General features: G+C 37.8%; 1 protein-coding gene across 5 annotated transcripts; it reads right to left on the reverse strand.

Annotated features, from left to right (window-relative positions):
* Positions 1-9,350: 9,350 nt before the first annotated feature.
* PEX5L (peroxisomal biogenesis factor 5 like) lies at positions 9,351-162,282 on the reverse strand. Of its 5 annotated transcripts, none has more exons than XM_054580918.1 (16): positions 162,141-162,282; positions 161,271-161,430; positions 159,498-159,569; positions 90,319-90,423; positions 80,466-80,577; positions 72,491-72,685; positions 68,703-68,820; positions 67,655-67,751; positions 58,108-58,203; positions 22,130-22,246; positions 19,711-19,854; positions 16,573-16,643; positions 14,614-14,811; positions 13,804-13,969; positions 13,255-13,412; positions 9,351-10,010 (listed from the first exon to the last, which is right to left on the reverse strand). In XM_054580918.1, exons 1-16 carry the CDS (start codon positions 162,164-162,166, stop codon positions 9,806-9,808), a joined length of 2,040 nt encoding a protein of 679 aa, XP_054436893.1. In that variant the 5' UTR covers positions 162,167-162,282; the 3' UTR covers positions 9,351-9,805. The 5 variants fall into 5 exon arrangements, with proteins under 5 accessions (XP_054436893.1, XP_054436902.1, XP_054436904.1 ...); XM_054580927.1 differs by lacking the exon at positions 162,141-162,282 and adding an exon at positions 92,752-92,817 and having other exon boundaries at positions 161,271-161,381; XM_054580929.1 differs by lacking the exon at positions 90,319-90,423.
* Positions 162,283-288,358: the final 126,076 nt, after the last annotated feature.

Genomic DNA, 288,358 nt, shown 5'->3' on the forward strand with positions numbered 1-288,358 from the left:
GCCAAGTTAGTGACTTAACAATGCATTTGTTGGGTCAGAAGCCTGAAAATGGATTTTACAGGGCTAAGATCAGGTGTCTGCAGAGAAGCTGCCCGTTCCTTGCCTTCTTCAGCTTCTAGAAGCTGCCTGCGTTCCTTGGCTTATGGCTTCCTGACAGCATTGCCATTAGTTCAGTGTCTGTATCTATTGTCACATCTCCACTGATTGGCTCTCTTGCCTCCCAGTTACAAGGATGCTTATGATTACATTGGGCCCACCCAGAGAGTCCAGAATAATCTCGTCTCAGGAGCCTAAATCACCAGCAATATTCCTTTTGCATGTAAGATAACACATTCACAGGTTTTAGGGATTAGGAGGTGGACACATTTGGGGGGTATTATTTTGCCTACCATATAGAGTATGATAATTGCTATTTAAAATATATTCATTTAATGCTCGCAATTTTAAGAAGAATGTATATGTATTTTGATCCTCACCCCAGGACACTTTTTCATTGCTTTTAGAGAGAGAGGGGTAAGGGGAGAGAGAGACAGAGAAAGAATCATTTGCATGAGAAACATTGATTGGTTGCCTTCCATACGCACCCTGACAGGGAGGGGGGATGGAACCCACAACCTAGGTATGTGCCCTGACCAGGGATTGAACCCACAAGCCTTCTGTCCATAGAATGTTGCTCCAACCAACTGAGAAACACTGACTAGGGCTGAACCTATGTATTTTTAAAATCCAAGTAAAAGGGCCATGAATAATATTGTGCCATATGTTTTGGTGAGTGGGATAAGAGGAGAAAGAAATGACCGAGATTGTGAGGGATTATTTATGACTCAGAACTGTTGCACACATTTGCTGTATTCTGTCATGCCCAGTGCATATGCTCTGTTTGAATTTACAGTCCTGCTTTTCAAATGGAGTCATGGCAAACTTCACTCAGTGTGAAATTTAATAGGAAAATGGTGAGTTATTCTCATCTTTATGCAAAGAATTTTCTAAAGATCAACTAGGAAAAGTCAGTGATGTAGAGAGGCACAGCGGTGTAACGGCAGGAGTAGACGCATATAGACAAGTTCAAATCCTGTTCCCAACACAGACTAGCTATGTGCTTTGGTAAGCACTTCATATTGTAGGACTTAGTCTTCTCATCTGTGCAGTGAGTATGATAATACTTGGGATGAGTTATGTAAAGCATCTGATAGTCTAGTGGACACAGGATATTTTTACCTGCTGTTTTACATTACCATTTTAACCCATATACATACATCAGTGTTTCAATCCTACGGAGGGTCTGACCTTTTCTTTCAGTCTAAAAACATTTTTAAAAAAGAAAATTGTACCAACATTGATAACTTTTTCAAAAGTATTTTTTTGGTGATAGCTCTTTTAAGCCAATTTATTTTGTTAATCTGCACAGTGTGGTTTGTCATTCAATAAATACTAAACATCTACTATGTGCTAGGCATTGTTTTTCTTAGGTGTGTCAGTAAACTAAGTAGATAAGGACCTCTGCTCTTGTTGAGTTTATTTCCTAGCAAGGAGTGACCAATACTAAACAAAAATAAGTACATTATACATAATGTTAAAAGATATTATGTGCTATGGAAAAGAAAACACATAGAGCAGGGGTGGAGCTTCAGCTCGTGGTCCTAAATAGGGTGCTCAGGGAAGACAGAGAGGTGAGGTCTGAACTCAGACTTGAAGACCGTGAAGGAGTCATCCAAACGGATGTTGAGGGGAAGGATGTGCTTGTCAGAGGGACCAGCTGGAGCAGAGGCTCCAGGGTGGGAACATACCTGGTTTGCCAGAACAGCAGTACGGACACCAGGGGTTTGAAAGAAGGAAATGACGGGGAGATAGGAGGGGGAGGACAGAAGGGGGCCACTGGAAGGCTCTACTTTTGGGTTCAATGAGAGCCATTACAAGAACCTGAGCAGAGCAATGCCTGATCTGACCACAGTTTCAGGAAGCTTGTTCTCTGTTTAGATTAGATGATAGAAGGGCAAGGATAGAAGTAGGAGCTACTGTGGTGAGCAAGGTGAGAGAGGGAGGTGGCTCAGACAGACGGGGTCGAAGCGGAGGAGGTATATAGTAGGGTTGGTCAGATTGTGGCTACATTTGAAGGTAAGGCCAGTAGGATTTCCTGACGGATAGGATGTGGAGTGTGAGGGAATGCGAATAGCTGAGGCTGGCCCCAAAGTTTTTATTCTGAGCAACTGAAGAATGCAGTTGCAATCAGTTAAGATAGGGAAGGCTTGGTGGAGTTGGGGGATGGTGGAAAAGGTGGTCAGGAGTCCAGAGTGGGTTGTGCTGAGTTTGAAATGCCTATTAGACCTCTAGTTGATGTCGAGTAGGAAATTGAATATACAACTCTGGATTTTGAGAGAAGTTTCCTTGGCCTAGTATAGTCTTTTCCCAGTGGCAGTAGGAGACATAAAAAAGTTTTGAATTATGCAAGGGCTTGGGAGAGGAGCCACACTATTTTTTTACCTTATATAGAATAACAGTGAAACAGGAAGGGAAGATGCCCAGCTTGATTTTACAGAGGAGAAAATGGAATTCCACCAAGGTTAAGTGCTGCCTCGGATCAAAAGCGGGGACAGTGAAGAGGGAGAAGGGGCGCTCCAGTCTCCTGATATAATCAGTCTGCATCCGAGCCGGGCTGTTCCTCCATCAAGCACTTTTAATTAGTAAATGTTTTGGAAACACGGGAATCTCTGACTCAATGGCATCTCTCCTCTGCTCATGGCAAAGTCGCCCTTGATGTCCTGGCTCCAAGAAGGCCTCCTGTGATCTCCCACCCTGGGGCCTCTCCTGAGGGCTCACCGGCTCACAGCCTTCACTGCCCTGAGCTCCTTCTCCCTGGACACACGCTGAGCTCATTCCTGCCTTGGCATCTTGGCATTAGCTGTTGGCTCTGCCAAGAATGCTTGCCCTCAGCCCCACTTGGCCAGCTTCTTGTCGTTCACATCTTAGCCCAAATGTCACCTAAGAGAAACATTCCTGATCACCGGTAGATAATGCCTTATTTGCCTTGTTCTTCTAGCACTTCATAGCACATGACATTGTTCTTTGTTAATGTATTTGATCTCTTACAGAAATCAAAGCTCTTCAAGGGAAAGTTTAATTTAATTAACCTCTGTCATGAACTAGAACTGTACTTGCACATAGTAGATGCTCAAATATTTATTGACTGACCAAAAAGAAAAAAGAAAAAAAAAGACCCTAAAACTGAAATATATTTTAATACATTTATTCTTTAAAAAAAATCACAAAATCCAATTATAGGTTAAATAATATTTTAGTCTTAAAAAGTTAACAAAGGAGGAAGAATTTAAAGTTTTGTTTTTTATCTAAAAATGCATTCCTGATTTCCAGTTAACTCATGCAAAATCATGTGTAATGATATTCAATAAAAGGACCTTTTAACCAGTAGTACAAATTGGATTCTATTTGAGATGAAGCAATTGTGATCCTCAAATCTCATTTTGAAAGATTTCTGAAAAGATCTCGAAGCCACAGACAAAGTTTATTTGAAAACATGGTTTAAAATTGCACAAATATAAATACAGTTTAATAATGTGAAAAAAGGAAGGCATGCTTCCGATAATCATACAAAAATACTACCTTAATCTTGGTACTTTGTAAATTATAAGCCAATTGAGTAAATTAAACACATCAATATAATAGATTATTTTTATAGTAGTAATTTTATTTCAAAGAGCAACACAGAGAACTACTAAGAAGAAGCCTTAATATCCAACAGAGTTGTGCTATGATATATAATATTTCACTAAATACACAGACATATTACCATGTAGTACGCCAGTAACTTACACCCCACTGCATTGCCATTAATTTGTTATAGGTCACTTAATTTGGGGTGTTAACTTAGAAACTCAATGTAAACATTTAAAGTTAAATTCCTCTTTGTAACCTACTTTAGCTTAAAAATGAAATCCCAAGATTTTAAACATTATTGAGCATAATAAGGAAGCATCACAGAAGAATGTCTCAAAACAATATTTTTAGATTAGACTAGATATACTGTATCCATAGATATACAAAATATATAGAAATGTCTCTTCTAAATAGTTAATAAATGCTTGTTATAGTTTGTAAAAAGTTTATTAAATTAATCAGGTTTTATTTTTCAACCAATGTAAACAAATTTAGGCAATGAAAATTGAGGAGGGTCTGGGTTAGACGATATGGGGAGAATTAAAAGGAAGTTGGTAAAAATTTAGGTTTGCTATATTTCCTTTAACTACTGGTAACCTTTTCAGTCATGACACATTGCTCACATGGTGCAATTCCTTTATGGTCCCTGTGCAAACATTTTATGCATTTCAGTGAAAATGCCTAATGACCTACCTGAGTGTGTCTATTACCCCATACCGTTTTGTGTCATGCCATGTCCCTCTCCAAGAGACTTAAAGAAAAACAGCACATTTTATTGTTAAGCAAATTGTCTTTTTTTCCATCTTATTATTTTGAGTGCAGGTTTCTAAAAGTGTCCCACAGAGCCTGTCAGGGCTTTGCTGCGACACTCCGCAGCATTGCAAGTGAGCTTTCTCTTGTAGAGCAGGTCCTGAGAAAACAGTTCTGAGATTGGGACGCTTGTTTCTAGAGCGTGAGATTTTGGTAATTCTGCGAAGGCTGCAACCAGCAGAAACTTTACTCAAGGTACTACATTTGAGTTTATTCAACCTCATGCTTCATTTTCTTTTTTTTTTTCCTCTTAACTCTTTGATGTCTCTACAAGGGTCTTTGCTGTATGGGGAATTCTGTCTCCAAGCTCATGTGCATGCGTGTGGCGCGGAGGGCTGTGTAAAATGCTGACAGAGCTGGTCTAACGTCAGAACCCTACTGCCTCACTGAGCTTTGCTCCCTCCATTTCTGGTTTCCTTGTCCTTACTTTTTCATGAAGGACTACAAAAAAAAAAGGCAGTGAGAAGACTTCAGAATTGGTCTGAGTGACCATGAAATCACCTCATCACCCCTTAATTTCAATATTTTTAGACATATTGACCAAGTCCAGCTTCTTAAGGGACATGGATCTAAGTAGCTCACCTGCCATACAAATAGGGCCGCATTGATGACAATTGGGTGACATCCACACATTAGCTGCGTGACATTTGTGGATATTAAGGCCCCATGTTCCCCTTGTCTTATAATGGTTTTCATGTGCCTGACATTATTCTAACCTCCTACCTTTCTTAGAATGTCAGTATTTCTAATTCATTCCTAAACTTTTAGAAAAAAATTTGAAATGCACTACTCAGCATTTAGAACCCAAAGCTGAGCTGAAGCAATCAACACAATTGTGTTTAGTAGCTTTCAGATACATGGATTTTGCTTAAGTTTTAGATCTGTTTTGCCTCTACTGGTTGTTAAAAGCGTTTGGATGTCCAAGTACCTGGATTCCTCAGAGGATTAGTTTGGCACTGGCTGCAGCTCTGCACAAAACAGACATGTGAATATCTGTCCAGTTCAGTGTGATGGCCTGTAAACAATCTCAAGGACAGGATATTAAAAACAAATAGAAAAACCGTAACACAATGGTCATGAAAATGCTTCCTTGTTTAGAAACAAGGGAAAATAAGCTAACCTATGAGACTTAATCATGCTCTGGGTAAATTTACATTCAGTAAAGTTATATTGCATGCTTTGGTTAATATTTAAGTAGGCAGATTTGTAAGTACTAATGCATGCATTATTTTTGTACCTGAGGTTAAATGTTTTATTTTTTTAAAAATTGCCTTTTTACAAACCTTATGCCAGAGTTCATCTCTGAACGCTCTTCAAAAAAAAATATGTATCTACTTCTTAGTTCAAAACAGTTTATAGTTCAACCAGTTCTATATACACTGAAAAGACAGAGAAACTCTGTAGTAAAATCCAGAGAGGGAATGAAGTTGAAATTATTTTACAAAGTTAAAATTATATATGTGTATGTATAATAATTTTTAAAATAGGAGGCCTCAGAAAGATGGTATATGAATTAAGCCTTCAGGATACCCTGTTTCAAGAATGCTCTTAGAAGCACTTCAGGGTGGAAAAGAACAGCAACAGCTCAGTGAAAGTACAGCCCAATTCTGTGGAACTGATTCAGGGACAAAAGAAGAAGGGACATAGAAGACCATCCTGCTTTGTCTGTTCCCAAGGAGCTCACAGACTTTATGGTAGTTTGGGAGCTCCTGTTATAAGTGGGACTAGTACAATTGTGTTTAAGTCTTGCTTGTGTAGCACGAATATATTAGAAAGATTTATCTAGTAGGAATATCTAAACATAGACCCACGATTTAATACAATAGCTCTCTTAAAAGAAAACGAATGAAAAAAATGGCATAAAACTGTGAAAGTGAGTGTGTCTTGGACATTCCAATGCAGGTAAATGTCATTAATTTGCTGTTTTAGTTGAAACTCAGGTTGGTTGAGAGGGCACAGCTCACAGTTTTCTATGGAAGTTTCTTTTGGACAAGACTCCTTTCTTTCAAGGAGTCGTGGGGAGTGCCCCTGGGAGAGAGCAAAGGGAATGATGAGCCATTATGATTAGCCCAGTAAATGGACGCTTTACTCCTTCCCCTCATCTTCCCCATTCCTCCAACTCCTCCTCACATTAAGGTCTAGGAACACAGACAAATAGACATAGATATAACATATTTTGAAATTCAGCAATGATCACTGGACTTCTCTGCATTTTCATCCAATCTCTGAGGAAATCAGTCCTGGAAAGTCACATCTATGCAACTGAGTGTTCACTCTTATAAAATTGTATCATCCTTGAAGAGATCTTGGGCTGTTACTCAGTAAATACAAGAAAAAAGAAATTAAAAGCCTTTCCAGAGTGCCTCAGAGGGAACCAAGGTCATTCTACTCTTTCAAATGAAAAGAGTAGTATAAATGACAATTTTATGCTATGACAACAAGATACCAAAAAACAGTTTTGCCTTAAAAAATGTGTATACACTTTAAAAAAAGGATGTGTGCAATAAAGACTTCTAAAATCTTGCTACTTAATTTTGGGTGGTGCTCTGACTTGCTTTTTAGTAACTTTTAACTTAATTTTATTAAAAATATTTTTGAAAAATGTCTTGGGCAATAATTTTGCACTTCCTGAAAGCAGGATATGAAAATCTTTGTCCTGATGGACACTAGATATATGGGAGGAAGTCCTACCAGATGCTCTGCAAATTACCAAATTAGGATGAGAATGGAAAGTTATTTACTCTCCCCTAAAACAACTCCTTAGACTTCGAAGTTGCTTTGTATTCAAGGAGCAAAATAAAATGGGCCCCCAAATCTGCTACCAGTTGGCAAAAATCAAGTTAAATCAAAGTATTGCACATCCACCCCACTGTCAAGCTTTAAATTGTTACTGATCTCACGTATGCCGTGGCTGCAAAGCTAAGAAAAGCCTATTATTATCACTGCAAATTCCGTTACTGTTGAAAGTACAGAATGGCATCATGAACAGAGCATTTATAAAAGTTGCTTTGAACCCTTTGTTTAGAGGCTGTCATGGATGATGATGGACGCAAGTCAGCTGGCCAGCTGAATGCACAGAGATAGGGATGGGGGAGGAACGTGCCAAGAAGGGACACTATTCCATCAGGGATCCTCAAACAGGTGGCTACCCCAGGCTGGAGGCTGGCCCCAAGAGTCCTTCCCAGGCCAACTTCCTAGGATTCTAAAATTCCAAAGAATACCATTCTTGAAAATGTTGTTGAGCTTTGGGGGAGCAGGCCGTGACTGGGTTGTCACCGCTGCCCGTTGGGTGCCTTACCACCTTGGCCTCCTGCTCTCCAGCTGGAGGCATTGCCAGGCCCAGGGGAGCTTGGACAGTGAGTATCTGTCAGAGCTTCCACCACTGTGCCCTCGACTTTTTTAGGGGTGTCCAAACTTTTGGCGTCTTTGGGCCACACTGGAAGAAGAGTTGTCTTGAGCCACACATTAAATACACAAACACTAATGGAAACAAAAAACCTCCTAAGGTTTTAAGTAAATTTACAATATCGTGTTGGGCCACATGTGGCCTGCAGGTCGCAGGTTGGACACACCGTACATGTAAGCCTCAAGGATTTGTGGTTTCATGTTTACTCGAGAAAGCTTCCTATGCCAAGGACCTCGAATGTAACAGAGGAGACAGTTTCTACCTGCATCTCCAGTTCAGGATATGCGTACACCCCCCACACCCGGCAGGTAAAAGCCCACTCCCCCATCAACTGAACTGTCTTGATGCAAATGCTGTTTTGCTTGGTAACTGTAGTCGTAAGTATAACCAGCTATTACTAACCAAAGAACATGGAGAAAGCTGGTATCAGATTGCCTTGGGGAAGATTCTGGAGGAAGGAAGTAGACAAACTGAAGAAGAATGAGGCAACTCACTGGGACAAATTACTAGAATTGGGCATTGGGAAACTATATTTTGGTTAGTATTTTACAAACGACTTTTCCAATCCTTTAAAAAATGATGTCTTTCCACATAATCACTGAGTCCCTGACAAGCACAAAACACTCTCAAGAACTGAGTGGAATGTAACCAATGAAATAAAACACCACTGCCAACAGGAACATTTACTTGATAAATGTTCAGAATGAGAGCCAAAGGGGCATGCGTCTTTCTTAGTAAACCTCTGGCAATCAGTGAGATTCAGCCAGAAAATACTGATCTTTCTCACTTAGAATGCAAAAGGTTGAGCAATGTAGATTATTATAGAACTAAGAAAACACAATTTTTAGGAAAAATGTATTTACCACTCTTAAGAAATACTATTTAAAATATTAACAGTTTAATATCAGTGTGCAGGGCAGTTAGTGAGCAAGTAAAATATGATATTTAAGCAAGTTAATTAATGTTAACTCAATAGAAATCATGATATCCTCACACTTTTGCCCTGCAGACAGTGCATGAAGAGACGGTATCTTATCTCTTGTTTAAGTTCATACAGTCCCAGACAGCACATGAAAAAGATCTGTGTTTGCATATTTGTACCCTATGTCATACCTGCTTTAAGAAAAACACTCTTCAAAACCCTACACTGTGAAAAAACTATTTTCAGGAATTTTTATTTTGGTCCATTGATCTAACAAGTCTGAGTTCTCAAACCTTTCACCCCCAAGTTAAAAATTGGAGCAACAAAACAGAACTCCAGCAAGGCATAAATAAGATATTATTAAAGTGCATATATACAGTCCCAAAAATGTTTTGATTGGGAACAGCAAAAATTTCTAGTGCAAAAACTGCTTTTGCCAGCAAAGCTCCTTCTCTGGAATCAAAAAGCTACAGTAGAAGTTAAAACTGGAATAGGTTTAAGCAATGCCTCTCTTTAGTTGAGTTAATATTTGTGCATGCGCCTTGGCCCAAACTATGTTCAGTCTTCTAAACGGGGGGACTTCAGGGGACAGTTCAGAAATAGTCAGAATTCCCTGATCCGAGGCAGTGCTTTCTCCAGGTGTCCCACCAGCAAGTTCCTTAGATGTGTCATCAGCCACAAGTGGGGACAAAAACCCAAAGATGTTTTGCGATAAGCTTGCAGCTTGTGAAAAGGGTATTCACATAGTTGCTTTATCTTGGTTTGTCTTGAGCCTCTTGAGTCTTCTTTCAAGCCTGACCTTGACTCTCTATATAACATTTTGTGCTTTGGATCTGAACAGAGACTGGGTGTTGTCTGTAGGAATTCCCTTGGGTTTTATCGCCACGGCATTTCAAACATCTGGTTTCACCTTTTTAGAATTAATAATAAAATAGGTTTGCATTTCTCAGTGATGTATACAGACAAGGGATTATTATTATTATTTTTCTGTTCCTTCAAGGATCCAGGTTGAAGGCTCTCAGGAGGACATCCAGGTCACCGAGGTTAGCCGCCTGGAAGAGTTCCGGTTGGTCCATCAGAGAAAGCGCGATTCTGAGGGCAGCCCAGATGTTCCCGGAGATGGCCGGGTGCGGCACTTGCTGCTGGTTCCGGCTCTTTCTCTGTAGACTGAGGGCAGTGAGAAAATTGCTGACTGCTTCTCTAAAAGGAGAGAAAAACAGGCTCTTAAAGATACTACAGATTTCAGAATCAGCAAACAAGACAATAATAATGGATTAAGTTGTTTTAGTCTTAGATCCTAAATCACCTTTCTGTGGTGTTTTGGATCATCAGATGAACAACTTTCTGATTCTCATGATTCTTACATGAAAAGTCATTGTTACGTGTAGTGAAATCAGAAAGAAAAAAGCAAAGCAACTTTTATTTTAGGAATGTCGTGTGGGAGAAAAAGAACAATGGCCAAACCATTGCTAACTCTTTAATGCATTCGCCCTTCCCCTACTGCAGGAATGATCTGAAGATGTAATCCATTTGCAGTTGTGGTTTATACAACTAGGGTTGAAAGGAAGCATCTGGCTTTACTCAGAAAGTAAGGGGTCTAACTAACCCTTCCTATTAGCGACAGAAATGTGAAAAGCAGCCCGGGTTCAGCAGAGCTTGTTATCAGAGCACCGAGGCTTGAACCCCTAGGTTTACAGTTGTGACTACATGAAACAGAGTTCGTTCTTGTATTATTTATTAATTATCGAATGATGAATTATTCGATTATTGTCCACATAAACAACTGTACACCTACTTTTGCCCCGCTCTGTATTACTGTCAAAGGGGATGAGATTTCTTTTTTCATTAAAAAGGGGCTCTCACTTTTGAAATGGTTAAGATTCATTGGTCTAAGCTCTACTCTGGAGCTCTGACTGACAAACGGGTAGCATTTTAAGCTACACCCAAGTTTCAGACCAACAATTTCCTCTCCTTGTCTCAACTGTATACAGTACTAGGGTAGGGCTTGCTTTTAACTCTTTAGAGAAAGCGTGAGATGACATACAGTGAGCGAGACAGCTCATACACTCACACCTACAGTTCTTGAGGGAGAGGTCCCGGACTCTGGTGGGTACTGAAGTATTTGTACCAGCTCCTGGCTCTCTTCTGAGTTGTATTTCTATTAAGGGTTGTTATTTCGTACACATATGTTTACACCTCAAGTTAAATTTATTTTCAGAATTCATTTAAGGTTTAGGTCTCATGTGGTCTCTTTTTTCAGGAAAAAATGCATGATGTTAACCACTGCACAAGATTTCCCATATCCAGTGCAACAATTTAAGACCCACCGAGCTTAGCCGAGATGTTCCAAAGTTGCTATTTGATCCAGATGGACAGATTTCGTCAAAAGGAATACAAGATGCACAGTTAAATTTGAATTTCATATAAACAACAAATGATTTTCAGTATAAGTATGCCCCATGCAATACTTGGAAAATACTTACCCTAAAAACATATTTACTGTTTATATGAAATTCGAATTGAATTGTGCATTTGCGCTTCATCCAGCAAACCTAACACTGACTTGCTTTGGTACAGGAGACTGCCTGCTTGAGGACAGAAAGTTCACACCACCACAGAGCTACCTGAGTCTACCTGTCACAGACCTTCAGGGCCTCCAGCAAATAGTTGCCCTGCTGAGGCTTATATCCGTGAATGCCAAGAAAGTGTTTCATTGGCCCCTCAAGTATGTTTTCTACACTAAAACAAGAAGTTAAGAAATTAAAGAGTTAAGTAGTTAACTGTGCTAAGAAGTTATAATTAAAAAAAAACTCATCCAGAAGCTTTGTTAAAGCCTCCTTTAATCGAGTTCAATATGCCAATATATATGCATGTAAATGGATGTATTGATTCACATCTCTCCTTGTTAGAAAACAAGACCTCAGGTGTTTCATAAAACATACCTAGAAAATAAGTGAATAAAAGGAGTAAAGATAAAATTGGGTTAGGGAAAGCAGACGAAGCCAAGAATGGAGTTAACATACAAAATGGACACTGTCAGGCGTTGGAGCCTGGTCCTGTCGGGTCCTCTGCACAGCTGATGCCAGTGAGGACCACAGCGTGCTGCCCGTTCCACGATGCTCACAAATAAACCAGTTGCTCAGGGGTCACTCACTTTTCCTGGTTTTGACCTGAGCAAGATCCTTTTGGAGAACAGAGTATAATCCAGTGATTAATGAATGTTCTGTCTAAAATCACTTTGTTATAAGTGAAGCAACTCGTTTCTAAGGCCTCAATATTTGCCAGCAGCGCAATGTCCAAATGCAGTTCAGAAACAGCAGTTCTTCAGATGTCAAAAGAATGCAATCCAGTTATGTAGCTCTTTGATGACGTCTCCAAATAATAAAAATGATGGTACTGATGCTGATGGCAGTAACACTCACACTCTCCTCCTGCCAGCACTGGGCATCTGCTCTGTGCCAGGCAATTACACTTAAGCTGCACAAGAACCCTTCCGGGTAGGCATTGCTTACCCCTCCTTTTTTTAAGCAGGTGAAGAAACTGAGGCTCCAAGTTATGTGTTCAGTGTCATAAACGAATAAATGGCAAAACTATGACTTGAACCCAAGTTTGTCTAATTCCAAAAGCCTGGCTCTTTCTGAGAATGAGAAAGGGTTTGCACTTTTTTTTTTTTTTGGCGGCGTTTAAAACTAACATTTAGTTCTTTTGTTTCTAGTAATGCAAGTAATTCCTGTTTACTTACAAAATTAAAAAAAAACAGAAAAAGAAAGAAGGAAAAAAATCACCCACACTTTGATTACACAAAAGAAACAAAGGACCTTTGTGGTCCCTATAGATGGGGTAAAGACACGAGAGGATATCGAGCTGAGTGATAATGATGAATCGTGAGAGGAGAGAGGCTTTATGTACCATAAACCCACCATTTAAAAATGTTTCCCTTAGAAATTTTTATTACTCTCTTTACTGGTAAATTAGGTTTAGAGGACCTGGATTCTTGGTGGAGCTCTGCCACAGACTGTCCCTGGACTCTTCTTAAGTCATTCTCCTGCCCCACCCACACTCCCAAAGTTTTCTTTTTGTTCCCTGGGAAATGGTTTGGACTATTTCAGTTTCTCAAAGAGCTGCTCTCGGGGAGGGGGTGTTAAAAGACTCAGACACTTATCCCAACGACCCGACTGAATCACAATTTCTAGAGGAGGGGCCTGGGCATCTACATTTCCTAAAATACTCATATGATTGCTGCTCTGTAGAGACTGAGACGCAGGAAAGCCAATTGTTCCTGCCTCAACGGGCCTTAGGATCTGAAGTTTCGAAGCTTAACCTTAACAGGAGGAGGACGATGCCTCCTAAAAAGGAGATGCTTTTAGCAGCAAACAACCTTCCAGGTTATCCGATCTCAGCCCTGAGCGGCGCTCTTGGCTCCCAGCTTGCTGCCATACTTCACCTGTAGGCGCCCAGGTTGATGCAGCTTATGCCCAGATTGTATCTGGATCGGATGAAGCCTGGCTGGATCTCCAGCGCTCGCGTGTAGGCCTCCACGGCTTCCTCGCTGCGGTCTCCATTGGCCAAGGTCGCCCCCAGACGGTTCCATAATGAATAGTCCTGATGAGGAAATGAGAGTGGTCTGGCAACCAGCACAAGCCACAATGACAGGATATTCTCACATTCCCCGCAGAAGCAGCACGATGGCTAAAAATTTACCCAGTGCTTGCAGACGGAGACTATGACGTGGTGAAGGACTCAAAAATCTTTGTGGACTACTTTGTGAAATGACTCTCATTCATCAGCTACCATTTGATGCTGTCAGGCAATTCATGTTTCTATTTTAGGTACTTAACTACTAACAGCCACAGTAGCATATTGTTAGTACTGATCCCTTTAAACCATTGGATGCAGGGAAATAAAGTGTAGCAAAAATGAACAAAGTGCATCCTGTGGGAAAAAAAAATCTTTTTTTAATAGATAACTTTTTGGTCTCTTGTTGAGCACTCACCTCTGGCCGAACAGTTAAGGCAGCGTTAAATGCATCAATTGCTCTGTTAAATTCTCCGCTCAGGTGGAACAGGACCCCCAGACCTGTCTGTAGATCTGGGTCGATCATATCTCCATTCTGGTGGGCAGCTTCCAGATATAATTCCTTCACTCCTTCCAGGACAGAGCTACCAGGGAAAAATTGGATTTGTAATCCAAATAGTATGAACATAAATGACTTAACTATTATGTTCTCTGTTCCAAGAGAACATTACAGAATTAAAAAATCTTGCTTAAAATATCTTAGCGTAATGAAAGGACGATTAATACTGCATGGTAAAAATACCTCCTGATCATTATGAAATATTTTGTCATAACAGATACAAAAAGGACAGTTCCAGTGACTTTCTGAGTGCCAGTGTAGAATACCCAAGGGCTGAGGGTCCCCAGGCCTCAGTGAGAAAGAGTGGAACATATTATGATTAATCGCTGATAGAAACAACATTCCAGAAGAAAGGACTTCCATTTTTCCTCACACCTATTTCTCAGGCTTTATAAAACTTGGCACATTGCTACTTATTATAATTTATTTTGGGTTGATTATATGTCCAAAGCATTTGGCTTTAAAGTATGGTACTCAGATAAATGTCTGTGAGTGCCCACGGCGTGGACCATGTGTCCAAAGGTTGGCTCTGATCTCAGCTCAGTCTTTTCAATCAGTGCTGCTCTTCTGGCAGCCACCTGGGAACGGGTGCTGGCGGGGCCTGAGGCCCGTGCATTACCGTTATACTGATTAATTGTGTATAAGGCTGTACTTAAAGGGGAAGGATACCTATCAACTGGAGACTTAGACATCCTCCGTGTGAGGCCTGGAGATCCCTTCTTGCTCTTCACAAGGTATTTGTACTTTGGATTTTGCTTAATCCAATTCTTCAGAGCTTCACAGGCATCCTGCTGATGGCCGGTGTTAGTGTAACTCACAGCCAAAGCCATCAAAGCTTTCAAGTTGTTGGGCTGCAATTCTAAGCACCTGAAAGAAGGGGTGGGGGGTGGGGGGAAGCCAATTTCAGTTTGTTTGGTTTTTTTTTCCGAAGCCAGAGTCTGAGCAGTTCTTTAGAAAATTTTAGGTTTTTATTAATTAAATGGCACAGAAGCATTGCTAAGTTTATGTTAAGCTCCTGGAGAATATCACATTTATTATCTACATGAAAACTGGGATCTAGGCATATATATTTTTCTTTTTTTATTGAATTTATTGGGGTGACGTTGGTTAATAAAATTATATAGGTTTCAGTTGTACAGTTCTATAACACGGTATCTGTATATTGTTTTGTGTGTTCACCACCCCAAGTCAAGTCTCCTTCCATCACCGTTTATCCCACCTGTACCCTCTCCTACCTCCCCCACCCCCCTTTCCCTCTGGTGATCACCATGCTGTTGTGTAAATTTAATCCCTTCACCTCTTTCACCCGGCCCCCCAGCCTCCCTCCCCTCGGACAGCTGTCAGTCTGTTCTCCGCGTCTATGAGGCTGTTTCAATTTTGTTTTGTTCATTGGATTCCACATATAAGTGATAGCATATTTATTTGTCTTTCTCTGACTGGCTTATTTCAGTCAGCATAAAGCTCTCCAGGTCCATCTAGGCACCTAAGCATATTTTTAAGAAAGTTAAAACACATCCTGATGCGTGTTAGGTTTGGTAATTTTAAGAAATGATTTTAAAACTATAGAAAATGTGGCTAATCCCTGCACATAATTTATTAGTAGTTAATCTAATGAGAAGTAGGGGATATCATTATTTCAATGCTGCTCTGCTATCACTGTATTACATACACCTTATCCGCTAAGCAAACTGACTTGAATTAAATTTGGGCCCCCGGAGATGAAAGATTAAACAGTGTTTCATAAAGGAGAGGGGAATCCCGTGTTTCTGGACTATTGATGTGGGTTTACAGGAGGCCCAGGCTTCAGCCACTCCCCCTCTTGCTATTCCGCTGGCCTCTAGCAAGGGCTTTTCAAACTTTGATGTGCATGGTAACCTTCTGGGGTCTGGTAAATGCAGACCCTGCAACCGAGGGCCTGGGGTGGGCCCGAGGCAGTGCAGGTCTCACAGGCTCCCAGGTGATGACGATGCTGGTCGCCCCTGGGTAAGACTTGGAGTATCAAATCTTAGGTGGTAGCTATATCCGTGCTTTAGGAAGCAGTTTTATAAATAAGGAGGAGTAGAGAAAGTGGAAGCCTCTTTGGTAGGGGCTGTTTTTTTTCCCCCCTCAGGGTTTACATAGGGGCTCCAATCAAATATGGTGTGAAGCTACAGCCACCCCATGGAGCCCAGAGCTTTAGTCAGGGGCTCAGGGGCGATACTTGCAGCTTGCTGAAAATCTCTTGGGAGGCGCTCTGTAGACACCAGGAGCTAAAATTGCATTGAGATTATTTCGAGTATGTATTTTTTTTTTTCTGACGTAAACTTTCAGATGCTTCAGAAAGACAGGAACTTAAAATGAACTATTTATAGAATGAGTCTATTTCATGACTGCTTTTTAGCATAGACTCTTCCGTGCAGACGAAGGTCAATTGATTTGTAAATGGCCAAATACTGTGATTTAGGAACATTATTTCTTCATAAGTTCTTGTTTTTCAGAGCTAAGTGTAAGTCATATGCAGCATCTCAGCACTTATTCTGGCCAAATTCTTTGCAATATATTTAAAGGTCAAAAGATAAATCGGAAACAAGAGGCGGTCCATTAACAAGCGTCCACCAGTCCCGTGATTTTGCACTTAGCTTCATCTACCTCTGGAGGGCGACAATAGCTGCTTGCTCATTTTCATTCTCTGCCTGGGTTATCCCGAGGAACTGCCATGCCTACAAAAAACAACTGATGTCAACGTTGCAAGAGGAAGCAGAATCACTCCTGTGCAGTAGTTGGTTTGTTTACCTGCAACAGAGCCCTCTATGCAGAGCAGCTTGTCTCAGATGTGAGAGTCTTGTAAAAGGAAAAAAAATACTACATTCATTTCTTCATTCAGACTCTTTTGTGACATCTGGGTCAAGATCCTCCATCTTTATTTACAAACTCCCGGTGTTTATTCTTTACCGTGACCCATGGGAACATCTGAGTTTCTGAGATATTAGGTATCTTAAAACAGTAAGATGAAAATATGCATTTGTGAGGAAAAAAGGTAAAAAAATAGCCCAGAAACATAGCTAAATAGTCTGAATTTTACAATAAGAAATCTCAAGATGCACAAAACAGAATCAACTTGTAAAAGTGAAAGTCAAGCTGTTATTAAAGAGGTGACAGGAAATTTAGGAAGTAGGGAAAACAAAACGAAGCCCCTTACAAATGTGTACGCTGCCCTAACACCGGGTGGGGCAAAAGTAGGTTTACAATGTTGAGTATGTGACCTACAGAGTTTGTTCTTGTGTTATTGTTTTGGTATTATTTTCCATATGAACAACTATAAACCTAGTTTTGCCCCACCCTGTATAATTGCTGTTAAAATGCATAAAATAGGAAATGCAAAATAGTATATATAATTTTAAAGCCTACACTTACACTTTATATTGCATCATAAGCACTTTTTTCTGGTTTCACGAAATTTCCCTACCTATAATTTTTACTTTAAATTTTGTTGAATGGGCACTGCATTATTTACTCAACCAGTTCCCTTATTGCTCTGAGGCTGTTTCCAATCCCGTGCTATTGTAAATATGTGACGAATGTCTTCAAGCAGATAGTTTTTTTATATCTAGAATGACATTTTTTAATACAAAAAAATTCCTACTTACGTACTTATTAGAACGATAATTCTCACATCATTACAAGAGCAATGCACATCAAAAACTCCTCTCATTATCCACATTGTCCTCAGAGTTGCTAGGGGTAGGGGTGCACCTGAGTCTTAGGGATTTAAAAGGCTTGGGCAGTGCTTAACTCTCCCACCTTTGAGAATCAGTGCAATGGATATTTTGAAACAAACTATGAAAACACATAGAGCGCCTTAACGTGCTATAAAATTGAATCAGCTTTTTCCCTTTTGGGTAATTATTACACACACCATACAAACTCATAAAAGTACTAATTATTCCCCCCTCCCCCGAATATCAGTGATTCTTTTAAATCTTGCAAATGTACACACAGCCGCCTTTATTTTTATTTCACTCTCTGTTCATGGAATGCTTCTTAAGAAAAGACCGACGAAGCAGCCTTTCTCTGAGGGCCTCTTCCTGAGCTGTGGGCATCACGCCATTTTCATTGCCCACAGGTCGTCTGTCATCTTAGCATTGGGGTCCACACAGAGTCAAAGCCCTGGGTCCCGCTGTAGGATCCATTGTAACAAAGTGTCCGAATTTTCTCATTCATTAATCTGGGATAATAACATATACTTTTTAAAAACCTCCCAGAGCTGTTGTGTCAAATGATATAACATACGTGAAAACAGCATTTAGAAATGTGAGATGGCATTGTTATTTGTGTGTGTGAGGGGGTGGGGTGGCCTGTATGTTTCTATTAATGCAATGATTTTCTCTTTTACAATGATTCAAGTTTTTTTTTTTTTTTTTTAATTCTAATACTTTGGTTCAGCTCTCAGTTCAACCACATTTCACTGTCAATATTTTGACTAACAAGATACCAGGGGCTTTAGCGATCAGTGTACTTGTTCTTTTGACACAAACTAACCGAAAGCAGTAATAAAGGCTAAATGCTGATGTGCCAGACACTGGACTGAGCACTTTATTTGTATGAACTAATTTAACCCTTACAAAACCCAATGAGAAAGTTATTATAATTGTGCTTTCCACTTTACATGTGAGGAAACGGAAGCTTAGGGAGTTTAAATGACTTGTTCCAGACCACACGGCTCGCAGCTAACCAGCAGCGCAGCAAACCCACCCAGGACGGCAGACCAGAAGCTTAACTGTGATTCTATGCTGCCTTCTCAGCGCCATACATACTCCATCCTAAAATTCTCTAATTCCTTTGGAAATATCCCTTTTGCTTTCTGAAAATCACAAACTACAGAAGAAGACTTCAGACCTACCACTATCTTACGACGGGCTTTCACAGGTTTGGAAGTGTAGCGGACCAAGGCAGGGGTGCAGAAGCCTCTTTCATGGTCTCCCAGCCTCATTTCCAAACACCCTTCCCACCTCAGAGAAATAGGTTTTATAACAGGCTCTTTCCTAGCGGTTCCTCTTATGGCTTTCAGGATGAAGTTCAAACGTTTGCCTAACTCTTCTTGCCTCCAGTCCTGCCGTTCTCTACTTCCCTCTTCCCCCAGACCCAATGTTTCAGGTCTCTCTGCTCAGCCAGGAACCACTCCCTCAAAACAACAATTCAGCTCCTCTGCTGTCTTTGATCAATCCTCTGTCCTTGAAAACTCAGCTTCGGACTCTCTGGTAGTGGAAGGCTGAGTCAGTGGCCTTGCTCTCTGCTCTCCTAGCCTTTGGTACATATGCATTTATGACACTGCACTGATTCCTTTACTTGTCCCTCCAGACAGACCACTAAACGTGTCCTTTCATTGGTTCCATTTTCCAGCTCTTCATTGTTCTAAGCCAGTGTGTGGCACAAGTCCTGGGTCGTAACGTGTGTTCAGTGGATGCAGAGTGAATAAATCAATGGTGACATACGCTGTGGCTCTAGACTGGGACCAGACCGCCCACTGCCCCCTGCAAACTGCTGCTGAGCTTCCAGGTAGGCAATTTTGGTTTTTCATTTCCTGTCCCCGCCTTTTGTTTTTGGGCACCATAGATAGCTACTGCAGATTTGGTTAGGAAACGGGTCGTATCACTCTAAACCAGGTTAACTCCTTTGAGAACCATGACTGGATGAAACTCCCACTCAGTAGAGCTCTGTGTCCCCTCTGTCCCTCAGTAGCACATGCAGCCACATTCTGAGCCCCGTAGGATGAAAGGGAAATGACACCTCCGCATCTCCAGGGTCCTGAAGAATTGCCGCCTCCATGAACAGGATGGTGACCGGGAGGTCCCCTTCCTTCAGCCGTTTCAAGCCTTCTTCAAACGCACCGGGCCAGTCCTTGAATGGGTTTTCGGTGTGGAAGTAGTAGCCCTACAACAGAGAAGGGCCAACACAGACCCGCTCATTTATCTCGTCATTCTTACATTCAGTAAGTTCTTTCTGAATTGTAATTAAATTAACTTAATTTATTTAAATTAATATATTAATTGCAATTAAATTTCTTTTAAAATTTTTAATAAATGTTTTTATCATGGTGAAATTCTATTTTATATACATAACATACAATTATCCCTTTACATTTCCGTTCCTGGGGGACTGAGGACTGGGCGGAGGGGGCAAAGGAAGGGGCATGGGGGCATCTGTAATAGTGTCAGCATCGGAAAAAATGCAGTTACTGTTTTCCCCTTATTATGAATGGATATTTTAATTGTATAAATTTTAGATTTTGTTATTGAATAATATAAAAAGAAACAAAGGACACCCTAAATATGATCACTGCTAATATTGTGGAGTTTGTTTTCCTTCTGATTTTTCTTTTGTTCATTTTGTTTTAGCCATTCCCTGTCTGCCCCGCCCCCCCAAGATTTTGAAAATACTGGGCTTCTGCACGTATCTTAGCTTTGTGCTGCCACCCACTCCCCTGCAGTGACGATGCTGTGTGCTGCACATCTCCTTACGTGCTGCGGCCTGTTAGGGGGCTGCAAACCATTGCACTATCTAAGCTATTGTCTGCTTTCCCACGCCTCAAACCAGCGTTTGCCCCAGTGGAGGCTATATCGCCCACATAGAATGTGTATTCTAAAGTTATAGATCTTCTTTTATTGTAAAAATTTAACAATTGCAGATTGTACCAATAATCTTCTAGCAGTTTTCTATGACTATATAAATTAAACAAATAAGCTCATACTATATGTGCAGTTTTGCAGCCTAAGTTCCACTTAGTTTTAGTTATTATAATTATTTATATTATGTTAAAATTTATTTAATCAGATCCCTATTGATGGACTTTCAGATTACTTTCATTTTTTTTTTCATAGATAAAGATACAGTAAAAGCCTCATGCTCAAATCTTTGTCTGCATTGATTGTTACTTTAAGGTAGACTTCTGGAGGGATTTATTAGACTAAAAGCTATGAACTATTTTGAGGCCCTTGATAAGTGTAGTTGAATTGTTTTTGAGAAGGTATGTACTACTTTAAACTCTCATGAGTAATACCTGAGAGATCTTATTTTTTGCAACATTAGCTAGCATAGATTATCGTAAAATCTTTCTAATGTGATAGATACAATTAAGCTAGTCTGTTGAGGATGCTACTGAGGTTTTAAAATAGATCGAATGGAGACCTTCATAAAGACAAAAGCCCTTATCAAAAGCCGCCGAGCCTGTGCATCGGCGCTGGGACGTGGGGGCGAGCAGCGCAGGGCCCCGCCCAGCCCCAGGGGCAGGGACGTAGCTCGGAGTCCGGTGGTCGGAGTCCGTGTCCTTACTTAGTTCTGTGTTTGTTTTTGTTTTTTCCTTTAAAGACAGTTATTTCTAAGGACATGGTTGTTCTGGCCTACTGAGAGGCACCGAATACTGGGAAGAGAAAGGCATTTTGATAACTATGTAGATTAGATTATCCAGAACTAAATATTATTGAGACTTCCTCCACAAAAACCATAATACAGGAATAAACCGTATATGATAACCCCTTCCCAGTGTACAAAAGTTCTACATCTCTTTCAAGTCATTTAAACTTATTTCTCAAGGTTTCCCCCTCTTCCCCAAACTGTTTTTGAAAGTGTAAATCCAAGGGCAACGGGGACTTCATGGGTTATTTGGCTGGTCGTTCGCCGCGCTCTTTTGCTGGGGCACATGTCAAGGAAATAGCTCTGAGGAATCCTCTTGGGACTTGGTCTGGTTGTGGGAAGCCTATCTTTTCCACTGAGTCTCTTCGCTAGCTGTATAATGACCACCTGTGCAACACAGCCCTAAGCCCTGCTTCACTCCCCTGCACATTGATACCTCTTCTGTTAGCTCATTGACACGGTTCACATACCTGACTGGCAAAAAGCATTGTGGGATTAGCCCAGGTCTTGTTGCAACCCACCCTCAAGGTCGGTTAGTTCAGGTAACTGGCCAGCAGTCAGGATCCAAGCACTGGCGGGCTGCCAAACACCCCTATTAACATTAATAAAGATAAGGGTATTCCATTCCGGCTTTGCTGCTTTCATACATTGCATGATTTCTTCTAGGTCCTATTGATGTTCAATTATCTGTTTGATTCTTGGATTTTTCCCAAAATAATTATCAACTAATTTATAATTATATGATCCAATGAGGTTGAGAAAACCTGTCAGCATGAATAAGAAGAGAATTGGTCACCTTCTCGCTAGCTGAGACGGTAACTTGATTCTGGGCTTCTTGGTTTTCGGATATCCAGTTCCTCCGGGCCATTTCTTCCCATTCTGCTTGCATCTTATCCCAAAACTCTGTATCTGACTAGGAGACAGGAAAAATGAAGCAAGATGGATTAGAGAATATGCTATATATCATTTCATTTATTTCCATAAAGGCAGTTTTCCTTATAGACTAAAATGAGTCCCAAGGGGGAATAAAATGTTGAAACCGGCCATATCCAATGATACTCATGGCTGAAGAGCTTTCAGAGGGTCCTCAGTGGTCAGAGTGTTGAACTGGATTAATTGTGAGTTTCTCCAGCTGCCTCTGAAGGGCCTGGATCATCTGTACTGAATTCAGCTAAAAAATCTATTACTTGAACAACTTCAAGTGGGGGTACCAGACACACAATTTAGGAAGGGTGGGCTTCCCTGCGGTTGCTCCTAGGAGCTGAGGAGTTAGAACAACAGCTTTGAGATGGGCCGAGCGGTGACGTGGGGAGGCGCTGGGCTAGGCACAAGGAAAGTCGTATCAGTCGACCCTACTGTGTGCCAAGCACTGTGCTGGCGGAAAACTGAGCCTAGAGGGTTGTGGTCACAAAGCTAGGGTCGCACAGGGTCTGGCCTTTAGTCTTGCTTCCAAGGCCAAGCTCATCGCCTCTTGACAAACTGCCTCCTCGGGCTAAAGAAGGAAGGGTCCTGGCTTTGGCTGTGAACTTGACTGAGTTCTCTTCAGGGTCTTTTCTATGGCAGGATGACTTTTTTTTTTAAAAAAAATACTACGTTCTTTCTTTATAATTTTCTTTTGTATCTTTCAAAAGGGAAACCTAGCCATTTGTTCTTTAGAGGAGGTTTGTGTTCTGGGTGGAAGCGGAATTTTTCTGCAAGCTCTGTCCCAGGTTGACTTCTGTCGTAGCCCGAAAAGAGCGGTTTAGGTGTCCTGGGGAGAGGAAAAAGGGGCAAGGATCTTAAAGAACTTCAGAGAGGAAGGGAAGCTTTCCAGGAGCGGGGAAGGAAGAAGGTGGTATGTTCTGAGATGAGTGGGAGACTGGTGCTTGGTTGTCAGGTATTTATTTCCCTGGCAAATTAGACTGACCCCCAAGGGCCTGACAGAGGGTATGCCTGGGGGAGCCAGGCTGACTTCAACTCTGATCTCCACGCATCAGAGAAATAGAGGAAAATCGAATTTCAAGGGACCACCTGGGGCCTGGCTGGCTGTCAGCAGTCAGCATGACAAATAAGAGGGCGCAGACTCTGTCCTTGGTTTCTGGCAGCACATCGGCTTTCCAGACTAGGTGTCCGAGACTAAGTTTTCCTCGCCAGTGTGGTAAGAGAGATCCTTGGAAACCACTTTATTTTGTTTAAAGAAAACAAAGAAATGGGTATTTCCTGAACACCTGAGTCTGGGACTGACCTCCACACTCTACCTGCAAATCTCATTTCTGTGATACTCAGTCCTGAGATTTGTGACACACCATCAACTTGACTTGAGGTTGCCCTTCGCTTTTTGGTCCCCTCCCCCAGACTCACCCTCCACTGCACCCTCATGCTGGGGTGGTGGCTGTGCTGTGGCCGGAACTTTTCTTTAAAGTGGCTTTGAGTGATAAATATAACCTTATTTCTTCTGCATACACATATTCAGGGAATAAAGGCAAACCCAATGCGCTAAATAAACATTAAATAAATAATTTAAACAAATAAATAAAGAAATACATATTAAATAATTAATAGATTAAATGAAAGAAAGAAAGAAATAATAAAGTAAATAGAGATCAGGTCCTGTTCTTTTCCTGTGTTATATCCAGCGTCCTCATTCCTGCCATTGAAATGGGTCCTGTCAGCGTTCCCTCAAGGAAGGCCACCACTTATCCAAGTTAACATTAGGAATACAATTCAAAATTTCTTTTTCAGTGAGTCTTTCTAGCAGAATGCCAAACTGTGCAAACAGAATGATCTCAGATACACAAAACAACAGCCAGACAAAAGACTAGAAGGAAATATGCTACCATGTTAGGAGTAATCTCTTTGCATGAAGGGATGATGGGTCCTGTTTTTGCTTCTATACATTTTTCTGTATTTTCTGACTTTGCATGGATTTTATAATAATAAAGGTGAAAAGCCACAATAAAAAATAAATCAGCTTTCCTTTTTAAGTACCGTGAAACCTGAACATTTAGATACTGAGGAGTTTGGAGACAAGTTTGGGGGCTCATTGCCCGTCTTGACTCGCTTTTCAAAGATGCAGGCTCAAGCTGTCTTCATAGACACTAAGACAAACCTGTCAAGTGAATTTTACAGTGTTTACTGACTTTGCCGAGCCCCCTGGTGGGTAATGTGAAATGCCAATGACTCCCAGTACTTTGTAAGGCAGTAAGAGTCCCTAAAATGTAAAGCTATTACAAGTCTTCTGAATGAAAGAGTGAGAAGGATTTTATAATGTGCACATCTGGGTTACAAAAGGACGTCTCACCTTTCCTGCAGTTTCAAATTAGAGCAGTGGATGCATTAAACAAGACTGCTGTGGAAAACAGACGAACCTCTGCTGGCGGTGGGGGGGCGGGGGGGCGGGGGGGAGGCGCTGCCAGGCTCTCATTTAATGAGATACACCAGGACTTACTGTTACCACTTAGAATAAGTTCTGACTAATTAAAGTGCACAGCGCAGTTTCATTTAATTACAGAAGACTACTTTTAGCACAATCAATTTTCATCCCGTCTCAAAATCCAGACTTTATTCACGTAACTGCAATTAACACTGCTTCTTTTTTCTATTTCTAATCAATTTCAGAGAAACCTGAGTCATATTTGAATTTTAAACATTTTAGACAGGACTGAGGGGATTTAATATATTGCCAATTTTCTTAGTTGTTCTGGGGTTTTGGTAGGTTGTTTTTTATTTTCTACAGGAAATAAGTTACCTGCTTACACCAGAAATGATCTAGTGTTTGCAAACTACTTTCATTTTTAAAAATTGCTTTCTTATTGTAACAATGGTGGGAATTCATGAAAAGAAACTTGGGATATGCAGTATGATGGTTTAGAGAGGAGCTTTCTCCTCGGATGAACCTGCGAACAAATTTTGGCTCCATCGCTGACCTTCTGCAAGATTTTACCTCGCTAAGTCTAATTTACCTTATCTCTAAAATGAAGATATGAAACAGTCGTCTTGGTTGGTTGTTAGGAGGGCTAAATGAGAAAATGTATCTGTGGCATAGAAAGTAGTTGTTCTTATTAGTGTTTTTGTAGCATTGAAAAATATGAAAAATGAACAGAAATCACCCACAGCCTCAAAGCTCAAGTACACATCTATATTTGGTGTTTAAATTTGCTGTAAATATATGTCCTCTTCCAGATATCTTTCCTTTTGCCATTTAAATCTTTCCCTTCTAACTAATTATTAAAAACTAGGAGGAAAGTATGGCAAAAGTGGCCTTCATAACTGGGGTTATAATGTTTCTTGATAAGTAATATGATCAAAATGATAGAAAATAACAAATAATACGCCGAGGAAGCACCCCCAGCCCTGCTTTCGCGGGATGAGATCAGGAGTGATTTGCCCCATCACTTTTCTCTGTACATTTCAGTATTTCCCAAATTTTCCTCTACTAGCATGCATTATTTTGGAGTAAAGGTAAGATTTGATTTAAAAACGCTGACTTTTCAGTTTTACTTTCTCCAATGATCCCACACTAGAGCAATTTCTTGCCTCTCTGAATTCCTTCAACACAGATATTCTGTGTTAGTGGTTTGGAATGAGAGAGGTATGGGTTAGCAAGTGCCATTACCCCTGTGAACTTGAGCAAGTCATTTTAACCCCGCTGTACATTCTTTTTCCTTATTTGTAAAGTGAGAAGACTGGCTTTATTGGGCAAATAGCTCACGGCTTCTTCATCTATGCACATTGAGTCAGAAGGTCAGAGAAAGGGGAAAGGAAGCCTGTTCACTGATTTCCAAAAATTATACCTTAAAGCATTTTCTCCAAATTATATTTGACATTTTCCCTTCACTTTTTGTTTGTAAAATTAGAAAATAAATAGTTTCTATAAGAATCATGTCAAAAATATTAATTATATTAAACTATAAAGAATAAGAAAATAAGTAAATTAGAACCAGGAATAGTTCAGGATAGCAATATATTATCAATCCCCACTTACCAGCCTGTTTTGGACATCCTTGAGTTAAAACAGAGATACTTTTAACTTTGTAATCAACATAACTATTGATCAGAAAGATCCTGGGGTTATGTTGTGAAAGAGCTGATGGATGTGAGGCTGCATGCCAATTCTGCCTGCCAGGAGTCGGGCTTTCTACTTGCCTCTTTAGACATCCATTGATTAACTGTTGCTGGATCAAAACTCTAAAAAGCAACCAACCAACCTGTTCTATATGTGCAGAAGGAAAGAGAGCAGCCCTTGCACGTTGAGGAATGAAAAGTCACTGTGCAAGGTCAGGTCAAGCATTTGTCACCACAAACCATTTTTGTGGAAGTGAAATTATGTGCAGTCTGTTTGGGATCTCATCACCCTAAGATCCAGTAGCTGGTGAAGAGTGGCTAAGCTGTCCCCACTCACCACATCTCTTGTTGGCAAAGAGCTCAGTGTTAGTTGAGGATTTCATATGGCTGCCCGACGGACACATTTAACCTGTGGCTGCAACCAGAGACGTGCAGCACCCTGATCAAGGATGGGTTGGTCAGAATTAGTTGGGTCAGAATGAGTCTGAGCTCTGGGCGCAGTCCCAGGTGTCCCACAGGATGAGGGGTCATTGACAAAGGAGTCGACACGGGCAAGAGTGAAAGGGCAAGAGTGACCCTGTTTCTGAAGCAGTGTGCCTAGTGAAGCAAGGCTTGGCAGGGAGGAGGGAGAGGGCTGAGCACGAGGGCGTAGCCTTGTTGTGTAGATTAGGGAACTAAGAGGCGTGAAGGGCAGTTCCAGGGGGACAGCCTTCTCTCAAACATGACAGGAAGCTGCCTGAAAATGGAAGGGGCTGCTGCCTCCGCAGGAGGATGGGTTCTCCAGCGTTAGAAGTCTTCAAACACTGTCAGAATGACCAATGCCAGGAGTGCTGTGAAGATGATTCAGAGATCAGATGGAGGGTCGACCCAATAAATTCTTGTCTCTCACAACCCTGAGTGAGGGTCTCTGGTTGTAACACGATTAATGAATTGATTTATTGGGTGAAACAGGAAAGCTCAAAATGAATAAAATCTCATTGAGACAAGAAATGGACCTGTCATGCGTGCTCCTTTCTTAATCTAAACAGAAAAGGAGAGAGAACACATGGGCTTTGGCATCAGGTAGAACAGGGTGGATCCTGGCTATGCCCCTTGTCATGTGACCTCTTTAACTCAGTTTCCTCGTCTGTAAAATGTAAAAAGCCTCTTAGGGTGGTTGTGCAGATTAAGTGGAACAATGTATGCAAAGTGCTTAGAATTTGTAATATTAAGAACTCAGGAATTGGCAGTTAGTGCTATTTTATATTTGTAAATAAAAAGGATTATTTCCCAGGATAGAGAAAGGATGCAATGTGACAAACTGTAAACTGTGTGGTTCTGACGTTTTGGAAGTTTTATTTTGAAAAACAAAAAAAATTGGTACTAGCACTCAACGCAGATTTTCCGGTTGCCTCTGGGTGAGACGTGCTGCCTTGTTTAACGGGCCGACCATCACCGCAGATGTTGGCAGCCACCTGGGCAAATAGCCTGAGGCTCGCACCAAACAACGTGCCAGCAGATTAGCTGCAGAAATGTGGGGAGGAAAAATTGGAAATGATGGGAAGGAGAGGAAAGGACACAGGAAGCTGGTAGTAATGCAACACAAGGCTTGAGCAGGATGTCAGAAGGCAATCAAGAGCCATTTCTCACAGAGAATCTAAGGTAATTTTCTGTTCTTTCCTTTCTATCCTTCCCCTTCTGAGGAGGGGTAAAGAGAAATGGAGTATTAAAGCACAGTCAGCAAAACCCGTTGTCTAAAATGGGCAGGCTTCGTTAGCCTATTCATTAGCAAGCAGATGCCTTTCCAGAACCCAAGTTTCACGGGATTCTAACTATATTTGTGGTCCCAGTGGGTATTTGTCTTCACAACAAAGAACTGCTCTTAAGGTGCACTAGAAACTGAAGGTTTGGAGACCAAATCTGGCTTTGCTGCCACTTTGGGAGTAGGGTTTTGCGAGGTCAACATCCCAGAGACTGCTTATTTCTCGCAGGCCTCCTGGCTGCTCTTTGGGCAATGAGCGGCATGTGACTAGAGGGCTGCTTTACCACAGTTGTGGGGAAGCAGGGAGGGTGCTGGGGTTTGAGCCTTGCCTCACATTCCATGTGACAACAAGTCATGTGATAAAGGAGTGGCATGTGGAATGTGAACTACAAGCAGTGTGACTTGGTTCCAGAGAGGGTTTCTTCTCCTTTAGCCACATCTACAGGTAGTGAAAAGCTACTGGGAAACTCTCTAGTAGTTTTTAAAAATAAAGTTTGAGAAATATTTACTAAACGCTAGCTATGTGCTGGTGCTTTGCATTATGGGACTGTTAAAAAACAAAACAAAACAAAATACCAAATGTGGATGCTGCTTTCAAGGAGCTCACTGTCCAAAGATAAAATAAAAAAGGGTAACTAATTCAGAATAGGGTGAACAAATGATGCAAAGAGAAGTAAAATTACTTGCTTAAAATCACACTATTCTGGTAAATAACAGAACCAGAACTCAATACACTTCATTCTTTCCTTTTATGGCAGATTGCCTCTTCCAAGATGGCTACAGCAGTATTTCTGGTCCCCATCCTTTTCAGAACCAGTTCACTCCATGAAGAGGTGGAGTCTCTTGCCTGTCTTGGAACACTTCCCTTGACAAGTAGAATGCAATGACAGTGACCTTGTGTGACTTTTGAGGTTAGATCCTAAAAGGTGATGCAGCTTCTGCCTGTGGCTCCCTCTCCCTGTTTCTGTCTGGACACTCACCCTTGGAATTTAGCTACAAGGTTGCAGGGAAGGCCGGGCCTCAGAGAAAGGCACCACTGGGGTGTCCCAGCCACCTGCGCAGCTGAGGTCTCAGGAGACCACCGTGTCAGCTGTCTGACTGTGGGCGAGAGTGCCTTCAGACGATCTGCACCACCAGCCTTCCAGCCACGCCGACACCTATGGGAGAAGGAGGCACCATCCTCTCTGAGCCCAGCCCAAGTTATATATTTCTGAAGCAAAATAAATGTCGTTTTAAGCCATTAAGTGTTGGAGTAATTTATTACACATCCAGAGTAACTGGAACACACTTTAGGTCCGAGGACAGGAGGAGGGAAGGAAGACTAGGCGCTGCGAAGGGACCTAATGGTGGGGCTTCCTCGAAGGGCTGGGGGTAGTGAAGTGTGGCTGCGTTTCCCCAGACATTGTCCCAGGAACAGGGAGTTCTGTGGTTGTGTGAGCTTGAGAAACACTGGGTTCAACCTAGGGGCTAGGGCTAGCCAAGAGTCATTTTCCCCCCTAATCCTCCATAGGACATTTCACATCCAAACCCAGATTTCAAAACCTTCATGAAGGTCCGTTAATAGCAGGCCCACAGGCCTAGAAAGAGCAACTCCTAGGCTGTACATGTGGTTTTCTACTTTACCGTAGTCACTACCAGATTATTACCTTCACCTGCCTGGCTCCTGGAGGTAGCTGAGTTGGCAAATTCTGGACAAAAATGAACAGGTTCCAGGTTCCTTGCTGTGTGGCTTCCCAGGATCATCAAATGCTAATATAGATGTTAAATATCTAAGAGGGGTTCACCCTAAATGACTCTGTGTGTGTGTGTGTGTGTGAGGGGGGGGGGAGAGAGAGAGAGAGAGAGAGATAGAGAGATAGAGAGAGAGATTTAGGGTTCTCTAGGACACAGCTTGGAAAATGCTGATGTTGAGTCCCAGAGCATAAGCATCTAAAGTTCCACAAAAAACAGAGATCATTGGTGGGATAAATTTGGTGTATCTTGAGAAACTATGAGAAATAGGAATTTACCACACATGGTTTGTTTTTATGTGATTGTTTCCAGTGAACCTGATCTCCAATTAGCCAGCAGGCTGTCTAATCCTCACATCTGCTGTGTGAATCAAAATTCTTCAGAATTTTGTTGTTGTTATTGTTCCAGAAGAGGAAATGAAACTCAGAATGTGGAGGGAAGAATTAAACTAATTTTTATATGTTTTGGGGAAGATGACTTATTTGATGTGTTTACCTTTTTAATACTAACTAGTCATTGAAAATGGCCTTTGAAACTACATATGATTATGTAGACAGATTGAACAACAACTGGATGAAACATGAGAAAATGAAAACAGTTAATTTATTAGTGTACTGGGATTTCTGGGTAGTTCCTAACCATTCCTCCCTCAACCTTTCAATTTCCTTTATTGTTGTTGCTTTTAAAATAACTTAAATAAGAGAGACTATTGATTAAAAAAATTATTATTTCCTGGTGACCAGCTTTTGAGTTCTGTAATTGTTTTAGGGCCTGCAAAACATGCAAACATTCTTTATATTGATAATAGTGATTAAGGACAGGAGTTCTGGAGCTACACAGGTCGGAATGCTAGTTCCATCACTGAATTGTGGTGTAACCTTGCACACGGTACTGAACCTATGCTCCAGTTTTCCTATGTTAAAATAAGATACAGCTGCTGTAAAGCACTGGGCTACTCACCAGGGGTAGTACATATAGCTATGACGGAAACAAGCTTAGGATGTCAAACAAGATTACGATGCCTGTGCACGTAGACAGGCTCCTTCTTTCTCCCCTTTCCTTTGTTGCAGGGCAAGGCCACCAGAGAGATTGGTTTAGAACCATGTTGACACTATCTTCCACTGTGAAGATACCTCCCTCCCTCCTTTAGGGTTATTTATGGAAAAAAAAAATTGGGCCAGTCATTTTGATGGAAAAGTTAGATTAAAAAATCACTCATATTGTTTTGAACATATTGTACTGGTATTTGGACTTTCTCCCTTTTTCTTTTAGACTACCTGATTATCACAACAGTTGACAGGGGCAAAGACAGAGTTTAGGTCCAGGTTGTTATGGAGGTATTGGGAAAGAAAATGGCGTAAGCTGTTTTCTTTGATGCTGAAATCAACCAGCTGACTCAAGGGCAATGCAAGGGCTCTGAAAAGCCGCCCGGAACCCCCTTGCCTTGGACCAGGGTGGTGGTATCATGGTGGAAGGGGAATGTGTTGATGCTACCTGGAGTTCATATCCAGTTGTTCATAACTAACTACTGTGGGGCTAGGTAGTTTCTGTTATACCCATCAAGCCTTAAAAAGATTCCAGATGGCCAAAATTATCACACATTCTCCTTGTGTATTGATTTATTGGCCTGCGAGGATTAATTTGGATAGAACTAGAGAAATATTTTCTTTGCCAAGAATACTAGGCATTGCATCTAGCTTTTTGGCAGCAACTGACTCATACCCAGCATCAAAACACAGAAGAGAAGCCGCATGAAATGCCAGGTCTGTGACTCCTTGGCCCGGGAGAATATCTGCCATCAGAGCACTCTTCTCTACAGAACCTGACAAACAATGGAGAGGAGCGGGGGGGTGGCCGACATTCCTCTATTTTCAGTTATTAGATGGTACTGGCAAGATTTGCTGGGTTTTAACAAATGATAGATCCCTGCATCAGTCTCAGGAGCTATTATGTAATTAGGAACACATTTTGAAGGGCCAGACATAACATTTTTTAAAAGAAATGCTTAGATGTACAAGATAGTAGTGCTTTTTAAATGTCTATTAAATAGATTTTTTCATACATAACATTTTTATTGAGGTAATTTATTATATATACTTATACATTTAATTCGCTCATTTAGTCAAGTTATTGACAAGCCTACTATGTAGCACGCAATGCTCTAGTCACCTGGGTATAGCAATGAACAAGACATATGCCGATTCTGCCACTGGACTGTGCAGTCTGGTGGGGCAGAGACAAATGCAATACAGAACTGTAAGGCAGGGGAGAAACGGTGCTCCAGGAGCAGGGAAGAGGGGAACCCAACTTAGACTTGGAAGTTCAGGGACCTTCCTGGAAGCAGTGAAAACCAACCGAGACTCTAAGAATGAACAGAAATTAGCCAGGTAATGGGTGAAGCAAGAACATTTCTGATAGGAGGAAGAGCATGTGCAAACACTAGGAGAAAGATCACATGGCTTATTCTAGAAACTGATGATTTATAATGATGCCAGTGTAGACGTCATGGTGGGAGTCTGAGTTGAGAATGTAGAAGCAAGAATGGCCCATGTCATGAAGAAATTTATAGAGTGAAGTCGATGAATGTGGACTCCACGGACAATCGGGAAGTCATTATGCAGGTCTGTGTTTTAGAAATGACCTCTGGCTGAAGTGAAGAGAATGGAATAAGTAAAGCATTGCATTTTACACTTTGGAGGCAGTGAGAACAGTTACAAGGCTGTTATAGTTGCCTCTATAAGAGACACCAGAGTAGGGGGTTGGCAGTGGAGATGGGGAAAAATGAGCAGATTTGAGAGATATTTAGTGCAATCAATAGGACTTGGTGTTTGATTAGATGCTAGGGAGAGATAGATGTTGGGTTCAGGAGAAGAAAGAAACCAGAGGGAGGGTTGGGGAGAGAGAGGAGGCTTTTTCTTGGAGGATCCCATTTCCAGAGTTAAAGAACAGAAAAGGTAAAGCCGCGTTAGAGTGAAGAGCACAGATCTGGATATGTTCAGTGTAAGGTGCCTTTGGTATGTTTGAGCACAGATGCGGAGAAGGCTGTGTGCTGCGTGGGTTTGGCCTCAGGAGGGAAATCATAGCGAGAGACCTGGATCTTGGAGTCATCAACATGTGAGTGTTGATGAATGACACAAGGGGACATGTGCAATCGGTGACTGTGTGAGGACTGGCGAGCAGGCTGCTGGGTTTGCAATCTCAGGAACAAGGAATAGGCAGAGAAGGAAGAACTTACTCCAGAGAAAGGAAGAGTGTGGGGTCAGAAACTCCAACAGGAGAGAACCCTTAAGTGGAGGAAGGGTTTACAGTGCCCAGTGCTGCCCAGAGCTATAAATTGGGATGGAGTGTGTCTGTGAGCGTGTCTGCTGATGAAGAAGCAATGACTTCATCTGAGCAATGTCTGTGGGATAAGGGTGGAAGCCAGATTACCATGGATTGAAGGCAAATGAAAATGAAACGATATTGTCATGCATTGTAACAATAAATAAAACCATCTTTGGAGCTTTTGCGGAGTTATTAACACTGCAAAGTAGCTGAAAAATCCTGATCTTGACTTAAGTGGCTTTCCCCCTCTTCAACTTTATGCATTTATACCTACCCACTCACCCACCACCCACCAACCCATCTTCTTTTCTATCTAGCTAATCTTTGACTGTTAAACCAAATGCCATATTTGAATCATGGCCAAAGCTAAGGATGGAAATGGGGTAAGGGAAGGGGACAGCCATGTTTTCTTTCTTGTTTTGGCGGGGGGTCTCATAGAATCTGAGCATCACAAAAGGAAGTAAGAGGCCTTAGGAGCATATGTCCACTCCCTCCCCATGGGGACGAGTTGTGGTGGGGGGCGCAGAAGAGAGATAAATTAGGAGGCTATTGTGGCGACCTGGGATGAGACCAGGGTGATTGCAACAGGAACAGAGAGGAAAGAGCGAATCAGAGATTTTCTAAGTGAAGAAGTAAGAGGATTTAGTGACAAAATTGCACTGCTTCCTACTAAGAGCAACAATGTTGTCACCTTGAATGTGTATGATTTTGAAAGAGTTTTCTAGTGTATTAACTCATTTGACCTTTATAAATGATTTATCCAATGTCACTAGCTAGTTAATAACTGAACCAGGGCCAGAGCCGTATCTCATAATTCCTACCCTATACCATTTTCATTAATGCAACCTTGTTTCCCTCATCCTGCTCTGCAGCTCTAACCTGTCCCTGGCATTAAGGATCAATCAATGTTATTGTTTGGCAAATATTATCTTGGTTGGAGGAAAGAGCAGAACAGAGCCCTTCTGCTTGTCTCTTGTCACTTAATTTTCTGAGACAAACCGAGTTTATTCTTGTATTTCTGAACCAAGTTCAGAACCAAGTTCAGAAATACAAGGTCACAGACTCTGCACTCAGCTTGTCTTCTGCCAGGAATGAAGTAAACTACAATGGAATCTTAAAATGGAACTCTTTCAGCCTAAGTTTTAGCTCTGATTCCAAAAAAGAAAGGAAAAAAATATAATAAAACAATTGGTGCCTTATTACTTATGCAGGACTTGCAGAAAAAAATGGTTCTTTATATACCATACACTCATATAAGATTATATGTATCATGTGTTCCCCCAACATTTAGCCTGTAATTCTTATAAAACAGTTAACATTGAAGGGACCTGGGGGGGGGAGCATTTCCATGAAGTGAATGGTCAGGGATATGTGTTTCTCACGACCAGGTTTGGGCCACAAAGGGGCAAGCCAACCTGGAGCTATCGTGAGATCCAAGAGGACTTCTCGAAGGGTGAGGACTGGGGACCTCACTGGAGCTGCAGATGTTATTCCCAGTGGGAATGTCTGAGAGATCCAAAAACGCAGAACATGGGAGAGTGCACTCTTACGAAACATCCGCTGAGCCCAGAGAGCAGCTGGGCCAGGCCATGGCTGCACCTGCCACGTAAGGCTGGGCCCCTTCCTCTACTCCTCACTATTCCGGTCCCACACTGGAGGACTCAGGAACTGACGAGTGAGTGGAGGGGGAGGAGGTGAAACCAGCAGAGAGAAGGTTCACCCGGCAGCTTCCTCACTACAGAGGGTCAAAGCCTACGGGCCTTCCTACTTTGGGAAGGCAAGAAGCTCTGAATTGTGAATATAGCAGGAGTCATTTAACTATGATAGAGGAATGCATATCTTAGTTATCGATATAACATTGTTCTCAAGACCAAAAGTATCTGGAGGATTTTTCATTATCTTAAAGTGATAGGAAAGCTATGGGACTTTTATGGGTTGAGTTATGTTCCCTAAAAAGATATGGTGAAGTTCCAACCTCTGGTATCTGTGAATGTGATCTTCTTTAAAAATAGAGTTTTTGCAGATGTAATCAAGTTCAGATGAGGTTCTTATGGAGGACCCTTAATCCAGCATCACTGGTGTCCTTATAAGACGAAAGGAATTTGAACTTCCCCAATCTGGTGAAGGAAATAGACTTCCAGGAAGTCCAGGAAGCTCAGAGAGTCCCAAAGAAGTTGGACCCAAGGAAGCACACACCAAGGCACATCATAATTATATTACCCAAGATTAAAGATAAGGAGAGAATCTTAAAAGAAGCAAGAGAAAAGGAGACAGTTACCTATAAAGGAGTTCCCATAAGACTGTCAGCTGATTTCTCAAAAGAAACCTTGCAGTCAAGAATGGGCTGGCAAGAAGTATTCCAAGTCATGAAAGGCAAGGACCTACACCCAAGATTACTCTATCCAGCAAAGCCATCATTTAAATGGAAGAGCAGAAAAGTGCTTCCCAGATAAGGTCAAGTTAAAGGAGTTCATCATCACCAAGCTCTTATAATATGAAATGTTAAAGGGACCTATCTAAGAAAAAGACGAAGATCAAAAACTATGAACAGTAAAATGACAACAAACTCAAAACTATCAACAACTGAACCTAAAAAAAACAATAACAAAAACAAACTAAGCAAACAACTAGGACAGGAACAGAATCACAGAAATGGAGATCAGAGGGGAGAGGGAGGGAGGAGAATGAGGGAAAAGGTACAGGGAATAAGGAGCATACATAGTAGGTATAAAATAAACAGGGGGAGGTTAAGAATAGCATAGGAAATGGAGAGGCCAAAGAGCTTATATGCACAACCCAGGGACGTGAGCTAAGGTTGGGGGGGAATGCTGGTGGGAGGAGGGTGCAGGGTGAAGGGGAATAAAGGAGAGGAAAAAATGGGACAACTGTAATAGCATAATTTTTATATATATATAGGAATTTGGACACAGACACAGAGGGAAGACGGCTGCATGAAGGTGGCAGAGAAATTGGAGCGATGCTGCCACAACCCAGTGAACACCTGTGGCTACCAGAAGCTGGGAGAGGCACGGGAAATCCTACTGCAGCGCTTTGGAGAGAGCCCGGCCTGCCAATACCTTGATTTCAGACTTTCTGCCTCCAGGCTGGGAGACTGTACATTTCTTTTGTTTTTAGCCACCCATTTTGTGGTGCTTTGTTACAACAGCCACTGGAAGTTAATATAAGGGACTGACCTGCGATTTCATTCAGAGGTCAGGAGAAAACTAGCTCACAAATGGGGTTTCAATGGGCAGTAGAAGATAAAATAAAGTTTTCTTTTACATTCACCCTATCAAGTTCTGCCTATTAAACAAAATGAGAGCCAAGAATCCTAGTGCACAACACATGCTCAACAAATACCTGTTGTGACTGAATGGTTTTCTGGACTTACTGATATGTACTGTTTCTTGCACTCTCTTTCCCTTGACTCGCCAAATGAGCTTCCATGCATCATTTCCATTTTTATAAATGAGGAAACCGATGTCACAGAGATTAAATAACTTGCCCAAGGAAAATGGCTCATATTGTGCACAAAGTGAGATTTAAATATTGGTCTTCCTGACGCCACTCTGTGCTTTTCCACTCCATTGTCATCAAATTACTCCAAAAAATTGGATAGATGTTCAATGGCTTGTGTCCTCCTCGTTCAGAGAACTCTGCCTCATTTGAAATGTTTGTAGAATCTGAATTGCAGGGATATATTTTCTTGGCAGTTTTGATTTGTAAAAAGACAAATTCAAAAGTCCGTCTATAGGAAAACAGGCAGAATGTAGGCTGTGTACTTAAATAAATGTACGTGTAGTAAACCCTTGATTCTAGTTCTATGTTTTTAGACTGGGAAGCTGAAAAAGACAGTTCTTGATCTCAAGGATTGCGGTCACCTGGAAGGAACTTTTTGGGGGTGTTGACAGTATTGTAACCAGAAGTCAGAAGATGTGTCCACTTGTCCCGCTGTGACCGCTCCTCAGTGGGTGTGATCTCAGACGAGCCAAGTAACCTTTTTCCGTTCCAAATTTTTGGGAAATTTTTCTGTAAACTGTGAAAAGTTACACTAGGGTCAGGTGGCATTATTATTATTATTATTGAAATATTTTATACAGCCACCTTTCTTATATGATTTAAATGGCCAAAGAGATGCTGCACAATATATCAGCCAGTAATGGATGCTGTTAAATAGCCAGGCACAAACAACCTTATTTAAGTGCTGTAAAGACAAAACTGCATTAGGGATTTTTTTTCCCTCAGGGAGACAGATCTTGTGATTTATTTTTTAAAAGGATATTTAGAATCTGAAGAGCATTGCTGACTCAAGAGAAATACAAAGGTCAATTGTTGCATCTAAGCTATGCTGCCATAACATTTAAATAATTAAAAGGTTGTGTTCCGAGATAATTTAGTCCCACATTTTAACCAAGTATTTAATGGCAGTCAACTCTAAACAAGCTCTATTCTCATATGGGGAATCCACAGAGCCTATTGACTGTCCAGATGGCAGAGAATAGAAGGATTAAAATGTATGTAAATTAGGGATCATCCAAATCTTTTAAACTAGACTTAAGTGGGTGTTAAGAGCATATTTTGGAGACTTTCTAAATAGGAGAGTAAAAGGAATTTTATTTCATTTAGGTATTTGTTTCTGGGTGACTTTTTTTGATAAAATACTTAAAAAGCATTTAAGTTATATAAGACTCTTTCCTTGCAGACCCACTGGAAAAAATAGATGAACAAAGAGAAAAAAAATAACCCTGTTAATTTTACTACCTATATATAATAACTGGAAGCACTTTGGTATATCTTATTTTAGGATTTCCCCATATGTTTACATATAAAAATGATTACCCATGAACTCTCAGTCTTAGGGCCAGTTACTTCCCTCTTGAGTTCCAGTTTTCTTATCTCTAGAAAAGAGTTAAAAATACTAACACTATAGGGTAGTTGTGAGGATTAAATTACATAATACTTATAAAATATTTAGCAGAATAGCTGGAATATAATCATGCTCAACCAAATTATTTTATTATTTTCTTTTTTCATTTATTGGTTTTTAGGAAGAGAAGAGAGACAAGAGAAACATCGATTTGTTGTTCCATTTATTTATGCATTCACTGGTTAATTCTTACATTTGCCATGACTGGGGATTGAACCTACAACCTTGGCATACTGGGACGATGCACTAACCAACTGAGCTACTTTGTGAAAAGAGAACTTTTTGGTGCATGTGGTTATTTAAACTTTTATTATGGAGGTATTTATATGCCAGTAAATTTACAACCATTACATCATTTCAAGGATCTTGTAGTATCCCATTTATAGATTTATTTTAATATGGTTTACCTTCTATTATTGCTATTATAAAATTTGCATCAAATATCCTGGGGCATGTATGTTTATGCTTGTGAGTGATTATTTCTCAAGGACTATTAAGGAATACCTGGGTCAAAAGGTAAAAACATTTTGAAGTTTTTGATACATCTTGTGAAATTGCCTTTAAAATTATTTTACAAGTCTATTTTTCCACTAGTGCTGAGTAATATCATTAAAAAAAAAATCTGTACCATAGTGGTAACTAATGAAGCTAAATTTTTTCCACATACATATTCTTGGTTATTAGAAAATTTGTAAAACATCTTTGGGTGGTAGGAAAACTTTTAATGATTCAATTTATTTAGTGGTCATAAGACTATTCAAGTTGCATATTTCTTCTTGAGTCAGTTCTAGTAAATTATTCCAATAAGAATTACTTTGAAGTGGACACCATATCTGAGTCTCCATCAACCTGGCTAAATCTTTTTGCCCTGCTCTGGCGATTCCCTGAGACTCCACCCCACCCAAATTTTGGGCCCACCTAAGCAGCTTCCGGTAGCTTTTCCATATGAACATCCTGTCGTGGCTCAAGCTTGGAACTTTCCTAAAATCTTTCAAAAGTTCACGATCCCAGATAAATAGCATCTGGCTGTGGCATGCCTCATACCTCTTGATAAGTGGTCCCAAGCCCTGCACTAGTGGCATCCAGCCTTGGTTTGCAGCTTAGCTTCCCCCAGGCACCTCAAAGCCCAGCACAAGTGGCAACCATCTTCAGATCACTTTTTAGCTCATACCAAGTGGTCCTGGGCAGGGCACAGGCCCAGGTGACCATGGTATGACCAGAGCCTCTCTCAAGGAGCCCCAGAACCAACACATTCACTGGCCAGCTTCAGACCATACCAGAGCACCATCCAACCACCTACACAAATGACACGCCCAAAAGGCAGACTTGTCAGGCTCCAGAAACCTGCTAAAGTGAATCCTGCTCCATAGGGTCAGCTCCTGCAAACCGTAGTCATGACCAGTTCTCACAAACAATCAGCCTGAGGGTCAGTCTCTCCCACTGATGTGTCAATAGCAATCAAGACCCAACTACAACAGGAGGGCACACACAACCCACACAAGTGACATACCTTGAGCACTTGGCTCAGGTGACCAGACAGACTGCGCCACTGGGCCCCACAGAACATCTACTACATAAGGCTGCTCTATCAAGGCTGGGAGATATAGCATTTCTACCTAATATATAAAAAAATATACGGAAGAAACCAAAATGAGGAGACAAAGATACCTGTCCCAAATAAAGCAATAGAACAAAACTCCAGAAAAGAAGTAAACAAAATGGAAATAAGCAATCTAACAGACGCAGAGTTCAAAACACTTGGTTATAAGAATGCTTAGTGCTCTTGGTAAGTACTTCAACAAAGAGATAAGAAACATAAAAATGGAGATAGAAAACATGAAGAAAAAAACCTGTTACAAATGAAGAATAGAGAGGGACTTGAGTAGATTAGATGAGGCAGAGGATCAAGTCAGTGATTTGGAAGTTAAGGTAGCAGAAAACACTAGATCATAACAGCAAAAAGAAACAAGAAACCCCCCCCCCAAAAAAAATGAGGCTTGTTTAAGGGGCCTCTGGAACAATATCAAGAAAAACAACATCTGTGCCATAGGGGTACCAGAAGAAGAGAAAGAGAGAAAGCAGGAAATTAAACACCTATTTGAAAAAAATTTTCCTAACCTGATGAAAGAAATAGAAATATAAGCCCAGGAAGCACAGAATCCCAAACAAGATTAACCCAAAGAGGCCCACACCAAGGTATTGAACATCATAATTAACCTGCCAAATGTTAAAAACAAAGAAAGAATTCTAAAAGCAGCAAGAAAAAAGCAGTTATTTACAAGGGAGCTCCCATAAGACTATTAGCTGATTTCTCAACAGAAATATTGTGGGCCAGAATAAATTGGCACAAAATATTCACAGTGATGAAGCAGAAGAACCTACGACCAAGATTATCCAACAAAGCTATTATTTAGAGTTGAAGGACAGATAAAATGCTTCCTAGACAGGAAAAAGCTAAAGAAGTTCATCATCACTAAACCAGTGTTACAAGAAATATTAAAGGCATGTCTTTAAGAAGAAAAATAAAAAAGATAAAAAATAGGAAAAATAAAATGGCAATAACTACTTATCTAACAATAACTACTTTAAATGTAAAAGGATTGAGTTCTCCAATAAAAAGACATAGGGTGGCAGAATGGATAAGAAAACAAGGTCCTTACATGGGCTGTCTATGAGAAACTCGCCTTAGATTGAAAGACACATATGCACTGAAAGTAAAGGGGTAAAAAAAGATATTTCATGAAAATGAAAACAGAAAAAAAAAAGCTGTGGTAGCAGTACGTATACTATAAAATAGACTAAAATAAAGCCTATAAAGAGAGACAAAGAAGGACCCAGCAATTCCACTTCTAGTATTTACCTGAAGAAACCCAAAACACTAATTTAAAAAGACATACACATCCATATGTTCATTGCAGTATTATTTATTATAGCCAAGATAGGGAAGCCATTTAAGTGTCCATCAATAGATGAAAGGATAAAGAAGAAGTGGTGCATGGATACGATGGGATATTACTCAGCCATAAAAAGAATGAAACCTTTACATTTACAACAACATGGATGGACTTAGAGAAAGACAATACCACATGATTTCACTTATATGTGGAATCTAAGAAACAAACAAACAAATGAAACAAAAACAAACACATATATATACAGGGAACATTTTGATGGTTGACAGAAGGGAGGAGGGGAAGGGGCATGAATGAAAAAGAGAAATGGATTAAGATGTACAAGTTAATAGCTGAAAAATAGTCATAGGGATGTAAAGTATAGCATGGGGGATATAGTCAACACTATTGTAATAACTATGTACGGTGTCACGTGAGTACTAGATTTACTGGGGTGATCACTTCATAAATTATCCAAATGTCTAATCACTATGCTGTATACCTGAAACTAATATAATATTGCACATCAATTGTAACTGGAAAATGAAGCATTATTTAAAAAAGAAATGTAAATAATTTAACCAATGTATTGATTCTTTTCACTGAGAAGGAAAGGCTATATATATTTTAAGTGTTATCCTCCTACCCCTCAGTGCTCTGATGTAGCTTGCTTCCTAATGATAGGCATTTAAGGAGAAGAAAGTTTCCAACACAGGCTGTTGAAGATATTGGTTGCTATGGTGACTATAGTCTGTAAACTAATCAGCAAATCTAGAATCTGATAATCTTATTGAAGAGGCTTTCTCCTATGAGAAAGGAAAATCTTCTCTTCCTGGTGGAAGAGGTGGGGGTTCATTCTGTCAGGTCATGTGTGACGATGTAACGCTACTGATTTTCCTTTTCCTTTGGCCTTGAGGTAAGGAAACATAAAGATTTGACTCTAAATGAAGATTCAGGATAAATTTAAATTTCCAGAAGATTATTCAAATTTTTTTCTTTTTCTTTTCTTTTTTCTTTTTTACAAAATCAGGTGTAGATTAGAAAGCATTTGACATAAATAAATGATTTTTGAGTAAAGACTTAATTGTTCCTAGGATTTTGTATTTTTTTCTTTGAATATACTGGATTTCAGCACAATGTTTTTCAAATGGTGACAAGGCTGGCTGTGTTCTTTAGCCCAAAATTGCATTGAAAATAAAAATGGGACACACCCTTCAATCAATCTTGCAAAATCATAAATATTGTCACTGGTCAAACTTTCCTAAAGAAAATAGGGCAGAATGTCCAAATGAGTTCTAGATTGTCAAATTGTCAAATTAGGATATTGTGCTAATAACACTATTCTCTTATACTGCAGAAAACAATTAAGATTATTTGGGTGCATTCAACAGAAGGTTGAATTCTACTTCTCAATGCCATATAAACTCATATAACTTCTGTACTTTTCCTTCATTTGCACTAGTACAACTTGTGACTATCCACCTGTGTATTATTCTAGGGAGTAGGGATTCAACAGTAAATAAAACAAAATCCCTGCTCTCATGGAGTTTCCAGTTTAGAGGAAGCAGATAAGGAATAAAAAAATACATGGATAAGTAAATGCTATAATTTCAAATAGTTGTTAGCCCTTAAGAAATAGTTGTGCAGATAAAGTACATTTTGTATGTAGAAAAAAATAAATAATTTTATGGGACAATCATACATGACTTTTTTTAGAAAAGGTAACTAAACAACACCTCTTAAAGGGGTTCTAAGACCTAAATAACCCAGTTAAGGGCATTCTAGGCACAGAATACAGAGATGGAAATAAGCCTGGGATGAATGGGCAGGTAAGCCAGTGTGGCCGGGCTGTCTTACTGGGGTGGGGAGGAGGGACAAGAGGGAATGATAACAGGGGCCCGATCACGTCCTATGGACTGTAAGTAAGGACTTTATATCTCATTTTATTTGTGATGGGGAGCTACTGGCAGCTTTAGCCGCCATTACAGGCAGGGAAGTGATAGGATCTCATGTACCCTTTGGGAAGAGAGCTTGGAATTCTCTAAGGAGCAAGATTGGAAGCTGGGGGTGAGGATGAAGGCTATGGCAGTGGTTTGGGTGAGGGATGTTGCTGGTGTGGAGGGGAGTTTGCACCGGGCTGATAACAGATGTGGTTGAATTTCTTTTGTTTGGACATTATTCCAACAGGAACTTCTGTTGGAATGAATGTGAGGCTGTAGAGGAAGAAAGGGCATCTTGCAGGGTTTTGTTCTGAGTAGATAGTGGTGTTTTTATTAAACTGAGGTGGGGACTGGTTTGAGATGAAAAATGAAGAGTTAGGTTTTAGATATATGAAGTGCACAATGGGTATTAGAACCCAAGTGGCAGCGTCAGTAGGTAATTGGATATTCAATTAGGGATCTCTGGGGAGGGGTATGTTTGAAAAATCAGATTGAGAGCCATCAAGGCAGTTTGTCTTTAAATTCACAGAACTGAAAGAGATGGCTAAAGAGACAATGTAGGAGGAGAGGAGAGGGGCGAGGGCTGTGTCCTGGGGCTCTGTGACCTTACGAAGTCAGCTACAAGGGGAGGAACCCGCACTCAAGGGGCCAAGGGCTCCCTTTTATTGTGGACCTCTTATGCTGTGTTAGGATTCTTACTTACCTTTACCGTTCACCAGATTTTGAGCAAGTTGAGGGCAGGGATGGTATCTCTCATGTTAATCTTTCTCTTACCTAGTGTAGGGTCTGACCAAAACAGTCACTTAACAAGAGCAATGTTTTTTCATTCAAATAAATGACTGCATGATTCAACTTATGAGGATCAACTCAACTTCCTAATCAGCTTTAAGTTGTTCCTCCTCACTTATGCGTTACCCTAAAATTCCATGAGCAGGTCTTTGTTTAGATTACCAAACCCACAGAACAAGGTGGCACAACACCTCAGAGCTCTCTGCTTTGTGCTTATTTCCTGAAGCAGAAAATGCCTTCTGTCTGTATATATCACATCCGTATTTTATACACGAGAAGCAACCTTTGACAGGGCTTTAGTCAAACCTAACCATTTCATCACAGAAACAATTTAGGTATCGCTGCTATAGAGGAGATAAAACACAGGGCATGGTTCAAGTCATGTCATAAAGGTTTCTTAGCGGTCAGCATCAGCATACTTCAGAGGGTTTATGTAAAATGCTCCTGTTCTTTTGAAAATACTTCAATGATCCTGTAAAAATAATGAAGAACTGGAATAATCCTACTGGATCGTAACACTATTCAATTGATGCCATGCTTAGCAATGAGGCAAAAGTTTTCAAAGCCGCTGTGTTCCTGCCTACCGCTGCCAAAACAGATGTGGCGCAGCGGGGAGGTGGAACCAAGCCCCTCCACGCAGGCCGCAGTTCATCAGGGTTCTGCAGCCAGAGTGCTGGAACTGGGCCTGTTCGCAAATGAATGGCCATAGCGAGATGTAAGAAAGGTTCACATGGAATGTTCATAAATATACAAAGAACAAATTTAGCCTTGGAGTTAGTATGAACAGATAAAACCTGAACCTATTTAAGAAAAATTTAAAAAGAGGACTCATGCCCATGTTATCCATCCTTCCCAAATCCTGGCGCAACTGTAAAGAATGTCAAACCATATTTTTTCAGTGTGGAAAATAGTAATTTTGTAAATGCCGCAGTACTTTCAGTCATTTTAGTTGAACCTTGAGCATTTGCCCAGAGTGTGTCTTGTGACATATTCCCTGTAATTAGTTTTGTTGAAATCTGTTATCTTTAATAAATATACAGAGAAAGGGAAAAAACACTGAAGAATGATAGAGGAAATCTGAGAAGAAAGCTAAGGAAAGCAATAAAAAATTTAAGAATTAAAAATATACTATTCTTAAGAACTTTACAGGAACACAAATCTAGAAATGATTTTGGAAGAAAGTAGAAAATATATTTTAGGCAATTTGGTAGTGAGAAATCTTGCATTTCCCCCTCACTAGGAGAACCTTGACAAGGGACTTGTTAGGTAAAGATTGGGTAATGAGAGAATTCAGTTGGGACTGAAAAAAGGACCTAAACTGGTGATGTAAGTTTATGCAAGGAATTCAGCAACAGATTCTACCATAACTAGATGTTCCCTTTTCATATCATGGCTTAAATTGCTGCAGCAGGAATTTAGATTAGATGTAAAGAAAATGTACTCTGATTGAAATGATTGCAAGGCATTGAAATGGGTCACCTAGGAAAGTTTTAGAATATTCTTTCTTAGCAGTTGCTAAAAACAGAACTGGTACTTAAGGATGGCCCTAGGCAAAAGGGAAGAGTCATACACTCACAGACTGTCACAGCTGAAGGCTGCCTTAAAAATCATTGAATCAGGAGGTTCCCAAGCTTGTTTGCACATCAAATGACCTGGGAAGTGTTTTCAAAATCTAAGACCCAGGCCATGGCCAGGGCCAACGAAATCACAGTCTCAAGGGGGTGGGACAGAGGCATCAGGATTTTTGGAAACTCCTCAGGTAGATCCAGTGGGCAGCCACGTTAGGGTACCATAGAGATTATCTAATGGTCTCAAGTTATAGATGAAAAAAATTGAGGCCCAGAGAAGGAAAGGGATGTTCCCAAGGGCAGGGAGTGCCAGAGGAGAATAAGGGCTCAAGGCTCTTAACCTTGATCTGATACACACGTTTATGAAAGCAATACATTATTATTATAAATAATTTTGAAAAGCCATTGAAATTGTCAATGAAAATTAACAGTCTCTCATTCTTACCACCCAGATATAAATTATTGACACCCCTGCATTTCCTTCTACTCTTTTCTCAAAGTTTACATGTACCTTTAAATTTTTGTAAAGGTTAGGCTCTTCCCCTTGAGAACGGCGGTAGGCTCTTTGGGAAAGCCAGCGAGCTACCGGTGCAGATAGTGCTTGGGGACCCTGGGCCACATCTCTGCCTTTTCTCCCTCTCCTTTGATGGACACACAGCATGAGGTCTGACTTCTTCCTGACTTCTGCATTTAGCCTGAGAACCAAATGGGTTCAGGATGGACTATGTTAAGTTCTGAGTAATGATGCAAAACCCAAGTGTAAAAGACCTGTCTTGTGGAATTAGTGTCAACAACACATAATAGGCACTCTGGTGGAAGCTAGATTGAGAAACTGCACTGATTTCATTCATGTGGCCCCTTCTCTTCTACTATGCTTGGGATCCTTGCTTGAATAAATTAGGGCCTCTATATAAATTTATAGTGGTCTGTGTATATGTGTGTATATGTATGATGTGTGTGTGTTCTCATCCATCCCAAACAACCTGAAGGATGCAAAGTTATTATTTGAGTGGGGTATAGCTTTATTATTGATCCAAATAATCACTGTGATTTCATAAATCCATAAAACCAAAATTCACTAATAAAAGAAATAATTCCAATTTTGAAGACAAAATTGTATTATTGCCATCTGACCGTTTAAACCTAAAACCTAATTTATGAGGTGACTCTTAAATCTGATGGTCACAGTCAGTGTCCACGGTACCCAAAGCAATCTATAAATTCAATGCAATTCTTATCAAGATTCCAAAGTTGTACTTCATAGAACTAGAACAAACATCTCAAAAATTTATATGGAGCCACAGAAGGCCCTGCATTGCAACAGCAATCCTGAGAAAGAACAAAGTGGGAGGAATCATGCTACCTAATATCAAACTATACTATACTATATTTATAGCCAATTAATATCCAACAGAGGAAGAAAGCACATATAAGGGGCTAAAGATAGTCTATTCAATAAATGGCATTGGGAAACTTGGACAGATACATGAAGAAAAATGAAACCAGACCCCCTTCTTATACCGCACAGAACAATAAATTAGAAATGTAATAAAGACTTAAATATTAGACCTGAAACTATAAAAACCCTACAAGAAAACATAGACAGTAAAACTTCAGACATTGCTTGTAACAATATTTTATCAGATATATCTTCCCAGGCAAGGGAAACAAAATAAAAAAAAATAAGTAAATGGGACTACATCAAATTAAAAAGTTTTTGCACAGCAAAAGAAATCATCAATAAAATAAAAAACAACCCATGGAATGGGAGAACATATTAGCTGATACATCTGAAAAGGGTTTAATCTCCAAAATTTATAAAGAACTCACAACCAAAAAACCCCCAAAAACCCCAAACAATCCAATTAAAAAATGGGCAAAAGACCTGAATCGACACTTCTCCAAGGAGGACATACAGATGGCCAATAGACATATGAAAACAGGCTCAATGTCACCAATCATCAGAGAGATGTAAATTAAACACACAATGAGATATCACCTTACACCAGTCAGAATTGCTATCATCAATAAATCAACACACAACATGTACTGGCAAGGATGTGGAGAACACTTTTGCCCTGTTGGTGAGAATGCAGACTGGCGCAGCCACTGTGGAAAGCAGTAAGGAGATGCCTCAAAAAATTAAAAATGGATCTGCCTTTGAACCCAGTGATCTCACTTCTGGGAATATATCTGAAGAAACTCAAAACATAATTCAAAAGAACATAAGCACACCTATGTTCATCGCTGCATCATTTACATTCACCAAGATATGGAAGCAGCCCAAGTGTCCATGGATAGATGAGTGGATAAAACAACTATGGGACATTTACACAATGGAATACTACCTGGCCATAAAAAAGAAGAAAATTTTACCCTTTGTGACAGCGTGGATGGATGTGGAAAAGATTATGCTAAGTGAAATAAGCCAGTCAGAGAAAGACAAATACCATGTGATTTCACTTAAATGAGGAATCTAGTGGACAAATTGAACTAACAAGTAAAATAAAGACAGACATAGATAGAGGGCAGGTTGAGAGCTCAGGGGGCAGGTGGTTCTGGGGTGGAGGGATTGAACCAAAAGAAAAAGGACTCACAGATGTGGACAACAGTGTGCTGACTGCAGGGGGAGGAGGTAGAAAGGGGTTAAATGGTAATGGAAAAAATACAATAAAAATTTTTTTAAAAATAAAATTTCAAATAGATTTTATGAAAAAAGATCTGATGGTCTGTTCACCATAATTGATAACAAATGCTTTTGTATTAAAAAAAGGAAAACTCTCTTTAGAAGACCAAATGAGTCATAAGGGATGGTTTAGGCAAGGACATGGTTGGCTTCCAGTGTAGCTTTCTCAAGTGTGTTCTAACGTTGGGGGCTATAAATGACGTCAATAAGCACCCTGTCACCATCACAGAAACCCAACACACTCATATTGGTTTTAATTGTTTGGTGAAAATCAGATCTTCTTTCACATTTAGGTTTAAAGATAGAGTGACCTATCTACTTTTGTTCTGTAGTCAGATCAAGTAGTCAGTCCTTTACTCGTATTTGCACTTCAGAGGTGAGCAGGACACAGCCACAGAATATTTGACTGCTCATCCCTTTTGTACAACTATCTGAGTTTTTGGATGTAGGAAGCAAATGATATTTAGTAACCATAATGATTTGATTTGGGGGCCTGACTTGATGTTATTTACTTATTTATTCATACATTTTTATTCTTTGAATACAAGGTAACTAAGAAAAGCCTGTAAATTTTTCATTCTTTAGTTTTACCACGCAATTCGACTTTTCACAGGAAAGCAACTTCATCACTAATTATTTGCATGTGGCTTATATGTAGTATCGATAAGTTCCAGCTATGTTTCAGTAACTCTCTGCCTTTTACTTACTCTCTTTTCATGCCTCCAGCCCTCTTGGCCCAGTAAGGTAGCTGCCATTGTCAGGGGTTGATGTATATTTCAGAGAATACCAAGAAATTTTAATATAAATGAAAATTAACATGTTAAAGAAATCTGATGTAAGCTGAAATTGAATGAAAGCAAAATTTCAAACCATATATATATTATATGTTGTATATATACATATTATACACATATAATGTATATATACATATTATATACATATTATGCACATATAATGTATATATACATATTATATACATACAGATTATATTATAAATATATACAATGTACATATAATGTATATTATACATATACACATTTATAACATATAATATAATTGTATATATAATATATACAATTAAATAATATATAACATATAATATATAAATGATATATATTATATATACTGGAGAACTTTGATTAATACTAGATCTATCGGACTGACAATGACTGATGATCTAGGAGGAAGAGGTGGAAACTGGTTACTGGCATGGAAAAGAATCATTTTTTAAAAAAAATATTTATTTATTTATTTTTAGAGAGGGGAAGGGAGGGAGAGAGAGAGAGTGAAACATCAATGTGTGGTTGCATCTCACGCATGCTCTACCGGGGACCTGACCTGCAACCCAGGCATGTGCCCTGCACTGGGAATCAAACCTGTGACCCTTTGTTTCACAGACTGGAACTCAATCCACTGAGCCACACCAGTCAGGAAAAGAATCATTTTCTTAATCATCAGGGACTACTCATGTACTGAACATCAACTTGTATCCATCTTTGTATGGTATGTGAGTATTATATGTCTTAGACAAATGAATAAAGGACATTCAAGATGCCACTTTGCTCACAGGGAGTTTACTAATTCTCCACTGAACTCTATATAGTTGTGTGTCTGACTACTTACTAAAACAATGAGCAGTTTAAGTGTTTGTCATCAGAAGATCATTCAATGTTTTGATTTTATTTTTTAAAAGTCTTTTAAAAGCAAAATGCACAGATAGCTCTACAGACTTGAACCCAGAACTAAACACTAGAACTCTCCCTAAATTTGTCTAAGACCATCATACACCTCTTTATACTTCCATCTATATCACCTATGTGGGTTTATCAAAAGTCACTCTACAGTAATTCTTATCTATGCTTTCCATTGTTTTTGGAAATCAAATTTTGTTTGTTTAAAATGGAAAGAAATCAAATCAATATAAGAACAAAGGAATTTTTGCCAGTTTCCCTGCAGAACACAGGGAAGCATATTAACTACCATAAAGTTATAAGCTTTAGGAAATCCGTATCTTAAGCAGTTAATCTCAAGATTCCTTCAATATTGCTCAAAAATATTTTCAGAAGATTTTCTCTTTTTTGGACATTGAATCTTAATAAGAATAATATAAGTAGTGTTTAATCCATTAATCTCTTCTACCTACTTCAAAGAGGTGACACTGTCATAAAAAGCAAAAAGAAATATGAGGGGGAGTTGGGGACAGATAATCTTCTTGGTAGGAGGGCACCCAAGTCAGCAGCTTCCTCCATAACCTTATATTCAGTCATTTAATATTTCTGAGATGCCTATCAGCTCTATGACATATATGGAGATTAGATTCAGGTGAAACAAAATTTCTATATGAAAAGAATTAATTTTTCTTTTATTGATTCTAAAGAGAGGGGGGAAAGAAGGGAGAAAGAGAGGGAGAGAAACATTGTTGTGAGAGAGAAACATTGTGAGTTGCCTCCTGCCTGTGCCCCAAACAAGGGACTGAACCTGCAACCCAAGTATGTGCCCTGACTAGTAATCGAACTAGTGACCTTTCAGTTTGCAGGATGACACCCCACCAACTAGGCCACACCAGCCACGCACGGCACATATGAAAAGAAATTTTGAGTTTATGTCACTAGAGCTGGGTTTAGCTATTGTTTTGAATATAGCACCCCTAGTCAAACTTAACACAAAAAAGGAGGTCACCCATAATTCTAAGACACAGAATTACTAGTTAGCATTAACCCTCCCTATTCATGTTCTTAAACAGCAATTACCAATTTACCTGTGATTTTTCGTAAAGTCCTTCCGGAAGAAAAGTTCCTGGAGAGGAGCTATCTTGAGGGCTGTGTCCTTTGAGACAGGACATAGAAATGCCTTATCGTGAAGAGAGGTCTAATCGTTATGAAGAAGAAAAAGCAAGTCCCTTACCAGATCCTTGGTGATGGGATGAATGTGCCCTCAAGGAACAGGGACTATCATAAAAAGGTCTTTGCTTATACTCCCTTGGGGATCAGAGAAGATCAGCGGAACACCAATAGAAATGAGAGTGGGAGGAGTTAGAAGAATTACATTTTAGGATGAACGAGTACCTTGTTCCTATGCTAAAAGGGTAATCTTCCAATTTCTGTAGCACTGAAATTTGTTAGGGTTGGAGGTAGGGAAGAAAGTAGTGGAGTAGAACCAAGTTGGGGGCTGAGAGGAGCAGAACAATGCCTATCTGCCTAGCAAACTACCCAACACACAGCAACTTAAAAAACAAAATTTTACTATTTCATAGAGTTTCTGAGAAATAGAAATTTGGGAGTAGCTTCGCTGGGTGGTTCTGACTTGGGTCTCTCATGAGGCTGGACTGAAGCTGCTGGCTGGGACTGTAGTCATCTCAAGGCTCAACTGGGTCTGAAGGATGCACCTACAAGATGACTTCCTTGTGTGGCTGTTGACAGAAGGCCTCAGGTCCTTGCTGGCTCTTGGTAGAATGCCTTGTTCCTCACCAGCTCTAAGAGTCCTTATAACGTGAAAGCTGGGTTTCCTCCAGAGCAAGTGATTCAAGAGAGAGTGCAAGGAGGAGGCCGCAGTACATTTTAGGACCTAATTTGCAAAGTTACACAGCATGACTACCACTTTATTCCATTTATTAGAAGTGAATCACTAAGCCCAGTCCACACTCAAGGGGAGGGGAATTATGCTCCATATTGTCAAAAAATTTGTGGACATTTTAAACAATCACAAACAACAGCCCAAGTGAAGATCAAAGGGAAGAGACTGGGGTGTGGGAAGATCAGAGCTCTAGAATTTAAAGGTTTCAGTAGAATTCAATAGGCTCAATTAATTAGCCAGAAGGATTTAAAATTATGTTTCCTATTCTTTTTCTTGCCCCTGACCATTGTACTTTCCTTTGTCCATGCATCTTCATTTTTCCCCATTTGCATATTTCATTATTCTTTTCCACAAGAATACTTCCCTCAGGGTAAAAGTAGAACTATGAAAAAATTGATTAAAATGCATACAGTCAGCCCTGGCTGGGTGGCTCCCAGGTTGGAGCATCGTTCCATGCACCAAAAGGTTGCAGGTTTGATTCCTGGTCAGGGAACAGACCTAGGTTGTGGGTTAAGTCCCTGGTCAGGGCACATATGGGAGGCAAATAATTGATGTTTCTCTCCCTCTCTCTCCCCCCACCCCCATCCTCTCTCTCTAAGATCAATAAACATATCCTTGGGTGAGGATTAAAAAAGAAGTTTTTAAAAATGCATACAATTACTATAATAATATTGGAGCCAAGTGAAATGTGACTTTGAGTTTAGGGGCACAAAGTTCATCTTCCATTAGTCAGTGCAGTTGGGATGTTTTTAAAGCACTCATTAGAGAAGAGATGCTCAGATGAAATAGATGCAGTAGAGGAATAAATTGGGGTTTTCTTTTGTTTTTTTTTTCTCATTTATTTACCCAGCAAAACTTCATGGGACTTTGCTCTGCACCAGACTCTCAAAGGGCTGAGAATATAATGAAGGATGAGACACAGTCCTGCTTGTAAGAGGTCAAAGTGCAGTATGGAGATGGAAACGCAGACCTATAATAACTATACCATGTGATAAGGTGCATTTGAGCAATCTCCTGAGCTGCTCATACCTGTGATTGGGATCATATGTGATTCTTCTAACTCTTTAAGGGCAGAGACAGTCTTATTCAATTTTCTATTTGTAGCACCCAGCACAGTGCCTGGCCCATAGAAGCTGAAATGTGTCTGATGAACCTGAAGGCACAGACACCTAGTGAGACTAACTAGCTAAACACAACACTAGATGCTGACTGGCTCCTTCCCTCCCAGCTAAAGCAGCATTTCTGGTGTGTAGCTACAGCCCACTGCCTGCGTGACCTTCCTACCCTGCAGATGCAGCACAGTTCTCTCTAGGGATGCCCTTTCCTGGAGGCAGCTTCAGGCTTCACCTAGCTCCTAAGGCTCCCTCCCTGCTTCCCACTTGTGTGCCTCCCTGTGCATCCTTCCTAGGGACCCGCTGTTGCTGACAGTGCATTTAGGTTGCTGGTTAGGGAGAAAATCCAGAAGGAAGCTCTTCTCCATTCTTGTTCAGGAAAGCTGCATTTTTTTCTAAAAGCCCCAAATAGGAATTTCTGGTTCTTTGTCCTAAAATTATAAAACTTTGAGCGGAGATAAATTTGCAGTGATTTTTTTTTTTCTCAATAAAATGTAAGAGATGGAGGCAAAAAGCCTCACCCACACAAGGCCTCACTAGATCACCTTGAGCTGAGCGATGTCAGCCTTTGTACAGAAATAGCTCCCAGGTCATTTATGGTATGCAATAAATATGCATGTGTGTTAGCCATCTTTTCTCCAGCAGAAGATACTGTATTTTAGCTCAAATATTAGTTGGATTACATGTTGTCAGGTGTTACTTAGTACAAGTAAAAACTGGTTTGTACTATGCAAGATACAAGACATGCCCAATGCTACCCCCCAGAAAGATTGTTTGGTGCTGCCTGCGTTCTTACAGGCGTGTCTCTGTAAGAAACTGATGTTGAGACCAACATGAACACAGAGGATGACACTGCAGCACAGTCCCTGGCAGAAACCTGTGTGCCACAGACAGAACTGCTTGTTTATATTAGCTATGAAAATACAAACGCTAAATTTTATTAAAAGGTGATATGGCACTTTGTATGCGAAGGTAGAAACAATTGCCTACATTAGGTGATTAACAAATCAGTTATCCATCCACTAATTCAACAAATATTTACTGAATACTTACTAGGTACCAGACATTGCCCTATATATTGGGGTACAGTGGTAGATAAGAGACAAGGACGCCTTTCTCACGGGAGGTACATTTTAAAGAAGAAAGACAACAAACAGACAAATAAAACAAACCAGTGATAGATACAAGGAGGAAAAACAAGGCTGTAGATGTTGTGATCGCAACGGCGTGGTCAGGTTCACCTTTTGTGAGGCACTGACACACGAGCTGAAGCTTGAATGACGAGAAGGACCCTGCCACATGAGGATGGGGGAGAGTGTTTCCTGCCGAGGAAAAGCAGAGACAGTGGGCAATGGGGTTGCTGGGCGAGAGGAAGAGGAGGACGGCAGCGCCCCGGGGCTCAGCGGGCGCCGAGGGGCGGGAGCTGGACAGGGGACCAGCTGCCAGGTCATTAGGCAGGACGGTGACAAAAAATAATAAATAAAATTAAAAAAATTAGCATTTAAGAATGGAGTAGACTGTGAACTACAAAGAATAACAAAATCAGATGATATAAAATATGAAATGGAGACTCTGGAAAAATATAGTTTAGAAAATGATTTTCATCTTGGTCTTAACTACTGTTTAGAACTGTCAGTCTCTGGTGAAGCCAATCTGCAGCACCATTCCTTTTTGTTTTAAAATGAAGAATGGGGCACTTTTAGTTCTTTTAAGAATCTTACATCCTTCTTTAATGTCTATAACTCATCACTTTTTCCTTGATTACTGACATAATACATGTTTATGGTGGAAAATTTTGGAACATAGAAATAAACTAAGAGGCAAAATAAAATATTTCAAATCCAGCCATCCATTGCAACACACACTCTCTTTATCCTTTAATGTATAGTGCAGTATTAAGAATACGGCACTGGAGTCTGGGTGAAAATCATGACTTTGTAGCTTGTGAAATGAGTGCTGTTCATTTGTCAGTCTATCTTGATTGCTTATAAAATGACATACAACTGTCTGCAATCTCTTTAAGCCTCAGTTTCTCACCTGCAAAGTGAGTAGTAATATCTCGTTCTTCATATGGGTGCTGTGAGGGTTCCACGAGAATCCGCGTAATGCTCCCAACTTAGTGCCTGGCTCACAGTATGTACTTGAACCTGTTAGGTATTATGCTATTTTTGTTTTACAAAATTTGGATCATATTTCAAAGCTGTCAGTATATAAATTATTATTCCAGTTGTCACTAGACATTTTTACATGATCTTAAATATTTTTCTATAATGTAGTTTTATTGTAGACATGTATTTTTTATAATGTAGACATATTTTAGAGATAGTAGAGATATATTTTAGCTAATTCTATATCATGAGACATTTAGGCTGTTTCCAATTTTTTGCTATTTAAAACAATTCTATAGATAAAATATCATACATTTTCACGATTATTTCTCTAAGACAAATTCCAAGAAGTGGCTGGTCAAGGGTATGTATATTTCTAAGACTCTCACACATTTTATTATGTCTTCTATGCATTTAGATTATCCCTGGATAAGAATAATGTCAGGAAGTAAACAGTCCACTTACGTGTATGGTTTTGTGGTCTGATTACCCATCAGCTTAGTGAAACACTCCCCACCCCCTACCTTCTTCCTTCATACCTGTTCTTACCTTCTGATCAGCAATCACCCTCCCTCATTCCTTAGGGAAGCTTCTCCGTTCTGGGCTTCCAGCCAAGCAAATTTGCTTACAATTTTCTGATTTGCTAGAAATCCTGTACTTACTATTATAGGATTTTAGTCTATTAGAAATCCAATTCTCTCATCTTATAGATAAGGAAACTAAAGTAGAGGGAGCAAGTGATTTGTCCAAATTGGTCCTCTGGTTCTGTGCTACTGTTAGACAGCTAATTAAGGCTGGCTCATTATCTCTAGTACCTAGTTCAGCAGTCAGCACATACAGACGGACAATAACATTTGTGGAATAAATGACTATGTGAAGTAACTTACAGCCTCCTAGGATTTTGTAGCTGGAAAGGACCATGCAGGTGTGGACACTGAGGCCCATATTGCTGTTGACATGAAGCTATTAGAAAGAAGTTGAAATAATAACCGAGGAGAGACAAGGAGAAGCCAGGAGAAGGTAAGCCTTGGAGGGGTGAGGTGGGTGGGCATCGTGTAAAGAGATTCAGCTAATTCTGCCTTGTTCCAAAGAGGACAGAGCCAAGACTAAGCAAAACTGGAAGTTGCTGGTAGGCCAATTTCAGCATAATACAGGGAAGCACTTTTTAGTGGTTAGGACTGTTGAAAACTAAAATAGGTTATCTTGAAAAGAAGTGACTCGACCCTAATTAGAGGCATTCAAGCAGAAACAGGGTATGTTGGAATAAATAACTTGCCAAGTTCGGTTGAACCAAAAAAATTGGTTTGTGAGCCTGGTTGGGATACATGACTTCTGAGGTCTCTACAAAACTAAGATGAAATGACTTTGTGAGTATATACCTATATATCATATCTATCTATATCTATATATCACACACATTGACAAATAGGTGGATAATTTTTGTCCTCCTGATATGTTACTTTGAAGTGTGAACCCATTGTCTTTCTCATTGTAAATGGGACCAGATAAATTCTGCCTTTACTGATCGAAGATGTTATGATTTTAAATAATTTTCTTTTTAGTGCTAATTCAGTGTGCTACATGCAGCAGGAGTTCAAAAGATAAACTTAAATTAGCTCTTAGGTCTGAAAGAAATCTATAGTTGAGATAAAATGAACTATGGGCTCCCTGAAGTTGGACAATGTGGTCTCAATTAAATATATAAGTTGATCACATTCAAGAGCTCTAAGTACAGATTAATTTTTTTTTAATAAAAAAGGTTAAAATTAAAAAAATAAATTTGGGTAGATTGTATTGTGATGAGATAAAAGTATTCTCTTACTGGGTTTCTGAATGATGATATGAAATTATGGCTGGAATTATTTCCTAGAATACAAAGACTCCTTTTACGATGTAACTGAAAATATGATTTAATTGTACTTCAAGCAGGAGTTACTGAAACACTGCTCATAGTATAATAATTTCATCCATATTTTAGTGGTAAGATAGCTACATAAATGAACCATATTACAGGAATACTTTCAATTTTCAAGATTTCTTATCAGTAATAGAAGTGGATATTCTGGCAGGTTCCTGCTGGGGTTCGGGGGAAAGCCCCACTCTCCAGCAGCGACCTAGCAAAGCTGTGACAGGTGTCGCAGATGGCATCTCTGAAGCACTCCTTGTGATTCTGACCAGGAAGAAAGCGGATGACAAACCAGCTAAGAGGGCCTTGTTTGGCTTCCCTTCCTCCTTTCTGTCTTCCTTCTCCTCCCTCCTTCTCTTTCTTTCTCATTAAAAGGCTAAAGAAGAAAATTATTGTTCAAACTAAGTATCTCATTTGATTTATTAACAGTCATTGTATGGAATGTTCTTATTTTTACTTTCATTTTTTAATTACAGTTGACATTCAATGTTATATTAGTTTCAGGTATACAGTAGAGTGGTTCGATACCTATATAACTTATGAGGTGATCCCTCCATAATTCTAGTAGCCATATGGCACCGGACACAGTTATTACAATATTATTGACGACATTCCCTATGCTGCATTTTATACCCCTATGACTATTTTGTAACCACCAATTTGAATTTCTTAATTCCTTCACCTTTCCACCCGTCCTTCCAACTCCTCTCCTACCTGACAAACATCAGTTTTCTGTATCTGTGAATTTGTTTTTGTTTGTTTGTTAATATTGTTTTTCAATTTGAAAAGATATATGCATCCCTATGTTTATTGCAACATTATTTGCAGTAGCCAAGATATGGAAACAACCTAAGTGTCCATCAATGGACGGTTGGATAAAGAAGGTGTGGTTTGTATATATACAGTGGAATATTACTTGGCCATAAAAAGCACACAATCTTACCATTTGTTTTGAATACTCGTTAACAGCAATACAATTATAGCTTGAATCATGATAGGCCCTCCATTGACTGTAATATTTCAGCCATGCCTTTTTCAGTTAGGAGAATGTATAATGTTTCTGGGGCAGCAAGACCTTCTATGTTTCAGACATTGTGTATATGCTAGAGAGATAAAAATGTCAGGTATGAATCTTGGCCTCACAAAGAGGCACAGAAAATGCATAGCATAGGTTCATCGTAGAACCTGGATGAGTCTGAGAGTTCTCCAAACAGTCTCTGTTAATCTATCACAGACTTGGCATAAGAGAGGGCATGTATTAGTCACGCCTGGAAGGAAGTCAAACGTTCTCTGGTATCAGATCTCATTCTAACAGTCGTAGTCATGGTTATTTCATGTCTATAAAGTAAGACTCATTTCATGTGTATCCTGCTGAAATTGTACTTTTTGAATTTCTCTCTCAGAAACACGAAACATAAAGTTTTTAAAAAGTTACCTCCACTGCTGCTTTTGCCCTTTCAAATTCCTCTTCTAAGGAGTGGTTTCTGGAGAGTAATGCACTTCCCCAGCGCTGCTCTTTGGTCAGTCGAGCCTGCAATAAGTGAGACACATGGTGTTACAATATTGGAATCACGTAACATGAAAGTACAATTAGTTTTCCTTTTCCCGTATTCCCCTAGAGTTTAAGCGGCAACTGATGTCATTTTTGGAGTACTTTGCAAGCATGATATTGCCCCAAACTGGAATGGTGCCTAAGTGTGTGTGAGCGCGCATGCACGGTTCTTCTGATAGGGTCTCAGCCCCGGTCATGTTGAAACCAACACCCTGGCCGAATCTTCCAAAGATCTTACTTTAATTAGTCTTGGTGCTGGGCATTAATATTTTACTGTGTCTCCCATATGATTCTAACATGCAGCTGGAATGGAGAATCTCCATTAGAAGACCAGACCTAGAAGCTGATATTCCAGCTTTCAGCTTGTTATAAGGCTCAGCTTCAAGGGAAACTGGGAGAGATGCAGAAGTGAAAGGTAGCAGCAAGGTCTTTCTCTTTAAATATGCAGCAGGTCTTTATGCTGGTGTCTTTTTCCTTTGCCTTCCCTCTATTGGCACATGCCTGCTGTCTGTCCCATTTTCCTTAAGAGGATGCCCTCTGTTAAATGTCACTGCGATAAAATCATGGCTGACAACGCCAACTGCTTTGTCACAATTCACACGCAATGTGATACACAGCTTAGCAAAGAGTCTGCTGGAATTTTTAAGCATGCTGTTGATTTTTAATTTGACAATGAATACTTTTGAAAAATTAATTACAGAAAATAAGAGGTGCACCTCTAGACTATTTTCTTTGCAGTTGAATGTATATTTATCCACCCATATATAGATTATCATAATGTGTTTAAAAATTTTTTTTGAAACATAAATGATAAGCTATTCTATGGCTTACTTTTTTCTACTCAACAATATATCTTGGAAAGTCCCCACAATTCGTACCTCACTCTTCCCAGGGATTTCCTAGTAAGTACCATGTACTGATGTTTGTTCAGAACTCTCTCCATGAGCATTCAGAATGTTTCCAAATTTTCTCCATTCAGTTACTTGTTTTCTTGTCTATCTTCTGACTCTGCTGTGAAATCCATGTGGGTAAGATTTTGTCTGGTAAACTTTGTGCTGCCTGTACATAGCCCAGGGCCTGATAAGTGATTTGAGCCCTAAGGATGCCTGTGGATGGGTGGTCTGCAGGGTGAGGGATTGTACTGATAAGGCAGCTAGGCCTTGGGGAATAGGAGGAGACAGGCTTGTGGCAGGAAGTTCCCCAACCCCTTTATTTTGGGAAGGGGGTGGCTCCTTGGCCTGTGTGTTTGATTGCTCTCTTGCAGGAATGCTCAAACCCGGCTTCTATGGGAATTGCTTGAACAGGCTTGGGTCCCACCCCAGACCAATGAAGTAAGAATCTCTGGGGTCAAAGGGTGGAGGGGGCTGGGCATTAAGTGTTTGAAAATTCCTCTGGTGATTTTGAAAAGCAGTCATGTTTGAAAACCACCGGTCTGTAACGAAACTTTGTTCTTCACCCAGCACTTACCACCTATAAAGTTCAGCTGCTTTTCATTGTTCTGCACCATCGTTGGTCCCCAAGAAGCCCCCCGCCCCCTTTTATTATTATAGAATAGTAATTCCAGGCCTCTCTACATGTCAGATGCTGCTCTAAGTCCTTTAGATACTGTAACTCATTTTGTCTTTTGAACTACCTGTGAGGTAGGTACTATTATCAAGTCCATGACATTGAGGCACAGAGAGCTCAATGGACTTGCCCAAAGTCTCATGGCTACGAAGTGGTAGGGCTGGTGCTTTAGGGACATGTCCATAACCATGGCACTATGCTGCCTCTCATGGGAGGTCGTGCTCAAGTGGCCATTTAAGGAAGATGCAAAGTATAGAAAAGCTGTCCCTCAGAGGTATTTGCATGGTTGAGGGAGTCAACCAAGAAGCCCTCAAGAAGAGTGTGGACTGAAAACAATAATGAAGTAATCGTTATCGACCCTCCTGAGCATACACAACAGTCTTAGACTGTATTTTGTTTTAATGAAGGTGGAAGGTTTCTTTACCGAAACATGTTTTCTCCTCCTTGATGTCTTTACTGCTGTGTCCCTTGTATCTCTTGCAAACAGTAGGGGCTTCATAAATCATCAATAAATATTTGTGAAAAATATGCTGTCAGGGAACATATAAATGAATTAATTAAATGTATTTCTCTCCCCTACTCCCGGAAGGTAACTATGTGTTCTCAGTCAACGTTTCCTGGCCAATCCAGGAGGCTAAGGTGAGTTTATAGGAGTTTGAGAGGGGCCTTCTTTTTTTTTCTGTCCTGTGCCTGGAATGAAAGGTGCCTGTGTTAGCAAAGTCCTGGTTTTGGGGTGCCTGTTAAAGGCAAGGCCTGTGGTGATAAGAAGAAGGGTGAGGAGGGCCTGTGTGGGCCAGTCCAGGCATCGGTGCCTTGCTCTGGGATGGGCCAGGGTCAACGGCCACCAGGAACAAGCATCCTCCCTTCTTCTGTGGGCCCTGTGGAGTCTCCACCTGCTTCTAAACCAGACACTCGAGGAAGGCGGGGAATGGGATCCAACATAGAATGAAATGAACTACCCCAGGTTCTGGGGGTTGGGTTGTAGACATATCTTTTTGCTGCCCACTATTCAGCCCATTACAAGGCTTATCTGACACTCTTGGGTCACAATGTTTGATTAACAAATATAAAGGTGCAAATGGTTTATAATCTTTTAAAATTTGTAAATTGTGAGGGTGGTATAGCCTAGTAGAAAAGTTAACCCCAAAGGTGATAGGATATTTTTATCTTGTAAAGTGTTATAAAATCCTGTTTCTAACTTGGCAAACTAATTTATTTTGGCATTTCTTTTCCAGCTGGTTATATAAGTCTCCATCCCTTAATCCCTTGCTTTTGGAACCAACTATCTTGTCTTCCTGCTGGTTCCCTCATTAATGAAATAAACAAACAAGTTAATTTTAAACTGTGGATACATGGTAACACATGAACTTTATGCATTTGTATAATATTGTCATTAGGGAATTGTGAATGGCAATAGGAGAAGAAAAAGAAAGCACCGATATTTTTGTGCCAAGCCACCTCCTATTATTAGAGGCACTTTTCACCAGTGAAATATGAGCAGCCTTTCCTGTGAAGCCTGACCTCACAGGACTCCATTACTGTCACCAGCTTCTCTTCATTAATGTTTCATGACCCAAGTGGATTAGGGATCACAGGAGACAAAGGGAGAAGAGGAAAGCCTCTCTCTCAGGATTCTGGACTTAATAGTTCATATTCTCTTTACCAGTTAAAACAGCAAGTATAAATAGAATCTTACTGTGCCAATAAAATTATATTTTGCTAGTACAATTACTACTCAGGTAAGTGCTATTTTCCACATTGTTATAAAGACTTTAGATTATTACTAAACAAGTGGTATCTACCTCACTTTTGAAAGCCATATGTTTTGCCCAGAGAAGAATGAGATAAACATTATAAAATACAGGTAAATACTGAATGTAAACAAAAGCCGTTTTCAAGTTGAGATTATTATGCAACTAAAGATTATGGGCAAATTTGTGATGTGGTAAAGCATATGTAGGTAATGCTTGCAAACTGCAGCTATGGCTTAGTATTTACCCAGAGAAATGGTAAACAAGTCTATGACACCACAAGTTTGGGCTGGAGCTGTTTTGGTAGCACAGTAGCTCTTTTTATCTGTCGTCCTCAAGTGTTAGTGGGCTTCGGCTTCCCCTGGAGGCCTGGCTCAAACGCAGGTTACTGGGTCCTACCCCGAGGGGATCTGGTTCAGTAGGTGGGGGGAAGCCCCAGAATGTGCATTTCTGACAAGTTCCCAGGTGATGCTGATGAGGCTGGTGGAGGGACCACATTGTGAGAACTTTGGGTCTAGATACTGACATTATGCACATGCAGGTGGGACTCTGGAGTTCATAAATGTACTCTGACAGACATTTCTTTTCTTCTTTGCGTGATTTTGAAAAAATGCCCCACATTTACAGCAACCTCCTGGAAGTGCCTTAGCTTTAAAAACAGCATTTTAATTGGTTTATACTAATTGAATTTTAGGGTCTTGAGCTCTCCAAAGAAGAAAGCATTAGTTTCTTCAGCTGTTGATTGTTCCGAATTATAAACACTCGCTGAAGGGAAAGAAGAGAGAAACTAACTCTTTAAAAAGAATACTATGTTTTATTTTCCTTATTCAAAATTATGCTTTTGATCAGAAGTATGATTTGAAAATGACCTTATTTGTGACTGTGGTTGTCCTAGCATAGCTTTATTGGCTAATCTCAATGCCAGTCATTTATAGCTTCTCATACATTGCCTTTATGTTACTGCCAAAGATTTCCCACCAAAACGTGTTTTTGAAAAGCTCAGCATCTTTTCAAAAACAATGGAAAGGGGAAAGGGATCTGCATAACTGTAGAAGAGAAAAATGTAACAGTTAGCAGACCAGAAGTGACAATATAACAAAGTCATGAAAAACTGTAACCTCTGGAGTCAGAATGCCTGGGGCCAAATCCATTTACTACCAACTGGTGACCTTGGACAAATTACTTAAACTCTATAATCCTCAGTCGGCAATGCATGTATTCATTTATAGAATCAATACAAGAGTCGAAAACCATAATTCATGTAAATACACACACAAAATGCTCAGTACATAGAAGTGCTCAATGAAACTTGGCTTTTCTAATCATCTTTCTGATTAGTACTTATCAGGTGTGACTTTAGAAATATATTTAAAAAATCTGTGCTTAGAACACTTTTGTTCAGTGGTTAATGAAGATTAGTTGGATTCTTACACTACTAGAGATAATTTAAATACTCGCTTCATTGAGATTCTCAGATTTTTTTTCTTCATCAGTCAGTATACATTTATCATTGATGGTGCACAATAAGCTCTACCTTAAGTGTAAAGGGCAAATTCTCAGAGTTTTGTGCTAGGAGAGAGCATATGGTTCCCAACTCCATCCAACTATGAAATTCTATGTTGTATTAAGGCAAGCCATTGCTGATTTCGAAAAGAGATGGAGAGTCTATTGTGATGAATAACTAAAAGTATTTTTAAAACTAGCTTCAAAATGACGAAGAATTAAATTTTTCTTTTTATTTTTTTCTACCTTTAACCATTAGCCACTACTTATACATTATTAAATTTGACAAGTGTGTATTGTTTCTTCTTTCTGTTAGCATCTTCTAATTTTTCACTTCAACAAGTGTTTGTTGAATACCTTCCATGTGCAGATTTCCTTCTAGCCTCAAAATGATCTTTCAGCTTTCTTTCTTTCCTTGTTGCCTTCCCGCACATCCTTGCCTTTCTTTCCTTATTTCCTTCCTTCTACATTTGCTTGCTTCCTTCCTCATTGGTATCTCACTGTGTATATCCAGTCGGGGAAAGGGAATGCGCATGTGGCTCCTGTACCATCTTCCAACAAACAAAACTATATTTATAGTGTAATATCTGTTTCTATTAGACAGAAAGATCTTGGTACTTTCTATATTCACACTTCTCTTTCTAACTTTCTCACTACCTCATTATGGCTTTTTGAAGAGTAGACGTCCAATCACATTTGTTGAATTAAGATGGAATAGAATGGAAGCCATCAACATTTCTAAGAGTAAGAGTTTGAAAATGAATTTGGCAGGGGGAGGCACAAAACTGTGCTTAGCTTCAGATCAGATGACAGTCCTAATTTATCTTAAAAAGTTTCTGGAAGAAAGTGATAACTATCCTTTAAAATCACTTAACTCATATTAACCCTATAAACATAACAATCAAGCTTGCAATAGGAATGGAAACAGATGGTCTGGGAATTCTCTCAGGTGGGTAAGCTCGATGTGGCTGATTCAAAGTGGTATGTGGTTCAGAACAAGGGCTTTCGAAGCTGATGGGTGTGAACTGAACACTGGCTCCTCTCCTTGGCTGGGTCACCTTGGGAAAATCACTCTGTTTTCTAAGATGAGTCATCTGAGAAATGGGGATATTAATCTCCAAGATTATTGTAAGCATTTCAAAGAATATATTAGAAATATTTCACATTATACACATGAAGTGTGTAACATGACAGCTATCAAATTTATTTCCTTTGCATCATTCCTTTAAAAAGTTAGACAATATATGTGCACTTACATCTTAAAGTTTCTATTGTTCTGTTTTGGGACACTGCCAACTTGGTGGAATTATAACCACGTGGAAGGAATCACGTGCAGTGCCACGTCAGCAAAATCAGAGCGTTGCAAGACTGTGACTAAGAATCAGAGAGCCCGGCTGCTGCACATTGCCCGTGCTCGTCAAGTCCAACTAGATGGGCGAAGGGCCTGTCTTGGAGCTCCCCTTCCGGTGCCCAGGCTTGAAAAGAGATGCTTGAGCCATCAGTCCCCGGCAGAAGTTAGAAATTTTTCCTTTGCTTCATCACTCTCTCGACCCATGTATGGCAAAAGCTAATTTTACATCATTAGTTTCTGTGTTTTTCTTCAATTTTTCAAATGTTTTCTAATTTTTCAGATTGCATAATTTCTTTAATCATTTAACTCCAGGGAATACATAGTTTGATTGTGTCAAAAATTTTATTCTTAAATATATAGATATTATGGAATTTATTATAATCTCTTGCCACTCTGATTAGTGTATTCAAAACACTATGTGGAAGAGACTAGACTATGTCTTTCCTTTTCTCCGTCTTAATAAGAAATGAGCTAACATAAGAATTCTTCTCATTGTGAACTTCCATTTTCTTTGATCCTGAAATACGCTTTTTAAAAAAGGCTTGCAAACAGCTCCTCACCTGTTGAGCCTAGGATAATTTATGTTGGCCTGAAAGAGAAGAAAACATTTCTTTGATTTTCCTGTGAACTATCTGAGTGATGGTGGAGCAGTGACAAGCTTTGGTGAGCTGAAGCTGCTGACTGAAGAGTTTGCAAGTCAGTTTTGAGTGTTTATACTACCGTCATCATTTTATCTATGTAAAGAGATCATATATTTAAGAACAATATGCTTCTAATAGTAAAAACATTTTTTTATTAAATGTAGATTAATCAGTCTACCCTTTGCCATTTGAATGAAAGCATTTCAGATTATTAAATCACAAGTTCATGAAATTTTCCTAATTTAATTATAGGCTGGAATTAAAACTAAAAGATTATCAATTTCCTTAGTTAAGGGAAATTTTGATAAGTAAGCATGCAGTGTTTTTAAAAAATGAAGGGTTACAGTCTTTACAAATAATTGGTAACCCTCTAGAAGGACTCATTATGGTTCATCTAGATAGAGAACTGCCACAGTGCATTTTGCTTTATTTTATTGTCTAAAAAAGATTTTATTAATTTAATTTTAAAGAGAAGGGAAGGAGGGAAGAAAGAGAGGGAGAGAAATGTCAATGTTTGAGAGAAATATCGTTTGGTTGCTTCTTGTACACACCTGCAACCCAGGCATGTGCCCTGACCAGGAATCGAACTGGGTGACCTTTCTCTTTGTGGGACGATGCCCAACCCACTGAACTACAAGGGTCAGGGCACAGTGCATTTTAAATTGTTTCGGAGGACCATATTGGGAATCTCATACAAGTTTTCCAAAGCACATTGTTTTTGTTTGAAGGCACACCGCTGGGTCATCGGTGGGATGAAATCAGACAACCAGCAGGGGAGTAGCAGTCATTGGACTAATAAGATACTGCATCATGGGTCTCGATGGCAACCAAGACCCTGGCTGATCTTTCCCCCCTCCAGTTCCATGCCGAGCCGTCTCACCCTGCTTGTGAAACAAACATCCTAGTTCTACCTTAAATCGTCCCAAGGATTCCAGTTCACAAAACACTACCAATTACTTTAGTCAAGTCTAAATTTCTAATGCTTTTATTAAGAAAGGTTTCTCTAATCAATGTTATCATTTTGCTTTAAAAAAAGGACACATTTAGAATGAACACAGGGGAAGAAAATACATTTCATGCTACATTTGCAGTTCATTAAACTTCCCAGGGTTATTTGTTCTGGATGTTAGTTGAGTTGTCCAGCAGAGTTGTGGGGCAGTAATGTCCACCCTTTCTTGCAGAGGGTGAGGTGCATGGGGGAGGTGCTATTAGTGTCTGACAGCTAGTCTCTGCCACTTACTAGTTGTGGATGCATAGGCGATTTTCTTAATCTCACTGTGCCTTTGTTTCCCCATCTATAAAGTGAGGGTAATAAATTAACTCATAGAGCCATTTGTCAGGATCAGTGAGCTAATATATATTAGAAGGCCTTATCATAGCATTTAATAATACTTGCTATTATCATAATCATCCCTTTACTTCACCTCAGATAATATATTTCTCTTCTTTGTTTCAATGCCCCATCCAATAAGCTCAAGAGAATTTTTTTGGCTTACTTCATTCCACCATTTACTTTCAACTAAATTGTAGAGTGCATGAATGTAGACACATTTCTTCAGAGATCTTTGTGATTTTAGATTCCAGATGTACCCTTGCAAAGTGTTTGAGTGAATGTAAGGACTGAGACTGACTTTGGCCTTCTTGGCTGTCTTAACCATAGGCGATAGATAACTATTTATAGCGATAGATAACTATTTATAGCCAAGTCGGTTACACTGTAGTTGAGAATCAAGTCGTGGACAGACAGGTCTGATGCCTACCCTGCTTCCACTAGGAATTAGTTGGGTTGCCCAGGAAAAGGAATTTTACTTCACTGAGACCCTTTAAAGGACCTTTAAAGTGAGGCTAGTAATAATCCTCAGGATTATTTCAGTATTAGACATAACATTTGTAAAGCGCATAGTAAAGTCCCAAACACTCAGTGGGCACACTCACAAACAGTAGCTCTTAATATCACCATTACTGTTAATACTATAATTATTTATTCCTTCTTTGAAATTTATTTTAACATGACAGTCAGGAGTCTGATGCGTAATAAGCACTCTGTTCCACAGGGCATAGATGTAAATGAACACTCAAGATGTAATTTCCTCTTCTTTGTTTCTGCTACATCAATAGTGCTAATAATGGAGTAGCACAGATTTTGTATTGCAAAATAATGAAACGGTAAATGCTGGAAAAGGAAAAAGTGCTGAGTACACATGATTTAATTAACACATTTTGCAGTTTAAGCATTGATACGGATACTGAGTAAGAAAATACATGTAATACAAAATATAGAAAACAGCCCTGGTTGATGTGGTTCAGTGGATTGAGTGCCGCCCTGGGAATCAAAGGGTCGCTGGTTAGATTCCCAGTCACCGCACGTGTGGGGGTTGTGGGCCAGGTCCCCACTGGAGAGTGTGCAAGAGGCAACCACACATTGATGTTTCTCTCCCGCTCTTTCTCCCTCCCTTTCCCTCTCTAAAGATAAATAAATAAAATCTTAAAAAAAACCTATAAAAATACTTTAAAAATATAGAATACAGTCTTAGAACTCTGTGAAAATTTAAATAAAATATTTAAGATAAAAACCATCTATTAGAAAAGACGGGCTCATTGAAGAATTGATGTGTTACCTGTGTGGGAGGCACTAATTCCAACTCGGCGGCCGACTCAGAGTTCAGCGCACTTTTCCCGCCGCTCAGCTCCGGCTGAGACCTGTGCTCTGAGGACCTGCAAGGGATCAATGAAGGCGGCTAACGAACACTGAGAAGCAGATTTAGCTAGAAACCCAGCTGAGGAACCGAGGTAACTTGGATCATTGACAGCCAAGGTAACAAAGCTCTCACCAGAATTTTGATGAAAAAGATAACTTTTGTATGTTTTGATTATAATGACCATCTTTGGAATTTAAGTGGTCTTGGTGTGCTAGCTGTTATTACCTCTGATTTGGAATTCAGTCCAATTATGTGCAAAAAGTAAATGAATGCAATACCATTTCTGTAACAGAAAAGTTCTGCTTTATTAAAAAGATTATCTTGAAGGGAGGAGAGATTCTCACAAAGTCCCTCAGGTGTGATTTAATCTCGATATAGAACATAAAATGTCATAATGAGTGCAGATGTGTGAGGGGCAATAGAAGACTAAAACATGCTGTCCTTTAGGAAGCTTAAAAAATATGGTAAAATTTAGGAAGCCAATTTTTCTCATGGCCTCCATGGATCACAAATAGTACATAAATAAGTAGTACATAAATAAATTTTTAATCCATGGCTTCCATGGATCATAAATAGTATATTATTTGACAGAGATGATTAAGAAAGTCAGAAAAAGTTACCTGTGTAACCAGAAACATTTACTATAACTATCATTCATGTCATATACTGAATACACACATATGCAAACACATGTATGTACCTATTTTGACCAGCTCAATCACACATTCATAAAATTATCAACAAATATTGAATATTGAATTATGAATCTCTATTGGCTGATTTTTTAGACAATTTAGATGAAATAACTTAGTTTTAGAAGCCATGATAATTAACATTGATACATAAGGGGTTATACATAGCGCCAAGTACTTGGATTGATTTAACACATTGGCTATTCCAGCACATGAGAGGACAAACCCATATAATTGACACATAAATGGTTCTATTCTGATTTAAAATATCTTACCACAACAGTTCTTTTGATCCAGTTCTAGATGAGCATGATTTTCTCTCTGCCATTGGATGACTCTTATGATCTCCATGAAACTTGACATCATCCCATTTTTCCAGTTGTGTCTGAATGTCTAGTAAGGAGACAGGAAGGGGTCAAGGGAGAGAGGGAGAATATGAGGACCAGAGAGATGGAGAGAGATTAAGACTGAGAAGTGTTACACAAGTGAACTTGACTCAACTGATGTTTTAAAACAAGGCCATTTTTTAAGGTCACATGAAAATTAAAACATGTGCAGCTAAATAAAAATGAAACCTACTAAAGAAATTAGATTGCTTTTGCAGTTAAGCAATCACATTGTTTTACTTGAATTTACCTCAAGAGCTATGTGCATTCTGAATTCTGTGCAGGAGTCCCTGGAATCTCACGGGAATGAGCATAGGGAGTTCTATCTCCTACGACGGGGGTTGTGAGGCACTTCTGGCATGTTTCTAGAAAGAAATTCTGTTTAAAGAGCCTCCTGGTTAAAGGAGGTGAGAATAAGCTGGAACACCTTTCACAGCTTTTGTACAGCCTGGTTAATTTCTTGCCAAAGGAGGGAAGTAATAAGGGGGATGGAGAGAAGGAGGTGATGGAGAAAGCCAAGAGAGCGCCAGAACCATATTCTCCTGTGGCTTCATTCTTACAGATAAAGGGTCTGGATGGATCCTCTCTCATTAACAAGTGTGTGACTATAAATAAGCCACTTAAACAATCTTGGAGTCCATTATTTTCCTTTATGAAAAGATAGGTTTATAGTCAGTATCCTCCAAAGTTCTTTAAACTAAATATTTTTTAAAACTTATGTAAACATTTTCTCAAAAGCAGAAAACTTAAGTTCCTTTACATGTATAGTGTGTTATAGTGTAATGTGTTTAATAATGTATTTTTATACAAATGTATAAATTTCACTTATTCATTTGTATAATTGAATAAACCTTGAACACATTGATGGTGAGGAAGTATTGGAGATAGTTAGAAAGTTTTCCTCCAAAGAGACAGGCCTCAAAGAGGGGTAGGGCAGGAGAGAAGGGATCCTTGTATGCAAATGGTTTGAAATATGTGTTGGTTCTCCTCCCTTTCTCTGTGACCTGTCCTTGGGTGATGTCACCTACATCCATAAATGTGATATCTATCTATAGGCTTCAGACATTCGCATCTCCGTTTCCTGCTCAGCTCTCTCCCCTGAGTTCTAGATGTATACATTTAAAAGTCTATTGGACATTTCCACAGAGAAGTCCCACAGTTTCCTCAAATAAAAATTAGGTTTATAGTTGTGAGTTTGCAAAACATGGAGTTTATTCTTCTTATTTATTAATTATTTTATTATTTTCCATAATAACAACTGTGAACTTACTTTTGCCCCACCCTGTACAACAGGTTCAAAACTGAACCCCATAGGTCCCACCTTGCCTTTCTCCTTCCCTCCTTCCCCTCTTGTATCCTCATCACATAGTTTGGCACATTCTATGTGTCTTCCTTGCTGGCAAACACACGTTTTCTCAGTTCACGTACCTGTATTAATTTTTTCTACATTTGTCTTCCTCTAACTATCCCCTCTGCCACTACCTTAGATGTCTATATTGGTCTTTCTAATCCCACTCCTTTCTATTATCATCCACCAGATACAAGTTTTTTAAGGTAGAAATCCGCTGATGTCACTCTCATGTGGAAAACCCATCAATCTGCCCATTCGATCCAAGAACTCCCATTATCTTGACCCCAAGAGATTCTCAGACTTACTTCTCATTACTTGAACACTATTACCATATTTGTATTTGGTTGAAAAGATATATATTTTTTTGTGTTTGTCTATTTGTGTGTGAATCTTCTTCTCTTCTGCATCAAGAAGATGCATTGTTCCTTCTTCCCCACCTCTCTCTGGTCCATATTTTTCATCTGGAAATTTCCCACTCATCCCTCAAGACACTGCTCATGTAGTACTTCCTATAAGACACCTTCTACAATCCTCTGGCTGGGTCAGGGGCTCTATGAAGGTGGTCTTGCAGGAGGCAAGCTAGTTTTCCCTTTATGGCAACATATAGAGTCGTCCTCCCTTATGTGCAAGGGATACTTTCCAACACCCTCAGTGGATGCCTGAAATTGTGGGTGGTACTGAACCCTATATATATCATGTTTTTTCTTATACATCACACCTAAGATAAAGTTTAATTTAAGAATTAGGCAATTTTACTGATAGAAGATTCATTCTTACCAGAGGACTTGGCAACCTCAGCATATGATTTTTTTCTTTCCTTATTAAATTGAAACTTTCACCTTTTCACGTAAAGGAAAGCCTTAAGAAATTCTCTTTGGCATATCCAAATTGCCAGCATCACTCTCTTGCACTCTGGGGCCATTACTGAGTAAGCACTGCAATACCACAGCAGTTAATCTGATAACTGAGACAGCTACTAAGTGACTAGTGGGCAAGTAGCATATACAGTGTTAAGATGCTGGACAAAGGAATGATTCACATCGCAGGTGGGATGGATCCAGGCAGCTTGAGACTTCATCATACTCCTCAGACTGGCACACCATTTAAAGCTTATAAATTGTTTATTTCTGAAGTTTTCCATTTGACATTTTTGGACCATGGGAAACGGAAACTTCAGAAAGTGAAACTGCAAATATGGGTGACCACTGTAGTGCATATTTCATTATAATCATTTAATCATTTTTCTATCTCCCAACTAGATTGTAAGTTTACTAAAAGAGAATATAAACTTAACTAAGGTGGAAGATTATTTATCTTTGTATTTCTAGCACATAGTATGGAACACAGTAGGTATTCAGAGAAATGTTTACGGAACAAATGAATAAATTAATTCATGACAACCTAACATGTACACATCACAGTGAGAAGCGTTTTCACATATATATCCCCTTTAATATTCACCACCTTTGGATAAGTTACTAATACGCTAATTTTATGAGTATTTACCTGCACACATGTGTATGCACATACACACCAGTCAGTCACAGCCTGGAGAAAAACGTGTTCCCCTCAACTTTCTAAAATACCCACCACCTTTATTTCTCCTGAGAAAGGAGAGCTTAATTTGATTGGTTTCCTGAGCTGAGGGTAAGTCTCCTTTTTCAAGACAATGTACAGTGGATACAAGTATGGGGTTTGAAGTTACTTAGAGCTAGCCTCAAATTCCAGCTCTTCTTCATACTAACTGAGCTCTTGGGCAAGTTATTTAAATTTGAAAACCTGGTTTCTCACTTATTTCAAAGAGCTGGAATGAATCAAAAGGCTAATATATGTAAATCATGTAACACAGTCCTGGACATCATAAACCATCAATAAATGGGAGCTGGTATTGTAGCGAATGTACCTTTACACTTATAGGTTGCTGTGCTGTGTGGCTGTCCCTGGACCTTATGTTAGAGTTCTCTCTCTCTCTCTCTCTCACTCTCTCTCTCTCTCTCTCAACTGGCTCTCTCCTCCTCTAGACTGAATGCTCCTAAAGAGCAATATTCATGTCTGAGTTTTACTTGTAACTCCAGGGACTAGTATGGTGCCTGCCACTTATCAAGAACACAACACAATAAATAAATGAATGAATCCCCATCAGTTATACAAAGTGGAGCTCCCAACTGTCATTTAATCCAAGCGCAAAAGAAGCGTATCCTGCCCAGTTTTCTACATGGAATTAACCTTTTCCACTCCTCTGCCCATGGTGTCAATGCCACTTGGGGGAATTCCTTGTTGTTCTCAAGGCAGGGCAAGCAACAACGGACACCAGCTATTGCCTCACCCAAGTCTAAGGATGATGTCTCCGGGCCTCGCAGGGGCTGGCCTCTCTGCTCAGCATCCGCACCGATGAGATCAGATCCGTCAGCCTTCTTCTTGAGGGATGAGGTTTTCGATGAGGCCTCCAACCTCTTGACTTTGGTTTGGGTTTGCGAGACCGGCTCACTGAGGTCCAGAAGATCTAAGCCTGCGGTCAAGACTATCAGAGACCCAAGAGGTTAAGATAAGCTCACACAGAGCTCTGAAGTTATTTTTTAAAACTAGGTTTCAGTTGGGTGCAGAAGGAATTCGTGTTTGTAGTGTAGGCTGGATGCACCACATTAAGTTAGCTCATCATTGATTTGTCAGGACAGTTTGTATTCACACGGGGAAGCTTGCTGCCTGTTCTTTTTTTTTCATGGTACAAATCTCCAAGCAGGACTTAGATCGGCCTCACCAGTGATGAAGGTGTGAGTGAAATTAAAGTGATAAAATTGAATCTGAGTTCAGGTAATATTCACTTTACTGTTTTGCTTTATTTATAAAGAGGTTTATTTTAGAATGCAGTTTTTCCTGAGAAGGGTCCATCTATCATTTTCAGGGTTATGTTTGGGAAAGTTATGAGGATAATTCGGCAAAGTTTCTGAATGTCTTTGTGTTTTAATTTTGAACCACTGAAGTAAACATCGTATAATGGAATGCTGTTAATTATCTTTTATCTAATTAAGCGGCTTAATCAGAAAATGGCTTGCTGTTTGGGCTGAACTAGAAAGGTGTTTTATAATCCATAGCTGATGAATGGGTACACATGTTAATGCCTTTGCTGCTTAATATGCAAATTTAAATTTCAATGTAACAAATCAAAAAACCATTAGACTTTTACTTCCTAGCAGGTTGATTACATTGTATTAAATACTGTAATGTAGGCAGAAATAATAATTTGTTCAAATGCAAACCAGGCAAATGGGAATTAAAAGGGCAGGCTTTGAAACTCTTCATTCTTCTTGCTCTTATAGTGCAAGTAACCAGTGTTTGGTTAGCTCACTGCAGGAGGCTGGCTTCTGAACTGGCCTGGTGCTTTCTGGCCAGGGCCTCTTCACCCAGCTACCTTAGAAAAGCCATCAAAGTGGCAGCAAAACTCCTTGCGTTAACCCTCCCTGGCACCACCTACAACGGCTATACCACTCCTTCTCTTTGATCTCCCACCTTTTCCTTTTAGTAAGGAATAGATTTTTTGATGTCTCAACTCTCTTCCACCTGATTCCCACTTGCCCTGAAGGCAGACTCAGGGTTCAGCTGAGCTCCCAACCAGAATTTCTTTAGTACAGCGCTGTCCTTGTGAGCTAAGCATCCCTATGGGATTCTTAAGATAGTGTGTCAAGCTTTACTCTCCATGATCTTGTCTTCTGATTTCAATTACAAATCACAGTGGTTGCATGTTGATGGTGAAGTGGAAAGATCTACCTATACCAATATTTAGCTGTGTGACTCGGAGTAAGTTTCTTGACCTCTCTGAGTTTTAATTTCCTCCTCTGAAAAATGTGGAATTAATAGGTTATCTTCTAGGTATGATACAGAGATTAAATATTCTGATTTGTAAATCAAAGTGGAAAATGCCAAGCATACAATAGGTGCTCGATAAATGTTATTTTCATTTCTTTGGTGGCCAATTCATGATGCTTTTCTTTCCTTTTCCTTTTGGTTGACCTCCTCCTATTATCTTTGGTTCTTTCTATTTCAGGCAAGAATCAGCACCACACACTCACAGAAAAAGGAAACACCACTGGGAATAAAACGGAGGATGAGACAAAGATATTGGTTCTACAGAAGATGCTATAAAGTAAATTTATCATAAGATGGCCTGAAAGTGCCAGCTTATCTCACCTGAGTCTTCCTGAGGAGATGGGAGCCACTTTCCAATGCTGAGATGCTCTGAGATGCTTTGAGATCTGAGGACTTTTGTGGCTAACAAGTACTTGAATGTGGGGGGAAGGAAGTGGCTTTCAGAGCTAAGCCGCCTGGCTTGATGTCTACAATTTAAACATGGCACTCAGCCAAGATAGGCTAGGACACCACACATTTCCTATCCTTTGAATGTTTCAACAAAAATTTCCCAGCCACTGCTATACCAGCAGTGATTCTAGGCCCACTGTGATTAGGAATTAGTCACTTGCTCCCATACTTCTTTTAGAAGCAAGTTATATAGAACTTGTCTATTTGTATATAGGAAGTATGTGTGTTACAAATAATAACAGGTGAGTATTAATTTAATTCTATATCTGCTTCTCACCATTCAGAATAAATGAATTACTAAAAGAGTGAATTGTGGATTCAAACTTGGCTCCGTAACATTCTTTTCCCCTCCACACTGCCCTCAGTACTTCCTGTGTTTGTTCTGAGCTCTCGTTCCTTTGTTCTTTTCCCAGCAAATGTGAAACACATGCTTGGCACACACAAAAGGCCTTATTTGTTACCCAGGTGATGAAGCGGGGTGGCTTGAAGGTTGTATAGACAGATCTGAAGTTGGAGAATCCCCAGGGAACACAATTTCAAAAACATAGAAGGATGGGTGTAGCCTTTTCCTTTTTGGAGGAAGACAAATCACATTTTAGTGCATGCGTGTGCGTGTACTTGAGACTTAAAAATAAGGGGTCTCCCTGTTCCATGTGGGCTTCGAAGATAACATCCCTTGGCACAGACAAGGGTGTCTGCTCTGCTGATGTTCTTAACCCAATTTAAAAGATTCTCTTAGGCATAGGAAGGTTTGGGTTCCAGAATCTGTGTGTTTTCATTAAGATAACCACTTCTTCCAGTGGAGTGTGAAAACCTATGTGTGCAAGTGGTGTGTGTGTATGTGTGTATGTGTGTATGAGAAGGGGTGGGAGAGAGAGAGAGAAAGGGAGAGAGAGGTTATGCTATTGGCTTCTTTGGAGATGGAGGAAGGGACACAAGCAAAGGAATTCTAGATACCCTACAGAAGCCTGGAAAAGGCAAGGAAATGAATTTTCCTTTAGAGTTTCCAGGAGGAATGCAGCTCTGTCAACACCTTGGTTTTAGGCTTGCTGGCTTCCAGGATCGTAGGATAATAAATTTGTGTTGTCTCAAGCAACTAAACTTGTGGTAATTTGTTACAGCAGCAACAAGAAACTAACACACCTGGTAGGACATTGCGCATGAGGATTCAACCGGAGGTCCCGTCCCTCCCAAGTGTGTGTTCTTCTCCACTCCCTTCTAGGCTTTATCTGAACCTGGTGGCAATGAGCTGACTCTACTGATGTGGCTTTGATTACTTTTTGTTTAGGTCCCAATTATTTGGCAGGTTGGGCCATCTGAGGCGTAACTTAAGTACCTGGAGATTTCAGAAACTTTGTTTTCAATAACCTGTTTTCATTGGGTGAAATTTCCTGAAGATAGAATACACAAGTATTTGTTTCCATCTATTTCAAGGATGCCTGATTGAGGATCACACCCTACGGAACTGCCGGGCTCCCTGCGGGCACTGAAGATGTTTATGCATTCTGGATTCCTAGGGCCCCGGGGGCGAGGCTGCTTAAAACAGAATAAAATAGCACCTATAATGAAGCCCTGATTTGATACTTTGGAGGAAAACGCAATGCTATGGACACCACCACAGTATAACGAGCCTCAGATTTTTAGCGAATTTCTCAAAAGGAATAAATCTCTGGGCAGTGGGTGAATCCTGGGACAACCCTGCCTGGCACAGTCACAGACTGTGCTGCGAGGAGCTGACAGGATCTCAGTTTCATTTTCTAAGCTACCCTGGCATTCCAGAACACATGGTATTCTTCAATGGAGTGGCTTCAAAGCCAAGTCCTTTCAGGAAGGATTTTTCCAGTGATGTGAAATAGATAAATTAGACTTAAATAATTCAACCAACTTTTGCCTTTTTATTGGAATATGTAATTAATGCTACTTCCCACATTTCTGAATTTTCACTAGACACATGCCATTTGGCTCATGGCTACTTGGGCTTCATAAATATGCATTTTGCAAATATTATACTAATTTTGCAGTTAAGATATTTAATTAGGTGGCGGTGGTGGAACTGTGAACTTTATTAAGAATATCTCTTCCCTTATATACAGGGATCTCTTATATAGGTACTGTATACTGGTCCCATATCAAGAGCCACGTAAAATGTTTAAATAGTAACTGTCCACCTACTGGCTCAGATTTATGGATACGCTTCTTTTAGATTATGTAGATTTGTAAATGCAAACCAAGAAACCTTATTTTTCTTGTGTTTTAGAAAAGAGCCTTTCCTGTACTCTGACATTTATTAGATTGTTTTTGGAGAATACAGACGACAAGTTATTGCAAGTTTTATAGTAATTATTTGTCCTATAATATAATCACTATCTTACAATATCTGTTGAGTTGTTACCTTCAAAACATTTGATATATGCATCTGTGTATAATATATATTTATTTACCTTTTTAAAATCCAGGATATTAGCAATGATATTAGCCTACCTACCACGTACAGATACAGTGTGAAAAGGTCAATGAATTAGCTATATACTAGATTACAAATGAATTGAAGATAATTTAGGCTATAGCAAAAAAAAAGAGACCAACTTGAAGTCATCATCATTGGATGACAAGAAGTTTTTTCTAGTGCAGAAAAAACAAGCAGAAAGTAAAAAAGATAATTGAAATACTGAAGAGAAAAATGATAATTTAAAATTCCTAAGAGGTGGAAGATTGATATGTTCTTTTATGCTTAGTTGAAATAAAAACTCATCATTTAGCTCATCTTTCGGAGAGATAAATATTTCCTATGTGTTAATTTATATAAAACTATATTCCTTAAACATTTAGGTAAATGTCAAGATGGTGGCAAACTGACTTTAATTTTTCACTAGAAGAAAACACCCAGTATAAATGCCTCTCATCTTAACATAAGGTTCTTCAAATTTCAGCCTGATTGACTTGGTACAAACCTGAAGCAGGATTTCTTCCATAATTTAGCCCAAGATTGTTTAACATCCATTTTAAGAATGAAGATATATGTGATGCCTGGAGCGTCATAGATAATGTTCAATGACTATTCTGACTTCTCAATGTAAATTCACACTACTCTATAATATCACAGTGTTTCATTTAAAAATTACTATTTTCATTAAAAATTTGGATAGTAAATGATCCTCTTTCCTAGGAACTTTAACTATAAAATTACTGGAACAAATTAGAATTCTTTCCAAGGTGTTTGAATGCTAAAATGCTTCCTTTTGAAAGATGTGTAATGTGAATTATGTTGCATATTGAGATATGAATTGTGGGTTTTGTAATAATTAAAAAAAAACTCTATTTCTTAGGTATTAAAGCATATGGTGTTGCCCTGGCAGGGTGGCTCAGGGGGCTGGAGTGTCCTCCCATACATCAAAAGTATGCGGGTTTGATCCCTACTTGCAGCGCATACAGAAGGCAAACAATTGATGTTTCTCTCTCTGAAAAATCAATAAACATATCTTCTGGTGAGAATTAAAAAATTATATAGTGTTTCTGCCCTAAGATATACTTTTAAGATTAAAAAACCACTATCAAACAAGTATCTTCCTTCAGGATAAAAATCTGTGTGAACCAGAGTATTGAATCTGAGGCTGAGAAAAGAAAAATACAGTCTCAAAATACCACTTTTCCTGACCCCTTACTTTGAAGGGTGTTAGGGATTGAATTATATCCTCCCTCAAAAAAACTCATCTATTGAAGTCCTAACTCCCTGTACCTCAGAATGTGACTTTGGAAACAGGGTCATTGCAGAGGTAGTTGAGATGAGTCATACTGGAGAAGGAGGCCTACCTACTGGTACCCTTACAAGAAGGGGAAATTTGGACACAGAGAGACATAAACACAGGAAGACTGTCAGGTGAAGATTGGAGTTATGCTGCCACAAGTTGAGGAACTACCAGAAACAAAGAGAGAGGACTAGAATAGATCCTTCCCAAGCACCTTCAGAGGGAGAATGGCCCTACTGACTTTGATTTTGCACTTCTAGGTTCCAGAATTGTGAGACAATAAATTTCTGTTGTTTCATCTATGTAGTTTGCAATATTTTGCCACGGCAGGCCTAGGAAATTGATACAGAGGCAATACTATAGGTTTTGGTATTACAAGAAATTACACATTCTTTTGGTATTTTTTTCCCTCCAATATTTCACATACCTCTCTTTTATATGTTAAAAAAAACAAGGTGAAAGTAGCTTTTGAGTCAAATATCATGTTGTTCTTTCTGGTGGGCTCTCCCTAAATAACTTCGCTTTAGCATCAGTTAGAACTGGAAAGTGTAGGGGTACTGGAATCAAGATCCAAGAATTCTATGCTTGACAGCTTTCTGAGAGTAGCGGGACTTCTCAGCGCACCCAATTCTCTTGGATTTTCCTGCAATTAGAAACTCAAGGCTCCTCTGTTTTCTTCTGAGGTTAGCTTTTCAGTTTCAGAGGGGAGAAATCTGGTTTCATAGATAAGGAGGATTAATCTGATCTGATAGCATGTGAATTTACTTAATTTCCTGGCTAAAATGTAACAAGCACAATTTTATTTGCTTGATTACTCAAATTGATAGCTGAGTTTAGAAAATGATTGCTTTGCTGTGATGTACAAAAAGCTAATGCATTTGAAAAGGGAAGTATACTGTTTTGAGTATACTGTTTTTAACTTTTAGCTAACAAGAATGGTAATACCTATTAGAGCTCAAATGGTGTTAAGTACTTACCTAGGTTGCTTCCTTTAATTTTCCCAAGTAACCTATTAGATCTAGATCTTACTATTACTAGATAGATTAGGAAACAGACTTACTTTAGTTAAGCAACTTGTCTAAAGACATAGCTGCTAAGTGGCAGAGCTAAGGTTTGAAATCATGAACTTTGACCTCAGAGTCTATAGACTATACTCCCACATGAAGTGCCTCTCTCTTATGTTAATTACTCTTGTAGTTATAATTTTTAGCATTTTTAAAAAATCATAATTTCCTTCACCTGTGATTTTCTTCACTTACTTATAATGAAAATACTCCAGGCAACAGCAAGCTGAGGACATGATGGGGAAATGGAATAAATTTAACGGGACAGTATGTAATTACCATATCCTTTTTCCATTAAATCTCTCCTGCAATCCAACATAACCTTTGATCTCTGATTCTGAACATCATTTTTTCATTCCTACTTGAACAACAAGCCTTTGAATACAAATGCCGACTGAATGAAATCAATGCAGAAAGGTTACCTCTGATATGGAAGGGGAAAATTAGCTTTTGAGGCAAATCTTATGTCGTTCCCTCAAGGTGGGTCCTACCTAAGTGACTTAGTTTTAGTATCTATGAGAATTAGAAAGTGCAAAGTATACTTGAGGTGTGGCTCATACCTGTGGCATCCTACATTCCTCATTGGATGAATACTTGTTAGTGCCTATTAGATGACTGTTTACTATTTGAGTGTGCTTAATTTCAAGAACAATGTTCAAATAAATTTTTGTAAGAGGGAGTGAGTGACTCATTTACATGAAGTGAAAATGAAATTTGCTCTACAGTATCCCAAGTCTCTAGGACATTTAATTGTCATTTCAATCCACTTGAAGGGGCTGCCTGAATTTTTATTTTACTTGACTTTTGTCATACAAAAAGTTTCCAGCCAGAACTTGGAAAACATTACTTTGAAATAAATGCTTTTGTTTTAAAGATTTCCTAACGTGATGCGACTTGAGATAAGATGTAAATATGAAAATATATGCATAGAAAAATGATTCATTGTTAATAGTGGCATGCTAATGTTCAGCAAATTTGGTTGCATACTCTTTATCACAGTTTTTTACAGTATACTGAAAAGTGATGTATTGGCTTAGGGTGAACAGTGTATGTTCTAAAGTTTAAGTTGGTTGCGAACATTATTCTCTGCTTAAAATGAATTATGGAAAGGAAATGTCCATTTTACTACAGTGAAAATTAACTCTACTTGAGAATCAGTTAAAAGTGAAAGAATTACCAGCTGTGTTGGACGTTACTGGCCTTGCTATTGCCTCCGATTTGGTTTCACAGAGAAAGTCATCGATGGAGGGACTCAGGAGGGGTCTGCTTTCTTGCTGTTCATTCACCAGCTGAGAACAAATGAACACAGGTGTCAAAGGGCATGTTAAACTGCAAAATCAGACAAGTTAAAATGCAGCCTTGCAACAAAATGAGAATAGCAAGCCTACCAAAAAATAAATAAACCAAGAAATAATGGGGTAGGGATGAGAAAGAAAAAAATACCAAGGGATGGGGAACGAGCCTTTTAGCGCTGTCAACATTTTGATGCAGCCAGCTTCAATTTTTAAAGCTCAAGCCTTTGTTCCTTCTCCTAGAACAGTTTTAGAATTATTATCTAATTTCAATATGAAGAAAATGATAACTGTTGCATCACTGTTCTAAGAGCCAGCCCCACTCTTGGACAATAAGCTCCTATTGAGACCTGGGAGAGTGGCTCCAGATTTTGAAGTGACACATTCTGGTTACGACTGCTCAGTCAGTGATCTGAGGTAACAGCACACGCACAGCTCTGTGTGTGGGCATGTTCCTCCTCCCCCTTAAAGAGCTCAAGTCACCGACTGGCACAGCCCCTTCTTTATATTTTCTTGGAATGCTTCTGTAATGCGTAACAAGTATTTAGAAAAAGTACAAAATATTGTTGTATTAACTGTTCTGTCGTATTAACTACATGTACAGTAGCTATGTCTGTGGAAATCCATAAGTAAAGCAGATTTCTGTGAATTCAGTTATATTTTCCCACTGGCTTATTCTCTAATTTCAGAAACCTTTCAGTTTGATTTTTCGTAGGTCTCTATTTATCAATGGCAGCCATCTATTTACTATCAGTTCTTCTGCACCTCTTGAATCCAGACTTCGTTAGGTTCTGTTTCTGTGGTTAAGAGAAAAAAATAATACTTATGATGCAAAAGTGGTTAATCCCTAAATTAACCCTCTTAGTTTTTCAGGAGATTTTTATGTTGGTCTTTCTTAAAATAGGCATAGCCATCTAATTGTACACATATTATAAAAAAAGTTATGTCTAAAATATCTAGATTTTTAAAATATTTATTTGCAAGGCTGTATTTTAAGAGACATAGAAAATAACAAGTGAAGTGTTTGGGAATATTACCAAATCATAATATTTTATGTGGCTCTACTCACTTTCACTTCATTATTTCTTTAACACAGTTTCAGTGGTATTATAGAGCTTAGAGCTTATGGAAGATGGCAAGAGACCTACAAATGATGGTAAATGTAAGAAGAAAAAAATGTGATGCTATTGTTATTACTGAAAGAGGAATATGGACACATTTAGTGATCATTTGGGGACCGAAAACCAAGAGGCACATCTGGTACTTTTTCCTGTTCATCCTATGATCTAAAGACGGGTAACTCTCAGGTCTTCACTGGAGTTTAAGATTTTGATGTAGAGTTGGCAATTTGATTTTCACGCGTATCCATATGCAGACATTATCAAGTAGTAAGGCCTGAGAACTCTCATTTCTTGTTAATGTTCAAGTTACAGTGATAGAAATTTCTTCAGTTATTATAAGTTTAGTGTTACTATGTCTAAAGACTCATGGATTTTTCTGGAAATCAAATTATCCAAGGTCTGTGTTGGTCTTAACCTTTTTTGGGGGGATGCTCCTTTAACCGATGAGTGAAACTTTGAGTGCCTTTAAATTTTGTTTTCTGAATTTGCATAGTCTTAGGTATCATCCGTCTTATTTATATTGAAATATTTTTTAATGTTGAGGGGCTATAAGCCTTTCATGTTTCTGGGATAAAATATATTTGAATTTTTGTAAATGCCATGGTTTATTTGAATTTAGGAGTAATTTATAATATTTTCTGGCATAAAAGTCAATTTTATTATCTGGAAATGTAGTTGAAAGCACTGACATAGAACATAATATACTAGAAAGTGAAGAAATGATTAAACATCAGTGATTCTGTGAGTTCTTTCAAGTCTATAAAACTTCCCATATACTTTTTCTGAAAACGTGATTAGTTTTCTAGGGCTTGTATTTCATTTCAGTTTGTTTGTGTATGCAAGAGCTTCCAAAGGGCATGTATGGTAACATGTATTTCTTGGTAGCATTTGCCCTTTTATCCATGTGGGCTTAGAGTAATGAACCCATGTAGTGTGGTATCACCGGAGTGAGTGGTAGTCCTGAGTTAGCCACAGTGCTTATTTATCAGCTGTGTTATTCTCATGTCAAATGAGACTTGGGTCCTGCTGTGCTATAAACATTCATGGAGGGTGAAGGTCATCATCAAATATGGTACCAAGCTGTATTCATACAAGTTAGTGTAATAGGCCTGCATTGACTCAGCAGTGTGTTCTGATTACTTGGTCTCTGGTTCTAGGTCTCATAGATCTATTGGTTAAAGTACAAAATGTGCAAAGAGTAAATATAATCAATACTACTGCAACTTTAAAAGTTATATATATGTATGCGCAACGTCAAAACTATTTCTTTGATAAACATTTCTCTGAAGAAGACTGATGATATTGGTAGATAACTAAAATAATTTATTCTCTTAGTCATGATTCAAGATAAATTATTATATAAAGATACATATAAGTTATAGTCCACAAAGGTCCCCATATACTTTTTTTTACTTTGGATACAATTAAATTCCTTTGTGGAATACACATAAATTACCTATAGTTTTAGAAGGTCAGGGTGTTAGATTTCTGTACATACTTTTAGTTGTAGGCACTGAAAAATAATAGTCTAAATTTGATAAAAAGAATTCTAGAAAATAAGACCTTTGTCCATATAAATATCTAAATGGAAAAACAAAGGAAAAAGCACAATTAATTGAGAGGTCTGTCCTTTTACGCAAGTCTGCTTTATCAAAGATAATAGGATTTTTTTTTAGTCTCTCTCCTCTTTTACACTTAAGACTAATTTTGCAGAGAAAGCACCTCTAGCATTCTCAGATTTTCTCAGCCGAAGAGGACGTTGTTCAGAGAGACCCTAGGGAGTCCAGGATAAGGCTTGGTTTCTCCAGTCTTCCCCCCATCCTCTGCCTTGTAAGGTCTGCGTCTCTTCCACACCTACTGTCTTGTTTCTGACGACATTTCATATCTGGACTGATGGAGTTGTTAGAGCTGCCCAATTCCCTTGAATTTAGCTGTTCCTGTGGCTCTCTGCCATAGATACAAATCAGAAGACATACTACTTTCTGAGTTAGTGTTTTTCAAGTTGAAGCGTATTCTAGCTCTTTTGAAATGCTGGAATTGGAGTCGGGGATAGTAGCCAGGCTCAGAAATGAAGATAAAGGGCCAGATTTCAGATAGTGTGGAAAGGTAATTTGGGAACTGAAAGTTTTTTAGTTTTGATTGAGATGTGGAAGATAAAACAGGAGATACCATAAAGAAATCTTTTTTATAAGCTCTGAGATCAGGGGCTATGGCCTACTCATTTATATTTATATTTATGTTTATATTCTTCACAGTTCCGAATAGAATGTCTTCATATAAAGAGGGCTCAATAAATGGCCACCAGATGGGACAGTGACTTTGCAGAAACTGAAGATATAAAAAGGTCTATCTTAAACAGTCCAATTTTGAACTGTGTCTTCAGTCGAGTGAACTTCAAAATCATTTTTTAACCATACTAAGTCCCATTTTATTTTTATTTGTATAGGTAAGAATAGCTTTTCACATGGCCTCCCCTTCCACATTTTCAAACAAGTTCATGGTTTTCCTATGGTGACTTGAGAATAAGTAAATCTTTTAGGTCATAAAGGAAAATTGCAAACTAAACTGAATCCCCCAAATAGTTCCCCTAAGCTTTATTTCCATGTATTCTCTCATTCATTGATAGAATTATTTGCTTCAGTTTGAAAATACTTTATGAACTTACAACATTTCATCCTTTGGGTACAGAGTACATTAATGTTATAAAAATAATAAAAGGTGAATCAAAAGGTTTCCAATTTTATTTTATTTTTTTGAATAACTGAGTTGGAATGATTGCAATTTTTGTCCAATCTGACTACCATACCGAGTTAAAGTGATCCATTACATTAGTTGCCAAGACGTATGTCTCACTTTGTTTATATTTAAAATTTTTATTTCTTATCTTCCTTTGGTTCTCTTCTCAATGTTCAGATGAGTTCAAAGGCCTTTTTAATGGTGACAGATGTTTATTTCTCTTCCAGGATCCCACTCAATTACACATCGGGAACGTCTGGTGACTGGCAGCGTGTGCCTTCTTACAGCGTCTCCACGTTCCCATTCTTCACCCAGTTTTACCTGTTTTCCTCTCACTAGACTGTGACCTCTTTGTGAGTTGAGACCTTTTCTGCTTAATGTTTGTGTCTCATAATAGCAGTTTAATAAATGTTGACTGATTTTATACAGTCTATCTGAATGGTGAATTGTACAAAAGAATGATTACATGGGTATCCTCAATTTCATACTGGGCTTGATCAACTCACAGAGAGGAAGGGGGCCTCAGGTATGTTTACCAACTTCCTGACCACAAATCTAGGTCCACTCCCCCTCTATGCCCCTCACCCTTGTCACATCATTGAAATGTTTGCAAACCTAGAGTTTCCTGAAGGAACATTTCCAAATGCAAGGCTTCTATCAAAAAAGGCAGGAATGGAAAGAATAAATGCCTAAGGAGAAAAATGGAACCAAAGGCACAGGCCTGCTCCACGTCATCCTTGGAAGAAGGACACAGGCCAGTGCAGACAGGAGGCCCGTGACAATTCAAGACATAATGCTACTACCTCACTCAGGGATTTAAAATCAGAAATTCAAATTTGGAGAATTTGAGGGAAAACCCTACATGGTCAATGGACATGGAAACAAAAGGAAACAGCAAAAGTTAGAAGATCGGTGAGAACTTGCATGAAGGGGCTTCTTGTCATTCAGAATCCAAAAGACCATTGAGCCTTACACTTTCTTGGTTACCACAGGTCATGAATGAAATATCCAGTTAAATGACTTCAATTTACTTATGACATAGACTGGGTTAGTTGACACGGCTAATGTTAGCCACCACAGGACCAAACTGGTTCTTATTTTATATCGCTACTGTGTTTTACAGTATCATCCAACCTTAATGAGTTATGATCTGTTTTAAAACTGTCTAAAAATGCATTCGTCTTAGTTCAGTGTGAATTTCTCTAATTTCAGTGTTAAAAAAATGAAATTATTATATGATCTAAGCTACTGGGGAATATTTAACCAAGATAAAAGGACAGTATTTTGCCTTTAAATACTGCTTGTTACTTAAGCTCCAGAATACGTTTCTATACCTTGTTTTGTGATTTAAATCTAAGCTTATTTGTCTTTAACCAATATATTGCTTCGGTGTTTCACCAAAAAATTTACATCTAAATGTCTGTGGTAACTTACATCATTACAAATTAAATTCTAACCAAAATACATTTTAGATGATAAAACAAAGTCTGTAAAAGATAATAATTCACTATTCCATAACTTTATACTTCAGATTGATGATCTCAGACTGTTATTTTAAAATATTCTGTTTTTATTTTTAAACATTTTAGTACTTAAAGAATAATTTTAAGTTCAAACATTGATGTTAACAAGTTAAAAAACAGCTGAAAATATCCCATATTTGTAATATTGATTTAAAAAATTTGTAATAATATACCATATCTTTTGTATCATTTAAATAATAGAAAAAATTTAAGATTGTTTTTATTTCTATGTAAATAAAAACAAGTATGCTTTTAATAGGTATATCTTGATGCATTTTGAAAATGCCTTTATTATTTGTGACACTTGTTCAAAGCATGTGTCATTTGTTAAGTAGGTTTCATTCATAATTTTGTAGTTGAACTAGTTGTTTATGACTTTATTAGCCTTATTGAAACTTAGAAATTTGTGCAGTACCCATGAAAATTGTGACCATATCAAAACTAAGTTAACTGACTAAACCCATTGAAAAGACAAGACAACTAAATTATTATCATAAATCTCTTAAGTGTTCAGACTTTGGTAGCTTTGTCTTGCTAACTCTGACACCATAGAGAATTAATTTCTTATGAGCTAATAGTACTAATGGTTCTACCCCTCACTCACTTTTTATACAGTATATGGGTCCCAGCAGATCTTCTTGTAAAGGATAACCATGGGATAACTTTTATCTCTTTGACTTGATCTAAATCTCAGCTGACTACAAATATTTCCCTGACATGATAGTTAGATTTATAAGTGTGAATTTAGTCATGGGAAAATGAACAGATATTACTGTTTACACCTGGGTAGTACTAACACTAGGACAGGCAGGAGAACATAATTATAGCAATTGCTTCAAGTTAGTAATAGAAGGATATATTTAGTAGCCCTGAGAATGTCTTTCCAGTCAAGGACATTACTCTTTTTATTTTTATCAGTCATAAACAATTAAACCAATATGGAGGTTTAAGGACTAGGGACAGATAGAAAAACAAAGGTCGATTTTGCAAAAAAAAAAAAAAAAAAAAAAATCCTTAACAATAAGAGATGTGAAACACATAGTTTTAAGACACTGTGCTCTATAGCAAAAAGTGAACGGGATCTACCTTGCAAAAAAACCCCAAAAAACAAAAAAACCCCTAAAAAACAAACCCCAGGAAATACGGTTAAAATGAAAATTTCTTATGGTTCCTTATGAGAGAAAAATATTCGCTAATTTCATTTTCATAAAGAGTACACTTTCTACAATATAATAAATCTTTGGTACATAGTTTTTTCTACTACCCTCAAACTGGATTTATTCATACGATTACAGTCTAGAGCAGTGCTGTCCAATAGGAATATAAGGAGAGCCTGGTAAGTTGAAACTTTCTAGTAGTGATTTTTTTAAAACATGAAAAAAAACAGGTGAACATAATTTTAACAATACATTTTATTTAGCCCAATATAGCCAAAATATTATCATTTCAAGATGTAATCAATATAAAATTATTAATGTGCCATTTATTTATTTTTTTCTTTGGACTGAAGCTTCAAAATCTGGTATGTATTTTATATGTACAGCATATCTCAATTTGGGGTAGTTACAAAGTATTCAAGAGCCACATGTGGCTAGCACCTACTGCATTGGACGGCACAGGTCTAGAGAAACTTTTTCTTCAAAGACTTGCTGATTCCCCTATTTTCTTTCCTTTAATCCTTTCATCAATGCACACTTGTTTACATACTGTTTGACTTAAAGTGTTAGTCTAGCATGAACTTGAGCTCCTTTGAAGTGCTTGACATATTTTTTGTTGTCACAGACAAAAAAAGAGCAATTCTCAAGGGTCCAGCAATCTCTGAGTTCAGGTCAGCTGGCCAGCTCTTCTGTTTTGTTCAGTTTATTCGATGTATTATAAATGACTCTACTGGAATATGTTTGGCTCTCAAAGTGATCGTAATAATCACACAATACAAAAAAATGCTTCAATGTAAATTTTCTAGCAGTTACAATCTGTTGAATAAACAGTTACTAAACAAATTAGGAACTCAGCATTTCAAGGACTTATTCTGTATTTTTTTCCATTGTGATTGTCCCAGGGACATTATTGAGAGAGCAGAGATTAGCTTCAGACATATCTGAAATCTGTCAATGAGCAGCTGGCATCGACATACTAGTGATGAAGATGAGTCGATGTATTCAGCAGTATGTAGCACTATGTCATAAGGGGCTTTACAGAAGACACTGGAACAAACATGTTTCAGGACACTAATACATTCACAGGATCATGAGTAAGAATGTGGTATGGTACACAGACTGGATACTGTGGTTGCCATGAGGAGTACTCACTTTTTCAGATCACTCTGCTGCTTTTTGGCTTGTGCACGCCACTGGTGCATAGCAGGGAGGAAGCCACTTGTGTACAGTGGAAAAAGTATATCAACTAATAAAACTGCATTTGACTGAGAAATAATTGTATCACAGCTGTCACTGAATTAATTCCATAAAATTATCAACACACAGGTGCATTACATTTTATGAATCAGAACACTGTTTGCTGATTCATAAACTAGCCAGTATGCAACAAGAATATGATGCATCAAAGAAAGCGTTATATAATCTTCATGCAATAAAACTGTAACTAATACTTCAAAAACAGTTAATGCAACATTAGACAGGGATTAAATAAGGAGCTTGGTACACACAAATGTTCTGAATATGAAAAAATGGTAATAATCACATTTTTTTCTAAATTAAAAATAAAAAATATTATTTTGCATTGAATTTTAAATTCAAGCTTAGGTGATAATGATAATTTTGGACATTTGAAAAGGATTACTGGGAAGCACACACCAATGCATGGTTTTGGAGAAAAAAGAATTTTGGGGACGAGAGTCTGTTCTAAATTGTTATGCCCTGAAACGGTACGTTGTGGCACAACAATGCCAACTGCACATCTGGGTAGGTCCTGTTTACTGATATATGTGGCTCCGTCCTTAGCCGAGAACTCACAAAGTGGTTCTCACCTTCCTTAGCATTTCTCTGAGAAAGTATGGACTGAATATTTTGAACAAGGATTCTACAAAGGGCAAGAGATCAATGTAAAACTGTGTGTGTTTTACTGTGTAAATTGTGTAAAGAATGGAGACCTTGGTAAATATCAAGCAAATGTCTTTCCAGCTACTACGGGGTCACTGGGAAGCATCTCTTCTTCACGGATAAAAAGCTCACAACATAAAACTTATCCTACAGTCCTGGGAATCATTAATAACTTCTTTAAATATTCAATTTTGATGTTATATGTTGTTATAATTTTCATTACTTACAACATAGTGTTTAGAATAAAATTAAACCACACATGTTGGCAGCAGCTGGGGATGTGATCTGATGATATTCTAAAAATAGGTTGCCATAATTTAGCTTTTGATATAAATACCTTTCATAAGGACTGTAAATGGACATTTTTCTAATTCTAGACATGTTCATATAATTGGAACTGAATCACTGCATTTACTACTGCATTATGGAAAAAAGAAATGTTTAAGATAACAATCTAATCTAAATTATAAGATAAATGCAAGTAAAAATATTTTTCATTTAAGAATTTAAAACTGATAGTCTCACAGAGTGGTGATGAATATATTATACATATTTATGTGGATTTTACAGGGTGTTTCAAAAGTCCCTGAGGACATACAGGATTCACAGTCTCAGCATGTCTTTGCATATAAATGCAAACTTTTTTGTATACTTGTTATAATAAATGCTGAAAATGGCCCTCATGTGCTTTATGTAATAGAGATATTTTTGTTGTCAAGGTCACTAAGCATCAGAGGGGTCACAGATGCCATTTTCTGCAGGGGGACTCAGGGACTTCTGGCTCATTCCTGTAAATTAGTTATCCACATAAGTATGTATAGACATATATGCACTATGCATAGTCACAACATAAATATATTTAACATTGAAGAAAATTTAGATATTCTACTGGTAAACTGACATATGTATACAATATAACTTGTATTTATTCATAGGAATTTGATTTTTTTGGTTGTTTTTCAAATGTATCATTAGCTTAATTATTTATTTCCCAAAGTTGTTAACAAGACTCCTTTATAAAGAAGCAACATATTTTACTTGCACATACATTTTTTAACTAAAGTTGAGTAAAGAAAATTAACATCCACAAGTAAATAACTAAATGATGGAATTTTCCTTTTTTTTTTTTTTTTTTAGCAATTTGGTTTTCATTTTATATTGTATAATTGTTTCATTGAAACTGTGCTTTTTAAAAAATTGGTTCAAGTTAAATGTTTTTTTTTTGGCTAGTTAAAAATCACAATGTCTGATATATTAACATATGTCAGCTTCCTACAGGAACCCTATGGGTCTGCCCACCTGTGAAGTCATAGTAAGGAGGGGCTTTTCTTCAGCAGACTCCTCCCTCGGTATCTCCTTCATCACCATGGCAACAGCCTTATCTGCCGCCCTAGAGCCTTTTCCCTATAACAGTGAAATCAACAATGACTTGTGTCAGGAGAAATCTTTAACTTATTATTTATTACAAGATATTCTAATGTTTAAAGAGCAATCCAACATAAATGAAGAGGTAGGCTGCTGCAAGTGAATCTTGAGGCTTTTGGCTGAAGAGAAAAAACACAAAATCTGAAAAAAGATTGTTTGTGAATTTTTAGTTAGCTATTTTTTCACCTTTACAGCTGACATTATATTTAATTTTAACATAGTATTTTATATGTATAATATATTTTAAGGCAATTTACATGACACGAACATAATTTTTATAGAATAGATTTAAAAACATTATGGATTGCCTATTAATGTTCATTTATAAATTATTCCTATAGAATTCCTAAAAGTTTTGGATGACAGTGAGGAGTCCTGGACAGGGGTTAGAGTCAGGGTCTGACTCCCACCAAGGGCTTGGTGGATGGTCCTTGGAGCCTGTCATTTTTTAGTGGATTGGGCATAAAAAGAGTGAAAGTTTCATGAACACCTCTCAAAATTCTTCAGTGGCCTAATATCACAGGAATTCACCCAGCTTATTCTGTGGAACTGGTATGGAAAAAATGATTGAAACTCTCACTGTTTTTGAGACCAAAGAATTTTAATAGGATTTTAGAACATCTTCTCCTTGGGGAATTTTGTAAATTCAGATGTAAATAAAATAATTAATAATTAAGGCACTGACTGATAGACATAGATATAAATATAGATATAGGTATATATATCTCCCTACATTTTTTTGTCTCATAAAGCAGAGTTATAGACTTTAAAGGGGTTTGCTGGCTTTCTGTCTTTTTGGTTTACAAGATTGTTAAATTTTTGATAGTAGGTATGGTATAATGGAAGAAATAAGATAACACCTTACCAACACAATTAGAAACATCTCATACTATGTAAAAATTAAATAATCTTTAAACACTTTAAAATGAAAAAACTTGCCTTTTCTTAGGTCTCTGGGCAGAGCCTCCCTGGAGAAAATAATTTTACACTAACAGCACACATGAATATCCATGTTGTAAATCTACCTAAAATACAAACGTAGTATACAAAGATATTATATAGGCAAAGAAACAAAAATGGACATATGGGGTCTATTGTCCGAAAGGGAATTAAGAGCTAGGGTCAATATTAACTCCAGAGGTTAATACTCTTGATACTTTCTATGCAATGCAAAAGGACAGAATTACATTATCATCATGGTCTTGCACAGGGTTTTAAGGATTTAGAAGGCAGGTTTATTCTGGGAAGAAAAACATCGTCCATTTTCTCAGGCATTCCTTTCTAAAAGGTAACAAGTGGCAGCTTTTGTTTATGAAAACAAAGAAAAACTTTCTCTATAGTTACTAGATTTTAAAATGTGTGAATATCTTTACAATTTTGAAAGTTTATTTCTTTGCTTTTTTATTCAAGAACTAGTATTACTGAATAATAAAGTGTTATTTCCATGATGGAATATCAACTACAAGAGATTTTATTCATCAGCTATAACAGTAGTTACTGTCATATATGTTCTGAAAAGTTTATAGGGCCAGAATCCTTAGAATAACTGACTTCTGGAAGAATAAAGGGAAATAGTGACTGACTACATAAAAAATTGGGGTGCATAATGATCCCAGGTTTATTCTTTAATGATGCAGTGTGAACTTCCTAACAGAGAGATGCATACGACTCTGAATTCTGGGAAAAGATTTATTATGGCACTATTAAACTATTTTACATTTTTTTCAAAATATAAAAATTGTTTAGATGAAACATTACATGCTATAAGCTTAGTACACCTTCATAGCTACACTCATTTACAGATTATAGTTTAATAAATATTTTTGCAGCTTATTTTTTTCAAAAGAGCAAAATCATTTGTGAAGAATTCTTTCCATGCTCCAAGAAGTTCTAATAAGATAGCAATAAACAAGGTGGCATGCTTATATTTAAATCCCTAACATACTTAAAAGATCAAATCTAATGTTACAAGGTATAATTTTTAAAAAAAATAATAATTCAGACTCTTATCTTGAGCTAAGAAAAAAGTGTCAATTGATGAGCATCTCAAAAAATGTCAAGTCAATATTTCAATACACTATTTATTTGAAATGCTACCAATCCATAAACTACATATAGATATTTTTCACATGTGCAACTATAGTAGCTAGAATTAGCAACGGACATGCCATTTCACTAAAACAAACAAAAAAAAACAAAACAAAAATTAGTCCTTTCATGCTGAACTCTAGAACAAAGCAGTGGTCAGCTAGAAAGGATGTATAATTAACACATGCGGTGCTTTTTATTTCTTGCAAAAAAACCCACCAAAGCCAGGGTCAGGTCACTTTTTTGAAGACAGTGCCACTTTTTCTTCAAGGTTACACCTACTACCTGAAAAGAGTCATGATACCCATGTTAGTGCCTGCTTGCAATTTTTTTCTTTCAGCCTTTGGCTTTTGAGTTATTACCCCAAGAACCTCACTGTTTTACAAGTGTGGTGCCGTCCAAGAACAGAACGGGAAGGTCCGCCACAATGACATCGCCATGGTTCCACATACAGGGTCTAAAACTGCTGCCAAATCAAGTGAATGCACTCATACGTCAAAGCAAGATTTCCCCCAGATCATATTGTCATCTCCACCTGGTATCTTAAAATGAAGCTGTGTTATTTCTGACTTGTCCATTTACCTTGTGGGATAACATCTAAAATTCAGACCCCAACTGATAACTGATTTGGTAATTCATAACATGACACAACTTTGCTTAGCAGCAGCTCTGCAGGGTGGACAGTAATACAGCTGTAGAGGTTTTTGCCTTTTTTGAAGTTGTTGGCTTAAAACATTGTAGAAACTATATGTGCATAAGTGCCTGGACTTCAAGCTCAATTTCTAAATATAACCACATTGAAGGATAAACATTAATTTAATATTTGAAATGACATGAAGACAGTAAAAATGAAACATTCACTGAATACACACTCAAGCATGTAAGTGGATTTAGGTTACATTAAGCCGGTAGGTTTTTATGTCATTCTTGGCAACAACAGAAAAGAATAGTGGGAATGGACAGTTGATTACCACATCATGACACCCTCCATCAATTATTTCAGCCTATTTCTTTTTAAATGATATTTCAAAGCTCCATTTCCCACTTTCTTGTTGAGTTTCTTAAGCTATTTTTTGACTCTTTTCTTGGTGATTTGCTGCAGAAAATTTTTGGTATTTCTCTTTATCACAGAGTTCCCTCAGCAATGAAACATATAAAATTATAGCTTTTCTAACAAATAATAATTCTTGAGAATAATTTTTCATTAACTTCTACTATAAGACCAGGCATAAATGAATGAAACACAGAGAATATATCAAGTGATACTAAAATTATTAAGAAAATCCAATATTGGCTCACTTCTTCTTTTAAAATATAGAATATAAGAAAGAGAGTAAAAATCACTGAAAGTCACAGGCTCTTCTCAGGCTGGACACCGGCTGTGGAGCTACCAGATGTCTTGAGATGAGGCAGTGTTGGCTCCAGGCTTGTTTCGCAAGGAAGGGAACTAAAGCATTTGGAGAAGCTACTAAGTGTTGGGCACTCTGTTAAGTGTTTTATTTATGTAGTTTTACTTATTTGATTGCATGAGACCACTGGGGATATAACTTATGTGTGCTAGGTAGTTCGGGATGTTGAGGCTGAGAGAGAGCAATTTGGCCAAGGTTCCACGGCCAGAACATGGCTGAGCCATGAGGGAGCCCAAAGCCCGAGCTGCAAGCTCCCTGCCTGCCATGCTGTTGTCTCTTGATGCAGCCTCAGGAGGCGGAAGGGCCCTCCCACACAGCCTTCACTGACTGCTGTCGCTGACCGCCACACATGCAGGTTGTTTAAGAAATCATCCAAATTTGGGGCAGCAACCCCTTCTCAGTATAATGGTACAGCCTAAATCAAGCAAACATTTTTGAGGACTCTTTTCTTCAGTCTGCAGTGGTCAGTAAGAATCAGCTACTCCTAACTTCACTCATAAGCACAATTCTAACAAAATCTTTGTTTCTTCTATCTTCGTGGAAAACTAACCTAAGTATGTCATGTATCACACTTCTTTTTATTCTGTAAATCTTATTAGGGTTATAAGTTTTAGCATCCCTCTAATTCTGATTAAAATGCTAACTCAATGCTGTTAAATGCTGTCTTTCCTAGGACTTTTCTGACATTTATGGTGGATGCATGCAATGCTAAGGGTATGCATTTCCATGGTTACACAGTCCATTCATAAGCAATTTTCTAGTTGCAGATTCTATTACTACTATGTAAAGTTTTATAATTTAAAAATTATTTTTATTCTTCTTTTTTTTAATGTTTGTTTTTGTTTTTTATTGTTATTCAAGTACATTTGTCTCCATTATCCTGCCACCACTTCCCCTGCCCCACCCACCTCCACCTCCCGCCCTGGATCCTAGGCCCCTTTGGTTTGGTCCATGGGTACTTTATACATGTTCCTTTTTTTTTTTTTAATTTATTTTTTTAAATTTTATTTTAATTTATTTTTTCAAATACATTTGTCTCTGCCTTCCCCTCACCACTTTCCCTTGCCCCCTCCCACCTTCCCTCCCTCAGCTCTTCCCCTTTGGTTTTGTCCATGAGTCCTTGCTATATGTTCCTTGACTTTCCCCTTCCCTTCCTTTTCCCCGCCCCCCCTTCCCTCTGGTCTCTGTTGATTTCTTTTCCTTTCAGTGTTGCTGGTCTTATTTTCCTTGCATCTTTGTATTGTTGGTTAGGTTCCACTTATAGGTGAGATCATATTTTTATTATTCTTAACCTATCAATAATAATTCAGATTCTTTTTATCAGAGATATTAAATAAAAACTATAGAGATATTCTAAATTAGGGGAAAAGTGAAAGACTACAGTAGTAGTCACCTCTGGCAACCCCATATTCTCCACTATCTGAATTTAAAAAGTCTTCCTTTTATTCTGATTATAAATATTAATAAAGATGTGGCCAAAATTTGAGAAAAAACAGAAATAAGAAAATAAAAATAACAAGCCTGATGTTTTCATGCATTTTCCCCCAAATTTTATATTTACATCACTGAAGATTAAACAGTGTTTTAGGATGAATGTTTTCAGGCTAGACAAACTACCATCAAGTTTACAAGTGTGAATGTATTGAATATATTTCTTCATATATACAGATCTGTAAACAAATACCTGCCATCTAAAACATTTTGGCAACTCTGTTAGAAATGAAATGGTACTCAGTTTTACATATGCTAAAAAATTCTGTGTCTCCTAGATTCTGGACCATGAAATTAAATGTACCTGCAAGAAACTGGCTACAAAAAGGTTAATTTCTGATGGCTTTTCTCTGTTTCTCCTCTGCAGAGCCAGGATAATGTTCTTTTACTCAGGAAGGTAAATGTCAGGTGTCATGCTCTCTTTGAACTTCCAACATGGGAAAATGTCAGAGCAAATTTTCCCAGTGTCTTCTGAATGCTGGCTACACCGGTCTACCATATTCTGTCCTTTCCCAGTTCAGTGTGTTCCTGTAGATTTTTCTTCCCACATAGAGGAGGGTTACCATGCTGCTTCTCTCATAGTTATGTTTAATTTATTTCCCCCCCCAACAGAATGTTTTGTAAATTTAAAAAGTGACACAAATAGAACTAAATCTGAGTATACCAGTCAATCCTTACTTCCAAACATCCCAAAGGAAGCACAGATCTAGATGTAAACAATTGGGAAGTATGGACAGAATTCTGTCTTTTCTTAACTAAAGGTTCTTCTGTGGAATTCACAAATCATAATAAATTTACCATTGGTTCAGTGATCTGTTTTTATCTGGAAATAATGTGATTTCTGGTTCTTTAATACGGGTAGTAAAGTTGCAGTGAAGAAATAGGTGCCTCTCTATTTAAAATAATGACACAGGGTATTTAAAAAGACAGGACTGCCAATTGATCCTCCACATATTTCTCCCTTAATATCTTTTTTCCACCTCCAGCATTATTATTATTATTATTATTATTATTATTATTATATTATTTTGTGCAATCTTCCCATGCCATCACCTTTTCTGGGAAGTCTTCTGAGATGAATAAGGAATGACTCTAATTACATTCTACTGTATAGCTCCTGTGCCCTCCATTTGCGTTACATGCTAAGCGGCAGTTTTTGTGACACCCTTCCAGGCTGTGTGTGTGGTGGTGGGAGAAAGCCATGGGTAACAATCGCTACGGTCTTTAACTTTCATCCAGCGCCACTGAAAGCTGCTGGGATTCCAAGCCCACCGTGGACACGTTGACTTTCCTTAACCTGAATGATTGGTGCTGGGGGACATTATGGCTTTGGTAGGCCCCTTCCTCCATAAAAGATGTTAAAAATTGTATTTTATGACTAAATTGGTATAAAGACAAATATAATCCTGACTGGATTTATTGATACATAGTCATTATTATGCTAGTAATTTTGAGGGTTCTGATTGTAAAAGAGACTAAAATTATAACATTTTTATGGGCCCTTTAAAGTATCTGGGGCCCTGTGAGCCGTGTCCGCTGTGCCTAGTGCAGCGGCTGACTGTGGGGTGGTGCCTTCTCAGCAGTCAGTGTTGCCTCCCTGGGGCTGTGCTGCTGTCCCTAGAGCTGATCTGTTGTCACCTCTAGGTGGTTTATTTTGGCAGCAACTGCTTCAACTCCCCTCGTCCGCCACGTCCATCGCGCCTGCTCCTGCCCTCGTGGACCCCTTCGCTCCTGCTGCTACTCTCACTATCTTTGTTAGGGCCCATGTATCTTCTAACAACACCACAGTGCTCCCTTATATACCGTTTCATTTTCTATGATTTCTGTTACCTGTGGTCAACAGCAGCCCAAAAATATTAAATGGTAAGTTCCAGAAATAAGCAATTCATAAGTTTTAACTTGCATGTGGTTGTAGCGTGATGAAATCTGCTGCCCTGACCCGTGCCGCCTGGGAGGTGAAGCACCCCTTTGTCCAGCGTACCCATCCCGTATACACTGTCCACTTACTGGTCACTTAGTAGCTGTCTTGGTTATCAGATTCATTATCACAGTGCTTGTGTTCAAGTAACCCTCATTTTACTTAATAACTGCCTCCAAAGGGCAAGAGTGATGCCGGTAATTTGGATAAGCCAAAAAGGAGCCATACAGTGCTTCCTTTAAGTGAAAAAAGATGTATTAATAGGAAAAATCGTGGTGTATTTAGGGTTTGGTACTATTCAAGGTTTCAGATATCCACTGGAGATCTTGGAACTTATCCCCTGCAGATAAGGGGGGACTACAATACTCATAAATCTTATTGGATGTCTAATGAGTAGCTTCCATCTTGTAGTTCTTAAGACCTTCTCAGAAAACTGGGACCGTTTAGGCCTGAGGCAGTAAACATTGCCGTGTAAATTGATGTGACTCTTAGAATGTGACTTCTTCATCGGACAACAGGCCTCAGCACTTCATTTTCTCCTGTCTCAGGATGTGTTTCTGTCTATCCAGGGGCACTTCTAAGGATGCTGACTCAAACTGCTTCTACATTTATTTTTAAAAAGTTAGCCCTCAATGATCAGAGTCACCAACTGGTTCCAAAGCCCTCCTTGCCATTTTTCTCAATTGTGCCGTGGGTCATTTTAGGAATAAAACTGCTCAGAAACCCAAAATTCCCGAGTTATCCATGCAGACTAAGCTCCTCCCAGGGACCTTATTATAGTCCTTTATTTTTGTAAAATGTTCTTTCACCATTTCATCAATGAAACCACCTTGTGCAAGCAAAGATTGTACTTATTTCTTTTGAACTATTTTCAATTATTTGGTATAGTTCTCTGTGGGAACATAACACTCAGGTTTACTTGTGTGTATCCAATACAAGTGTTGAATAGTTTTTCCACACTGTTTAAAATATTGAAATCACATAATACAGCCAACTTTGACAAAAGGTGATTCTGACTTAGATAGAGGACTTAATTAGATTTTAAATAAAGTTTCAAGCATCTAAATAAAAATTTATTAAAATTAATAAAGTGTTGCCTAGTAAAGGTACTTAATATTTGCTGTGAAGGAAAGATAAAACTTCTTTTTAATTAATAAGATCAATTTGTTTATAATTTATCACTTGTTTGTTCTTTTGAGGAGATTAAACATTCCCGCTGCCTCACTCTCCCCACATCCCTGAAGGTTTATTCATCCTGTTTGCTTAGCAAGCTTCCTGGGCAAGTGGTCAAAGTAACATCACTCAGTTCTCATTCATCTATTACCAGTCTGAATTAGTAAAGTTTTACTATCAGGATTGCTGTTATTAATGTGGTTCTAAATTGCTTGGAACCTATTTTATGTTAATATTGAGCTTCTTTATTATGCACCTGCAAGTAACTTTTGCTACCTGGTGGTCTGGCTTTAAAAAACTGTTTTCATTTCATCTTGTTTAACTTTATATTGAGGATGACATTAACAATATATATTTGAGAATTATGAAGTAAATGTGGATAAGATGTTAAGATGATAAATTCAAAATTTTTCTCATTTATATTTTGAGGGGGTTTTGTATGAAATATGTAACAAAAAATGTAATCCTAATTAAAGGGTTACTATTGTTATTTTCAATTTCTTCTTCTAAATATGTCAGATGATTTACAAAACAGACACACACGGGAGATCATTTTTTAAAAAAAATAAAATGAATAAAAGCTTACTGTCCTAAAGATTTGTTGTTCTTTTTTTTTTTTTTTGAAAAGTGTCCCTGCAAATGCAAGTATTCCAGACTGCTCATATCTTACTTACAGAAATGGATGGATGTCCCAACACACAAGATAAAGCAAAGTGTTATGGAATCATTCATCACCAGCATGGTTAGTTACTTAAATAATGGTTAATTAATGGTGTTTCAGGTTGTCGGGTGGAGGGAGGTGAAACATGGCTTTTTTTTTCTGGGAGGAAGTAGGAGAAAAGGTCTTGAGGTTTGGTTTCTACCTACACCCAAGTAGCCAAGCTAGTGTTGGAATTTTGAAGGCTGGTTGTAAGGAAATTTGGGAAGATTCAAGTACAAAAATTTGATTTTTAAAATCATTCCTGTGTTTGCCATATTTCCTTTGATTGGAAAGTTTTACAAAGTAAATATAATGAATAAGACTCCTTGTCAGTAAATATGTAGTCAAGACCATGGAAAAGTTTCCTGGGATTGACATGATAAACTGTGGAACTCTTTTAGTTAACCGTGGGTAAATGTATTCCTCAGCTTCTTGTCCCTACTAAATAAAATATACATACTAAGCCAAAAAACAAGTCACAGAAAAGAATTTCATCCCCCTACCAAATTGGAGGCCTTTAAATGTTGGTAGTTATTATCTTAGAACAAAGAGATCAAATCTCTCCTTTTTAAAAACAGATGGGAAGACCGTATGTTAGATATGCTGTTACCAAGTTATTGAGTTCAATACAGCAAATTTACCCAGATGTTATAAGGTAGAATTACACTGCATCCATTTTCATTCTAGAGGAGGGCTCTTCACTAGTAAACTGGAGTTGATCCCCTTTATGCATGTTTCAGGCAAATTCTATTATTAATTTATTAACAAGAATTGTGTCTCGGAGCCTCACTATTTAGTCGTCTTCTTTGTGGTTTTCCTCATTTTCTGGTAGATGCAGGTGTTCTTACCAGCTTGTTCCTTGGTCACCAACTGCCTCAGTTTTGTGGGTGAACTTAGAAAAAGTAAATTCCAGAAACTAGTTTAAATTCACAAGCTACTAGCCAAGAAGGTCTGCAACTAAGGCACCCTATCTGTCTGAGTTCCCTGAAAAGCTCCAAGAGAAACGCTTGAGAATTTGGGAAATCTTGTTCTGAAATTCTGGATCAGTCTCTGGCATTAGTGCTTATCTCAACAGCCCTTGGGGGTCACCAACAGGTGTGGATTGGCTCCTCCTTATTGCCTCTGGATTCCTTGAAAGGGAATAAACAGTTTCTCCCTCACCTTGTAGAGAGGAGCTAGGGAAAAAACAAAGAGACCTTGGAGCTCTGAGCCCCAGTAAGTGTGGGACCAGGAGCAGTCAAGGATTAGGTGATTGCCACCTAATGGGATCAGCACAGTCTCCACAGTCAGTGGGGAAGAAAGAGGGATGGCCATGTGGCATGTTGGCACCAACACCAGGACTGGGTCAGAAGACAGGAGCTTCGGTTCCAGATATGCCTTTTATAAATTATTCTCTCTCTCTATTTTACCCAGGATAGAAATATCTACTTCAGAAATTTGTGGGAATTAAATAAGGCTATCTATGAAAGCTTTCCACAATGCTTGGCACATGGTAGGTACTCAATAATATTAATTAATATAATATGAACCCTTACTTCTGAGCTCATGGACCCTATGGTGTAATTGTCCTTATCAGGTAGGTGGCAAAAGATGCAAAATTATGTTTGTGAGGTTCATCCATGGCATAAGTAGCAATAGTTCTTACATTATCACTACTATATAGCATTCTATCATCTGAATGTACCATGACTTATCCATTCAATTTTTGATGGATATTTGAGTTGTTTCCAGTTTTTGGCTAATACAGAAAACATCTCCATGAACTTGAGTTAAGGAGCCACAGGGAACATATGAGGAGTAAACAACTGAAAAACAGATGTGAAAAGAGTAGACTTGAATAACAGCAACAGAGGCAGAGGGTAGTCACGGTTTGGGTAATAGACCTGACCCATAAACAAATTAAGAGGAAATTTGAGTCTCTGCAGCCAAAAAGCAAAGACCAGGGTTGGGATGACTTAAATCAAAAGGGACTAATAAGGCATGGAAATTAAGGATCAGCCGCAAGACTGAGATGCTGAATCTAGCCACCATTAAAGAATGAGAAACCACTTTCAAGTTAGTTGGGATTAATAACTGTGCATTTCCCCAAATTCATGTTGAAGGCCCAACCCCCAGTACCTCATATGGGATTGTATTTGGAAATAAGATCCTTATTAAAGAGGCAATTAAGTTAAAATGAGGTTATTAAGGTGGGCCCTAATCCAATATGCTTGGTCTTATGAGAGACAATTAGGACACAGAAGAAAAACCATGTGAAGGTAGAGGGAGAAAACAGGTGGGTGTCCACAAGCCAAGGAGAGAGGTTTCAGAGAAGCCAATCCTGCCAACACCTTCATCTCAAACTTCCAGCCTCCAGAACTGCGAGAAAATACATTTTTATCATTTAAGACCCCCAGTCTGTGGTACTTTGTTATGGAAGCCCTAGTCTAAACCAACAAAGGATCTAAATAACTACCTATGGAAGATTATGGAGTGGCTTACTTTTGTTCCTCAGTAAACTGTTTAGAAAAATATAAAGACAATTCAGTAACAGAATAATTTTAAGACATTTTAGCTCATTCCTTTTGTTATTTCTGATCAAGAGGACTTTATAGACACTGAAAACTAGAAATTTTGAGCCCGGCAGGCCACAATTGGCTTCTGTGGCTGTGTTTGATCAGAGAGAGTTGCCCGAATGAAATTCAAATGCAGATTGTGCCTGCAGTGGCCAGCTAGCGCCAACAGGAGCCGAGCCTTCCCTACCTGAACTGAAGTTTTAGCCACATGACCTCATATAATAGATTGGAACTTCCAGAAGAGAAGTTTCTTGTGTAAAAACAAATTTATTTGATTTTGTAATCTGAATGCCTTAAGGAAATCATTTATTTCCAACTAAAAGTTTATTAAATTATATACATTTTACAGATTTCATTTAATTAATATATATCAGTTAAAATACATAATTGGTATGTACATAAAAATCGAACAATGGAAAAAAATAGAACAATTGGAAAGTAATCATGTAACACAGATTTATTTTTTGAAAGTTCTTCCTAATATCTCTGCAACTTTTGGGGGGCCTGGTTACATCTGGGCCAGCCTGGACTTTTCTGTGTGAAGATATCACCCTGGGATAATACAAGGGACTTTACACAAAATCAGGACCCCTGCAATGCCTGAATGTTTAAAATAAGGCCCATTTCTTTTATTCTAATCACCATCACTCTGTAACTTACATTTCTATAGTTATGCAGACAATGTACCAGTGCATTTTACTTTTCTGTCTGATTTTCTGGCTATAATTATACTCCTAATGGATTCCAAATCTGTAGGACTATTCTAAATATCAATATATTTATGAGATTTGCTCTTGAAGGTACTTTTTAGGTGCTTATTTAAAAAAAAAAAACCTCTCTCAATTCCCTCCCCTAAGGTGTGTGTTGACACCCAAGAACATGAAAGGCTGAACTAGGAAGGACCACCTGGTAGGTTATTCTAGCCAGTCAGGGTTCTAGTGGTTTTGAAGCCAGTGTCTGAAATGTGCCAAGACTCCTGTTCCACTCCCTGTAAATTTGTTTTTTGGAGATTCTCCTTCAACTGACACACCAGAGGGGGAAGAAAATAGTTACCAAGTTTTGCTTTTTTGGGGTATTATTCCAGTTGTGTATCTATCAACACCAAGTAGGAGAGAGAGAAAGAGAGAGAGAGAGAGAGGATGAACCTGATTTTTGTACACATGTGGTCACTGAGGTTAGTTAGGTGGGGTCCCTGTTAACAGAGAGTGGGGCATGAAGTTGGATACTAGGGTTTGAGACCCAGAAACAACACTTTCTCATCTTCTGTGACCTTAGGCAGACAAGTCACTTTTCTTGAAGCAGGAGAGTAAGAATGGTATTAATAACTGCTTTGCTGACTTTGCAGGGCTTTTATGTGTAAAAGTAAGATTCAATATGCTCTACTAATTCTATAAATCAGCAAAATCTTATTAGTTGAGTACATTATTTTCCATAATTGGCAGTCTATAATAGTTGAAAGAATTATTTATTTTAGAAGAGTAATTTTATAATGCTACACTATAATGAAATGAAAAGTTTAATGAACTTTCAACAATAGAAATCAAGGTAAGTCTGGATCTGGCATGTTCAAGTAGCAGTTGCAGAACTCTGAGGTACCATAAACTTCCTAATGAATGCACAGGCTGTTTTATGTGCTCTAGGATTGACAAATATAGAGCCATATTAGAAAATCTATTCAACCCATGTTATAGAGTCACAATAAAAAAAAAGAACTTCAACTTTCAATGTTTAAGAAAGGATTCAACATAGAGGACCTTAAGATCATTGAAACATTTCTAGCTGTTCCAAAAGAATATATTTCTCCTAATTAATTCATTGGTTTGTCTGATGCATTATCAACGGGCATCACAGTGAAATGTTGTCCCTAATTCTGAAAGGCTAGGACAGTCCTGTCATGGAGTCCATGGAGGTAGTGGGTCATCTCTGCACTTGGCTTCAGGCAGATTGCCTGTATCTCCTGTACTGGAAAAATGTCCACAACCTGTGTCCCAAGTGGCTCTACATAGGTAAAAGAGTACTTTGATAATATCAGCTTTAAGTAGCCCATGAAGTTTTTCTCAGTCTCCTAAAAATGTACTGTGTGCTCTCCCCTATATTTTCTTCCTCCTAACTCTCAGGTATATATCAAAAGAGATTAAATTAACCTTTAAAAGAGATTTGGCCTGAGCTCATTTTAACTTGCTAAATAATGCATTATGGTCTCTTAGGGTCAAAGATAAAAGTAACAACATGATACTGATATTTCATTAGACAAGTTGAAGTTGATTCCAATTCTAGATAAATGTTACATTTTAGGGAAAAAAAATAATTTCTTTAAGATTCTAGTTGTTCCCACATCAAAGTATGTGAGTTTTTATTAAACTTTTCAAGTGTTCCCAGGAATTTAACAGGTCTGAGTTTCTGCACTTAAGTTATTCCTGTGAACGCTGAATTGAAGAAAACTCAAAATAATTTAATCCTCTCAGAATGTATTTTTTTTGAAAATTTATAATTACCCTTCTCCCCTACATTAACAACACCACACTCTTTCCTTCTAGCCACTTATATTCTCTTCAGATACAGTACAACAAAAAGCTAATTAACCAGTATCCTCAATTAGTTTTTCCAGAAAACTTCATGTTTAGAAGAAAAAATTAATTTATAAGCAAACAAGCTCGCTTGAAGGATTCTAAAGATTCCAAGTTATGTCCCACAGTCAGCATATATTCATCTCTGACAACCATGTCTGGGCCATTCATGAGGGACGATGCACTGCGGAAGAGCCCTGAGGCCTGTAGTGACCCCATTCTTCAAAGAAAGAATTAGGTACAGTATATTGCACTTAGTAATGCAGAAGGAAGCACTGATGCATTTTAGAAAGATTTGTCACTAAAAAGGTGTCTTTTCTTTTACTCAATCTTGATATGATAAAAAATTTCAACTACATGTCTCTTGATTGTTCTGGTTAAATGAATCCTTGTGCTATTTCACTAGTCTTCAAAACACAAAAGCTTCTTTTCAATTTCTTTACACTTAAATTCTGCTTTCCCCTAAATGTTACCATGAAAGTCACAGAAGAACAATTATTTTAAAGCCCTACTTCCTGTTTTTTTGCTTAGTTCATCACAAATCAGTTACTTTTATTTATAACACATATACACATTTTCCCATATATAGCTAATATCTGTACCTATATTGATATCATGACTAATTTATTCAACAGTCTAATCCACAATGTTTGTAAAGATTTCATTGCAAATGTATTTTAAGAGATTTTATATATCAGTAAGAAAAACAACCTAGTCTGTTGAACTTTCTATATTAAACTCATCAAGATTTAAAAATTCCAAAAATATTTTTTTCCTGACCTTTCCAACAACTTAAAAAATAATTCTTTCAGTAGGCTTAGAGTTACTCTGACCTTTTCTTTGAAAAGTGAAAATAAAATGGTTTGCATTTTTTCTCTCAAAAAAATACTTAGTTACTCAGAGAAGATTTAATTGAAAATAGAATGTATTTATTGAATTTGGATATTTTAATATCATAATGGTTTAAGTTAAAAAAATAAAACCACAGAAAACAAAGTTTTTTCAAGAATTTAACCTGGATTCCTGTATTATATTACTTATTGTCCTTTTAGGTCTCTTAATGAGTATTGCAAAATTTTACTCATTTATTTGTTTTAATTTTATTTTATTTTAAAATAAGTTAGTAATAATAAATAAATTAAAATAAATTAGTAAAATTAAATTTATATCAGTATGAATAAATCCTATAGGGGATCCAAGATGGTTGTGGAATAGGTAGACAACACTAGAATCACAACTAAAATATTGAGCAAGTAACATGAATAACCAACTGAAAACTAGATGAAGAGAAGTCTTATAACCAAGGATTTATAGAAGAAGCCACATCAAGACTGGTAGGAAGGACAGAGAGGAAAAAAGACTGGCCCTGCTCCTGCAGGTAGCTGCTGAGATTCTGGATGTGTATCTCAATTGCAAAGGTTCCCCCTGACAAGCACGGGGTCTCAATTCCAAGCTGGGCTCCTCAGCCCAGAGCACCAGAGCCAGGAAGAGGTGCCCACGTAACATCTGGCTGTGAAAATCAATGAGGATTCTGTCTGCCAGGGAGAGATAGGAGTCTACTAGAGACACAAGTGCCCTCTTAAAAGGAGAACACACAAAATCTAGTTTGCAGTCACTCACCCCTGGTTCCAGGGGAGGGAGGGCAGAGCAGACTAGAGTCCTGTGAGGAAAGACTGGGGTCAGCCACTGGGACCCCTATGCTGAGTCACTCTCCTGCACTGCAGATGCCAGCTTTCTTGGGTAGAGACCACCCTTCAATATGGCATCAGCCTGGGGAAAAGCAATGACCTTCCCTCTGGAATCCTTATCACCCCACCTTGTGGAGCATGTGCGGGACTGAGGAGTGAGTTGCCTGGGCCAGGATGTGGAGGTCTGGGCAGACTCAGGGGGTACCAGCGACTGAGTTGTGTGGCTTTGGCACCAGGGCCATACCGGTTTTCCATGAACGTGACTGGTGCCTCTCCCTCAAGGAAGATCTGCCAGCTCCACCCTCTGGACTTATGGCAGGCTCACCTTCCTGCCTCCTGTGGTTCTGCCCTTCAGAGGTCTGGAGAGAATCCAGGACAGACTGAGTTGCATGGCTGTAGGACAAAGAAAATCTTTCTTTGCATGTATGAGCAGAACAGAATCCTCCCTTCATGCAGCCAAATCTTGGTCTGTCTGGACCTGATAAACACTTCTGGCCTCACTGTGACAACTCCCTAAGACCCCCACCCAACACAAAGGTATGCCAGCACCCAGTGGTTGCAGCTAGATTTGGTACCCCCTGAGACATTTGCTGAGTGGCCTCAGACCTAGCACTGGCACTGAGGTTGAACCTGTGTCAATGTGGTGAACACCACTTACCCCTACCTGGTGACTCACTGAGAACCTACCTCATGCAACTCAGGTACCACCAGAGGCTCTTTCAGTGACTGAGATTAACAGGCAGCTGGCAGGTGGAGGCAGGGGAAGGCAAATCTCAGGGTGCCTCAGAGCTTTTGTGGATCTGTCCCTAGGCTCAGGGCTGGTAAAAGTTGGCCTCGGCGCAGTTTGGTCCTTCTGCACACCGAGGCCCAGCAGAGGAAGCCAGAAATTGTGGATCAATTTGTAGCTTCAAACTGATTGCCCAGGGCCAGTCACAGGCAGCATCTGACATTGACCTACACTAGAGTTCCTCCCAAGAGGTCCAGAACCATCATACATAAATTTCAGACAATGTCAGAGCAGGAATTAACTAACTTCACAAACAGCATACCTAAATAGAGATCTCATCAGGCACTAGACCCTGCTGAGGCAAATTCCACTCCATGTGGTCAGTACCTGCATGGCAGCTTGTATACTGTGGTTAGGGTTCTTCCCCATAGTTAGCTATCCTGAGGATTTACCCCTCTTTCCCACATGAATGGGCCAATAGCAATGAATACTCAGTTATAAAAGGAAGGTTCACATAACTCACACAAAGGACATTCCTGAAGCACCCAGCTCAGGTGATAAAGGAGATTGCACCACTGGTTCTACAGGACACCTACTACATAAGGCCACTCTTCCAAGACATGGAGTCATAGCAAATCTACCTACTACATGCAAACAGACACAGAGAGGCAGTCAAAATGGATAGAAAAAGAAATATGCCCTAAATGAAAGGGCAAGAGAAATCTCAAGAAAAAGGGATAAATGAAATGGAGGCAACAAATTTGTCTAATACAGAGTTTGAAAAACTCATTATAAGGATGCTAGATGAATTTAAAACTATAATAGCATGAAAAAAGACATAGAAACCAGAAAAAAAATAGTCAAAAATTAAGAATGCAATATCTGAAATGAAGAATACAATAGAAGGAATAAACAGTAGGTTGGGTGAAGCAGAGTATTGAATCATTTAGATCACAAGATGTCATAAAAGACCTAATTGGAATAGCAAAAAGAAAAAAGAATTTAAAAAAAATTAGGATAGTTTAAGGGACTTTTGGAACAACATGAACTGTAACAATATCCACATCATAGGTATACTAGAAGGAGAAGAGAGAGTGCAAGGGATTGAGAACTTATTTGGAGAAGTATTGACTGAAAACTTTGCTCACCGTAAGCTTTGTGAAAGAAAAACACACATAAGTTCAGGAGACACACAGAGTCCCAAACAACATGAACCCAAAGACACCCACTTCAAGACACATCATAATTTAAATGGCAAAGGTTAAAGACAAAGAGAGAATCTTAAAAGCAGCAAGAGAAAGACAACTAGTTACTTACGAGAAAGTTCTCATGAGTCTGTCAGCTGTTTTCTCAACAGAAACATTGCTGACCAGATGGGATTGGCATGAAATATTCAAAATGATAAAAAGCAACAACAAAGACTACTTTACCCAACAAGGTTACGCTTTAAAATTGAAGGAGAAATAGAGTTTCCTAGACAAGAAAAAGCTAAAGGAGTTACCACAAGAGGAAGAAGAAGAAAGAGGAAGAGGAGTAGGAACAGAAGAATATAGTTAAAAGAATAAAATGGCAACAAATATGTGCCTATCAATAATCACTTTAAAAGTAAATGGTTTAAATGCTCCAATCAAAAGACACAGGATAGCTCAATGGGTAGGAAAACCCATATATATGCTGTCTGCAAGAGACGCACCTCAGAATGAAGATATACACAGACTGAAGGTAAAGTGGTGGGAAATACATTTAATGCAAATCAAAATAAAAGAACTGAGTAGCGATTCTTATATCTGACAAGATAAACTTTAAAACAAAGGCTATAGTTTGAGACAAAGGGCACTACATAATAATAAAGGGAACAGTCTAACAAAAGGATATAGTCCTTGTAAACATTCACGTACCCAACATAGGAGCACCTAAATATGTACAGCATATCTTATTGGAAATAAAAGGAGAGAACGACAGTAATAAAGTCCTACTAGGGGATTTTAACACCCCATCGACATCAATAAATAGGTCTTCCAGAGAGAAAATCAACAAGGAAAGAGCGGCCTTAATAGCACATTAGATTAGATGGTTTTAACTGATATCTTCAGAACGTTTCACCTCAAAGTAGCAGAATATACATCATTTTCAGATGCATGTTGAATATTTTCCAGGATAAAACACATGTTAGAACACAAAGCAAGCCTTAACAAATTTAAGAAAATTAAATTCATATCAAGGATCTTCTCTGACCATAATGATATAAAACTAGAAATCAATCACAAGAAAAAAAGTGGAAAACACACAAACATATGGAAGCTAAACAACATGTTGCTAAACAATGAATGGGTTAACAGTGATATCAAGGAAGAAATCAAGACACTTTGAAACAAATGAAAATGAGAACACAACACAAAATCAATGGGAAACAGAAAATAGTCCTAAAAGGGAAATTCATGGCATTATGGGCCTACCTCAAGAAACAAGATAAACTCAAATAAAATAAACAATTTAACGTTACACTTTTAAAAAATTAGAAAAAGAACAACAAACAAAGCCCAAAATAAGTAGAAGAAAGGATATTATAAATATCAGAAGAGAAATAAACAAAATAGAGTCTAAAAGAAAATGCAAAAGATCAATGAAACCAAGAACTGGTTCTTTGAAAAGATAAACAATACTGAAAAACTTTTAATCAGACTCATCAAGGAAAAAAGAGGTAACAAATAAATGAAATCAGAAATGAAAGAATAGAAGTAATAATTGAAACCACAGAAATACAAAAAGATTGTAAAAAAATATTATGAACAAATATATGCCAAAAAATCGGACAATTTGGATGAAATGGATAAATTCCTAGAAACTAACAATCTTCCCAAATTGAATCAGGAAGAATCAGAAAATCTAAATAGACAGATTACAGCTAATAAAACTGAAGCAGTAATAAAAAAAAATTCCCGACAAACAAAATCCTGGACTTTATGGCTTCACAGGTGAATTTCACCAAACACTCAAAGAACTAACAACTATTCTTTCAAACTATTCCAAAAAATTCAAGAGGAGGGAAGACTCCCAAACTCATTTTACAAGGCCAGCCTCATCCTAATACTAAAACCAGATAAAAGCACTCCAAAGAGAGAAAACTATAGGCCAATATCCCTGACGAACATAGATGTTAAAATCCTCAACAAAATATTAGCAAACTGAATACAGCAATACATTAAAAAGATCATACACCATGATCAAATAGGATTTATCTTGGGGATGCAAGGTTGGTACAATATCTGTAAATCAATAAATGCAATATACTGCATAAACAAAATTAAAGATAAAAACCACATGAGCATATCAATAATGCAGAAAAGGCATTTGGTAAAATTCAGCACCCATTTATGACAAAAACTCTCAGCAAAGTGGGAATTGAGGGAACATAAGTCAATGTAATAAAGGCCACAAATGATAGAAAGAATAGAAGTAATAATTGAAACCACAGAAATACAAAAAGATTGTATTTCTTTTTGTATACAAAATGATAAATCCACAGCCAGTATCATACTCAAGGGGCAAAAACTACAAGCATTTCCGGTAATATTGGGTACAAGACAGGGGTGCCTACTTTCACCTCTCTTATTCGACATAGTACTGGAAGTTCTAACCACAGCAATCAACAAGAAGAAAAAATAAAAGTCACCCAAATTGTATAGGAAGAAATTAAACTGTCATTATTTGCAGATGACAAGATACTATATAGAGAGAATCCTAAAGATTCCACCAAAAAACTATTGGAATTGATAATGAATTCAATAAAATAGCAGGACACAAAATGAGTATCCAGAAATGGGTTTCATTTACGTACATCAATAGTGAATTATCAGAAAACTGTCCCATATACAATTGCATCAAAAAATATCTAGGAATAAATTTAGCCAAGGATATAAAAGGCCTATAGTCAGGAAATTATAAGACTCTGAAGAAAAATATTGAAGAAAATAGAAATAAGTGGAAGCATAAACCATGTTCATGGATAGGAAGAATTAACATCATTAAAATGCTTGTACTACCCAAAGCAATCTACTAATTCAACACAATTCCTTCAAGATACCAATGGCAAAATATTAAATGGAATATTTTGGAAAAAATATTTCAAAAATTTATATGGAATTACAAAAGACCCTGAATAGCCACAGCAATCTTGAGAAAGAAGAACAAAGTTGGAGGGATCACACTACCTGATATCAAACTATGCTACAAGTACATAGTAATCAAACAGCATGGCATTGGCGTAAAAAGAGACATATACATCAATGAAGCAGAACAGAAAGCTAAGTAATAAATCCATGTCTATATGGTCAATTAATATTTGACAAAGGAGGGAAGAACACACAATGGGGTAAAGATATTCTATTCAATAATTAGTGCTGGTAAAATTGAACAGATATGTGCAGAAAATAGGTCACCTCCTTATATCTTATTCAAGAATAAACTTGAAATGGTTTAAAGACTTAAATGCAAGACTCAAAACCATAAAAACCCTAGAAGAAAACACAGGCAGTAAAATCGTGGACATTTCTTAAAGCTGTATGTTTTCTGACATGTCTTGTGCAAAGGACATAAAAGAAAAAGCAATCAAATGGGACTATATCAAACAAAAGTTTTTGCACAGCAAAGGAAACCATCAAGAAAATGAAAAGACAACCCACTGAATGGAAGAACATATTTGCCAATGATACATGTGACAAGAGGTTAATATCCAAAATTTATAAAGAACTTCTACAACTCAACACACACAAAAAACCCAGATAAACCAGTTAAAAAATGGGCAAAGGACCTGAGTAGATACGCCTCCAAAAAGGATATATAGGTGGCCAATAGACATATGAGAAGACTTTCAACGTCACTAATCATCAGAGAGATGCAAACTGAAAACCACAATGAGATACCACCTCACACCTGTCAGAATGGCTATCCTCAGTAAGTCCACAAACAAGAAATGTTGGCAAGGATGCATAGAATAGGGAACTGTTGGGCACTTTGGTGGAAATACAGATTGGTACAGATTGATTCCACTGTGGAAAGCAGTATGGAACTATGCAAAAAATTTAAAAATGAAACTGCAAAAAAAGTGAAATGAAGCAATTTCACTTTTGGGTACATAACCGAAGAAACCCAGAACACCTCTTTGGAAGAATATATGCACCCTTATGTTCATTAAAGCATTATTTACAATAGCCAAAATTTGGAAGCAGCCCAAGTGCCCAACAGTAGATGAGTTGATAAAAGAGCTGTGGTGCATTTTCATGATGGAATACTATTTGGCCATAAAAAAGAAAGAAACCTTACCTTTTGGGAAAGCATAAGTGTACCTGAAGAGTATTATGCTAAGTGAAATAAGCCAGTTAGAGAAAGACAAATACCATATGGTTTCACTTATATGTGGAATCTACTGAACAAAATCAACTAACAAACAAAATAGAAACAGGCTCATAGATACAGAGAACAGACTGACAGCTGTCAGAGGGGAGGAAGGTTGCGGGCTGGGTGAAAAAGGTGAAGGTATTGAGCAAAAAAAGAAAACAAAACTTGTAGACACAAACAGTGTGGTGATTACCAAAGGGAAAGGGGGTGGGGGAGGTGGAGAAGGCTAAAAAGGGGTAAGTGGTGATGCAAGAAGACTTGACTTAGTGAACCCACAATACAACATACAATGATGTATTATAGAACTTTACACCTGAAACCGATAAAATTTTATTATCCAATACCACCCTAATAAATTCATTGAAAAATAAATCTCCTTCCCTCCTAGGGAATTCTACCCTAAGAGAAGGTGTTGGATAATGTAATGGAAGTTGTCCTAAAAGAGTGCCTTTAAGGGAAACATCATGATGAATGTATTCTATTAAGCTGTTTCTTACTGTGTCTTTCCACATTAGCCAACAGAAGTCACTAGGGCATAATCTAACAAACATCATTTTCTTGCCAATCGAACATGAGTTTAAAGGAACTCACAGAATGAAGGCTTTCACTTAAGGCCTCAGTCTCTGCACAGGTGTCTCACGTCTCTCTCATGCTGGCAACTCAGATTTGAACTAAATTCCAAATGTAGCCTGTTCAATTATCTGCTTTTAGTCCATCTAAAATTTTTAACATCCATAGCTCCAATCTTTCTGGCTATTTTTCCATTACTTTGCAACCCACTAGGTATCACCAGGACCACAATGAGACTGAAGAGAGACATATGGGACCCAAGAATCTGAGAGAGATGACTCAGCCAGTATCCTCCCTTGGTGTGTGAGGGGAGGGACGGTTACTATGCCATCTGGAGCATGACAATGAGAACACAGTCACTGGCTCTCCCTGATATAGCTTGCAGTCCATCTGGGCCTCTAGACATCCATTCACATTCGCATTCATGTACATCCCCTACTACTCCAACTCCTACACCTTTTGGCAGGAAATATCCACACAGCTGGATTGGATTCATAGAATGTTTTTATTTTTGCCTCATTAAACTGTAGCTCTCCTCAAGCAATGTGTATTTTAAAAATATAATTTAGCCCAGAAAAGAAGATCATTTAACAGGAAGACGGCATCTCAGAGAAGTGTTTGAGCAAAAGGCTTAGAAATAGGAACAAAAGCACGTTGCTTCTGTTTGTTTCATGGAGCGGTCACACAATTCTTCCTCCTTTACCCCGTACAATACACAAGCATTTATTGTATATTCTAGAAAAGTCCTCTCTGGAGCTAGCTAGGCAGATTTGTAACTGTTGTTATGATTGGTTGCCTGTAAGATTATGAGTTAGAGACCAGTGAGACATCCAGTCGACAAATATTGCCAGGAACCGTACCATGCTGGGGAGATAGCAGTAAACAAGACAGATGGATGTGATCCTTACAATTTGGAAAGGACGAGCAGTATCATGCAAATATTTTCAAGTGTCATAAATGCCATCAAGGAGAAGCAAAGGGTACTATGGGAAGAAACAACAGTGGGATGTAAGACAAGCATCTCCTCCTTCACTTAGATGTGCCAGAAAAACAACCTTTCTCCTGTGACTGTCCAGTGCTGTCTTTAGAATTTGAGAGCCTCCTACTCTAGTTTCTCATATCATACCTCTGTCTGAAGGACAAAATATTCACTGAAACTGTTGTCAAGCTGGTGATGAGAATGCCCTTCAACTAATTTAAAAATCTACCAAATTCATGTAGGAAGATCAATTGTGCCGTTAATGAAAAAGAATTCCATATCCATGTAAGAGGAAATGAATTATTTAATTAGGAAATTTAATATATTGGTTATTTGCTTTACATTCTCTGTGAGTTAGTCTCTTCAAAGACTGCAAGTGAGTTCTTGATTATTCCAATAAAGGGAGAATTGGCATAAATGTTTATCCAGTGAGATTGGGCTCAAGTTTCCCCGTAAAACACTGGGGAAACTACCCCTGGTGCAGCGGAGTCGGTGATTCTCAAACTGCAGCACCTACGCGAGGGCATCAGCATCATCTGGAAACTTGTTAGAAATGCACATTCTTGGACCCTACCCTCAACACACTGAATTAGAAACTCCAGAGGTGAAAAACCATCAAATGTGTCAGGTCTCCAGATGATTCTGATGCTAAAGTTTGGATCAAGTCAAGATCTTAATCACTAGCACAGTGATTAAGATCCTGAGTTTGGAATCAGCCACATGTGGCTGCTTCAACTCCCCACTCTACCACTTGGTAGCTGTGTGACTATAGAAAACAATCTATTTAATCCTCAGTTTCTCATCTGTACAATGGGCACAGTGATAATAGTGTCTAACTTGTAAGTTTGCTGTAAGGATTAAAAGAAGCAATGCTTGTAAAGGAAGCACCTTAAGTGTTTCAAAGTGTTGGCTGTTAACTTTCATGAAGTTTTAGCTGTTTATCATCTATGTGACTAGACTAATTAAGTTACTGGCCTTGTTTACTTGCAGGACAAATGGGGCTATATTTATTTCTGATCAGGTGATGCCATCTTTAGGTGGGCAGTGAATATCAAAACTATCATCAGAGTTATTGATATATTCCAAAGACATAGAAAAGCCTCCAAACTAAGGTATGTAATTAAGAGATATCCTTTAGCTACCACACTGGGGGCATTGGGTACAGAAACCTCTCTTAGACAAGGAGGTTTTCACAAGCTTCAGTTTTATCTGGGGTAGGTCTGACCCAGACCACATCAGAGTAGCCTCTGACTTGGGCTCTGAGATCAAGTCTTCCTGTTGCCTGGCCAGCAGAGCTGATTCCTGTCCCTTTAGAACCCTTTCTCTGAACCTCTCCTAAGGCACTGATCATTTCTGACATGTATCATAGTTCCTTATGAGGATGCAATTGCTGTACATCTAGATGTCACTTTCTTGAGACATCTTCATACCTCTCTCAGCTCTTATGATCATGCCTAGCCTCTGGCATGGGATCAATATCATTGGAGTGGATAAATGAGTGAATTAATGGTTTCAAAGATAGATAAGCACTCATTATAAAAAAAGAGACAGACAAGCTGTATTATTTTCCTCCAAAGTGATGTTTGATCCTTATTATCACCTAGAAAAGAAATGGAAGCAAGTGGATTTTGCCTTCTATACCCAATTGGCAAATGGCATATCCTGTTCTTGTTAAGTCCTGTGTGATTACAGACCAGTGACTTAATCTCGTAGGACCATGAAACTATCTCCACCTACAAAGAGGATCAATACAAAATTATATTAATTTTTGTATTTTAGGATAAAGTGCAGTACACTGTACGGAGGAGGTGCTCAATCGATATTTCTCGAATAAATGAATCAAAGAAAAAGAGCTGTAGAGCACTAAACTTGGCAGAGCAAGAAGGAGGCAATCAAGCAAATATAATAAGATGACGTCTTTATCACTTTCATCTAAGAAGCCAGACATTCTGGCTCTTTGTTACTCAAGTTGGAAGGCTATGTGCAGAATCTGAGGGGTAAAGATGAGAAAATCCAGTAGAGGAAAGAGTTCACATTAGAAATTCGTCTTCCTCTTCCCCCTGGGGGATACTCAGAGGCCAGAGGAAATGCCTTGCTTAAAAGTTTTCTTCGGCAGCAATTTGTTTTCAGTAATAATCCTGGTCACTATTTGAACTCTGCTGAATGTTATATTTCTTTTTATAAAATTTAATTTTTTGAATAGGTGCTACATGGCTCAAAAATAAAAAAAATCAAAGGGTACCCAGTGGAAAATGTTTCTCATGCTCTCATTCCCTATCCTTCTAATTCATCTATCTGTAGAGCCCATTCATAAGTAAGCACTGTGATTAGTTTTTTATGTATCCTTCCAGAGTTCTGTTATATTTGTACAAGCAAATCAAATACTATATATACTATTTTCCACCCTTTTAATGACAAGAGATCACAATCTACACCAATTATTCTATTCTTGACATTTATATTTAATACATCTTAATGGTTTTTATATATCAGTACATAGAGAATTTCTTCATTCTTATTACATCTGCATTATATTAAATTGTGAGGGTATACCTTAATGTGTTTATCTAGTGTCTAATTAATGACTTTTAGATTATTTCTTATTTTTACCATTCTAATCATTGCTATAATAACCTTGAACATAGTAATACATATTTTCAAGGAGCAAAATTAACTCACTATCCCTAAATTTAGGAAAATAATCTTGATTTTAGGCAGGTCATGAACAGAAAACTATACAAATACTCCATATGAGTATTAATATTTCAATTACCTGATTTTTATTATTCTAATACTCTGGCCAAATCTTCTCTTACATAATAATAAAACTATAGCACAAAATATAAGCACAGAGAAAGTTATGAAAGAAAATGTCAGCATCATGAGATTTCTGAAAGGTTATATTGAAAATTGTTTTTCTCTCTGTGGTCTATACCATGTGCCATTTAATCCATGTCTGGCTTTAACATCTACAAACTTATAGTAGCCTGGCATATGGTAGGTGTTCAGTAATACCTGTGGAATAAATAGATGGATTATAAAATAAAATTTGGTTTAACTGTGCATATTTCTAGGATAGTTTTGGAAATGGGATAGTATTTAAAATGAAGCTTCAATTCACAGAAAAGTTATCATCCAAGACAGCTTTAATAATGTCTGTGTAATGTCCCATTTTAGTGTGTGTCTTAAAAAAGGCCATGGCATGAAGTTGGCAGACCTGAGTTTTAGTTAAAAAAATATAGATAGATATAGATAGATATAGATGTAGATATAGCTATAGATATAGGTAGATAGATATATAGACATATAGGCATATATATATCTCCTGGGGAATTTTGGGCAAATTGCTTATACTACCTATAGCTCAGTTTTCTCACTTGTAATATGGGGGTTTGAATGATATGAACTTAGGTTATATTTTAATTATCTATTAATTAAACAAGTATGTGTGTTAAACATGTAGTATGTCCCAGGAACTGTGCTAGACATTTGGGATCCCTGGTGAAAAAGACCAATGATAGAACTAAATTCATGGAGCTGACAGCTTAGTGAGGGAGTCACATTTTCTCACTGGTGATTAGTGTGACTAGGAGATGTACATGGTACCATGACAGCACAGAACAGGGACCCTGATCAAGCCTCGGATGTCAGGATAGACAGAGACACATGGCCTGAGTGCTACCGGGTGGCCCTAGTTAATTAGGCACAGAGGAGTTGGGAGCTCTCTGGGCAGAAGAGACAGCTGTACCAGCATAAGGAGGGTGACACAGTCTAAGAAAGGGAAGCAGGCCACTGTGGCTGCCCACAGAGTAAGGGGGAGAGGTAGGTAAGGGCTTGGACTGCATTTCTCAAGGTGTCCTGTGCAGATCTGTGAACTGTCTGTTAATGTACTGAGATGCTTTAAGCATAGAAGTTGAAGGTATGTGTTCAGGAATTTTTATAGAAATTTCACAAAGTAACTTCATGTATGCTACATCTTATTAAAAAAGTTGGTACTTATAGTGGTTTTAATTTGCATCTCTTTGATGGCTAGTGATGCTGAGCATCCTTTCATATGCCTATGAGCCCTCTGTATGCCCTCCTTGGAGAAGTGTCTGTTCAGGTCCTTTGTTCATTTTTTAATTGGGTTATTTATCTTCCTGGGGTGGAGTCACATGGGTTCCTTACGTATTTTAGCGATCAAATCCTTGTCTGAGGTATCATTGACAGATATGTTTTCCCATATGGTTGGTTCCCTTTTTATTTTGCTGGTGTTTTCTTTAGCTGTGCAAGAAATGAGCAAAAAAACCCAGAGACATAGAAGTAAAGAACAAACTGACAGGGACCAGATGGGAGGGGGAGGGTGATAATGGGGGAAAGAAGGGGAACATGTACAAAGGACCCATGGACAAGGACAATGGGAAGGGTATTGTCTTTGGGAGCAGAGGTTGGACAGGGCAGGGGAGAGCAATGGGGGGAAAAATGGGGACAGCTGTAACTGAACAACAATTAAAAAAAGAGGAAAAAAATTGAGCTTGCATTTTTGTATGACTTTGTTTTTATTTCATTTATATGAATAATTAGTCTTTATTGTATTTATTAAAGCATCAGTCCTCAAACAGATTGGACATTAAAAACAAGACAAACACAACTGACCCTTCAGCAAAGATAGCTTGTGCAGCTCTGCGCTGGACCTTGAGAGCCAGTTAAGGATTTTGGTCTTTGTCTGGAGAGAAACAGGTGTAAAGTGAAGCCACTGTTTATGTAGCATACTAAGTAACATACATATAATTCACAGTTTACTGGGAGGAAAAATGTTTCAGCCAGCAATTTCCTTTACTTCAACAGTAGCTGAGTAAAACCAACCGACACCCACTTAAAGGAATGTGGATTGTGAGCCTTTGGATGGGACTTACTTGCTCCTGTGTCTCCAGAGGCTGCTTAATTACAGAGAGCTGTTTAATAATGTTTGCTGAAATAAATTATAACTGTAATTCAGAAAAGTCATTCTCAATTTGCAGCCGGAGACCCAACTGGCAGCACCCACCCCACTCCCTTTTGGACCCCTGGTTTGTTCAAGGCTCACTGTTCCGGAAGAAAGAAGGGGAATCCGTGGGAGGAGGTGGGGGGTGGCGGGAAGTGAGGCAGGGCTGGGGCCTCTCAGCGACACACAGCTTCCCCATCCCAACCTCACACGCGGAGGGCAGAGCGGCCCTTAAAGACAATTAAGAACATAGGGTGGGTGGCAATCAAACAATTGTTTATCTGAGTTACAATCTCAACTTTTCTGGGTTGCGTTTCTGGGTTGAATTTTAAGCACTTTCCTTCATTTCCCAAAAGAAACCATCATTTACCAGCAGCAGCACACAGGTTTTTTTTGTGCTGGATCTAAAGTTCCACTAGAAACCCAGCAGTCCCTTTTGATGTTACAGAGAAGAAGTGGGCAAAGGACTGCAGCTGGCTTATACTCATTCAGTTTTAGCACATGGAGGGGCAGAATCGCCAGAACAGAAATCCCAATCTTTATTGAAGGTGATTAAATACAAACTCACTCCAGCAAAATCACCCAAGATCCAGGCTCAAAGTCCCGGTATTCTATTACCCTTCACTACATCCTTATTAGCCTGATGACTGAAATCTGTAAGCAGTTGTCCCTGTCACTAGTGTGACTTACTGAGACTCCAACTGTAATTCTATCCTTCTTTCCTGACTCTGAAGTTATATCCCAAAGGGAAATATGTCATGCTGGGAGGGCTTACATGATAATGATTCATCCCACTGAGTCTTAATGATCTTGTAAGGAGGAAAGAAGTGGTAAGGATTGTTCAAAACAAGAGATAATCCTAAATGACATGTTTAAAAATCCTAAATTCTTAGCACAGAACAGCTCTAGCCTCGCAGAGTTAAAATCAGGTTGCTTCCCCGGCTGACAGCAGGGGGCAGCAGATGAGAGTCGGTTCTGGCTCAGTGACAGTGGCTTCAAGGATGGAAATTTCGCAGTGGAAAAATCCTCAAAGTGCTTAAATCTAAATATGGAAAACCTAAGAGTTGATTCCTCATTTTAAATAAAGATCTGAGTTAAGTATAAAGAACTTTGCATTTCTTTTTAGTTCATATTCTTGTTTGTATTAAGTTGAACCTCATGAAATTGCCAGTGTGTGTGTGTGTGTGTGTGTGTGTGTGTGTGTGTGTGTGTGTGTGTGAAAAGCTGTTAAATAGTGGCAATTTCAAAGGGTTAAACCTAACATTTTGGAGCAGAATTTATATAGAGACATACTCTTCAAGTACCCATGAAGGACGGGCACATGTCTGCACACAGCTAGTCCTCTGTTCACAGAGGTGGTGATGATGAGACCCCGTGAACAGGGGGCCCAGCTCCTGTCTAATCCCCCGCCTCTCCCTGCTCCCCTCAGCTGGCGTCAGGAGCGTTCCGCGGCCCTCCTCCTTGGCGTCTGCTCCTGAGCTCATCACATCTTCAGCGTCCGTCCCCCTGCCCCTGCCCACTTTGCTGCTCTGTCCCAGTGCCCAGGGAAGACTCACTTGGCTGTCGCTGTCACTCTCACTGCTCCGTCAGATCAGGGCACGATTGCGGTTAAAGTCACAGGCTCCGCAGCTCTCCCCTTCCTTTCAGAGCCAGCGTTTGGAAAACAAGATTTCTATGCCCTGGTTCCTGAACCCTGAATGAGTTCCTGGTCTCTTCTCTCAGTGGTTCTCAAACAACGGCCCAGGGCTTAGAGAAGAAGCATCAGCATCGCGCAGCAACTTGTTAAAAGAGCAGATCCTTGGTCCCACCAAACCTACTGAATCAGACCTTCTGGGAGCGCGGTCTCATAATCTGAATTGTATCAAGCCCTCTGGGTGATCCAGAAGCATGCCAAAGTTTGAGGACCACTGGACTAGGCCACAAAACCTAGGCCACTGGACTAGGTTCTCTTTTGATCTTTGTTTTCTGTTATCAGTGGCCTTTTACTAACTTCTTTTTCTAGACACTTTCTAATTTTCTTCTTACCAGCTTCAAGTTCAGTGGAATCCCAGGCTTGTAGCTGAGCCTCTGTTATGCATCTAACGACTTTCTAGTTGCCAAATGCCACCCTTGTGGGGTGCCGATGTCACTCACGTTGGGCTCTGCAGTGTTAGTCTCTGCCACCTGTTGGAACCCAGAAAGCTGTCCCTTAGTATCCACTGCAATGCAGTTCATGGTGCCTGTGGACTAGGCACTTTGCCTTCCTATATGAATCTCCTACGAAGGGGTTCTACCCCCGAGAAGAGACCTGTCCCGCCTCGTTGGGCACGTCCTGTCCTACACCTGTTCCTTCTCTAATTTATTAGGACCAAACAACCAACTTTGAATTTCAAATATGGTAAATGCTGTCCATGTTGTTCAAAATTATATTTGAACACTTCAACTAAGAGGAAATGCTAGCCTTTGTCATTCAAAGTGCCTAATTTAACTCTAAAAAGAGGCCTGAATATTTTTTTTCCCCACAAAGACATTTTATGCTAGCTCACACCTTTCATCACTTTCATCTGTGTTGCGAAATGGAGGAAAAAGGAAATGCCACCTCATAAAAATGTGAATTTTGAGAAAGAAATGGTATTATTAAGCACAGCTTCAAATTTTCTTTCAGACAACACCTGCTTGCTTATTTGTCTGTTTCCCCACTAGACAAGCTACCTGAGGAGGAAAATTTTTGTCCTGTTTATTATTGTCTCTTCAGCACTATCCTGTAAAATGGTAGATGCTCAATGAATGTTTGAGAAATGAATGAGTGTAACACATACACACACACTCACATCTAAAAAAAAATATGCCTCTGGATTATCTAGATTATTAAATGTTACCAAAATATAAATTGGCTATATGTATTTGACCGAGATTTAAGCTCAACATTTACTGTCATGCTTAAGATGGGGAGCTTACTTGAATTAGTGCCAGGGTTGGGTATCTTCAATAAAGGACCTGGAAAAGCCAGTGGCCTTAGGATGCAGACCATCATCACTTCTTAGGCTATAAAGACCTTAAGGAACATCTGCTCAACCTCTTTTGTTTTTCGGAGAAGGAAACTGAAGCCCATAGAGTTGGAGTTAATTTCATAACGTCACCAAGCTGGTTGGCGGCAAACCTAGAAGAGAGCCCAGGCTTCTTGCCTATCAAATTTTTTTCAGCCTGCTTTTGAAATCATTTTTGGCAATTATTTATAATGGTAGGACCAAATTGGAAAGGATGACTTTTCTCCAAATGCTTTTATTCCAAGAATATAAATATCTTAAAAAATGACAAGACGCTTAGAGCTGTATGCTCTGATGTATTTAAATTATTCTTATCTGCTACTTTTAAGGGAAACTTGTTATGTGCTTTTCTCCTAAAGAGGTTAAAAGAAGTGTTGTTTCCAAGCTTATCAATGACAATTCCTTGGGTACAGTATGGTGCAATTAACTCAAATGCTCACGGGGTCCTGAGATATTCAGTTAAGTTCACATGTATCTTAAACTTGCTTTCTTTAACTCCACTTGTAATAAAATAAAATTGAGATGTCCACTTAGTCTCTCTGAATGGCATAGATTAAAGAGAGTGAAACCATTTTGGTTGGAGTATAAGGAAATAGAACTCGTACAGTCAATGGAAGGGAAATCAACACAGTCTTTTTGGAAGATAGTTTGTCGCTGGAATCAAACTTTTAAATGCACATGGTCTCCTGTCACCAATTTTGTTTCTGGCTATTATGCTAATGATATAATCAGAAAAGAGCAAAGAAGTCCAGGTACAAGAATGTTTATTCCAATATTATTTGGAATTATGAAGAACTGGAAATAACCCAAAGTCTATGAATTGGGGATTAGTTATATACATTATGATAATTTATAAAACAAAATTCTATGTAGTTATTAAAAATATGAAATTTACTGATAGTTACTGAGCTAGAAAGATCTTCAGGACATAGGCAAAGGTGAAAATAGGATTCAAAACTTCAAGTATAGTATGATCATATTTACGTAAAATTGTGTGTGTGTGATTATAAGGAGGCATATGTGAGAATAATTTTCAAAATGTTGAAAGTGATTACTTCAGAATGGTGAGTTTGAGCTCTTTTTGCTTTTTGTTTTTAATGAAGCTGAACATGTTTTGGTATTGGTGAATTCTGCTTTATGATCTTCTGAGGAAGGAATGCTAGACAATCATATAGAAGAGATTTCAAAAGCCACAAGTGATATAGTTTGACTTGATTGTTATTCCAAATTGGAAAAATAAAGGTTAATTTCAGCTCCATTTATGCCCTTAATTTTTTTAAAGACAGTTTTGATGAAATAATTCATGACCCCAGACTTTTATTCACATACATCTTGGATTGTTTCCAGCGCTGATGGCTGTTCCTGGACCATGTGTGTTCTTTCTGCTCATGCACCCAGTGATTCTTGTTACCAGGAAATCTATAGCCAGTCACGGAAATGGCGATGGCCACCTGCCGCATAATTGCTATGGGCACACGCGCCTTCCATGCGGGAGCTGTCATCCACTGCACCAGCCGACACCACTAATGTTGGCACTTCGGGGAGCTTGTCCTAGATTAAGCAACCAGAGGCAGCAGAGCAATGCGCGGTTCCCTCTTTTGAGACAACTAATTTCAACACCAGTGAAATATCTATTACTAAATTTACCTGAAGTTGGAAAATAGCCAGAAACTTGGAAATTGAAAAAAATATAGTTCCAGTTAATTATGTTGAAGTCTTTATTTTTCCTATTCCTGTTCCAAGGTATAGCAAGGAGGCCTGTGTGTCTGGTGTCCACGGAGCAAGGAGATATTGTTGAATGCTGTATTCAACTTTTGTGAGTTTCTGAAGAGCCCCGCTCCTAGAGATTCTGATTCAGGTCTGCCGGGAGCCTCTGACTCTGTATAGATATAAGCTCCCAGGTGGTGCTGATGGACAACTTTGAGTAGCATTACTTTAGACTGCAGTGTGTTCCCCCTATTTTCTGACAGGTGAGAGTATGAACTGTGGCTAGTTCTGACTCGCTTGATGGAAGCAGAGCACTTCACTGTCTGGAAAGTTTGTCCTAGTACTCAGAGGGACCCAATGGGACACAAAAGAGGAAGGAATCTCCTCTCAGGCCAGTCTGGCAGATCTGCAAATCCAGCCTGGCAATTGATGAGCATAGCAGATGCCCTGGGCGGCTTGCTTTCACATCAAGGCTGCACTAACACTATCCAGATTGAGCAGGATGGCGTGCAATTCAGGCATACGTAATAGCTGCTACTCTGGAAGTGACCCTATATGTATTTGTGTAAAGTAAAATTTGCATTTACATAAAGCACATTGTTGTGCAAGCAGATATGGCAGGAGATACACACACGCACGCACGCACACGCACGCACGCACGCACGCACACACACAGTGTCCAGCAGAAGGCTTGCTTGCTTGTGGTTGTTAGAGTAAAAATTTGAGTGTAATAACTTACACTTTTAATTTGAATATTTCACCTAAAATATCATGTGGTGTGCTTGAGTGTGATATTGTTATCTTAGAGGATTACATGCTTATGATTTTGTAATAAAAGGTTTTGTAATAAAAAGGGCATTATTTGTGTTGGACCCAGTATGTATATATTATTATATATTATATTATATAATATATTATATATAATTGGAAAGGATGGGTGTATTAAACTAAGAGTTAAGCTAAATGTCTGTTGGATAAACTGGGTTATTTTAGGGAGAAGGAAGGTCAGTGAGAATTGATATTTATGAAGCCTCCAGCATCTACCATGCACTGTTAAGAAACTTTGCACAAATTGTCTCAACTAATCTTAGCACAAATGACACAGTGAGATGGGCTCTATGATCCTTGTTCTGTGAAATGAGGTCTCAGAAGTTAAACAACTTGCCTGGTAAAATTACTGAACATCGGATCTGGAATTTGATTTCAGTTACGTCTGATTTCAAGGTCTGCATCCTTTCCTCTCTATTCTCATTGGCACAACATGGAGCAAATAAAAAATTATTTAACCAAAAGTACTATTGTGAATCTAATATTGATTTGCATTTTATAGATCATTTATTTACTACTCTGATCATGTGGGGTTTTTGCTAGGTACACAAAAGGGGTCCATACTAATACTCTAATTGTTTGGAAAACTACCATCTCTAAAGTATTGATTCTCTAACGCAGTAGCATTTGATTTGATTAATATACTTTTTAAAAACATTGTGGTTTTTTCAGTAGTTCAATCTCTTGAATTAAAGAGTGATTGTGTCTCTGTTCTTCTCCATTACAAATGGCCAGATGTCAATTATAAAGCATTTTGGATAGCACAAGAGCAGATTTTGGCAGAAGTATCCTGAGCATGAATCAAACCCAGAAAAGAAACCAAGCTCAGAAAAGTCCTGTATGATTTTGTTATTATATCAGAATTCTTTTTGTAAAGGTGTCGTGTATTTGGAGGCAGGGGAGCTGAGGGAACTACTGAGGTGAAAGGATTTACACTAGCCCTAATTTATTACATGAAATATACTACTGTAGCCACCAAATAGGATATTTTTGGAGAACTTATGATAACATTGGAAATGATAATGTATAATTTTATGTGAAAAAAGCAGAATCAAAGTATATATGCAGTGTGATTTCAATGAAGGAAAACCATATATGCACAGGAAAAAAAAAAGAGTTGGAGACCTACAACAGAACAGTAGTAATTCCATCTTTGGGATATGCTTATGGGTCATTTTTGCTTTTTTAAAAACCTGTATGTGTTCTGTTTTCCTTTTTTATTGAACTTATTGTGGTGACACTGGTTAACAAAATTATAGTTTTCACGTGCGCAATTCTATGACACATCATCTGTACACTGTATTGTGTGTTCCCCACCCCGATTCAAGTTTCCATCCTTCACCATTTATCCCCCCATACCTTCCTCCACCTCTCCCACTCCTCTCCTCCCAGCAAGCACCACAATGTTGTTCATGTCCGCGAGTTTTTTTCTTTTTTGCTCAGTCTCTCCATATATGTTCCCCAACAAGCCCTCAATCAACCTCCACTGTAGCCCGCTCTCTCTCTCTGAGTCTGTCTCTATTTTGCTTGTTCATTCATTTTGTTCATTAAACATATTTTTTTGTTGTTTATTTTTTACTATGGGCACATATTACTTTAATTAGAGAAATGTGTCTTTTTTAAGGTTAATCTACTATTTCCCTACAAAGTTAAAGCAGGCAGGGCAAGTTATTTTGAAAGTTATCATGATAGCCCACCTTCGTGTGCGTGTGTGTGTGTGTGTGTGTGTGTGTGTGTGTGCATAAGAGTGATAGGAATAGGGTCTGATGGTCACAGGGTTGGGACTAATAGTTACTGATTGCTGACATTTTTCTCCTGCCATTATTTTCAGGGTTCTAGAGTCAGGTTTACACATTGGCAAAGTATTTCACTATCTTTCAGGATAAAAGTGCTAATACATTTCAGGTGGAATTCATCTTCTTATTTGAATATGTGGAGTATGGAGGAGGGGGGAAGTTTTTGTCTGTGGGAGAGAGAAACTACCTATGAATTCTTGAAGGGTAAAATGAGTTAATAAACCACTTAGGACAGCGCTTGGCCTTTAGGAAAGGTTAGCTATTACTACTGAATTAACAGGAGCTACTTTTACTTTCTAATTTAAGTTTTGGATTTAATGATTTCCCCCTTTCTTTGTTCCTTCTAAGTAACCCAGTTTTGCTCTATTAACTTCCAGGAAAACCTTCAATTTGCAAAGGAAGCTTGACTACCAAGGGATTAGGTCTTTGCTAGGAGGCTGAACAGTTGTGTAGGTGCCTTTGACAAGAGAAGGGACATGGTGTCATGTGCTTTCCCAAAAGTATAGTCACCAGGGAGAAGGACCTAGATGATCAGGGATCTCTTGACCTAACAGCCTTTCTCCCTTGTACTTTCTCTGAGATTGCCGTGAAATGCTTAACTCTTGCTCTGTGGCTACAAGTGCTGTCTTTAGCACTGACCTGAGTGCTGGACAGGGCTCTCTGAAAATAGAAGTGGAATACCCTTGACAGCTTGCATGACAGCATGAGTTTCTCTAGTTATTCACTTATGTTCCAGGTGTATAAAACTATCACTGGACTGAGTGAGGCTGGTGCACTGTTGTATACTAAATTAGTATCAATGGGATATTACAGTCTTCTAGTCCACCAACACATGTGTACTGTGCCTCTAATATATACGAGATGCTAGAAGAAATATAAACAAAGGTATAAAAGTAGATTATACTCTCAACGAATTTCATGAAATCTTACGTGATGGTGTTTACTATTTGCAAGAGTAAAAAGTTCATATTTTTTATATTGAGGGGAACATTAAAGAAATTCAAATAAAGCGTGGAGTATAGTTAAAATGTGCTGAAGAACCAATGTTCGTTCATTATCTGTGAGAAATGTACCATATTAATGTGAGATTCTAACAACAGGAGAAACTGAAGACAAAGTATATGGGGAATCTGTATTATCTTTGCACTCTTCTATAAATCCAAAACTACTCTAAAAGAAAAAGTTTATTAAAAAAAATCAAATAGCATTTATTAAGGGCAGGAGTCCCAGTCCCACAGAGTCCTCTGGGCCATTGCAGATGAAAAAAATGAGTTGTTCCTGACACACCTGGTCTGCCAGGAGAAAGGGGTAGTGATTCCCTCTAGAGGAGGATGCCCCAAGCCCTTCTCTGAAGTGGCTTTTGATATGGTCATGGGTATACAGCTTGCATACAAAGCTTATCAATCAATGCCTGAAGGCTATATTTACAGAAAACAGATAGAGATCATAGATAACTATTGAAGGAACATAGAGATTTGCCTCAGGTCAGGGTTTGTTAGACAAGCTGACGGTCAGATGGTCATTAAGGTACGGCTCCTGAATTCAGGAATTCACTCCTTCTGTTTGGAGCTTAAACATCTGGTTTATATTAACAGGGCTATACAAAACAAAGCAAGCTTCAAAGGGTACAATGCATTTTTCAGGCCTCATTTCCCACGGGAACTCTCAGTGCTAGCATCAGGTCATATCTGCCTCCCAGGATTCCCAGTATTCTGGCCGAGACTTACAGGCCCCTTTCAAGGCCTCGCTCATGCGGGGCTACAATTCCTGACACCCCATAAAGTGATCCCCAACAATTAAGCACTCAATAGTTTTGCCTATGGATATACTTACAATCCTTCAATGCTGGCTTCTTTCCATGTAACCATCATTGAACAATCACCTTAATTTTATTTTCTTCAAGAAAGCCCAACATGTTCCCCAATTTCATCTGCAAGTCCTGGCTGCACAGCATCCAGGCTTTGGGGCTGCCCTTGAAGTGGAGTATGATGTATACAACCAGATGAGGTAGAAATCAGGCTATCTCTTCAGTGTTTCTGAATACCTGGTTTTACGGATTTGGTCAATCTGAAATCTTACGGTATTGGCATAATTTCTCAGGGCCACCCAACAATTCACCACATTTTGTATATCTGAAATGGGAAGGAGGTAGGATGGTAAGGTTTCTCTTGTGTGAAATGATAATGCTGTCTCCTCTCTGGGCTTCAGTTTCTTCAGCTGTAAAGTATGTTATTCGCCAGTTCTAGCTTTCCTTGGTTGATTTTGACTATGCCCAAGGCAGAGCAGCAGCACCAGCACCACCACCTCTACCACCTCTTCCACCACTTCCACCAAATCCATCTTCACCACTTCCTCCACCTCTACCACCCTCACCACTTCTAACACTTCCACCACCTCTGTCACCTCCACCTTCACCTCCTCTACTTCTCCTACTTCTACCACCTCTGCCACTACCTCCCCCATTTCCTCCAGCACTTCTACCACCACCTTCACCACCACAATCACCACCATACCTCCTATACCTCCATCAACTCCAACATCACTTTCACCAATATATCTCCATATCCACTGTTGACACCACCACCACATAATTATGGGATCAGAAGTCTTACTAAATGTCATAAATATTGACCTGTTGAGGTAAATCTCTTTAAGATGAACTCTGCAGAGGTTGACATACAAAATAGGGATGAACCCTCTCAAATAAAGCTTCCTAGTGATAAAACTACTCATGACATCCAGGAAATCCCTTCTTTCACCTATTAAAATGTGGAACCTTTTTTCTCCATTAAGTTCAACAGAGTACAGATGCTAGCAAAAGCAACCTGCCCGTTCCTAACCTGAATAGACGGGAGGTTAGAAGATATTTAATTTGCTAATTCTTTCAAAATTGTGCATATGCACAAGAGGCCTTCAAATCCAGTTACTGTGGAAATTCAGCAGAGCTGTCCAGTATAATTAGATCAGCATGATGGATTCCAACCTCTGACCATTATTTAACACTGTTGGGTAAGGGAAATAGCATGTTTAATAAAATTGCTTGTATCCATTTGGCTCAGCATTGTAAGGTTCATTAGCATAGTCACACAATGTAGGAGTTTATGGGAATAATACCACAGAGCAACACAATGAAAAGGTGAATACTTTAAGTAGAAGAAAGGAGATTTCAAGGTAGTCATGCCTCAAGGAGGGGGGCAGGTATAAGTTAAAAGCTCATTTTTTTTCCCTAGATTGTTTTAGATCTATGGAAGACATTGCTCCATTTCAGAACCTGATTTGCAGGGTGTGCTGTATCTTGTAGATAGTCTGGAAGCTGCAACTAACTGCTGCTTGTGCAGGTTGAGGCCAATGTTGGCCTGTCTCAAGCCATTAGACCCTGGTTTTACATTTTTTCTGCAGTTCAGAGCACAGTCACCTACAGCGTTAGAGGTTAAATTCTGATGCAGCAATTGCCAGGAGTGTTTTAATCACAGGAACCATAAAAGATGAGCTCCAAACGGATGGCTGAGCCTAGTGGATGTGGATTTGGGATAAGAATGATTTGTGCTATTTAAGGAAGTCTGCCCCTATGACCTGGTGCCATTTGAAGTCCTATGGGAAATTCAATGTACCTAAGAATTATACTTCTTTCCTTGTCCTGAAAATTAAGTTTCCTGCATGTCCTTCTTTTTATGAAAGTGGAGGTCCTATGACAATAATTTTTGGTTGAGTAGGCATCCTTCGAAATATAGATACTTAAAAAAAAAAAAGCCAGGAGTGCTCAGCCTTGAGGAACAAGATTAATGCCTCTCACTAAAAAGTGAAGTGAAGCAAAGGCTTCATGACATTTTTAGTCCAGTGGTTCTCAAAATGTGGTTCCTAGACCACAAACATCTTAATCACCCAAGAACTTGCTAGAAATACAAATTTTCTACTGAAGCAGAAACTCTGAGAGTAGGGCCCAGTAATCTGCGTTGATGGTCATCCTTGGAGCCTTAAATTAAAGCAAGATATTCTGGAGGGTTCAGGAGAGAGTAAATAAAATATTTAGCTATTGAGGAATTAAAGCTTAAAAGAGGTCTGAAGAAAGTAGAAGCTGAAGCTTAGCTTTGAATGCATGTGTCTTTCTGTGTTAACCACAGATACACAGGCTTCTAGGTGTGGAGGAGACTTTAGAACAGACAGCCCCTCATTTATACAAATGCACAGAGGTCCAATGAACTACAATTCACATTCCTAAACTTCTCCCATTACCCAGAGCTAAGTATCCCAACTACCACTTTCATGAGTCATAAAGAGGTCACACAGAGCTGCTCTTGATTCCCACAGAGTGACCAGGCAGGTCCAGGGTAGCCAAGTCTCCTTGGAGAGTGGCCTGAGAAGACTAGGGTCTGGTGGTCCAAAACTGGAAAATTTGGGAAGCACCCAGAGAAAGAATGATTTCATGTCATTTATTACCAACTTATCCTATAAAATGAGGGTGGATTAAAAAAAAATGAGAGTGGTATGATCACAACCAAATACAGGTATACCTCATTTTATTGTGCTTTGCTTTGTTGTACTTCACAGATATTGCATTTTTTTTTTTTTTTCACAAAATGAAGGCAAAACCCTCCACCAGCAAAAGGATTACCACTTGCCTTATCATGGCACTTGCTTTATTGTGATAGCCTGGAACCAAAACCCACCACAATATCTCTAAGGTTATGCCTGTAATTCTCCATGAGCCCATCCTAGAAATGCTTGGTATTGGGACTTCTCAGTATTTAATAAGGTACAGAATTTTAATTTTACTCACCAGGATTTCCAGTCAAAGCAGGGGACATGATTGTGCTTCCTAGGGACTGTGTACAGAGGGAAGAGCCATGTCGAAGGAACTTGGGCTTTGGGCATGGACAAGTGGTGACGGATGACAAGTATGCAGGAAGGTGATGGGCAGAGAGGGAGGCGGGGAGAGAGAGAGAAGGAAGAGGGATGTTCGATTTTAGTAGTTGCTGTGGGTGGGAAACTTGAATGAGAGGGAAAGAGATCTACAGAAGGCTTTGGAGAGGTTTTCTTTGTGGGATGCTGTGGGGCCTCCTCAGTCACCCCTCTCTCAAAAAACTTCATTAATGATCTACAGTGTTCTTCAAAGCTATGGCATCTGGCCACTGTTTTTATGAAAGGACACCAACCATAGATTGGACTGGGTTGGACTCCAGTTATATTGAGGAAAGGCAAACTTTACATAGCATTCCCTTTCCTCTAAAAGAACAATAGCAACCTTATGCTTCATTTTTGTTCTGCGTGTATGTTTAGAGCAAGATATAACTTCTTAAGAACAACATGGATTCAGACCTGAGAGATCCAATTTAGAGACATTGTCCCACCATTTATTGAAGATTACAAAACTAATACATTTGTACAAAAGTGTGAGCTCATTATTTTGTTCCAAATAATGACCTTGTAGCACCCAAGAGAGGTAAGTGACCTACTACTACTGTGTTTAGAGGTCTTCAGACATAAAAGATAGGTGGAAAAAGGGTACTTAACAACTTTCTCTCTTCCCACAAATAATTTAATGAGTGCTTACTATTTGTTGGACACGATGAGGGTAGGAAAGATGAGTCAGATATAATAAATGGTCATTTATATTCAGGGAGATTGAAATATAATAGTGGTGACAGACACAGTGGATAAAATGACATGTAATAGAAGAATGCAAAGGGTGAGATACAGGATTAGAAGTGCCATTTATTTATTACTTACTATATGTCAAGTATTATTTTAAACATTAAAAAATTTACAGAGATAACAGTATAGTGGTTACTAGAGGAGAAAAGGGGGATGGGGAGTTTGAAGAAGGTAAAGGGGGTCAAATATATGGTGACAGAAGGGGAGTTAACTTTGGGTGATGAACACACAATGCAATATACAGATGATGTATTATAATATTGTACACTTGAAACTTACATATTCTTATTGACCAAGGTCACCCAAATAAATGTAATAAAAATGTATTTATTTTATTGTTCTAAAATATGCATAACATCAAACTTATCATTTTAATCAATTTTCAGTGTATAGTTCAGTGGTGTTAAGTACTTTTGCACTGATTTTTTTTAAGAGGAAGAATTAAAAAATATATATATTTTATTTATTTATTTTTACAGAGAGGGGAAGGGAGGGAGAAAAAGAGAGAGAGAAACATCAATGTGTGGTTGCCTCTTGTACATCCCCAACTGGGGACCTGGCTTGCAACCCAGGCATGTGCCCTGACTGGGAATCAAACCAGCGACCCTTTGGTTTGCAGGTCGGCAGTCAGTCCACTGAGCCACAACAGCCAGTGCTCTTTGCATTGTTGTGCACCCATTTCCACTGTCGATCTCTACCACAACTTTTTCATCTTCTCAAACTGAAACTCTGGACCAATTAAAGACCTATTCCCTGCCCCCACAGCCCCTGGTAACCACCATTCTATTTTCTCTGAATTTGACTACTCTAGGTGCTTCACACATATATGGAACATACAATATCTATCCCTTTGTATCTGGCTTATTTTACTAAGTATATAAGTTATGGCAGGTATTTAACACTCAGTAATTCATGGAATTCTCACAGTAGTTCTATCAATTTGATAGCAGTTCCCCCATTTTACGGAGGAAGTAATTGGTGATCACAGTTAATAAATGGCATGGCCTGGGTTTGAACCTGTTCTGTGTAGTACAAAAGCTGAAGCCCTTCACCTCAACACTACTTCATCTGGTGGGGGAGATCAGGGAATCAAGGTAATTACAAAAATTTAAAAAAAATAACCCAAACCCCCCAAAACCCCCAAACTTCTTAATATAGCTCACTCAAGCTTTAGGAATAGGACATGTCTCCCTTTGAGAGTAACAAGATTATTAATCAGTCATTGAAGGCTGATAGGAAGAGGACCTGAATCTAAGGTTCACTCTGCTTTTTACAGCCATGAGGAAAATCTACACCTCTATGCAATCCTCCCAGAAAGTGGCTGTCAGGTTGAAAGAATTGTGACAACCTTTTCTGTGTCACTCCAAACAAGCAAGGGCCACAATTTTCCTGCGAGAGTTCCTTTCTGTGGCTGTTTTCTTCTGTTTGTTTCTGAACGCTTTGCCTCTGGAGCCTGAGCAGGGCCAAGCCCATGGGGCACACACCTCAGGGCTGTTTGGGAGCAGGATGTGTCTACAGTGGCGAGAGCAATGATGGCGCTCTGGGGATCCTGTGACCACTCTCTTGGGTGGGGCCAAGGACCCCAGCTCTCCTCCCTTTAGATTCTTTTGGTCCTCACCTGCCTCATGTCACTCCCACATCCTCCCTCTCTGCCCAAGCCCACAAGGTGGATGGCTTTTCCCCTAGCTCTTGCTTTCCTCTGGACATACACATGGAAGACAATAGGCAGGGACAAAGCTCGCCTCTCAGCTGAGCCACCCAGATACCATCCCCTGGGTTAGTCCTCTTGTAGGGCAGGAACTAGAACAACCCAAGGGCCAGCTCTCAGGCTGACCTTTTCTTTCTCTCCCCATACTTTTATCTCCTATAAAAGTAGATAGGGTGAAAAGAGAGTAACTCTTTGGCACCAGGAGGCCTGGGGTTCAATTCTGGCTCTGCTGTTTATAATCTGCATGGCCTTGAGCAATGCACTAATGTCCTCTGGACTTCAGTTTTCTCATCTGTAAAATGGGAATAATAATAATACTGGCACTCAAAGTTATGTAACAATCAAATAATATAACATATACCAAAGCACTTGCAGAAATAAAGCACTACACAGGAGTTGATTTTTTTAAACTTAAATATAGTTTTAGAACCATGCATAATTTTCTCTTTTTGGTGCATGAAGGTTGCCCTGGATTTAAAACAGCATTTTTATATTAAGTCAGCTCCGCCATCAGCATTTGCACTGCACGAACTCTCACAGTATGCCCCGTGGTCACCTTGGCAGCGGAAAGAAATCATCCCCTTTTTTTAGCAAAGACATAGCCAAGCCGGTACTTACTACCTTGCATAAATGAGTGAATTGCTCATTTGTTGCACAATGAATCACATCTACTTTCTCATTTCCTAAAATGAAGTCATCTAATGAATTGGATGAACAAAGATAAAAACTGGCTTTTAATTTATTTATTCAAAGTATTTAAATGTGTAACAATTAGCCTGCAGTAAGTTATTGTGAGGAGAACAGGAACTCATGTTCAATTGGTCAAATTCTTTGCTATTGTATTTAAATGTAGAAACTCAGTTTGTGCCCACTGGGAGCTAATTCTCCAGGAAGCTGAATGCAAATCTGAATTCTGTGAGCGATGTTTCTTCTACCATGTGGAGAATCAAAAAAAGAAAGACTAGGCGGTGCATGCAAAGCATGTGACATCTCTGGCCCATGCTGTCATTAGATTTGAGAAAGAAAAACAAGGCTTGAATTCTTAGATGTTTAAGTCAGACAAAGGTCTCTTGAAGGGCTCATTACAATCCTCAACACAATGCTTAATTCTACCAATTATACTCCAACTTCTTTTTCCTTCCTACATCAACTGTTCAGATTCCCTGGGCAAAGCAGAAGGAAGCAGGATCAGATAAGCCTTTCTGATAAAATTAGGCAACTCAAATGTTTAGAGCAAGAGATACTTAATTTCAATGGGATTCTCAAAAAACTTTCCAAAGAAACTACAATGACTGAAAACATTTGTAAACGTATAGCCACTCAAATTATAGAAAGAACCATTTATAAATGCACAGACTACTTTTCCATATGAAAACAGATCATAACGTCGATATATTTTCATTAGGAGTCATTCCGAATTTTAGAAAGCAGAGAGAATGCATCAGAAATTGCAGAAATATGTGTCCACAGGAGTTTTTGTTAGAAGAGCAACTATTAACTCAGATGACAGCGCACTGCTGCCTTCAGAGATGCATGAACAATGGAGGTTTATACTCAACCCAGCCCTCTGGGAAAAAACATTTAGTAAGAGTCAAAGAATTCTTTGGTCCTGCTAGAAGGACTCAGGAAGCCTGGGAACTTGAGTTCAAATCCAGTCTTAGACAATTTCCTTATCCTCTCGGTCTTCAGGTTCATCATTTATGGAGATGGGGATAAAACTGCCCATCTCACAGGCTGTTAGGAGTCTGGAGAGGTGTAGCATGTACCAGGAGCTTCAGAGGTGTCAGGTTCCCTTGCCGATCCCCCTTTCGCCCTCCTGTTTAATAAATGTCTTTTACAAAACTAGTTTATGCTACTTCAAGTGACCATATCACATGTTACTTCTGTACTGAGTTTGTAAACCATTCTTATAAATTTTGTAAGATTCCAATTTTCGTTGATTTTAAGGCACTTTTAGTAGCTTTTCTATTATGGTTTAAAGAAGGAACACAAACCCTCATGGAGCACCTAAGACACACCAATGTGCTTCCCCTTAGCAATCTGCAAGCCCCGTTTCTATACAGGCCGAAACAGAAATTCTCTGAAATAAAGTGAAGTGCAAGATTACAAAACTAGTAAGTGGCAGAATTAGGTCTTAAACTCGGATCTCTTAAGCTCTCCCTCTGTGTCCCCTTCACAAAGCAAGACTGTCTCTCAGTATGACTATTTCCTGATATTTTGTTGTAACACTGTCTTCAGAGTCATATTTGAAATGAGAAAAGCTGCGTAGCGCTTGCAGTCAAAATATCTCCTGTCTTACTGTCTGCTTTAGGCACAACTGGGTGAAAAATTTGACAATTTGCTACTGGTTCCCTTGTGATCCAGTTGGATGGGACCAAGTTCACTGCAGTCCCCCTATCACATTGCCAGTACCCAGGACGGGGCTGGTGGATGGGAGTTCTTAGGCTGCTCTTTCTTGACAAGGTTTGGATGGTGTGCAGTGGGCTAAAGCTTGAGCACCTGGACACCAGGGCTGGGACAGACTTCCTGGACGATGACTCAGGACTCCAAGCTGGTGTCCCCACTGTGGGAGGGGGACAATCATTAAGAGCATTGACTTTTAATTAAAGTCCTCTCTCTGTCATGTATTCTTATGTGCCCTTGACCCACTTTCTCAATCAACCCCTCAATATTCTCATCATTTAACTGGCAGTTACCTCTCCAGATTAAGGTAAAGGTTAAAGAAATAATATCTATAAACTTCTCAGAATGATGCTAAGGCGGGTTTTGCATTGCTACAGCTTCCACAGCGACCAGCACACTACGTGGCACGTACTGCAGGCTCAGTAAGTGTTTGACAGAATCGTATCTCCCATTCAGGGTAAGAAGCCTTTCCTCAGGGCGCCGCAGTATTTACTCAGCTCAGCACCCCACTCCTCTGGCGCAGAGCTTGCTGCTTCTCAGCACCAGTTTCCCTGGAGGACAGTGCTGATAGGAAAGCCTATGAAATGAACCAGATCGGAGCTCCCTCCTTCCACTTCCACTCATTAGTCTCAGCGATTCCACTCGAAGTCACACAACATATTCTCTGTTTCTTCTGTGGTTGTAGAGTGAAACTGAATGACTGTGGTATTTTTCAAAGTTGGAAAAGGAAAAAAAAAGCTGAGAAGTTGGTGGCTTGCAAGCTGAATTCAGTATATACCTAAATGTGTCTTGTTGACCCACAGTGCTGAAGAGTTTTGCACTTAAATATTCTAGTAGGAACATTCATTCTCTAGTTTGCCACCGTCCTCACCTTTCCCTACTGCTTTATACCCAACTTCACCCTTTTTTTCCCCCTCAGACTCTGATTTTGTAATTCAGGGTTAACGAAAACAGGAAGCGTTTTGAAATCTGATTGATCTGAACTTGAATCCAGGTTCTTGCTGGTGTATAACACAGGGTTAGTGGACCAGCCTCCATGACTAAGTTTCCTCAGTGGCAGTTGGGCTTCCTTTCAAGACTACTGTGTGGAAGAAATGAAGTAGAGTGCCTAAAACAGTGCGGGCGCAGGGCGGGGACTCAGGAAATACAAATTGACTACACAACAGCCCTCGGATCCCCACTGAAATTCCTTGTTTATGGGTTAAATATGGAGGCTGAAGAAAAAAAATCAGAGATGAAGAATTAGGTGAAAAATCTATTTTGGAATACAAGCAGTGATGAGAACAAGAAAAATGTAAGAAAAGATAAAACAACCAATTTGCAAAGCACACAGAGACTCTTGATAACTCTGAAGATTTATCAGTAACAAGGTTTCAATGACTACTGAAAAGGCAGAAGCTGCAGGTGAGGTGAGCTAGAGCTGAGCCCAACTCCAGGGACACTGCATCAGAATCCCAGGGTGGAAGGGTAGGATTGAAGCATCAATATTTTTGATGCTTCATAGCACACAGCTACAGTGCCAGAAAGGCCTTCAATTAGTGGGGGCAGACTTTTTTTTGAATTTGGGCTCACCTGAACACCAACGGTCCACCTCTATTGGGTGTACAATAGAGCTAGGATATCTGCATGGATTTTTGCATTGATAGAAAGAGAAGAATCAGTGAGCACTATGTGCCATGTATGATTAACTCTATGGGCCAAAGTCAGTAGCAGTGGGTATGCATAGAATAGTTGCTAGTTGCATGTGGTTTCACAGTAGATGAGGCATAAACCCCTTCCTTGGGTAATTTTCAAATGAATGGAGGCTCTCATCAACTAATGGGCAGGACAAATGAGGCAAAACCCTTACTGAAGCATAGAGAAAGAGCACTTATCTGAGAACTCTGCAATGGCCTTTCTCAGTTCCACAGGCTAGGTATATTCCTCTCTTAGAAGGAGGGTTGAAATTCCTAAGCATTAAAAAGTGCTTTTAGAAAGTTTAAACTTAAGCTCTTAAAATTAAAAGGTAATAATAATAAAATTATTATTATAGTTGCCATTTATTGATCATCTACTATGTGCCGAGGACACCTCATTTCTAATTTATACAGTCATGACAACTGTATAAAACAGGTATGACTATCCTCATTTCTCAGCCCAAGAAAAGAGTTTTAGGGAGGTTAAGAATCTTGTTCATGATCACAGCTAGAAAGTGGTAGTTAGGATTAAAACCCAGGCTTGTTCAAAAGCTTTATTCTATTACAATAGCTTGATTCTACAAAACAAAGCAGAAACAATGTAAAGATGGTGCCCACATGAAGTAAACAGCACTCCTTCCTTTCTGTAGTTTCCAATTTCTTTTTACAATAATCATATTTTAAGTGTTTTAATCAAGAAGTTATTTTGAAAGGGGGAACAGTAAGAACAAGGATCAGATCTATTATTTAAAAGTTATTAATTGGACACTTTTTCTTAATAAAAAGCATTAACAATCCAGGAATAAATGAAAATATGTTTGATTTTCCACAGTTATAAATGAATTTCATGGATTTACATTCCAGAGCAAGGGACCGAGAGGTTCCGTCCACAGTTTCATACTACTGTCGTTGCATTTGAGGCAGAGACACTTCCTGCAGTTATGAAATGATAAAACTTCACAAAAGAAGTGGCACACAGAACTCTGATGCAAAATTTATCTAGCAAATTGTCTTCCTTCCTGTAGGATTTCAGCTTCTGTTTAGTCTTTATCTGAAGCATCACCCGGGACAGCTCAGCCTCCCTCCCTTCTGTTTGACTTCGGTCAGCAAGGGGAGAAATTATGAGGGGGAAATGGGAATTTGGAAACGGGCACTGACAGACCTGTCATCTCACCAAAGATGAATGAGGAGATAAGTAGGGACACAGCATGGGAGGAATACAATCAGGTGTGTGGAGCTAAGCAGGAACCAGAGCCGGGTAAAATTTCCTCCCTGCAGAAGCTACTGATTCAATCCAGGGAAATTATAAACGATGCGATCACTTTTAAAACTGGGTAGGTACAGGCTGTATTTTTTGGCTTCTCCCCAATCCCGCATCCTCACCAGCCACTGGAAAAACTAAGGACCAGATGAACAAAAGGAATGCCTGCCTACCCCAGATGTCCCCTCTGTGGAAGCACAGGACTTGTTTATTAATCTGAAGTCGCTAGAGCTGTTCATGCTCTTTGTTAAAATGCACTTTTTAACACAATTATATATTCTGGCAGCTAAGTTTTTCAGAGCATTTTTGCTAATGTTGATTTTAAACATGAGCAATCAGTGTATCTACATTCCTGAAGAGACCTTCATAGTACTTAATGAAAGGCCACGCCAGCAGTAAGCAGATCCTATGATTAGCTTTCTCGGTTCTAATTTCCTTGTGTCTCCTCTGTTTAGGTGAAACATATGGCCCTGTTTGTAGCTGATGTTTAGAACAGCATTATTTCTAGTCTGATTAATTATTGAGGTCTTTCTCATTATTTTTTTTCTACTTTTAGTCAGTTTTGTAGTATTTTGTTTTTAAAAATTCTTTTTGGGAGAATTAATGAATAACAAAATACAGAACTAAAGAGAACAAAAAAGCAGTTTAAAGTCACTTATTATTCCAGCATCCAGAGGTAATTACTGTTGATATTTTAAAATGTTTCATTACAGTCTTTTTTTTGCTAAGCACGTTTTGACAGGGTTGGATCTTTCCAAATTTTTGTCTTGCCTTTGTGATTTGCTTAATATGTCATAAGCATTTTATTTTCATGTCAGTATAAACTCTGTCAGCATAATTTAAAAGTTGTATGTAGTATTATATGTTATGGGAAATTATTTCCTTCAAAATTTTCTTCTTAAAAAATTGCCTTTAAAAAAAAAAGTCAACCAATTGCTATTTTTAAAATTTAGAACCCATAAAGCCCATATACTTTTATATAACACATTTGGTAGAACTGCACACAAAATTGCCTGTGTTAACACTGGACTATCATCTACAGCAGAGAGCATCATGCTTTGTTCTTAAGCGCAAATAAAGAACCTGCATCAAGCAGGTGGTCCTCTCCCCTACTCTGACATGCCACTTTGCACATGCAAGTGAGACTTAACCAGTCCTCAAAGGGAGGAGTTGGTAGCTTCATTCCACCAGCAGATGGACTCAGACTGGTCTTGTGGTCATGGCCAATGGATTGAGAGGGACTGCATTTATTAAAAACCTGCTAGGAGCAGGAGAGTGCTAGGAGCTCAGAACACAAAGATAAAAAATATGTAATTTCTTTGTTGTGAGGGCCCAGTCTGTACAGCTGGGTTTTATCTTCAGTTGCTCCGGGACCCTGTCCTCACCTTGGCTGAGACCCTGACACCTCATCTGCCACTTGTCAGCCTCCCTTCCTGAACCGTCAGCTTTGCTGAGGGGCCCTGTAAGTGACCTGATTCCCTGCTATTGTGAAACTGGCTGGCGCACCGAGCACTGCCTGAAATCCTGTTGCCACCCGAACTTTCTCTGTTAGTGACACTTGCATTGCTCTGCGCAGCTTCTTTAAGGCCAGGTCAGCTTTTGCTTCCTTCCCTCTGCCCTGTGGTGCTGGGGTATCAGCATGGCTTATAGTCAAGCTTGCTGAACAATTAGGGCAGACTTTTAAAAACTACTATCTCCTTCCCATCTTCTTACATCTTTTTCTTGCTCTAATAGCAACTACTGGGCCTGTTACATACATCACACCCCAGTGAGCACTATGGGGGCTAATTCATAGTAAAGACTGGACTTAGCTGTCAAGACAGAGAATCTAGTTGAAAATATACACTAAAATGTGTAGGAAACAAAAGAAAGATCATGATAGCATGGTGCTCACTGATATTGTATGTCCCTCAGGGTCAAAGCAAGTAAAATATCAGTGCAGGGAAGATTAAAGAACTCCTGACAAGTGAGTGATGGATGAGGAAATGTTGGGATGAAATTGGCGAGCATTCTGAAATAGAGAAACATGAGTAGGGGCTTGGAGCAAAATGTGTGAATATGTTGGAGGCATGTATGTGATGCCCAATGGCAAAGGGTATTGGACTGTACTGAAATAATTAATCCCACAAGACCCAAGTACTGTTGGCCTCTTTTTATTTTAGAATATGCACAAGTGAGTCAATACCTTTTTGTATTGCTAAATGCTGAAGATGACTATTACAGATACTTTGCATATTCCCTAAAAACAGTTCTTCCTGGTCCTCCAACATACTTCAGTAAATAACATTGGGCTTTGTGATTCTGTAAGAAAAAAATTGTTAAGAAAAATCTAAAAAAAGTATGACATATGCTTATTTTCTTTTGCCATTGATTTCAGAGGCATAATTTATTTTTGACAACTTTAGAATGGCAATTATTGCTGAGATAGCTAGTTTTCTACCCCAATATATTTTTACCTTAGTAACATGCTTTTTAGGTGGACATATTACCTACCATGCAGATTAAGTAAATCTGCATTTCCTAGGAACTAACCCTCTTTAGTAGCCGGCTGATGACCATAAGACTACGTTCTGGGCAATTAAATATAAGCAAATCAAAACAAAAAAGCCACCTCCATGGAACTTCTGGGAAGTGTCCTTAAAAGGAGGGGTGGATAGAAGAAAACAAAGAGGGGATTTTTTTTTTTTTAAATAAAGGAGGGATAAACATCCCCTTGCCATTCTCACTACATCTTTCTCCTTTCCTGCTAGCTGGAACTCAGAGATGGAGGATGGTGATTCAGCAGCCATTTTGGAACATGAGGAGTAGGGCCTCTTCCAAGGTATAGGAGGGTACAGAGCTGGAGGGAGCCTGTATCCCCGATGACTTTGGAGAGCTCATGTGCCAGCCTTAAGTGGTGTAACCCCAGACTTCTTTTAAGTGAGAGAAAAATAAACTACTGTTTTTAAAAAGCCTCTTTATTTAGGTATTCATTTCATAAATATATAGAGAGCATATACTTTTAAAAGAGCAGGAACCTTGTTTATGCCTCATGGCTCATGGTGGGTATTCCACAGTATGCGATGCAATGAAACAAAGTGCCTTCAATAAATTGTGTAAAGTTCTTTTTATTTGGAGATTCTGCTGCTGCTACCATTCAATCTATTTGTATGCAGGTCTAATTGAGGAGGTTTGTACTCTTTAATAAAATTATTGATATATTTAATATTAAAAGATTTCACTTTGTTTTGTGTTGAGGAGCAAGAAGGTTGTCTAATTTGTAAGTTCTTTAAGCTGGCTTCCATAGTGCTGTGAGGGGTGGCTCTAAATGACCGCTCTTCAGTGACGGAGAGACTGGGAGCCCTGGGGGCCTTGCCATGACTCAGGATGGAAATGGTAGCATGATGTTGGGAAATCCATTCCACCCAAACTGAAGGAGCAAAGGGCCTCTCTCTGGAAGGAACTCAGGGGCCAATGCACAGTAAGTCATGAGGGAAGTGGAAGAGCTAGAATGGGAGACCATGGTGATGTGGCACGAATACAGTGAGAAAGCAAGTGTTCGGCAACTAACGAAGCTGGAAGTGCGTAAGGGACTCAAAGTATCCCCGCAAGTGAAATATTTTGCTTAGGTATCCACCTTCAGCTACTTTAGCTTAAAAAGTATGAACATTTTTAACTCTTGTGTTTCTCAACATTGTTAATTCTGTATATCCCACAAGGTATGTGAGGGGTGATCTCATCTGGCCACTAGGCAATTTTGCTGCGTCATAAATTCCATAGATTATTTTTTTCTTTTGCACCTGCCTTTGGATAGCTTCACTAATTAACTTTGATAAGAACAAGGTCAGGAATGAACTTGTAGTAGAAAAAAAAATCTGCCATGAATATTAGGAGACTTGGTGCTCAGAATAGGAGAAAAACTTGATGAAATGAGCCATTTTTCCAGTACAATTTATCTTTAGGCCAATTACGAGTGAAACAGAGACATAGTTGTGTGCAAACTAGAATATAGGACACTACGTTCTTCATTTTTATTTGTTTCTTGTGTTTCAGGAGAACCTGCCCACTTCCATTAGTCAGCACTTGGAAGGGACTGGCGGCTCCACAGCAAGTGACCCACAGGGGCTTTGCTCTGACCCTGACCCAGCCTTACCTTTGGCTTTGCTGTGACATTTTTTTCTTTTTAAAGAAGGCTCTTTTTAGAACCCTCCATGGGGGCTCGACAATGTACAGTAACTGGTAACTGCGTCTTTGAATTAAACAAAATGCAAAGCAGTTTAATTATCTGGACAACTTGTGGGAAGTCAGTTGGCAGGAAGAGCATGTGCAGTTTAACATCAATTTTTGTTGTTTTACCAGTTATGAGGCCCTTTTCATGTTTCTCAACCCTTCTGAGTTTTTTTCTCATTCTGAAAAACTGGCATAATAATAATACCTCTCAGTTTGTCATTGGGCACACAGTAGGTGCTCAACAATGGTAATTCCCTTTATTCTACCCACTACCCCCTTTTGCCCATAATGTAACTCTTTCCAACAGTTGTGGTATAAAGTTTGCTCCACTCGCTCCTCCAGTCTCACCCACAGTGCTATGCATGTGATTTCAATGATCTCTGTACGAGCTGGTTAACCTAAATTTCTTTGCCTCCTCATTTTCTTTGTCCCCAAAATTGACCTTGTCATGCATGTTAAACCTTATCTATGTTTTTTGTTTGTTTTTGGATTATTTTTCCTTCCTGATAGGCTGGGAAGGATGCTGATTGTGGGCCTCCCTTGTGAGGTCGGAAGGTTTCTAAATAAGGAAGAATAATACGAACTCCTTTGTCGTTACTGACTTTTGCACCGGTATACCCTGAAGTAATTGTTCTGGAGACAGCTTATTGATAAAGGGCCTAATTTCCTTCAAAGCTATACAGAGCAGTTCTAAATGTCAACTTACTTTGAAAGAGAGTGTTCTCCTTTCCTTTGGCACCTTGCTGAATCTAATTTTGTTTCTCTGTGTTTTGAGGGATACATGTTTTTTTCTGCTAAAGACTGATTATGAATTCTATATGCTTTTAACTTTTTTTTTTAAACTGGGAGGCCTGTTTCTAGCCTTAGGGGACAGATATGCTGTTTTTACTTGGTATATGAAGTTTCTTGACTACAAAATAAAGTTTAGAAGCCTCAGCATAAGCTTGGCTTTTTCAAGAAACCTAATTTATTCATTAAAAAAATAGAGTAACAATAAAAAAAAACCTAAAAAAAAAGAATCAGTAGTGATAAAAATACTGTTACCTCTGTAATCTTTTCAATACAGTTGAAAAAAGTAATATGAAAACATCTACTTTTTCTGTCATTATGAATAGAGAAAAAAATCAAAAGAATCACTCAAAAAGAAGTGCAATGTAATTCTATTACCTGTAAATTCATAAAATTAAGTTACACTTTGCCTCTCTCCCCAAGTATTTCTGATCTAAAAGTAATAATTATAGATGTGTTCATTTTTCTACACAGGATTTTATTTTTAAATTGCTCTTTAACACGAGAGGTTGATTCATAACCCTAGGGCATTAGTGAGTAGCTCTTTGCAGATGACACCATCTTGGATTTACTCACAAGAAGTAATCCTCTTGAGTGGCTCAGGGGATTATCCTTTTTTTTTTTTTTTTTTTTTTTTTTTTTTTAGTTTTCTTTATGAAATTCTTCCAGAATTCTTGTGAGATAGAATTAAGGAAAATATTATCACTTTACTGATAGGAGAGTCAAGGATTAGAGATTTGTTCAAGGTCAAACAGAAAGTTATTGGCAGAGCCAGGAACTTGAATCCTAGCCTCCTTACTTGTACTTTAGTTCTGCTGATGGACTTAATACTTCCTGTACTTTTTGAATCTTTATTTATTTAAGGGTTTTGCATTTTGGGATACTATCAAAAATTTTAAAATCTAGAATGCATACCAAAAGACTATTTTATAACACATTCAAAAAGAACGTGTATGAATGACCCACAGACATGGACAACGGTGTGGGAATTGACTGTGGAGTAGGGCCAAGGGGGAAAAATTAGGCCAACTGTAATAGAACAACAACAAAAAAGTTTTTGGTTATAAAATAGAATTCTAATACTATTCTGTCCTATTTACTTATAATTTTAAAGAATTAGAATCTTCCTGTTTCATTTGTCATTTAGCACCTTCTACTGTATATTTTGAACTCTAAAAATACTTTTACTTGAAGAGATGAATAATATATTTCCAAGGGCGAGTGAATGTCTACATCAAAGTTTGAGTCAGGGTCAAAAGTCTGAAAATCTTTTCCTTTCCCAGGAGCCGGTGAGATATTCATATCCTCACAATTATTTCTTTCTACCATTGCCTTTCAGTATGAGGAAGTCATAGGGCTTAATTCTATGACCCCATTAGTGGCACTCCCTTCGAGTAAGTTGCTAAGACTTTAATATGAGTCTTTAATCTCTCTATATTTTTTGGCAGAGGAACATCCTAGTGGTTCCATACATCTATTTCCTAAATACATATGGTACCAAAATAGATTATATCCCAAGTTATGTGTGACCCTAACAATATTTAGTCTATTTTCCTTCTCAGGAAACTTAAAAATTCATGCACACCAAATTTATGCAAATCCATGCTTGTGATTTGGCTGTGGTCAGCCTCAGGAAGCAGAATCCTGTAGAACTGTCATGTAGAATGTGATTGAAACCTGAGATTTTATGAGAGCAATGCACTATGTGTTGTGGCATATCCAGTGATATTTAAAGGTGCAGCAGGGATATGAAAAGATGACACTGTGCCAATTTCCATAAACATTATGCATAATTCATGGCAAATCTGTGTATGTCTAACTTACATGATTTCCTTACAATCTTTTTATTTCCTTTTTAATTTGATAACTTGTATCTTGAAAGAAGAAGGGAAAGATTTGGATAGTCAGTACACAAGCCAGTGAAAGTCGTGGGGAAAAAATGCCTAAGGTTCACTCTAATTCAATATAAGGCAACCATTAAACTGACAATTATAAAAACTAAATAACAATGTGGAAAATGAGTCTGGCATAATGTTACATAAAGAAGCAGATACAAAATTAAATGCATACTGACTGCAACTATGCAAAATATTTAAATAGTGCTTCTGACTGTGCAAAAATGAGAGGCTACAAAATGGAGAGTCTTTGGGAACAAGAGTGATACTTTTCATTTCCTTCAAAGTTTCTGAGGAGGGTTTTGTATACTCATACTAATAGCATAATAACCAGTGCGGAGGGACCCTGAGAGTGAGTATCAGCCTTCTGGTACTAACTGGAAAAGCTCGTGGAGGGAGGCTGGAGCGTTGCTTTTGGGAGGATGCAGAAATCACAAGGAGCTTGGGAGGCAGGGTCGTGTCTGGTGAGGACTAAAAGTGGTGGCTGAATGTCACTTCTTAGACCACTTTTGTGGATGGGCTTGCAGGGAAACTGGAACTCTGCCAACACCTTGAGATAAACCAGCTTTACCGAATAGTGCAGCAAGGACCTCAGCCTGGGAGCAAAGGTCAGCCCCTGCAGGGCAGCTGTTGGAGCGACATTCTCACAGCACAGCCATCTACTCCCGTAACGGAAAGCTACTCAACAAATGCCCAAGTGACAGGCTTTCTGGTTTTTTCAGGCACAGAAATTGTTTAATGTGGTGAGCACAGAGATAACTCTAGGCACAAAGTAAGGATTGAACTCACTATGAGAAGCGCCTCAATGGGAGGATTTGAAACATGTAGCGACCCAATGCAATATGTGTTGACTTTTCACTGTTTATAAAGCTATCTGGTCACCTGGTGCTGCCACTCAGTACAGTGCAGCCTCTCAACAGCCTCAGAGGTGGGCATTTATCCAAGGACTGGGCAACTGCCCTATTTCATAGGTTTTCTTTTGGGTGCGTGTGTGTTCATCGCTATGTATTCACACATTCTCCTCTCTCTCTCTCTCTCTCTCTCTCTCTCTCTCGCACGCGCGTGCTCTCTCTCTCTTACACACACACACTTTTTTTTGAAGGTTAACAAGCTTAACCTCTTGGTCTCCATCATTTATACTTTATTTTTGTAACAACCTGGGTCACAGGATTGATTACTGTGTAGGTTCACTTTAATGAATGAGGCTGGGAGGGAATGTTTGCAAGCTTAGGGACATTCAGGGAAAGGACTTAAGATACTTGCTTAACTCCGTTTCTCTTCTTCACCAAACTAATAAATGATCCTTTCTTGATACCAGAAATTTGAATAACCAGAAACAGCACTTCTCAAACCAATGTATAGGAATCCCTTGAAAGACTTGTGAAAATAGATTCCTGTGCCCTACCCTTAGGGATTCTGATTCAGTCTGAGGTTCAGAGAGTGAATTTCTGATGATCTCCAGATGATGCACATGCCTCTGTCCACACACCTCTCTGTGAGAAGCCAGGCTCTGACAACTTCTTTGGTCATTGTCCTCAAAGTGCAAGTCCCACCCAGGGAATACACTGAATACTAAGCAGAACCCTTAGTTCTTTCTGGAACTCTTTCAGGATGGTGGCTAGGGGAAGTATGCTCCTGGGAGAGCCCCTGTGTGCCCTGGCAGTCCTGGGTCCCAGCCCTGCCGCGGTACCGGCACTGGAACGGTCCCCTGACAGAAGGTCCACACTGTGCTGTGGGCTTTCAGGGCCACGGCTCTGTTTACAGATCTGTGTGTGTCCCACCACCTGGCAAGCATCTGGCAAGAAGTAAGCTGATAAGAATTTTCGTAAAATAAATGAATGAACTAGAAAGTTAACTCATTTCCATTGAAGTAATGTTATTTCTTTTCCAAAACATCATCCTATCTACCTTTCCCCTGAAGTTACTCTGTTGCCCCATTATAGAGAAAAATAAAAGACAATTTAATTTTGTTCACATAGTTTTTCTTAGAACCAGTTAAAAAAATTTTTATTTATTTTTAGAGAGAGGGGGAGGGAGGGAGAAAGAAAGGGAGAGAAACACCAATGCCTTTCATTTGCACCCTGACCGGGGACTGAACCTGCAACCCAGGCATGCGCCCTCACCTGGGATCAAACTAGTGCCTGCTTTGCAAGATGACACCCAATCAACGGAGCCACACCACTCAGGGCTAGAATCAGTTTTTAAACCTATGATTCCATTTAGTTGTCTCCCCTGAACACTCAAAGTTAAACGTTGCCAACATCCCCTGAGCTGACTATGCTCTCCATTGCTCTCCCTTGCTTCCCACATGGACAAAGGACTTGGCAACAGGCAGAATCAAGTCTATTTTTCTTTTTAAGAACAAGAGTTACAAACATACTAAATGTAACTATACATTTCCCCCACAATGAAGCCCTAGAAGGTACATAGTAAAATTGTTTACATATCAAATTTCTATAAGCAATAGATTCTCAGATTTTTTGATGTTTCTTCATTTGTTCCCTCTTCTTTTCAGGAACAGACTTTATTCTCATCTTTTTCCTTACCATGCCGCCCCCACAGTTGCAGGTTTTAGGAAGTCTGCCCACCTACAGAGCCAAGGGGGACTTGGTCTTTCTCTCTCTCCTCTCTTAGCATTTTGACTCTCAAAGGGGAAAGCCTCAGTCAGACGTGGGAGGGTGCCTCCTTTCCTCCAATCTATACCCTTATGCTCCTGGGGGACTTATCAGATACTCAGGGAAAAGGTAAAAAGGGAGAACTAGCACGGCACACTTGGGGTACTTCAAAATGGGGCATGGAGTCATGGGGGCATTGGATGAGGAGAGGAGGGTGAGGATCATGCAGGTGCTGGAAGCTTAACTGCGGTGTTTGTATTTTACTTGGGAGACAGTGAGAAGCATCTGTTCTCTCCATGTCCTGGGTGCTTACCACCTGCGGGCTGGCCCGAAGCCGAGGAGTGTTGGGGTCCACGGAGCTTGTCTTGTAGGGCTACTATGGTTCATGAACCCATAAGGGTATGATTTTAAATCTAGTTCTTTAGCGTGTGAATGGGAGGGTAAACTTGCTCATTCATTTAGTGAAAAACAACTCGATTCCTTTTTTAAAAAATGCAAAGTTTTCAAGGTTTTACATCATTAGCTTAAAAGTTTAAGAATAATTAAGTCTGCTTGTGAGCTTCAATTTGTTTAATCCTGTGCTAAACAGTTTGATGAAAAACTATATCAGCTGATGTACCATCACTCATTTTTTTCAGAAACTACTTCTATAGTTCACAAATATTAGAGCAACGGTTTCAGAGGCACATCTAAAATTTAACGATAGAAGCTGAAAGTGTAAGGAAGTGATAACTGGACAACCTTTGATGGGAAAAAAACTACTTACAAATTTAGTGCTTTGCTACAGAAGAATTCATTAAACATTCAAAAATTATACAAATGAGATAATTTTGTTAGAAAAAAAGTGATGAATGAATGTTTTTTCTATTCAGAACATCCAGCACAAAGCCGAGATGGTACATTGTCTCACCATTTCTTTAATAGGTCACTTATTCATATATTTCAAGAATGAGATCATTTGGCACAAAGAATACTATGATGAGGAATAAATAATAATTGTACTGAATGATTATTTATGTGTGCATGTGTTTTTCCTGGATCACAAGACAGGAAGGAAGTAGTACTTGCTCTGATTGGGGGTAGATCATGTGAAAAATTAATGACTAAAAATGGAAATGACAGAATTATAGAGTTGTTTTGGAGAAAGGGAAGGAAGTAATGGAGCATTAAAAAAAAAAAGCAGGTTTGCAAGAACTGCATTTCTGTCAAAGCTCATACATGCAGTGTCGCGATAAGAGACACATTCCAGAGGCAGGGACCAGAGTGAGCTGGGCAGGAAGGAAGAGGTGCGCACTGCAAAGTGTACATGGGGGGGGAAATAAAAGCACAGCCGTGGAAAAGACAAGGTCAGGACAATAACGGGGCACAGGTGCAAAGTCAGAAGAAGAAAGAAGGGAAGTTGGCTTTCTAATCTCTCTCTGCTGTTTATGTATACAAATAAGAAAAACATTTTGTATAATTTGTGCGATCCTTTGTCATTTTTATTTATCAGGTTTTGAATTTGTAATGAATCACTTCAGCATAAATATTTCCACCCACAATTGGCTTTCAAAGCCCTTAGGACAGCAGACGCCAATCCAATCAGTAATCAGTGAGTGTACCTGCAGGATTCATTAGACAAAAGCTGACAGCTCACTTCCAAATGGATGGACGCGGAAGCCGGATGCTGACCTGTGGACACGGTTCACGGCCCCCACAGCTGAGGGGGCAGTGATATCCTGGTCTAAGTGGAGAAAGATTGCTTCACCGTGGAGGAAACACTTGACTAATCTCATTAGGTATATTTTAGGAGATTCAAGTTCCACTTTTAAAATCTTTAGTTTCTGTACCCTGATATATACTGAGAAGTTGTCACAAAGTTTGTGAGAACCTCTTTATGAAGAATTAGGAAGCATCTCATATAAACATCCTTCCATAAAAAGCTATCAGACAAATGTAACAAATTTAGCTGTGCACTTGAAACACACACTTCTCAAGGGATTCTTCTGGCTTGACTGGTATGTTTACCTTACCAACAAGAGGGAGTTTATAAGAAAGGGTAAGATGCAGCTTAATGTAAGAAGGCAGTTATGGGGACAGATAAATGAACCCAGGACTAAAGGCTGCTGCAGACCCAAGTTTTACTATTTCCTGTGACACAAAGTAACTTAGTGACACAGTCAAGCTACTTTCTGACTTTGAGACTCATGTAATTTATTTTGACTTAGTAAAACCAATATAATTAAACTTCTTCGCAGCTGCATGCTTTAATCAGATAAAGCTTTTCTTCACACCTAGGTGCTGACTTGTTCTCTAAGGGGACAGCATCACAAACTCAGACCACAGCCCTCTATTCAAATGGCTGGGAATGGATTGCACAGAACACAAAATGTATGTGGAGGACCCACGGACATGGACAACAGTGTCAGGATTCACTATGAGAGTGGGGGGTGGGCTGGGCTGAGGGGGGGGTAGAGGGGGAAAATTGGGGCAACCCTGACAGGAGAAACAATTTTAAAAAACCCATCTGGATTAGATTATTTTCTGAAGTTCTTTTTAGCTCTAAAGTCTGCATTTCTCACATTGATCAGATTAATCTGTTTAAAAGAACAACAAAAACTTCACCACCTTCCAAAAAAAAAAAAAAAAACCAAACCAAAAACAAATAAACCCACAAGTAAAAACACAACAAACCTTCCACAGTGAAAGGTTGAATGGGCTTCTTTTCAAATTGTGCTCCAAATGGCTGAGTCTACTTTTTTTTTTTAAGTATTATTGTTTCTATTATTTTCATATATCACATCATTTTTCACACCCAGAATGTCAGCTCATGTCATTTCAATTTTGCATTTCTTTTCTCAGAGAATAAACAGGCTGCCAGCACTTTTCCCCCTTAAGTTAAAAGGAAAAAAAAACCCAAGCTATTTGAAGATTACCTAACGCCTATATATTTTTCCACCTTGAAAGTCCAGCTTTTTCTTTTATGTCATGTGTAATGAACATGGGCTGAACTATATCTTAAAGACATGTAATGGCATTTCAGGTAGTTGTTGAACTTGAGGTGACAGCTCAAGGTCTCTCTTGGTGATTATAGTTATTAACTGAGCCTGCGAGTTGCCTTCCTGTCTGGGAGCTCATGCTCAATAATGCTGGTGCCTTGTTTACTTACTGAGTTGCTAAATTAGAAAGAAGGTGGCAGAAGTCCTGAATAGGTGGAAATATCAGCAATACCTCTGCTTATAAATATTTGCCCTACTCATTTTATCAAACGAGGATTTTTTTTACATTATAGGTAACTGGTTTCCTTTTGAGGTACTTAAACTTCCTGGAGGATCTTAAGGCCACCTAACAATTATACCTTAACGTCTATTATTTTAATCAGGTCAACAACTAGGTTACAGACTCCTGGGGAGAGGGTGTAAAGCAGGAGAGAAACTCGGGGTGGGGGGTGGGGGGGGCGGCGGAGCAGAGGCCTACCCAGGCCATATCCACATCCTACTCTGCTTTGATCTTAGAGTCTCATGAGTATAACTGGTCTCAAACTGAAACTCCAGGGTTGTATACAGATCCAGACGGTTTTGTTTGACTACACACTGTTAAAAAATGTGAAATTGATGATAAACATTTAAAAAGCAGCAGAATAATTCTTTCTCTTGCAAAATTAGTATATGTGGTGACACTGAGCCCATTTCCAACAACATGGCAATTAGGGGGAGCTGGTAGGTACTGCTCCTCTCTAGAAGGGTCAGCTTGTGACATTAGTCACTGTCCCCCTCGCTCTCTACTTTTCTTTATTTAAAAAAATTTTATTTATGTATTTTCAGACAGGGAAAGGGAGGGAGAAAGAGACAGAGAGAAACATCAATGTGTGGTTGTCTCTTGCACGCTCCCTACTGGGGACCTGGCCCACAACCCAGGCATGTGCCCTGACTGGGAATTGAACCAGCAACTCTTTGGTTCACAGGCCAGCACTCAACCCACTGAGCCACACCAGCCAGGGTATCATTCTCTATTTTTCTTCCACATAGTCTATTCCTCTCATTTCTGCATCTGGTTAAACTAAGGGCACATTTGTATCTATGATCTCAGAATAGATTTTACTGTCTCAAATTACTATAATTTGAAAAAGTCTTGAAAAAATCCAAGAGGACTCTAGAGCTAATAAACCTAAGAGTCTTACCATCAATTTCCACCACCCACCCACCACAGTACTGCCATTTATAAAGCACTTACTGTATGCTGTGCACATTGTTGTTAAGCATTCACATACAGGAACTTATTTAATCCTCCCAACTACTTTATCAAGTTGATAGTATTTCCCCCATTTTATAGTAGTAGAATGGCCTGAGGCTCAGAGAGGCTGCTTAATTTTTCTAAGGTAACACAGATACTGCATGACCCTAGCCTTGTTTTCATTCAGATTCTTAACTGTGAAGGCTCTGTTCTTAACCACTCTGTAACATCCTCGTTGTATTCACAATGTCACACACATGCAGTAACAGATGAGCCAGCATCCCCCAAAATGTGGTAGAGTATTTGCTAGTGCCCTGCAGAAGGCATGCAGAATGCTTAACAGTAAAGCAGTCGAAACAAGCAAAGTGGAAGCGTTACAATGCAACAGCTGTTTCCAAATCATCATTCAGGAGCTTGAGTGGCTGGTGGGAAGAGCAGAAGACAAAACAGCGGTGGCCCTGAACTCTCGCTAGCCTTGGCTCTGACTGAAGGAGACGAAGCTGGAGACAGGCACTGCAGAGGGCCATCCCCGTTTGAACATTACAACAGACACCTAAGACGGTGGTAGTATTTCATCTTACAGATTAAGAAAGAAACTCAGAGAACCTAAATTGTTCACTTAGTAAGTGGCAAAGCCAAGGCTGGAAACTAAGACAATGGCTTCCCTCTCAGCTCTTTCTTGCCTGTCTCTGTATCATTCTATACAGAGTGACCCTCTACATTTTCTGGCGTTCTAATTCAGACCTCAGTCGGAAATTAAGATTTTAGGTTTTCCCTTTCCGTTTTCCCTAGAGTCAAATAATGCTTAGGGGAATCACTACACTAAGTTGAAGTGGGGGAAACATAAAGTCAGACACTGTAATTTTTCCCTCCAAATTAAGTCACTCAGAGTTATTTTTATATTACTTGACACAAATAGAGACTATTAGAAATAAAACACAAAGTGATCAAGTTTTATTCCACTAATTTTTCAGTTTAACCTAGTGGAAAGCTTTCCCCTTCCTTGTACAATATTTATTGATGATAAATAGCTTTGCAGACAAGACGGCATTGATTGGACTACAGTAGTGAATCTCTGTTTACTCCAATGTTGATTTCAAATAGACAGCAAATTTGAATAGCTTCCGTCTCTCTCACCACCAACACATAAGGCTTATTTTCATTGAGTCATTACTCATCTATCAACATTCCCTGAGGAGAGGGCTGATGAGCCTACGTCTGCTGTGAGCGTAACCTGGACAGCCCGGAAAGAAGAACTGCACAAGGTGTTCTTCCAGTGACTGCTCAGAGCATACTGATTCAGAATCTCTAGGTTGTCTCTTTCATGTACCTTTAGAAGTGTTTCTACTCTTGGTGACCAAGTACAGAGCTCCAAGAAGGTATCCAGAGAAAGTGTTACATGTGACACCAGGAGACAGGTGTCAGATGACACTCATGCTTTATATGTCTCCTCAGAGGTAAATGGCACCTGAATTATATTTAGATTAAGTCACCACATTGATATGGCAAAGAAAGCAGTGGACAGATGGTGCTGAGTACAACGAGGCAGTGAAACATATCACCCCCATCTTTTTTACTACTTAGGAGTCTGAGGCTTGGGCCAGCTGCTTAGATGGGGGTATGATCACACTCTCTGTTAGCACCAGAAGGAAGCTGGGTATCTTTTCCCATTCCTTTGTTTTTCTCATTATTCCGTTTTTACTTCACGTGGACCTGTCTCTCCTCTTTAGGATTCATCCCCACAAGGACCACTGGGACAGAACTACAACCTACTCAAATGTTTACTTGCTATTGGAAACATGAGGGGATGGCTTTTTTTTTTTTCCTCAGAGAAAGAGCAAAGAAATTCTAGTTTCCATTACCTTTTCACAGGCTTCTCCTATAAATTTAAAAGGACACGCTAAGAAAGGTTTGGGATTAAGGAAAGCACATGTTGTCGCTCTCCATAGTGCTTCTCATGTCTGGCAGAGACGCTGTCTAAGGAAGCTGGGCAGGGAAGGGAAAAACAAGCAGATGTCAACAATACCCTTTTAGGTGCAATTTTGTATAAATTTGCTATCAAGGCCATTTCTCTCTTGGCAAAGCTACAGGGGACAAGAGGGAATGAAGCAGTTAAGTGTGTGTGGAAAAGGTTATTCCTGGGAGGGTTCATAGGTATCGGCAATTATAACAATTCTGAGTAGATTGTTATTTTATATAATTGAGAGCAATGAAGCAAAACTGTTTTTTAAGACACATATGGGATGACCAAGAACAGGCCCCTGGAGAGGAGCTCTGCGGGGAGACACAGGACGGCGCTGGCCGCCTGGAGGGAGGGCTGGCTTTCCCTGCTCTCTCTGTGCCTGATCAGGGACACGCAGGGTATCCTGATGCCCCTTTCTAGGCCTCAGTGTTCCTGTGCTAGAACGGGTTGTGGGGTGGTGTTAGGAACTGAGTGTGTACCCCTCCCTCAAACTCATATGTTAAAGCCCTAACCCCCAAGTGCAACTGTATTTGGAGACAGGATCTGTGAGGAGGAGATAAAGGTTAAGTGCAGCCTTAAATGTTGGGGCCCCAATAAAAACAGGAGACACCAGAGCTCTCTTTGTTCCACATGAGGGATCAGAGAGAAGGCAGCCATATAAGAGCCAAGAAGAGGGTTCTCCCCAGATACCCTCAAGCTGGGCAGAATCTTGACCTTGGACTTTCCAACCTCCAGAAGCGTGAGAAATAAATGTCTGTTATTTAAGTCTACAGTATTTAATTACGGCAGGTGAGACAGATGAACACAGGCAGTAATGACTAGCTAATTAAAATAATGATTGACAGGTTACAGAGTACTGTTAGAAATATTATCTCAGAGAAACTCTAGGAGGTAGAAAGGGCAAAGTTTTATTTTACAAATAAGAAAATGTACCTCAGACAGTTTCAAGGTCACAAGGCTACCAAGTGGAATTCAGTCAGACTGGAGACCTGGGTCTCTAAAGGCACCTTTGGTTGTAAATGGTTGTGGTTTTCTTGTTTTCAGCATTATTATGTTTGATGTCTATGAGTTTCTGGTTTTAGATTTCTAGGTAGTGAATGCCCAGTTAAATAATGTCAAATTTATCACAAGTCATACATGTATGTTTTTTCTCTTTAGAACTGCAGTAATGATCTCCTTTGACCCCGTAGTTCTCCAAGTGTGGTTCAGCAGTGGCAGCCGGGGACTTCGGCACACCCTTGGGCCCTGCCCCATCCCACGGAACTGGAAACTCCAGGGGTGGGGCCCAGCACTGTGGGCTCTAAAAAGCTGTCCAGGGGATTCTGAGGCCGCCAACATTTGCCCCTGCTCGCATCTATATTCACTGACTTGTTCCCCTTATAACCGGCTGACATTCGACATATTGCACTATAGGATGTGCAGCTGCACATATAACCAACTAGATCTACCGCATACTATTACACCCACTTTTAAAATGCTAGAACCTGTAAGTATACCCTTCATATAATCATAAGATTCTATAATTTCATGTTGGCCTTTGTCACCTCTTTTGTCTACTTGAAAATTGGAAACATTTTAGAAAATAAAACTCTTTACGTCCAGCATATCATAAACCTTAAATTAAGTTGACGCTAATTAAAAATAGTAATTTAAAATATAGCAAATTTATTATTTATTCAAAGTTATTAATGTTTTTAATCTCTTACTCAAGATGTCTGGCCATGTCCGTCTGTGCTCTCACCCTGGAAATCTCAGTAACTTCATAGGAAATTCCTGTGTACATGAAACCTATTCTTCAACAGGATCTGGCCTCCTCCAGTCAGGAGAAAATATTTTAATAAATAATAAAAATGACCCAAAATATATATTTAATTTTTTCTTTTAATATTTATTCTAGAAAATCTAACATAAAATTCATTAATTGTATGTATTATAATTTATATATAGTAACTATATTTGTATATATAATTATAATAACAGTATATGTATTTTATGTCAAATGTCTAGACTTTAATCTGTTTCCTTTGATTACTTTCCTAGGATTGGGAGTTTAAAAATTCTAGGGATTTCTGGTAGAAGATATGGACACTGATGCCAATGTGATACATTTGTATTTCAACGACTATGTGTGTCTGTGATAATGTTATATGACACCTATTAGTTTAGGACATCAACACTAATCCAAGAATTTTCTGGAATGGTCTATATGCATCCCAAATAAATTTATGCCAATAAAATTTCACGAAGAGAGAAGCACAAATTACTATTTAACAATAAAACTGTAGACATTTCCAAACCTTTCTTGTGTAGCAGTAACACAGAAGTAACCTTTTATCCCCTTGAACGTTCAGGGGCAGCCAGGGAGAACAAAATGCACATACTCTTGTGCTGCTTCTGTTATTAATTTGCCTATGTAAGCAAAATTGTGGGTTTTCCGTGGAAGCACAAGACCTGCAAATCATATGACTAATAAAATGACATATATCTTGCAGAGCATTTGTAGATCAGCAGCTTCTGAATGACAGATTGGATGAAATTAGCAGACTTCTGCCCATCACAGCCTCCAACTATTCTATTTATCTTCTTTAGATTTTCTTTTGGCACTGTTTACTAAAAGAGCTATTTGCAATTATACGAAGATTGACTTAACACATTTCTACCATGTTTTTGAAAAGGATAGGAATAATACATTGAATGTAAAGATTCCTCCCCAAATAGTACGTGAATATATAATATATATAATACAAAATATAAAATACATAAATATATAATATAGAAGATACACTATATTGTATATGTATAATATATAAATATATAATATCTATGAGATAAAGCAATATTAAACATGTATTTTATATATATTTTTAACATAGACCTTTTAAACTGAGGAAGAAATTTTTGTAGTATTTGAAGACTAATTAGAGCGCTTGCCCACAGATTTTATTGCAGGTATCAATAATGTCATTGTTCTGACCTAGGATTTACCCACAGTATCAACACTAAATACCCACCCAGCAAAGAAAGAACTCCTCTTATAACCAACAGCAAACCCCAGTGCCAAGTCATATTCATAATTACTCATCTTTTCAAACATCTTTGACATGAATGATTCAGCAAACCTGGGTCACTGCCAGCTGGTGCCAACTGGCAGAATGGCAATAGTAAACAATTCTGGGCAAACAATGACTGGGCAAATAAAACTCTCCCAGGTATAGATCCCAGGTATCTGATCCAGGTATAGAAAGCATTATTTTCTGAAGAAGCAGTAAAGTATGTTGTCCTTCTCTTTCTTTCTTCCTTTCTTCCTCTCTTTCATTTTTAAAGAGATTCCATAGCAGTTAATAAAATGTGTTTAGGCTTTATGAAACATACCATGAGACCATGACTATAAGATAAAAAGAATCATGACTTCCTTGGACTTTCCACTCTGAAGAGTTCAATGTGTACTTTTATAGTTTTTGTAACCCCCAAATTCAGTTAAAACAGAAAGAAGCTTTAGGAAAAAAAAGAAAGAAAAGAAAAGAAAAGCTGCTTTGGGGTAGGATGAAACTAAAGAAGTGAAAAAAAGAGTAAAGAGTTTACATTCTACATCATTAAGAAAGAAATTAAATAACCTTTTGTTTTAATAGAGAATGTGTAAGCATGTGTATTCTCGTAATATACTGGATTGCATTTTACTAGTTTGTTCACCAGGTGGGTCCAGTCTTTTGATCAAAGTGCCAGCCTATAGGCAGGATGTATGGAGATGGAGATCATATGCCCCGCCTGATAATTCTGGCACAGTGAAAACGAGAACTAATAGCCCGGTGGAGTTCTCGGGCTATTTACCATATTACCATATTTACTAAACTGACAATTTGGCACGAGGTAGAACTATGGTGGTTCTACCATAGTGTATGGTAGAACCATACACTCTCCACCCCTCTGTTTTACTCAGGAGCCGGAGAGTGAAGATAAGGCAAGAAAAACATGGAGGTAGTTTGGGGGAGCCCTGTAAAACCGACATATTCTGCACCTCCCATTGGGCTGCTTTATTTGGCCAGTATTCTGCAAAGATCATTTCACTTCAGTTACCTCAGTTATTCCAGGTCTAACAAGCAAGCCTCTAAGTCAACTGTTTCTGGTTGCTATTTCCTAATGGCCATTTTCTTTTTCTTTTTTCCAGAAATACACACAATTGCTCCCTTAATGCCATCACCATAAACAAAACAAACTGCACAATTAGGAAATTTTCCAAACTCAACTTGCCTTTCTGTAGCTTGCTTTCTTTCTAACCTCTTCATCTGCTCATATTTATCTCCACCTGAGTTCACATCACCCTCAGATTCCATGCCACTTACATATTAAATGAATGTGCAGTTAGCTTCTCTCCCCGATACTTAACGAAGGTGTTAAGGGCTAATGCCAATTCAGTGGCATGAGCTGGATACCTTCCATTACCTGGTGTGTCATTGTTTATGGTCTATTAAGCAGTTTTCATTTTACCTTATGGGCCCATATAAAATCCAAACTAGATGTTTCTCGAATTATAGGCAGTATTACAGAATATTAAAAGCTTCTTTTTGTTTTTAAAAATCATCTCTAAGTTTACTGAAGACTAGCTGATAACCTAAATTGGGAGATATATATATATATGTTATATATATAACATATATATATATAACATATATATATTTTAAACTTCTCAGTTTTTAAAAGTATTTTATCTCCCTCTTCTTAAGTCATATTTATTGTTTTACACTAATGGTAGAATTTCTCATTTTTAAAATAATATACTTTCTGGTTTTTGTTTAAATCTATTTTGTTTAAATCATGGTTGTTTTGATTCATTTTTTTAAGTGGGGCTTTTAATTTTCCAAAAGTTTTCTTATCTTGTTCTGCTTTATTTTTTATCATTCTTACATATAAAACATACATGCTGACATGCAAACGTTGGTGGATCAGAGGCATCATAGGAAGAGCTGAGTTGCTTTCAAAATCTATCCTGCTAAGCAGGCCTCCCTTAGGGCAGGGCTGAATGCTCAAAGGGATTCAGTTGTCAGAAATCTACAGTGCAACAGGCGAAAATGTATGCAAGCATTCACTTACCTGCTTTTGGTCAACAATTATTTCGAGGTCTTCGTCACTGCTTAGTTTTCCATATCCTTTTTCTTTACTTTTCTTGTGAAAGAATAATTTTAAATGATCATTTAGTTTCTTTTCATTAATAATCTTAATTCCTACTTAATACTTTTACAGGATAAAGTTTACTTAGCCTTGTTCACTAGTCATAATACGTCATTCTCTATGTCAGTCTTTCATGGGCATCAGCAAATGTTTTTATTGTTCAGCTGTTTGTTTATAATTATTCATTCTTTTTTCCTTAATGTCTTCCATACAAATTATGCCTTTAATCTTCTCTGAATATTGGTATGCTTCACTTTTTCAATTCTTAATACTGTAATATAAGTAATTTCTTCAAGAGTCTCAGTATAGTCCTGGCCAGGTAGCTCAGTTGGTTAGAGCATCGTTGTACCCATATGCCAAGGCTGTGGGCTCGATCCCCTGGTCAGGGCACAGGGCAGATAGAAGATTCGACCAATAAATGCATAATTAAGATTAACAACAAATTGATGCTTCTGTTCTCTCCTTCTCCCTCCTTCTCTCTTCCCCCCTCCCCCTGTCTCTAAAAATCAATAAAAATGTTAAAAAAGAGTGCCAGTACATTTTTCTTAAAGATTGAAACTACATTTAGTAATACTAAGTTGAAGACTTCAACTATTAAATACTGTATTTTAATTCCTTATGTATTTTTAAGAATAAGACACGCATTATGCAATTCAGATAACAAATCTTTAGATTTTATACATTTGCTTGGAATTAGATAAAAACTAACATTGTAAAAACAACTGAGAAATAATTTTAAAAAGATAAATAATTTTCAAAATTAGATAGTTTGAAAAGTTAGAAGAGTATAGACCATCTTTAAAATTGACTTTGTTGGCATTTTGTCATTTTTTCCCCCCAGTGACCATTCTCCAGCTACCTATCCCACTGAAAAAATTCTAACATTAGAAAAGGACATAGATCATGACAACCATTTTGCTGTTGTGTTTATAGGAGAAAGTCTATTTATCTGAATCTTTTTTTTTTCTTTCTCCTACTGCACCGGCTGATGGGAATGCCAGAAATGACACGTTTCTTCATAATTTCAGAAATCAAAGTACCTCTGTAGAGGACCAGTAACAAAAAGAAAAGAAAAATCACTATATAGTTAGCTTTAGTTCAAGGTTATTATTTTTGAAAAAACAATCTTTTCTCTAGGTATTAGCTACATTAACTAGTATTAGGGGAATTAAAAATATTTCTTATGTTTTCACCTACTGTGCCACATCAGAATTCCCGTCACACTGAGAGAAAAAACTATATCCTTCAGGGAACATGACACAAATCTGCTAATACTGTGGAACATGATTCTTAGCTGTTTTGCCCCATAACATTTCAAAAACAGACTTCCACATTTCCTCCCCAATAAACATACCTACTATTTTGTGTTTTTTTTGGTAATTAAGAGGTTTCTGAATCTTCAAGTATTGGGATGCGTAAATAAAATCTCATTCATATATTAATGAATTTAGCTACTTAGATCAGAACAGATGGTCACAGTATTCTCTCTGTTGTTATTCTTGTCCCCATTTGAGGTTCCATTTCAGGATTAATGGAAAACAAAAAGAACAAGGTGGTTTCAATCAAGCTGACTTCCTTCCTATCACTTTGCTTTTGTATCCTTTTAGTCCACTGGTTGCCATAGGATATTGTCCACAGAGCCTCTAATGCAAAACATTTAGAAATGCCTTTCCAAATATTGATCTGTATACGTACCAAGTAGCTCATTTGCATGACCCGATTGCTGGACAAAAGGACATTAAGTAGAGATGGAATGTGGGTCCTTCCATCCATTTCACTGTCAGACATCCCAGAATTCTTTGCACCAGCAGCAGTGGCTTCATTGCCAGAACTTGCTGACCAGAGAACCACAGATCTTGCCCAGCAATAATATTTATAATGTATGACAATAACTGAAGTATCCCTGAATCATTGTCTTAGCTTTGTAAACATTGTGAAAACTTAGGCTAGCACAAAAAGTCATTAAAAAAAATTTCTTCTTTTTTAACTAATTTTTATCCAAGCCCTTCTATGTTTCCTGACTAATGTTCTAGTTTAATGCTTAAAAAACCCCTATCATTAATTATGTACATTTTTATATTTCATTCCACAAATATGGACTACTTAGCGACTCAGTGTCTTTGTCATAAAAGCTCTCAGTTTTTCCTTTTTAATGATCTACCCCAGACTTCCTTGTGATTAGCAAATCACTGCTAACTGATAGAACATATGAAGAGCATTCACAGAACATAAGTCAAGGATGCAGTTTCTGCCAGTACAAAATTCCACTTTTCCAATTTAATCCCAACTCCTTATCTGATAAAGCAGTAAACTTTCCTGGGGAGAGGCTAGGTCAGGGAAGGAGATTATAGCCCCAACTACTGTAAGTAGAAGTTGGCATTTTCCAAAAGTGGGAGGATGAATTTACAGCTCTGATTCTGTACTTAAGCCACTAGTCTCCAAATAGCACACAACTGTACACAGAATCTTTACAGTTTTACTCAAGAGTTAAGCAATATTTTCTAGTTCACCCCATAAACCCAGGGCGATTAAGTCTTTTCTAAACCGTAATGGTTGTTCGCTCACTTACTGCTTATGTCTAGGGCGAGCATAATCCTCTTTCAAGCACTCAGCTCCCACTTTGACTGCTTAGATCAGCCAGCTCAGGCAGCGATCTTCAGCTCTCCTCCCTCCTCCCAGCTGGGGATCCCTGTCTTCTATCTATGCACTTTTGTCAAGCACAAAAAGCAACTCCAGAGCTTCTGCGTGTTCTTTCACATTAGCCAAAGGACTGAACTAGAAGAAAGGAAACTAAACTCTCCACTGTCCAGGCGAGAGGAGGAGGCAGGGCTTCTGTGGGAGGAGAAGCCAGAGGGTAATCACTTCCTGTGCTCCTCCCACCTCCCTGGGTGGACAGGGGAGCTGAGGATTTCAACTGAGTCAGGGATGACTGGCCCCTTTCCACCTCAGCCTCAGCACGCTGTCTGCTGAGAGCTGATTGTGTGCCCTGCCTACCTAAGTGCAGTTGATGAGGAAGCATCAGTGCAGTGGAGCTAAAACGGGGAAGACTTTGAGGTAGGGAAAGTGAGAAAAGAGACAAATAGTCATCGTTTGCCGACACGGCCTCATTCCCTGCAAGAAGCTTGCCACAGAAGATAAGTGGCCCATCTCTGAAAACCTAAACACAGTATCTCACATCTTCCCCACATCATCCCCAATCCTTTGTGAATAACTGGAAGGAGGATTGTCTAGTCTTTTCTTAGTGCTAATAACTTTTTTAATACCGCTGAATCAGATCTGTTTTTTCCTTAAGAGCATTGAGCCTAACTGCTAAGCTTTCTTCTCTGCAGACATTCCACTGTCTTTCCTTAACCCTTTTTACTTCTTGCTTCTCACCCCTCATTCTCTTCTCCACAAAAGTATGTTTATTCACTTGAATTAAATAAACCATAAAACTTGGAAATTGTAGAGGGAAACAATGTATGGCTGTAGATATGGAATGTATTATGGAAGAAAATTTTGCATGTAACAACAAAACAACAAAATCTGATGGGATAGAGACCTGAAAAATGAAGCACTCTATGTTCAATTGTAGAATCAGATTTTATTAGACTATAACAGTATTAATTGAAAGGTACTAATTGTGTCTGGTTTGAACTAAAGGGATTCTTCATATTCATTAGGAATAGAATATATGAAGGATATTTTGAAAGGAAAAAGGAACACATGATTTAATTAAATGTACAAATTAGCCTGAAATGCAATTTTTGCCTCACTACAGATGTTAAAATAAATGTAAAGGTTAAAGATTATACGTAGATGTTTAAAAAATTGTTTTACTCTAATTTATTTAATAGTGCAATGAATGATAAGTGGTAGACCTAAATTTATTAAAGCAAATGTTATGTGGAAACTATACAAACAAAAGTACAGGGACCTTCGTACTCTCTTCTTTGTGGTTGTTAATACATACTCAGTTACTATCTCCTCATTATCCCCACCTTCACTCCCTTCTGAAGGCTGCAAAATTGCTTCGTTTCCCCTGTCCTAAAAGATGACCTCCTCACTTCTGCTTTCCCTTCAAGTAGTGATTTTCAACCTTTTTCATCGCATGGCATGCATAAACTAATTATTAAAATTCTGTGGCACACCAAAAGTATATATTTTGTCAATCTGACAAAAAATAGGTATAATTTTGATTCATTCACATTGGGCGACTATTGTTGTATTCGCTGTTGTGGTTTTTTAATTTGACAATCTAAGGGAAAAGAGGTCGGTGCTCCTGAATAAAATATTCAGGTATTGCACACTTGAAAAATTCTTGTAGGGGTAGGGAGATAGAGAGGGAAAGAAGAGGAAAGGTCTAGTCAAGGAACAGGTATAAATGACCCTTGGACATGGACAACAGGGTAGGGATTTACTGAGGGGATCAGCGGGGTAGGGGAGAGCAATGAAGGAAGATGGGCACAACTGTAACAGAACAATTAAAAAAAAGAAAAAATACCAATGGAAAAAAATAAAAAATAAATAAAAATTCTTGCCTCTTAAGGCACGCCTGTTGAAAATTCCTGCCCCAGAGCATTCATTTAATCCCTCAACTCTGTACTGCCAAGCTTGGGAGAGCGGTCCATTCTTACTAGCAATAGTTCCTTTCTCTTCACTCCTAAACCAATCACAATCAGGTTGCAATTGACTGTAATTGCATTCTTGACAGTCACTAATGGACTGCTAATTATCAGATTCTCGAGCAGTCCTTTTTTAGAGCTAATTGTATGAATTAGCCCCAAATGCAGTTTGTGATTAATGACGGATGTCAAAATAAATGCAAATATTATTTCTTTCAGTGGCCAAGTTTGTATGAAGTATTTTTTAAAAATGTCTTTGCTATTATTTACACTATTATGGCTATTAAATGGTGTTACAACCAACTGAATAGAGTATCAGAGAGGAGGAAGAGGAATTGGGAAAGGAGATGATGTGCTAAGGATATACTCCCTGAGTTTGTGGTGTCTTTGGAAAGTTCATCTATGGGGAAAGATCCAGTCACCCCTTTGGATAGACACATGTATATCTTAGAGAGAGGAGAGATAAGGCAGGACAAAGCGATTGCTGGAGGTAATAAAAATTGGAGGCATGGACAAGCTCATTAAGATGAGGACTAAGACCAGAGTCCTGGAGCATGTTACATTTAAAGAATGGGTCCAACAAAAGAACCCAGTGAAGGAGGCTGAGTAGGAGTGATCAGGATACAGAGAGATCTGATCAAATCACTGGGGAGGGGTTGTAGAAGGAGGTTGCCTGAGGCAATGATAAACAGTATTGGGTGGGATTGGCTCTCAGGCTCTCTTCCTTGAGGATGCCTGATGACCGTGTGGCAGCTGCCTGTGTTTCCCAAAGGACAGTATTTTGGCTGGGAGAAGAAAGCCTGGGCACAGCCTCGGATCAGGCTGACCTGGCGGGGGGGTGGGGGGCAGGGCTATTCTTCTTTGGGTGTTCTAGTGGGGATGGGTTCTGAGGCAGAAGCCTGCCAGTCTTCAAAAATAATTAACAACTAACAGGGTGAACTATAGGTGAACTCAGGTGTTAAAGATTTATTGATAGGCTCAGGTGATTAAAGCTGTAAGTGACTAATATATGTGGAAAGCTATTATTCCAAAATTGTGTAGCTTTTGACTAAAGACTCCTTTTCTGTATCATTCAACCTTTGCCTCCAGCATTTTGTTGAGAGGGTGGTGGCGGGCAGCAGGACCCCACTTGCTGCTTGGTAACAGTCATAGGTGTAGGAGAAGGACCAGGAGAATGCAGTCAAAGGAAAAAAGAGTTCTGGATAGTGTCAAATGCTCATGAAAGGTTAAATAAGGATGTGCACAGCAGACTTCTGTTGTATTTGGCATTTTGGAAGTCATCAAGGACTAGGAACAGAAGAATTCATGAAGATGGAACCAAGATTAAATTAATGAATGCAATGGCAGTAAGGGAGTAAAGACAGTGAGGGAGAACTTAGTTTCCCTTAGGAAAGCTTGAATAAAAAGGAAAAGAGGGAAAAATTTGTTAAGATGTAGGTCTCATGTGAAGTGTTCTTACCATAGTTTAAAAAAAAAAAGGAAAAAGAAGAAAGAATGTTAGTGAAAAGACAAAAAATACAGGGAGAGAATGCTGTGAGCATTACTATAGTCCCTCCCTAGCCCTCTTATGTAACGTTATTGAGTATGTGTATAGTCCAACAAGAAACTGATGAAAAAAGAAGTGAAAATGTAGATGCCAGAGGGTAAGGAAAGATAATTATGAAGCAAGAAAGTAAGGACAAAGTCCTTTTAGAGAAAAACTGCATGTCTCTCTTTTAAAGTATACAATTATGTGATATATATATATTTATAGAACAAAAATCTAGAAGGATATACACCAAATATTAAAAGTCCTTTTCTCTAGGAGATGAAATTATGTATGCTCCATGTATTCTCTTTATACTTGGGGGTACTTTCTGAAATAAGAATACATTTCTTTTATAATAAAAAGTAAACAAAATGTGATTCCTGGAGAGATCCATAAACTTGCCGTGGAGAAGACATTTAAAGTATATTTTGCAGAAAAATGTCTAGGTCAGGGTTTTACCTTTTATTATATTTCTGTGGGAATAAAAGCTTTTTTTTTAATGTAGAGATTCCTGCTACATTTATTGCTTATGTCCCTTGTAGCAAGTGTGTTAGGATGGTGGAGTGAATGTTTTGTTTATTGCATTTAATATGCCCCTTTCCTCTTGACTCTCTCATAATATTCAGTTTCTCAGTTCTCTGACATCCTTTTGGTGCCACACTGCTCCTCCCTTTATTAAAATGTGCACAGTATCAGCACAGGCACAAACATCGCTGCTGTAGGAGTCAAAGAAACAATGAAAAGAGAGACTGGGGAATAAGGGAGAAAGAGAAGTTTCTTCCTAAGGGCCTGGAATGAAAGCTTGAGAATTTGCCCTCTTTAGGACATAAACCTGGACTGACCTTTCACATAGAAAATCATCAGCTTACCAATTAAAAGGACAAATTTCAGATCCTTTATGTTTTTTACAGTTGGAGGAAATCAACTTTCTGTGGGGGAAAATATTACAGAGAATCATTTATAGAATGATTGTTAAGTCTGGCATTTTTCAAGAACATTATTTTTTTCTTTTTAAAAAACATTCGCAGTTGGGTTTTTCCCTCCAGCAGTGATCATGTTATAGTAAAACAAAACAGCCACAGGGTGCAATTTTTCAGTTTTGGGCCAGGCGTGAGCGAACATAATATATGGCAACCAAAGTTGGCTCTAAAGGTATATTGCTGGGTGGAAAAAGAAATATAAGGGCAACAAATATGGTGATGCATTCTGAACTATGTTTTAAGTCACATGCATATGCTCGTTTATTTAGTAACTTTTACTTTCAGGCTACATCTAATTAAGGAAATAGGTATTCTGATGACTTCTCGTTGGATAATAAAACGGCAGTGACACACAGTTCTCCCTGCAGCCTCACAGCCCCTCCTCAGTGCTGGTGTCCCTGTCTTCAGGGTGGCCCTTGGTCTGTAAGAGAATAACCTGAAGACTTTATAAAGTTATTAAGAGTGTTTTCTATTTTCCGAAGATGAGAATTCTCCAACCTAAATAGCCATTAAACTTACTCAATTTTATGTTGTTGTGCAATGGCATTTTCTTAAGTATACAAATGTATTATTAGGTATGTACCTTTTATATCTTTTCCAATATTTTATCATGAGAATTTTCAAACATACAGCAAAGTTAAACAAATTTTATAGTGGGCACCTGTATACTTATTAGCTAGATTCTACCACTAACATTTTATTCTTCTTGCTTTTTTGCACATCCACCTATCTTCTGTGATATATTTTTAAAGTATAGTACATGCCATCACATTTCTATACATTCTTTCTTACAAGGTTTATTTTGTTTAATTTACTTTTAAAACTCAGGAAAGCAAAACCATTGGTTCAAGAAGCTTCCAAAATAAGAGCACTGCAAGTTCCAGATTCGTTCCCCTACAGATTTCATGTGAATAGCAGATCAGTGAACCACATTTCCAGCACTGAGTGCTAGTGCTAGGTCCTATCCCTAAGATTAGGAAAGAGGAGTTCTGATCAAAGGGCTGGGATTTTCATAGTTCTTAGTGGATCAAACTGAGTTTGCAAGTGATCAAACAACTCAACTTTTTGAGACAAATCCGCAGGGTGATAGGCAGTTCCAGTTGACATTAATCCCTGTTCCTCATTTCATATCTTTTGATCATCAATGTCTTCTGTAAACCACTTCACTTTACTCTGGGCTATGTAATAATTATGCACCTCTGATACAGGTAATAAGAGTGCAAGCCTCAGGACAGGGTGAGGACAGCTAATGGCTTCTTGGAGGGAAAGGGGTTACAGGTGCTCTAAGGAACAGTATTTGGGTGATTTTTTGAGATTAAGTAGGCAGAAAACAAAAACGACTTGAACTTTCAGTTATGTCAGATTCAGCAATGTTCCACATTATTTTGAGGACAATAAGTAAACTCTTCTTAATCTTCCCTCACGCCCAAAACCAAACAAAATCACATTTGAAGAAAAAGCGAACAAAAAGTGATGTCCCTCTTAACAGGAAGATTGAGTCCACTTCTTTCATCTGGAAGATTCTTGTCTCTACAAAAATGATTTTCTCATCTCCTCTAGACCTGGCCCTTGGCGCTGTAAAAGCAGCGGTATAGCATGCAATTACTAATATATAAAATTTTTTTCTACCTGCTGAAGACAACAATGGTTGAAAAGTGATATATTTTAACCTACTAGATTTCTTGGCATTATGTGGTCTTAGTGTTATTTCCAGGCAAGGTGAAACTAACAAGTACTCCCACATGGCAATTTTACCTGTGGTCACATAAACAGTGGGACAGGGGAAGTTGTTGGTGTAAGATAGGTAAGGAGCCTGAGAGAACTGACATCATTTCCACTCCCCAAATAGCAAATGAAGCCTGCTATCATACAAAAGAGTCCCCTTGTCTCCCCCAGAACTAATTAAAAGGTAAACAACATATTCTATATCTTTGCAGCTCGAGAAAAACAAGAAATAATCTACAAGTTTTTAAAACTGAAACTATTAGTGTTCTGCTTCTGATTTCTGTTAATAAGATTTCTCATTTTTATATGTGTTAGCCCTATAAGATAGGGGATGCAACTGTGTTAATCCAATCTCAAACACAGATGTGATTATCACTGACCTCTCCAGTGGCTCCCTTTCCCTCTCACCAGCAGCTGGTACATCTGGCATCACACACTTGCTGCTGATTTCCTTTATAACAACTGAACTGACCATGATGATTTTATGCCATTGTGAAAAAAAAAACAACAGCAATCTATGTACTTTAACAAAAAGGGAAGGGGGAAAAAACTAGTTGCTTCTATAAGCATGCTGTTTCCCAGCATTCTATAGGCCTCTATTTTCCATTTTCATACTTCTTCTAAACTCACACATTGCTTTGACACTTTGACATGTGCCTGAGAAAAATTTGTCTATGAAATTTTGTTTCTGACAAGAGTAAACCCAAAGTTTGTATTTCAGCCATAAAATCTATGCAAAAGGTTAAAGTTGTTTCCCATTAAGCTACATCTATGTGACTGATCCACTTATAACTAGCATTTTTTATTATGGCTCAAATCACTTTAGAGGATTCTTTTCTCATATGGATCTATACACAGCCATGATGGCTTAAAATAAATCTTCCCTGTTCCTCAGAGTGACAGATTTCCTGGAGGTATAGCTCTTTGCTCTCACCCCTGGTCTCTCCCCCTTGGCCTTGATCACCGTGGGAATCCTAATTCCCATCATTGCTTCATCAGTCTCTCCCTGTCTTCTTTTGTTCATCCTTTTTCTATAATCACTCATAAATTCACTGATGACAACATTACAGATAAGACATGGCAGCCCCTAGAGGACGGGCAGGTCTAGGGTTCCTATCCATCTTCTTCATGGAGAAAGTCTTCTGGGCAACTACTTGTTGAGGGAGCTGTCTTAGCTGCAGGATTTATAGGAGCAAGAAAGATCTGGGCCACAGACAGATAGTTTATCTGCTGGACACGTGACAGTCAGTGAAAAGACTAAAACCGCAGGGTCCAGAGGACACGTAGCCAATCACATACACTACTTTATGACAGACATTAACTAACACCTTGCTTGATACAGAGAGTATTACTGCTAATGATGCAGAAAATATAGTGAAAGGCAAAGTTTAAAAAATTTCATTTATATAAAGTATTGTCCAACCACCTGAGCTCAGATATTCTGTGAATTCTTGGCTAAAGTAAAAAGAGGTTTGATGTCTAGAAATTGCGTATTTGGGTCCTGAAGACAAAAGTTTTCAATTTGAGAAGAGGCAAGGCAGAGTGTGTGGCAGTGTTGGACATTCAAGTATATGATGAATTTGTTCAGGCACAATTATACTGAGTTTGGAACAGTGGTTGCTTTATGTTGCTATGTGGTCACACTTTTAGCACTAGGGATCCTAGATTCAGTCAATATGGTTATGTGTTAGTATGACAAAATTCATAATAGGTAGTGGATTACCACCCACATTTTCAGCAAATATGACATCTATTACTGGAAAAAATAAGCACAAATGCATTCAAATACACATGAATTTTTGGCACTTTGTTGATTTTTGTAGAAAATTCTGTATGACTTAATCAACTGATAAGAAAGAAATTGTCTTTAAAAACTAAATAATTATAAAACCTCCCTTATTTGGTCATATATAAGGTGAGAATGAAACAGATTTTGCCATATTTTTGGGCTACTTTACTACTCTATCATGGGCTTCTTGAGGTCATGGCTGTGTTATTCATTCATTCTCTAAGTGTTTTTGATCACCTGCTATGAATGTGCTAAATTCTGGGGCATGCTAGGTGGGCTCTCATAGGCTTGATGCCTAACTGGGGAAGGGAGGTAACCAAACAAGCAATTATAAAAATGTGAAGAGCTTATGGCAGAGGAGTCTGGGGATGTGACGGAGGCTGTAGGTCCTCCCTTTGTGTCAAGGTCCAAATCGGGATCCTAACGATAAGTAGACGCCATTCAGGTGGAGCAGAGAGGCTGGTCTGTGGGCTTGGGGAGTCGATATGCAGAGGAATGACAAAGAGGGAAGACCAAAGGTAAGAGAGATGGCAGAGCTTCCATCTGAGAGGAGTGTGCGCTTACAGGACCGTTGGGGTTCAGAGGAGTGATCGCAGATGAGACTGGAAAGGAAGGCAGAGTCTTGAAAATCTAGCCTTTTTATTGCTTATAACGTGGCGCCATTGCAGGGCTTTAAGCAGATGAGTGACATCATCAGAGCTGTGCTTTAAGAAGCCCACTCACTGAAGTGTGGGCCATGGACTGGAGGAAGGAAGACTGGAGGCAAGGAGAGCAGCTGGGGGCTACCGAGGTGTGCGGTTTGTGACAGCTGTGGAGCCTGTTTAAACATCAGTTGGGAGAGCGGACCAAAACCAACTTTCTTATGGCGTGCTTAATTCATCACTTTGGAAATCATGAGATTACTTTTTTAATACTGGCTACTGCAAATGATAAAAAGTATCCATATTTTTTGTAGTCAGGAATTAAATTAGCAGTGACTAGGCCTACAATAGATACATTCTTGGTACTCAACTTAGTAATATATAAAGTTATTTTAGAGAAAAATTCAATGAAATGGAAATCTTTTCGGAGATAGAGGTAGGTAATTAGGAGAAAGAACAACAGAGAGAAGAAAGAGAGAGAATATATTTTGAATGACATAGGAAAAAAGTTGCACTTAGTGAAGGATACGAACTTTTGTACTCTGTAAAGCCCTAAAACAATATCTAAATTTTTCATGTTGTTTCTTGCTATTTGACAAAAACAAAGGGAATCTGTTTTAAAAAGTACAATGTGAGATTGTTCAGTGCTGCAGAGCATATAAAAGGATTTATTGTGATTTTTGGAAATCAACAACAGAAATTCTTTATGCAAACTTAAGAACAAAACTGCCCAGGGGGCATAAAATCTTAAAAAGGAATGCATTTACTGAAATGTATTTGGGATATTATCAAAGCAAATGTTTTCTTAAAAGAACTAAGATGGCATATATATAATTTGGTTAAGAAAACATATAGTTGTTTCCATTTGTTTTTCATTTGTCAAAAGATGAAACTTAAAAATGGGGGAAAGCTGGAGTAAGGTAAGGTAATTTAAACACAATATTCATCTTTTTGCTCATTGTTTGGAGAGTCTTACTACTTAATAACTTTTGTTATTAATATTTAAAAACAGTTACATGTGACGTGCAGAATATTTAAGGACAGCCAGCTGCATGTAAGCACACCCCAGGGCTATAGGATGAACGTCTTTCTCTAAGACCACGGCATTCCAGCAAGTACAGATGAGGCACCGTTTCTTCCCCCTGCAGTTCAAATCTTTGCCTTTTTCCTCTCTTGGGGATAAATCCCCAAATCTTAGAAGCTTCTATTAGGGAGAGCGTCACAAATTTTAAAGAGACAACGAGAAAGGCTTCTTGAATAATACAGAGCTGGGCAACTTCACTGATGAAGAGCACGGAGCTCCTGTCAACCTGAGAGCCCACAAGGGCTCCTTCCACGGCTGCCTGCAGCCTTTGACCAGTCCCCCGAAGTGAGGGCTATACCGATCACAAAGTACTGAGAAACAGAGTTGTGGCTGATACTCGATTCCTGGAAATAATCTTTGGAAGTAGATATAGACTTTAACACAGAATCTTTGAGAAACTCCTGCACTCTTGTGAAAGTGTCCTGGGTAGGCAACTGAGGGGGTTTTAAGGCAAGATGAAGCAAGGCTTCAGGAAGGAACATGGAGGGTACTGTGACTCCAGTGGAGAGCGTTTTTTATCATTATAAAAGCAGAAGCTTATCCTTATAAAAAACACTAAAATTTTTTTTTAAGGTACAGAAGTATGCCTATCACATTGTTGGTGCTTAGTAACTACTTAATGAAATAGTTTTGCTTTATAACAAAAAGGAAAAGATTAATTACTCCCATTATTCCTAACCCCTGTTATTTTCTCTTGTTGATGCCATTCCAAAATTTTTCATACATAGAGATACGTATATATGTATGTATAAGTATATATTCATGTATACATACATATGTATTTTATGACATAAATGTGATATTCTTTTTTAATCAATGACATACTATAAATGTTTCTTCATACCAGCATACATCCATATCTACCTTACATGTGTGTTTACCTTACATTAAACTAATGTATGTTTACCTTACATTAACAGGTTTTTGTTGAGAAAGTTTAAGAAATCCTGGAAACCATCAGAATGAAGAATGTATGTAACACTTAGGAGACAATGCTAGAATATGAGTGTTGTTTGAAGAACACTTGTGGCTTCCAAGATTCCTTCAGGTGGTCTGCAAAATTAAAACTACTTTCATAATAGCACTAAGATGTCATTTAGCTTTTTTTACTGTTGATATTTGCATGGATAGTGCAAAAGCAACCGTGGGTAAAACTGTGTCCTAGCCTGAATTAAGATACAATTGCAACAGATTAAATGCAGGAGCAGGCATGAGAATTCAGTTCTCTTCTATTAAGCTCTCTATTAAAGAGATTTGCAAAAATAAAAAGCAAAGCCACACTTCTCACTAAAATTTCTATTTTTTTGAAAATAAAATAAAAAATGTTTTTGGTGTTATGTAATGAATATTTTATTGCTATTTTCAATGAATTAATAAGTACATAGGTAATTTTTTTCTTAGTTTTCTAATACAATAAGTGCCAATATAGATAATCCACACATACAAAAGCTCTTTGGGGTCCTTAATATTTTTTAAGAATACAGAGGGATGCTAGGACAAAAGTTGGAAGACCACTATTGTGCTAGAAAGAATGTAAACTTGTTTTGAGGTGGTAGAACAATCTGTCATTAGAAAATTAGTTTTTATTTTCCCTTTCTCTAATAATAATAAACAGAGTCAATTTATCTCTTTTAGATTCTGGTGGAAAATCCCTTAATAGACCATAAGACTAACTAATGCTATGATAAACTGCGTTGTGTTACTTAGTATATATCTGAATTATATTTATTATTTACAGTTTTAGAATTCACAGATACTTATACAAGGGTTATATCCTTTACTTTCCCTAAGCAATTCCATGAAGGTGGTTTTGTTCTCCTGGTCTGTAGCTGAGAAAATGGATTCTAGGAGAGAAAAGGTGCTTTGTCCTCCAGAAAGTGCTAAAATACAGAATCAAATTCAGGTCTGCTGACCTCATGTTCCTGTGCTCCTTTTTTCATCTTTGGGTGGAATAAATAGCCTCGTGGTTATATCAGTATGGACTATGTACTTCAGCTCCTGTATGATAGAAATAAGGGCTGGTCATTGACATATCCCTAGAATTTGGCCAAGGATCCCGGCTGCTCCCAGCGCATTTCCTCTGCCCATATATAAAGATTGTGGGAAATAATATATGACAAGGCATGTGAAATAATGCTTTGCATATATTAGGTCTTCTTATTAATATCTTTCTTACTTAGCATAAGAGTAGAGCCCTGTAAAAGGCCAGAGTAGCTTGGGTTTCACCCAACTCTTAGGTCAAGTATGAAAGGGCTCAGTCAATAAGACAGAAATAGATGAGCTGCACATGAAAAAGCTTCAGAACAATTGTAGGCTGGACCTACAGAAAGGCAGCCTTTTCTAGGCTGGAAGCCAGAGGTGATTTTATATATGCTATTGACCTACACCTCAACTCACCGCTCAAATTTAGAGGTGATTAAAGAAGCCAACACATCACTCTTCTGCTTGCCGGGGCTAGTCTGCACTAGCTTTGAGTGGCTGTGGGACATCACCACCTTCAGTGGTTTCTTCCCTGTCCACACCTCTGACTGCTAGAGCCACATAAAATGCCTTGAGAATCCAGGCACGGTCAATCAATTACGCAACCTATTTTCTCTCTTTTTTCCTAGTTTTGGTCCAAGTGGTTTCACACCTGGAACCTCTCTCCATGCAACCCCTTCCGAATGGTGCATCGTTTGGATGACCACGTGGATCTTGATCAGTGCCTCTCTGGGGCCCCTTTTACCTCACCCAGTTCCACTTTGGTTGCACACAAGGCAGCCTGCTTGTGACCCAGGCTTCTGAGTCTTACTTGCAGAGGCAGGAGGATTCAGCACTCAGGCTAAAAAGAGGTCCCACATGTGAAAGCATGAGTCAGGCTTCCTGGTGGCTTCGGCAGAGCCCTTCAACCACGTGATGCTCATGGCTGTGCTAAGATTTGGCTGGGTGTAAAAGTAGACCGTGAGCCAAGTTTTTGCAGTTAAGGGAGGTAAGAGTTTTTGGAGGATGTATTTTTTTTTTTTAGCAGAGGAATATTAATGGGATTAATTTAGCTGTCTTTATACATTGATCCCAACATAGTACATGTACATATTAATACCTAATAAGATAATAATAATAATAGTAGCAGTAGCTCTCATAGGAACAATCCCAAATTATATATGCATATAAATAATTTTTTCCCAACAATAATAAAATGAGAATGACCCATTAAAAATTTCAATTTGTTATGGTAAGTTTACCTTGGGGAAGATGGTTTGCTATTCACTAGAATGAAGACTATATATTATCTTATTTAATTCTCATAATATTGCTATGAGTTTGTTTATATTTTTCTTAGTTTTAAATGAGGAAATGCAAAGCCCTAAGGTTTAGGACTTTTCCCAGGGCTATGTCCAAGGTTACACAACTTGTAAGTGGAAGAGCAGACTTAGAATTTAAAACTTTCTGACCAATCCAAATCTGAGCTTTTCAGCTCAGCCCCTTGTCTCCAGCACGTTTCCATTTGATTGGAAGGCGGGATGACATAATGCAAAAGTGCATGTTTGATTCAGCATGAAAAGGAAATATTAAGAAAAGGCTGTTGACTTTTGGTGTTTTTTTAGACAAACATCCACCTCAAAGTCATACAGTGGAGGTGCAAGAGGTCAGCCTCTGAGGTTAGACTGGCTGGTTTAAAGCCAGCTCTGCCATGTACTAGCTGAATAGATTTGAGCAAGTTTTTTTTTTGACTCCTCTATGACTAAATTTTCTCACTTGAGAATAATAACAGAGCCTATCTCCTTGAGCTGTTGAGGGGAAAAAAAATAATACATCTAAAGTGCTTAGAACAGCACTCAACACATTTAATACACTCAGTAAATATGAACTCATATAACTGTTATCTTTCCCTCCCTCTCTTCCTTTCTTCCTCCCTTTCTCTTTCCTCCCCCTCCTCTCTTCCTCCCATCTACCTTCCCTCCCTTCCTCACTCCCTTACTTCTTACTTCTAACGGTTGAGACAGTGTGAAATCACTAAGCAATCTTTCTAGCAAGATGGAAAGACTCATCAACGATGGCTCAGAGACTCAGTCTTGAAGTTAAAATTTTGGTTTTGACTGGGATTTAAAAATAGAACCTGGTGAGAAACAATCCTTGCTGTGTCAACCTTTAGAATGCTGTACTGAGAAAACCTAGCAGTGCTTTATTTTAAGGAGGCCCTGAATGACTTGGCTGTAGTTCATGGCTACATCAGAATGTTCCTTGATGGTTCGCTTTCCTGTGAACCTAAAATCAAGCAACAGGAAGAGTTCTGGCTTGATCACCACCCCACACCCCACACCTTCCAAAGAGCCAGCTAAACTGAACTCAGGTGCTGCTGTCAAGTAAGTGGAACAGAACCCCAGCAGTGAGCACTTTGCTGCTGACCCTTTTGAAGTTTACCTCTTTGTTAAATCTACCTTTAACACAAACGGGATTTTTTACAGTATGTTTTAGAAATGGTGCAAAACATTAAGCATATAGAAAAAGAATGACGAAGATGGTTGATTTGGAAAGTAGGCGGAGGACTTTGGTCTGTGTCAACAGCTGGGTTAGCTTTGTTTTTATCGCTTTTTTCTTAGAGGGCCAGTTATCTTAACTCTTTTGAGCTCAGTTTTTCCATTTTCAAAGTAGGGGTTTATACCAGACAATCTTTAACATTGTTAATTCCATGATTTCTTTTTAAACTGTTGGGAAGTCAGTTAATTAGTAATTTTGTAGTGATTAAGAAAGAGGACAATTGTTAATTAAAAGAAAGAAACTAAGCCTCATAGATTTTAACATTCATTCAGATACCAATTTGCTGCGTATACTTCCTTTATATCTGTCAAATAGTATTTCTTAATAACCAACTGAAAGAGCTACAACAAATTTAAATCTCCATTCTAATGCAATAAATACAAATAGTTGAAATTGAATGGGCAAATATGTTTCTCAAGAAGGAATATGTCAGTGGTCTTTAAGTGTGTATGTAAACACCTGCTCAGAAAAACAAATCAGGTAACAAGGTATAGAATTCATTGAAAGGAGTTAAAATTTCAGACACAAAGTAGTTAGGAGCCAAATCACAGCTAACCAGTCTGAAAATGGTATCAGTAAAATGAATGGTATTGCTAGGGTTCAGCAATTTGGTTTTTATATAGAAGTGCACTTAGATATACATTCTTTGTGGTATTTTGAAAGATTCCTTATTGAAAAATCAGTAAAATGCCACTATCAAGATAAACTTTCAAAGACAAATACACATACTATGTTGCAAGAGTGAAGGATGGAGTTGGAATGCTTTTTCTGGTACTGGTCTTGAATTGACTGAATTCACCACCATATTCTGCACCGGCCTCCAAGGAAACCCGCAGAACTCAGGGGCAGGGACGAGTCTAAGGCCATGGAACAGGACTAAGTTGTCTGGCTCTATCCATGATGTGCAGCCGGGGATCATGGCTAGTACTTGCCTCGTTTGTCCAATCGGCATCAATTGTAGTTTCTGATGCGGAGCAGGCACTCAGTAAATATTAAAAGTTAATTATTTGACTGATAAGGATTGGTATCCCTCCATCCCATCTTAAGTAAAAACACTATTGTAATGATGAAAACAACTGAGTTAATACAAAACAACTCACCCCTTCAGTTCTCTGTTTTTTCCATTATTTTACTATTTTACTACTGAAAGTTATTTAACTTTAAAAAATGAATTAAAATATGTAAATCAAGTAGAATAGTTATGATAATTCATATTCTAACATTAATATTAAAGATGAAAAAGCTGAATCACAAAGAAAGGTTAAATTACTTGTTCAAAATCAAAATGAATAAAAAGTAGATATTGCATTTTCTTAAGAACATATCCCATAATATTTCCCTTTGGGTTCATAAACTTGACTAAGAGAGGCACATCCCTTCCTGCCCTAACCTCCCAATTTCTTCCTTCTATTTATTGTGTTCCCAATATGTGCCAGTCACTGTACAACACTCAGGAGACACAGAAATAAATTAGGTCAGTACTCTTTCCTCTATAATCTCACCATCTAGATAAAACTATTTCCCCAAAATTTCCATCCTATTGTATTGTCAAGAGATTTTCAATTGTCATTATAGAATTGTTTCTAGTGGTCATGACCTTTTAAAATTATCCAAGTAAACTTTAAAATTGTATTAAGCACATATATTGTGCTTGACATCACAATGTAAAATTTAAATTAACTTTAAATTTCTGTCATATTCAGACCCACATACTGCACATTGCAAATATTTTATATTCGACAGCACATTTGTGTTTACAAAGTTCTTTTATTCATCAGTTTAATACTATTCAACACCTATAATCATTTTTGTTCTTATTGTAACCCTATGAAGTAATAATAATATTTATTAAGTACAGTGGTACCTTGGTACTTGTTGTTAGTTTGTTCCAGAGCGTGTGATGACTGCTGAAACCCACAAGTACCGAGCAAACAAGGAATGATGAAGCATTTTCTCTTGCAGGGCGCGTCTTACACAGAAATTCTAACAAGTGATAGAGTCCCAAGCAAGCTCCGAGTGCTGAAACATCTTTTTCTTGTCGAAATGCGGTGAGTACAGGGTTTGACGAGCTCTGAAACCAATGAGCACTGTGGCATGACTGTATTTATGATGGGCCAGGCTATTCTAAGTATTTTACAAACATTATTCATTTAGGTCTCACTGCAACTAAATAAGAACTTTATTGCCTTCATAGTAGAGATGAGGAAACTGAGGGAAAGAGAGGTTTGGCAGCTTTCCTGAAGAGCCAGAGTGTGAAACTGTACAGTTGCCCAGGTCCCACTCCAGAGATTCTCATACAGTTAGATCTGGGGTGAGTTTGGGTGTCAGCATTACTTTAAAAAAGTAATCATTTAAAAACACTCCTCAGGTGATTCCAATGCAGCTAAAGATTAAAAATTCCAAGAATAAAGCCAGTGTCCCTTAGAATCTGCCTTCTAGGATAGTGTTCTATCTTTATCAGAATTAAAAATCTTTTCAAGGCTTCCTTTTGGTGGTTAACATAATTGTCATGCACAGAAGGTACTTAATAAGTATTTGTTATGCAGATGAGAGAAATCAGCCACTGTGTGTTTGTCAAACACTGATTTTATGCCAGAGCTGGAGGAGGACAAGCAGGAGGAGCAATGGAAGTGTTACAAAGGGTTCCTCCTCATAAGGAAGTGCTACGTAGCACTGAAGCCCTCAATAATTATTTGTTAAGTAAATAAAATTTCCAAAAATGAAGCAACTACAGTTCAAGTACTAAACTATGTGAAAGAGACTATAAGTGTACAAGAATGCCCAGAATGGTGAAGAAGAGTAAGGGATAGAACTGTGTGAGAGGGCTTCATGAAATATCTGATACTTGACCTGGCTCTTGAGTGGTTGGGAAAAAAGAGTTAAAAGATTGTATGATCACATATATTTGGTTTGGATAGCACTTAAAAAACCCCACAACCTTGTTATCACAACATCAACACATCTTTATGGTACAAAATATTAGGTAAGTCCAAGAAAGAAATGAAAATTAATAAAACCACTACCCGGAGCTCACTATTCACATTTTGGTATATGTTTTTCCAGAGGTTATGTTGTTTGTTGCTTTAATTTTTATTTCTCAGACTATTAGCAAATTTGAATATATAAGTCCAAGTTTGTCAGAAATTTGTGTAAGTTCTATGGTGAAATGTATGCTCATATCTTTTGCCCATTTTTCATCTTTTAAGTCTTTATTTTTTTAAGAGCAGTTTTAGGTTCATGACATAATTGAGAAGAACGTACAAAGATTTCCCATATATTTGCCCCCACACATACATTAGCCTCCTGATTACCAACATCATTTAACCAGATTGGTGCATTGGTTACTGAGGATGAACTTACAATGACCCATTGTAGTTACCCCAAGTTCACAGTTCATTTTAGAGTTTAGTCTTGGTGCTGCACATTCTATGATTTGGACAAATATATAATGATATATATCCAGAATTATGATATCATAAAGAGTAATTCCATTGCCCTAAAAATCCTCTGCGTTCTACCTATTCATTCCTCTGTCTCTTCCCTCCACTTTCCCCTGCAACCATTGCTCTTTATATTGTCTTCAAATTTTGCCTTTTCCAGAGGTCACATAGTTGGAATCACACAATATGTAGACTTTTAAGATTGGCTTTTTTTTCCCACTCAGTAATACGCATTTAAGGTTCCCTTCTGTCTTTTTGTGGATTGATAGCCCATTTCAGTGTACTCCTGAATAATGTCCCATTGTCTAGATGTACCGCAGTTTATCCATTCACCTGCTGAAAGACATCTTGGTTGCTTCCAAGTTTTAGCAATTGAAGAAAGCTACTATAAATGTCTGTGTGAAGGTTTTAGTGTGTACATAAATTTTCAGCTCCTTTGGATAAATACTAAGGAGCATAAATACTGGGTTGTATGGTAAAAGTATGTTTAGTTTTGTAAGAAATCACCACACTGTCTTACAAAGTGGCTGCAGCATTTTGCATTCCCATGAGCAATGTGTGAGGCCTCCTGTTGCTCCACATCTTTGCTGGTGTTTGGCGGTGTTAGCATTGCAGAGTTTGTCCATCCTGATAGGTGGGTAGTAGTATCTCGCTGCTGTTTTAATTCGAACTTCCCTGATGACATATGACATAGGGGATCTTCTCATATGCTTATTTGAGACGTGTATATCTTCTTTGGTAAGGTGTCTGTTGAGGTCTTTGGCCCAGTTTTTAATCAAATTGTTTGTTTGCTTATTGTTGAATTTTAAGAGTTCTTTATATATTTTGGATAACATTCCTTTATCAGATGTGTCTTTCACAAATATTTTCTCCCAGACTGTTGCTCCTTCTCATTCTCTTGACATTGCCTCTTGCAAAGCAGAAGTTTTTAATTTTATTGAAATCTAGCTTATCAATTCTCTAATTTTGCCCATTTTTCTATTGTTTTTGATAAATGCATAAATGATAAAAAGAATATATATATCATTTTATAATCTGCTTTTAAAATTTACCATATTATAAGCATCCTACCTGTAAATATGTGTACATTTGTAATGAGGCACAGCCAGGGCCCCCCAAAGGGTATTTGTAATGGGGTCCAGAAATTGGGCTGTCCAAGAAAAATATATTCTCCCCACCCCATGATGGGCTGTCATGGGGGATGGGAGACCTGGAGCAGGGCCATTGAGAGTTACTTTGTCTATCAGTAACAGGACAGCTTCTTTCTTGAAGTGGAGCTTGGCCATTGAGAGTCATTTTGCATGTTAATAACAGGATAGCTTCATTCCTCATATGCAAAGATGGTTATTTTACATCTCAACAAGGCTAATCAGGAAGATCTGAAAAACTTATATTCAGAATGTACCCGGAGAGGAAGGAGGAAAGACAGGACCTGCAGGAGAGACAAAGGGACACAGACTCTGGGGAACAATGGGAAGACAACGTGGGAAGAAAGAGGGGAGAAAGGACTCTTGCTAGTGGGCCAGGAGAAGGTGCCCCATGTTTTAGATTAAGAACTGGAGACCGCGACAACACAGTGGGTGGTGCTGAGACCCGCGAGAGGCCTGCCCAAGGAGCCCCAGACTTGTGTTCTTTTTCTTCTGAAGGACGGTACCCTGGCTGGTCTAACTGGGCAAAGCGGGGAAGGCAGGACTGTGTGTGTTTTAAATGGTGGGAGCTTTAAAGGGATTTTGAGGTTTAAGGGCGACATTTAGCCATTAATTGAACGTGTATAACTTTTGAATAAATAGTTCCTTTACTTTTCATCAAACTCTGCCAATTGGGGGCCATAATTCCAAAGGCAAAGCACCTACAACTGAGGGACCCCGGGGAAGGGGGCGGGTCGTTGTTTTGGTAACAGCATTTGGGCACCACGGCCCCCGCCCCTCGGGTCCATTTGTTCGGTGACCCTTTCACAACATTATATTCAATGGCTGTGCAGTGTTAACATAGTTTAACACTAGTGGAGGAAATTTTAAGTTTTTATTGAATTTTGTTGTTGTTATTGCTCATATAATAAGACTTCAGACTTTGTCCTTGTATGTAAACGTATATGTACATCCTTGGGCGGGGGGGGGGGGGGGTCAAAAAATAATGTTAGTTATATTTATTTTTAATTTTGCTCTCAAGAATGCTCTGTGAATGTGATTTGAAAATAGTAAGTTTTAATCATTTTAAATAAAAAAATTTTAAGCATATATATTATACACATATGTAACTACATAAATGTTTTAATGGGATCATGCCATATGTGCTATTTTTATAGTCAAATCTCTGTTTTGTTTTGTTTTCCTTGCTTACTCCTGCTTCCCGATATAGGCATACCACCAAATACAGAATCTATCAATGCACGCATAATTAACAATGTAATATGTATTTTGTCTGTTTTAATCATATTCATCGTTAAATACACATATTTATAGGTAAATACACTTAATCACGTACATATATATATTAGCTGGGGTTCTTGTTTTACAAATAATATACTTCTTTGTGTCATGTTTTCTCTTACAACTATGTCTCATATACAATCAACTAAATCAATCTTCATAGCTCTATTTCTATTTTTTAATGCTTACATGCTATTTTAGGTATAGATGTATCATGGCTTTTTCAATCATTTTTTAAAAATCAGCATTCACTGGGTTTCCTTTCTCACTCAATTCTGAATAATCCTGCAACTAGCATCTTCATGCATATTTCTCTAGGTTGAATGGAGGGTACATAGGCTTAATTTTAAAACTGTTTAAAAATGTTGTCAGATCATCAGTATTGTATAATTATATCTTTCTTCCATCGTTGATACCAATAGGCATTAATCACTTTAAAATTTTTCTTGGTCTGATGGGTGTAAAGTGTTATCTTTCATTGCATTTCCCTATTAGTTAATTTTAACATCTTTTCATGTTTGTTAACCACTTGAAGTTTCTCTCCTAGAAAAGTAACATCTGTATCCTTTCCTCACTTTTTAATTGGGTTGTTGGTCTGTTTATTGACAATTTGTGAGTACTTTCTGCATTGTTTGCTAAAAACCTTTTTCTGTCAATGTAACCCTTTTTGTGTACATCCCTAATTTTTCCATTAAGAAATACATTTAATTTAGTTTCAACTGCTACTAGAAATTCAGCTGCTTAGAACTGGGGAGGAGAGAACACCCACCATAGTTTTACAAGGAAAAACAGAAGTAATGGCAAACATAAGAAAACGCTTCCTTTCAGAAAAATTTGACAAGTATAGTTAATAATCTTATTAAATTAGGAAACAATAGCAATCACCTAAATAATCTTATATTTTCATAGCATATTAAACCTGGAAGGGATCTTAAATATTACGTTATATTCTCATTCATTTCACAGGCTAGGAAACTATGATAGATGAAACCAAAAAGTTTCTGTTTTCAAATAGAAAAGAGTGATATGAATCTAATCCATTCTGGGTTATTAACGGAGATGAAAACTGACACAATTCAGGTGGGAATTTGGGGCCTGGCTTCAAATACCCTATTGAGACTTTTCTAAATAAAGCCAAAAGTCTTAGCAGTTCAGTGAACATGTTGATTTAGAAAACTCAGTCTCCAAAGGGAGCTTAACTCACTCTATTCTGTCATGTGAAACAGAGAAAACATCTGTCTTGATCCATTATCAGAACAATGTGTATTAAGCCCCGGCTTATGTGTTACTGAATGAGGAGCATTTTAGGTTTTAAAAAAGATTGCCTGATTTCTGTGGCCTCAGACTGTGCACTGAAACAAAAGCAAAACAAAATTTAACCCCCTCCTCCCCACAGATGCCATACATATTCATACAAAACTGCAGAGAACCAAAATATAATTATTTGATTAAATTTATATTATTCATAATATAATCCTTTAAATAAAGTGTCCAAATGTATATAAACTGGAAAACCATATATATTGGTTTTTATTACTTCAAAGACTTAATAAAATAAAAACTTTTCATATCCAAAAGCTCCAGAGGCCTCTCAGATCTTAGATTCAAGTTTAATCATGGTATAACTATTTTTCAATTTAGAAGATATTTTTACATATTTTATATAAGTGTGTCTGAATTTAGCCTAAAAGTTTTCCAAGAAGAACAAAAAGCAAATAATAATTACATCTTACCTAATGTTCCTTGAAAGGCTACCTTGGCTCTCTTTGATTAAATTAAATTTCTTAAAATCTAGTAGAAATCTGTTGCACAAATAAGAGAATATTACGTACGCCGGATGGTGGGAGATTGAAGAGTCTGGCCAACAGCAAATTTTCATTTGGTTGGGGAAGAGGAACTACTGTTTCACAACTACGAGGCTTTATATCACCATTTTTATAGGAACCTAGAAGCTGGTGCCACAGAAAACATTCTTTATTCTTGGAGGCAGTGTGTATAATAGCTAAGAGTATATGTTCTAGAATAAAATTGCTTAGATTCTTGAAAAAAAAAGAGAAGAGTGTTTACAAAAGAATGATTTGAATTTATGAATGGGGGATGTGAGATAATGCTCTAACAAGTGCTACTAACCACTGCTTTTATTCCAATGACTCTCTCTTGACTATTCATACAAGGAATTTTATATTTTTCCTTCTGCAAGAGCTCTAACAATTTCAGTTATGAAGAAAAAGTGCTATTTGAAATAGCTTTTCCAATTTGGAAGCAATATTACTTGAATACAAAGGTCATCCTATAAATTTATTTTTTTCACTTTTGAACTGATAAAACCTTGGCTAAAAAATTAAATCCTAATACTTTACCAGTAAATATCTAAGGTCCTCAAACTTAATATTTAGAGACTTCTATTGCTAGGTGTATAGATGGTCAAATTTAGTAAAAAAAAAAATTCAGACTATATTTTCAGAATTTTATATTCATGATAGGCTACCAAATTCAGTTTCCAACTATTGATTGAGAATATTTACTATGTAGTTACAATTTGGTAAAATTTGAAAATAAGAATGGAGACTCAAACTGCAGATAAAACTTGTTCATTATGCTAAAGGGAGCTATAACTGGTTCATAAAGTATTGAAATATGTCTGAAACACATGGGTATATTAATATGAATGAAAATAATAACTTCTACACTGGCACCCAAATATATACCAAACAAAATGAAATGGAAACTTTGTACTAAGCTATTAAACCTTTTGTATTTTCAGAGATTCAAAGTCTTGCTGCATCAGAACTATAAGAATTTTTTGTTAAAAATGACATCCCAGGGCTCTACCCAAGATACATGGAAGTTTCTGGCCAGGGGGCTACACTTTGAAAAGGACTTCAGGTGAACTTCTTTTGCACTCAGGTTTGAACACCATTGATTTGGACAAAGTAGAATACCTACCTGACTTCATCAACTGTTTGATCTGAGTCATTCTATAAGAATTTAAATTTAAAAATGCATAATGCTAGAATTAAAACATAGATATTTCATATAAACCTGACTAGTTAAAGTTCTGTCCAGTATTATTATAAATTCAAAATCCAGAATACACTAAAGTAACCTAACAAAATCTTCCAAAGGCTTTAAAAATATTTGTTAAATAACATTTTAGCTTATGAACAATTCTCTTACTGTGTTAACAAGACAGTAGCTCTTTTTCATAATATAACAGGAGAGTGTAATCTTTCTGATTGGAAGAGAAATGCTCACAGAAATGGCTGAGTATGGTCACAAAATAGAGGAAAAAGTGAAGGCTATACAAAGTGAAATAAAGAAAAATATACAGGGAACCAACAGTGAAGGGAAGGGAACTGGAACTCAAATCAACCATTTGGAGCAGTAGGAAGAAATAAATCTTCAATGAGAACAGAATGAAGAAACAAGAATTCAAAAAAATGAGAGGCGTAAGAGTCTCTGGGACAACTTTAAATGTTCTAAAATCCAAATCATAGGGGTGCCAAGAAGGAGAAGAGGAAAGGCAAGAAACTGAAAACTTACTTGAAAAAATAATGAAGGAGAACTTCCCCAGTCTGGCAAAGGAAATAGACTTCCAGGAAGCTCAGAGTCCTAAAGAAGTTGGATCCAAGGAAGCACACACCAAGGCACATCATAATTGCTTAACCCAAGATTAAAGATAAGGAGAGAATTTTAAAAGCAGCAAGAAAAAAGGAGACAATTACCTACAAAGGAGTTCCCATAAGACTATCAACTGATTTCTCCAAAGAAACCTTGCAGGCAAGATGGGGCTGGCAAGAAGTATTCAAAGTCATGAAGGACAAGGACCTACACCCAAGATTACTCTATCCAGCAAAGCTATCATTTAGAATGGAAGGGCAGATAAAGTGCTTCCCAGATAAGGTCAAGTTAAAGGAGTTCATCATTACCAAGTCATTATTATATGAAATGTTAAAGGGATTTATCTAAGAAAAAAGAAGAAGATCAAAAGTATGAACAGTAAAATGACGACAAACTCACAGCTATCAACAGATGAACCTACCCCCCCCCCAAAAAAACAAACATACCAAGTAAACAACTAGAACAGTAGCAGAATCACAGAAATGGAGATCATATGGAAGGTTATCTGCAGGGAGGAGGAGAGGGGAGAATGGGGGAAAAGGTACAGGGAATAAGAAGCATAATTGCTAGGTACAAAATAGACAGGGGAAGGGGTTAAGAATAGCTTAGGAAATGGGAGAAGCCAAAGAACCTACATGTATGACCCATGGACATGAACTAAGTGGGTAGGGGAATGTTGCTGAGAGGGGGGTGCAGGGTGGAGAGGAATAAAGGGGAGAAAAAATAGGACAATAAAATATACTTAAAAGAAATAAAGATAGGCATTGAAAATGGTGAAATTATAATGAATTATTCTGCATTAGATTACTACTTCTTAGATCAGAAAATTGAAAATAACTAAGTGTAAATGAATTGATGAGTATTAATTTACTTTTAACACAAGTATGTTTTCCTTTCTTACCTATTCCTAACTGAAATTTTACAAATGTGATTTGCCACTATTAGACATAAAATATCTAGTTATAAGGGCATCTATTTTATCATGTTTATCTTTGAGAAGCCTCCTGTTATTGTTATAATTCAAATGTTTTCCTTTTTAAAAATCTGTTTTTTTAAATCTTCTTTCCTTCCTTCCTGCTTCCTCCCTCCCTCCCTCTCTCCTTCCTTCCTTCCTTCCTTCCTTCCTTCCTTCCTTCCTTCCTTCCTTCCTTCCTTCCTTCCTTCTTCCTTCCTTTCTTTTCACAGAAAGAGGAAGAGAAGAGAGAGAGAGGGAGAGAAACACTGATGTGCGAGGGAAGCATTGATTGGTTCCCTCTAGTACATCCTGGCCCACAACCCAGGCATGAGCCCCGATTGGTAACCCATCTGGTGACCTTTCAGTTGGTGGGACAATGCCCAACCCACTGAGCCACACCAGTCAGGGCTCAAACATTGTCATTGCAACTTCAATTAAGTAACAAAAAAAATCACCCAGTTGTCCCTTGAAAAGATATATGTTAATGCATTTATTGTTCTTAGGTTGTTCTATGATTCAACCTTGAGTAATTAACAAAATTTTTCTGCTTTAAATGCAAATCCTTCCCTTAATGGCAGTTTGTGACATTTTTAATTAATTACTTCAGCAACCTCATTTCCATTCATTTCAAGGTCTTTCATTCTCTTCACCATTTTCTTTTTTATTTGTTAATTATTTTTATTATAGGTGTGTATAAACTCAATCTCTGCAGTACTGAAGCAACGTACAGTGTCCTAAGCCTGTGGAAAATGAATATACCTATTTTTTTTAAAGTATCAATGTTAGAGGAAGTTGAAACAAGCACCACTGGAAAAATATGAAAAGTGGAAATGAACCCTCAAATCACATTCACCAATGACTAGGCTCTTTGTGCCTTTCTCTGGCTTTTGCATTCAGTTCAACAGCTCATTTGCAGAATGGAATGTTTTGATTAATCTGTTTACATACTTCAGATTAATGAAATAATTGCTAAAGTTTAACTTCATTTCATTGTGTATAAACATACTGCTGATGGGTAAATAATAATTTTACTCATCATTGTTATTTCCAGTTTTTAAGAATTTATTTTTTTGCATTCATCAGAATTTAACTCATACATTATGCTGTCTTCATATCTTGGTCAAAAGAGTTAAGACAGTCTGCAGATAGTATTTCTTTATGGATTCATTTATTAAGCAAATAATGAGTGACTTTAATGTGTTGGCATAGAGGGTTTTTACTAAATCACGCTCCTAACTGTCAGTTTTTGATTCTATGTTATTATATGTCCTCATAAAGCTAATAGCTTGTGAATTCCTTTTTTCCAATCATTAATTAATGGAGATTATGTCTACCTTTTACCATTTATTTACTTAGATTATATTAATCTTTTGAAAGAATTTGAAACAGTTTCACAAAATTAAGCAAATAGTAATAAAAAAATAAAAACAGGACAGACAGTTAAAAGGACAAGGGAAGAAGAAGGTTGTAGGAACCCTGCATAAGTTATTTAGCTGCAGTTCTCACTGGATTTAGATTGGATCTCCTAAAATGGGGAGAAATATATTAGATTTTGTGATATTTACTCTTCTTCCTCTGCTCAAATTCTGCTAGTTTTCTATAATATTTAGAATAAAACCCATGTGGTTACACTTGCACTGTTCAATACAATAGCTCATTATGTGGGCCTATGTACATTTTAATTAATGAAAATGAAAAATTCAGCATCTTAGTGTCTCAGTTACAACAGCCATATTTTAAGTGCTCAACAGCCACATGTGGTCAGTGACTATTGTTTGTGGCAGCACAATGTAGAACATTCTCATCATGGCAGCAAGTACTATTGGGCAGAGCTGATCTAGAAGTCTCTGCATGATCTGGCGCTTTGCATGCCTCTCTGACTTTACATCTTTTCACTTTACTTACTCAGGTCCAGCAACAGTTAGCCCTTTGCTCTTCTCAGACACTACAAACTGGTTCTTCCTTAGCACCCTCACATTTGCTATTCCGTCCGTCTAAAATACTGTTCCTCCAGATATTCACATCTTCCTTTAGGTCTCTGCTTATCAAACCTCTTTGGAGAGGGCTGATCTAAATGCCATCCATATTATTCTTTATGCTCTTATCCTGCCTTATTTTTCAACACTTGTCACTGCATTGCATAGTTTAGTTTTTTTTTTTTGTTTTGTTTTTGTCTGCCTCACTAGAAAGTAATTTCTGTGACAGCAGGGTCTTTATTAGTTCACTTCTATATGCCTCGCTTACGGTAAGTGCCCAATAAATGCTTGCTCACTCCAGTGGTTCTCCACAGGGATGTGATTTTGCCCCCCGCCCGCAGGGGACATTCGGCAATGTTTAGAGATATTTTTGATTGTCAGAACTGGGAAGATGCTACTGGTATGTGGTGTGTGGATGAGAAGGATGCTACTCACCATCCTGCAATGCACAAGGCAGCCCCCACAACACAGAATTACTTAGTCTAAAGGGTTAGGGACACTCTAGTTGATCATCTCTATGAATTGTCCACTGAGAAAATATAACAACTAGTCTGGAGAAGCAAAACTAAATTACGGATGTAGTTTAGCAAATGACTCAACAACTAATGTTGTCTCTTAGTTCACTTAAATTTAAGGCAAATGAAAATAAAATATGTATGAAATATATTCTTCAGTTCTTCTCTTTCTGATTTCGTATCAGTTTTATACTTTTATCTGTATAAAACTAGGTTCATTGAAAAACTTCAATAATGCTTTCTCTTTTTGTCTTTGTCATATCCCATTGCCCCAAATGACTTTTCTTGTGTATATTCTGTGGTATTAACTGTTACTAATTTTGTGTGATTTATTGAAGTATTCAAAATTTGATTTAGGTAACTCAACTCCTTTTTAATCTCCCTTATGAAATGGGTTAAATAATAGAAGAGGATTAGAAAGGGTCAATGCAAAAGGTGCTAGTCAACTGGAGACCTGTGTTCAATACAGGGTCCTCCATTGTTCAGTTTACATAACCTTTTTTTGCAAGTTGTGTCATTTAAATGAGATGCAACAGTGACAGCACCTCACACAGGACCTGACACCATGAAAGACAGCATTCAACAGCATCTTCCTCCCATCAATACTCTGAACTACATGAAACTAATACACCGAGAAAAATTTTCTTGAAAATCTCTACATAAGACAGTTAGGTGTCAATTACAATGAATTATTGAAATACGAATCATGGTGGTTTAAAAAATTCTCTGGGAAATGAAACCTCAAAAGCGACGTTGGATTAGGAGCACCTTCAAATCTTTTTGTTGTGAGAAAAGCTTTTAAGCATTAATGGTGATTTAGCTATTTAGAGCAGGTGGCTTCATTATCTTAAAATGTGTCAAATTACACTAATTACCAAAAAGGGCAGTGTAAGCTACATTGTAATAAAATAGTAGCATCCTCTTCTGAAAAGACTACTGGGAAAATGCATGTAACTGATGGTTCCTAAGATACTTAATAATTCAGAAGTTGCCAAGCATTCTGATAATGTGACTTCTTCTCCCTCCCATCTTTTACCATTATAGAAAATTATGAAAAGCATCGCTTAGTAGTTTTTGTGATAATTCACTTAAGTGACTAAAGAAGATGGAATATTTGATTTTAAATACAAATAAGATACAGTTTGCCCATGCAGGGTTTTACTCCTCATGGCAGAACCATAAGGTTCAATTATGAGTGATCTCTCACTTCCTTTTCTTCTCTTCTTTGCTCCCATTCTCTTTTTGTCCTTTTCAAAGAAATGACAACAGACCACATTTAAAAGGCTATTTTTTAAACTCTGGAAGAATGAAAAGAATGAGTTTTCCAAAAGCAGAAAGCAATGAGACGCTGAGCTTTGGAGGCAAGAATGATGATGAGCAGTTTCTTAGCACTGCCTGTCTGAGAAGAACCCCTAAAATTCAATATCTAACTTGGCAGCTGGAATCTTTATAGAACGAAAGCAACCTTGCTCCTGTAATTTTATGTTCTCCTCTATCATCTCATGGCACTTTGCCTAGTGGAAGGGAATTACGGAGCCTTAAATAACATTAAATGGCTTGTATCCATCACCTTCATGGTAATCCCATTTGCCCCAGGTTTGGTAAATAGCCCCTCGCAAAGTAGTGAAACAGTTTGTAGACTTAAAAACCACTCTGATACAAGCAAAAAAGAAATGAACTCCCAATTTATGCTATTTTTCAATGTTACAATAATACATAGATGTTTTGCCTTATTTGTATTTTAATGCTAGCATCTATCAGGTATGATCCATTTAGGTTAGTGAACACTAGCACAAAACAATATTAATTAAATAATATATTCTAAAACATGTTTTATTTTCTTGTGTATTTTAAAATAAATTTATTGGGGTAACATTTGTTAATAGAATTATACAGGTTTCAAGCGTACATTTCCATGATACATCGTCTGTATATTGCATTCTGTGCCCACCACCCAAAGTCAAATCATCTCCCATCACCATACATTTGACCCCCCTTCCCTTTGATAACCACCATACTGTTGTCTGTGTCTATGAGTGTCTGTTGTTCTTGTTTGTTCATGTGTTATTTTCAGTTTTATATCCCACATATGAGTGAAATCATATGATTCTTAACTTTTTACTGACTTATTGTGCTTAGCATGATATTCTCAAGGTCCATCCATGTTGTTGAAAATGGCAGTGTTTCATCTTTTCTCATGGTTGAGTAGTATTCCATTGTGTATATGTGTCATATCTTCTACTCAAGGTGGCCAACCCACGGAAACAACTGCAGTGCCCTTTGATAGATGATTGGACAATCTTTTTATTGGAGAGAGGCACACAAACACACTCTCCCACCACCTCTATCACAACAAACTGATAATAGAGACTTCAGCATAAATAAATGAGCAAACAAACAAACAAATGATACATTCATACATGAAAAGCAACATCCTCAAATTGGTACGTTTTGTCTTTGAGTTAGTGCAATTTAAAACCTAGACGTTCTTTAGAAAAATTACATTATTATATTGATAGTACTCAGCAGGGGAAATTGATGTATAAAATGCTGATGCTGGTTCAAAGTACAAAAATACCAAAAAAAAAAAAAAAGGGGGAATTGTGCTTAATATATGTTTAACATTTTAATAAGGCAATGGCATAAAGTAATAGACAAAAGATTTCAACAAGAAAGTAAAAAAAGTTTAATAAGCTTCATTTTATAGAATAAATATTATTAAAGTGATAAATTCTAGTATATGGAATATATAGCATATGTGGAAAAAATAAATTAAAATATCTATAGTAACCCCTTTGCAATGTTTTTTATTTTAGTAAATATTTCCTGTCTTTATATGATCAAACTATTCTTGGAGTGCAGAGTTAATTTTAAAATCCAGCTCTGTGAATCACAGAAAAATCAATTATTCATTCCATGGAGCTAAAAAGAACAGAATTCTACTCACAGTTATGTTACAAAGGGAATTTCTTTTTTAATTATTCATCAATTTTCAGTAAGAAATAGCAAATGGCTTGAAGTTCAACTTTCTGTAGTTTTTTTTAATAGCAGTACTTTTTTCTAGATTGTTTTCATTTTAGAAAAAAAATGATCAGTTTTATTCCCTTGAATTATTATTTATTTATTTTAATTTGTATTTATTTTTATACATTAAATGTGTATGAATCACTTTATAAAAATACAAAACTATAAATGATTGGTTTTTAATAAAAAAATGCACCTTGTCATGGTCCATGATACATGTAGTAATGTTAAAGCATTAAACACAACACATGAGTGTCTCTGTGTGTACATGTGTCTATTTAAAATTCTTAGTGCTTCAGATTAGATCTCTGTAACTCAAAATGATGAAGGAAAACATTTTTTGGATAACAACTATACATAAGGTTAAATTTTACTATGCTTAAGATTCTTTTATTATAAATAAATTCTTGAAATCTATATATTAATCTTTAATGATTTTAATACTTATTTTCCATAATTTTGGATCATTTGTAAGACCATTAGTCTTGACTCCATGAGGCATCTTCAACTCTGGCTAAGAACTATGAAGCCTTTCCTCAGAGCTTCATTTCCAGAGAGGATTAAGTTTGATAATGTATATGACATGCTTAGTAGAATGGCTGGTATATAGTAAGCATCCTATAAAATTTGACTATTATGATTATTATTTATAGAACAGTAATGAAATATAGTTAATATTTCATGATTTCCTGAGACCATTCAACCCTCCCTTCCAATTATAGGAAGAATAGTTCTGGAGAATGACTAAAAATGAATAATTATTGTATTGGGTTGATTTTATATGTATTTCTACTTTTCTTTCTTGTCCAAATTGTCTACAGTGGGCATGTATGACTTGTATGATCAGAAAAACCAAATAATAATTTTTCAATTACCTTTTAAGTTTTGCTGAACTTCTGTAGCATGTCATGCCTGTTTATCATATTTCATCATGAACTGCCAGAATGGCCAGCTTGGACTGATGATACTGAGAAATCTTAGCACTGTCAGATCAGAAACATGATCATTCGTTCAAGCTTATGCTCTTGAACAGTCAGAGAGCAGAATGAAAATTAAGGAAATGTGTTTTATGTTTTCTGTGAGATGTCAGCAGGTCTTGGGAAACTATCAGCTGAGGGAAAAAACATCCTTCTGAATTCTGTGCTTGCTTCAATTAAGGGATGATGTACAATATACATGACTTTAGTGCCAAGAAAAGGCAAAGGCAAAAAAAGATGAAACAAAATTCCCAAATTACTGGCATGCAGAGCTATTACTTCAATTAAAATTTTAAAAACAAGCTAAGAGGTTATAATTTCCAGAAATCATGTCAGAAATTTAAATCTGAGAACTTGTTAAAAAAAGTAAACTGCAGAAAGGAGTCTGACTTAACAGAAGCTAAACTCTTAAGTCTTATAAGGATCATCTTAAAAAGGTATAATAAAAGGAGTCTTTATATCTTGTTAAAGTTTTCCTTTGCTGTGCAAAAACTTTTTAGTTTGATATAGTTCCATTTGTTTATTCTTTTCTTTCTCTTGCTTGGGGAGATATATCTGATAAAAAATTTCTAAGAGCAATGTTCAAGATTTTGCTGCCTATGTTTTTTCATAGAAGTTTTATGGTTTCGGGCTTAACATTTAAGTCTTTAATCTATTTTGAATTTATTCTGTGTGTGATGTAAGAAGGTGGTCTAGTTTCATTTTTGCACATGTATCTATCCAATTTTCCCAACACCATTTATAGAACAAACAATCTTTAGCCCATTGCATGTGCTTGCTTCCTCTGTCAAATTTTGACTATAAAGGTGTAGATTTATTTCTGGGCTCTCTATTCTGTTCCATTGATCTGTGTGTTTGTTTTTATGCCAGTACCATGCTGTTCTGATTACTGTGGCCTTACAATATAGTTTCATATTAGATAGCATGATTCCTCCCACTTTGTTCTTCTTTATCAGGATCACTGTTGCTATGTGGGGCCTTTTGTGGATCCACCTAATTTCTTGGAATATTTGTTCTAGTTCTGTGAAATATGTCATTGGAATCTTGATACGAATTGCATTGAACCTATAGATTGCTTTGGGTAGTATGAACATTTTAATGATTTTAATTCTTCCTATCCATAGTAGGTGCTTCCACTTATTTGTATCTTCTTCAGTTTTTTTTTTTCAGTGTCTTATAATTTCTCAAGTACAGGTCTTTTACATTCTTGGTTAGGTTTATTCATAGGTGTTATGGGGGAACATATTCACTAATACATCTGATAGGGGTTAATATACCAAATTTATAAAGAACTTATAAAACTCAACACCAAAAAAGACAAACAACCCAAGTAAAAAAATGGGCAAAGGACCTGAATAGACACTTTTCAAAGAGGGCATATGGATGCCTGACATATGAAAAGATGCTGAGTCACTAATCATCAGAGAAATGCACATTAAAACCACCATGAGATATCATCTCACACCTATCAGAATGGCTATCATCAATAAATCAACAAACAAGTGCTGGGGAGAATGTGGAGAAAGGTGAACTCTTCGGCACTGTTGGTAGGAATGCAGACTGGTACAGCCACTGTGAAAGGCAGTATGGAGATACTCCCAAAAATTAAAGTGGAGCTGTCTTTCGACCCAGTGATCCCACTTCTGGGAATATATTTGAAGGAACCCAGAACACTAACTTGAAAGAACACAAACACCCCTGTGTTCATTGCAACATTATTTACAATTGTTAAGATAAGGAAGCAGCACATGTGTCCATCACTAGACGAGTGGATAAAACAACTATGGGACATTTACCCAATGGAATTCTACTTGGCTGTAAAAAAGAAGAAAATTTTACCCTTTGCAAAAGTATGGATAAATCTAGAGAACATTACACTAAGTGAAATAAGCCAGTGAGAGAAAGACAAATACCATATGATTTTACTCATACATGGAACCTAATGAACAAATTGAACTAACAGGCAAAAAGAAGACAGACTCATGAAGAGCAGAATGACAGCTGGGGGTAGGATAGGGGTGGAGGGATTGCGCAAAAGTGGCAAATGACTCAGGGACATGGGCAACAGTGTGGTGGTTGCAGAGGGCGGAGGGGTAAAAAGGGACTATATGGTAATGGAAAAAAATACAAAAAAGAAGAACGTTCTCTCTTACATGTCCATATTGAAAAAAATAAGCCAAGCCTTTCCATTAAATTCTTTTTTTTTCTATTGGTAGAGGTAAATAAAACACCCTGAAATATGAATTGGGATTATTATAGTGATTTTGATCTTGCAATTGCAGCTCTTTTACTAAAGGCTCTTATTTCATCCTTGCACTGTATTTACCATAAAATGCTTGCTACACGTAAACATCAGTGTATTATTTCCTTATTTTAAAACCATTTTATTCAGCACTACAGAGAGAATAAACACGAATAAGGTACATTAGTTTCAAGCAAGGGATCTGAGAAGTGAACACTAACAATAGCCCGCTTCTAAGAGCGCTGTGAGTAAGGAATGGATGCTGGACAGAACGGTGCTGCCCTCTCCCTCAGCAGAGCCTAGGGAAATGCTCTGCTGAAAGGGAGCTGGCTCTGTATGCACCATGAGGACAGGACCACACCTCATCCATCTCTGCATCCTTTGTTGCTAATACTCTGATAAATACTTAAAACATGTTTGTTTAATAATATTGGACACAAGTGGGTAGACTCTGGAGCCAGAATTTTCAGGCTCAAATCCCACCTTTGCCAAGGGAAAGAGAATGAGCCACTGAAATTTAATAATTTTCAGAAAACGTGTTTTCTCCAAAATAAGTTTCTTGTTTATTTGTTTTTATATTCTAATGTAATGTTATATAATCTCTGTTCCAGTGTAACAGAAGAATGAGAAGAATAAACTCTATTCATGGTATAAGTACCTATAATTGTCTCATGGAGTGAGATGTTCTTAAAAGTGATCATCATCCAGTATTATTAAAAAACCGAAACAAAACAACATCACCGATACATTATTGTATTGAGCTAGAATGTCTCAGTTGGAGGGGTCCTCGGATTATTCTGTATGTTAATATCCTCACTATCCAGATGAGGGAGCTAAATGGTAGAGAAGGCCCAAGTTAAGAGTGGGAGGTAATATGGAAGAAATTTGAAACAAATTGTCAGGACTTTTGTCTTGCCACATAATAGGCACTTAGTCAATGTATAAATAATAAATAAAAGAGTAAAAGTGTAAATGCATAATTGACATGTGAAATTATAGGAAAATATAATGGGGGTATTTGGACTTAAGTTTATAGAGACAGAAAAGTAATGACTAATAGTGATTTAGGAAACAAGAAATGGGCATGACTAATTTCAGGAGAAAACATTCCTTTCCATAAAAATCAAGAGGCAAGTGCTGTAACATATCACCTCTACCAACAATGGAAAAGATCCCATTTTTATGTCCTTAATTCTATCCTTTATCTTATTTCAGTATCTCAGTCTTATCCCCAAGAAATTCTGGTAGTTCGTACCATGGAGGATGACTTTGATCAATCATTCACTCACAGCATCCAAAGCTTTACATAAATCCTTACTGCTATCTCTAATGTTTAACTTCTTATTAACTAGATGATATCTCAGTGCTATGAAATATTTTTCTATCTCTATATCCATTTCTCTCTCTATGTGGATGTTTAAGATTCTACTGCTGTCTTTAGGGAATTTCTACTTTAAAATAGATGAGATTTGTAAGGTGCTAACATGGAACTCTTATCCCCAAGTGACCTTTAACTCGGTTGTTTCATTTGTCCTTGAACATTTTTGGCTGGGTTATCTCCCCGGGAATGAGCAAGATAGAAAATTCTGGCTGGTTTCTCTCTTAAAAGAAGTAGATGTATACCACCAAGCAGCCAGAGTGAGCCACGGGTAGCTCTGGGAGCAATGTGCTCTTAGTGAACGCCTGGCCTTGACCTTCGCCTCTGCGGTGAATAATGCTGAGCTTCCGAAGACACAGACAGAAAATTGATTGTTGATGGAGTTTTTAAAAATAATTTTTAGGATGTAAATACTGCATTTGGTTGCAAAGTATTACTCTTAAATATTGCTATTTATTATTTAATTAATTTATTTGTGTCAATGTCTGAACATTTTTAATAAATAAAAATAATTTTGTATTTATATCCTGTGTTGTTTGCTTTCTTAATCAATACACTTAAATCAATTGCAATCCTGAAGAAAAGAGCATTACTGATTTATAAAGCCAAATATTTAACTTAAAATTTTATTACTAAAATTTTTATTATTAAAAATAGTGAGTAATGTTAACTAACATGCCCTATTTGTATATGAAGTTATAGTTCCACAATAGAATTTTATACTGGGTGAACATCTAAAATAGATTCTCTGTATAACAGAATTCCTATAAGGTAAATTGCTGTGTCATGGTAAAAGGAAAAAAGTCTGTTTATAGATTTGAAGCTAATGCTTTGGTATGAAGGAAATCAGGAGACCCACTATACTAATATATTTTTGACTTAGGAATAGCTTGAAAAACCAGTTTACCAAACTAAAAACTTTACCTATCCCCAGACAGAAATATCTTTTTTATTTTCTCTATGCTGTTTTGGGAAAGGGACATTTTTCCCTCACATAACATCTAGGCTACGAAATAACACTGGAAAAAATATGAATTTCTGATTCAAGCTCCAGGATATCTTCTCAGGTTTCTCTCTTGTTATACATTCCAAAAATGTAGTTTAAAGTTGTGGCCAGTTTTAGCTATGTGAAAAGCTTTCATTTTCAATATAGGAACTTTCTTCCAAACTATTCTCTTTGATTGGGGACTATTTTTTTTGATACTTAATTCAACATTCTATATATGGTCTATTAATTTACTTTCAAAGTGAGTGTACTATTTCTATAAATCATATGCAATTAAACTGTATTTTTAAATGCTTATTTTCCAAATACTTCACATTTAATTATGTTGCCTTGTGAAAATTCTTAGATTGTTTCCTTATTTTATTTAAATCTAATCTTCCTATATAAGTTTTCTTGTGTCTTTTCAGATAAATTTTAAATTCCTTAGTGAGAGGAATTATCATACAGCTTTGTTTCTATATAAAGTGCTCAAATATATTTGATAATGAATGAATGAATGAATGAGAATTTACTTCTATCATGATGACAAGGATATATACCTTTCAGAGAAGGTTTAGGTTCAGAGAAAGAGATCAGGATGCAAAATTTTAAAAAGTAAGATGAATGAAGACTCAGGGTGGGTGGGTGGATATCAGATATACTGAAGAGATCAATTTCTTATTTTGCTGTGTGTTTCTCAGATTTTATTTTAGCACCCACAGTTTGAAAATCAGATAAGCTTTGCTAGTGGTGTGGCCAGAAAGCAAATTGGGTTTCAGTGATTTATGGTTGTACAATGTGTCAGGCACTGTAGTGCATGGGACATACACACGACATGATACTGTCCTTTTGCTCCAAAGGTAATACTCTGATTTCCCACCCAGATACCATATTCCTCATATAAATAAAAACAAAACATATATATTAATTGTGTTTATGATTAATTTTATACTTACAAGTTTTCCATTATCTGGCAGGTTTGCATTAACTTTATTATTGAATGGGCCAGAGCCACTTTGTCCAGTGTTGAGCTCATACAAGCATATTCTAAAGAAAATAAGACTGAATGTAGCATTGGGAACTTAGTCCTGGCATTACCACTAACCAATTGTTACTGACAATGACCAGAAATGCCAAGTAACTAACAATGTGTCCTGTGTTAATATGATCTGTCCCGATTTGACAACAATATCATGAACATAAACTATAATATATTATAAATCAGAACATGATTTTTTTAGTGAATAATTTTGGTTAAAGACAACACAAATATTTGTGACTGTGAAGCTATTTCCAAACCTTCCTTTTGTTTGGTCTGTTTCATAGGGAGGAGGAGGAGGAAATGAGCTCTTGTTGGCCTGGAAACCTTGTTCACTATCATATGAGACTGGTTTCTCCTCTGAAAAGCAGCAAACCAATTCACAATTGGGAACTGTCTAAATGGTGTACCTCAATGTTTAGACAGTTCCCAGGAAGCCTGTCATCCACGCCTGCCTCTTCTCTCTGGCGACATACAGTTGCAATGCTTCTCAAAGGGCTCCCCCTGCCTCTGGGATGGCTCTTAGATCTTGTTGCAGATTCAGCTTGTTCAGATTGTCTGGAATTTTCACTATGATCCAAAACAGCATGGCTGGAGTTTCTGGGCTGCTATATAAAAGGTGTTTTGGGACCATGGAAATCAGAGCAACCAACCACATTTTATAGTTGGGTGTGAATGGTCAATATGTAGGAAGCGTTATTCTAGCTCTATGTATCATGTCTATTTTAATTGTGTGCCTGAAGGGTGGGAAGTGAGAAGGAAGAAGTGATAAATCTTTCTCAATACTAAGTGGGGTAGTCTCTGACAGGCTATGAGTAGGGCCATGGGATAGATCAAACAGGTTATTTAAGGCCATATGGAATCATAGTTGAAAATAAAGTCAATTCTGCGTTGAACTCTGAGACCCTGGGTTTTTAGGTTTCTATATGTGTGATTTGCTTGTATAATCACATTTCTTAAAGAATGCATAAATAAGCACATAATATTATTCCCATTTCATCAGCTTTTTCTTTGTTCTCTAATAAACCAAGGTTAGTCATGAACTTTCACAGCCCTGAGATATTAAGTTGCTAGCTTCCTATAAAAGGAAGCGCTTGGCTCTGATTAGAGTTTTAATTTCTAGTGTCTACTTTTCACGTAACAAGGTCACCTTATTTGAAGTTTCCAAAAAGGCAATTTCAGTGATTTAAGGTGGAAGCATAGTGTCAGAGTCTAGTTTCCCATTTTTACTTATCATCATATTTTCCTCCATCTTCTCTGAATGAGTGTACCAAAAGCAGTTTACTGAGGATTTGCAGCTGCTTCAGATAAGCAGTACAGTACACTAATAGCTACATTTCTTTGGGGTTCACTGAGGAAATCCAATAGATGAAAGGCATCAGAAATACTTCTTACTGCAACTAACTTATTCCATTAATTAGAGAATATAATTTACACTACAATAATCTTATTATAAACATTTTTAAAAAGGAAGTGGTAGTCTCTGTTTTAATGAGACACCATTATTATCTAGATACTGTGAGCAACCCTTTCTGATGCTCAGTACTACAGAGGGTATTTCTTAAGCAGAGAATCTAGTATTAAATTTTGGCAACAGATCTGTGTTTTTATTGTCAAGAGTCAAAAATCAAGAGATCAGGCTTTTGTATAACTTAATGCACACTTTCATTTTCTACTTTGAGGGGCTCTGAGAGGATAAGGAACTTGTCCAAGATCACACAAGTGGGGAACACTATAGCTTGAATTAATACCACACTCAAAAATTTCCCCTGTGGTTTTGAAAACCATGAAGAAAATGTGAAATCACATTCTCAAGTAATGCCATAACATTAATTTCACTTGTAATAATATAGTTCATGGGGATAAATAACAGATGGTTATCATTTTATATAATAAAAATTATTCAAAACCCACATGGCAAAATATTACAACTAAGTAGAAAAAGGTAGAGCAAATATAATATTGGCCTGATGTTATAGTAAAGTTAGATCAATAGCTTTTCCCCCAAATTCCAATTTCATATATAAGATCATCTTTACATATTATTTATTGAAATTGTTTTTTCCTTGCATTAAGTAATATCTCAAAATATTACTTTAATAAATCTTAGTTTAGAATAAAAAAATAATAGTACTGGGGAAAGATGAAGGTTCTATTTAGTTATTCTGTGGATGATAAAATTGGGACTTACAAAGATTAAGAGGTGTTCCTCAAATCCTACAACTAGTTAGGGCAGAAAGAAGCCTGGGATCCAATTTTTTGCCTGCTGGCTAATATGACTTCTTTGATTCCTCACACATGTGACCCCACCCACCTTTAAAATTAATCAGAGGGGAATTTAAATGCATTATTCAAGGTTAATTGGTTTTTAAAGAAAATAGTCCATTTTCATAATTTAATTTCATTCTATCTTCAAAGAGCCTGGATAAAATGCTCAATCTATTCTGGTCCTTGGGAATCTCTCGATGTTTAAATCAAACAGAACAGATTAATTCAGGATAATTAAAAGATCAATTAGTTCAATGACTCATGACTTAATCTGACATGTATAGCTCACCAACCAAGAGCAGGTTCTGTGCTGGGTGCCAAGGTTAAAAAGATGAACAAGATCCAAGATGGCAGCAGAGTAGGGGAATGTTACAGTCACCTCCTTCTGGGACCAAACTGGAAATACAACTAAAATATAGAGTAATCAACCTGAATAACCAACTGAAGACTAGCTAAAGAGAAGTCTTCTTACAGAAGAAGTCACATTGAGATTGGTAGGAAGGGCAAAGATACCAAAAGGGCTGGCCCTGGTTCCATGGGCAGCAGCTGAGATTCTGGAGGGATATCCCCTGAGAAGCATGCGCCCAAGCTGGGCTCTCAAACCCAAGCTGGGCCTCTCAGCCCAGAGCACCAGAGCTGGGAAGGGGTGCCTCCATAACATCTGGCTGTGAAAATAGGCAGGAATTCTGTCTGCCAGGGAGAGACAGAAGTCTGGTAGAGACACAGGTGTCTCCTTAAAGGGCCAACACACAGAATCTAGTTTGTAACTACTCACCCTGGGCTCTGGTGAAGGGACGGTGAACTGGACTAGAGTCCTGTGAGGAGAGACTTGGGTTTGTGGCTCTGGGGAGAGAGCTGAGGGCACAGCTACTGGGACCTCCTATGCTGAATCACTCTCCCACACTGCGGATGCCATCTTTCTTGGGTGGAGCCCACCCCTCCATACAGCATCAGCCTGAGGGAAAGCAATAGCCCACCCTCTGGACCTTCTCGCCACAGTATGTGGAGCTTGCGTCCTACTGAGGAGTCAGTTGCCTGGGCCAAGACATAGAGATGTGAGCACACTCAGGGGGTGTCAGTGACTGAGTTGTGTGGCTTTGGGATGGCGGCCATTCCTCTCACTTTTCTGGGAACTTCACTGGCACCCCCCTCTCACAGGAGATCAGCTAGCCCCACTCTCCAGGCTCCCAGAGGCCCCATTTTCCTGACTCCTGGTGGCTCCACTCTGCCGAGGTCTGGGCAGAATTTGGGACTGAGTTGTGTGGCTCTGGAGCAGGGGCTACTACCTACCTTCTCCCAAGGCTGACCAGCACCTCCCTCTCTCTCCCAACTCCGGCTGGCCCTGCCCTGCTGGGATTGGGCTCTTGGCAGAACCTGAGACAGACTGAGTTGTGCGGCTCTAGAAGAGAGTAAATTTTTCCCTTGTATGCCTGAGCAGTGTGGAGCCCTTACTTCACACAGCTAAATTTTGGTCTTTTTGGACCTGATAAGCATGGCTCGCCTCACCCAGATGACTCCGTGAGACCCCACCCCACCACAAAGGTGTGTGATCACCCAGTGGCTGGCAGTTAGACTTGGTAAAATCTGGGATATTTGTTGAGTGACCTCAGACACAGCACTGGTAGTGACTTTGTATAGATCGGGTGAGCACCACTCACCCCTACCTGGAGGTACCCCAGGCAACTCAAGTGCTACCAGAGGCTCTTTCAGGGGCTAAGCCTAATAGGCAATTGGCAGGAGGAGGCAGGCAGACATGGATCTTTGGGTGCCTTGGGGCTTCTACCGACCTGAACCTGGGTCTGAAGCTGGTAAAAGCCAGCCTTGGTGTGCAACTTGATTCTTCCTGTGCACACCCAGGCACAGCAGAGGCAAAATGTGGATCACTTTGTAGTTCTAAATAGATTGCTCAGGACCAATCATAGGCAGCATCTGACATTGGACTGCAACAGAGACCCTCCCGAGAGGCCCCAGAACCAATACATCCAGTGGCCAGCATCAGTCAACAACAGAGCAGGATCCAATTAGCTTCACAAGCAGAATATTCAGAGGGAGATCTTGGCCGGTGCCAGAGCTTGCAGAGGTGAATTCCACTCCATGTGGTCAGCACCTGCACAGCAGCTCATGAACTGTGGTTGGGGTTGAACCTCATAGTCAGCCAACCTGAGGGTTGACACCATGCACAAACGGGCCGAAACATTCAAGACTCAATTACAAGGGACGTTCTTAGAGCACCCAAGGCTTGTCATTAAAGAGAATGCGTGACTGGGTCCCACAACACACCTGCTTATAAGGCCCCCCTACAAAGCCTGGGAGTCACAGTGGATCTACTTAATACATACAAATAAACACAAATTCCCAGAAACATACAGTCTTCCAAAACTGAATCAGGAAGAATTAGAAAATCTAAATCGACATATTACAACTAGTAAAATTAAAGCAGTAACATAAAAACTGCCAACACACAAAAGTCCTGGACCAGATGGCTTCACAGGTGAATTTTAACAAACTTTCAAAGAAGAAATAACACCTATCCTCCTCAAACTATTCCAAAATTTCTGTCTTGTGTAAATGGTAGGAAGAATGCACTAGAGATTTCTACCATCCAAGATTGTGCTATGTTCCTGAAAACTTGCAGATTCCTGGATGAGTCATTTTGTAATAACTGAGGTACTGATGTGGAGATGTGGACTGAATTTTCTATGCAGACTCAAGCAATAGAGTAAAAATTAGAAGACCCAGATTCCAGTTCTCAGTCCCCAACTAATTTGATGTGGACGTTTGGGTTAAGCAGTCAACCCCTCTGAGCTGCGTTATCAACATGACAAAGATAAAATATCGACCTTTTGTCAACCCTACTGAAGTACTCTAAAGATTAATTTTTATGAGACTGTTGCAAAAAATGGCTATTGTAGCAGAGATTATCAGTTTTCTATCACAGTTGAGAGTTCTGTCATATTGGGTATAGCTTTGGAGGAAAGTACCTTTTGTTATTTGCAGAATGGAGACAAATACAGCAAGATCCTCCCAAGCAGCCTATCTTTTGAAGAATTAGGAGAGGTTGATCTTTGGCTTCATAGGAAATAAGTATTTTCCATTATATGGTTACTAGTAAGCTGGGAAATCTGTCCTGACCAAACACTCAGAGCTGTAGTGTATCACTAACTAAGGGCCTGATAATAATAAAATCCCAGACTTGAAGGAAGCTTCCATAAAAGCATCAGCAAATTTACATCTAACCTGTTTTTGATTCTCTTTGGTAAATAGAGCTCATTTATTTACCTTCATATACATTCTCACACACGGACACACACACACACACACACACACACACACACACACACACAGGACTGTTGGTAGAGGGGACTCCCTTCTGAGTCAGACATATGGTTGTATAAGGATGTTTGGATGAGGTGGCACAAATCATGTCTGAAATCCAACCCTCTAACTCCACTTGCCAAATCGTGCGTCTGTGTGTGGGATTGTGTCCTCTGGAGAAAAGGAGACTCTTTGTGTGTTTGGCCCACCCAGTGAGGGCCCCTTATTATAATTTGCCCAGAGGTGGTGCATATCACTGGCATAGTTACTTCCTCTCTCTTATTAGAGAGAGCTATGACATGAGATTTTGGAATTTTTTTTACCCTGCATCTGAGTGGGAAGAATTATGCTTCCACATCTCTGGTGCCCGTATGAGAGTAACTGTGGGAGACATAATGATAAGGTAATATTTAGATAGACTCACAAATTGGACATGTCCCCTGGATGACCATTGTGAGTGCAGATCCTTCCTTGTGTATGTGTGTAACTGGGGAAGTCAGGGCTGGAGGTATAAGCAACACTTAAAACTGGGTGTAGGCATATTATTGCCTCCTAGGGCAGTTGTGACTATGGTACTCTGTTGTCTCAGTGGTCTTAGAGGTGTGTGTGTGTTAGCACTAGAATCAAAATCACTGTTGACAACTAACTGCAGTGGTGAGGAGGTGTCTAGAACCTTAGAGACATGGACTGTTTTTCTAAATGACCTTGGCCAGTTAGAGATACAGTTAGAAACCATTACGAGAATCTATTATATTTTTAAATCTGTAGCCCTAGACTGTCCTCAGGCTTTAAAGAGGTTGAACCTATTAAACTGCATAGACTTTTGACAGCAGGGTGTTGGTTAATTACAGTGGCAATCTAATTATAAGGTTTATAAGGTTTCCCTGCAATTGATTCCCTTTCAAGTGTGTGGAAACTTCACTTGATATGCATTCACTCCTGAAACTCATGGGAATAGACCAGATTCTGGGGCCATGTGTGTCTTAGAATCAGAAAGAACATCCCACTTTGAAGTTCTTATTCAGGACAGTAAGGGGCTCTTCTAAGTATTTCAACCATTCATTCTTTCCTCCATCCATCCATTCATCCATCCATTCATTCAATAAATAATACATTAATAGTATATACCTAGCACTACTAGTATCCAGAGATAAAAAAGCTGTATTGAATATACTCACTACCACAGAGGGGCTTAAAATAGTTGGGGAGAATGAAAAAATTAAATGACTAAAGCTATAGGTCAACAATGGTATTAGTGATGCATATAAGGTGTTAAAGGAGCATTAAGGAAGTCACCCCCAAGTCTGCATTGTGTGTGTGTTGGGGGCAGTGGTGGAAGAGTGTTACTGGAGGCACAGAGCAGCACTCACTGAGGAGGTAACATCTGAGTGGAATATTTAAAGTGGAGTAAATACAGGAGGCAAGAGTTTGGGGATGGAAAATTTAAAAAGAAAATCCAGAACTGTGAGAGAACAAGAAAAGCAAGCATCTGCCTCCACGGTAAATAGCCAAGTACAATAAGCACTGCTGTGAAATAAACTCCTTCTTCCATACACAGTGTGTATGAAACACTTTGCCAGCTCTGTAAAACATGAGAACTAATACTTACAAAGTCATCACGATTGTATGCACACCTTTATTATCTCCATGTCCAGATGAACAAAGTGAGGTTTAGAGGGGCTAAGGTATCAGAGAAAGATCACACACAAAATACATGGATTTGGTAAAGGTGGGGTATAAACTTGAGTTGTCTGATCCTGGAGCTCAAGCTGTTACCCACTATGTTTTTGCAGCTTCTTCAAATGTGAGGGGTTATCATGCAATGTAAAATGCATGCCGTCAAATGCTTTTCACCATACCAGTTTGTCTTTTTTTTTTTTTTTTTCATTTAGCGGAGAAGCAATTCATTCCAGAATTAATTCCATCAAGACCTAGTGTCCTCGTACGTGAAATGACAAAGTTGTGCTATGTGAACTCTAAAGACCTTTGTATCTCCAAGATTCTGTTCTCATTTAATCTTGCCCCAAGCTTAAGAACACTCCTTTTTGTCTTACATAAATTTTGTATAATAGACTGCATATCAATATTAATGACTCAAATGCACAGGGCATCTTGATTATAATCATCCTTTGGATGAATATGAAACAGTAATGTGTCCAGTTTTCCACATTAAATTCCTGCATATGGAGGGACAAAAGTTCTTATCACTAAGGTTCATTATATGTATTTCAATTCCATGATTAATTACTAAATTCTTCACAGAGCTCTTTACAATTTCTCAAAAAGAGTAGGATTAGGCAGTAGATGGATACTGATGAATGATGGGGGGGATCATTCTGCTCTTCTTTGCTTCCTGTTTTAGAAAATTCTCCAACAGGCCTGGATGTAATGGCAGGTGGTAACAAATAAGCCCAGGGCTTAAAAAGAATTATTTTCTTCTCCTTCAAGGCAGACTGGCTTCAGTCAAGATAGGCATTTATTTTACTTTCAAGAAATATCAACAACATTTTGTTATAGTGGACATTGGTTTTTTAAAAGAAACTTTCCCAAATCTAAACTGAATAGTTGGGAAATTGCCCACTCTGGAGTCTTGCTGGTAAGCAGATAGGAACTTTCCCAGGCTATCTTGCAGACGGACTGTGGATGTGAAACTTGACTTCACCAACTGTCCATACCTGCCCCCACTTTGAACTGGAATTTGGGGGCACATAAAAGCAGTTGTGGTAGGTAACTCATCTTGATTCTGAAGGGCAGCAACTGAAGCTCCAGCATGGGGTTTCCACGGGCAGCAGCAGTGGCCAGTGGCTGAACCAGTGCCCAGCGGGGTCTCAGGGTTGTAAGTTCTGATGTTCCTTGTCCTGTAAGTGCAGCAGTGGGATCTGTACGAGTCTGGTTTGGAGTGTGACTGGGGCCATGCCCCTGCATATTGATTGCCTGGTCCTTCTATCTCAAGCCTCGTTCTAGGAGTCTGTGAATGCTCCAATGTACTTTTTTTTAAACATTAAAACACCCCACCCTTTAAAAAATAATCTCAAGCTTACAGAAAAAAATGCAAGAATAGTACAATGGACTTTCATGAAAACCTTTCCCCAGATTTGTCAATTTTTAACATTTTGTTATATTTGCTTCCTCCCTCTTTCTTTTTCTCTCCTCCCTGTCTTTCTCTCACTCTCTGTAATTATGTCATACATATTATTCTTTTTGTTATTCAAGATCACATGAGAGTAGGTTATATACACTATGCCCCTTTACCTCTTCATACTGAAGCGTGTATTTCCAACGAACAAGAATATTCTCTTACGTAGCCATAGCTAGTTGTCAAATTCAGGAAGTACAACACTAATGCCAATCTAATCTCCAGTCCATATTCAAGTTTTGATTGCACCAGTGGTGTGCTTTATAACAATTTTCTTTCCTGTTTTGGGATCCAGTCCAAGATCATGTACTTCATTTATGCTGTCATGTCTTCTTAGTTTTTTAATTTGTAAACATCTCAGTTCTTCCCTGTTTTTCATGACATTGATATTTTTGAGAAACATAATTTGCTTATTTTATAGAGTATCCCTCATTTTGTGTTTCTCTGAGATCTTCTCATGATTAGATCCAGGCTGTGCATTCTCAATAGTAACATTATGAGTTATGTTTTATCCTTCTCAGGGCATAACATCCAGAGATGGACATCCAGATAATCACCTTATTGGTGACATTGATTTGATTCCTTAGGGTGTTGTCTAATTTCTCCATTGAAAAGTTACTATTTTTTTCTTTTGTAACTTACATGGGTGATATTTTGATGTTATGTAAATACCCTATTTCTCCTCAAACTGCCCCTTCTTCAATTTAGCATTCATTGATTATTCTCACTTGAATCAATCTTTACTATGATTTCAAAATGGTGATTCTTCTATTTTTGTCATTCCTCCTATGCTTGTTAATGGTCTAACTAAACTTTTAATAAATAATTTTCCTGTTTAAATGAGTCGGAGTTGGGATCTGTTGCTTAGAACCAAGAACCCTTGATTGATTGACTTGTATATTTAGGCAGCTAGTTCCAAGAACCTATCAAACTAATTCACTTAAATGATCAATCTAGACAGTCTAAGTAGAGACAGTGGGGAACACCATTAGGAAAACAAATTATACAGATTTTCATGGTGTCTCATTTAGTTTTTAAAACACAGTTATAAATTAGATTTTATTCCACCATTAGTCAAACAACTACCAAAACTGTCAAATGGTTATACTAAAACTGAAAAACAGAAAAACATAAATTTTTATGACTAAATGTCAAAAACCTGGATATTTGGAAACATCTAGTAGTTTATTATAATGTTAGCTTTCACTTAGATTTTTTATTGTACTAAACATCAAAATAAAGAATAATAGTATAAGGTACCTAGCACACTGGGGTACGGTAGCTTTCATTCCTGTACTAACTCTGCTAACTGACCTATGTGGGACTTCTTGAGCAAGTTTCTTACTTTTCTGAGCCTTAATTTTCTCATCTGTGAAATGAGATATTTGGACAAAAATATTTTCCAGAGGTCTTCAAATCTAGGATTCTATGACCTCAAAACTGAATACTAGTGCAGTTGTTAGAGATAAAAGGAAATATTAACCTAGAATATTCTAATGAGCACATTTGCCACTTTTTTCCTAATGAGCACATTTGGACCCAAGATTATTCTGGTATAAAGACTTAATACCTGTGATAAAATTCCCATGTTATGCAGAGAATAGAAATATCAGAACAATTTAGAGAACACTTTAATATAAAGATGCTAAATTAGCCTTAGGTTGTGCTAGTAGATGTCTGTCCCAAGAAATAAATAATCTCAAAGTGCTTGACATTGGTCAGGTCATATCTTGATCAGCATGTCTTGTTCAGAGGGCCATACTTTCACGGAGCGATTAAAACATCAGAAATGCCATTATGAGAAATGGTTGAGTAAACTAGGCTGTAAATCATAGAGAAGAAAGATTTAATGGGATGAGGACATGATAGTTCTCTAAATACCCCTAATAGTTCTTAAAGGTTTGTTTTATTCAGGTGAAACATAATAGGTTTGTTGTGCTTTTTTTCCAGATGAAAAAACAACAAACAATTGGCTGGAGGTCATCCTGTCAACACAATGAAGACATTTTACTCTAACATGCTGTGATAGTTGCACTTGCCATTTCCTCTCTCAGGAACCTCATCACACCTCTGTGATATCAGGAAGCTATGTTAGAATCAAGGTTTTTGCTGGGTTCTCAGTGCAATAGATCAGATCCTGTCCTCCATACAGACCTTTTCAGATAAATGCTTCTCAAATGTTAAATGTATATAAATCCAGTTTCTGATTCAGTAGGTCTGGGGTGGGACCCAAGAGTACGCATTTCCAACAAGCTTCCAGGTGGTTCCTGTGCATGTAATCACCTGCCCAATCAGAAGGCACATCACCGCATGATCAAAAGATACCATTCAGTATAAGCATGTTACGGTTAGCACCCACATGAAAGGAGATAAAAAGATGTTTTGCTGCTCTAGCAGATTCATCTTCTCATAACGTTTAAATGTTTTCCTCTTTCTCATTTCCTTAAAGAGGTTCCATATTTTCTGATCTTTTACTATTTTTGATCACTCTGCATGATAATACTGGCATGACTCTGTCTGATGTTCATCCATATACTTTCAGGTAAATAGGGAATATTTCCTTTTGGGACATGTTGGATTTTGCTTATTTTAGGTCATTATTTCAGTTGGTTACAAGCATTTGTGGTGGGACACCAAGACATGTACACCCAAACACACATGCCCTCGATGGTGCTTTTCCCTGGATTTCTTCCACAGGGCATAGTGGTCTTGGAATAGAGGCCTGCGGGCAGGCAGGGACACCGTGCTCTGCTCACCTGTAAGCTCCTTGTCTTCACTCTAGGCTTCTTCCATCTCCAGGGAGGCATCTTACCATGGTGGGAAGTGGTGTCGTATGCGGCGTCCTCTTACTGTCATTGTCGTGAGGAAGCTTTTTACCTCACTCTGATATAATACCAGTTTTAACCCTGAAAGCTACACAGAACAATTTTATCCTCTTGCTACATAATAACTCTTCAAATATTTATGTGGAGTCATCATGGTGTCCTTGAGTCTACTCTCCAAGCCAAACATCCCCAGTTCCTTCAATCATTACTCATAGGAAATGGTTTTGAATTCCTCTACCACACCAGTTGCTTTAAAAACCACATACATTTTAAGATGATCTGTAGGAGTGGGGATTCTGTAGCTCCCTAGGTAGATTTCTGGCATCACAGAAGCACCAGTCCTCCCTTGGAATCTCCATGATTCATAGATCACCATATGGTATTCTGTTCAGGGGAAAAAAAGTTTTCGCCACACCAAGTCCCACTTGCAGGGTTTGTCTAGTTTTTCTGAAATCTCAGTGCATGAGCAGGGGCTTTGGGGAGTTGTATATGCACCTGCAACACAAGCTCCCCCACTTAGCTCAGTTTTGCCCCACTTCTGAGCTGCTGGCAAGGGTTCTGTGTTTCTTCTCAATGAAATGGTGCATAAGCAGGCTCTTCCTATCTAAATGAGCACATTATTTTTCATCTGTGAAATTTCTACAGCAACTGTCTAAAAATAATACATAAGGATGATCAATTTAGTAAAATCTCACATGGAGAATAATAATGATCATTTATATAATGAAGTTTTAACAGAAGAACTAATACATTGTAATAGGAAGGATCAGTAAAAAATGATGTTATGAGGCAATATTGGCACTGTATTGTATTGTATGCTGAGCTCGGAACAATCAGCAATGATCTTGGTATTTAACCAACAAGATATTAACTATATTCTTGTTTATATTCTGTATGATACAATAATAGATAATCTATAAAAATCCTTTTTAACAAACTGGGAGAGGCGACTTCCACTTGGTACTCCTAGTAAAGGGGATGGTATAGGTGAGGACTGGAGAAATTGGGTGAAGCGGAGATAAATAAAGGAGGGGCCACTGAAAGAAATATAACTCCAAATTCATACCACTCTGTTCTCTGGTCCCTGAGTTCCATGCTACAGTTCAAAATGATTTTTTTCCTTATGTAAGTTTGAATTATGAAAGGTGATAACATGAAAAGGCAACGCCATTTTCTCTATCAGTATATTTGAAATTACATCATCTTTAGATGTCCCAAAACATTTAGGTCAGGCTTAGGTCTGTTAACAAGAGAACATTAGGCTAGGGTTTGCTTTTGCATTTAGTGCAAGAAATGCACACTAGTTATTCTATAAAAGTATCAAGAAGTTACTTGTACAATAGAAAACCTTTAAACAGCTCTACCTTATGCCCATGCTGGCAACATGTAATCTCCATGAAAAGTGTAAAAAAAGCAGCCTGCCAGATGTTTTGACTACATGATGCATCACATCTTAATGTTTCCTAGGTTGGCAGTGGTACTACTAGAGATTCAGGATTTTAAAATTAACAAGTTCTGCTTTAACCTTTTCTTATTCTTTACTTCAAAAATGTTTCCTAGTCAAAACATCCACATGCTGAAAAAATTTTTTCAGACACCTATTTTTAGGAAGAATGTTTATAAACCATAAATAAAATCTAGGAAGAACATATTGTGTTTCTTACAGTAAGTGTATAATGTAAACTGTTCACTGGTATGGCCAGGAAATAAAATTTTTAGGCTAATCAAATGCTCTGCAGTATTATACCATGAAAATTATAATTTTGAAGTGTTAGAAGCTCAATATTACCCTCACACCAAGCATGATTTGCTTGTAAATATACAGAAAGGCACTTCAGAATCTTGCTGAAGCTTGTCATAATTTTGACATAAGATTTACTGTAAATGAATATCCTTCAATGGAGTTCTAGATAAAAATACTTCAGGCAATAAACACATTGTATTAATGCTGATTGTCACTCATAGGAAGACTTTGAGTAGGAGGGCAGATGCCATTTGAGCTGGGGGGAAAGGGGAGGCAGGAGCTACCCCTGAGCAAAACAACACAACCAACTCCAGCCTCAGGCCAGCATTGCTTCATTCTCCTTAAAGTACCCCCTGGCCCTCTTCCCAAACCAATCTTCAAAGATCCTCCTCTGAAAATATATATGCACTGCGAGGTGTGTATGTGTGGTGTACTGGTATTAATTATATCTTTGTTCACAAAGGGTTAATAAAGAAATGACACAGGATAGAAAATGGTGGCACCTGGAGGGGAAAAATGGATCTGTTAGAGAAGTGAAGTACTTGTGCTAAATATCTTCTGTTTTACAGTTTGCTTAGGATCTCAATGATGATAAACTGCTGTCACAGATGTTGAAAACAACATTCTATAATCTTACCTTGCACTGGCTTCTATGTTCGCTGTTTCTAGTGAACCCAAATGAATCTCAAGTGGCCAGATCTGATACATTAATATAATTTGTGTTACCCAAACTGTTCCCTTTTGTGAAGATTTTTTGTTAAAAAAAAGCTTAAGGAAAGTCATAAATAAAGGCAAACAAAAAAACCCCTTTGGGGAAAGACAAATCAAATGGCTACTTTTAGAGCTGTTAATAATCTTATAATTTTGTCATTTAAATTTTCTTTAGTTTTTTATCTTGTGAAGGCAGAGGATATGGAATGGGTCCTCAGCTGGCTTGAATCAGTCAAAAAGCCTGTTTTGAATGTCTATGATAAAGATCAATTATAATTACAAACAGATTTTTTTGTTTGATTGCTTTCTGAAATAACTTTTTTTAAAACAAAAAGTTCTCAGTGGATGCTTTATTAACAATAAAAAACAAATCTTAGTTCAAAATTGAAATTATATTGCTCTATAATTCCAGGGGGGAAAAAGTTTGATTAAAGAAAAATACTGAGCGAAATAACTATTTTGCTTGAATTAGCAGTATTAACTTATGTACATATGCAAGTAAGCATCCCAGGACAGAGCATACAAGAGGTCTCCAGTGAGGGAATAAGACCATAGATTATCTATTTGGAATAGAGAGTTTGGTCAGAACTGATGCTAAGTATATAATCAGCATCGGACCCCTTGGTCAAAGGAAAAAAAAAAGTAAATCTATAACAGTCTCTAAAGAAACAACCTTTGCTTAAGTTGCTGGGGTGATCAGTTCCCCTTGGAAATAATTGGTGAGGTAGCTGGAAACAGCATAGCTCTGGGGCCCTGCTCCTAATAAATATACCTGTGACATTTACTATGAAACCAAGAAATATATGCTAGGATGCTATGCTCTACGTAGCTACCTGTAACGGATGTCAGCTTTTATCTTCTAAAGAACTAGCAGAGTGTTTTGAAAAGTTTGTGGCTTCTAAAATAAATTCAGTTTTTGCAGTAACTTGGTGAATTTCCGTACATATAAGAATTAAAAAACTTTATTTATGAACTCATTAAGTTGCAAAAATAAAGGTTCTGCAGGAGTTTAGAATTCAACTACTTTTTAAGGCTTCATGTGAATACCTCCTCCACTCCAGGTTGTTTATTTACAAAGCATTTTATTTTAAAATCTTTTGGATACAAGAAAGAGAAGAATTAGAAGGTACAACAAATCATGGCAAATATTTTGTTTCACTCCTGCTTTAAGGTATCAGCTAAGAAACACCAGTGTTTCAAACAAACTCCAAAGTTGGAAGAAATGTTCAGTAAATATGCTCATCTGGGTTCATTTCACCAAATACACATTTATATTTTTAATTACAAACCCTCTGGAGCGTTTGGGCTATGTTTCTTCTTCCTTGAGATTAGAGTCAGGTACACACAGGAAGATGATGCTATCTCTGATGATAAGGAAAGATTCTTTATTTAATCTAAATATATGAACATGATGAAGATTTTGTCTATAGGGTAAATATTATTCTTTGAGGAAGAGACTGGGGTTTTACAATGTAAGAAAATGACTATTATTAATCAGTTTGTAATAGACATTATATTCTGAGGTATGGGAATTCCCACTGAGATGATCATATAATTTAATAGTTACAAAACTAGTAAAGCGTTAGAAGTTTAATGTTTAAAATTAATGATTAATAGTAAATAGAGGAAAAAAACTATTGTGCTCTGAAATTTTGGCAAGCATATTGATTACAGTCTTCATTTAGCAATGTTTTCCAGTTAAACTTGGCAGCAAAGATTTGTGAGTTTTACTGTCAGCCATCGTATTTGTTGTTACAGCATTGCACAAGCAAAAAAACATTCAGTTTAGAGCATATACAGAATCTTATATTTTGTCTAGTCTCTCAAAGTGCAATGAAACTCTCAGACATTGTTCTACATAATTCAAGTTTCAATAACATCTTCCCTTGAAATATTCATAAAACTGAGTTAAAATTGTTTTGGGGTTCATAAGTTTACCAGATTGTTGCTTCGATTTTCCATTCACAAAACTGTATTTTCAAATAAACAAACAGACAAACAAAATGATGTGGAAAGTTTCTGTAAATTGCCCAAGTTGTCAATTATGAATTTTGTGTTAATGAGCACTTTTCTGAAGAATAACTATTTATTAAAACCTTTCTCTTTTACTCTTATAGAGAAACTGTTTAAGGATAATAGATAATATATAAAATTGCAAGTACCATTCTTGGGTTGAGATGAAACATAAAATTATAGTAATAATCTTTTGTTAATTTTTCAGCAGTCATTGTTTGAATGCTTCTTTGTTACTAAACCTTCCAATTAATGTAGATTAATAAGAAACATGCAGATGATACTTATTATATATATTTAGAAAAATACTTCAGTCATTAATTATTGTCCATCAACTGTGATTTAATTCCATTAATAATTTTCAAAACAGGAAGATGTCAGCAATATGAGAAATGCTTTTGGAATTTTGAAAGTGCTGATCCAGAATTCTTACAAAATTTAGCAATATGATACAATGTCATTTTATATAAAATTAAATTATAGCCTAAAGGAGTTTCCTCACAGACTTGGAAATTAAATAGGCAACAACATATTTATCTATTTTCAATTGCTCTAAAAGACACAGAAGCAACACCTTCAGTATTCACACATGTTACACACGAGGGTAAAGGGACCACATATAAGGACTGTATTGACCATCTTTGGAATGGAAAGGAAGCTCAAACACCAAACCTGATGCCTACCGTATTTAGAAAGAGCAAAAGGAGCTCATCTCATACTTTAGGAAGCTGATTAGGATTTCGTTTTTCCCCCCTAAAGCATACACCTGCCTCTATAGGAACCAACCATGTGAATGAGAACTGGAGTCAAGGTTAAAGTAATCTTTGCCCAAGAGAGTAGAGTGCAGCAGAGAGAAGCAGCAGCTCAGCTCAAACGAGCATTAATAACCGAAGGCGGCACTCCCCTGAAAAACATGAGAGCCTCGCGGACATATGTTTAAAATTCATCCTCCCCAGTCATCCTGTAACTACAGGGAGAGGTGGCAATGCCCCATCATCTGAAGGGGGAAAATACAGCACAAAACATTTTTAAAATGTCACTTTAAAAAATAATGAAAAGCGCAAAGTGTTCCAACTGTTAAGAAGCCTTTGCAGATGGTAAAGGATAACGCTTTGTCTTTCCTATTATTGTTTGCCCTTCAGTTGACATACATGCCCAGTTGCATCAAGAGGATTACAACGGAAACACGGCCAGCTCCAGGTTTCCTCTGTTTGGGTTCCTTGAGCTTGTTTAAAGAAACAGGCTCAGGGAAGGCACAGAAAACAAACTTCCCCAATTGAAGTTTCGAGGTGGTCTTTCCTTCCCTTCTCCCTCCCTCCGAAACAGGTCTAGTTATACCAACAGCACCGGACAGAAATGTCATGGTCATGTTGCACCACCTCACTTGTTGAATTGTGTGAAGGCAGCGCTTGACCACAGTAACTTGGTGAACCCTCTTGCTCTTAAACGAGCCCCCGAGATTTCTTTCTAGGTACGATGGCAATGTCTTACCTGCATGTGTCCCTGGTACATTCTGCTTCGACTTCTTCAGGACTTCCTGAGGCCGCCGGATGCTTTCCCCCGTGTTTGCTTGCACACCACCAGAACGGAGAAGGCGGCGAGCACGCTGCGTTCTCACAGGGTGCCCGTGGGCCGGGTCGAAGGCTCCGGGTAGCCCGCGGGCGGCGGCCCCTCGGCGGCGCGGCCGGCTGCCGGGAACTGTTCTCCGCTCGGGGTGCTGAAAGCGGACGCGGGAGAGCGCGCGGGCGAGGCGAGGAGCCAGGCGGCCAAGCTCTCCCGCGGGCGCAGGTCCTGTGCGCCGGGCGTCTCTAAAACTCCCTCCTTCCCCGCCGAACTCTTTCTCGCTTCCTGCCCGGCTGCTTCATGTCTATCTCACTCTCTTCGCGGCGAACCTCCTCCTCCTCCTCCTCCCCAGCCCTGACGTGAGCGCCCACACCAGCAGCCGCCGCAGCTGCCAAGCGGGGCGCGCGCCACCCTCCTGGCGGCGTCCCTGCCCAGAGGCTGAGGGCCGGGCGCGCGCGCGCGTCCCCGGCGGGCCCGCGAGCGGCCAGAGGGGCGGAGCGCACCTGCCCCAGACCCCGCGCGTGCTCGGGGGTGGTGGTCGCGCTGGCGTGCAGGTGAGGCGTCCCCTGCCAGGGGGATTTTAGCTGAGCCGATGGCCAGCTGCAAGAAGAGTGGGAGGAAAATGCATTGTCCCTCCGGGGAGCCATCAATACCGACTGAACCTGTCATTCTGCAGACACAATAGGATGAGTGTGGGGGTTTCCAAAGAGTTTACTTCTGTTCTGATTTGGCTCTCAGAAGTTACCTCCGTGTCACTCACTCACCCAACCCTCAGTTCATCATCGCTGAGCACCCTTCTATTTAAATAGCAAATCCTAGTCCTTAAAGGCCTTCCATGATTTTCTTCCTAGCACTTACCGTCTAACATCCCGTATATTTTACATATTTATTTTACTTATGGTCTGCCTCTGTCATACATACGATGTTATTTCCCTGAGATCAAGGATATTTGGGGGGATGAGTGTATCTATTTGGCACAAATGTATCAGAGTGCAGTGCAATGCTTCTTGGCACATGGTAAGCACCCTATGAATATTTGTTGAATAAATGTCTTTACTATATAATACATAGGTAGAGTGCATTTATATTTTTCGTTTCTTTTAAATATTTTATTTACTTATTTTTAGAGAGAAGGAAAGGAGAAAGAGAGGGAGAGAAACATCAATGTGATGATGTTTCTGATCGAGAGATATATTGATGGGTTGCTTCTCTCATGCCACCAACTCAATATCTGGTCCAAAACCCAGGCATGTGGCCTGACTGGGAATATTGAACAGGCGACCTTTGGGTTTGCCGGCTGACACTCAATCCACTGAGCCACACCAGCCAGGGAATGTAGAGTGCATTTAAATATGTCTCAGTTTGAAGAGGCTGAACAGGTTGATGTAGCCTTTATATTATAAATGTACATACATACATACACCATGGGCTGATGTATGTGTGTATACTGTGATTATCTAGTTTTATTGGTAAAAAGAACTCCAATCACATATCAAGCCCCCAAATTATATGCAGCATGACATTGCATACAGCACATATACTTCTCATAAAGTTAAAAAAATAAAAATATAAATTCACTAGAAATATAAAAAAAATTATTATGTTTAACTATATGAAAAGGAAAGCAACAGAATAATGAATATAGTATTTAGAATGTTGGGGACACTGGGTAAGGGGAGGCAGGGGAAAGGAATTGGGAAGCATTTTATAATGGAATCAGGAAGCGTTTTATAAAGTCAGTTGTCACTGTCTTAGCTATTATGTTCACGGACATGTATTACCCTATAAAATTACTGTGGAAATAAATAAAACAGAGCCATGCATGGACTACTAAGAAGAACATGAAATGAACCAAAGAAATAATTACTCCAATTCAATGCACCTGAGGTACTAAAACAACTGACCAACCAACTTATCAACAGACCAAACACAAAATGACTAAGACTTGTAAGTGGGAGACTTGTAGGCACGATTCCTATTGACTCTACCAACAGCTAAATTTGGACAATTCCCTTGACCCACTCTAGACTTCAGATTTTTCATGTTTAGACCCTAACAAACTCATTATTTTATGAAAATTGAACTATGTTAAGAAGCACTGTAAACTGTTAAGTGCCATCCAGTTCTTGTCTTTTATAGGACAGAGCACTGGAATAGGAGTCAGCAGATAAAAGTGCAAGTTCCACCTCACTACTCACTGTTCTCTTGGATAAGCTTATTAATTCTCTATTTCCTCCTCATTTTTGAAGTAAGACAAATATCTGTCCAGCCTACAGTACTGGGCCGCTGAGGAATGAATGCATGCAAAGGAAGTTGTAAATTATAAACCACCATATATGAGTACGTAAACAGACTTTTCTCTAGTCCAGAAAAGATGAGTGATGGTGATTTCCTGAGACACCAAGCTGTACAAATTTAAGGGGGGATTTATTATAAATGTTATCATCTTGCAATAAAGACCTGGGGGAAAGTCTAGTGTTTGATTTGAAAGTGCTAGAAATCTGTGAAGTAACAGTGGGGCCAAATATTTCTAATCCATTACATGCTTCTTATTACCTAATGGCAGATTAAAAAAGCTACCAATCATAAAAGGATTTGAACCAGCATGGCAACCACCTAGTTGAAGATAGAACTCATCATATCTTTTTGTTAAACCCAAGTTACTCATTTAGTTACTTTTTACATTTACAAACTCTCAGGATTGCAAGTACATGTGTGAAGACATCTTCTTTCCCTCCCTCCTCCATGCCCTGTCTCTCTCTCCCTCCTTCCCTCCCTCCCTTCCCTCCTTCCTTAGTTCCTTCCTTCTTTCCTTCTTTCCTATTAATAAGTGAGTATGTGGAAGTGCTGTGCCAAGTGCTGAAAAAAAGATGAATGAGACAGGGATGGCCTCTATTTCCATGGGTTCCAGAGTTCAGCTATCTGACAGGAGTGCCTTTTACCATCCCAGACAGATAAATCTGTCTAGACTTTTCCTAAAACAAACCCCCCCAAAACAAACAAAATAAAACAAAAAACCCCAAAGAAGAAAACAAACAAACAAGCAACCCCCCACCCCACCAAACGTCTACAATGATTTCATTATTTCCCCAATTCTTCTAAGAGTTCACATCTAACCTGTTCTAGTCAAACATTCTATCCTCAGTTGTGAAATTTAATTCATTATATGATACAGATATTTCCTTCAAAGCTTATAAATATGAGCTTTGTGATCAAAGACACTTGGCTGATTACCATTTCAAGTGTCAATATCTTGAAATACTTTTGATTCATAGAACCATGTAACAATTTTTATATGTCATTTAGCTAGGCTCAAAGTTGTCATTCAAATCTAGCAATTTAGTTCAAGGAATCTTTTTTTTTTTTTTGGTGAAAAAAAATCTTTTCATGTGCCAGTACGTGCACCAGAAGAAAATTGATAGGATAAAGCACTTGTGAACTATATTCTGGTGAACCCTAAGACTTGTATGGTACACATGACAAGCTGACTCATAATATAATTATATTTGTAGAAAGCTTTTTACAAACTAGTGTTTTTAAGAGATCTTGAATGGAGAAAATGTGCATAACTTTCTCTCTCATAATGGTGAGAAACTTTGAATAATATCTGACCTCAGTTCCCCCCCTCCACCACCCTGAATCCTTAAGGTAAATTGGCAGAAGGCAAAACAAACACACCAGAGATACAGCCGTTTGGAAAAGGTGTGGTTCTTTTGGAACTAAGGCAAGTGGCAACAGCTATATGTCTGCTTCTCTGATATCGGAAACATTTGTGTAAAAATGGAAATCTCTGCCAAATGTCTATATGCTTTACATATATTGACCTTTCACAGGATTTTCTAGTTTTCAGTTAATGACTGGAATCATGAAAAAACAACTATGAAGACCAATTGTGATATGTGTCAAACAAATACATCCATCGTACAAAGCAAAAGAATAATGTCTCTGTACACACTATGGAACAGTTACTAATGAGCCTTTCCTAACCAGACCTGCCTACAGGTATACATCTCACTGGCAGTAATGACTGGCAGACATCAGCAATAGTCTGACTTGTAAGCGGCTAGGCCATGATTGGCTAGCTAAGTCCAGAACAAGTCATGTTATTAAGGCATGTACTGTTTCTGAGAAAAAAAAGATAATCCATGCCTCATTCCCTTCACATTGTTGGTTTTATTAAACCTAAAATTAGCACTATTGAACACCACACCCTAGGTCCAGAAAATATTCTTTTAAATATCATTAAAAAAATTTATTGTTGTTCAGTTGCAGTTGTCTTGCCTTTTTCCCCCTTGCTCACCCCAACCTCCTGCACCCCCACTCCCACAGCCAATCCCCCCCATTGTCTGTGCCCATGAATCCTCTATTCATGTTCCTTTGCTTGTAAATTCAAAGATCTTTTTACTCAAAGTGTGTCTGCCAACCAGCAGCATCAAAGTCTCCTGGGGGCTAGTTAGAAGCCCTGTCTCTTGGGCCCCATTATTGACCTACGGAATCAGAATCTGCATTTTAACAAAATCCCCAAGTGCTTTGTATGTACCACCAAATTTGAGCTGCACTGTGCCTAGAAGGTTTATTTATGTTATAAATGTATTTGTATTTCATTTATATATTCATGTATAAATATGTGGGGAAGCTAGCTCTTGCCTTTTGCAATGATAGCACACGAGCAACATCAGTACCAAGAGAAAAGAACAATGCATGTCTTTCTCTATTTGCAAGATAATATAGCTGTATTTTGAGTGGCCAGAAGACATGACATAAAATCACAGCACACCCTGTTTCTTACAGCAGGAAATGCGCTAATACCACTTGTAATTTTAATCACTCTAATAAAATTAAAGAGTCAAGTGGTAGCCAAATATATTTTGTATTGACAAAATTAAATTTTGTTTATTAGGAAGTGAATACTCCTGCATATTAAGTGTGTGTTGAAAATTCAGTATTTGTTAGGTATTTTAAAAAGCTGAGTAATAATGATGATGTCAGTATGCTGTGGACTTAAAAAAAATCAGGGATAATAGTCTTTTGGTGATTTAACCATTATTTTATAATCTGTGCAATTCCAACCCTGCTGTTCAAAGATGGTATAGGAGAGAACAAAATCAAAATAGCTGTAGACCCAAATTAAAATGGCTAATTGGTTTTTATTGTTCAATCAGAGGGAGTAACGTGTTGTTAAAGTTTGCTCACTTATCCTTCCTGACACGTTGAATGGGATTAGCTGGTGCTCAGGGCATTGGCTAAGGAAGGAATTTCAGAAGCCCAAGCAGCACACCACCCCCGGCTGTCGGCTGTCGAGAGGAAAGGTCGCTGACCTCTGGTGACGAGGAGACAGCAGCAGTGTTCTTCCAAATGAACTAACAAGCTGGGTGCTTCAGATTGAACCTCTCATTAAATCAACTTAAAAAATTACCCGAAACATAATGTACATTTGATTTTTTTCTTTATGACAATATTCTTCTTCCAATCCAATATTTCTTTTAATATTAAATGTACTTTCTAGAATTTCTTAGTCCTGGTGAGAAAACATTTGCAAAGATGTCTATTGCTTTTGAATCCTTCATTCTACTCTTATCACCACCCTAGCAAGAGCTCCCTGAACCCCTTACCAGCCTCAAAGCTAGTTTTATTACCTCCATCCATCTCCCACTCCAACCTATCAGATGCACTGCAGCCAGATTAATTGCATAAGACCCGCATTGATCATATTACTGCCCAGTTCAAAAGCCTTATTGGCTGCTGATAGCTGAAAACTTTAGCTTTTTATTCATAGTCATGGAATACATTTTGCCATCTAGAGACATTTCCTCTAGTGGCAGGAAGAACTATCTCTTTTTTTTGAGGAACCCGTCTTTTTTACTCCGGCCCAGTCGTGTAATGGGAAACATTTTACTACTGAGCTTTGAGGGGTGGAACATGTGACCCGGGCTGAGCCAACCAGGGCATTCTGTCTCCATTGGTCACAGCTGGGGATGGGTATGTCACCCAAGTCGGCTAACCAGGCCAAAAGGACTCAGATTCAGGACTGTTTGGGAGCAGATCAATACCTCCTCTGGACTAGGTGTTCTAATGGTGTGAACTTGAAGCTGTCAGCGTCTAGCATTCCAAACCTGAAAAGGAAATCTACCTGGGGGAGAAAGAGCCTAGGCAGGCTCCCAGGGACAAATTTGGAGCCATTAAATAAATCACATTTAAAGCTAACCTACTTACGAACTTTTAATTACTTCAGACAGTACATTCTCCTTTCCAAGCTGGATTTTTCTGTCACTTGCAACTGAAAGAATTCTTATTAATACAATTGTCTTCTACAAACTGACCCTTTTTTTTTCAGTTCTATGTATTTCCTAACTTTAGTAATAACTTTATTTTTATATTATTCCACAAAGACAGTCCAAGTTGTACTCTTTCTTCTCCTTATGCCTTTGGAATAAAAGTTCATTTATTTTTCAAGTTTGGTCAAATTCTATTATCTTTATGAAGCTTTTATTGATCCACTAGGTGAATACATTCCCTTGCTGAGAACTCATTTATGACACAAAATTTTCTTAATTCTAAAGCTTTCCCTCGTTTGATTATTTCTGTGTTTTTAAAATTTTTATTTGATATAGGCTAATGGAGACAAGGACCTTGTTTTATTCTTTGTTTTTCTTAAATAACAACATCTTGCATGTGGAAAATTCTCAACAATAATTAAAAAAACATAAATTATTTTGGGAGTACTTAGAACAATATAAAAGTTTTGAAAATAAAACAATGTACTCTGAAAGCATGTTTCAGATATAGTTCTTTAAAATATTAATGAAACTATGTTGATTTTATGTAGAATCAAACCATACTAAGGCTGGAAAATGGAGCTTACAGCTTTTGTGGCCTGACTCCCTAATTCATCAAAAGAAGAATCTGAGAACCAGCAAAATCCAGGGCCTTATTCATGTGCTTTTACTCAGGTGAAATAAGTAATTAAATTTATGACTGAATAAAGAAATCTGGGAGTATAATTAACTCAAAATACACTAATGATAAAGTTTAGTTCATGCCACAAAATGCTGATATCTTTTTTTGTTGTTAATTAGTACCCTAAAGAAGAAAATAGAATGTATGAATAGTTAGATTTAGGAAAAGTGAGCCATCCTTATAAAGATTTGCAAAGACATTTTAGGAATGTGACAGAATCAAAGGCTTGCCTCATAACCATGAAAATCACCTGATTTTGCTGCTCAGAAAAGAGGGCATTTGATTTTAAAAGAATTCATGTTAGAGAAATAAGCAACATTAAATAATTACAGAGGTAATATAATCTATAAGGAATTGGGAATTATTTTTCAAGATAAATTCATGGCTTTTAACCTAGGTTCAGATAATTCTTTCTTCTTAGATTATCCTATTCCCATTTACCTACTGTTACAATGCAGTTGTATGGGGGAAAATGAAACCTTAAGACTATTTTTGAAAAAAGAAATAAGATTTTGATGTGATTATAATGCCTGTGGGTAAATACTTATACAACTATAACTTTAAAAAATAAAACAATCTTGGTATTTATTAAAGGCTATGGCACTTTTTAGCTGGATGGGAGAGACTATTTTTTGTTTAAATTTCATAAAGAGTCAATCACTAGAATCACTAGACCATTATATATTATTAGACTCTTATCCCTTCTGGACTGATTTATAAGAGCTTCCTAAATTTTCAGCCTCTCCACTCTCTTATTCTAATCAATTTTTTATAATGTAATGAGAGTCAACATTCAAAAATAAATGCAAATTACTTTTTAAAATCCTTCAATTTTCTCCACTAACAAGAGGATAAAATCCATACTATTCTCAGGACAAGAAAAGCTCTTCACCATATTCCCTCAAGACCCCAAGAATATCCCAGCCTTATGCAGCTGCTGGCTGTCCCTGGAATATGCCACCCTGGATCACAAGTCCACGGGTCAGGCACATTTCTCCCTCCGTCTGTAGCTCTCTTGCTGCCTTCTTCTCCTTCACATGCCAGGGAATCTGTGTTTGTTTCAGGCTTTGCTCAGGCGTCAGTGCCTCTCTGAAGTTTTCCTTGACTCCCACATGCCTGGTTTGTCACTGCATACTGGTGTCACATGCATGGCATCAGTGATATCTCATAAGACTGTAATTATTTATTTGCAAATTTGCCTCCTCCAATAGGCTAAGAGGTCCTTGAAGGCTGAGCACAGATCCTGGCACATTGTGCTTGCTTACTAAATTTTTATTAAATCGATAAACTTCCATCTTTTCATTAATAACATGTATGGATTTTCCTGAAGTAGTGCAATTTTTAGTAAGTGTGCAAGAAACATGCCAATGCTAATCAAAAAAAGAAATTGTGGACTTTATCCATTTAAGAAAATAAGGAATTATGCATTCACAATAAAAGGAATATTTTAAGCCCTCTACTGAGAAGTTAATTTCAGGCACATTCAGTGTTAACTAAATTAAGACCCAGAGAAAGGTAGAGTTGGAAGGGATGCTGGAACTTGTGGGGTCAGGCACTTGATTTCACAGATGAAGAAACTGAGGCCTAGACAAGTTAATGAAAAAGTGGTCTCTGCCAAAATATTATGTATAGCAGAAAATATATGCATATAAGGGGTACAAGTGTGTGCACACACATACACATGCAAGTATATGTGTGTAAATACATATAAAACCCTTGCTATCTATCGCACTATATGAACACTCACTATAATTTCTTGTAAAAAACATTACCAAAAACGGACTAACTCGTTCACTATCCAAATTCATTATCTAAATTAAAAACAAAATTATACGGAATTTGCTAACACTGTCTAGGGAAGACTCCTCAGTTGCCCCTGAGTCCCGGCAAGAGGCTATGCCGAGCACGGCAGGCCCACGGAGCCTGCTCCCCACGGGAGTGGAAACATGACTACATTATCACTATCAGTTTCCCTGCTCTCTCCCCAGTGGCCTGCACTTTTAACATGACCAGTGATCGCTTCTGTGAGGCACGTAAGGGGTCTACCAGCCCAGGTTCAATTCAGATAGCATTTTTATTATCTGATTCATTATTTTATTTTTTTGGTTACAGTACATATTTCCTGTGGTTGTATTTGCTACCGTGCAGTTTCTATGTGTACTGCATGTAAATGTACCTACTAATGAGTTCATTAAGAGTTTAATAATTAGTTAATTAGTGTTTTATATGCTGGATATTATGCAGAAATTCATGGTGGATTGTTATATTTGTGTTTAAGAGTATTTAATAATATTTGAGGAAATTACTTAAAAGGTTTGGATGGATTGAGAACACATAATTTTCTATTTAGAATAATAAAATATGGCTCCTGTTGATTGAAAATCTGCTACCCAGCATTTTTTTTTTTTGAGAAGCACATTATATTCAGATAATGAAGATAATGAGAGATGCTTCTGTGTGTGCATATATTTTCTATTTTGTACTGGAATAGACTGCTCCTAAGATGTTTGCAGTGTCATCTTTATGACACTGTGAGCTTGAGTTCTGTGTTGCATTTCCATATTTTCTGAATTTTCTAAAATGAGGTCTTCCCATGAAGTTTTTCCCGTAAAGGCAAAAGAAGGAAGAGGGGTAGTAAGGGCCTGGAAACTTCACTTCAGTGAGTGTGGAAGAAGCCGCACCGCATTTGTATAAAGGGTGTGGGAGGAACATGTGTTTGCATACATTTATCATAGCTGAAACCTAAGTTTAGGGCATGGATCTTGAGAAAAGAGTTTATAAAACTAGTTAACAGGACCCACTCTTTTTCCCTTTGCATCTTAAGAATTCATCTTACTTGTGTCCCTTGAGTGGTATCATGAGCCAGAGGGTAGGAGCTAGAAACCCTTAGGTGACAAATCACAAATTCTAGGCATTTAACATTAGGATGGCTACCTTGCATTTTTATTATCTGTAAGCCATGACCACAAAACTTTACAAGTCTTGTTAAAACTATGTGATAAGGGAGATCCAAACACTTTCTGTAACTCAGTTGTCCCCGAGTCCTCTAGCTTTCAGGGGTTGTCTTCCTTTGGTAAGAGCGGTGGAGTTTCTTTGTATCAAATCCAATCCAACCGCAAATCAAACTCTTGTTTCTCACTTCTCTCTAAATGTGTTCTTTCCGCAGCTTTCCATGGCGTTCCTTCCCATTCTTCCAGTTGTTCAGGCCAAAAATCTCAAGTCATCCTTGACTCTTTCTGTCAAACCTCAAATCCAATCCACCAGCAAATCCTGCTCACTCTACCTTTGAAATAACCAGACGACGTCTCTCCTCCTCTCCAGCAACTGCTCTGCTTTGGGTCGCCATCACCCTTCACCTAGAAGTGCAGTAGCCTCCCAGCTGCTCTTCCTGCTTCCGCCCCTGCCCCCCTGCACTCTTCTCCACAGGAGCCAGAATAACTCTTGTAAAACACTAGTCTGCTCACATCTGAATCCTTATGCCTGTAATACTACATGGTCTTCCCCAATAACCACTCTGATCGTGTCTTCTCTTACTTACACTTCATTTTGTTTATCAGCTGGCTCCGTGCATACTTGCCTCCTTGCTGCTCCTCCGCCGCTCCAAGCATACTCCGACTTTAGCAATTTGTGCATAGAAGGTTCTTCCTCCAGTTATCTACATGAATCACTTTCTCACTCCCTTCAAGCCTTTGCTCAAAAGTCCTTCTCAAGATCCTTCTCTGATCATTCTCTCTAAAAAAGCACCCCAATTACCTCTACGCATATATCATGGGTGGTTGAAAAAGGGGCTACATACGAAACCTGACAAGCTCGCGGAGGCCTGCATGGTGGGACTTAGAAACGCAGAGACCAAAAGTAACCTCAGAGGCTGGTCCGAACATGAACACTCCTAACTAAAAGTGAGTCATGGCGGGTGGTCCTGTCCTGGGCCTAAAGCTTCCCTGACAAAGGTCACTTTTACCTTCAATGAGTCTGCCTTTTCACATCTAAGATAACATACCTTTGAAATGTCAGAGTAATCTTTTCCAGATCCCTCAAGACACAACCACCAGCACTAGAGCAAGAGAAAACATACCGTCTCCATGTGCTATAAATGTAAATTATTAACTATCCCGTACCCACCAATGTAAAAGTATGTGTCTCACCATTTTGATTTTTATCCAATCCCAGAGATTTCCCAGTTTTGTTTTCTCCTACTCCTTAATCTACCACCAATGGATTTCATATCCATTGTTTCATATTCATATTCATATTCATAAATTTCATGTAACCCACTTTACATCTGCTCCTTTTATTTTAACTTATAAAATAAGCTGCAAAACTGCATTCTCCAGAGCACTTTCTCAGTCCATTGAGATTTTGATTCTTGGTAACTGTACAGGTTTGGACATTGATAATGTTGACCTGTACTTTAATTTTGTTCATAGAGGTTGTTACTCTGGCTTCATATATATTTTTCTGTTTATTTTTTGTGCCCCTGTGATATCGTGATCTATAATAATATATCTAGTAAGTAAAATGTTTTTCTGAGTTCTGTGAATTGCTCCAGCAAATTAATTGGACCCAAGAAGGGGATTGTTAAAACCTCCTATCTGTAGCCAGTATGTAAGAAGCACTGATTACAACTTAGAATTGTGGTTGGTAGTTAAGTAGAGGGTAGTCTTGTGGGACAGGAACCTTAACCTGGGAATCTGCTGCCCTCTCTGGTACATAGTGTCAGAATTGAGTTGAATGGTAGGACACCCAGTTGGTGTCCAAGAATAGGGTAGTGTGGGGAATGCACACCCTGTAACACACACACACACTCACAATCACACATATTGAAGTTGGTGATCAGAATCCTTAGTATTCTCAACTGAAATGCTAGTTACCATAGAGCAAAGACTTTCTAATTACTGCTATGTTCTTAAACAAATAAATTCATATATAAACACACAAACATACATAAACATATACACATATGCATATATGTATATTTGTGTTACATGTGTGTTCATATCTTTGTTGAATAGATTACAATTCAGAAGAATTTCAACTAAGTCAAAGTTACATTTATCTAGGGCAGTATTCAGAGCCTAGACTGCTTCTCTGTGAACTATTTTCTCCATTTGACCTCTTGCTTTGTTTGCTTTGAAGTGTATTCTTCTCATTTTCTCACCCAATTCTGACTTTTGCTGATACAAACCAGTATTTCTGCCTCATATCTGATTGAGCCACAGCTGATAGCCACAACTGTTATGTTTGCCTGTCTTTAAATAGCCATGGCTAGTCTGATCTGTGATTTTCCTTGACAGATCAGTTTCTGTACTGTGTACTTCACATGCTATTTGGTGGCACAGCTGGGTATCAGCTCTATGTACCATAACTTCTGGTCCAGTTCTTTATCTATTAGGAAGTGTTCTAAGTGCATTCTGTATGGCAGGTAAAAACAAAATAACTCAAATCCCATCAAGCGGTTGCTGGGGGTCTAGTATAGCCTTCAATGGAGATGTGGGGATATACACTTTCCAAACAATTGAATACCTTATATGGCCCCAGATTTGAAAAAGGGTATCTAGCTACTATTGAGTTTTGAACCAGTCTTTGAGTCCCATGGTGTCATATCCGTTGGTTCTTTAGCTTCTGAAGAAATCATTACTTTCTCAATAGTAATTGAATGGCAGAGACCATCTTCTCCTCTATGAAGCAGCCAATGGCAGCACAAAAATCTTCCTAGCAATATTTGTAGCTTCTTAGTGGGACTGAGCAATGTTATTACATGTTAGAAGACAATCTAAAAAAAATGCATTACATTACAAAATGTGCGTTTTGGCCCAAAATGTCATTGCAAGAAATTTGCCATAAGGATATACTCATTGAAGTGTATCATGTTATAAATTCAGGGATGTCTACTGAGCACTCTGTGAAATAGAAAACATTTGGAAACCGTCTAAGCTCAGTAGAGTCTTGGTTAAAGTGGACTTTTGGAAATGAAGTTTTACGTAATCACTACAAAAGGCAGGATGTGTTGAACTGGAAAGGTGGCTCTAATATACCGGCGACTAAAAAAAGCACCTTATAGAACATTACGTAAGACATGGACACATTAATTTAAAATATTTATTTGTGCACAGAAGTCCAGAAGGCTGTATTAAAGCTGTTAACAATGACTAACTTTAGGGACTGTAATCATAGGAAGTGTGTGCTTTGCAGGGTGGAGAGGGGAGTGTGTGGAGGCAGAAGAACACTTTTTAAGTCTCCTTTCTTTATTATTTGATATTTGGAGACATAATTATAAAATAATTTTATAATAAAAACAATTAAATATTTTAATTTTGAAAAAGGTCTTTTTGAGAAGATCTGAAATTTCTAGTACAATAACATCTCTTGGGATTACTGTTATTGTCTATGCCAGTTTTGTCCCACTTTCCAGCGCCAAGACATACTTATCTTCTCACCATACTGGGACTAGTATTTACCCTCAGCTAAGTGTTTTATACTTGGGTTTTCATAAAACATTTGATAGAGTTTAGTGATTTCAATAAATAATCTAAATCAATCTTTCTTCTATCTTCCTCTCTCCCTCTTTCTCTCTGTCATCTCTATTTCTAGTTCTATTTTATCTCCAACCTACTTCTCTCTCTCTGTCTCTCTCATCTATATAAATTTAGATACTGCAAAAGCCCCAGGATCTTCAATTTAGAAATGCAACTATTGGACTTGTTGGTTGAAGACTCACCATTTGGAGTCTCTTGATGCTGGTAAGGGATTTGAGCCATGTTCTCAGGCTCTATGGCTGCAGCAGTGTTCCTTAAAGGTCTGTATCCTGCTTATTTTTTTCTCCCCATGCATCTCACTGCTGTGTAGTGTTCTTCAGATATTGACAGAACAAAGTTAGAAATAAAATTTCAGAAGTTTGGGGAAAATGCTGCTGCCAAAGAAACAAAATCATATTTTTTTGTTTCCTTTATAAATAAGTAAAAAGGAAAAGAGAAACTGAGGGTTCCTGATGCTTCTTAACATCTGTTAACAAAGTTCCTTGGATTGGAAAGAGGTTGCCTTCTTTCATGCTGAGAGAAGAAGAAATGGAAATTATTCCCATCATTGCTTAGTTCAAACACTTGGGGATTTATTGACAGTTCAGTAAAAGCACTTAAAGAAAAAGAGAAAAGGTTAAGCAGTCTGTACTTGGGCAAGTCCTTCTTCTGTAGATATGATCATGTGAGGCCAGGCATCCTTTCAGGCCATTAAAAGCACTCATGGAAAAGAACTCACGGTAAATAGCAGTTTTCTTCTGAGGTCTCCTTCCCCAGTTTACACTCCCTTGCTCTTCTTCCCCCAGAGGACCTATCCGGCCTGCCTGCATAGGCCACTTTGCTTGGTTTACTCTCACCTTCATCCCACCCAGTCCTGCAAAGCAAAGTGTACCCGTTCCATGTTCTATTCTTTGTTTTTTTTTTAAATTGTCGTTCAATTGCGGTTGTCCCCATTTCCCCCCCATTACTCTCCCCTGCCCTATGCACCCCCCACTTTCCACATTCAATCCTCTCCAACCCTTGTTTTCTTTGCCCATGGGTCCTTTATACATGTCCCTTGACCCTTTCCCTTCTTTTATCTATTATCCCCTTTCCCCCTCCGCTCTGGCTATTGTCAGTTTGTTCTTTTTTCCATGTCTCTGGTTATATTTTTCTTGCTTGTTTGTTTTGTTGATTAGGTTCTCCTTATAGGTAGAGATCATATGGTATTTTCCTTTCACTGACTGACTTATTTCACTTAGCATAATGCTCTCCAGCTCCATCCATGCTATAACAAAGAGTAGGAGTTCTTTCTTTCTGCTATGTAGTATTCCATTGCATAAATGTACCACAGTTTTTTGATCCACTTATTTATGGATGGACATTTAGGTTGCTTCCAGCACTTGGGTATTGTAAATAATGCTGCTATGAATGTCGGGGTGCATAGGTTCTTTTGAATTGGTGTTTTGGGATTCTTAGGGTATAATCCCAGCAGTGGACTTTCCAGGTCAAAAGGCAGTTCCATTTTTAGTTTTTTGAGGAAATTCTATACTGTTTTCCACAGTGGCTGCAATAGTCTGCATTCCCACCAACAGTGCATTAGGGTTCTTTTTTTATAACCTTGCCAGCACTTGTTGTTTGTTGATCTGTTTATGATGGCCATTCTGACTGGTGTGGAGTGGTCTATCATTGTGGTTTTAATTTGCATTTTTCTGATGGCTAGTGATGCTGAGCATCCTTTCATATGCCTCTGGGCCCTCTATATGTCTTCCTTGGAGAAGTCTGTTTGGATAGTTTGCCCATTTTTTAATTGGATTGTTTGTCTTTCTGGTGTGGAGTTGTGTGAGCTCTTTATATATTTTGGAGATCAAATCCTTGTCTGAGGTATCATTGGCAAATATATTTTCCCATATGGCTGGTTCCCTTTTCATTTTGCTGATATTTTCTTTAGCCATGCAGAAGATTCTTATTTTGATGAGGTCCCAGTTGTTTATTCTTTCGTTTATGTCCCTTGCTTTAGGGGACATATCGGTGAAAATACTGCTGCGTGGGATATCTGAGAGTTTCCTGCCTATGCTCTCCTCTGGGACTTTTATGGTACCATGAACTTATATTTAAGTCTTTTATCCATCTTGAGTTTATTTTTGTGTATGGTGTAAGTTGGTGGTCGAGTTTCATTTTTTTGCATGTAGCTGTTCAGATCTCCCAACACCATTTGTTGAAGGGGTTATTTTTACTCCATTTTATTCTCCTGCTCCCTTTGTCAAATATTAATTGACCATAGAGACATGGGTGTACTTCTAGGCTCTTTATTCTGTTCCATTGATCTATGTGTCTGTTCTTATGCCAGTACCAGACTCTTTTGATTACAGTGGCCTTGTAGTATAGTTTGATATCCAGTATTGTGATCCCTCCTACTTTGTTCTTCTTTCTCAAAATTGCTGAGGCTAGTCACAGTCATTTATGGTTCCATATAAATTTTTGAAACATTTGTTCTATATCTGTGAAATATGTCATTGGTTTTTAATAGGGATTGCATTGAATCTATAGGAACATATAGCAAGGACTCATGGACAAAGCCAAAGGGGTAGAGTTGAGGGAGGGGGCAAGGGAAAGTGGTGGGGGGAAGGCAGAGACAAATGTAGTTGAAAAAATAAATTAATTAATTAAAAAATTGCTTTGGGTAATATGGACATTTCAGTGTTAATTCTTCTAGTCCATGAACACGGTATATGCTCCTATATATTGTGTCTTCTTTAATTTCTTTCTTCAGTGTTCCATGTTCTATTCCTTTGGGGCTCAGATGTTGGGCAAGTATGTAGTGGAAAGAATCCCTGACTAATCTTTAGTGTTTTGGCTTCAAGAGTTTCTTTAGAAGAGGTTATTAAGATCAAATGGCATAAAAAAAACCCATAAACATAAGAGCTTTGTGGCCTATCAAATACTATTATATCTAAGTTGTTGTTATAGTCCTGTTTGGCACTTACTGCCCAAAGCTCTGTGAGCTTGTGCAGGTCACTTAACTTACCTGGATTTTTGTTTCTTTGACTATAGGCAAGGGTGAAGACAGTGAATTCCTCTCCAGCTTTGAAGTCCTGTGGGTTATTAAAGTCCAGCAGGTGCTAAATGCCATTTGAACAAAGATTTCTTTAAAGCACCTCTTCAACTCAAGGAAGTGACTAATAACCCCAAGATGATAATAGAAGAAATATTTGAGGGCAAAAGAGCAATGGGAAGAACTTTGATTCTCAAATCTGTGTGTTGCTGTTGAATAGACCTGGGAATGGCATGGCCAGCCTTGCAGGAAAACATTATGGTAGGAAATTAATCCTGAATGCATATTCCTTAGGCTAGCAACTCATTTTGTGAAATAAAGTTTTAAGGGAGGTTTTCTTTTGTTAATGAACAAAGCACAAAAATCATTAGAAGTTTTTAAAGAAAATGACCTTTTTCTCTCATGAGCCAGCTACTTTTTAATTTCTTTTTTAATTACAATATCCTCTCTCCTAAAATACTGCAAGTCTTTCCATGCATGGGAACTATTACTATAAATTAGGAATGTAGGTTGCTTACTGAGAAAACCAAGGTGATTGTTCTGGTTCAGTGGTCAAAGGCAGAATTCAGTGTCCTAGAAACAGCTGGAAATCAGTATGTGTTCTAGCAGCTACTCTTAAACATTCAGGGATCTTGTATTTTAGAAGTACCTATGAGGATCCCAGTCATCTGATTTACATGGAAAATTTGTTTCTTTTCCCTGACTTAAGGGATGGTCTGCAACAGCGATTAGGTAGTAGCTACAAGTAAGGAAGATTTTGATAAGATTGGTGCCCTAGATCATAATAAGCCATTTACATTATCAGTCCCTGTACACACATCATCTCATTCCATTTTCCCAAGAACATGGTGGAGAGTCAGAGTAGAAGATGGCCAGCTTTTTTGATACTCCTTCTAGTGAGAGGTAGAAGCTGTGTCCCCTCTTCTTGAATCTGGGTTGGCCCTGTGATGTTTCTGTTTTAACCCATACAGTATGGAAGAGGTGACTCTATGCCCATTCTTGGGCCCAGACCATAAAAGTTTGCCAGTTTCTACTTCTTGTCTCTAAGAGCAATTCCTCTGAGAGCCCGTAGCTTGCCATATTAAAAGTCCAATGGCTTTGAGGCTGTTATGCTGGAGGGACCACAGGTGGGTACCTTAGGCTACAGTCCCAGCTGTAGCCTGAGCCTGACCTTCGATACAGTCCTGCTAAGGCACAGATACGTGAGTGAAGCCATCTTGGACTTTCAGAACAGCTTACGCTCGAACAATACCACTGAACGACCTCAGTCAGCACTGCATGGAGCAGACACATTCTCCAGCTAAGGCTTTCTCAGTTTCCTGATCCACAGAATCATGAGCTATAGTAAAACGGTTAAGTCACTAAAATTGCAGGGTAATTTGTTACACAACCATAGGTTGATAACTAGAACAGACAATAGTAACCCCATTTTATAGATGAACTCTGAGGTTCGGAGAGTGATTGTGGGTTGCTTAAGGACTTGAATCCAAATTATCTTACTAGAAATAGTTTATTATGCCATATTTCTTCTTTATGATAATACTTTTTTTCACTCTAAAGAATGGTCTTTTAAATCTCAAGACATGCAATTTATCCTGGCTTATACTATTTTGAAATGTTTAGTACAAAATTTAAAACTTAATTTTATTGATTATAGATTTTATTTATTCCCATTTTCTGTTTCTCATATACTATCTTGTATGTTTTACTTTTAGCTGTTATAAATCTTTTTTGAAGAAAAGAGAGACATTAATAAATTCAATGAAATATGCATTATCACCAAACTTAATTGATGGTCCAATTTTAGAGCTATGAGATAAAATACAACATGTAAGTTATGAGACATACTGATACTAAAATGTATTCATTGTTTAGCTAAAATTCAAATTAATCTTACTTTTTTTATTTGCTAAATATGGCAACATTATCTTCTGTGTTAACTCAAAAAAATCATTTTCTATCAACTTTGGTACTGACCTGATTCAGGGGATCTCAGCAGGCATTTGTAGCACAAACCTACCTGGGTGGGGAAGGGAATGTTTTCACCACACAATCACCTCGGGCAGAACCCCAACAAAAAGAAAGTTGATGTATTTCCTGTCTCCTCTCTCAGCATCCCTGCCTCTTTCTTCAGTCCTAGGATCCATTCCCACAAGGTCCTGCTCAAACTAACTCTTATTGTCTAGGCATGTGTATAAAATATGTATTGAGCACCTACTATGTGCCAGGCACAGTAATGAACAACTACTGCGGGTTGACTCCGTATAAGAAAGACCTCATGGCATATAGGAAGAAATTATCATATATAAATTGACCTTTAAACAATGTAGGGGTTAGGGGCACTAACCCCCAACCCTTTGCAGTCAGAAATCTGATTGTAACTTCTGACTCCTCCAAAACATAATTATTAATAGCCTATTGTTGACAGGAAGCCATACTGATAACATCAGTAGTTAACACTTATTTTGTGTGGTGTATGTATTATATAGTGTATTCTTACAATAAAGTAAGTTAGAGAAAAGAAAATGTTAAGAAAGAGAAAATACATTTACAGTATTTATTGGGGAACAAAAAAGCTGTGCATATAAGTGGACCTGAGCAGTTAAAACCATGAGGTTCCAGGGTCAATTGTACTCAGAAGCGACATGATGCATTTTTATATTTTACCATTTTTCCAAATCCTGTGGAAGGTCCTTAAAAAGAAGATTTTGCCTCAGCTAAGAGATGAGAGGTAAGTAGGAGCTTTCCAGATGAAAGGTCTGGTAGGGGAAGGACATTTCCATCAGATGGAGCAGCAAGTGAAATCTCTTGGCGTGTTCAGTGTGGCTGCGAGGGAAGGCAGCAATACAAGGCTGGAGAAGTGGTTGGGTTGTGAGGGTTTTAATGGTCGGCAAGGTAACAGGAATTTTTCTCAAACAGACACTTTAAGCAATGAAGATTATTAAGCCAAGGAGTTACATGGTAAGTTTTAATTTTTAGAGGGATCGACCGGAGTAGAAAGATTAAATAGGAGACTGCTATGCTAGTTATGGGGAGTGACAGCAAGGTGCTAAGCCAAGTTAGGGACATTTGAACTGGGGAAGAGGGGCCATAAAAACTTGCTGAAAATAGTTTTATAGATGGTCTTTGATTATTAGGAAGTCTACAACATAAATACGTCTTTAATAGAAAATCCCAGGATCTATGACAATGGAGATACTGTTTAAATGTCTTTAAAACAAATTAGGGAGATAATGCCTTTCTCTGCCTAGTCTTCAGAATTTTCTGATTGCCGCCCTTATGAAAAACACCTTCCTGGAAATAAATTCCAAACAAATTTGTTTTGCTAGTCCTAAAATGGGTTTAGACAGTCAAAATAAAATAGGTGTCTAAAATAAATATGTATTTTTAAATTTAATTTAAGTTTTAATTTCTTTTTAATTGAGTTTATTGGGATGACATTGGTTAAAAAAATTATATAGGTATTGGATGTGCAATTCTATAATACACCATCTCTATACTGCACTGTGTATTTGCTACACCACGTCAAGTCTCCTTCCATCACCATTTATCCCCCTCTCACCCTCCTCTACCTTCCACCAGACCCTTTTTGCTGGTAATTACCATTCTGTTGTCTGTGTCTATGAGGCTTTTTTTTTCTTTTTTCTTTTTGCTTAATTCCTTCACCATTTTCACGCAGCCACCCAACCCCCTTTCATTCTGACGGCTGTCTGTCTCTTTTCTGTCTACGGGTGTCTCTATTTTGTTTATTAGTTTATTTTGTTCATTACATTTCATAACTTGAGCAAACTTCCTGCTCCTGAAAGGAAAAAAAAAGGATCAGGGAAGCAGATGTAACCAGATGAGTCAGAAGACGTAGGCTCATATATTGACAGCCATTGATTAGTTGTTGTGTGATAATGGTCAGTACTCTCAGACCTTATGTCCTCAGTGTCCTCATCTGTAAAATGAGGAAGAAAAGACCTACCAGCCTGTCTGAGAGAATTATCATGGAGATCAATTACGATAATGGTTATAAAATATACAACCATCACTATTTACATCTTCCACCGTTAATGTAATAATAGTGAACTTTTGCTGGGTGCTTATGATGCACCAGACTCTGTGCTGAGGGATTTACATATATTCTCTTATTTGATTTTTACAACTGCCTTATGAGACAGTTACCATTGTGATCCCCATTTTACAGTTGAGAGAACAGAAGCTTAGAGGTTAAGTAAATTGCCCAAGGTCACACAATAGAATATGATGGAACTGGGATTCTAACACAGGTTTGTCTTGTGTCCATGCTCATTCTGACTACACAATACTGCTTCCTCCTGTGTAGTTCTTTATAATCTACACACTGTTCACAAACACATAACTATGTAAGAAGTGACTGAGTAAGCCTTGTTGAGTCCCTACTATATTTCAGGAATTATGTTTGGTATTCATTTAGTCCTCACGTCAGTGAAGTATTAAGAATTCTTGTTTTTCTGATGAGGAAACTGAGGTTTAAATTTAAACAATTTCCCTAAGATCACATAGAAAAAGCCTCACAACTGGATGGAGTAAGGACTACTCTAACTAACATATCCTGCTTGAGCTAGGACTTAAAATTAGGTCTTCTAATTCCACGCTATTTTTCACCTCTTCATGGTGCTTCCTATGATCATATGTGCATATGCCTCCATTAATTACTCGCAAAGGGAAATCTGTACTATTAAGGATCTGTGATCTGCCAACAGGAATTCACTGCTCCTGCCACCAAGACCTGCTGTTAGTAGTCATGGCCTCCATGCAGCATCCAAATAGAACTGTGATGACAGAGAACAGCTTGGCTTGAAGAATATTAGGAAATTTTCTGCGTTCATGATGCTCCTTGCTTATTATGCTAGCAGATCACGTGCTGTCTGAAGCCCAGGTTCACAGACTTGACTCTAATAAATATTGTTATATGCTCAAGCTTATCATGCATATGAATCACCCAGGAAATTTATGCCCACCCACCCTCAGAGATTTTGATTCTGAGGGTCCAGGTGTGGCATTTTTCGTAAGCAATCTAGAAGATTTTGATGTAGGAAATTCTTGGGTGATATTTTGAGAAACGCTGAGCTGTATTCCTTTTTGCTCTCTACAACCATAACAATTCACATCCTATTGCATTAGAAGTTTTTGGAAGGGTTGGAATAAGCAAAGCTGTGTAAATGTGATCTTTACTAAGAATTCAGAAATGTTTATATTTGGGATTTTGGTCTGGTAACCTTATCCTTTTTCTTGTGAGTTCTGAGTGACTCATGACATACAACACTTGTTCTTAGCTCTGGAAATGTTACTGCATGGACTGAGTGCTCCCAGCATCTCACCACAGAGTGGCTTTGATCCATATGACATGTCAGTAAATGAGTTAAACTAAAACTATATAAAAACTACAAATAAAGTAGAGAAAAGGGAAAGCTGAAAGTGCGCACTCTGGGAAATGCATGTTATTACTGAAAGTAATAAAGTACAGGGTGCTAGGTCTAACAGTAGGAACAACATAAACAAAGGGAAAAGGAGTATAAGCCATGAGGGTTTGATATATGTGTGAATTTAGACTTGCCCTCCTTAAGCAGGTTCTCAGCATAGCTCATATCAGTTTTTAAAATGCTCTTGTTTTAAAACCTAACCCATCATATAGAGTGACAGGAATTAAACTAGTGATTCCCTTTCCATTTAAATGAAATGTTAATCATTTAAACTATTTTGTGAAGTTCACAGAACATGGTTTATACTCAATGAATAATCACGTTATTTCTTTTCAAATATTCTTTAAAGAGACCCTCCCCTCTGTAGCAGGAAAGGACCTGTGCTATGTTCTTCTATCTTAAAAGTAGCTGCTGTCCCCAGTTACTGAGTCAGCTGTGGCTGCCTATACATGCAAAATACATCCCAGCATGCCCAGAATATTACTGAGAATCTGATGCCAAGAATTACTCTGAAAAAATAAGTTAACTAAATCAGTTCTATAGGAGAGTATGTAACTAATAGACCATGTTTGTTGGGTGGATATTTACAAGTTAAGCCTAACCTCTGGCTAATAGCAGTATTCTTTGTTTTTAAAAAACTTTTGGATTGGTGTGAAGTATCTAATTGTGGTTTTAATTTGCATCTCTCTGATGGCTAGTGATACTGAACATCCTTTCAGATGTCTCTGGGCCCTCTGTAGGTTCTCCTTGGAGAGGTGTCTGTTCGGGTCCTTTGCCCATTTTTTAATTGGATTGTTTGTTTTCCTGGAGTGAAGCTGTGTGAGTTCTTTATACATTTTGGAGATCAAACCCTTGTCCGAGGTATCATTAGCAAATATGTTTTCCCATATGGTTGACTTCCTTTTCATTTTGCTGATATTTCTTTAGCTGTGCAGAAGCTAATTATTCTGATGAAATTCCATTTGTTTATTCTTTCCTTTATGTCCTTTGCTCTTTAGACAATGGAATACTGTGCTGCAGAAAGAAAGAAGGAACTCCTTCCCTTCGAGACAGCATGGATGGAACTGGAGAGCACTATGCTAAGTGAAATAAGCCAGGAGGTAAAAGACAAATACAATGGGATTTCACCTATAAGTGAAACCTAATCAACAAAACAAACAAGCAAGCAAAATATAACCAGAGACATTGAAATAAAGAACAAACTGACAATAACCAGAGGGGGGAGGGGGATAACAGAGGAAAGAAGGGGAAGGGTCATTAAGGCACATGTATAAAGGACCCATGGACAAAGCCGAAGGGGGGTAGGATTGAGGGTGGGAGGTGGCATTGGAGGAGATGGGGGAAAGTGGTGGCAGGAAAATGGAGACAACTGTGCTTGAACAATAAGATATATAGAGAGAGAGAAAATAAAAAATAAAAAAACAAGAAACTTTTGGAATTTTTTATGTCTATTTTAATGGGGAAAATCTATGGTCAGTTCTTAATTTCTCGGCTTTGCAATGATTAAGAGAGAAATTAATCTTTATGGCATGTGTAGAGAGTCTGGGATTTTGAACGTTGCAACAATAGAACATCACCGAAAAGCCTTTCCTGGTGGAGTGACCACCTGTACTTTTGACTTGGAGCAAACACTTTTTGAGAGCCTCATATTTACAAGATACTGTGCTAGAATTATAACTATAGTTTCTAATTTATATAATGCTTTGCCTAACATAGTATAAACTGTTTTCGGATTCAAATGACCCTCATAGACCGGCCTGACCCCTCCCAGGGTAGCCAGGGAAAGCGCCGTCATCCTGATCTGACTAGACCAGCGCAGGTCCTCTGCTCTGCTTCCCATCATGTGCTAAAATAATCACAGTTCAACCAACTTACTGTTCACCACTTAGACCAGAGAAAAAGAGAGAAGTGGAAACCAAACTAGTGAAATCAGTTGTTCAATTTAAAAACTTCAGATATTGTTTTCGCTGGCCTAATTTTATTCAAATATTAGAGGATCATTTAACTATTTTTAATGAGATGAATTTTTAAAAATCCTAAAAATCATATTTCTGAACAGTATTTATGAACATGGAAAACTCTTGATATAATTTTAGGTTTGCATAACTTATATTGCATAATTTACACAAGCAATATAATCTTAAAGTTTCAAATGCATATATGTGGACACATAGAAAAAAGACTGGAAAGAAATACATCAATATATCATTAATAGTAAGGAGCTCAACTTCATTAGTCACTAGGAAAATATGAATCAAAATCACAATATTGAAACATTTTATCCACTAAAATGGCTGAATTGAAAAAGAAAAGAAGTACCAAGTTTTGGTGAAGATGTGGAGCAACTAGAAATCTCATACCCTGTTAGGAGGAGTGTAAATTGGTACAACCACTTTGAAAAACCATTTTGCTGTATCTATTAAACTGAAAGTATGCATATTCTCTCTCTTCCTATATATCCTACGACCCAGCAATTCCACCCCTAAGTAAATATCTAACATAAATGCATATAAATGCTCAACACAATACATGTACAAATCTGCTCATAGTTGTTAATATTTGTAATTTCCCCAGAGTGCTAGGATAGTCACAGCTATGAGAACAAATGGCTGCATAGGAAAGTATAAATAAATTTCACAAACATCTATATTTTCTCAACTCATGTTGAGAGAAAGATGTTATATACAAATCAAAAACAGACAAAATTTATTTATGGAGTTAGAAATCAGGATAATGGCATTTATCTTTGTTGACAAAAGGGGCTATAAAATAGGAAAGATTCTGAGATGCTGATAATATATTATTTCTTGATTGGAAGTTGAAGCTGATTACACAGGTGTGTTTGTGAAAATTTATGTAGCTAAATATATATAATTATCGCAATTTTCATTGTGTTTTTACACAACAATTAAAAAGCTCCAAAAAGAAAAGAAAGAAAAATTAATGGCTGTTATTTCTCCATAGTGGGATATGAGAAAATTTTAGGTTCTTCCAATACTTTCCATATTTCTATATAATAAACATGTAACACTCCTATAATTAAGAAAATGTAAGAAATCTTTTTTTATAATTTCTTGAGGTGTTAATTATTATAATAATACCTTAAACTCCATGAAAAAATTCAAATTTTAAAGAAATCTTTCATATTTCCTATCCCATTGTGCTATGAAGTGATTGCTATTTCCTACTTAATTAGAATCTCTTAAGTCAGATTCAGAAATGGAATCTTTTTTCAACATTCCTAGGTTATTCTTATTCACAATTGATTTTGAGAAGTAGGTCATGTATACGATTGCAAAGGGAAATGCCTTGCAAAAGAGAAGCAAAATGGAGAGAAGTTTGTTCTTCTTGCTGGTTGGTCATTTCCCTGGCCAGAGGTGTCATTATCTAAAAACTTGAAAATATTTTCACTTTTGCAATGCATAAGTGAATTATGAGATGTTATAGAATGTTACAATGTAACAAAGGCCTGCTCTATTCTTATCAAAGGAGACTTCAAAATAGCATTAAAATAAGTGGTGATATGAGTCAATTGCCCAAACTTGTCCAGTTTGCGATTCATGTGAAATTGTGTCAAAATGATCCTAGTTACTTCATTGTGCTCAGAGAAAGATTATTAGTAATAAAACATTTATTTTAATCTAAATTCTCATTAAATACATCATTGATAAATATTTATTGATTATTCATTATCTACTGGATAAAAAATAGGGGCAAATGTCAAATAACAAGGCTAGTTTCCTCTTCTGAACTCCACTGCTTGGAAGATAGTATGTAGCAATGATGTATGATGGCAGAGAAATTCAGATGCAAGAATATCTAACCATGGCTCCTGTGGATAAGATATGTGATTAGGCTGATAATTTTCACCTTAAATAGTTCATAATTATAAAGCAAAATTTGCATTTATTCTCAGATAGTAGTTTCCAGACTAGATTAATCCATAGTGCGTAATTGTGAAATCACTTTCAAATGAGTATCCTGTACTGTTTTCTTTTAATCAATGCCACCTGCCTTCCTATTAATAACCATAGTTATTTATAATTTTTTCCACTTTATGATTATGTAAAATGCCCTTCACTTAAAAGATAGGTGAAAGAAACTTGAAAAGATCTTTAGGATTATACAGAAGGCACTTTCTGAAGTTAAATTATATCATAATGAATTATTCACCAAACAACATTAAACATAACTATCTTGACTCAACTTTTGAATAAAATACAGTTCTTCAAAATCCATTCAAACAAAGTTTTTGAAAATGATAAACATTTCATTTGAGTGCAATTTTGAAATCTCTTCTCTAGGTTCTGCTTGAAAAGTCTGAAATGTGTTCAACTAAAGTTTTCCAATCCATTTTATGATTGTTGATTGTGATGTCATGGATACCAAAACTGAAAAAAATAGGCAGAGATCAAAATATATTTACTGTGGGCAGACAAATTACCTTTCAGAGAAGTCATCTTTATAGTTTGTGCATAAACAAACACATAATGGAGTAACCCTAGAGAACAGAAAATTTCACTGTCTTATTTGACAGTTGCAGAAAATGAATTCCAGAGATGTCAGGGTAGGAGCCATATCCAAGTGCATATAGCTAGTTAGCAGCAGTTGTTTACAGTTAAAAAAAAAGAAAAAGATATACAGGTTTCCATAACTCCTACTCCCTTTTTCTTTATTATTCCAAAGAATAAATTATACTTTGTGAAATGCATTGCCCTGTGGTAACAGATGGAGCAATAAAATTTATTATAGCATTAATATTTGTAATTTTTATCTATGAAAACTTATGGCTCCCTTAGATGTAATGTATGTTTTAGCCAATCCCAACTTTTAGCAGCCCTCCTCAGTGTCTCTGACCCCCTCCTGTACTTTTCCTGCTCTTCAGTTGGTTGCCTACTAGTTCTCACTTTTTATTACAAGTTGTTAAATTAAAATTTACTTTATTGATGCAATTATGAGAAAGAGTATAGAGTCAGGGCATGTATACGTAATTTATGCCTTTGCCTAAAGTTTATAGAAATGAATAATAAAAATATCAAGAACAAAAATAGAGATACAATTTCATCTTTAGGATTACAAGGGACATGATCATAAAGTCCATATTACAAACTTACCAGGTGTAATACATTTGGATGAAGACAAATGAAGGTACTAAGATTTGGATCAGTAAGTAAAAGTTCCAGGGATGAAAGGGAGCCCTGGGAGACAGAAAAGGAAGTGGCCTATTTGACACTTATCCTTCCTCCACACACCAGAAGTGCAGATCTAATAGAAAATCACATTATGCTATCATTTTAACTCCCTAGGTGAGCTGTAGATAGGAATCTGGTGCGCGGTTGAAGGCAAGGTTAATTGTAAAGAGAGAATGTAAATAATACCTGGTGGTGGTGGTGTTAGTCGTGGGAGATTTGCAGTTACTTAGTGAAGTTTGTACAAGACAGATTAGGGAGGCTGAAGCTGGGAAACACTTGAATGCTATGTACTCTTTCTTTCCTTAGAGATAATAGGAAGGTCCCAGAGCAAGGTACTCAAACTTTCACAGAAGCGGGCAAATAACAACCGGCTTGAACTTTGGCCACTAATTTCTCCAGCTTACTTTTCACACAGCCTCTAGTAACTGAATGACTAATTAAGAGCTACAGGTTTGTGCACTAGGTTTTCAGCTCAAAGTCTATGGGAATGTTAAAACCATACCCAGGTAAACAAGGAATAGAATTTTATTAGCGAAGTTCAATGACAAGCAGTCCTTTGGCTAGATTGATAGAAGAAGTAGAAATCCATCAAGGAAACGTCAGTATAGTCTCTGATGTATTTATTTCATTAGAAGTAGAAGATAATGAAATAACAATAAAGGTTTTGAGGAAAATGAATGTTGTTAGTCTCCAAGAAAGGAGTTCTAGGCTTCTCATCATTACTTCTTCCACTTCAGGAAAGAGGAAAATTGATCTCAAATCCTATAGCATCATGTAGCCTAAGCTTGCCAGTGGGGAAAGTCCTGTGTAATGAAAGCTAAACAATCATTGCAAATGGATATGTCTCTGTCTTCTGTATTTCCCTTCTATAATGCTGACGTGGTAAGGACTAAGGACCTTGACTCAGCAGTGTGGAAGGGAAATAATCCCAGCTCAGTATTTGGAATTTAGGAAAAATCATTATTTATCTTTCTCTGTTTACATTGTACCTGGTACTGGTAAAAGTGTATTTTATTAATCTGGAGAAAAGAAATAAGTCCTACTTTAGCCTGATTTTGTCAAAAGCTATTTAAGTCTAATTTGTTTGCAACCTAGGAATAGCTCACATGGGTCTTTCCGGGCCAAAAGAATTCTCTGCATTGGGCTGTAGAAACAGTGTTAATAGTAGTTAACTAGGCATGGCTCACAAAGGTTTAAAGTTAGAAGTAATCCGGGGTTTCTATTCAAAATGGGGTTGTGATTTCATGTTTTTGTCCTTACTTGCCACTCTAAGTATATAGCAGTGATACATAAATTCTAAAATGCAAAGACATGGTGAACTAGAAAATTACCTATGTATGTGAAAATTCAAGAGAAAATCCCAACATAGTAAATATAAGCCTACTGGACTTTGGGGCCAGAATTAGAGGAAAAGCTGGCGTGGAGTATCAGGCACTAAATGTGGCCCATGTAAGACAGGAGACTATGGTCAGGCTTACTGTTTCAAAACAGGGGCTGTGTGGTAGCTCTCTCATCAGTGAAGGAAAATTGTAAGGATCTTTCCTGGATTACAGATTATATAGAACTTGTATATGGAGACACAGGAATTAGCAGACACAGATTTAAGCCTAGGACCTGGTCCGATCCACTGGCTGGGTCATTCACTAAATATCATTAGGTGCTTGAACAGGAATCCAGGGATGAGGTGGAGTTTGAGGCAACTGTAAAACTGTTAGGCAAGGGAGAATGCACAGAGGTAAAAAACAAAACAAAACAAAACAACAAACCAAAAAAACAAGTTCCCATGGAAGATAAAAGTTCAAATTAAAAATTGAGACACACTAAGGAAAACAATACTAAAAAACCCAATAACACTAAAAATGAGAAAGTGAATTAACTTCAGGTTAACTTTGGGTTAATTGACTTGCAGGTTAATCTTGAAGATAAAAAATGTAAATATTGGAATAAGAAAATCAATATTTGGGTAAATTGTAAACTAGAAAATGTCAAAGGGAGAATTAGCACATTGGAATGTAGCATAGGAATTCAACCAAATCACAAAAATTTAAAAGACATGGAGGGCAAATGGAGATATTCCAATGTAAATTTTATAAAAATTCAAAAATAAGGATAGAACAAATAGTAGAAAGAAATATTTAAAAAATGGTCAAGAAAATTCTAAAATTAAAGAAACACATTAGCTTCATCTGAAATTGTTCACTGTGACAGTTTCCTATAACTACTGTAACAAAGTACAATACCACAGACTGGATGCTTTAAAATAATAAAAAAAATATTATTTCACAGTTGTGGATGCTAGATGTCCAAAAATCAAGGTACTGAGCATTGGTTCCTTCTGAGGACTATGAGGGAGAAATTGTTTCCTGCCTCTCTCTTATCTTCTGATGATTTGCTGGCATTCTTGGTGTTCTTCCACGTTGATGTTCACATGAAATTCTCTCTCCTGTCTCTTTTATGTCTTTTATGTCTGTCTCTACATCAGAATTTCCCCTTTTTACAAGAATGACAGTCATTTGCCCTATAAGGACCCTGTTTCCAAAGAAAGTCATGCCCTGAGGTGCGGGGGTTAGGACCTCAACATTATCTTTTTCAGCAGACACAGTTCAATTCATAACACTCTCCAAATACTGAACAGGAAAAATAAAGTAAAACTTCAGAAAATCAAACAGCAAGATAACCATAAAGAAGAGGTAGATTGGTAGTAAAATTCTCAACAGCAGCAACAATTGTCAGAAGACAAAGGAAGAATATCTTCAAGGATATTAAGCTACGCTTCTATAACCAATTAAAATATCCTTTTAGAGTAAGGACTAAATAAATAATCATTTTCAAACACAGGAAGTTCTTAAAATCTCCACTCATAGATTCTCACATAAAAACCTATTAAAATTGAACCTAAAGGGAAAGAGTAGGGTGCAAGAACCTACAGTGAGTTCAGAAATTGATAATATGCATGGGAATAGCAATTAACTACTAAATGTAAATATACATATATAGTATTTTTATGTGGATACTTTAAAATAGAACCAAAAACTCTAATAAAATTAAAAACATTGACAGAATGAGGGTAAAAAAGGACATCTTATTTGAGAGGGTAAAAAAACTAAATAAATTTAGGTTTTGTTAGAAGAATTTATAGGTAATTATACAGGGTGGGGCAAAAGTTCATATGGAGAGTAATACAATAATTAATAAATAATGTAAGAATAAACTCTTTCCCATACTCATAACTGTAACTTGCTTTTGACCCACCCTGTATATGGCAAATGTCTATCAGAAAACAGGAAAAAGGAAAATAGATGGCAATGATGATAATACCAAAATGCCTATGAATCAGTAAAAATGACACAAGCCAGTAATGTTATGAGTATCGTAAATTAACAAATCAGGAGAAAAAAATGAGGCCCACTAGAAAAAAAATCGATAACCCAGGTGAAAAATAAACAATAGTCATACAAAGGTGATTAATAGAAGAAGTACAAATGGCCAAGAAACATGAAAATATATCTAGCAGCATTAATAATCAGGTAAGTAAAAATGATAAATTATAAAATATATTTTGGCTTTTGGATTAGTACACATTAAAAATAGAGATAAAATCCATTATTAATGAAGATGAAAGAAAATAATAACTTATGTTTTAATGATGGGAGTTAAATGGGTAATTTTTTAAATAAATAATTATGTATGTATCAAATTGTAAATTAAACAAATTATTTGACCTAAGATATAATCCCACTTTTAGGAATTTAATCTAGAAGAAAATTATAAAGTTGTTTTTCATGTTGTTAATAATACCACCTTGAGACTTCAATAAGATCAAACAATCACTTTAAAGACGATAAGGCAGAGCAGCATCAAACAGGAATGTTCTTGGGCATCCTTCATTGTTCTAACTTTTATCTGAATGACTTTAACCTATTTTTGCCACTGCACCACAGAATACAAAAACATAATCTTTTCCCTTTTAAATTAAGAACACAATTTTATTGTCATAAATTAGGAATGACCTCAATAAACAACAGGCAACTGAGACATATTATCTAATTATTACCAGAAAAAACAGTTGCTCCCAAGCCAAAGCCATTCTTCTTGGCAGACATCCTCCATGACATCAACTCTTTAAGACACCTGCAGTTAATTTATTTTGAAGGATTTCACTATATTGTTTAATTGTATGACAACGGTTTCTACACCTTCCCTGAAAAATGCCTAGGCTGAAGTCACAGAATCCTGTTCTGGGGTAAAGTCACAAATGCAGATATCTGCAGATGCTAAGAGGTTCAGTCATTGAGTGAAATAGTCTGTATGGGAGATGTGGTCAGTTGAGAGCACACGATTCTTTGGGGATAATCTCAGTTTTTTAGCAGTTAGGCAGTTTGATAGTTTTTCCAATTGTTTCACTCAGTGAATGGGTCTAGTCTTTGGGGGCCTCCTGTGGTAGTGGACAGTGAAAGCTACTGGATTGGGACATTCAGTTTAACCTTCTACCCACTGTATCTCTCCATTGCCATGAAAGCAGCTACCTTTTTCAGAAATGCTGTATCAACTTGTTCAGAAATGCTCTATAGGTTGAGACTGGCTTGTAATCCTCTAGAGCCTCTCTCTGTTATTTTCCACAGTATTATTTTCATAGTGTATTTGCCCAGGCCACCATATGGTGTTTTTAAATTTTCCTGAGTAGCCCAGAACAGTACTTTCCACCACAGGATATGGCCCAGCCTGTGAGACATGTTCCACGATTGCCTTCTTCAAGAATCAATACTGTTTGGTAGGAATATCTATCTCCATTTCCTATCATCACCTTTGCAGCAATTCATAACTGAATTGACGAAGAAAGATAAAACAGAGTCTACTTTAGTTCACAGGTGCTAATTTGTGGTACAGGTTAGAACGATATCAGAATTGAAATAGTTCCAGAAGATATTCCAAACAACAGCAACAAAATTAACTTTCTTTGAACTTAACTAAAACTGAATTAATCAGTTTTTCCGATCCCAAGCTCTTCCTCCCTTCATGATCCCTATTCCAATGAACAGAACTACTATCCATCCAGTTTTATAAGCCCAAAGCACAAGCCTGTTTTTGATTTTTATTCCTTCCCAACTATATCTCTTCTGACAACGCACTGTGTCCTATCAACTTTTATCTCCTCAGTTGACTCTGATTCTTCTACTTGCCTTGAGTATACACCATTTTAAAAGGTCTTCTTTTTTCTTCCTTTTCAGTCCATTCTTGTCCCCTGTAATTTGCTTTCTATACTGCAGCCAAAGTGATCTTTCCAAGGAGAGAATCTGGTCATCTCACTTCACCATTTAAATCTTTCAGTTGTCTTCATGGAAAGGCCCCATGGCTTAACATGGAAATTTTAAGGCTTGTAAGGTCCTTTAGGATGATGCTTGCTGACCTTTCAGTGCCATTCCTTACCACTCCCTTGAGGAATATTTTGAAGTATATTCAGTTTGGGGGATAATGTCTTTCTCTTTCCCTAATCTTTGGTTCTTTGAACAAATTCTTCCCTCTTGAATCCTGTTCCATCTGCTCTTCACCTGGCTAATTCATGAGAACATTTCATGTCTTATTGGAATATCATGTTGTGTAGGATGACTTCTCTGATCCTTAATTCTGATTTGGATGTTGCCTCTGTTGGAGCAACCCCACAGTACATGTTATACCAAATTGTAATTATCTGTTTACCTACCTATATGTCAAACCCCAGTGCGTTAGATGATCATTTTTAAAGCCTGGAATTATCTTTATTTGTCTATGCAAATGATTTGCCTAAGTAATCGCTAAATGCTAAAAACTCACTAGCTGAATGAATGAATGAATTGAAATAGATCTTGGTTTGGTATATTTGGTAGAGAGTGCAGTCTATCTAGATTGAGACTGTACCAAACTGGGTCTATCACGGGCTGCTATTGATATCAATAATATTTTATGTATATTAAGAAGATTAGAATATTTTCAGTATTTAGAATTGTTAAACATATTTGAACTAATAACAAAGAGATATTAATTGAAGAGTTCCTTTTATTAAACAGATGTCATTTATATTGTATGAACATTTTTTGAGTGCCAGCAATGTGTGAACCTCTAGGCAGAATGTTGTGTTAGATGAAATTTTTGCTTGGGAATGAAATTTGACAGACAGACAATGTGAAAACACAACACAAGCCTGCATTATGCTCCAGAGGAGGAAGAGCAGTAAATTTTTTCAGTTTGTCTGTAAGCTTTTTCCCAAAAGAATGTTAAATTTAATATCTTAGAGAAAAATATTTGAGGATCTGTTTCACTTAGAATTATAGGGATTACCAGCCAGGACCCAGGTGTGAGATAGGTGTAAGTCCAATACTGGCTTTTCCACTTACCCCTAGAAGAGATCTTTAATGATGCTGAACCTCAGTTTTCAAGTATTAACAGGGTGATAATAATATCTGTCTCTGTGATGGCTAATTTTATGTGTCAACTTGACTGAGCTAATAGATTCCCACATAGCTGGTCATCCTTTCTGGGTGTGTCTATGAGGATGTCTCTGGAGAAGAAATTAGTATTTGAATCAGTAAACTGAGTAAACCAGATCATCCTCTCCAATGTGGCGGTGGAGGGCATCATCCAATCCACTGAGGGCCTGAATGAACAAGAAAAAAAAGGAGGAAGGGCTAATCTCGCTCTCTCTCCTTGATTTGGATGTCCATATTCTCATGCCCCTGGACATTGGAGCTCCGGGTTCTTGGACTTTGAATTCTGGGACATATACCAGAAGCCCTTCTGGTTCTCAGGCGTTCGGCCTTGGATTAAATTATACTACCAACTTTTCTGGTTCTCTGGCTTGTAGGTGGCATATAGCGGGACTTCTCAGCTTCCATAAGTATGTGAGGAAATTCTTATAATACATTTCCTCTTTTATGCCTATCTATATCTTATTGGTTTTGTTTCTCTAGAGAACTTTGCCAAACAGTCTCATAGACTTATTATGGCAATGATGAAATAACATTAACTATATATATTTCTTAGAATTAGTACCTGGCATAGTACCTGGAACATATAAAGTATTCAGTAAGTTATAGATACTAAAATTCTTTAGTCTAACCACATCATTTTACAGATGACGGAACCAAGGCACAACAGATGTTAAATGAAATCTACTGTGGCCTGACAGCTAGTGAGTAAAAAGCAGTGGACTGAAACTAAGATCTTCTGATTCCTCATTCTCTTCCTTATACCTGGAGTCCTTTACCTGATTGTTCGAATATAGTACATGAAAGCAAACTGAGGAGGCATAGTGTTCCATGGTGAAAATGTTCTTATGAGATATAAGTTTTTTAATTTCATATCACTCTGTCCATCTTCTCTATTAGTTATGAGCATTGATAAAGAGAAAAGAACATGGAGAACTGCGTAAGCGAAGAGAATGCTGTAATCTGAAGAAAAAAGTAATGAGGTTAGGAAGAATGTTAAAACTGTGGGTTTGTTCTCTTGTGCTGTTAGTACCAAGGTGATAAGTATGTATTTTATTAAGTGTAGTACCAAGGTGGCAACTATATACTCGGTATCAGTAATAACCTCGCTGTAGGCAAAGTATGCAGAAAATAGAGAGGGAGCCAGTTCAGGGTCAAAAGGAGCATTCCTTGTCCATTAATTTCATCAGCTTAGTAGAGCTACATAAAAAGCTTAATATTTATTCTTTTAACTTTCTAAGGCTTTTTTTTTGCTTTAAAGTTTTGAAAATGCTAAATGTTAAAGTTTGAAATATCCTAATATGTGATAAATATTTGGTTCTAAAACCATTTTTCTAGTGAATGGGACACATGCTACATAGATGCATCTGTGTAAGGGATTGTCAGGAGGATAAAAATAATTAGCAAAGCATATTTTAAAAATAATAGTTCCTATTCTGCCAAGATTCATTCATTTATTCATTTTTCCAAAATTTTTTAACTGATAAGGACAGATATTACACTTGACTTTGCCAAAAACCTGAGACAATAGAGTTTTGCATCCATCCATGACTAAGATACTCATTTGGGACTTATTCTCTTGACATAAATAACTACAAAACTGGAACAAATAAATAAGGAACTGGTAAACAGACAGCACAAGACTATGATTCTCCAGAGAAGGAAGATGCAAGTAATCGGCTCCACATTGACCATAGCTTTCTGCCCTGAGGCACTTTCCTGACTGTGGTGCAGGTAGATTGAACCCAAGCAGAAACCAGAGATTTGCTTTTAATGAGGTAGTTACCACAGTTTAAGGCTGCAGAAATGGCTGGAATTTGCATAGCAGAGACTGGAAACAAGGGAGCTGGTTGTATGGGGAGTACCCAGAAATCTGCACATGGGTTTTGCTCAAGTATTTGAACAAAAGCTGGTCTTACACTAGGTAAAACTCCTCAAAGGTCAACAACACACATAGTAACTGGTACAGAGTTACGAAATAAACTAATGTAAGAGAGGAGTGCTGAGAGAAGGATGTCACTCTATACAGAGTGGAGAGAACTTACTGTCTATCTCAAAAATCCAGTGGAAGTCCACTGGACACACTCTAGAAGAAAAAGGACACATCCTATGTTGAGTACTATGCACTAGCGCAAGGGATAAAACTCAAATCGATTCATTTTAACAACATAAATCAACAGAAATTATTCAAAATAAAGCAAAAAGAGAGAAAAGATTTTTAAAAATGTACAGAGACTCAGTAACTTGTGAGACAATATCAAATAATCTAATACATATGTAGGGGCATCAGTGGGAGAGGAAATGGAGAACCAGGTAAAAATACATTTTAAGAAATAATGGCCATGCCCCGGCCAGTGAGCTTCAGTGGGCAGGGAGTCTTCTTGTAAACTGAAAGGTCACTGGCTCAGTTCCCTGTCAGGGCATATGCTTGAGTTGAGGGCTCTGTCCTGGTAGAGGCATGTACTGAAGGCAACCAATCAATATATCTCTCTTACATCAATATTTCTCTTCCTCTTTTACTCTTTCCCTTCCCCAACCCCCCAAAAATATAATGGCCAAAAGTTTTATGAATTTGTCAGAAACATCAACCTAGTGATCCAATAGTTCAGTGAATCACAAGATAAATACCAAGAAAGCCACTAAGTACATAATTGTCAAACTGCTGAAAATGAAAGATAAAGAGAAACATCTTGCAACTAGAGGTCAAAAGATACACTACTGTGTGGGAACAAAGATAAGAATAATGGCTCATTTCTTACCAGAAACAATAGAGGTCAAAAACGATGGTATGATATCTTCAAAGTAATTTAACTACAATAACAACATTTCAACCAGAAATCTATGTACAGTAAAACATAAGAGACTATTTTGGTAGAAGTTTGATGCTAAGCGAAATACTAAAAGAATTTCTTTTCAGGTTGAATAAAAATAAAACAACATAATATGGGACCCAGAACCAACAGAAAGAAAAGAAGAATACTGGGAATGATAATTACTTAGGTAAATGTAAAACAACATAACAAAAATGCCTCTGATCTTTTCTATTTTTTAAAATTTATTGACTGGAGAGAGACACAGAGAAAAAAATCATCAAACTGTTGTTCTACTTATTTATGCATTTATTGGTTGATTCTTGTATGCGCCCTGACCAGGAATCAAATCCACAACCTTGACATATCAGAAGGATAATCTAACCAATTGAGTTATCCAGCTAGGGCCTCCATTTCTTAATTTCTTTAAGAGACAACTGATTGTTTAAGACAAAAATGTCAAATTTCCCACGCAGTTTATAATATGTGTAGAAGGAAAGTATATGACAACAGTAACACAAAGGATAGAAAAGGGGTAAATGGAATTTTAAGATAAGTTGTTCCAAGTTTTTTCTATTTCATCTGAAGTGCTACAGCATTATTCTATAAAGTAGGCAACAAGAAGTAAAGGATAAATATTGTAATCACTTAGACAGCTATAACAAAATTATATTGAGATACTCAACCAAAAAGTCAACAGTCAAAATAAAATGGAATTCTAATAATATTCAGTTAATCCAAAAGAAGTGAGACAAGAAGAAGGGACAAAAACCAGAGTGGACACTTAGAAACCAGATAGGCTCAAACCAACCATATCACTAATTACACTAAATGGAAATGGGCTGAATACTCTACTTTAATGGCAGGGATTGTTAGATTGTACATAAAACTACAAGACCCAAATGTGTGCTATCTAAAAAAGATGCCCTCCAAATATGAAGACTCAGATGGAAATAAAAGGTGGAAAAAATATGCCATGTAAACACTAAGCTATTCATAATTTAAAACTCTCAGAAAAGTAAAAATAGGAGAGAACTTCTCTAATCTCATAAAAGGCATTTACTAAAAACCTACAGTAAATATTATACTTAATGGTGATATATTGAGTATTCTCCCTCTAAGTTTGGGAGCAAGGCAAGTGTATCTGTTCTCACTTTTTTTTAAAAACATTTTACCAGATGTCCTATTCAGTGCAATGAGACAAGAGTAAAAGGCATACAGATTGTAAAGGAGGAAGTAAATTTATGTTTAGTTTCAGATGACATCATTGGACATATAGAAAACTACAGAACAACTACTAGAACTAATTAATATTTTTTAGAAGATTTCAGAATTCAATCTTAATATAAAAAAATCTGAAAAAAAAGGAACAGAGTTGAAGCACTTTCTACTACCTGATTTTAAAACAATCAAATTACAACATTGATGTATTACACTAGTGTTATTAAGACAAGTAGGTCATATGAATAACATAGACACTCCAGGAAAAAATCCACATGTATACAATAATTAAATTTTGAAATAGGGTGTCAAGCTAATTCAATAGTGAAAGGATAATGCTGAAAGAATTGTATAAAACAGTGGTTCACTATGAGAGGCTTTTGTGCATCCCTCCAGGGGACATGTTGCAATGTGTGGATACATTTTTGATTGTCACAATTAAGTAGGGGCACTACTGGCATCTAGTGGGTAGAGGTCAGGAATGCTGCTAAACATCCTACAGTGAACAGGACAGACTCCCACACAAGTTATATTCTGACCCCACATGTCAGAAAAACCCAGAAATAAAAATGTGAAAGAAAAAGCCTCCATTCTTACCTCAAACCATGCATAAAAATAATTTAAAATGACTCATAGGCGTAAATGTGATAGTTAAACTGTAAAGCTTATGGAAATAAAACATAGGGAAATATCTCCATGATGTTAGGACAGGCAGATTTCTTAAGCAGACCCAAAAAAGTGCTAATAATTCTTTAAAAAATGGATGTATTAGTTTTCATCAGAATAAAAAGTTCTGTTCATTAAAAGATATTAATAGTCAGGTAAAAATTGTGAGAAAATAGTGTATTTGCAATACATGTATACAACAAAGGACAAGTGTCCATAATATAAATATTAATAATGACAATAAAAATATCCAAGTACTTAAAGATACTTCACACACACAAAAAAACATTGAATGAACAACAAGCACATAAAAAGTGCTCAACATAATTGTCATCGGGGAAGTGCAAATTAAAACCGCAATGAGATACTGCTACACAGCCACCAAAATAGGTAAAATTAAAAAGAATAAAAGCATTATGACAAAGCGGTCATGTTCCATGGCAAATGGAGCACTCGACATTCCTGGTAGGAGTATAAAATGTCACAAACACATTGAAAGATGGTTGGCAGCTTTAAAAACAAACAAACAAAAAACCTACCTACCTTGCAGTTTCACTCCCAAGTATTTACTTAAAAGATAACAAAAACACTTGGCCAAAAGAAATAATCAAGAGTGGTTATAGAAACATTCCTAATTGCTAAAAACTGAGGCTCTCCTAAATGCCCATCAACAAGAACTTGCAGATATCCACATAATGGAATAGTACTCAACAATAAATAAAGAATACACCTCTGATTTATTAAAAAAATGGATGAATCTCATATTCAGTACATAGAAAAGTACACTATGTCTAATTTCAATTACACAAAGTTTAAGAAAGTTAAATCTAATCTATAGGGATAGAAATAAGAACAGTGGTTGCTGATGTGGAAGTGGATAAAGACTAGAAGAAGACACCAGGAAATTTCTAGGGTCATGGAAGTGCTCTCTATCTTAATAGAGCATTAGTTATGTGGGTATATAGATTGACTAAAACTCACTGAATTATACACTTATGATCTATGCATTTCACTGTGTAAATTTTACCTCTATAAAAAAACAATCTTAGAGAACATTATTGATATACTGCTATGTTCCACAGACCATTGTAGGCAGTAGTGATACAACATAAGTAAAAGAGGTAAAATTCTGACTTCATCAAGCATTTATTTATATTTGTAGTATGAAAGAGGAGTTGAACTCAAAGTGCAAATATGGTCTCTGGTAGTGAAAAGTGCTATGGAAAAAAAATAAGCAAGTTATGGGATGTAGAGTGACAGCTGGGATCAGGAAGTACTACTTTAGTTGAGGAAACCAGGGATTGTGGTAAATTGCATAATATTCCATTTGATGCAGTTATGGTAAAAGAATATATTTACATTTTAAGTAAATCATTAAAACCATTTTTTAAATCAGCACAGGAATATGTACCAGGAATCATATTATATTTGTTTTTACCTAAATACAATAATTCCATCTCTTAGAATGTAAGGAAAAAAATTAAAAAATATATAGAACTTCATGCATGAAGAATGTTTATTCCAATGTTAGTTATTAGAAATGAAAAGTAACCTTATATTCCACCTAGCCTGCTCCTAGACTTTTTTGTTATGTGAGCTATTAAATATTGCCTACTCTCATTTCTTTGTTTTTGCATAAGCTAGTAAGGATCTTCTGCTGTCTTCAACCCAAGGAGACCTGACTAATACAACAGGACTGCTGTTTCAAGAGGAGTCTGAGTCTCTCTGCCAAGCAGAGTCTGGAAGGAGTCAGCAGGAAGTGTTATAAAGCAGTAGGAGTTTGATTGACTTTTTGAAAGAATGAAAAACTGAAGATTCTCAATTCTCATCTTCAAATACATTGGGAAAAGCAGATGGATTCAGCAATCTCCTATAATTGCTTACTTGGCTAAATCACTAAGTACTACAAGGATTTGCTATTTTATGAAATTAAAAGAAGAACAACAGGAGCTATTATCTAACTTCCTAAAAAGAAGGATGCCCACAGGTTCTTAGGGCCCAGCGGGAAAGAGGTCATAACCGTTCTATCAGTCTTGCTGTAGTTAAAAGCTGTATGCTTTGTGCCTTGCTATGGTTAGCATCAGCAATTTTCTAACTTCCGCAGGAGAAGATTTTTTTCATGGTCTCTAAGGAAAGAGTTTAGGATCCCAAATGTTCATCTTTTAATTTAGGTCTCTTCAGGGGAAAAAAATAGCTTTCTCTAACAGTGATTCCCAAGAAGTGTTGAATCTGAAACCTCTAATTTGGGAGGTCTGAGAGACTAGAAGCCTTGCCAAAAGGCAGAAGGTAGAGGCAGACATCCTGCAAGGAAACTATTAAGTTAGGCTATCCTATTTTTTAGTTTTAACAAGGGAGCACTCTGGCTGGTGCAGGCTGAACAGTGACTTGGTGGCATACTGAGTTTTTAAGGGCAAGGTCAGTAGGCTAAGGATACAGGAGGGCAATCCACTAGGGTCTCCTTACCTCCCACATACTGTGTGTCCTTCAAAGACACACACACACTGAATCAGAATACTTGGAAAATAAAGAAGAAAGATACTCATGAATTCCTAAAACAATTCTTGGCAACATTTTGTCATATTTTCCTTCCTGTATTATCACCTTTACATATATTCTTCATGTAGCTGTAATCACAGTATACACACAATTTAGCATTGTACCTTGTTCAACATTATAAGTATTTTCCCAAGTCTTTTATAATCTTTGTAATAACCATTTCTGATGATTGCATACTTTTTTTTAATCAGTGAGAGTAATTCATGTATTTTACATGAAAATTCCTTTGAGGACTGGATAAAAGCTTCTACTATAGTGATTCTCATTGCTTGGTGTGTACCTGATAACATAGGGCTTTAAAGACATCGCTGTTCAAGCTGTATCCCCAGAAATTCGGATTTTGTTAGTTTGGAGGGAGAACCAAGCATCAAAATTTAAACTCCCCAAAACCCAAACGGTAGATGAATCTAAATTGTCTATGATTGAGAAACACTGATATGCCCCCAAATACATATGTTCTCAAAATACAGTCTACAGCAGTAGGGTTCATGAATTCTTTGGCTTCAAGGACCCTAGGTTATCATCTAGTTTATATAACAGAATTTACATAATTATTACCTAATTTTTAGACAGACATTTCAATATTTCCCCATTATAAATAGTGCAGCTATGGACATGTGGCTGTATACAACACTCTTCATAAGTAGGATTCCTGGGTCACAGTATATGAGAATTTCATGACTATTCCCATATATTGAGATAATTTCCACCAATTAGCTCACCTTGCAGATCCTTTTACCACACTCTCTGTTCCTCTTACATATGGGCATATCAGTACTCAGGTAAAGATTCAAGGGAGCCATGTGCGGCTCTCTGGAGCTTTCTCCCTTCTCACCAGCTCTCTCCTCTCCAGTACTCTTCCCCACAAATTCTAGCTGCTGTGGCCTCTCCAACTTCAACGTCTGTCTCTTTAACTCAGCAAGACCAAAGGGCTCTGTTTTTGGAACCCCCTTTGCAACGTACAGCAGGGAAGTACTCTCTAGGAATTAGTGCTCTGGTGCAAGTGTTCTTGTTTTTCCCTCCCTTGGGATCGTAGTCCTGCGCTGCTTCTTGTCCAGTGTCTGCAAAGCATAGTGTCATATATTTTGTTTCTGATTTCTTAGTTGTTTAAGGTAGATAAAGTAAATCTGGTTGTTGTCTTATTCCATCTTGGCTGGAAGCAGAAGTGAGTCCATTTATATTCGATGTAATTGCTAATATATTTGGATTTATTTCTAACTTATTCTGTGCTTGCTATTTTTTTCTGTTCTTGAGTGGTTTTCACACCATCCTCCAGGAAACCCTAGTTCTCAGAGACCACTTTTGTCAGTATGTATTGGGGTTCTGTGTACGTGTAGGTAGATGACCCCATAATATATATGGCTTATAAAAAGAGTGCATTGAAAATAAAAAATTGAAAACCCATTAACCAAGGTAATTTGTAATGAATTATCTAGGTAATTAGGTAGCCAATTCTGTTTATCCATGTAATATTTACTGAACACACGGATACCAGAAACAATGCAATTTGCGGTGTTCGTTCCAGGAGCTCATCTCTGAAGTAGGTTGCAAGGACTTGTTCTAACAATTAAAATTTTCAGCTTCTTCTTTAGCCTGTTACCATATTGGTTTACAGTCGTCATATTCTTCCCTGTATTGAAGTTATTTTATAGGTCTGTTTCTGCCTTTTTTACTAGACTTGATGTACAAGAAGGCAGAGATTTAGGTACCAGCATGTGGTAGGTGCAAGAGAAATATTTAATTGAATTACACAGAACTGTGAAAATGAAGTTGTAGAAATATTGTCAAAAAGGAAAGCTTACAGATCTTCTCCAAATTTTCCAGGCAAAAAGTTGACTCTGCCTTTCTTCATTTTTCCACTGTAGCCCCATGAAAAATAAAGATTTATCATATTGATATGACTATACATCATTTCTGTTGAATGCAACTTCATATTATTTATAAATCTGTTGTTATTTAGATGAATATTGATTTCCCTTTTTATATATTCAGCCTGTGCTTATCAAATATGGGGCAAGTACCCACATCATTATCAACCACAGTGTTTGTTAATGATACAAATTTTTCTGATCCATACTCAAGAACTACATGGGCAGAATCTACAGTGACAGTGACTTGGAATTTACGTTTTTAACAAGTACCCAAGGTGATTTTATGGTTTGATAAGTATCGGTCTAGGCATTTGACCCTGATTTATCAAAGAAAATAAACTGTATTCTTTGCTGGGGGAGGGATTCTCACCAACTGTGTTCTGTGCCCCAGTTCTCCCACCCCAGCCATGCAGGTGGGTAGAAGGCTCTCTAGAATACTAATGACTTACCTGTTTATGAGTGAGATCATTTAAGAACCCACCCCCCTACTGTAGTGCTGTCTTTAGAGACTAGTACTAGCAAATCAATCTTAATTAAGAATGTCAAGTAAAAATGAGGTGCAGTTGTGGGTTCAGCAGCTAAGTGCTTTTCTTACTAATGAGAATAAATTCCCAGCTGTTTCACAGGGCTCTTTAGCATAAAACACATGAGTCAGAAGTCTTTGTTTGCTACTGCCATCACTCAGCTGAGCCCTCAGAGATGGGCTACTGAACTGAACAGGAACTGAAGAATACCTCCCACTGCTCTACTTCTGTGGTAACCTGGGGCTACTCTGTGGATCAAGCCCTAGATTCAGTCTGAGCAGGCTCTGGGTGAAAAGCAGGCTGGCTATGCACTAAACTAGAGTTGTCATTGGACTCACAGCTTGCATATATCTCTTACTGGCTCTTTGACCTTGGGTAAGGTCACTAGTTTCACTTGATTTTTAGAAATAAATTGAAATTATAAATAAGTGTAATCATGCTCTACCTGTTTTACCAGATTATTGTGATGATCCACGAGATAATACCTCATCATGGCTCCTGGTATCTGAGGGCCCAGGCACTGGAAATTTCCTCTTACAATTCTGACTTCTTGCATCTCCAAACATAGGTGATATTTGTCCTATCCCCCTACTGCTCTATATATACCATATGGGGGTTGGGAGTAAAGGGGAAAAAGAATGATTTAGGTAGGCATATAAGTCAGTGAATGATGAAGTGTTAGTCACTCCATTAAGCTAAATGTTTAAGCAATTTAAGCCAGCAATCATTCACTTATGCATTTGTTCATTCATTTGACAAATATTTATTAACCACTTACTAGTAAAATATATTTAATAATTTTGTATATATATTTACATGTGTATGTATTAGGTATGAGTGAAAAATGATTAAATATCAACCCAACATATCCAGAGTCTAGGTTTAGCAATGGAGGCACAGATGAGTGAGAACATGGAAATGCTATGGCAGCTGGCCTGCAGAAGAGTTACAGCAAAAGCAACAAAGCATTTGTTAGAACAACAGAGCATTTATTAAATTAAAGGTGTGTCCAAGGCAAAATCATGCTAGAGTGACGAATGACAGCACAACAATTAAAGTAAGTTCCAATATCCAGGGTAGGAGGGAGAGGCATGTTCAATCTTCTCCTTCCACATCAGACCTGCCTCTTCTCCACCATCTTCTTAGCTCGCCTACCTACTTATGCTCTGAAAAACAAAGTTGCAATCTAATTTATGGTGGTTTTTTAAGGGATGCACCTGTGTTCTACTTCTTGCTTACTGCTGTGAAGTGAAAAGCAGGTCTAAACGGGAACCGGTTCTTTGGAGCTGGCTAGGCAAACTAAACTATCATTTCTACATCTGCCACACATGCAGCTATTTGGATTAAGTTACACAGGATTTGATTGCAGACCTAGTAGTTTCTTTTCCCTTTAGTCCCTCAACCTCTTTTTTTCATGGTTAGCTAAAAGTGGTGAGATCCTAAGATTTAGATTTGTGTGAACAAGCATCTTGCAGTCTTTGAGCCTAAGTGGAATGAAATCCATTTTTTAACAGTGCTTGTGCAAATTCAGGTGTGTTGTCTAATTGGTATTAATAACTACAGCCAAATGTCAAAATGCTCTCTATTACATAACAGCTAAATTATAAAAATTCTGTCTTAGAAACAGTAAATTCATTAACCAACAGAATATTTGAGGTGAAAAATTCCTTGGATATCATCTAATCCATTGTTCTTTACCCCTTAGGGCCCTGAACCATTTGAGAATCTCATGAAGTCCAAACCAACAAAATTTTTCATACAGTACGAGGGCATTCCTTGCCCTTCCAAACTGTTTACATAGATCCACAAACACACCTCCTGATCTTGTGCAATCCCACATTGTCAAATCTTGAAGTCAATTTCAGATTCGTTCATTCACAAATATTTATTGATCATCACCTGTGAGCCCACTATTTTGCTAGTCTCCTGGAAATCAAGATAAATAACTTCTACTTTCTTTTCCTCAGTAAGAGGAAAGTTTAAGTGAATAATTAAGGTGATGAAGACAGTAAGTGGCAATATGGGGTTTTACAACTCCATATCCAAACTTTAAAGTAAACAAGGCTAAGAATCAGGAGAGTTCCAGCAGACAGTTTTAACCAGATAAAATAAAACTTCGGGGAAATATCAGCAAAGAAAAAAAGGCCTGGACATTGCGGAGAGTTTTTCTGTGGGGGAAGGGAGATATCAAGAACATAGCCTCCCACTTGGGAGCTAAAGGTACATGCTCTAAAACTGATGTGGTGATGGCTGTACTGCTCAGTAAAGTGGCTACAGATCATTGAATTGTACACTTCAATTGGATACATTTTATAAAATGTGAAATATAACTCAATAAAAGTATTAAAATAGGTTTTTTGAGCTATGACATGCAAAAAATTTGAAAGTTGTCACTTCCATCTCACAATAAGAAAAACACTAAACCAGGCAAAAAGCGATGACTTTTCTCAGATCCATCAAACAACTGAGCTTACAGAGCAGATCACCACCCCCAAATCTGAAGATGTGACGAATACAGAGAATCACAGCTGAGATCAGTTTACCTGAACAGAAGCTGCTGGAGCTATAGAAGAGTAGGAATACTTACGTAGCAATTTTGAAAATTTCTGGATACTGGGTATGGATTTCTAGCTGCGTTAAAAACTCCTAGGGGCCCAGTATTAGAGAGAACTCCACACTTTCATGGATTTTACCTCCAGGAATCTCACCAGATTTTCACTTTGAGGATGAGAGAAAAATTTCCTCTGTGTTTAGAGCAGGGGGAGGGGGCAAAGTAACCATTTTGAAAGCTGCCCAGAGCTTCTCCACAATAAAAGCCTGCCTTTCAAGGGAAACGACAATACCAGAGTCTTATCCGGTCTAAGGGAGAGGAATTTTGCCAGATTGGGTCCCCCCTAACCTTCCTATCACTGATAAGAGGAGGACGAAAAAAACTCTAAGAAGCACTAGAAGCCCAGAGACTTAGCCCCTCTATAAAAAAGAGAGAGATTTTTATTATAAGATTATAGAAAGTGTTTCCTCTGTGATACATTACATCACATCAGCAAACCCCAGTATGATAGGACTGGATTATGACTGAGAGAACTACAGCACACAGACTCAATTTAAGAAGTTCTTAATTAAGCACAAAGACAAAGGGTATTAAAACACACACACACACACACACACACACACGAAAACTAGAGGAAGCAGAAGCCTCTGGCACCTACAGCTACAGCAAGCACGAAACACAGCCGACCTCCTAGATAGGTTATCATAAAACCTCACACCGAAAACCTAATTACCTCTGTTCCTACCCAATTACCCAATGCATCATGTCTGGCTTTCACCAAAAATTGCCCTTAATGCAGAAAGACAAGGAAAAGCACATTCTAGAGAAAAAGTAAGCAACAAAACCAGACTCAGATACGGCACAGATATTGGAATTACTGGATAGAGAATCTGAAGTAACTATGATTAATATATTAAAGCCTCTAATGAAAAAAGTAGCTAACATGTAAGAACATATGAATAATGTAAACAGAGGGATGGACATGCTAACAATGAGAAGTAAATGCTAGAAAACAAAACCTATGAAAGAAATAGTGGCTTCAATGAGCTCTTTAGGAGACTGGACGCTGGCAGGAAGAATCAGTGATTTTTGAATGTCAGCAGAGAGTTCCTAAACTGAAATGCAAAGAGAAAAAAAAGAATGAAAAAAATTATGAAGCAGATTATCCAAGAACAGTGGGACAATTAGAAAAAGGGTAAAATAAGTTTAACAGGAATATGTAGAGGAAAGGAAAAAGAGAATGGAACAGAAGAAATGTTTGAGGTGATAATGGATGTAAGTTTTTCAAAATTAATGATAGATAACAAAGCACAGGACCAGAAATTTCCCAGAATACCAAACAAGATAAATATAAAAAATGACTACACCTAGACATATCATATTCGAACTTCAGAAAACCAAAAACAAAGAAAACCTTGAAAGGAGCCAGAACAAATCACATTTACCTGAGGGGAAGAAGGGTAAGAATGACATTAGACTTCTAGCCAGGAGCCATGCAGATAAGATGAGAGTAAGTGAAATATTTAAAGTGTTTAAAACAAATCTACCCATATAAAAAGTTGTTATCCAGTGAGATCATCTTTCAAAATGAAGGAGAAATACTTTCTCAAACAAAAAATGCAAGATTTATTAAAAGTTCTTCAGAGAGGTGAAATAGTATAGGTTAGAAACTCAGACCTACCTAAAGAAATAAAGAACATCAGAGAAGGAATGAAGAAAGATAAAGTAATATATTTTATGTAGTTAATTCTTTTTTTAAAATTGAGGTATAATTGAGATATGACTTTTAATTCTTAATTGATCTAATAATTTACTGTTTATTCTAAGCAATGATAGCAACAATGTTTTGGGTGATTATAACATATAGAAAAGTGAAATGAATGAGCGATGTTATAAGGGATGGGGAAAAAGAATTGGGATACCCTGTTATAAGGTACCTGCACTACCATGAAGTGAGAATGTGTTACTTGAAAGTAGAATTAGATTATTTTTAAATGTATATTGCAAACTCTAAGGCTCTAAAAAATTCAAAAAAGTATAATCAATATGCTAAAAAAGAAGAGAAAATAATATAAAATGTTCAACTGAAAATGCAGAGGGCAGAAAAATAGGAGATGTAAAACTACAAAGAAGAGTGAAAAGAATGCAAAAGAGTTACAAATGCAATAGATATTAATCCAACTTAAAATGTCAATGACATAAACACACCAATTAAAAGACAGATATTGTTAAAATAGACCTAAAAAACAGCAACTATATGTTGTCTACTACTACACTACTTTAGATATAACTACAGATAGATGAAAAGTAAAGGAATAGAGAGTTGTGTTAACACTAATCAGATGAAAGCTGGAATAGTTAATTTCAAACAAAGCAGACTTCAGAACAAGAAAAATGATCAGATAAAGAAGGGTATTGTGTAATGATGAAGGGGCCAAGTCTATGAGAAGGCAGCACAATTCTGAATATGTATGCAGCTAACAACACATATCAAAATACATGAGGCAAAAACTAATAAAATTAACTGCAAGGAGAAAAAGGTAATTGAAGTTGAAGACTTCAGCGCCCCCTCAGTAACTGACAGATCCTACAGGCAGAAAAGCAGTGAGAACATAGTTGAACTAAATGGCATCATCAATCAGCTGGGCCAAATTGACATTTATGGAAGACCTAATACAACAGCAGAATACACATTCTTCTCAAACTCACATAGAACATTCATTGGGATAAACTACATTCTGAACCATAAAACATATCCTAACAAATTAAAAAAAATAGAAATCATGCAATGTCTACTCTCAGACCACAATGGAATTAAACTAGAAATCAATAACATAAATAAAAATGGAAAATCCCAAATAATTGGAGATTAAACAACACACTGCTAAATAACAAGTGGATGAAAGAACTTGCAAAAATTTAAAAATTATTTAAAACTAAACATGAAAATTTGTGTCAATGCAGCAAAAGCAGTGTGTATAGGGAAACTGAGTGAATGTATTAAAAAATGAAAGCTCTAAAATGACTAATCTAAGTTTCCACCTTAGGAAATTAGAGGAAGAAGAATAGTTTAGATGAAAGCAAGCAGAAGAAAAGAAAAAAAATCAATGAAGTTGCAAATCAGAAATCAAAGAAACCAAAAGCTGCTTCTTTGAAAAAGCAACAAAACTGATAAACCTTAATCAATCTAACTGAGAAAAAAAGAGAGAAGATACAAATAAGCATTTAAGAGATACTCAGCATCATATCTCTCAGGGAATTGCACATTGAAACAATAATGAGATAAAACTTCTAATTTCTAAAGAGGATGCTAGTAAGGATATGGAACAAAAAGAACACTCATTCATTGCTGGAAGAAATGCAAAGTTTCAGCTCTTAGAGTACAGCTCTTAGAAGACAGTTTGGTAGTTTCTTACAAAGCTAAACATAGACTTATGACTACATGATCCAACAATTGCACTCATAGGTATTTACCCAAGGGAATTTAAAACTTAAATCCACACAAAACACTGCTAAGAATGTGCAAATATTTATAGCAGTGTTATTCATAATTGCCCCAAACCGGAAACAGCCAAGGTATCCTTCAATAAGTGAATGGATAAGTGTACACTGTGGCACATCCATACAATGGAATATTATTTAGTGATAAAAATAAATGAGCTATAAGCCAGCCAGAGAAAGACAAATACCATATGATTTCACTGATATGTGGGACCTAACAAGTAAAAGAGAGACAGACTCATAGTTAGCATTAAGCTGGCAGCTCTGGGTAGGGAGGGGTTGGGTGGTGGAGGGATCAAGCAAAACAAAACAAAACAAAACAAAACTATCAAGCCACAAAAAGACATAGAGGAAGTTTAAATGCATATTAGTAAGTGAAAGAAGCCATTCTGAAAAGGCTGTATCTATATAGTACCAACTACGTGCATTCTGGAAAATACAAAACTATAGAGATAGTAAAAAGATAAGAGGTTTCCAGGGATTTGGGGTGGGACAGAGGGATGAATAGGTGAAGCATGGGATTTTGGGGGTGGTGGAACTACTCTGTATGATACTGTAAAGGTGGATACAGGATATTATGTATTTTTTGAAATCTATAGAACTGTACAACACAAAGAGTGAACTTGTATGTAAACTATGGACTTTAGCAAATAATAATGTATGAATATTGATGCAGTAATTATAAGAGATGTGCCATACTAAAACAAAGTGTTACAACAGGAGAAACTATATGTGGAAGAGTTGGAATGTTCTTTACTATATGCTCAATTTTTATGTAAATTTAAAACTGACCTAAAAAATAAAATCTATTAATTAAAATCTTCCTTCCACTTGACAATTCTGATTTGTGCTGTCTCACAGGAGCTGTGATGTTAAACCACTTCAAAACAATAAATGACACAACTTATAGGTCCAAATTAATCTTGTTTCTTGGAGCAATTATCTCAAGGTACAGTGACCTTGTCCCAAAGATTGTTTTATCATTTGTGGAAAAAGATAGCCCTTGGAGTGTGGTCTTCAGAATTCATTTACAAGCTGTACATAGGCTTTTGCTATACTGCCTCATACCCTCTCAGCCCACCTCTGATTTCAGCTGCAGCTGCAGCAGGCAGCTCCGAGGCACATGGACAGCATCCCATGCTGAACTCAGAGGCACATGGACAGCATCCCACTTGAAGCTCTCCTACCTTTTCCAAAGCTGCAGGAGACTACTGAGCCACTAGGAAAGATGATCCAGAAATATAGGGAACTGAGGGGTGCCTTCATCAATGGAGACACAGGAGCCAGTGGATAAATGCCCCAGCTTTCTGTACTTTGGCTGGAAAATTCTGGGGCATATTCAGTACATGTCTCATGACCCCAGTAGAATTGAAATCCCAATGTTCCTTACAGTGACCTTGAGAAAGCACTCTTACATTGACTTTTTCTCTTCACTATTTCATTCTCACCTCTTCCTCATTTCATGATTTTTTTTTTATCCTCACCCTAGGTCATTTTCTTTTCATTGGTTTTAGAGAGAGAGGAAGGGAGAGAGAGAAACATCTATTGGTTGCCTCCTGCATCAACCCAGATGGGGGAACCTATGGGTCCCGAGCAGGGGTCACATGAGCCCATGCCTGGACTGAAGATCAAAACTGTAATCCAGGCATGCACCCTAACCAGGAGTCAAACCCGCAAGCCTTTGGTTATAGGATGTCGCTCCAACCAACTGAGTCACAGTGGCCAGGGCTCGTTCATGATTCTTGAGATTATTTGCTTTTATTTCTTTAAAAATTTTTTATTGTTGTTCAGTTACAGTTGTTCCCATTTTTCCTCCATTACTCGCCTCTGCCCTACCTACCCCCTACCTCCCACATTCAACCCTCCCATCAGTTGTCTTTGTCCATCTGTCCTTTATGCCTGTTCTTCGACTTGACCCTTCCCCTTCTTCCCCCTGTTTCTTTTAGAGGCACTAAAACTAAAACACAAATTATGTGAAAAATGATTTCAGGAAACAGAACAACTATGACCATGTGTTTTAAAGATGTCTTAGTAAAACAACACTGCAAACTGGTTAGAGAAAAGACCAGCTAAGTACACTGTTAGGCAATGCTTTAACTGGCACTTAAGAACAGAGAACTATAAACATCTGGAATGAGGTAATCACTTACCAGCTACCAACAATGGGAAAGCCTTCCCCTTCCTCTCATAGTATTATCAGCAGCTTAATAACTGTATCGAACCTACTCAACACCTTCATAGCCCTCTCATGGCTTCATTGAAGAGATTTGGAAAACATTGATCAGATCTCGAGATTTGACCAGGCACCAGGATTGATCATGGTGTCTGAGGAATTAAAGAGTAAACTGTGAAATGGGTATGGTACAAACAGCCTCAGTCTGGGGAGTGGCACTCCAAACAACGTTATGGGGCATCTCCACAGGCATGGCCACAAAAACGTCTACAGAGAAGTGAAATAAAAGCAAGCAGGTTTGCAGGCAGCCAAATTGCATCTAGCAGGTGTGAAAATAAATAGCAGGATCTCTACTTACGGTGGTGGTGGTTTCAAAAATATCCTTAAACACTCCTCCCTCCAAAAGGTGGAGCCTAATTCTCTTTTGAGAATGGATGGGATATAGCAACTCACTTCTAAGTAATAGTATATAATGATGTATCATCGTGTGACTTCTGAGACCAGGCTGTAAATAGCATGGTGGCCTCCTCCTTTCTTTCTCTCTCTCAAATAGAGACACAAGATTCTTTATCTGAGGGAAGATAGGTAGCTTCCATGCTATGAAGGCATTCAAGCAGCACTAGAGGCCCATGTTGCAATGAACTGATTCCTTAAGCTAATAACCATGTGAGTGAGCCATTTTGGATGTACACTCTCCAGGCCCAGTCAAACTTTCAGAGGACAGGAGCTCTGCTTAACATCTTGATTTTCAGCTTCATAAACAACTCGGAACTGAACCACCAGGTAGTCAACTTGTGATTCTGATATTCTTGTCTAAGAAGATAAAGTTCAAACGTCTACAAAGGCACACCAGAACATTTATAATCTGATTTTATTCCCTCACCTGGTTTTTGTCCTCATACAGGCTTTCTAGTCATACAGATCTGCTTTCTGTTCTCTTACCATAGCATTTTCCCTCATACCTAGCATAAGTTCCGTTCTCTCTCTGTCAATATCTACTCTGCTTCAACTCTGTCCATTTGGTAAACTCGTGCTTATTATTTATGCCTCAGTTCAAGTGTTGTCTTCTCTGTGAATATTTTTTTATGATTTCTTCAGGAATATTTAGGGGATATTTCCTCATGCTTTTAGGGATCCTTGTATGCACATCTTTTTACCATACTCAACATAAGGTAAATATTTATGCCTCTGCCTTACCACCCATCAATACAGGGACTGATCTTACCTTTCCTTTCTTTTTTTCTTTTTTACAATCCAAGCATCTGTTATAGTATAAAGTAAATGGGGGTGTGCCATTTTAAATTCAGTAACTGAATGAACAAATATAGTGTTAGTGAACACTTGCCATTTAAATAGCAAATGTAAGAAAGTTGGTAGTCTAACTCAATTGCTTTTTCCATAAATTTAGGTTCAACAAACATGCAGGAGTATTTTCTATGTGACATGCATAATACTTGGTATTTTTCTCTATACAATCATATTAAATTTTGATAATAGTCCATGGGAAAGCATAGGTTTTATTATCCCCACTTGCCTTATAGTTTAGATGGAGCCAGGATTCAAACCCAGATCTCCAATCTCTGACCTGAGGACTCTCCTTCCACATTTCCATGGCCTTATTTCAGTAATAATAACAACCTTTGTAGGGAAAATTCTTTAGAAACTTAGAAGCATGAATTGGGGCCATGTCATACTATGTTCTAGGATATTTTTCAGGGTTTGTTTTACAAACATTTCAATAAACCCTTCATGTGAAGTAGTACTTAATAAACACTCATGTCCTGATCAGTTTTCTCCTTCTGTAGTGGGATCTTGAGCTACAAAGGCAAGAGGCATGAAAGAAAATAAGCAAAGCATTTTATGACAACCATACTGGTAAGCCAGTAACTCAAAGAAAGGTAATCATTAGAATCATCAGAAGGTGTTCTCTGTCCTAATGAAGGCATTTCCTGGGGGAAGCTCTTGGTAGTAGTTATTCACACAAATTATTTCTCGGGAGCTCATGGCAGACTGACTTGACCAATTTTCAATTAAACTGCAGTGCTTTCAAAGTGGTAGAAGAGTAAAAGACATTTTTTAAAGAGAGTAGTTTCCTATCTAATAAATAGCTACCTGCCAAGGTATAAAATTTAATAGTAGTGTGGCACTGTACATCAAAAAGTAAATTGCAGTGTACGAAGTTAACAGATTCTCTGTGAACACTGCCAGCTTACTCTTTCCTAGAGGCATCAAGCTTTGGCAGATCATAAAAAAAATGCTACCTCAGCTGTTGATTCCATATTAGATTGTGGACACATCTAACATAAAGCTACTCATTTTAGCAAAATTATGAGTGAGCTCTCTGTTTTGGTTTCCTCTACATTTATGTGTACTAGCATGTTACTGGTTGGACATTAATGTGAAATTTAATAAGAAAATCATAGCCAAGTCCTCTGTGAATATAACTGATACCCTTCACATATATTTCCATAGCTTATGTTCTGTGTATACCTTTAGTGGAAACTAATATATCATAATGTATTGATATGATGATTTCAAAAGGTTAGGTTTTCTTTAAAGGCAGAAACTGCACTTTAATATTTTCTGTTTTCTTAATATTTGAATGAATGAGGGAAATAAAGGAATATATATTGTCACATTTCGATCATACATGATAATATCTGGTTTTTCCTGCCTGGCATCCTTTCCCTCTTCTTCTGGTAATATCATCACTTTCATTATTTTATAGGAAATCCCCCTTTTTCTACTCTCAATTCACTCAGTTTTGAGCAACAGATGGGGTAGAAAGGTGACCTTAACTCCAACTTCAAAACCTGGAATAATGGTACATTCCTTTCTTCTGGCCCAGGGATTCATGGATAGGCATATAAACAAAGTTGGTTCAGTTAGAGTGAATCTTGAGACTTGCTGAACTCACTGGGAAAGTGAAACCTACTGTATTTTGCATTTTTTTGCCCAAATTTTTGAGGGAAAAATAAGGATGCACTTTATACATAGGTATAATGATTATAGAACCCTGTGTATAATGCACACAAAAATGTGGGTGTGCATTATACATGGCAACATATGGTATTTCAGCTCTGTCATGGACTGCTCATTTACATGAGCCAATAAGTTCCCAATTATTCACCAGAGTCAGTTGAGTTTGTATCTTTGACTCCTGTTCTTACTTCTTGAAGTTTTTGTAAAACTTTCAGACTAGATCCCAGCAGATCGCTGTGACGCTGGAATTGTCGGGGTGGGGGGTGGCTAATTAGCCTTAGTCATATTTTCCCCAGAAGTTTAGTGTTTGTCAAATAGATTGATAAACAAACAAATGGATAGTAGATAAGTAGGTAGATATATAGATATACAATCTTCAAAAAGCCCTGAAACATGTACCCCTCAAAGTTGACCATTTAATCACATGTTCCTGCAACTATCTCATTCTACATGGAGCTCTGAGAGGTGAGGTCATCTTACACTAGATATGACACTGAAATACTAAGTGAGTCTCTTGAACTACTTCAGAGCATTGCATTCCATATGGCCCAGCATTTCTTAGGCCAACAAGCCAAGTTACATGTTCTACTGGCTAGAGAATGAAAGGCTATTACTTTCTAGGGCTTATGTCAACTCCATCTTAGACTATAACTTTGAGTAGTCATTTTTGATGCTGAATTTCCTCACCTATATAGGGGAAGATTTATCTGTTACAAGCATAACAAGGAACAGAAGGCTGAAAAAGATAGTCCTTTTGGTATTAAAACTCCAGTGGTGATTTCATTTTTATTATTTTATTAAGGGGTGTGAACAAAGAACAAAATACTGAAGACCTTAGTGAAAAACCTCAGGGCTTTGCCTCAAAACTAACTAGATATTCTAGGATACAATTACAACTAGTGGAATTATGTTTCAGCGCTTAAAGAGCATGGCTGAGGAGATACAATAAAGTGCTGAAGGAAGGAAATACAGGCTGGTTTAAATGTGACAAAGGATTTTGGACCAAGCTTGCCTGGAGAAGTAATAGAAGAAGCACAAGAAAAAGCTGGAAGATCTCTAAATTGGTCCATATCAGATTTAGAAAACACATGATTTTAGGACATAGAGCCACAAAGACAACTGTCTTTATTGGAATGTACTTGAAATAAGGTTTGAATACCACCCTTCCAGAAACAGCCTAGCTCTGGAAATTGGGAAAAACATAAAACTTTGGTTTCTGTAAAGTGTAAATAAAAATAAAATTTTCATAATATAGTTACTTAGTTGTTAAATGCTATGATAATCATGATCATCATTAACAGTTAACTTTATTTAATTTCTAACATGGGCCAAGCACAGTGCTAAGGGCCAGCGTATGATCTCATTTAGTTCTCAAGGCAGCCCAGTGAAATAGACTACTATTGTTTGCATTTTACAGAAAGGAGAAATGAGGGGGAAGGTGCAAGAGAGTTGATGCACCTTGTCTAAGTCCCACAGATAGTAAGTGACACAACAGGCTTTTCACTGTGGCAATCTATTGTAGAATTTTGTAGGGATTCTAAGAGCATCTCTGTACTGCTTTTCTCCAAGAGTAGACAGTAACAACTTAGTAAATCAGAGTTGAAACTGAATCATGCACAAACTCAAATGAGGGAAGATGATTGAAGATTACCCAAATGGGAATATGTGTATTTCCTGGCTCAATTTTCAAAAATGCAGTGTTGATTCCAGATCTAGGTGCCTTGACGTTTCTGCCCAACACTCTAAAATGGTAGCTTCCTCAGTTTGAGGCAGAATTTGGAGTGATTTTGTATAGCAATATTTATTTAACATTTTCTGAATTTCTTAAACAATGATGCCTGCAAACTGTACCATTTTCAGTCACCAGTTGACAGTGATTCTCTCTGCATCCAGCAGAAGGAGCCTGGACAGTGGACACTAACTGCAGGTTTGCATGGACTTTGACTCACACAATGCCTTTTTTGTTGCATGGACATACAAAAGATGACCTAGATCCATAGTTTTGAAACCTCTTGAAGTCCTAAAGCCTTTAAAATATTAAACAGAAGATTAACAAGGGAGAAGTAACCTTACTAGATGATAAACATATTATAAAATAACAATACTTATACTAATACTGTAACTAAACAAATAATACTTAAACTATGAATAGGCAGACTAATCAAGGGAACAGAACACAAAGTCCAGAAATAGACCCAAATAAATAATTTAGTAGATTATAAAGTTGCTCAATCCATAGGGAAAAAATGAGTTATTCAGATAAACAGTTACAGAGGAAACGGGTAGCTGTATAAAACAATATAATAGAAACACATCTTATGCCTCATACCAAGATGAATTCCAAACAGATCAAATATTTAAATAAAAGGTTTAAATGTTTAAAAATGGAAGAATTTAAAAAAGCCCAAGATTGAATAAGCTCTTTCTAGCTATAAAATTCAAAAGCCATAAAAGAAAAAAGTTTGATAAATTTACCTTTATATATTTTTTAAAATTTATTTTTAATTATAGTTGACATGTAATATTATATTAGTTTTATATATACAACATAGTGATTCAACATTTATATATGTTACAAATTGATCATAATAAGTCTAGTAACCACCTGTCACTGTACAGTTACTGTGATATTATTGAATCTGTTCCCTAAGCTGTGCGTTACATTCCTGTGACTTATTTTATTACTGATAGGTAGTACTTCTTAATATCCTTCCCCTTTTCTGCCCATCCCTCAACCCCACACCCCTCTCATTTCTGATAAAGAGTTCATATCTAAAATATATAATGAACTCATACCACTAAAAATTAAAAACCAAACAATCCAATTAAAAACTTGACAGAGGACCTGAGTAGAAATTTCTCCAAAGAAGACATATGGACACATGAAAATATGTTCAAAATCCCCAATCATCAGGGTAATGCAAATCAAAACTACCATGAGCTATTACCCTACATCTATCAGAATGGCTAATACCAACAAATATCAGGTGTTGGTTAGGATGTGGAGAAAACAGAACCATTGTACACTATCAGGATTAAAAACCAGTGCAGCTACTATGGAAAACAGTATGGAGATTCCTCCAAAAATTAAAAATAGAACTACTATATGACCCAGAAACTCTACTTCCTGCTTACTGGAAGAAAACTAAAACAATTTGAAAAGATATATACACCCCTATGTTCATAACAGCATTGTTTACAAGAGCCAATATATGAAAGCAAGCTAGATAGATGAATGAAGATGTTGTTCATATATACAATGGAATATTACTTAGCCATAAAAATAAATGAATTCTTGCCATTTGAGACAACATGGATGGACCTAGAGGGTATTATGCTAAGTAAAACAAGTCCCTCAGAGAAAGGCAAATACCACATGACTTCACTTATATGTGGAATCTAAAGGACAGAAGTTTGCTGAACTGTTGCAGAATCAGTGGAGCTGTGAGTTCTAGGCTTCCTGCAGTCATGGTAGCAACGGTGGCTCCAATGTCAGTTCCAGGTGCCAGTAGCCTTAAGTGACATTCTTGAGGGCACTGCATACCACCATTTTCCTTTTCAGTTAGCCCACATGGCTAGTAACTTCTCGCAGTTACTAATATTTCTGCCATTCTACTTCTTTAGACTTCCTATATTACATTACCATTTCTTGAAAAATCTACCGTGGTTTGCTTTTCCCTGCTGACTTATAGAGGGGGGATTTATGATTTAGATGGGCTCGAAAAGGCTTAAGTGAATGTTCCTTTTTGAAAGCAGATCATGATGTCATAGAAAAGGAACCATGTAAGACAAAGAAGTTCTGCATAGAGATGAAAAGTAATATAGTAATATTTTAAACCACAATGGAGACCCAGCAGAAAAGCAAGATAAGGCATCAACTCATTATTCTGAAAATTGATAAATAAAGGTAGAAGATCAAGCATTTTTCTTCCTTCCCTGTATGAACGCATATTTCTGGTTACCCAAATACTTGCTGAAGAAAAACTCTTCTTCGATAAAAGAATCATAGCTAATATCTGCAGGACAAAAAGAATTAGAAGATCACTATTTTTCAATACCTCATGAAGTAATAGATGTAGGTAAGTCAACAGTGGTTGTTAAAACCATTAAGTGAATCATTAAGGGAAAATTATAATGAATGAATCTTAGCTAATACCACCTGAGCCTTGTAACTAATTGTAATGTCACCAAAAGTAGAGCAAATAGATTATTGTGTTCCACATGATATAAAGCAATAGACATTACACAACATCTCCTATAAAATATCCCTGAAAAAGGATTTGAGCTAATTAAGCTTGAAGATAAAAGTATTAATTTTAAGGGTGAAAAAAAATGGGAGACAGAAGAATATACTAATTTACACGGCAAGGATAATAAGCGAAATCCAGAATGTGGGAAATTCTACAGCATTTTTTCCAAAAGTAAATGAAATTTTTAAAAGGACAGAGTACACTGATATCCATTAAAGAGGACTTGAACAATCAACTAGTTGCAATGTGTGGTTCTCAGTGAGTGTAAAACAAGAGCTCTTGAGACAGTTGGGGAAAATTAAACATAGACAAGGTGTTAGATGATATTAAGAAATTATTGTTAATCTGTTGAGTATGATGATGTTATTTGTGTGTGTGTGTGTGTTTAAAAATTCCTTTCTGTTAAAGGTATAAAATGTTTATGGATGAAATGATATAATTATGGTATATATAATAGGGTATATAAAATATACTTATTTTATAATTATTTTAGCACTCACTCTACATGTTTCACTAGTTGTAAATTGATATAAAATCTAAATTGTTACCAGTATTTTCCATTAAAAAAAAGAAATAAGTGTTAAGGTGGGTATGAGTGAAACAAGAATAGCAGATTGATTTTAACTGTAGCTATGTGATGCATACATGGGGGCTCATTATGCTCTTCTTTTAAAACTTTTTTCTAATAAACAGTTAAAGTTTTTTTTATAGAATAATTTTAAAACTAAGAGGCTCTTGTTTATTTATTTGTTTTAAATTTTTCATTAACAGCAAACTTCCAAATTTTACAAACTATTTAAGACCATATCAAATATTGGGATTTCTTATCCCAATTAGTTTGACTTTCAAGTGCAAGCTGTGAAACCCTGCACTACTTCAGAGACATGTCATGATATATCATTCATAAACAGAACATTTAAAAGGCATAAGTGTTTTACAAGTAAACACTTCAATGCACCAGAAGTGGGACAGAGCATAAAGAGTAACGTGAGAGACGCTAAAGCTGCAGGCCTTCTGGAGTTTGGGTTATCTGCACCAAACACAAATATTGTACAAAGACAAATATTTGTTGACCAACCTGTCACTTTTATAAGACAATTAGCTGCTTGAAGACAGGCACCATATGTCTTCATTTTAAGATGCCTAGAAAAGTACCTAGAGCATATCAAACAATAATCGAGTAAATAATGAGCAAGCAAAAAGTCTGAGGAAAAAATGGCAGATAAGATCAGAAATATGTTTGATCAAAAGAAAAATGTAAGCTTAAATTTGCACAAGTGCTAAATGGACGTGTTATTATTCATCAATTATAAAAAACATCAATGAATAAAGCTTCTCTGTGGGGCTCAAGAGCCCCTACATAAAGATTCATTTTTCCCCTCATAGGGAGAAGATGGATAGATACAATTTGTCTAGATTGTAGCTATGATTTGCTGCACTGAAGCCAAGTACTGCCAAGCCACATGCCCCTTCCAAAAAGAAAGACTGCCTGTCTGTACTGAGGGAGGGGAATGTGAAATATCCACAGATTTCTACTTAAAACTTCTTTGTTTAGAAATCTTGCTTTTTATTGTTATCACACACACACACACACACATACGTGCAAAGAAATTAGAGCTGCATCCTTGTATATCATAAATCAGGTAAAAAAGATCCTTATTGAATAACACATGAACGCACAATTTCTGTCCCTGTAAAGGTCTAAGAGTTAAAAATTTACCCTCCGCCTTCCTGGAACTGTCCTACAATTTTTCTTATAGGGACGTGCTTGGACATTGCTGGCAAACTCCTGTGCTCGCCTCTTTCACCACATAAGTTATATAATTTCCAGGGCACAAGACTGTTGGAGTATCAAACAGGCTTTAGAGGGCTGCAATCATTGTAAAAAAATCTGGCTAGCACTTGCATGATATGTAATACAGAGTAAAGAGAATAAAATTCTTTGTATTTCATTTTTATTGAATGGGTTGAATTATTGTCCAGCTAGAGAGGGTGAGTAGCTTAGTAATGTCAGGCCTTACCAGATTGCCTCAAAATGAAATGCCAAACTTCTTAAATGTTATAAATCTGGGTGAATTTCAACCTTCACACATCATGTAAGTGGTCAACTGCTGGGTAATACACAGGAAGAGTCATTGTTTCCTAAGAAGTTTTCTTCCAATTTATATTGAGAAAAGAACCATGGCCTTTTGTATTTGTTGCTAATTTTAATTAATGAAAAATATTGACATGCACATTTATAATATTTTGTATAAATGAAGTGGAAAAATCCTTGGATTGAAAACTAAGTTCTAGTGCCAATTCTGACTGGCCAGCTCTGTGATCTTGAGAAAAGCACTTGACTCCTTGAGCCTTAGTTTTTTGTTTTTGTTTTTTTACCTATAAAATGAGGGGTTTGGGCCACGGTTCCACCAGGTGGTCTTTAAAGATTCTTTCAGCTTTGTCATATGAATTTAATAGCTCTAATGTTTGTTAATAAGTTATATAAACATTTTAAAAGGCAGCTAGACATATAGAGAAGTTAAGTAATAATATTGAGAATTCACTGCTGTGTGAGATGATATAGCTGATATTGTGTGAGATGATATAAATGACAGAAGGAGAGAGAGGACAGTCATTAAATGTCCCAATTTCCAAGCTACAGAAATACAGAAGCTGAGGGAATTTATCACCAGAAGATTTCCATTGCAGGAAATACTCAAGGGGGTTACTACATCTGAAACAAAGAACAAAAGGTCACAAAATTGTGAGTAAGATCACCAACAAACTTATAGCATAAGCAGGAACAAATTGTGAGTACAAAAACATAAAAAAGGAGAGGATAAAGGTCTGAATTTGCAAAGGAGGGTGGATATCAGACTCATTCAATAGAAAAAGAACTACTATATATTTTATGAAACTTTCTTTTTTATAAACCTAATGGCAACCACCCTCCCCCCCAAAACTGAGACTCATAACTTAAAAAAAAGGAAAAAGAGGAAAGAGGTAGGGAATACCACCAAACAAAAACAGCAAAAACACAAAGGAAAAGAACCAGTTGAGGCACAGAACAACCAGAAAACAAAAGGTAAAATGGCTACAGGAACTCTTCATACATCAAAAATTACCCTAAATATAAATGGACTGAATTCACCAATAAAAAGGCACAGAGTAGCAAATCTGATAAAAAAAAAAAACCCAGTCATATGCTGCCTTCAGAAGACAGATCTAAGTGGCAAAGACAAAAATAGACTTAAAGTGAAAGGGTGATACTCCAAGCCAATAGCATCCACAGAAAAGCAGGTATAGCTTTATATCTGATAAAAATAGATTCCAAGATAACAAAGGTAACGAGACAAAGGTGGACATTTTATAATGATAAAGGGGACACTACATCAAGGAGATATAACACTGCTCAATATACAGGGTCTGGTACAAATAACACCCCTTTTTATCACAAAATCTTTTATTACAAAATCATAAGCATGTAATTATGTAACATAGTAACATCACGTTCAAGTACACCATATGACATTTTAGGTAAAATGTTCAAATTAAAACTGAATTATTATACCCATATTATTACCCTAACAGCCATATTCAAGCAGGTGTTACTTCTGCTGGACCCTGTATATGTCACCCAATCGTGGAGCACAGAAATATATATAAAGCAACTACTAATAGAACTAAAGGGAGAAACTGACAAAAACACAGTCATATTTGGGAACCTAAACACTCAATTAACAGCTCTAGACAGATCATCCAAACAGAAAAGCAATAAAGAAATATTGGCCTTAAAGGACACATTAGATCAAATGAACATTATTGATATTTATAAAGCTTTTCATCCCAGAGCATCAGATTATACATTCTTCTGTAGTGCACATGGAGTATTCTCAAGGATAGATCATATGTTGGGTCACAAAATTAACCTCAACAAATTCAAGAAGATGAAATTATACCAAGCATATTCTCTGGCCACAATGCTTTGAAATTAGAAATCAACCGCAAAAAGGAAGTAGAGAAACCCACAAATATGTGGAGATGACCCCACACTACTAAAAAATGACTTTATTTTTTCTTTTTCAAAGAAAAAATAAAAAATGAGATCAAAAGATATATAGAGACAAATGAGAATGACAATATGACATATCAAGTCTTCTGGGATGCAGTAAAAGCTGTAATAAGAGGGAAATTTATATTATCACATGCCTATCTAAATAAACAAAAGAAATCCCAAGTAAACAACATAACATTACATTATAAAAACTGGAAAAAGAACAAAAGCAGCCCAAAGTCAGTAGAATAAAGAAAATAAAAATAAAAATTAGAACAAAATTGAATGAAATAGAGAAGAAAAAGACTATACAAAAAATTAATGCAACAAAGAGCTGCTTCTTTGAAAAGATTAATAAAATTGACAATTACTTGGCTAGACTCACTAAGAAAAATAGAAGATTCATATAAACAAAATCAGAAATAAAATGGGAGAAGTTACTATAGACATCACAGATGTACAAAGGATCATACTAGAATACTATGAAAGATTGTATTCCACCAAATTCAGTAACCTAGAAGAAATGGGTAAGTTCCTGGAAGTATATAACCTTCCTAGAGTGAATCATGGAGAACTAGAAAATCTAAATAGACTGATCAACAGTGATATTGAAACAACCATCAAATCACCCTAAAAAATAAAAGTCCAGGACCAGATGACTTCACTAGTAAATTCTACCAAACATTCAAAAGGATATGATACCTCCTATTCTTCTCAAACTCTTCCAAAAAATTGAAGAGGCAATACTTCCTAATATTTTTTATGAGGCCAACATAGGCCTCATACCAAAACCTGGCAAGAATAACGCACACACAAAAAAACTACAGACCAATATCTCTGATGAATACTGATGCAAAAATCCTAAACAAAATATTAGCAAATCAAATACAACAGTACACTAAAAAATAATACGTCATGATCAAGTGGGCTTCATACCAGGAGCACAAGGATGGTTCAAAATATGCAAATCAGTCAATGTAATACACCACATTAATAAAACAAAAGATAAAAATTATATGATCTTATCAATGGATGCAGGAAAAAAATTGGTAAACTATAATATACATTTATGATTAAAACAATAAAATGGATATAGAAAGAAAGTACCTCAACATAAAAAAGACCTTATATGAGAAACCCTCAGCTAATGTTATACTCAATGTGAAAAACTGAGAGCTTTTCCTCTAAAATCAGGAACAAGACCACTCTTATTCAACATAGGTCTGGCAGTCCTCACTAGAGTAATAAAAGAGAAAGAAATAAAAGGCATCCACATTGGGAATGAAAAAGTAATAGTGTCACTTTCTGTAGATGACACAATTTTGTATATGGAAAACCATAAGTCTCCAGCAAAAAAAACTATTAGAAACAAAAAAAAATTAGTAATGTTGCAGGATAAAAAAAATCAATGTAAAAATTCACTCCTTTCCTGTGTATTAACAATGTAATTTCAGAAAAAGGAATGAAAAAAATTTCTTTTGCAATTGCAATGAAAAGAATAAAATACCTAGGAATAAATTTAACAAATGATGTGAAGAACATACATACTAAAAACTACAAAGCATTTAAAAAGATTGAAAAAGACACAATGAAATAGAAAGATATTCCATGTTCATGGATTGCAAGAATCAACATATTTAAAATGGCCTTATTACCCAAAACAGTAAGCAGATTTAATGCAATCCTTATTAAAATCCCAATGTCATCTTTTGAAGAAATAGAACAAAAAATCATCAGATATGCATGGAACCAAAAAGATCCCAAAGAACCAAAGCAATTCTGAGAAGAAAGAACAAAGCTGGAGGTATCACATTACTGAAATTTAAATTATACTACGGAGCTACAATAGTCAAAACAGCATGGTATTGGCAGAAAAACAGACACACAGATCAATGAAACAGGATTGAGAGCCCAGAAATAAAAACACATGTATATGAGCAGATAATTTTTGACAAAAGAATTAAAAACACACATTGGAGAAAAGAAAACTTCTTCAATAAATGGTGCTAAGAAAATTGGAAAGCCCATGGACAAAGCCAAAGGGGAAGAGTTGAGAGAGGGAGGGAGGGAGGGAGGGGGCAAGAGAAAGTGGTGGGGGGTAGGCAGAGACAAATGTGTTTGAAAAAATAAATTAATTAATTTAAAGAAAAAGAAAATTGGAAAGCCACATGCAAAAGAATAAAACTAGATTACAGTTTATCCCCATGTATAAAAATTAATTCAAAATAGACCAAAGACCTAAATGTAAGATCTGAAACAATAAATTACATAGAAGAAAACATAGGTACCAAATTTATATACCTTGTTTTTAGAGAAGAGTTTATAAATTTGACCCCAAAGGCAAGGGAAGGAAAAGCAAAAATAAATGAATGGGACTATACCAAACTAAAAATCTTCTGCACAGCAAAAGAAATCATCAAAAAAACAAACAAACAAACAAACAAAAAACAAAAAAAAAAGGCAGCCAACCAAATAGAAGAAGATATTTACAAACAACTCTTACAAGGGGTTAATGTCTAAAATATATAAAGAACTCATACAACTCAACACCAAACAAAAACTTCCAATTAAAAAATGGGCAGAGGACCTGAACAGATACTTCTCCCAAGAAGACTTACAAATGGCAAACAGATATATAAAGAGATGCTCAACTTCACAAACTATAAGGGAAATGCAAATCAAAATTACAATGAGATACAACCTAATACCTATTAGAATGGTTATTATCAACAAGACAAGTAATAATACGTGTGGGAGAGATTGTGGAGAAAAAATAACCTGCATTCACTGTTGGTGGGAATATAGATTGATACAGTTACTGTGAAAAAACAGCATGGCAGTTACCCAAAATATTAAGAATAAAGTTACAATATAACCCAACAATCCCTCTTCTGGGTATCTATCCCCAAAACTTGAAAAATTTATTTGCAAAGATATATACACCCTTATGTTCATTGCAGCATTCTTCATGGTGGCCAAGACATGGAAACAATGAAAGTGTTCTTCCATAGATGATTGGATAAAGAAGATGTGGCACATATATACTATGGAATACTATTCAGCCATAAGAGAAGCTGAAATACTGCTATTTGCAACAACGTGTATGGACCTTCAGAATATTATGCTAAATGAAATAAATCAGTCAGAAAAAGCTAAGAACCAAACGCTTTCATTCATATTCATATGTGGAACATAAAATTGAAACTCATAGACACACAACAACAGTATGGTGGTTACCAGAGGGAAGTGGGTGGGGGAAGAGTAATGGATAAAAGGGGCCAAACATGTGGTGATGGGAGATGATGTGACTGTGGGTGGTGGGCACAGAATGCAATATACAGATCATGTATCACAGAAATGTACACTTAAAATCTATATAATCTCATTAACCAGTGTCACCTCAATAAATTTAATAAAAAAGAATTTCAAAAGAGAATAAGTAAAAACTATAGAAGATAGACAATTATAAGTATTATGTATACATGAAAAACATTAAGTAATCTAAAAATAAGATACAAAGTAGCTCAATTTTAACTAAAAGTTGTTTATCAGCATAAATTTTCTGACCAATAATAACTACATCACTATATGTCTCTGTATTTGTAATCAACTATTACTCTTTTTTATTGAGATATATCAAGAAAAATAATTGTAATCATGTGTGGTGATGTGTGGATACTGTTGCTAATAGATGGTCTTAAGAGATTGCTATCAATATTCCTAGTCTGGGGATGTCCTGAGATGTGAATAAATGACACCCATTTATAACCTGCCACCTCCTTGTGGCACTTTATAATTTGATCTTCAATGTCCAGTGACATGACCGACTCTATTTTCAACCCCTGCAAAGTTGTGTACTTGAAGTGGAAGCTGCAGTGGCAAGAAGTAAGAGATAGTGATCGATATGGCATGTAATTACCTTAGGCATCAACAAGACTTTGGCATGTTGTTTATGGAAAATGCTGTCTCTTCAGAAAAGCATCAATGGATGGTGCTGGTGGGATTGTACCAAAGTAACTGATGTCCCAGAGGCAACCTTTGGTATAAATAGGATATTTTTAAAAATTGTTATTTAAAATTTTGTTATATTATAAATGGAGGGTCACAGAAAAAGAACATATTGTATTATAACTTAAAATTTTTTTAAATAATAATAGGCAGTGTGGTATATTGTTGAGAATGCTGGACTAAAAGTCAGATGAACTTTTACCTATTTTGTACTATCCTACTTTCAGCTGAGTGAACTTGGGCAAGCCATTTACCTTCCCTAGCTTTGTTTTCCTTATCTCTAAATTGAAGACAATATGATGGCTCTGCCTACCCTATGGAGCTATTAGAACTTCTAATAAGATAACAAATACCTGTTGCCTTTGGTGAAGCAATTAACTAACATGAAGGATTCTCACTCATTATTATCAAGAAAAATATATGTTATAGTTAATACCTGTCACTATAACCACAGAAGCTTTTAGAAAAGTCACATTCCTTTTTCCTTGTATCTGTTCATGAACTGTGGACTCCTCTAACTTTGTTACCAATAATGAGTCTCCTGGATTCCATATACAACTTGAAATGGCTAATTTTATGTATCAATTTTACTGAGCAACTGGATGCCCAGATATTTGGTTAAACATTGTTTCCGAGTATGTTTGTGAGGCTGTGTGGAGAAAGGCTTAGCACTTGAATGGGTAGACTGAGTCAAGCAGATTGTCCTCCCCAGTGAGGGTGGGCATTCTCCAGTCCACTGAGGACTGAATAGAGCAAAAGGGGAGGGAAGAGGAGAACGCTTCCTCTGCCGCACTGATTGAGCTGGGACATCAGTCTTCTCCAGCCTTTGGATGGGGACTTACACCATTTTCACTCCTGGTTCTACAGCCTTCTTATTCAGACTGGAATTTATACCACTAGCTCTTCAGTTCTCAGGCTTTAAGACTTGGACTCTAACTTGAACTATTGGATCTCTTGGTTCTCAGAAATTCAGACTCAGACAGTAACTACACCATCTGCTTTCTTGATCTCTAGCTTGTAGATGGGTAGATGGTGGGAATTCTCAGCTTCCATAGCTTTGTGAGCCAATTCTTTATACTAAACCTATCTATCTATCTATCTATCTATCTATCTATCTATCTATCTATCTATTATCTACCTATGTATCTGTCATCTATCTATCATCTATCTCTACATATACTATTATTTTGTTTTTCTGGAGAAACTGAGTAATACACAATTCCTCCATGTTTTTCAAATATTTATTAGAGAATAGCATAGATACACTGTAGCTCTTTTCCTAGCTTAAAATATTTGGCTGATTTAAGGATCTGCTTTATCGAACTCCTGATAGTAACTTTCAGCTTGAATCCCAAAGAAATATGTATTCCAGCTTCTTGGTCCTATACGCATCTGGAATTTTATGTTTTTGAAATTGATGTCAAATCCTCATCTCACACACATGTTCTGCCTGCCTCATCAGAATCATATTTGTCCTCTTGAAATCGCTTCTAGATGTTGCTTCCTCGTTGCTTCTGTTCACTCTACCAACATGCAACAGCCAAACTAAGAAACATGAAAGCTGTCGTGTATTTTATCTCATTCAATATTCATGACAACCCAATGATGCTGATATTATTTCCTCCTTTGACAGATGAGGAAACTGTGGATTATGAAGGGTGATTAGCTTTCTCAAGGATACGTAGTAAATAATGGAACTGGGAATTGAATCAAAGCCACCCAACAGCAAAGTCTGTGAGGCCTCAACTAGGCATATCTTCTGCTTCCATATCTTCTTTCTTTCTTTCCTCAGTTGCATATTTTTTGCTCATCCAAGCAATCTATAATATAAGTTCCTCTGGCATTTTATGCAACATTTTAAGAACAGCCCAGATAAATATGATGACCATTTTTTGCCTGTCAGCATTTTTTTTTCATTTTGAAAGGGTTCTATCGAATTTAATAAGGTTGGTATGTTTTGTAAATCCCTACTGCCTCCTTTAATGGGATCATAACTTCCTGGGGGCTGTCTCCTAGGGACAAAGCTTTATAGCCCATAAGTTTCCAGTGAAAGATTTACTATGTGGTGGAATTAATAGGTACAGTGCATTTCACAGCTTTTCTACCTCAAATGGCATTTCTTAGTCAGCTCATGAGTTTTCGCATATGTATTGCCATAAATAGTAATTCTTCCTCAGAGTTAAAGAAGATTTGCGGAAACAAGTATTTCCAAATTAAATCTTATTCGCAGTTTCTGCTCAGCATAAACCAGGCTAACTTGATGAGTGCCTTTGACATGTTAGGAATAATTAAATTTAATTTTCATGTACAGAATAGAAATGAAAAACATTTCTGCAGCCCTGCAATGGCTGACACTATGTCACTGCCTTTGTGCTCTCAGAAAGGAAGGAAAATAGAATTCTAAGGGAATAGGGCATTCCACAAAGTTCTAGGAGGAAACCTTCTAGAATAATATAATTTTTGCTGATATGACAGCTTTTATTTTAATCTTTAGGGATAAAAGTGGGAATGTACTTGATAGATTTTTTTTATTTTAAAAAAGTGGAAAGATAATTTGACCTATTTATTATCAAAGTGTTCTTAAAAATCCACTGGCTTTTAAAAGACCGTAGAGAGGGAAGCCAGAGTCATGTACTGCAAATAGTCAGCTAGCTACTGGAGTGGAGGATGCTCTTTACTATCATCAACTTTTTAGTATTATTAATAATAACTACAACAATAGCTCACTGTATTTAGAATCTCTTATGAACCAGAATCTGTGCTAAGTTATTTCTTAAACTTCCCAAGAACACTATGAGATAGTTCCTCTTTTTTTTTTTTTTAAAGAGATAGGGGAAGGGAGGGAGAAAGAGTGGGAGAGAAATATCGATGTGAGAGAGAAACATTGGTCAGTTGCCCCCCATAAGTGCTCTGACCGGGAACCAAACCCTCAACCTAGACATGCTCCCTGACTAGGGAATTGAACCAGTGACCTTTAGCTTTGTGGGACAACACCCAACCAACTGAGCCACACTGGTCAGGATGAGATAGTCTTGTCATTAAATTTATTTATAGTTGAGGAATTTGAGCCTCAGAATGGTGAAGCAATTTTCTTGGTGTCACACAGCTAGTAAGTGACTAAACTGGAATTTGGCCCTAGGGTCTGGATTTCTCCAAAGCCTGTGCTCTTTCTAACAGATAATTAAGAGCACAGTTTCTAGAAACCTACTTGCACTTTCAAACTTGGGCACTGTCACTTACTGGCTGTGTAAACTCAACCTGTTGAACAATTCCGAAGCTCAGATTCCTTGTGTATAAAATAACAATAGTAAAGAACATTTAGTCAAACTATTGTGGGGATTAAATGAGCTAATGTATGGAGAGTACTTTCACTTTCCCCTGACCCATACGCAGCACTCAGTGGCTGTTAGCTACTTTTCATATTGCCATACCAGGTAGATCCTCTTTATGGAGGTTAGGGCATAGATAGAAAGTTGGAGAATCAATAAGGCTACCTTCTTTATACATGAATGAATTGGTTTTGAGGCAATAAAAGGCTACATTGATAACTTAAAAGAAAAAGGAGCTACAGAAACAGAAGTCTTTGACCCACAAACAGAAACTGTATTGCAAAGGTTATACAGTTTGAACACAAGCAATAATGATGAAAGGACATTTTTGACATACTTATTCACTTATTCAACAGATTCAGCTCTTCCCTTTGCTTTTTCTTTCCTCTACAGTATGAAAGCCTGAGTGAGATTCACCACCCCTCGATAAGCTGGCCCTGTTTGAAAATTCCAACCTTCTGTTGTGTCATGACTTTGTTCATAGCCATGAACAAAGAAAGAGCTGAACTTTATAAAACTCAAGATAGCTTGCTTTCATTAAACTCATAACACGTATACTGCTCATTTAATAAAAAGGTATTTTTAAAGTGATGTAGTTCTGAAAAGAATACAGAGTGACTGTCCTTATTGTCTAATTAATTTGGTTCTTTTTATTCAGTTCTCTTTATTCACTTTATTTTTTCTGGTTGTCCGAATGGAACCACCGCAGGTTGAGTGAGGGGGAGTGATTTGAGAACAGCTCTGAGGGATATAGGGCCAGGGCCTGAAATTCCCTGAAACAGCTTTGCTCCTATACGGAGCTGTATAAATTACAGTGATTTGAAAGAAACAAAACACCTTTTGTGCTTATCTTCCTTTGAGTTCTTTTTCATCCATGCCAGGATTTTTTTATGTGAGAAAAATGACAAAGATTTGCTTTGTGAAACTCTATGCTCAGAACTGGAAGTGGGGGTTGAGAAGAAGGAAGGAATTTGATCTTGACTTTTAAAAAAATTTTTATCTTGTAGTAGGCTGAAATTCTCTCCGGTGTGATAAAAAATAAAATGAGGCCAGATGGTTGGCTTGTTTATGGGTTCTGAAGTAAAAATATTAAGTCATTACAATTTGGAGGCTTCTCGCATTTATTGCAGCTTCCTCTTCTCATTCAATACCTATTTTATGTGGCTGGAGGTGCAGGGAGAGGAGGTCTGGGTGGCAGGTGTGAACGCCTCCTTGCACTGGGCCAGGGTTAAAGAGTTTCTTTGATTCTCTCAGATCTCCAGCCTAGAGCAAATGTAAAGGAGTGCCTTCCTTGCAGAAGTCTAGAAAGGTGCATTGCAGTCCCTCTACTGGGGCCAGGGAAAGGTTGTCCACCCTGAACTTTAAGGTGTTTAAAATTTGAATATGCTTTGAGGCCCATTTCTTGGCATCAACTTTCCCGAGGGCTCCTTAGAGAAGAATTTCTCTTCATCAGTGGATATAGGAGAGGTTTTCCAGTATAATGAACCTTGAATGGATATACTCAAAGCTGAGTTTAAAATTTCCAGCCGGTGTTGTCTGTAAAATGGGAATGATAACTGTATTATGCTATTAAATTTTTAGAGAATCGAATCAGTAAAGCCCACTCACACTGTTTATGAGAATGACCCTATTTCATTAACTCTTGTCATGAAAATATCCCCAGAATCAAGCCAA

This window comes from Pteronotus mesoamericanus, unplaced genomic scaffold, assembly GCF_021234165.1.
Source record: "Pteronotus mesoamericanus isolate MK-2021 breed Mesoamerican mustached bat unplaced genomic scaffold, CSHL_Meso_final contig_116, whole genome shotgun sequence".
In the NCBI taxonomy this organism is placed as follows: Eukaryota; Metazoa; Chordata; class Mammalia; order Chiroptera; family Mormoopidae; genus Pteronotus; species Pteronotus mesoamericanus.

Bases quoted from the DNA above. Each gene is read 5' to 3' on its own strand.
- PEX5L (XM_054580918.1), bottom strand. From the start codon at position 162,166: ATGCTCGCCCTAGACATAAGCAGTAA. The intron at 159,570-161,270 runs GTACGTATACAG...TTCTTTCACAAG, and splicing joins TCATGCAAATGAGCTACTTG to AAAAGTAAAGAAAAAGGATA. The intron at 72,686-80,465 runs GTAATTCTTTCA...GGTCTCTGATAG, and splicing joins AGTAACGTCCAACACAGCTG to TCTTGACCGCAGGCTTAGAT.